The sequence below is a fragment of the Cervus elaphus genome, chromosome 25, assembly GCF_910594005.1.
Source record: "Cervus elaphus chromosome 25, mCerEla1.1, whole genome shotgun sequence".
NCBI lineage: Eukaryota > Metazoa > Chordata > Mammalia > Artiodactyla > Cervidae > Cervus > Cervus elaphus.
This window is the reverse complement of record NC_057839.1, coordinates 39,659,409-39,947,766: the sequence shown is the minus strand read 5'-3', so window position 1 is coordinate 39,947,766 and position 288,358 is coordinate 39,659,409. Positions and strand designations below refer to the sequence as shown.

At 41.2% G+C, this 288,358-nt stretch overlaps 1 protein-coding gene and 1 long non-coding RNA gene across 4 annotated transcripts; one reads left to right on the top strand and one right to left on the bottom strand.

Moving 5' to 3' along the window:
• Positions 1–149,970: 149,970 nt before the first annotated feature.
• On the bottom strand, positions 149,971–197,861 carry LOC122683544. Of its 2 annotated transcripts, none has more exons than XR_006337775.1 (4): positions 197,646–197,861; positions 175,737–175,852; positions 159,998–160,247; positions 149,971–150,215 (listed from the first exon to the last, which is right to left on the bottom strand). It is a non-coding gene; the product is annotated as an uncharacterized LOC122683544 (long non-coding RNA). The 2 variants fall into 2 exon arrangements; XR_006337774.1 differs by lacking the exon at positions 149,971–150,215 and adding an exon at positions 158,887–159,349.
• On the top strand, positions 197,553–276,772 carry SLC1A3 (solute carrier family 1 member 3). Of its 2 annotated transcripts, XM_043887200.1 has the most exons (10): positions 197,553–197,708; positions 199,297–199,568; positions 221,705–221,842; positions 261,458–261,662; positions 264,826–264,868; positions 267,900–268,192; positions 270,714–270,947; positions 271,550–271,744; positions 272,656–272,790; positions 274,458–276,772. In XM_043887200.1, the coding sequence occupies exons 2-10, from the start codon at positions 199,388–199,390 to the stop codon at positions 274,660–274,662; spliced, it is 1,629 nt and encodes a 542-aa protein (XP_043743135.1). In that variant the 5' UTR covers positions 197,553–197,708; positions 199,297–199,387; the 3' UTR covers positions 274,663–276,772. The 2 variants fall into 2 exon arrangements, with proteins under 2 accessions (XP_043743135.1, XP_043743136.1); XM_043887201.1 differs by lacking the exons at positions 197,553–197,708; positions 199,297–199,568; positions 221,705–221,842 and adding an exon at positions 222,196–222,288.
• The last annotated feature ends 11,586 nt before the right edge of the window (positions 276,773–288,358 follow it).

The window sequence follows — 288,358 nt, the reverse complement described above, 5'->3', positions numbered from 1 at the left end:
ATGGTTCCGTGTACAAAACTGATTTACCCGCTCCTTTCTAGAGCATACCTCCTACAGCACAAGAAACACTGCAAAAAAGCCCACAAGACCCAATCACTGACAGCAGCTGAGAGGCCCATCTGGGAAATAACTCCAGAACCCCTTCAGACAAACTTGCCATGGTGGGGTGACCTGGCCATCACTGATTCCCTGCCAGCTCGTTTGCAGCCAGTATTTTTCACAGATGCTCCCTGGTGAGTAGCAATTTCCGGATATTTTTCAAATGATTTTCATTCTGCCAGTTGGGCACAGTTCAGGGCATGCAGCTTGGAGCACTCAGCCGGATGGACCAATCAAAGACGCTGGCCAGCCTGATTTGGATTAGACTGGACTGTGTGTGCCTTGCCCTAAGGTTGGCACACACCCTGTTTTCCTCCCTTGTCAATTTCCATCCTCCACCCTTCCACCTCCCTAATCCCCATAGCGCCTGCTATGAGCTCACCAGGCAGCCATCTCCTCGCCTTCTAGCACCTTCTCCCCAGGCCAACACCATGAATCGGCGGGCAATGGGACAGACGAGCAAGAACAACATTCTGGGACTAGAAAAGCTTAAATTTAAATCTAGTCCCAGTTCTGCCACTAACTAGCTGCATGGCCTCAGTCAAGTTGCTTAACCATTCAGGGTTTTAGTTTCCTCTGGGTTAAAATGAGAGTCCATTGCTAATCTCACATAAGGACTTGACCGAGTCACCAGGGCCATTCTGTTAAGCTGCACACGGGACCGACAGCCCAAGTACACCTCACCACTAAGTATGTTTTCAGAGATATTTCAGGACTAGAGTTTCAGAAGAAAAAATCCAATGATAGTTGTTAAGCCTGTTTCAACGACAGACAGGGGCTGAACATTAAATTTGGAAGAAGACCTGAAATCTATTATTAATACTGCTTAGGGCAAGGAGAGGCTGAAAGAAATGCAGCAGCTATAAAAATCAATGGTGAAATGGAATTTATCACCTCTGTGTCAGTCTGATGCCCCAGGACTTTTCCTCCAGGGTCCCAGGGTCCTCAATAATGAATAGTGAATCAGAATGTGCTCTCTGTGACCTTCAGAATATGCAAAGACAGAAGGGTGAGAAAAGAATAAAAGAAAGGAGAAAAATTCCGGAAAGGTTAACTTGATTATTACACTCTAAATTAAAAATGCTTTCTCAGATTATAAAGACAGAAACTTAGAGACTACTGAAAAATATAAATCATAAAATAAACTTACTTTTATTTTTTTTTTCATTTATTTTTATTAGTTGGAGGCTAATTACTTCACAACATTGAAGTGGGTTTTGTCATACATTGACATGAATCAGCCATGGAGTTACATGTATTCCCCATCCTGATGCCCCCTCCCACCTCCTTCTCCACCCGATTCCTCTGGGTCTTCCCAGTGCACCAGGCCCGAGCACTTGTCTCATACATCCAACCTGGGCTGGTGATCTGTTTCACCATAGATACTATACATGTTTTGATGTTGTTCTCTGGAAACATCCCACCCTCGCCTTCTCCCACAGAATCCAAAAGTCTGTTCTGTACATCTGTGTCTCTTTTTCTGTTTTGCATATAGGGTTATCATTACCATCTTTCTAAATCCCATATATATGTGTTAGTATGCTGTAATGTTCTTTATCTTTCTGGCTTACTTCACTCTGTATAATGGGCTCCAGTTTCATCCATCTCATTAGAACTGATTCAAATGAATTCTTTTTAATGGCTGAGTAATATTCCATGGTGTATATGTACCACAGCTTCCTTATCCATTCATCTGCTGATGGGCATCTAGGTTGCTTCCATGTCCTGGCTATTATAAACAGTGCTGCGATGAACATTGGGGTGCACGTGTCTCTTTCAGATCTGGTTTCCTCAGTGTGTATGCCCAGAAGTGGGATTGCTGGGTCATATGGCAGTTCTATTTCCAGTTTTGTTTTGTTTTTTTTTATTAGTTGGAGGCTAATTACTTCACAACATTGAAGTGGGTTTTGTCATACATTGATATGAATCAGCCATAGATTTACACGTATTCCCCATCCCGATCCCCCCTCCCACCTCCCTCTCCACCCGATTCCTCTGGGTCTTCCCAGTGCACCAGGCCCGAGCACTTGTCTCATACATCCCACCTGGGCTGGTGATCTGTTTCACCATAGATAATATACATGTTTCGATGTTGTTCTCTGGAAACATCCCACCCTCGCCTTCTCCCACAGAATCCAAAAGTCTGTTCTGTACATCTGTGTCTCTTTTTCTGTTTTGCATATAGGGTTATCATTACCATCTTTCTAAATCCCATATATATGTGTTAGTATGCTGTAATGTTCTTTATCTTTCTGGCTTACTTCACTCTGTATAATGGGCTCCAGTTTCATCCATCTCATTAGAACTGATTCAAATGAATTCTTTTTAATGGCTGAGTAATATTCCATGGTGTATATGTACCACAGCTTCCTTATCCATTCATCTGCTGATGGGCATCTAGGTTGCTTCCATGTCCTGGCTATTATAAACAGTGCTGCGATGAACATTGGGGTGCACGTGTCTCTTTCAGATCTGGTTTCCTCAGTGTGTATGCCCAGAAGTGGGATTGCTGGGTCATATGGCAGTTCTATTTCCAGTTTTGTTTTGTTTTTTTTTATTAGTTGGAGGCTAATTACTTCACAACATTGAAGTGGGTTTTGTCATACATTGATATGAATCAGCCATAGATTTACACGTATTCCCCATCCCGATCCCCCCTCCCACCTCCCTCTCCACCCGATTCCTCTGGGTCTTCCCAGTGCACCAGGCCCGAGCACTTGTCTCATGCATCCCACCTGGGCTGGTGATCTGTTTCACCACAGATAGTATACATGCTGTTCTTTTGAAATATCCCACCCTCACCTTCTCCCACAGAGTTCAAAAGTCTGTTCTGTATTTCTGTGTCTCTTTTTCTGTTTTGCATATAGGGTTATCGTTACCATCTTTCTAAATTCCATATATATGTGTTAGTATGCTGTAATGTTCTTTATCTTTCTGGCTTACTTCACTCTGTATAATGGGCTCCAGTTTCATCCATCTCATTAGGACTGATTCAAATGAATTCTTTTTAACGGCTGAGTAATATTCCATGGTGTATATGTACCACAGCTTCCTTATCCATTCATCTGCTGATGGGCATCTAGGTTGCTTCCATGTCCTGGCTATTATAAACAGTGCTGCGATGAACATTGGGGTGCACGTGTCTCTTTCAGATCTGGTTTCCTCAGTGTGTATGCCCAGAAGTGGGATTGCTGGGTCATATGGCAGTTCTATTTCCAGTTTTTTAAGAAATCTCCACACTGTTCTCCATAGTGGCTGTACTAGTTTGCATTCCCACCAACAGTGGAAGAGGGTTCCCTTTTCTCCACACCCTCTCCAGCATTTATTGCTTGTAGACTTTTGGATAGCAGCCATCCTGACTGGTGTGTAATGGTACCTCATTGTGGTTTTGATTTGCATTTCTCTGATAATGAGTGACGTTGAGCATCTTTTCATGCATTTGTTAGCCATCTATATGTCTTCTGTGGAGAAATGTCTGTTTAGTTCTTTGGCCCATTTTTTTGATTGGGTCATTTATTTTTCTGGAATTGAGCTGTAGGAGTTGCTTGTATATTTTTGAGATTAATCCTTTGTCTGTTGCTTCATTTGCTATTATTTTCTCCCAATCTGAGGGCTGTCTTTTCACCTTGCTTATAGTTTCCTTTGTAGTGCAAAAGCTTTTAAGTTTCATTAGGTCCCATTTGTTTATTTTTGCTTTTATTTCCAATATTCTGGGAGGTGGGTCATAGAGGATCCTGCTGTGATTCATGTTGGAGCATGTTTTGCCTATGTTTTCCTCTAGGAGTTTTATAGTTTCTGTTTTTACATTTAGATCTTTAATCCATTTTGAGTTTATTTTTGTGTCTAATGTTAGAAAGTGTTCTAGTTTCATTCTTCTACAAGTGGTTGACCAGTTTTCCCAGCACCACTTGTTAAAGAGGTTGTCTTTTTTCCATTGTATATCCTTGCTTCCTTTGTCGAAGATAAGGTATCTATAGGTACATGGATTTATCTCTGGGCTTTCTATTCTGTTCCATTGATCTATATTTCTGTCTTTGTGCCAGTACCATACTGTCTTGATGACTGTGGCTTTGTAGCAGAGCCTGAAGTCAGGCAGGTTGATTCCTCCAGTTCCATTATTCTTTCTCAAGATTACTTTGGCTATTCGAGGTTTTTTGCATTTCCATACAAATTGTGAAATTATTTGTTCTAGTTCTGTGAAAAATACCATTGGTAGCTTGATAGGGATTGCATTGAATCTACAGTTTGCTTTGGGTAGTACATCCATTTTGACAATATTGATTCTTCCTATCCATGAACTAAACTTACCTTTAATAGAGATAATCGCTGTCACCATCTTGACTATCTCCTTTCAACTTTTCTCATCTGACCACTATGAAAACAATTTCCTTCATTATTTTAAAGTGTCAGCCTTCCCCTTAATCATTCTGGCTCATAAAAATCTCTAAATCCTAGAGAACCCAAAGTGAAAAATAATGCCAGAAGTGATTATGTGAAGATGTGGCAGAACTGGGGTAAAGTTAGAGGGCTCTTATTGCTTAGCATTTGTAAACAAGCCTTTGTCTGTATCTCTGTTTCAGTAAGGAGTATCAGGTATTACTTTCCAATATGCACTGTTTGATCTGCTGCTTTAAGTGGTTTCTTCAGTGGTTTCCCATTGCACTTTTGATAAAATTCACACTCCTTAAGTGGACTTCCTGGGACCCTCATGGTCAGAGCCCTGCCTCTGTCTTTGTTTATCCCCCCTTCTACTCCCCTCAACACTGTCTGCCCCAATAATATCAGTGCTTTGCCCAGGTTGTCCTGGGTCCTGAAGCACTCTTCCTCTTCAGTTGTCTGGCTAATTTCTAATTTATCTATCTGAACAGATTAGATCATTTTGCTATACACTCCCACCCCATAATCTTCCCATATGAACACCCACTGTATTTTAGCTATGGCTTATTTTTCTGCCTTGACTACTAGACTAAATACCTTGAGAACAGTGACTTGCTGTTTTGCTCACCACTGTATTCCCATCCCCAAGCATGGACTTTTTGCAAAGTGAGTATTCCATAAACACTCTTGAATATGTTAGTGAATACCAGCCTTCATCCACATTAACCAAGAAATCTCTTCAAGGGAGCATATACTACTGTCTTTCAGAGTGGGAGATTTTATACGTGGTCAGCACCATGAAGAGAGAAATACAGTGTGCCCTTTTTTGAAGTTTTGGAAAATTGTCATTGAGACCTTTATATAGCTTTTGTAATGGCTATGGTGACTGTTTAAACTTCCCCAGAGTAGAATAAGAACTAGGGAGATGACCAATACTAGCCCTGCATCTTGTGACCCCAGAGAACACCAGTAACATTTGCGTTCTACCATCTTTCTCCTCAGAGGGTTAGCAGAGGCAATCTCCAACATTAATACCACAGGGCTGTTTGATAGAGGCTCATCACTAGCACTAAAACCTGATCATGATAAGCCATTTTGTTGTTGTTTTAGTTGCTCTGTCGTTTCTGACTCTGTGACCACATGGACTGTAACCCACCAGGCTCCTCTGTCCATGGGGTTTTCTAGGCAATAATACTGAAGTGGGTTGCTATTTCCTTCTCCAGGGGATCTTCCCAACCCAGGGATCAAACCTGCATCCCCTGCATTGGCAAACTGATTCTTTACCTCTGAGCCACATGGGAAACCACCCAATGATAAGACAAAAGGCAAGAAATTTCCGGTTATCAGAAAGTAAAGAATTGAGGCTCAATTAAAAATTGCAGGAAATCCAAAGTTACACACATTTGATGTATTTTGTCTTTACATGATTGTAAATGGGCTTTCATTCTTTTGGTGAATAGCCCATTACCTTCTGTGAGGGGATCAGAGAAAGACTCAAATAATGGAAGCAAAACATTATCATTATCAGGGCTTCCCTGGTGGCTCAGTGGTAAAGAATCTGCCTGCAATGCAGGAGCCCTAGGAGACATGGGTTTGATCCCTGAGTTGGGAAGATCCCCTAGAGGAGGAAATGGCACCCCACTCCAGTATTCTTGCCTGGAGAATCCCATGAACAGAGGAGTCTGGAGGGCTACAGTCCATGGGGTCACAAAGAGTTGGACATGACTGAAGCGACTCAGCACAGACATTATCAATGGGCTCTAGCATCTGCTTTCATCCAACCTAAAGACGCAGCAGCCCTCTGCTCCAGCCAGCTTGCTCTCTCACTGCCTTTCAAAAATGTAGGGGAGAGTTGGGGAAGGACATGCTGTATCCCAGCATCCCTGGGTGGGGGGCAGTAGGTATCTTAGTCATTCTATCATTCTTCTGGTCGTTGCAATTATACTTATAATAAGCAATATGAACTGTGAAATTAAACCGTGGTTTTGTTTGTGCCATAAAAGTGTAAAATCTCCCTTCTTTACCATTATAGAAAATGAAATTAAGAACAAACACATCTTAAGGAGATACTTACCTCTCCATATGGGTCCATCTAAGTCCATGACCACTCTTTTCATATTTTGTTTCTGCTATTCTTAGTCATGTCATTGTCATTCCCAACTCCAAGCCATTGCTCATGTTGACCAGATACCTAGAAGAAATGCCTTTCCCTCTCCCTTTTACATTTGCAAATCCTACCTACTCCATGAGGACCAAGTTCTCTCTAACACCTTCCGAAACACTTCTAGTCCACATTATCTGCCATATCCTACACTCATTTTAGCACTTATAACCAACATCACTCATTTCAATGATTCATTACAAACTGTTTTTCCTTGCCTTTTAACTGTTCCTACTGTCTCTCTTGACTCCATAGTGGATCCCTAAGTCCCTCGAAGGAGGAAGCTGTGACTTAAACTACTGTGTTTTTATTACAGTACTAAGCACACAAAAGATGTTGAAAGATGTGATAATTATTGAAGCAATCATTAAACTAACCATGCACAAAATGTAGATCATAGGAGTAGTAAAATGATCTACATTTTGTTCACAGTTAGTACCAGGCAAGAATGTCCCATCTCACCATTCCTTTTCGATATTGTCCTGTCAGGCACAGCTAATACAATGAGACAAAAATAAGTAATAAAATGCATATGAATTGGAAAATAAGAAACAAAATTGTCTTTGTTCACAGATGACATGATCATCTATGCAGAAAATCTGAAATTGACAAAGATACTCTGGAACTATAAGCAAAGATAGCAAGGTTGCAAGATACAAGGTTAATACACAAAAATTAATTTCTTTACTATATACCAGCAATAAATAAGTGGAATTTGAATTTTAAAACACAATACCATTTACATTAGTACTCCAAAAAATAAATACTTAGGTATAAAATTAACAAAATTTATACAAGATATATATGAGGAAAACCACAAAACTCTAACAAAAGAAATAAAATATGTTCATAGATAGGAAGCCTTAATATTGTTAAGATGAATACTGGAGTGGGTTGCCATGCCCCCTCCAGGGGATCTTCCCAACCCAGGAATCAACCCGGGGTCTCCTGCATTGCAGGGGGATCCTTTACTAGCTGAGCTATCTGGGAAGCCCCTCCCAATTTGAGCTATAGATTCTATGCAGTTCTGATCAAAATCCCAGTGAGTTAACTGTGGATATTGGCAAACTGTTTCTAAAGTTTATATGGAGACAAAAGACCCAGAATACTGTTGAAGAATGAAGTCAAGGGTTGCTACTACCCAATCTCAACATTTACTATAAAACTACAGTAATCAAGACAGTGTGGTATTGACAAGAGAACAAATAGATCAATGGAATAGAGAGTCCAGAAATAGATCCACTTAAGTATAGTCAACTCATCTTTGACAAAAGAGCAAAGACAGTACAATGGAAAAAACTACTCTTTGCAGCAAATATTGCTGGTATAAGGCAAACATGCATATGGAAAATAATGGATCTGCGCAAAGGCCTTACACTCTTTGCAAAAATTAACTCTAAATCATAGATCTAAATGTAAAACGCAAAAGTATAAGACTCTCAGAAGATAACAACAGGTCATCTAGGTTTTCTCCTATGTTAGATACAATGACAAAAGCTATGATCCATGAAAGAATAATTGATAAGCTGGAATTCATTAAAATTAAAAACTCCCAATCTGCAAAAGACATCATGAAGACAATGAAAAGACAAGCCACAGACTGCAAGAAAATATTTGCAAAAGGTTTATCAGATAAAAGACCTGTTCAAAATTTACAACGAAGTCTAAAACCTCAATGATAAGAAAATAAATAATCCAATATTTAAAATGGACAAAAGATCTCAGTAGACACATCAACAAAGAAGATATACAGACAGCAAATAGCATATGAAAAGATGCTGTACATAATGTCATTGGGGAATTGCAAATTAAAATAACAGTGTGATACCACTGCATACCCATTAGAATTGCCAAAACCAGAACGATGGCAACACTAAATGCTGGTGAAAATGTGGAGCAACAAGAACTCTAATTTGCTCCAGGGAAGCAAAATGATATAGCTACTTTAAAAGACAGTTTCTTTCAGATCTGGTTTCCTCAGTGTGTATGCCCAGAAGTGGTATTGCTGGGTCATATGGCAGTTTTATTTCCAGTTTTTTAAGAAATCTCCACACGGTTCTCCATAGTGGCTGTACTAGTTTGCATTCCCACCAACAGTGGAAGAGGGTTCCCTTTTCTCCACACCCTCTCCAGCATTTATTGCTTGTAGACTTTTGGATAGCAGCCATCCTGACTGGCGTGTAATGGTACCTCATTGTGGTTTTGATTTGCATTTCTCTGATAATGAGTGACGTTGAGCATCTTTTCATGCCTTTGTTAGCCATCTATATGTCTTCTTTGGAGAAATGTGTTTAGTTCTTTGGCCCATTTTTTGCTTGGGTCATTTATTTTTCTGGAATTGAGCTGTAGGAGTTGCTTGTATATTTTTGAGATTAATCCTTTGTCTGTTGCTTCATTTGCTATTATTTGAAAGAGACACGTGCACCCCAGTGTTCATCACAGCACTGTTTATAATAGCCAGGACATGGAAGCAACCTAGATGCCCATCAGCAGATGAATGGATAAGGAAGCTGTGGTACATATACACCATGGAATATTACTCAGCCGTTAAAAAGAATTCATTTGAATCAGTTCTAATGAGATGGATGAAACTGGAGCCCATTATACAGAGTGAAGTAAGCCAGAAAGATAAAGAACATTACAGCATACTAACACATATATATGGGATTTAGAAAGATGGTAATGATAACCCTATACGCAAAACAGAAAAAGAGACACAGATGTACAGAACAGACTTTTGGATTCTGTGGGAGAAGGCGAGGGTGGGATGTTTCCAGAGAACAACATCGAAACATGTATATTATCTATGGTGAAACAGATCACCAGCCCAGGTTGGATGTATGAGACAAGTGCTCGGGCCTGGTGCACTGGGAAGACCCAGAGGAATCGGGTGGAGAGGGAGGTGGGAGGGGGCATCAGGATGGGGAATACATGTAACTCCATGGCTGATTCATGTCAATGTATGACAAAACCCACTTCAATGTTGTGAAGTAATTAGCCTCCAACTAATAAAAATAAATGAAAAAAAAAAAAAGACAGTTTGATGGTTTCTTACAAAACTAAACATACTCTTAATATATGATCCAGCAGTCATGCTCCTTATGCTGTGCTATGCTTAGTTGCTCAGTCATGACTGACTTTGCGACCCCATGGATTGTAGCCCGCCAGGTTCCTCTGTCCATGGGGATTCTCCAGGCAAGAATACTGGAGTGGGTTGCCATGCCCTCCTTGAGGGGATCTTCCCAACCCAGGGATCAAACCCAGGCCTCCTGCATTGCGGGCAGATTACTTACTATCTGAGCCACCAGGAAAGTCCAAGGATACTGGAGTGGATTACCATGCCCTCCTCCAGGTCTTCTTCCCAACCCAGGGATCAAACCCAGGTCTCCCGTACTGCAGGCAGATTCTTTACCATCTTAGCCACCAGGGAAGCCCCTTGTGCTCCTTGGTACTAGCCAAAGCAGTTGAAAACTTATTTTCACACGGAAAACCTACACACTGATGTTTATAGCATCTTTATCCATAATCACCAAAGCCTGGAAGCAGCAAAGATGCCCCTCAGTAGGTGAATGGGTAAATAAACTGGTACATCCAAACAATGGAATATTCAGTGCTAAAAAGAAATGAGCTATCAAACCATGAAAAGAATCTTAAATTCATATTACTAAGTGAAATAAGACAATGTAAAATGCTACTTACTATATAATTCAAATACATGACATTTTGGAAAACTATAAAATTGTGAAAGAATCAGTGTTTGGCAAGGGTTCAAGGGGAGGGAAGGATAAATAGGCAGAGCACAGAGGATTTTTAAGGCAGTGAAACTACTCTGTATGATATATGATACTATAATGGTGAATACATGCCACTATTCATTTGACCAGACCCATAGATTATACAACATCAAGAGTGAAACCTCATCTAAATTTTGGAGTGTGGGAGGTAATGACATAGGCTCATCTACTGTAATAAATGTGCCCCTGTGTCTGGTGTGGGATGTTATACAGGAGGGAATAGACATGAAATATCTGTACGTTCTGCTTCATTTTTCTAGGAACCTAAAGCCGCTCTGAAAAATAAAGTCTATCTATCTCTTTTAAGATCTGGAATGAAATTTTATAAAAACATAAACTGTATATTGATCTTAAGATTATTTTTGCAAGTTTTCATGCAGAAAGAGAAGCAGGATCTCTGTGGCCTAACGTGAATGTTGTTATTTCCTTCCTGAAGGTGGCGTTTGTGTGCTATCGTCAAAGAATGCTTCCCTCATTGTTAAGAAAAAAGGAAACAAAAAAAACTTTACCAGACAGTAAAACAACTCATGAAACTGTCATGAGTAATTTCAGCAGCAGAGCTGAAATGCAAGGCTGCTCACTGCACCTCCGCGTCTCCGTGACAGGGTGAGCGTTTATAGATTAAGATTATAGACTCACCTGTGGACTCTGAGACGCGTAACTCAATTTACAGGTGGCTCGGAACTGAAACAATACTTGCCGAGCTATGCTCTGGGATTTGTTGCAGGCACCAGGAACTTGAGCTGTGGAAGGCCACAGATCTGGCTGACACAGTTCAATGGGAAGGGGAGTTCTCCGACCGGCACAATTAACTGTGACCAATGTACTCTGAGCCAATGAACAGTTACACTGTGGGAACTATTTGAACTTGAGGGGGAAATGCCCTAATTAAAAGGTTCTAAAACTCAGTTTCTGCACAAGGAGTCCTTCTTGAGCATGTTAAACATACAGAAATTTTAGGACTTCAACTTCAGAAATACTAATGTCAAGAGCATCACTGGAGTCCGGAAGTTTTTATCTGAGAAGCTTTCTAGAGTGGAAAATCACTCAGCTCTATAAAGAAAACAAACTACTGACATAAGAAACAACATAAATGAAATCTCAACAATATTCTAAGCAAAAGAAGCCAGACACAAGAGTAAGCACTGTATCATTGTGACAATATGTATTATAGACAATTATACATTATATATACATATATGAAGTTCTAGAATAAACACAACTTATCTGTGGTGATAAAAATGAGATTGATTGCTGGATAGGACAGAGGATTAAACGGTGGATTTGACTGCAGTGGTGCATGAGGAAACTTCACAGCATGATAGTAATGGTCTATGTTTTTATTGGAGTGGTAGCTACATGAGGGTATACATTTGTCAAAACTCGTGTAAATGTACACGGTAAATAGTGTGCACTTCGGTATTGTAATGTTGTCTGATAGTGGCTCAGTCATGTCAGAATCTTGGCAAACCCATTGACAGTAGCCCACCAGGCTCCTCTGTACATGGAATTCTCCAGGCAAGAATACTGGAGTGGGTGGCCATTCCCATTTCAATTCAGTTCAGTCGCTCAGTCGTGTCTGACTCTTTGTGACCCCATGGACTGCAGCATGTCAGACTTCCCTGTCTTTTACCAACTCCCGGACCTTGCTAAAACTCATGTCAATCAAGTTGGTGATGCTATCCAACCATCTTATCCTCTATCGTCCCCTTACCTCCTGCCTTCAATCATTCCCAGCATCAGGGTCTTTTCAAATGAGTCAGTTCTTCACATCAGGTGGCCAAAGTATTGGAGCTTCAGCTTCAGCATCAGTTCCTCCAATGAATATTCAGGACTGATTTCCTTCAGGATTGACTGGGTGGATCGCCTTGCTGTCCAAGGGACTCTCAAGAGCCTTTTCTGACACCACAAAAGCATCAGTTCTTTGGTGCTCAGCTTTCTTTATGGTTCAACTCTCACATCTATACATGACTACTGGAAAAACCATAGCTTTGACTAGACAGAACTTTGTCGGCAAAGTAATGTCTCTGTTTTTTAATATGCTGTCTAGGTTGGTCATAGCTTTTCTTCCAAGGAGCAAGCATCTTTAAATTTCATGCCTGCAGTCACTACCTGCAGTGATTTTGGAGCCCATGAAAATAAAGTCTGTCACTGTTTCTGTTGTTTCCCCATCTATTTGTCATGAAGTGATAGGACTGGATGCCATAATCTTAGTTTTCTGAATGCTGAGTTTTAGGCCAGCTTTTTCATTCTCCTCTTATACTTTCAACAAGAGGCTCTTCAGTTTCTCTTCACTTTCTGCCATAAGGGTGGTGTCATCTGCATATCTAAGGTTATTGATATTTCCTCTTGCAATCTTGATTCCAGCTTGTGCTTCATCCAGTCCATCATTTCACATGATGTACTCTGCATATGAGTTACATAAGCAGGGTGAAAATATACAGCCTTGATGTACATCCTTTCCCAATTTGGAATGAGTTTGTTGTTCCATGTCCAGTTCTAACTGTTGCTTCTTGACCAGCATATAGATTTCTCAGGAGGCAGGTAAGGTGGTCTGGTATTCCCATCTCTTGAAGAATTTTCCACAGCTTGTTGTGATCCACACAATCAAAGGCTTTGGCGTAGTCAATAAAGCAGAAGTAGATGTTTTTCTGGAACACTCTTGCTTTTTCTTGATTCAACAGATGTTGGCAATTTGATCTCTGCTTCTTCTGCCTTTTCTAAATCCAGCTTGAACATCTGGAAGTTCATGGTTCACATACCGTTGAAGCCTTGCTTGGAGGATTTTAAGCATTATTTTGCTAGTGTGTGAGATGAGTGCAATTGTGTGGTAGTTTGAACATTCTTTGGCATTGTTTTTCTTTGGGATTGGAATGAAAACTGACCTTTTCCAGTCCTGTGGCCACTGCTGAGTTTTCCGAATTTGCTGTCATATTGAGTGGGGCACTTTTAACAGCATCATCTTTTAGGATTTGAAATAGCTCAACTGGAATTCCATCACTTCCACTAGCTTTATTCATAGTGATGTTCCTAAGGCCCACTTGACTTTGGACTCTAGGATGTCTGGCTCTAGGTGAGTGATCACACCATTGTGGTTATTTGGGTCATGAAAATCTTTTTTGTATAGTTCTTCTGTGTATTCTTGCCACCTCTTCTTAATACCTTCTGCTTCTGTTAGGTCCATACCATTTCTGTCCTTTATTGTGCCCATCTTTGCATGAAATGTTCCTTTGGTATCTCTAATTTTCCTGAAGAGATCTCTGGTCTTTCCCATTCTATTGTTTTCCTCTATTTCTTTGCATTGATCTCTGAGGAAGTCTTTCTTATCTTTCCTTGCTATTCTTTGGAACTCTGCATTCAGAGTTCCTGAGGAAAGGTTGGGTATACCTTTCCTTTTCTCCTTTGCTTTTCACTTCTCTTCTTTTCTCAGCTCTTTGTAAGGCCTCCTCAGACAACCATTTTTCCTTTTTGCATTTCTTTTTCCTGGGGATGGTCTTGATCCCTACCTCCTGTACAATGTCACAAACCTCTGCCCATAGTACTTCAGGCACTCTATCAGATCTAATCCCTTGAATCTATTTGTCACTTCCACTGTATAATTATAAGGGATTTGATTTCGGTCATACCTGAATGGTCTAGTCATTTCCCCTACTTTCTTCAATTTAAGTCTGAATTTTGCAATAAGGAGTTCACAATCTGAGCCACAGTCAGCTCACAGTCTTGTTTTTGCTGACTGTATAGAGCTTCTCCATCTTTGGCTGCAAAGAATATAATCAGTCTGATTTCAGTATTGACCATCTGGTGATGGTCAAGTCGTCTCGTGTTGTTGGAAGAGGGTGTTTGCTATGACCAGTGCGTTCTCTTGGCAAAACTCTGTTAGCCTTTGCCCTGCTTCATTTTGTACTCCAAGGCCAAAGTTGCCTGTTACTCCAGTTATCTCTTGACTTCCTACTTTTGCACAGTCTCCTATGATGAAAAGGACATCTTTTTTTGGTGTTAGTTCTAGAAGATCTTGTAAGTCTCATAGAACCATTCAGCTTCAGCTTCTTCAGCATTAGCGGTTGGGGCATAGACTTGTGATTACTGTGGTATTGAATGGTTTGCCTTGGAAACAAACAGAGATTATTCTGTCATTTTTGAGACTGCAGAATACTGGAGTGGGTAGCCATTCCCACTTAGTTACATATAAATTACACCTTGATAAAGCTGATTTAATCAAATACCTCCTTTTTGGTGATTGTGACCCTTCGTTAATGGGAAATGATCAGCTCTTAAGTTAATTTGAGCTACATGGGACTTCTTTTTTGGCATTTATATTTCCACTAAGAGAATTTCTGAGCCCTAGGACACTTTCAAGATCAAATTGTCTGCCTTCTGGGTATTCTATATGAGAAACAGAAGTTCCAAAAAGTTGAGAGACTTTTTCAGTGCCACACAGTAAGATGTCACCAGGTATCACATAAGAATTCTGTTCCTGGGAGCACTTTTTCTTTTGTCTCAGTAGCACACTGTATCCAAATGAGTAAGAAAAAGAAGCAGTGAGTAGATGTTCCTCACTTTAATTTAGCTTCACTACTGTCTATAGGATAGAGCTACTTGGTTACCTGAGCCAATGAAACTGAGTCCTGAAAGACTGTTTTGGAATTTCCCTGGTGGTCCAGCGGTTAACAATCTGCCTTTCAATGCAGGGGACTCAGGCTTGATCTGTGGTGGGGGAACGAAGTTCTCACATATCTTGAAGCAACTAAGCCGGAGTGCCAGAACAAAGATCCCACGTTCCACAGCTAAGACCTGACACAACCAAATAAATAAATATTAAAAAAATAAATAAAAACTGGCTTCAGGTTTGTTCACTGGCTCATTTAACTAATAAATGTCATATGGAGAAGGAAATTTGCCTCATGTTGACCCAGAAGGTAAGATGAGAACCAATATGAGAAGAGATGGATGTTGTATTAAGATCAGTTCAGGGAAGAACTTTCCAATCAAGTGGAAAAAGAATTAATATTTAGTTGAGGACATTCTCTTTCCTGGCTTCCTTATTTGTAACATTTTATTTAATTCTTACAAAAACCTCTGGGTGGCAGGTGGAACAATGTCCATGGGAAGGAAAGATATCCCCCTCCCAAGAGGTACCGTGTTCAAGTGGAATAGTCATGTATTAGGAATTCTGGAGAAGTCATCCTTCATTGAGGACTGCAGAATTCCCAAGCTCTCTTCTAGTTCTAAGCTAATTTAAGTCTGAACTGAGTAATTTATGTTTATCAAATGATTATACCATGGGTTTTAAAGGTTTAGATGTGCTAAATGATATCGGCCAACCTACAGAACTCTGATCTTTCAATTAGTCACCAGCACTGGGGTACACAGGAGGTGCCCAATTTATGTTTACTGAAATGAAATGAGCGCCCTGGCTGAGGTAAAGACAGGTGAGTTGGGGGGTCCCTTAACCTTGTGGCCCCCAGCCCCTGCAGGTGTTGCTCTAATTAGACCATGTGTGCTAAGCCTCTTTAGTTGTGTCCACCTCTTTGGGATCCCATGGACTGTAGCCCACCAGGCTCCTCTGTCCATGGGATTCTCCAGGCAAGAATATGGGACTGGGTTGCCATGCCCTTCTCCAAGGATCTTCCCAAGCCAGGGATCAAATCTGCATCTCTTCCATCTCCTGCATTGGCAGACAGGTTCCTTATCACTAGTGTTACCTGGGAAGCCATAATTATGCCATAGAAACCAGTGTAAAAAGCAAGAAAGACAAACCCCAGATTCCAGTCCAGATCATGAAAAGCTGCTGAAACTTCTTGACCCATCACAGACAGTTTCCAACTAAGCTTTAACCGTAAGTTCTCAGGAAGGCCTTTTGCTGAATATTGTCCTGGAGGAATGCAGCAGAATGGAGCTATAACCCTTCCTTCAATAAGAAACCAGCATATGGCCAAGAGCCACTCTCGAGGATGGATAAACAGGAGCAGAAAGGGCAGCGAGCTCCTTGTGCTCTAGAAATTCTGCCTGGTTCACTTCCCTCCCTTAAGAGAACATTTACTTGATCTGCTGCACGACAATAACTGCATATCTGAGAAAGCAGCCTTGATTGGAAGACTCTTAAACAGGGGCCTCTCCAGAGAGACTGGTAAATTTCTCCCACTAAAAGCCCTGCCATGAAAAGGGAAGACATGGAGATCTTGGATTATTTGAGCATGACCTTGAAAGACTGGTACAAGGAATAAATGAGGTGAACTCAGGATTCCTTTTATTCTGTGAGTCATGGCTTTGTCAAAATTACCCACTTCCACGTGGAAGACAAAGTTCCAGCTAGAACACAGGCAACAACAAGATGGGAGTGTAGGCTGTGCCAAACACATAGTCCCCGCAGGCCAGACACACCCCCTTGGCCTCCGGATGCCTGCTCTTCACACTGCAACTCTGTCCTCTGTCTCTCATCTTGTCCTGAATTCTTGTTCTCTGAGCCCATAAACTACTCGAGGGCCCAGCCTCCCTGTCTATAAGCATGCTTCTAGCACAGAGCCTAGCAGAGAGAGGCAGAAGTCACTGGATAAGCAGTGATGAACAACTCAAATTTTCATAATCCCTCTCCTGGACCTCAAAACACTTCCGTGTGCCAGGCTCCATGTGAAATACTTCACAGATGTTGCCCAATTTAATCCTTAAAAAAATCCTACGAAGGAGGTACTATCATCGTCATCATTGTTTTACACATCACTATTTTCATAAGAGGGCTTTTCAGGTGGTGCTAATGGTAAAGAACCTACCTGCCAGGGCAGGAGATCTAAGAGACATGGGTTCAGTCCTTGAGTTGGGAAGATCCCCTGGAGAAGGGTGTGAGAATTCCATGGACAGGGAAGCCTGGCAGGCTACAGTCCATAGGGTTGCAGAGTCAGACACAACTGAAGTGACTTTGCACGCATGCATTTGCATAAGAAGAAACAGACCATGACTTGAAACCATCAGTGATATTGCAGATTGGTTTCAGGTCTGTCGATGTTGTGGGTCCAAGGGCAGGCAGTGTGGGAAAATCTGTGGATTGTTCGTTACAAATGAGAGTCAACGTCCCAGCTTACACAACAGCAGTTTCTTAGCAACCTGGGCAATACTTAGAGTTGACATTTCTTAACACAGAGGAAAAAAGTCAACAAGCAGCAATGACTTTTTGTCTCTCCTTTTTCCCTTGATCTCCTCCCTTGATCTTCCCTGAATCAGCCTTCCAGTGTTGACAGGGCCATTTAGACGAAAGCCTCCAAATTTAAGTAAATGCGTAACTTAACAACAGTCGATGTTTTGAGGGAGTTTAGCCACCTAGAGCTTTGATAGCCTACTGCAAAAGATGTTTCCCTTCTAATTTGATAAGGTGTAAAGGCTTTTAGGACTTTATATATTCATCCTACATCTCAGTTTATTTTTTAAAAAAATGATCATTTACTGAGAGTTCACAGCATGGGACAATGTGCTAAGCCCCTTGAATACATTATCTCATTTAATTCTTAGGACAACAAACCCTCCTACTGCTTTAAATGGTTTTCTTTTAGCTTTGATGTAACATATTGGTTTGTAGGTACAGGTGACTAAGTATTGATGACAGCCGAAGGCTGTGTATCATCTACAGGGAAAGAGAAATGACTACAAAAGCTTTGCCAGATGACTTTTTACAGAAACAAGACAGAAAGATCTGTCTCCTTGACAATGTGCTGTGTCTGTCTTGGTCACCCTGCCATGTCTGTCTTGATCAATTTACCTTGTCTGTCTCGGTCAACCCCAAAAGAACCAAGACAGTCACAGGATGTCAGAGTCCTGTGATGCCACATGTGTGGATTCTTCTTGGTTCTCTGAGCTAGCAAATCCTTTACCCCACACAGTGCATAAACCAAGAGGGCAAGGAATCATCTTTATGGCAGAACCAAAAAATAAAACCAGTCTGGGTTTGAATTTCATCTTTTAAAAAAATAGTCACTGATCTCTTCTCCATCAGGCAGGGCCATCACTAAACTAAAGCCTACTTCAGCTTGAATTAGAAAAAGGTGCCCCCTATAAGCACACCTAGTGACTTTGGTGCGGTCCTAGGAGAACCAATGGCACCTTTGTGCCCCTATCTCCAGAAGCTCTCAGCTCTGTGCCAGGTTACAAGGCACCCCGATAAGGACGTTCACCCCCACAACAGGTGCCCCAGAACATCTGCATAGTACTGTGTGGCAGCCACCATCAGGAGCAATGGAGATGTCCCACGTGACAGTCAATGGACCCCCAGCCCACTCACAGATGGGTTTTATCATCCTGACCATGTTTGAGAGAATTTGAATTGCTTGTCAACCTTAAAAATTAGGAAATTTCACACAAAATCGAGATTTCAAGCTTCTCTTAAAAAATTAGGAGATCTGGGAACACTAGGTCTGCATTCCAGCAAAAGAGATTGACATTCGATGTAACATATTGGTTTGTGGGTAGGTTTCTAGGTATTGATGAGCTAAGAAATGCTGCCTGCTTTATGGATTTATTTTACCTTTCTTAGTTAACACCGTATCTTGAGTTCTGTTCCACATTAGCACATAAAGATCTACTATCTTCTTATGTTAACTTATTATTTGTGTTAAGTTATGAAAAGATAATACTTGTATCAGGTAAACAAACATTCCAAAGGTATAAAAGGATTGAACACACTATCCCCCAGCCACCCAGGGCTGCTTCCTAAAAGGCAGCCACTGCTACAGTTGTGTCTCCTTTCAGAGAATGGGTACATGCACACAAATAAATACATATGCCATCCTTTTAAGACACCACAAACTTCAAGATGCACCATTATTTTGTGTTCACTAAATAAGAAAAAAAATCCTAAAATAAATCATGACACCATGCCTTAATGATGGTCCCACTCAATCCATAAATCAGTCAAGTCAGCCCCTTAGTACTCTGGAATTTGTTTCACCTGTTCCAAAGGACTGGACATTTCTCCCTGCCCTTCTGTTGCATTGCATGAAGTGTAGCAGGCAATCCTTTTAGCATAGCTGGGTAAAAAATAATGTAACACAGCTTTATTTATGTATCAATATGTATAATTAAAGGCTATTCTCCCAATTTACTTTGGTATAAAAAATGAGGTAGGAATCTAACTTAATTTTTCTCCAGTTGCTATGAGTTTACTACAGTTCTTACCATTTCCTATTGCCTGACCTTGGACAGCTTCATTCATGTGGCTTGTTTGACCCCTGTCAACACTGGCACTCTCAACCTGGAGTCTTAAGGCAAATGGCTGGACAGTGCAATGAACAGCCTCACTGGCAGCCCATTTACTGTCAGGAGTGGGGTGGCTTCAGCATAGGCAGCAAAGCCCATGAATAAGAACTATGTGGCTTGGACTTCCCTGGTGGTCCAGTGGCTAAGACTCCACTCTCCCAATGTAGGAGACCCTGTGTTCTATCCCTGATCAGCAAACTAGATCCCACATGCCACAACTAAGAGTTTACATGCTGCAACTGAAGATCCTGCTTGCCACAACTAAATAAATTTATATATAAAAAAGGACTATTTTGCTCTTCAACTAGGAAGAGCCTTTTAGGAGCCTGCCCCATAGCTAGAGGTGCTTGGAATTGTCTGACCTGGGACTTCTGACCCCTTACTTGAGTCTCCTCCCGTTTTCTTGCAGGTTGATGTGTTTAGGTCACTGGTAGAGGATGTAAGGAAAGAAAGTAAGATTTACATCAATGCAAGACAACCCCTGGTGGCTCAGTGGTAAAAGAATCTGCTTGCCAATTCAAGAGACCCAAGAGACATGGGTTCAATCCCTGGATTGGGAAGCTCCCCTATAGAAGGAAATGGCAACCCACTCCAATATTATTGCCTGGGAAATCCCATGGACAGAGGTGCCTGGCAGGCTACAGTCCATGGGGTCACAAAGGGTCAGATATGACTTAGTGACAGCAAGACAACCTAATGTAAAACAAAGCTGTAATTGGAGCCTGGGAACAGGTTTCTACATTTACTTAAAACATGTAATGGCTTTGGCACAGATTGGCATGGTTGTTTTAAGACAGATGTATCTGTGACCTTAACTATACTTTGCACTTAAAAGATGTTTCTCAGACCAATTTTTAAGGCACGAGTTCTAGTCCTTAGAGGCTTTCCAGGTGGTACTAGTGGTAAAGAATCTCCCTGCAATGCTGGAGACACAGGAGATGGGGGTTCAATCCCTGAGTTGGGAAGATTCTCCTGGAGGAGGGCATGGCAACCCACTCCAGTATTCTTGCCTGGAGGATCCCATGGACAGAGGAGCCTGGCGGGCTACAGTCCATGGGATTGCAAAGAGTCAGACACGACTGAGCGGCTAAGCGAGTACACATAATACCCCTCCTCTAAGAATCAGCATGAGTCCTATGAATTTAGAAATCTGCAAAAAAAAAAAAAAAAAGAAATCTGCAGCCTGTTTTTCTTCTGTGTGCATCATCGCCTGCGAAAAGATCCCAGAGTGATAACTTAATAGGAAACAGGTGTTCCTTCAGGTCTGACGAGAATGGTAGGACTGTCTCCAAAGAGGTGATGAGACAGGTCTCCTGTAACGATAGCCTGACTTGAGGCTTGCTTTCAGGGGAAATAGGAACGGACTGGGTTTGAGAGGGGTTGGGGAGCGGGGAAATCAGTTCCAAGCAATTCTGTCACCAGGCCTACGTGAGGTAGGAGGCCAGCATTTGCAGTCACAAGGTGCAATTTTTATAGCCTTGTTTCTGACTGTGACCACATTGAGGGCTTTTCCTGGTGGTTCAAGCAGAACATATCTACGGCATCAGTCCTCACCTACATTTCCCCCACCAAATATTGCTTCAATTTTTAAGGAACCATTTTACACTACCATGAAAAAAATGCCCACAAGAAAATAAAATAAACTCTTGGGAACAAAACCTGAGATAAAGGATTCTGCTGAGAGGTAAAAAGAAAGTACAACTGCTCAGAAAGCTCAGTTTAAAAACACTGGAACATGTTCTAGTTTCATTCTTTTACAAGTGGTTGACCAGTTTTCCCAGCACCACTTGTTAAAGAGATTGTCTTTTTTCCATTGTATATCCTTGCCTCCTTTGTCAAAGATAAGGTGTCCATAGGTTCGTGGATTTATCTCTGGGCTTTCTATTCTGTTCCATTGATCTATATTTCTGTCTTTGTGCCAGTACCATACTGTCTTGATGACTGTGGCTTTGTAGTAGAGTCTGAAGTCAGGCAGGTTGATTCCTCCAGTTCCATTCTTCTTTCTCAAGATTACTTTGGCTATTCGAGGTTTTTTGTATTTCCATACAAATTGTGAAATTCTTTGGTCTAGTTCTGTGAAAAATACCGTTGGTAGCTTGATAGGGATTGCATTGAATCTATAGATTGCTTTGGGTAGAATAGCCATTTTGACAATATTGATTCTTCCAATCCATGAACACGGTATGTTTCTCCATCTGTTTGTGTCCTCTTTGATTTCTTTCATCAGTGTTTTATAGTTTTCTATGTATAGGTCTTTTGTTTCTTTAGGTAGATATACTCCTAAGTATTTTATTCTTTTTGTTGCAATGGTGAATGGTATTGTTTCCTTAATTTCTCTTTCTGTTTTTTCATTGTTAGTATATAGGAATGCAAGGGATTTCTGTGTGTTAATTTTATATCCTGCAACTTTACTATATTCATTGATTAGTTCTAGTAATTTTCTGGTAGAGTCTTTAGGGTTTTCTATGTAGAGGATCATGTCATCTGCAAACAGCGAGAGTTTCACTTCTTCTTTTCCTATCTGGATTCCTTTTACTTCTTTTTCTGCTCTGATTGCTGTGGCCAAAACTTCCAACACTATGTTGAACAGTAGTGGTGACAGTGGGCACCCTTGTCTTGTTCCTGATTTCAGGGGGAATGCTTTCAATTTTTCACCATTGAGGGTGATGCTTGCTGTGGGTTTGTCATATATGGCTTTTATAATGTTGAGGTATGTTCCTTCTATTCCTGCTTTTTGGAGAGTTTTAATCATAAATGAGTGTTGAATTTTGTCAAAGGCTTTCTCTGCATCTATTGAGATAATCATATGGTTTTTATCTTTCAATTTGTTAATGTGGTGTATTACGTTGATTGATTTGCGGATATTGAAGAATCCTTGCATTCCTGGGATAAAGCCCACTTGGTCGTGGTGTATGATTTTTTTAATATGTTGTTGGATTCTGTTTGCTAGAATTTTGTTAAGGATTTTTGCAACTATGTTCATCAGTGATATTGGCCTGTAGTTTTCTTTTTTTGGAACAAAGAGAACACTTTTTCACAGCAGCCTCCTTATAAATGGTGATTGGGTTCCCAGATGATCCCACAAAGGACTACTTAGCTCACAATGTTCCTATAAAGTTAATCATGTTGCCTTAGCCTTGTGTAATATTTTCATATCATTTGCTTTTTTTTTAACTGTATACTTTCATTTTCTACCATATAAACTCGCTAGAGGAAACTTTAAAAGTAGAGAAAAGTATAAAAAGTAAAGAAAAAAAATAAAAACTCACAAAGTCTACCACTCAGAGATAACCATCTGAATACATTTTATTCCAGTCATCTACAAAGTTTTAACAAATTCATTAAGATAGAATTGACATACAATAAGCAGCAATGTTTAAGGTATAATTTGATAAATTTAAAACATGCATATGGGAAAAAAAACCATGCATATGGCAGTGAAACCAACACTAAACTCAATATAATGAACATATCCATCATGTACCCACCCCCCAAAAAAGATCTCATGCCCCTTTATAATTCTCTCCTCTGCCCCCGACAGCCAGGCAAACATCAATCTGCTTTTTGCCACTATGGATTAGATTTTATTTTCTGTAATTTTATATGAATGGTTTCATACGTGCATGCTAAGTTGCTTCAGTCTTGTCTGACTCCATGTGACCCTATGGACTGCAGCCCTCCAGGCTCCTCTGTCCGTGGAATTCTCCAGACAAGATTACTACAGTGGGTTTCCATGCCCTCCTCCAGGGGATCTTCCAGATCCAGGGATCAAACCCATGTCTCTTTTGTCTCTTGCATTGGCAGGAGGGTTCTTTACCACTAGTGCCACGTGGGTAGCCTGTTAATGGGTTCATATAGTATGTATTCCTTTCTGTCTGGCTTTTTCAATCAGCATAATTATTTTGAGATTCATAAGCATTAGCTTGTACAAATAGTCTGCATTGGTAGTTTGTTCTTTATTGCTGAGTAGTCTTTGGTTGGAGGCTTATACAACAATTTGCTTGTCTGTTCATCTGTTGATAGATCTGGGGTCTGTGATTTCTTTTTCCAGTATCGATAACCAGTTACCAGCCTTCTGATATCAACCAATTGCCTGACAATTCAATTCAATTATGACACTAACTCCCCAGAATTTGCACAGACCCCACAGGGTTAGGACTCAGTCCCTTGAGACTGTCCCCATTTCAGACAGCAGCCACAGTGACGTCCCAAGGCAACCCACACTTCTGCCTGACTGACTACAAATTCAGAACTTTCCACAATCCCTTCCTCGGTCTCCATAATTTACTAGCATGACTCACAGAACACAGGAAAGCAGATTACCTATGGTCATTAGTTTATTACAAAAGATACAATTCAAAAAGTCAAATGATAGAGATGCATAGGGCATGGAATTGGGGGGAAGGGGTGTAGATCTTCCATCCCCTCCCCAGGCATGCCGCCTTCTCAGCACATCCATGTGTTCACCAACCAGGCAGCTCTCCAAACTCCATTTTTTGGTTTTAATGGAGGTTTCATTATGTAGGCATGAGTGATTAAGTTATTAAGTAAGTAAGTTAAGTAAGTGTTAGTCGCACAGTTGTGTCCTACTCTTTGAGATCCCATTCACTATGGCCTCTGTCCATGGGATTCTCCAGGTAAGAATACTGAAGTGGGTTGCCATTTCCTTCTCTAGGGGATCTTCCCAACCCAGGTATCGAACCTGGGTCTCCCGCATCGCAGGCAGATTCTTTACCAAATGAGCCACCAGGAAAGCCCCATTGGCAATTGAGCACAGCCCTTAATCCCATCCCTTGCTGGAGTGGGGCTAATCTAATCATGAGCTTGGAATTTCCAGTGACCAGCTCTTATCCTAAAGCCATCTGGGGCTCCACCAGGAGATACCCCAGTAGCAAAAATTCAAATATAGTCTAAAATATTTGTTATAGATTAAAAATACACTCCCATCGCTCAGGGAATTCCAAGAATTTTAGGAGCTCTGTGCCAGGGGCCAGGGACAGAGACAAAATACATATTTTTAAAAACTATATCACAAGGTTGTTTCCTACTTGGGGTTATTATAAATAAAACTATTAATTTTCATTACAAAGCTTTGTAGAGACATATGCTTTTATTTCTATTGAGAATACACCTAGGAGTGGAATGGCTGAATCTTATGGTGAAAAGTGAAAGTCATTTAGTTGTGTCTGACTCTTTGCGACCCCACGGACTATACAGTCCATGCAAATCTCCAGGCAAGAATGCTGGAGTGGGTTGCTGTTCCCTTCTCCAGGATATCTTCCCAACCCAGGGATCGAACCCAGGTCTCCTGCATTGCAGGTGGATTCTTGACCAGCTGAGTCACCAGGGAAGCCCAAATCTTATGGTGTCTGTATACTTAACTTTTTAAATTCCAGATTTGTTTTCCGAAGTTATTGTAACATTTTACCTTTCCACCAGTAGCATATGGCAGTTTCAACTGCTCTAAATTCTCACCAGATTTTGTTATGGTCAGTGTTTCAAATTTTAGATAACCTAATAGATATGCAGGCTTAGCTTCTTGTGGTTTAATTTGCATTTTTGTAATAATTAGTGATAAAGAACATTTTCTATGTGCTTATTTGGAAGGTGAATATTTTCTTTGGTGAAGGTGAAATGTCCATTGGAAGATTTTGCCCACTTTTTGATCAGGTTGTTTTCTTATGATTGAGTTTTGAGGTTTTGGGATTTTTTAAAAAAATATATTCTAGGTGCAAACCTGTTATCAGATATGTAATTTGCAAGTATTTTCTACCAGGCCATGGTTTGGTTTTCAATCTCTTATTTCAGAGAACAGAAGTTCTTAATTCTGACAAAGCTCAATTTACCAATATGAATCATGCCGCCTATTCAATAATATATTTCTGTGAAGTTTTTACCTAACCCCAAGTCTGAAGATTTGCTTCTATGTTTTCTCTAGAAGTGTTCTAGTTTTAATTTTACATGTAGGCACAATGACCTATTTTGAGTTAATTTTTTCATCAAATGTGGCTTATAGATCTAAGCTGTGGTTTTTATTATTGTTTGTTTGTCTATAGATGTCTAAATGTCTCAGCATAATATATTGAAACAACTTTCCTTTTGCTCCTACATTGCCTTTGCCCTTCTATGAAAAATCAGTTCACTATTTCCAGTTTGTTTCTGTAGTTTATTGCACCGAAACATGTGTCTATCTTTACTGTGTTGTCTTAATAACTGTAGCTTTACAAATATTGATATCAATTAATGAGAGTTCTGCATGTTTGTTCTTTCTCAAAGTTGCTTTGGCTCTTCTGGTTTCCTTGCATTTCCATAGGAATTTTAGGATCTGTTTGTCAATTTCTATAAAGAAATTGATAGGCATTCTGTAATTTTGTAGATTAATTTGGGAAATATTGTCATTTTAACAATATTAAGCCTTTCAACACATGAACATGGTATATATCTTCATTTATTTAGATCTTCTCTAATTTCTTTCAAACATGTTTTAGGTTTTCAGTGTACAAATCTAGCATTTTCGTTATTAAATTTATTCCTAAGTATTTTTGATGCTATTATATTGAAAAGAGTATACAAATACAATTGATAGTGTGTATTGATCCTTATTTTTCATTTTTATTTTCATATAGTCTATTCATCTTATATCCTGAAACCTCACTGAAGTTGTTCATTAGTTCTAATAACATTTTCTATATGGGTTCCTGGGAATTTCCTATATACAAGATCTTGTCATCTGAGAATAAAGTTGTTTTACTTCTCCCTTCCAATCCGAATGCTTTTTATTTTATTTTCTTGCCTAATCTCTCTGGCTAGACCCTCTAGAACAATGCCGAATAAAAGTAACAAGAGCAGAGAGCCTTGTCTTGTTCCTGACTTTAGGGAGAAGCACTCAGCCTTTCACCTTTAAGTATGATATTGACTGGGTTTTTCATAGATGTTCTTTAGCAAGTTGAAGAAGTTCCCTATTTTGTTGAGTATTGGTTAATTAGGAAAGGATGTTAGAAGAGCAATTGAAGATTAGAATTTTGAAGATTAGACCAACAAAATATTTTGTAAATATGGACAAGCTGATTCTAAAACTTAGAAAGTGAAAGTTGCTCAGTCATGTCCGACTCTTTGCAACCCCATGGACTATACAGTCCATGGAATTCTCCAGGCCAGAATACTGGAGTGGGTAGCCTTTCCCTTCTCTAGGGGATCTTCCCAACCCAGGGAATGAACCCAGGTCTCCTACATTGCAGGTGGATTCTTTACCAACTGAGCCACGGGAAACCCAAAACTTAGAAGAACAAAGTAAATAAAGCAAAGAATAAGATACAATATATAAGAAACACTAGACTGTGAGCTTTCCAGTATCTCCCCAATCCTCCTAACTCTATAAGATAGTAAGTATTACCTTCATTTCATACATATGGATATGGGGCCATATAGAAGCAATGTAATTTGACACTGATAATAAGTGGTAAAGGTACTTAAAAGAGTCTGACATATTGGAAGTCCTTAATTCATGTTCATTCACCCAGGAACACATTACCTCTCTGCCCAGAAGTAGAAATGGAAGCTTCTCAAGAGGTGAGGACAACTTTTTTTTTGTCAGAGAGAAGAGATCTTTTGAAAGATGGTATACAGACAATGATACTAATGGGTATCAAACTCTTCTTCTACCTTAAAGTCTCCTGCACTGACTCTTCTGGAGCATTATCTTTGTCATGTGACAGCCCTCTCACTGGTATCTTCTATCTCCAGTGGAAATGGGATAGTTGAAACAAGAGATTTCTTATTGTATTGAAATTCCATCGATAAACGTCATTTTTTGCAGTCCCTTAAATTGTCCCATATTTAGGGGGAGAGAGACAGAGATAGAGAGAATGAATGAGCTATTGTCTTTTGAGTCAAAGCCTCCCTTCTACACTCTGCTCTGCATGCTGCTGTGTCCTCTTGCTCGGTGTTACTGTACCACAGGGAGCGTTGGAGGAAGACTGCAATGCTGGGGGAGACAAGGATTTTCTCATTCCTGTTTGCTTCTTGTTGGGTTTCTGTGGGCTTCCTGGCCCTGTCAGGTCCATCAGCACCAACAGAGCAGTACTCTCTCCTTAGAAGTCCCCTACTCTAAGTCTCTAAGTTCCAGTCATTCCAAAGTCTTCCTTTGCTCCACAGCCCTAAGGATGGTAGCTGCTACATGCAGCTCCTCTCTGATACTTACTGTTGTCCGTTTGCCTTTTCAATCTTCAAGCTTAGTGACTTATTAAATCATCTCCATTTAAAAAAATAAAATTGGTGTGGCTTCCTAACTGGATTCTGAGTAACTCAGAAGGGACAAGAGGAGGCAGAACTAAAAGGTTATTAAAAACCCTTTAACAATAAATCTCCATGTCCTGTAGATGGGGTCCACTGAGTGGAGTAAAGAGCTAGGGTCCATAAATTACAAGATTTCATAGGGTCTTAATGAGTTACTTTATTAAAAAAAAAAAAAAGCAATGCCTAGCACAAGAAAAGTGATATGAAATTAGCAGCTATTGTTACGATCTGGGTATCATAGACTAAGCAAGGTAGAGATGATATGTATGGAGGAATTCTTTTCGGTCAGAAAAACTATGCTTTTTTAAAGATATTTTAAGTTGGAAAAAACACAAATTACTAAAAAACAAATGGCTTAAAAGTGAGGAGGTTTATTATCTAAAAACCAACAAGTTCAGGGTGAGACAGGGTCAACAGCTAATTCAACTCATTTTCAACTCATTTTCATATTTCATATTTCTTTTCTGCTTTTCTGCTGTTCTCAGCAAAATGTCTTTTTCCTGGAGCTTGTCCTCTCCTGCCTTTAAGATGGCTAAAGCAACTCTCAATATCATAGCTTCCAGACAACATTAAGAAAAGCAGTAGGAAGAGCTTTTATTTCTCCATTTAAGATAGAGGATAATCTCCTCCATATGCCTCCCCTCCCCCATCTTACTTCTTCATTCTCATTGCATATATCTGTTTCACATGCCAATGCCTAAACCAGTCACTGACAAGGAGAATGGAACTCTCAAGGTCAGTTAGACCAATGATGACTCATAGCTGGTGAATGGTGATAGAGCCCACTTCCCCTGGAGCACCTGGCTGAGCAGTTCTGTCCAGAGTCAGGGTTCAGTTGGGAAGGAGAGAGAAATGACTGATTTGTAGGCTGCCAAGAGTGACTGCTACAACTAGCCTTCCCAATACCCTGCAAATTACACAGCTCTCAGCCTATGCAGCCATAAAATCCGAAGATGCTTGCTCCTTGGAAGAAAAGCTATGCTAAACCTAGACAGCATATTAAAAAGCAGAGACATAATCTTGCCGACAAAGGTCCGTCTAGTCAAAGCTATGGTTTTTCTAGTAGTCATGTATGGATGTGAGAGTTGGACCATAAAGAAAGCTGAGCACCAAAGAAATGATGCTTTTGAACTGTGGTGTTGGAGAAGACTCTTGAGAGTCCCTTAGACTGCAAGGAGATCCAACCAGTCCATCCTGAAGGAAATCAGTCCTGAATATTCATTGGAAGGACTGATGCTGAAGGTGAAACTCAAATACTTTGGCCACCTGATGTGAATAACTGACTCATTGGAAAAGACCCTGATGCTGGGAAAGATTGAAGGCTGGAGGAGAAAGGGATGACAAAGGATGAGATGTTTGGATGGCATCACCGATGCTATGGACGTGAGTTTGAGTAAGCTCTGGGAGCTGGTGGTGGTCAGGGAAGCCTAGAGTGCTGCAGTCCATGGGGTTGCAAAGAGTCAGACAGGACTGAGTGACTGAACTGAGTAAGCCTATGCATAAAATTGATCCTGTATCCATGCTGGCCACACTAGCTGTTAGGAAAAGGTGGAAGGGGTTGGGGTGGGGAAGATGCACTTTTCCTCACCTCATCAAGGATATGGGAACAAAGATAGACTGTATTCTTCTAGACCCTAAACACACACACATAGAATCTGGGGAGTGTTTGTCAGTTAGGAGGAGTGTGAGGAATGGAAAACAGTGAGGAGAGGAAGGGGGAGGCTAGTGCTGAAAAAATTGGCATGTCAACAAAGGATGGAGGAGAGAACATTAGCAAGAAAGAAAAAGGATGGGAGCTGGAGAGCCCCCAAGCACAGAAGCTGGGGAAATGAAGGGACAAATTCAGGAAGGAATGTTATTTAAACTGTGCGCACATCTGAGGAGCAGAAAAACCAAAGGAGCCGCACAAAAGCCTGAATAAGAGAGGGGAGCCTGGGAGCGGGAGTTAAGAGGAAGGCTCTTTCCGAGCAAGTGTAAAATGGTGTTGTCGTTTCAACAGCAATGACCCAGCAACCAATTCTATTTTTTTCTTAACTGGAAATCTCTGCTGTCCTGAAAATTACATGACTATAAAGCTACTTCTTCTGTGAGGCAGGAAGAAATTGTGGAAAGGAATCCAATCTAACGGGCTGGGAGCTGGGACAACCTGGCAGCCTCTGGCCAAAGAAACACGGACACCCACGTGAACAGCGCCTAATGGGGAGGAGCGGGGAGCTCTGTTTACTTTTTCATGCCCAGACCTTCAGGGGGCCCTTTGGACAGTGTTTTTGGAGCTCAGACCTCATTCTTGGTATCCCACGGTGCTAAGGCTAAGGGCAGGAGGTTTTAAAATACTTGAAATCTCTCTCTCTCTCTCTTTTTTTGGAATATAGTTGCTTTACAATGCAGTGTTAGTTTCTGTAGTACAGCAAAGTGAATCAGCTATAATTAGTGAGTGGAGTCTGCTCAGTGTCCCACTCTTTGCAACCCCATGGACTATAGCCCACCAGGCTCCCCTGTCCACGGAATTCTCTAGGCAAGAATACTGGAGTGGGTAGCCATTCTCTTCTCCAGGGGATCTCCCCCACCCAGGGATCAAACTTGGGTTTCCTGCATTACATGCAGATTCCTGACCATTTGAGCCACCAGGAATCAGCTATATATATACATATACATATATTCCCTCTTTTTTGGATTCCCTTCCCATTTAGATCATCACAGATCATTAAGTAGACCTCCCTGTGCTATACAGTAGGTTCTCATTAGTTACCTATGACCCCAAGTGACTGACTGCCTTCTTTGATGAACACTTTTAATCACTGAACCCAGAGATGGAAAACTCAACCCTTCTGAGGACTGATGTTGTGATAATAAAAAGGATTCCCTGGAATTATTCTTGGAGATAACACAGTGTTTGTTTAGAACACTTTAATAAGACTCTTAAGGTGGGAAGTATGGTTCTAAAGCCATGCGCAACTCATAGACGATGCTCTACAAGCTTTTGTGCAAGGGATGAAGAGCAATTTTTGTCCCTTCTGACAGTAGGTAAAGTAGTTGGAATCCCCTGTGTGCCAAATAGAAGTTACTCATATGTCTTTTCATTTTCCCAATAAATTTTAGGCTTTTTTCTTTTTCTGTCCTTCTAGACATCTAGCCATCTGTCCCCAGGAGATGTTTTGGGTCTCCTGTAGTCATTAGCATCCAGAGTCATGAACAAGAACTCTGTGGTCAATTGTATAACGTAGAAGGAGATGGTAAAATGTTACACTCTGCCAATGTAGCCTTCCTCCCATCCTCAAATGTTTACTAAAAGTCTACCAAGATTCTCAAAACATTTGGCATGAATAGATATTTTCCTGAAAACTGGAATAGAGGCTGAATCTTGCTCCTGAGTAGGAGGAAGGGTGAAGCAGTCTGGATGTGAGCATCTGAGAGTCAGAGGGACACCACTACTGATGTCTAGGGTCGCTTGGGCAAAAACGCTGTTTCAATGTCTGAACTAGGTGGATCTGGGCAACTATCAATGAATCAATCAATCAATCAATAAACCAAAAGGTGGGAATGTACTCCATTTTTGCTTCCTACTGGACATGTATGGCTGTGGATGTGACAGATACAAACAAGGAATTGATAATCTAACATCCACACCAAACTTGAGCCCCAAAGGGATGAAAATGTACACTCATGACCATGGTTACAACAGAGATCAGAGAAGAGGGAGGCAATGGAATCAGAAGTAGGGAGAGTTTTATGCAAGAAGGTGGCTTGAAATCAGAGAGGAATCTAGCCAGAAAGGAAGATGGGAAGGGCAGCATACCAGGCAAGGGACCAGTCGTGGCAATGAGGAGGAGGCAGGAATGAGCGTGGCAGACTTGGGCACTCGGTCCTGGAGCATGGAACTGGCAACCTCTTAAGCTGATGTCAAAGGAAGAGAGAGGGACCATCAGAGCCAACAGAGTCTCCAGAACTCAGACAAGGAGGACCCCCGCCATGGCCAGCGAGGTCACACACTAGACAGGGGCGTTCTCAGAGCAGGGGTGTTGAGAGGAAGTCCTTTCTGTAACTCTGGACACTGGCTACTCCAGACGCCAAAGTGACACTTCAGAAAGCAGAGGTACGTTTCTTCATAAAAATGTGATTTTACCTTAATGCAAAAGTCAGAAAACTTAAGTCTGGACCAAAAGGAGAATTTCTCACAGAGATCTCTGGTTTCCCCTCGAGCCTCCTGGGAACACCAGCCCTGCATCCAGTCTGCAGCCTGTGGATTCGGCCTCTGCCTCGGGACTAGGAAATTACCCATTCCAGTCTCACAGGAGGAATTAAGCTTGGAACAATACAGTATTTTACAATCCAGTACAAGCTGCATTTATCCAAGGCTTTTCATGCATGGCATCTTAAAGCTCTTTATGACCTTTTTTTTTTTTTTTAATGGGGGTGGGGGGAGAAAGAAAAAAGAATTTAAAAGAGAAAACCTTCTAAAAACCCAAACCCCCACTGAACTAAATGAGCCATTGAGAGTGAATAGGACTTAACAGTGGCCTTCAGAATGGGAACAGAAGTCCCACTCGGATGGAACAAGAACAACAGAATCAAAGGAAATCACAGCTCACAGAGGGCTGCACGGGGCCTGAAATGTACCCGTCACCCCGGGCACTGACGGGCAGTGCCGTCTGCCCCAGCCCAGTGAGCTTTGGATGGGGGTCAGGAGACAGGGTACGGCTCCCATGAAAATACAGACAGGACCAGAAGGCCACCTCTTGGCCCTGAAGATAGCCAGTGCCAGCCTCAATATTTGCTGTACTCATCCAAGCAACACTCTCCCCAGTAGCCACTGCACAGGAAGTGGTTCTGCTCTGTGCCTTTGGACTCCATCCTAATCATAGCTTCCCTTCCCAAGCTCCCAGGGCCCTCACACTGGGTGGCTGCACAGCCCTGGACACGTCTGACCTTCTGGGAAGCCCCTTATGCTTTGAGCATTCTCCCCATATCTCTTGTTCTCTCTCTCTCTCTGTTCCTCCAACTCCCCCAGCTCTTCCCCGGGGTCCTGGTTCTTGCACGGCCAGCTCTCTGCTTGTACAATCTAATCAATTCATTCCTTTAGGCGTGTTGTGAGATGTTAATCACTTCTAACACTTATGAAGTGTCAAATAATGATACTTATCTTGGAAAATATATTCATGTCTTAAAGAGATCTCCAGTGTTGTAACCAGAGAGAAGAGACCTGGAATTTCCATGGAGATGGATGTTGCTGACTAGAGATGCCCAGGGTTGCCTTGGTGCTCTACAGGCACCAAAGGAGTTTATTAGTGAACACGGGAAATGTAAGTAACTCGTCTTGGGAGGTTGACAGAGTAAAACCATTGGCCTCCAGAGTCAGTTTCTAGGCAACTCAGTTACTGTAAATTGAAAACTCTAGGTTATGAGAGTGTTTGGTTTTCTTCCCTGCTGAGTGGGAAAGAAGTTCCAGAAGAAGATGAGATCAGTGCTTTTAAAAAAAGAAATGACTCTGGAGGGATAAAGTTTGAGTGTATAGATTCTGGCTGCACTATGCCATCCACCTTCCAGGGACTGTGAGGAATAACAAGATATCTCTAAGCCCCAGAGTATGGGCTTTGGCACATAGTAGGTGTTCAGTAATTACTGACTCCAGTGGTCTCCTTTCTGGCCCCAGCCCCTTCCCTCCTGACCACTTGTATCCTGTACTCCCATCTGTGCTGGTCCAGTTTTCTTTAAGTTGTACCAATAGCTCCTGGGGGTCATTTTCCTGAGCCCCAGGGAACGGTTAGTGTGAGTGGCAATGTGGCCAGGGGGACAGGCTTGTCCTGACTCACATATGACCTTGGATAAGTCATTTCACTTCTCTGCTCCTTGGTCTCATCATCTATAAAGTGAGCTCATTGAATGAAATGATATCTAAGGTCCTCCATGGTTCTAATATGCCAAGTTTGGGGAGAAATGACTTGATAATACCATTAAATATGTTCAACCCCTCTGGATTATGATTTCTGGTGTTTTAACTCCCCAACCCCTTCCATTTTAAACACAAGTATTGTTTCCTCAACCCTACAAGTTCTAAGACACAGATACTGAGATTTGGAAATGAAAGCCAAGGGCCTTGCAGGCCATGCGATGCACTGCCAAATTCCTGTGTGGTTTGCTGAAATGTATGTCCCTGGTAGCCACACAGCTAAGGTCATAGTAACAAGACAGTGGAGACTATTTGTCCTGCTAGGCTGCTTTGTCTGAAACTTACTATGATCAGGAGGGTTCAGGAGGCCAGTGACCCTTAGTGGAAGCAGAGGCAGCGGCCGCCAGAAGACGTGGAGTGGTGCTGCAAGTGCCCCCTACCATTTGTGCATCCACCATTCTGACTTTCCATGGCCAGTGCACACCTTTGCTTCAAGGTTTTCTTTGGGCCCAGACCTGCCTCTGCCTGGGCACCTGGAGGCATGATAGATGCTGGCCAGGGAGCTGTCATTCACCAATGCCTGATGGGAACTGATGGACAATACCTGCATGTTCCAGCTCCTTCACCCTCCAGGTGGGGTTACTCTAAGGGGGGTGTCCATCTCTGGCCCCCCAGTTCCCCAGCAGGGCTATGCAGCCACTGCCCACAGTGGTGAACTGCTAAATGAGGCGCCTTCAGCTGGCTGCTTTCCCTTGCCTGCTCCTCTTCTTTATTCTCTCTTCTTTTAAATTGAAGTATATGGCAACCCACTCCAGTACTCTTGCTTGGAAAATCCCATGGATGGAGCAGTGTGGTAGGCTACAGCCCATGGGGTCACAAAGAATCGGACATGACTGAGCAACTTCACTTTCATTTTCATAGGGCTTCCCAAGTGGTGCTAGTGGTAAAGAATCTGCCTTCCAATGCAGGAGACGTAATAGACGCAGGTTTGATTGCTGAGTCAGGAAGATGCCCTGGAGAAGGAAATGGCAACCCTCTTCAGTATTCTTGCCTGGGAAATACCATGGACAGAGGAGCCTGGTCCATGGGGTCACAAAAAAGTCGTACACAACTTAGCAACTAACCAACAAATAATTTATGTACAATAATATATGTTACAGGTGTACAATATATTTTCAATTTTTAACTATACTTCATTCATGCATGTGTGCCGGGCTCAGTTGTGTCCCACTCTTTGCGACCCCATGGACTGTGGCCTGTCAGGCTCCTTTGTGCTTGGAATTCTCCAGGCAAGAATACTAGAGTGCTTTGCCACTTTCTCCTCCAGGGCAACTTCCCGACCCAGGGATCAAACCTGCATCTCCTGAGTCTCCTGATAGTTGTAAAATATTGGCTGTATTCCCCATGTTGTGTAATATATCCTCGTAACTTATTTTATACTCAATAGTTTATACCGTTTAATCCCCTACCCTTTTATTGCCCCTCTCTCTTCCCTCTCCCCACTAGTAACCACTAGTTTATTCTCTACATGTGTGGGTTCATTTCTTTTTTGTTACATTCCCTGGATTGTTGCATTTTTAAGATTCCACATATAAGCAATATCATACAGTGTTCCTCTTAATGGTGTTTCCGAGGATCACCTTCCAAATGAACTATTTTCACTCCTTTTCGAGCCAAACTAACACAAATGATTCAGCTCCTAAAGATACAGCTTTAATATAAGATTTCATTCAGTATCTCATTTATTCATTTGACAAACGTTTGTTGTGTTCTTACAGGATCAGGCACTGATCACAGCGCCAACAACTATTCATACACGATCCGTGAAAGATCAGCTGATGGGTGCTTGGCTGAAAATCTTCCATTATAGGTATAGTTATCTGTGACTGGGCCGAGTATCTAAAGATGAAAGACCTAGCGCTGAGAAGTTTCCAGCCCAACACTGCACCATCTTCCCCAGCCTCCAACCACACAAAAGCCTTTTATGTTAGGAGGCCTGAGAAGGTAGTTCTGGCAAATGTCGCTCAGGGAAATGTGTAGCAGGAATAAAGAACCACGCTGCATCCTTTGTGTTTGTCCAGGTGTCTGTTCACATCAGAAGCACTTCCGGCGGGGGAGTAGGGGGCAGCGGGGAACGACTTGCCACGGGGGCTCATCCGGGCCTTTGAAGCCCGCAGCCCTCTGGCCAGTAATCCTGCCCGGAGGCCTGGGAAATGGATGTTGCTCCCAGAATGAACCCTGAGCATGTCACAGAGGGCAGTTACCCCCGACGGGCAAAGAAAAGAGTGCAGACCTTCCTGTGCCGTTTGGGGTCCTGAGGGGAGCCCAAGCATTTTAAAAAGAATCATCAAATAAGAATGACAGGGCTTGGTTGCTGAGAGAGTGAGGGTGAGGCAGCTGAATAAGTGCCGGAGGCACATTCGCCTTCTGGAGGCCGGGGGATGCTCACGTGCATCTGCGAGCAGGGCCTCCTGACGTCCACGCCGCAGATGCTGATGGAGGGTTTATTTGTGCTCTCAGTGTGGGGAGCTCGCCCTAACCCAATTCAGAAATTTCTTCTTTTAATTTACCCAAGCCAAAAAGACATGCCCAAACCTCACTTTTAACAAACGTCAGTTACTGGGATCACAAGTTGGGCGAAAAGCTAATGAAGTTTAGTATTCAAATCAAATAATAGAAATGCCCATTTAAGCACGGTTTTGTAATTCCCTATGTAATAAAAAGAGGGAGAGAACTATATTTTTCTGTGCTTCTATTAAGTGGATCCTTTCCATTGCTTTGGATTCTGCCCCAAAGCCAGACTGTTTTATGTTGGGTGGCTCTGGGGAGGGTGAGGGAGGAGCCAGGGAAGCTGCAGATTTCCCTTAGTGTGCGATGGAGCCACGTGGAGGGACGAAGGACAGGCGGAGAGGGAGGCCACTGCCCACCACAAGCATGCATGCTGGTATGCTAAGTCACTTCAGTCATGTCCGACTTTTTGCGACCCTATGGACCTTAGCCCTCCAGGCTCTTCTGTCCATGGAATTCTCCAGGCAAGAATACTGGAGTGGGTTGCCATGGCATCGTCCAGGGGATCTTTCTGACCCAGGGATCGAACCGGAGTCTCTCGGATTTCTGTCACCAAATCCATGGTGCCATAGAACTGAGAGTCTGTCTTTCCACTACTGACCACCACGTGAAAGAGGATCATGGCGTGAGTTTGTTTCTCTTCATGAGAAGACATTGAATATTGTGTTCAGATATTAAATATGACCACTTATTAGTGGATTTAGTAAGTGGCATTTATTTAAGTTCATTTGATTTTTAAAAGTAAAGGTCAAACCTTTAACAAATTAATTTTGGGACTGAACTTTAATATAAATAAAGAAATAGTGTGAAGGATTTCCTTGGTGGTTCAGTGGTTCAGAATCGGCCTTCCAATGCAGGAAATGTGGGTTCGATCCCTGGTTGGGGAATTAAGGTTCCACATGTCTCGGGGAAACTAAGCCTGAGGACTGCAACTAGAGAAGCACCTGCAGAGCCTGTGTACCACAGGGAAGATTCAGGACAGGCAAATTTTTTTTTTAAAAAATGGTGTGAGAGGAGTGGGTAAAGGCATAGGACATGGTCTAGATTCCAGACCATGCTTCTCCCAATAAGAGCACTAACACTGACTGTGCACTAGACTTGTGGAGTAAGACAAAAATCCAGTAAGGCACACTCCTACCCAGAGCTTTCACTCTGGCTAAGGGACTGGGGCAAATCCCCAAATAAAGTATAATTTAGACTATGGTAAGTAACATAAGAGAAGAGCCATCAAAGTGATACAGGAACTTAGAGCAGGCAGGGGCCATCTTGGTTGTGGGAAATGCCTTCATTCATTCATTTGTTGAACAAAAGCCACTTACTATGGCCAAACATGATACTGGGACATCACGCCAACAGTTCACAGAATAGACCTCCCTGGTGGAGTTTACAGTCTAGCGGGGAGGACAGATAATAATCAGTATGCACTCCAAATAAGTAACTGTTATTTAGATAAGTCTTACATGCTAAGAGTAAAAGGAACTAGAGCAGGAAAAAGGAAGTAGTGCATCTGGGTAGGTTTCTGCAAAGATCTGGACTTTCACATTGAATGGAAGGGGTTCTGAGCAGCGGAGTGGTATGATCTGATTGACATTTTAATAGGATCACTCTGGACTGAGAACAGCTTCAGAAGGTGTTTGAAGCACACACTAACACCATCATAGTTAACCTGTGTTGATGCCAGACACTTGGATCATTGAGTACCCTGGACATTCTAAAATACCCGCCTATCAACACTCTGGGGTAGACACTACTTTATCCCTAAAGACAAGAAACTGAAGCTGACAAGCTAAACAGTTTGTCTAAAACCTCACAGCTGACAGGAGGTAGGGCTTCACCTGTTCTAAGCCCTAGGCCCTGTTCCAGGCCATTCTGTAACACTGGATAGCAGGTTTCCCTACAGCCCACTTTCATGATATGCATTTCCTGTTCAAAAGCCTAGTAGGGTTCCCAACATTTGAGGCTCTCCTTTGGGAAATCTGTTCCCTCCAAACCAAGAAATACTTGACAATGGTCAAGGGCCCTACTAAGAGGGATACAAATGATAAAGCAGATCATGTCAAAGATTTTGTAATGTAATACAGTAGGAGTTACAAGATAAATATCTGCATTTCAAAAAAATTACAATTCAGGAAAAAAGAGTCAGGCAAACAAAAAGTCAATTGATTTTAGAACACTCAGCTCATTGTCCTTCAAGCATGCTGTGCTCATTTGTCAGTTTATGCCTGGCTCTTGCACACTGGCCCTCACATAACTTTTTAGGCCCTCACACATCTTCTTATCCTCTTAAGAAACTTATAGCTAAGCACTGATGGTTATCATTCTCAACTTAGAGGGGAAGAAGCATGCTTAGATATGAGTAAGTGCCAAGGTTACACAGCAAGGTGGCATCTTGGACTCCAACACTTTCATTAAGTTTCATTAACTCCAAATTCCATAGGCTTTGTGTTCTATTACACTGTCATTTGAATGAAGGGAGAGTGGAAGGGGTAGGGGGGAAAGAAGCAGAGCAGAGAGCAAAGGAGAGAAGATACAGAAAGATCATTTAATACAAGGAATGAATTCATAGCTTCCTAAAAGAGCACCCAACTAGGTGCAGGGTGAGGTGCCTCTTACCCAAAGATGCAGAAATCAGGGTCAAACACAGTAATAAGTACAACAGGCAGAATCTGGAAGGGGTCAGATGCCAAGATGGGTGGTGGATCATCCACCGGGGAAGGATTTATCCAAAGCCTAGAAAAGAAACTGATGCAACTGGGACAGACAGCGGCAGAAGAAATGGGGAGAATCTTGGGAGAGGGAGAGTCAGGGTGCTGAATAAAAGAGAAGGACACATACAAAAGAGAAGACACAGAATGTCACTGAGGGAACTTAATAGCAGTCCCTGAGTAGAAGTATGGGGGAGGAGCAGAACCTCTGTGAAGGGCTTAGGCCAAATGCAGCTTCTTGCGGTGGAACTAAGTGACGTGGGCAATACCAGGTCGTGGTTGTAGAAGAGCTCTGTGGAAGAGAATCCTTCCCCACGATCAGACTGGGGTTCAGAATGGCTTCCACAGACCCATGCCCAGACCCTGAGGAGTCTAGGTCCTGGGGATCTGAGGACTGACATTTACTGTCCAGGATGCCTGACCGTACTTGGCCATATCATGTCATTTGTTGACTCTTCCCGTCTCAATGTTATGGGACCCTTACAAAGAGATTTATCTAGTAAATTGAAGTGACTTCTCTGTGCGGAATTTGTCTCAAAAAAGATTTTATTAAAAAAAAAAAAAAAAGATTTTATTGTATGTGTTTTAGATGAAATCTTGTAGAATTATCATCCAAGAATCCTTGAATTTTGTGAGGTTAGAGAATTCAAAGAAATTCCTTCAATATTCTACTATTTTGCCATATAAATGGGAGCTCTGAGGACATGCAAGGAGCAGTGTGTACTCCTGTAAATTCACATTTCTTGCCATATATATATATGTATATATATATATATAATTTTATTGTGTTAGTTTGGGCTGTGCTGGGTCTTCATTGCTGTGCAGGCTTTTTCTCTAGTTGTGGCAAGCAAAGGCTGTTCTCTAGTTGCAGCGCACAGGCTTCTCACTGCGGGAGCTTCTCTTGTGGAGCACAGGCTCGAGAGCCTGCAGGCGTCAGTAGTTACAGCCCCCAGGCTCTAGCGCGCAGGATCAGGAGTTGTGGCACACAGTCTCAGTTGCTCTGAAGCATGTGGGATCTTCCCAGACCAGGGATCAAGCCCATGTCTCCTGCATTGGCAGGCAGATTCTTTACCACTAAGCCACCAGGGAAGCTCCACATCTCTTGTTTTAAAACCTTGACATTATTTGAAATACATCTGTGAAAGTCACGCAGTCATGCCTGACTCTTTGCAACCCCGTGGATTATACATCTCCTCAACCCCAAATGATAAAAAGGTTTGACAGTTATTTACCTTATTTTACCATAATCAAACCCATGCAGGATCCTGAAGCCTGAAGAATGATGTTTAGAAGAAAATTCCTAGGAAGGACAGATCATTGCATTCATCATGGTTGCACCTGACATTCGGGATTCTCTTCCTTTGTCAATGCCCCACTGCTGCTCTTAGCCAGTGTGATCATGTGGCAACCCTTGAACCAGGCAGGGCAGAGAGCAAAGGGAGGCAACAAGTGGCTGGTTGAAGTCACTCATTTTTCCCTCCCCCAAATTGGCTGAGGATCCAATCTCCCATTTAAATGCTAATATAATACGAGCTGAGGTTAGAATTTTCTCCCCTCCTCTGGCTAGGTAGATGAACTTTTCAAAGGAGAGAACTAGAAGGCAAATGGCAACCCACTGCAACATTTACATTTCAGTTCCTGGAGACGTGAGGCCAAGGCATGACTTGATGGATTGGTATCAGATTTATCTTTAATGACTCTTACCCTACATTCCTATCTTATGACAGGCAGCTGCAGAAGAACCAGCAATCCCGAATGTAACTTAAAGGGCACAGGAGGATTAAATAATGCATGAAGGATTTCCTGGTCTGTCAGACAAATTCTGGAACACGTAGGACATGTCTCAGAGTCTCTGGAATGACAAGCCCAATGAGCAATATCACTGACATTCTGAATTTAATTTTTTAAGGGAAAATTTATTTTAGCCTTTGAAGACTTTTGGACTTCCCTGATAGCTCAGCTGGTAAAGAATCGCCTGCAATGCAGGAGACCTGGGTTTAATCCCTGTGTTGGGAAGATCCCCTGGATAAGGGAACGGCTACCCATTCTAGTAGTCTGGCCTGGAGAATTCCATGGACTGTATAGTCCATGGGGTTGCAAAGAGTCAGACACAACTGAGCAACTTTTACTTCATTTTCTTTTGAAGACTTTTATTTTCATTTTACTATATTTTATAGTCCAGAATTGCACTGTCCAAAATGGAAGCCATTCAATCGATGGCTGTTGAACATTTAAAGTGTGGATAGTCCGAGTTGAGATGCTGTATATGTAAATAATACCCCAGATCTTGATGATGTCTCACAAAGAAAAAGTGTAAAATAGCTCATCAGTAATTTTTATATCAATTACATATAGACATGATGATAATTTGAGCTATATAAGGTTAAAGAAAATATATTATTCCAGTTAATTTCACCTGATTGTTTTAGCTTTTTAATGAAGTGTCTGTAAAATTTCAAATTATATATCTGGCTCACCTGAGAGGTTTGTGTTACATTTCTTAGGTACAGCAATGGTCTGGAAACCATGTCCCTCTCAAGAGTGTGAATAGTTTGGAGTTTTACTCCACTTGAAAGATAAGAAGTCACCCAGCTAGAGTTTAATGGATGCTAGTAGAAGACATGAGACCTGTGGCTCAGAGACAAAGGGTAGTTTCTTTTTCACAGCCCCAGCAGTAACCAGACTATCAGCATCTTTGCACCAATTTACCAAGCCCCAACAACACAGGATGAAATAGACAGGGCCAGATGAGACCTGTACACATAGTGTTTTCCATTAGAGGAGAGGAACTCACAACTTGGAAAACTCAGATCTTTGATACAAAGTGCAGCAAGCAAGCCTACCATTTACTCTGAAGGAAGACACTGTATCTTCCAGGTCAGTCAGTCAGTTCAGTCACTCAGTCCTGTCCAACTCTTTGAGACCCCATGAATCGCAGCACACCAGGCCTCCCTGTCCATTACCAAACTCCTGGAGTTTACTCAAACTCATGTCCATCGAGTCGGTGATGCCATCCAGCCGTCTCTTCCTCTGTCGTCCCCTTCTCCTTCTGCCCCCAACCCCTCCCAGCATCAGGGTTTTTTCCAATGAGTCAACTCTTCGCATGATCTTCCAGGTGGTTAATGATATAAACATACTTTAAAAAGATACTCCAGAATAAAAGATAGTGCCTTGCTTGCAAAACATGCAGAAATGTGAGACACCCATGGAGAATTGCCTACGACATTCTCATTTCCTCCATCTTCTTTTCTTAGACTATACATTTCTCTTTGGGGGTGTTATGTTTCTACAGACTAATTTAATATATATTGTTAAAAAGCCAACATTAGTCCCTAACTCACTGTAATTTTCCAAAGGGTTGATCATTTCCTTATTGAATTGTACACTATAATAGATTTTTAAGCCTCACTTCCCTTCTCTGAAAAGAACCCGCTTTCCTGAAATCATGACATTCAAAATTTACTTACATGGGCAGTATTTTAGAAAAGTAATGCAGAAGTCAGAAAACTCAACTAAAATAGGCCAATTTTCTGGGCACACACATTTAAGAAACACTTGGAAGCATTGGCACTTTAAAGAACATTTGTTTAACTAAATAGCGATTGAAAGTCTCCTCAAAGCCTGGACTCTGGAATCTCAGTTCCCATGACAGCACAGGCCCCAACAGGCTATGCCTTGCACCCTGGAAGGCTGCACCTTCAAAGCATTTCAGCAACATCAAGTCATGGGTTTTCACAGTGCAGAGGCGAGCCTGATCATTAAGTACTATTATCCAGATTTGACTGGCTTAATTCACTTGCCTCAGGCCCCAGAGTCAAAGTCAGAAGCCAGAGATGGGTCCAGAATATTTAATTTCCTTGCTGTATTAACATCCCTGGACTAGGTCTATTTTTGCATATAAAATGGGCTTCCCTGGTGGCTGAGTGGTAAAGATTGCACCTGCCAATGCAGTAGATAGGGGCTCTAATCCCTGGTCCGGGGAGGTCCCACATGCTGTGGGGCAACTAAGCCCATGCACCACAACGGAGCCTGAGCTCTGGAGCCCGGGAGCTGCAACTACCAAGCCCCTGTGCCACCACTACTGCAGCCCACGTGCCCTAGAGCCGGTGCTCCGCAACAAGAAGTCAACCGCAATAAGAAGCCCGTGCACTACAACAATAAGTAGCCCTCCTCACCACAACTAGAGAAAAGTCCATGTATCAGCAAAGGCCCTGCACAGCCAAAAATAAACAAATAAATTTATTTTTAAAAAATCACTCCTCCCTGTTCTTTTAAATACAGACAGTAACAGCTTATTGTGGATTACTACATGCTTTTATTCTGTGGCTTAAGGACTATTTTATTTTAGTTCTTCTTAAATTATCACTTTTTCACTTTTAATTTTTCTTTCATTTGAACACACAGGAAAGCAAAAATAGAGGGAGTGGGGAGGCAGTGAGAAGCATTCTGCATTCCTCCTCCATCACCCAGGCTCTCAAGAAGTAAATCTCCTTATTGATTTCCTGTGAATACCTCCAAAGATAGACCATGCATTTACAAACATGTCCCTCATATTATGTAATAGATAGGCATGCTATACATGTCCTTCCTGCATCTTGCTTCTCTCAGTTATTATTAGTCTTGGCAGTCATCTCATATCAGTATCCTCACTGCCTCATTCTTTTACCTGGACCTTATTATATTAAGTCAGTTTCCTACTAGGGGCATGTAGACTGTGTCTAGTCTTTGATATTCTAAGCAGCACTTATACTTATTTAGCCAGCACTTAACCCAGTGCTTGCCTTATTCCAGGCTCTGCAGTGAATATCCTTATACTTATGTTATTCCTGGCATATTCAAGTAGGTGAGAGCACACAGTGGTTCTGCTGCTTTTCAGCTGTCCTTGGTGAATCGCTTAACCTTTCTGACCTTGGTTTCTTCTTTTACAATATGAGGATAATAATACTACCTACCTCATAGGCTCATTGAGAGGATTAAATGTATTAAATATTTTATATAAAATATATATGTTTATACATATTATATATAAAGCATGCTGTCTAATATAAAATAAGTATATCATTATTCATTCATCATTATATTTGCTATAGCTGTAATTTGCATTAGATTTGTTTGCATATCTCCCCAACTGCCTGTTTATATCCTTTGCCTATTTTCTTAGGGTACTGACCAAAAAGTCATATTGATTTGTCAGATTTTTTTAAATGTTATTTATATATATACATGTATATATTATATATATGTACAGTAAATTTGTGTGTACAGTAAACAGATGTGTATACACACACACATATATATACATATTTATATATATACAGTAAATATGTTCTCAAAACTGTGCCCAGGTATCTGACCCAGAGAATCCATGAGCTAACAAATGACATTTTTTAAGCAATTATGTTTTGGGATAATTTGTTGTATAGCAATGAGGAATACAATACATATATATATATGTACACATTGATACAAATACATATATCTTTTCAATTCTATAATATCCTTTGTCTATATATGAATTGAAAATATTTTTCTAGTTTGTAATTTCTCTTTTCATATTTTTCTCACCATGTAGACATTTTTATTATTATAGAATCAAATTTATCCATCTCTTTTCTGTGAGTTCTGAGTTTTTTTACCTTACTTGGAATAGTCTCTCCTCTTGTGAGACAAAAAAAATTATTTTCTATTTTTTTCTGGTACTTTATACTTTTATTCTTTACAGTTAAATCATTGATCCATATGCAAGTTGTTCTGGTCTTAGGTGAGACAAGAATTCCACTTTACTTTTTGCAGATATATGTTACAGCACTATCCCAATATCATGAAGACAATTTAAGAAAATAAGTAGTTTAGCTTCAGGAAGTCTTATAGTTTACTAATAACACAAATATTATTCTACCCAGTGTGTGTTCCATAGAAGGTTGAAAGCGAGTATGGCCTTCTCATCCAGCTCATTATTGGTGATAGTAATTATCACTAATAGTCACAAGATTATTATTAATTATCACAAGATTAGTAAGTACAGAGCTTCCCTGGTGGCTCAGATGGTTAAGGGTCAGTCTGCAAATCAGGAGACCCGGATTCAATCCCTGCATTGGAAAGATCCCCTGGAGCAGGGAATGGCTACCCACTCTAGTAGCCTTCCTTGGAGAATCCCATGGATGGAGGAGCCTGGTGGGCTACAGTCCACAGGGATCACAGAGCTGGACATGACTGAGCAACTAAGTACACACACACATGGAAAGTATCATCCCTTGAGGGCCAGCACACAACTTGTCTATTTACTGATCAAGATACACCAGCACCCACCAAAAGAAGCTACTAGAAGCCACAAAGCCAGAGGACCCAGCTAAGCTGTGCTGGGGCTCCTGATGCAAAGAAATCATGAGAGAAAAAGTGACATTGTTTAAACCACTAAGATTTGGGATAATTTGTTACATAGCAATAGCTAGTACAATGAGCATAGATCAAAGTGGGGAGGTCAGTGCAGAGGCGGGAGCCAACAGCAGTTCTTTTATGCTTGCTTCTATTTTCTCGGTGAAGAAGGTCATCAGCTGGAAGTGACGGTGCAGCAAGAGATAACAGAGGTTTGAGGAGAGATGAAAAGGTATAAAATAGAATATTAACGGACCAGGGAAGAATAGTATGATGGGCAGATATCATTCAGTCTGTGATAGGCAATCAGAAATGTAAAGTGAGAACAATTCAGCCCAGCTGTCTCACTCTCTGCAGCCATGGTCTCTTGAGTGGGTGCAGGTACAGAGCGGTGGAGGTTTGGCTGGAGTTACAACTAGGGTTTTGTCAGATGAACATGATAAACAAAGAAGCAAGGGATCCGAGGCAAAGAAATGAATAATATGACCGACCACACACCATAGGCTGGGTAAACAGAGAACTGAAGAGAATGAAAAGATGATGTGTCCAATGGCTATAGATCCTAGGGATGGCAGAGAGTTTTTACATTAGAACTTAGTGGAAGTGATCTGGAATAATGGGAAGTGATGTACAATTACTTAGAAAACAAAACATCATCATGTAAAGTTGAACATTCTTATGCTGTTTGACCCAAACAATTCTGCTTGTAGAAAAATTCTTGCAAATACACACCAGGAAAAATATTCAAGTTATTCACAGCAGCAGTTACTGATATAAAAAAGCTGGAAACAGCCATAGAAGGAATGAGTGAATAAATTTTAGTAAATTCACACCACAAAATATTATACAGCAGTTATACCAAACTATAGCAATGCCCAACAACACAGAGACATCTTATTTATAGAATAATGTGGAGAAGAGCAAGTTCCAACAGACTATATGCAGTATATAATTTTCATAAAGTTCAAAAAAGCGACTAAACATCTTACTTAGTGATACATATATGTGCGTGTATATATATGTGTATATATATATATATGATAAAGTCATTTTAAAAATCAAGAGAATTAAAAACACAAAATCAGGGATAATGGTTACTTCTGGAGAGGAGGCAAGGAAATAGGGTGAAGGAGAAGACATAGGTAGATGCAAATAAAATAAATAAGATAAGAAGTAGTGGTCAGATATTGGGATGCTTGGAATTAAGATTCTGGAGGAGATAAAATTCTTGGTGAGGACAAGGTCACATGATATGACTGTGTGAGTGAATGGCTGAGCTAGAATGGAGTATGAGATATTTGGAGGAGAGAAGGTCAAGAAGCTGAACAGACAGTATACGGAAGATTCATCTTTATGGATATTGAAAGCACCAAGAATATATTGTACATAGTGATGAAGAAAATGACCGTGAGCCAGGAACAGGGGATACAATGCTGGAGCCAGTAGATTTGTCAAAAGGAAAGTGGCAGTTTGATCCCTGGGTCAAGAAGATCCCCTGGAGAAGGAAATGGCAACCCACTGCAGTATTTTTGCCTGGGAAATCCCATGGACAAAGGAGCTTGACTGGCTACAGTCCATGGCAAAAGAGTTGGACACGACTTAGCGACTAAACAACAAGTTAGAACAAGGTGAAAGAGACATTGGGAAGAAGATTTCCTGACTATACATGGAATTCCAAAGACACAGAGGAAGAGTTTTGAGAGTTGGAGAAGGATGAGAGACAGAGTCAATGAAGGAGATATATAGATCTTTCAGAAATGAGAATGTGGGGACTGAGGAATGACCAGGGAATCTTGGGTATCTAGTGGTAACAGAATTATGCAGAATGAGGCTAGTCCAGAGGACCTCAAGGAAGACACTACCATTCAGATTGTGTTCATGCATAGGGAAGAGTGAGTGGCTTGCCAGAAACATGGAAGAATGTCTAAAATCTGGGGATTTCTTAAGGACTGTGACAGAGGCAGGGAACCTGAGAGTAGGTTGACTCCTACTTCAGCTCTTGCTGCAACACTAATCCAAAGAAGTTAGGAGGCTTCCATTCAAACTCTGTTTCTGTATGTCAACCACATCCCTCACTCATGCTTTTCCAGAATCGCAGCCAAAAGCATTCAGAGCCTGCCAACTGTTATATAACACTCACCATTCTTTTTATTTGTCATTATCCATCAGACCCATTGAAATTATACCCACTGGCCAAAGACCTTGGGCTTATATTCAAAACCAAAAAACTCAAGAGTAAAATAAGCACAAGACCCATATGGAAACAGTTCCTAAGGGTAGGGAGCCCATCCTAGGGAATAAGGAAAGGGGCCAGGAAGGGAATTACTCTACTCAGGCATGGATTCAGGCTACAGGTTCAGGGGGAAGGAGACCACTATAAAGATCAATCATATCTTTACTCTCTGGCTGTCCTCAGCACTCCTCATGAGGTGTCTTACAAAATAGCTCTGTTCATGGCAGGTCATTCAACCCTGAAGGGCCCAGAGTAACTGTACCATTCAGTAGTGTGTGCCTACAATGGATCACATCCCTCCTGGATGGCTGATGTTTTAAAAACTAAATAATAACACTTGGGCAAAGGTTAGAAAACAACCACCTAAGTCTAGTCCCTAACACTGAAAATAGCCATTATTAATCATATGTCATGATTCCTTCCAGAAAGAGTAAAATTGTGTGGCTGTACACTGGTATAAATTTAAAATGTGACCATTAACCTTATTTCAACTCAAGGCAAGAAATATCTCTTTGTGGTTCAGACAGTAAAGAATCTGCCTGCAATGCAGGAGACCCAGGTTCAGTCCTCGGGTTGGAAAGATCACCTAGAGATGGAAATGGCAACCCACTCCAATATTCTTGCCTGGAGAAACCCATGGACAGAGGAGCCTGATGGGCTATAGTCCATGGGGTCGCAAAGAGCTGGACATGACTGAGCGAACAACACTAAGAGATTTTAATAGAAAAAAATGACTACACTTTCCCTGTCTTCATGAATCTTACAAAAGAGTTAGGTTAAGTAAATGGATATCTATAAAACAGGGTAGAGTATGGTCCTCCTGGGGGTTCTACTGGAACCAGATTATGATACAAAAGTTCAACTGCAGTAGTTAGGAGGTGAAGGAAACAATGAGAGAGGAGTGGGAAAGTGAGAAAAGGAAGGGAAGGCAGCCAATAAAGGGGTTATCAAGCCAGCAACCGCTGTGGGGGACCCAGCTTATTCCCACTGGGGAAAAGCTGGCAGTTACTATTTAACACACACCTCAGGGTTGTTCCACGCAGGGGTCAAGGGAACTGGGATATTTATACACCTTCTGTTAGTCATTGGTTGAGGGCTGCTCCTGACCTCTGTGAATTTCTCCATCCTTCCAGCCCAAGTCACAAGCCAACAAGCTCAAGCTAAGTGGTCAGAAAAGGCCCTCAGGGAAAAATTGCTATCATGGCAGTTGGAAGTCAGAACTAGAAGTAAAGATGAAGAGATTTGGGAGGGGTATGAATCACATCTATCACAGTTACAGTAACTCAGTAAATATGCAAGTATTAATAACATTTAACTGAGAGACAGAACAAAGACAGCTTAATTCTTGCTGTAGTTTTAAAGAAGGCTTCCCAGGTGAGGAAACTTTTGAGGTGGAACCCAGTTTAATGAAAGTTCATTCTTATTTGTGTCTTTATTTAAATATTCTTTCTGTGTAGAGGGACTTCTCACTTTGTAAGTCTATGCCTCCCTAAGGTACAAGCCAAAACCTCTTTTTTCTCAGCTTCTCTTGAAGATGTGGCGTACACATGGGACCTGGGCTCTGCCAGTCCAGTATACCTATGGTAAGACTTGACTTGGAGGTTCATGATGCAAATAAGGCTCCAATCTGGCTAGTCCTTGTGGCTCAGCTGGTAAACAATCTGCCTGCAATGCGGGAGACCTGGGTTCGATCCCTGGGTTGGGATGATCTCCTGGAGAAGGGAACGGCTACCCCCTGCAGTATTCTGGCCTGGAGATTCCATGGACTATACTGTCCATGGGGTCGCAAAGAGTCAGACACAACTGAGTGACTTTCACTTTCACTGGCTAGTTCTGATGAGGCGGGTGGCAGACAACCAGCTTTCAACACAGGGAGGAGAAAAAGTCTAGCGCCCCCTAGTGTCAGAGATGGAAACTGTCCTCTGTGTCTGATGGGCAGCTGCTGTCTGGGCTTCCCTGGTGGCTCAGAGGTTAAAGCGTCTGCCTGCAATGCGGGAGACTTGGGCTCGATCCCTGGGTCGGGAAGATCCCCTGGAGAAGGAAATAGCAACCCACTCCAGTATTCTTGCCTGGAGAATCCCATGGACGGAGGAGCCTGGTGGGCTACAGTCCACGGGGTCGCAAAGAGTCGGACACGACTGAGCAACTTCACTTCACTTGGGCCAGTCCCGGTGGCTCAAATGGTAAAGTAACTCCCTGTAATACAGAAGACCCACATGCCCTGGGTCAGGAAGATCCCCTGGAGAAGGAAATAGCAACCCACTCCAGTATTCTTGCCTGGAGAATCCCTCGGACAAAGGAGCTTGGTGGGCTACAGTCCATGGTGTCACAAAGAGTCAGACACAGCTGAGCCACGAACACTTCCGCTTTCACTTTGGGCCAGTCCTTCAGAGTAGCCTTCAAGTCAGGTGCTCTAGCACTTCCAAAGTTTCTGTGAAATCACCTGATGTTCTTTATAAATTACTTGTCTACTAAAACAAGCTAGGGTGGCTTCTGTTGTTTGCAGCAAAAATCTTGATACAATTTTTAGAAGATTTACACAGGCAGAGAATTGTGAGCAAGGAGTGCCCAGATCAGGGAACAGCACAAGCTCAGACTTGCAAGTGTGAAAACCCAGAATGTATTGTTAGAAATATCAGTTTATCGATGCGGCTGAGGAAGAAAGAAACTCAGATCTAGTGTGGGATGGCTCACCCAGACTCCTGGAAGAGAGTAACATAGAGGTGTGTGTCAGAATTGGATACTAGCTGTCATGAGAAAGAACAAAACAGTATGGGTGGCATTTGTGGCTTCTCATTGGTGTGGTTGTTAGATACTAGATAAATACTAGATAGATAGATAAATAATAGATACTAGTTAAATACTAGAGCAGTAATGAGCTGAAAGATGAATGCAGTGGGCAGCATGGGTTGGACTTCATCACACTTCTGATCTTGGTTTTAGTTCTGTGACCATTTATTGTCTATAACCCCTTGTATACTTTATTTAACCTTCTTGAGCCTCAGTTTCCTTATTTTTTAAAAACAAGAGGGCTTCCCTGGTTGTCCAGTGGTTAAGAATTTACCTGCCAATGCATGGAACACATATTCCATGTCTGGTCCAGGAAGATCCCACATGCCATGGGACAACCAGGCCCCTGGGTCACAACTACTGAGCCTCAGCGCCCTAGAAACCACCCCAATGAGAAGTCTGAACACGGCAACGAAGAGTAGCCTCTGCTCGCCACAGCTAGAGAAAGCCCTCACATAGCAGCGAAGACCCAGTACAGCCAGAAATAGAAAATAAAATAAATAAGTAAAAATGAAAAACAGGAATAATAAAGCTTACTGTCCTAGACCCATCAGCTTAAACATTGCAGGGACAAACCTCTAGACCAGAAGTAGATTTATTGATCCATTGCCAAGATGGAGGTCACACCAGAGAACTATAGGATATCTCACTAAACAAAACAAAAGATAGATTCATTGCAAGATTTGGGGGAAGGCTGGAGTTAAGTAAAATTTAATTGAAGCAGTATTTTGATAGACTCAAAGAAGTCAACAACAATGGTAGACTGCAAAGTGGACCCAGAAGTCTGTTTCCTTGGGAACGACCAAGTTAAGATGGATCTGAAATGCTGAGTTCAGACACCTCTTTTCTCAGGCTCTGCACCTGGGTTGGAAACCAAAACTACTTCTCTGTGTCAAAGTGACTTAACTCCTCTGGGAAAGAGTGAAATGTTTTATTCTTAACCAACTTCATTTCCAACAGCAAAGTTTTTCCTTGAAGAAGAAAATGGCAGTCACTCAAAGAAAGGAGGCATTATGATACTTTGTTGTTGAAGAATATCCTTGGAAGAAACACTGCTTTCTATTAACTCTACAACTAGCTTTATCTGTGTTTGTTTTTTTTCCCACCCAGATGAAAGGCAGGACAGAGTCTTATCCTCCAAACTAATTTTTATTTCTCAGTCTCCCCTGTTGGCCAAAAAATGACAAGATCAGCCCGTAGGGTATTATTCTGTGAAATCCAGATCTTCACTGTAGTCCAGGTTCCACCGATTAAGAGGTTGTTCGGAGAGGTGGACTTAAGTCAATCCTTTATTTTTTTTCATTGCAATATGAGCTATTGAGCTATTTGATTTGACAATGGCTCCATTGTAGCACTTAAGTGATCTCTAGAGATCACATATTGGAGCAGTATAACAGAGACAAATTAGAAGAGGAAAAACTTTTCTTGATCAGTTTGTAGTATACTTGATCTCAAGATCATGTGGGCTAACATAATACACAATCACTGTAACAATGACAGTCATACAAAGTTCACCATAAGGATTTTGTTAATATTTGAATGTTCACTTTCAAGTGTACTTATAATTCAAGATATAATTTAGAGTATAACTGTCCTTGTATGCACTGTATATTGAAATTATATTAACCAGTTGAGATTTGAATATATAGTTATTTTTTCAAGAATAAAATGCAACAATAATTAAAGTGTTACATGGATGTATACAACAATTCACCAAGAGGTGTACTTAAGATTAATGTTATGTTTGCCACATCTCAATTAAAAGTTGGGTTTTTTAAGAAAAAAAAAAAGAGGATGAAAGAGTATAAAAGTTCCTTGCCCAAGATTATACAGCATTTTATTGCAGAAATAAAATTCAACAACAACAAGAAAATTATTGTGACTAATTGTGGAATGTTCTTATATTTGAACATTCTGTAGTATATACATGAAAGTAATAACACAAAGATAAGAAACTAAGATACAAAATGAGAGAAAAGGGTGGCAGTACATTCAAGCTTTAAGAGAGAGGATGGTAGCTGGGGGATTCCCCTGGTGGCTCAGTGGTAAAGAACCTGCCTGCAATGCTGAGCCACAGGAGAGGCAGGTTCGATCATTATGTTGGGAAGATTCCCTGGAGGAGGGCATGGCAACCCACTCCAGTATTCTTGCCTGGAGAATCCTGTGGACAGAGAAACCTGGCAAACTACAGTCCATAGGGTCACAAAGAGTTGGGCGGGACTGAAGCTACTTAGCCTGCATCACCAATGTTAGCTTAGTGGTTGAGTTATGATCTGAATTCCAGTTGTCTAGCAGTTTGTCTAAATTCACAGCATACTCTGTCAACCAAGAAGTTACACTAAATGAATACAAAATACGTAATTAAGTGCTTAGGCATGCGTGCTCAGTCACTTCAATCCTGTCCAACTCTTTGAGACCCCATCTCCCAGAGCATGCCCAAGTTCATGTCCACTGAATCAGTGATGCCATCCAAATCAGTGTCGCATCCATCGGGGGACATCTCATCTTCTGTCTCCTTCTTCTGCCTTCAATCTTTCCCAGCATCAGGGTATTTTCCAATGAGTCAGCTCTTCACACCATGTCGCCAAAGCAGTGGAACTTCAGCTTGTGTCAGCTCTTCCAGTGATTATTCAGGGTTGATTTCCTTGAAGACTGACTGATTTAAACTTCTTGCTGTCCAATGGGCATAAGATGATAACCCAAATTCATTAGAAGGGCTAAAAAAAAATACGAGGTCTTGCATTCAATGAAGGAAATATAAAAGGGAAGCTTGACATTTCTCAAGATTTTTATGATCCCCAAAGGAAGAAAAAATTGAGGGGAGAGATGAGTGGCCTTACATATTTGAAGTTTCCTCAAATGCAAGTCAGGAAATATTACACCCTACCCGGTAGCTCATAGATCACAAAACACCACGGTTCCTGTGGGGGGCACATTCTTGTGGTCAGGAAGAGGCAGCATTTTGATCTATTAAGTGCCTTTTTTGCTGAATCTGAAATTGAGGAAGTACATTTTTCCTTAGTGGCATTCTTTGCAATCTACCAAAAAGTTTAGAGTCATTCAGGACCATGTCCGTCATAGTCCAGCCTTCTCCAGTACACTTCCAAGGTTTAAGGATCCTGAAGCTGATCTCATCACGGAGTAGAAGCCAGGTCTCACCAGCAATGAGATAAATACAGTATGCTACCATCTGTGCATCTCATAAGACATCTCCAAATCATCATTTTGGGAACCAAGGCTCCACTGTTCACAGCTCTTCTCAGCATCACTCACCGCTCCATCAGGTGGCTCATGGAGATATGCCAGGTCTTCTGCAGAGTGTTAGTTGCTCAGTCATGTCCAACTGTTTGCAACTCCATGGAGTGTAGCCTGCCAGGCTCCTCTGTCCATGGAATTCTCCAGGCAAGAATATTGGAGTGGGTTACCATTCCCTTCTCCAAGGGATCTTCCTGACCCAGGGATCAAACCAAGGTCCACATTGCAGGCAAATTCTTTACCATCTGAGCCACTAAGGAAGCCCTCTCTCTTCCATAAAGAGAGCTCCCTAAATATAGGTCCTGTCTCCTAGGCCAGGTGCTCCTAGGCCAGGTCTCTCAAGGTGGCACCTTGACTCGTCTTTCATCTGGAGTGTGGAGGGGTCAGGGTATGCACAGAGGACAAGTTGAACCCTGAATACTCATCCTCCACTTGAGGGCACTGCAGAATGAGGTAGCAGCTGTCCTGTGCAAGCAAGGGTCTAAGACAGACCTCGAAGAAGCACATGCCCTGATAACAAACTTCAGAGCAGAAAGAAGGGGTACAGTGAATACAGCCTCACCACTATCATGGCAGGCTCTGAGCATGAGGACAAATGGAAGCTTGCATGTGTCCTGGTCATTTTAACCAGGAGCATGAAATTGCAAGGTTTGATTTCACCTACTTGAGTTGTGCTATGGCCTTCCCTGGTGGTTCAGCGGTAAAGAATCTGCCTGCAATGCAGGAGATCAGTTGCAGTGCAGGAGACACGAGTTTGATCCCTGGGAAGATCCTCTGGAGGATGAAATGGCAACCCACTCCAGTATTCTTACTCAGGAAATTCTGTGGACAGAGGAACCTGATGGGCTACAGACATGACTTAGCGACGAAAACCACCACCAAACCATTGATGAGAATTTTCTAGCTCAGTTTAATTTTTTGATTAGTAACTAGAGAATTTCTCACCTACTAAAGTGACTGAACTGAAAGAAAGAAATGACCCCCCTAAACACTATACCAAGTGCACAACATCCTTGCTAACACACAGTGCTGGTGGAAATGTGCAAAATGGTATGGTCACTTTGGAAAACACTTTGTCAATTTCTTAAACAGTTAAAAATACACTTACCATATGACCCAGCAATCCACTCCTAGGTATTTACACAACAGAAATGAAAACATATCCGCACAAAGACCTATAGAAGAAGGTTTAGAGCAGCTTTATTTGTAATCTCCCCAAACTGGAAGCAACCCAAATGTCCATCAACTGGTGAATGGATAAACAAATTGTGTAGTGACTGCATGTAATGGAATAATATTCAGCAAATAAAGGAAAGATCTATTGATACTTGCAACAACATGAATGACTCTCAAAAGGATTAGACTGAGTACAAGAAGTCAGGCACAAAAGATTATATACTGTATGAATTCGATTTACATGACATCCTAAAAAAAGACAAAATGATAGGGAAAGAAATTAGATCAAAGACTGCCAGGAGCTGGGAACTGGGAAAGAAGTGGGAAGGGGGTTGACTACAAAGGGGGAACTACTCTATATCCTGATTAGGGTCATGATTACATAATAGTATGCCTTTTGTCAAAACACATAAATTTGAACACCTGGAAAGGGTGACTGTTACCATATGTAAATAATACCTCAAAAATCTGACTTTAAAATAATTTGTAATGTCCTAATTGCAAATTTTATGTGGTTCATACCCAACAGAAGTCTGCCAGCTTTCCTTTGTAACAGTTTTTTAAAAATTTAAGCAGACTGCTGATAGCTTACGGTGAATTATGTCAGATTCTTGATCTCCAAAGCAGAAGACTTAGATTTGGGACCAAGGACCAGGCCTGATCTCCCAAGAGCTTTTTTGTAGCAAAGTTTTATTAAAGTGAAAAAGGACAGAGAAAGTTTCTTACATACACACCAGAAGGGGGACAGAGAGTAACCCCTCTCTAGTCTTACCAAGGCCTTATATATATATTTTTTATACTTATATACCTACCTTATACACTTATATACTTCACTTCCACTTTTCTGACTGATTTTGTGGGATTACCTGGTAGCTCAAATGGTAAAGTCCGCCTGCAATGTGAGAGACCCAGGTTTGATCCCTGGGTCGGGAAGATGACCTGTAGAAAGAAATGGTAACCCAGTCCAGTATTCTTGCCTAGAAAATCGCACAGACGGAGGATCCTGGTAGGTTACTGTCCATGGGGTCACAAAGAGTGGGACACTAATGACTTCACGTTCACTTTTTCACTATATGTTTTTACCAGATCCACTCCCACAACATACATCTTATCCCGTAGAGAGAGTGCCTGAAGAACTATGGACAGAGCTTCGTGACATTGTACAGGGGGCAGTGATCAAGACTATCCCCAAGGAAAAGAAACGCAAAAGGAAAAATGGTTGTCTGAGGAGATCTTACAAATAGCTGAGAAACGAAAGAAGCTAAAGGCAAAGGAGAAAAAGAAATATCTACCCATTTGAAGGCAGAGTTCCAAAGAATAGCAACGAGAGATAAGAAAGCCTTCAGCGATCAGTACAAAGAAATAGAGGAAAGCAATAGAATGGGAAAGACTACAGATCTCCTCAAGAAAATGAGAGATACCAAGGGAACATTTCATGCAAAGATGGGCAGAATAAAGGACAGAAATGGTATGGACCTAACAGAAGCAGAAGGTATTAAGAAGAGGTGGGAACAATACACAGAAGAACTATACATAAAAGATCTTCATGACCCAGATAACCACGATGGTATGATCACTCACCTAGAGCCAGACATCCTGGAATATGAAGTCAAACAGGCCTTAGGAACATCACTACGAACAAAGCTAGTGGAGGTGATGGAAGTCCAGTTGAGCTATTTCAAATCCCAAAAGATGATGCTGTGAAAGTGCTGCACTCAATATGCCAGCAAATTTGGAAAACTCAGCAGTGGCCACAGGACTAGAATAGGTCAGTTTTCATTCCAATCCCAAAGAATAGCAATGCCAAAGAATGTTCAAATTACCACACAATTGCACTTATTTCACACACTAGCAAAGCAGTGATCAAAATTCTCCAAGTGAGGCTTCAACAGTATGTGAAATGAGAACTTCCAGAGGTTCAACCTGGATTTAGAAAAAACAGAGGAAGCAGAGATCAAATGGTCAACACCCGTTGGATCATAGAAAAAGCAAGAGAATTCCAGAAAAACATCTACTTCTGCTTCATTAACTATGCTTAATCCTTTGTGTGGATCACAACAAACTGTGGAAAATTCTTAAAGAGATGAGAATATCAGATCACCTTACCTGCCTCCTGAGAAATCTGTAAGCAGGTCAAGAAGCAACAGTTAAACTGGACATGGAACAACAGGTTGGTTCCAAATTGGGAAAGGAGTACGTCAAGGCTGTACCTTGTCACCCTGCTTATGTAACTTATATGCAGAGTACATCATGAGAAATACCGGGCTGGATGAAGCACAAGCTGGAATCAAGATTTCCAGGAGAAATATCAATAACCTCAGATATGCAGATGACACCACCTTTATGGCAGAAAGCAAGGAGGAACTAAAGAGCCTCTTGATGAAAGTGAGAGTGGAAAAGTTGATTTAAAACTCAACATTCAAAAAACAAAGATTATGGTATCCAGTCCCATCACTTCATGACAGATAGATGGGGAAACAATGAAAACAGAGAGAGATTTTATTTGGGAGGACTCCAAAATCATTGCATCCTTACCATATAGATGAGTTGGGAAAGAATTTTCCTGCAATGCAGGAGGCCCAGGTTGAATTGCTGGGTCAGGAAGATGCCCTGGAAAAGGAAATGGCAACCCACTCCAGTATGCTTGCCTAGAAAATCTCATAGACAAAGGAGCCTGGCAGGCTACAGTCCATGGGGTCGCAAGAATCAGACATGACTTTGTGACTAAATCACCACCACCAAAATCACTGCAGATGGTTACTGAAGCCATGAAATTAAAAGATGCTTGCTCTTTTAATTTAAGCTTGGAAGAAAAGCTATGACAAACCTAGACAATGGAGTAAAAAGCAGAGACATCACTTTGCCAACAAAGTTCCATCTAGTCAAAGCTATGGTTTGTCTAGTAGTCATGTATGGATGTGAGAGTTGGACTATAAAGAAAGCTGAGCACAAAAGAATTGATGCTTTTGAACTGTGGTGTTGGAGAAGACTCTTGGGAGTCCTGTGGACTGCAAGGAGATCCAACCAGTCCATCCTAAAGGAAATCAGTCCTGAATATTCATTGGAAGGACTGATGCTGAAGCTGAAGCTGCAATACTTTGGTCACCTGATGCGAAGAACTGACTTATTGGAAAAGACCCTGATGCTGGGAAAGATTGAAGGCAGGAGGAGAAGGGGATGACAGAGGATGAGATGGTTAGATGACATCACCAATTTGATGGACATGAGTTTGAGTAAGCTCTGGGAGTCAGTGATGGACAAGGAAGGCGGGTGTGCTGCAGCCCATGGGGTCACAAGGAGTTGGACAGGACTGAGGGGCTGAAATGAGATCTAACAATAGAAAGGTCTTAGGGGACCCACTCCCACAACAAATGTCTTAAGATAACAAGATTAGTCAGAAGGTTCTTGTTAAGAAGGAGAAACATCTCCTTGAGGTTTCTCCTCAAGGGGGAGGGAACACAGCTCCACTCATCAACAGAAAATTGGGTTAAAGATTTACTGAGCATGTCCCCACCCATCAGAAAAAGACCCAGTTTCCCCGACAGTTAGTCTCTCCCATGAGGAAACATCCATAAACCTCTTGTTCTTATCCTCAGAGGGCATACAGAATGAAAACCACAATCACAGAAAACTAACCAAACTTATCACATGAACCACAGTGTTGTCTAACTCAGTGAAACTCTGAGTCATGCTGTGGAGGGGTGAAGATGGATGGGTCATGATGGAGAGTTCTGGTAAAACATGGTCCACTGGAGGAGGGAATGGCACACCACTTCAGTATTCTTGCCTTGAGAACCCCATGAACAGTATGAAAAGGCAATAAGATAGGACAATGAAAGATGAACTCCCCAGGTCAGTAGGTGCCCAATATGTTACTAGAGAAGAGTGGAGAAATAACTCCAGGATGAATAAAGAGGCAGAGCCAAAGCGAAAACAATACCCAGTTTTGGATGTGACTGATGATGGATGTAAAGTCCAATGCTGTAAAGAACAATATTGCATAGGAATCTGGAATGTTAGGTCCATGAATCAAGGTAAATTGGAAGTGGTCAAACAGGAGATGGCAAGAGTGAACGTCAACAGTTTAGGAATCAGTAAACTAAAATGGACTGGAATGTGCAATTTTAATTCAGATAACCATTATATCTATCACTGTGGGCAAGAATCCCTTAGAAGGAATGAAGTAGCCCTCATAGTCAACAAAAGAGTCCAAAATGCAGTGTTACATGCAATCTCAAAAACGACAGATTGATCTCTGCTCATTTCCATGGCAAACCATTCAATATCACAGTAATCCAAGTCTATGCCCCAACCACTAATGCCAAAGAAGCTGAAGCTGAATGGTTCTATGAAGCCCTACAAGACCTTCTAAAACTAACAGCCAAAAAAAATGTCCTTTTCATTACAGGGAACTGGAATACAAAAGTAGGAGGTCAAGAGATACCTGGAGTAACAGGTAAATTTGACTTTGGAGTACAAAATGAATCAGGGCAAAGGCTAACAGAATTTTACCAAGAGAGCACACTGGTCATAGCAAACACCCTCTTCCAACAACACTAAGAGATGACTCTACACACAGACATCACCAGATGGTCAATATCAAAATCAGATTGATTATATTTTTGCAGCCAAAGAAGGAGAAGCTCTATACAGACAGCAAAAACAAGACGAGGATCTGAGTGTGGCTCAGACCATGAACTCCTAATTGCAAAATTCTGACTTACATTGAAGAAAGTAGGGAAAACCACTTAGACCATTCAGGTATGACCTAAATCAAATCCCTTATGATATACAGTGGAAGTGACAAATAGATTCAAGGGAATAGATCTGATAGACAGAGTGCCTGAGGAACTCTTACAGAGGTTCATGATATTTTACAGGAGGCAGGGATCAAGACCATCCAGAAGAAAAAGAAAAGGAAAAAGGTGAAACGGTTGTCTGAGGAGGGCTTACAAATAGCTGAGAAAAGAAGAAAAGTGAAAGGCAAAGGAGAAGAGGAAATATATACCCATTTGAATGCAGAGTTCCAAAGAATAGCAAGGAGAGGTAAGAAAGCCTTCCTCAGTGATCAGTGCAAAGAAATAGAGGAAAACAATGGAATGGGAAAGACTGGAGATCTCTTCAAGAAAATTAGAGATACCAAGGGAACTTATCATGCAAACATGGGCACAATAAAGGACGGAAATGGTATAGACCTAACAGAAGCAGAAGATATTAGGAAGAGGTGGCAACAATACATAGAAGAACTATACATAAAAGATCTTTATGACCCAGATAACCATGATGGTGTGATCACTCACCTAGAGCCAGATATCCTAGAATGCAAAGTCAAGTGGGCCTTAGGAACATCACTACGAACAAAGCCAGAGGAGGTGATGGATTTCCAGTTGAGCTATTTCGAATCCTAAAAGATGATGCTGTTAAAAGTGTCCCACTCAATATGCCAGCAAATTTGGAAAACCTGGCAATGGCTACAGGACTGGAAAAAGTCAGTTCTTGTTCCAATCCCAAAGAAAGGCAATGCCAAAGAATGCTCAAACTACTGCACAGTTGCACTCCTCTCACACACTAGCAAAACAATGCTCAAAATTCTTCAAGCCAGGCTTCAACAATATGTGAACTGAGAACTTCCAGGATATTCAAAGTGGATTTAGAAAAGGCAGAAGAATGAGAGATCAAATTGCCAACATCCGTTGGATCATAGAACAAGCAAGTGAGTTCCAGAAAAACATCTACTTCTGCTTTATTGACTACGCCAGTGCCTTTGATTGTGTGGATCACAACACAGTGGAAAATTCTTCAAGAGATGGGAATACCAGACCACCTTATCTGCCTCCTGAGAAATCTGTTTGGAGGTCAAGAAGCAACAGTTAGAACTGGACATGGAACAACAGACTGGTTCCAAATTGGGAAAAGAATGCGTCAAGGCTGTATACTGGCACCCTGCTTATGTAACATATGCAGAGTACATCAAGCCAAATGCTGGGCTGGATGAAGCACAAACTGGAATCAAGATTTCCAGGAGAAATATCAATAACCTCAGATATGCAGATGACACTACCCTTACGGCAAAAAGCAAAGAAGAACTAAAGAGCCTCTTGATGAAAGTGAAAGAGGAGAGTGAAAAAATTGGCTTAAAACTCAACATTCAGAAAACTAAGATCATGGCATCCAGTCCCATCACTTCATGGCAAATAGATAGGGAAACAATGGAAACAGTGAAAGACTTTATTTTCTTGGGCTCCAAAATCATTGCAACTGGTGACTGCAGACATGAAATTAAAAGACGCTTGCTCCTTGGAAGAAAAATTATGGCCAACCTAGACAGCATATTAAAAAGCAGAGACATTACTTCACCGATAAATGTCCATCTAGTCAAAGCTATGGTTTTTCCAGTAGTTATGTATGGATGTGGGAGTTGGACTATAAAAAAAGCTGAGGGCCAAAGAATTGATGCTTTTGAACTGTGGTGTTGGAGAAGACTCTTGAGAGTCCCTTGAACTGCAAGGAGATCAAACCAATCAATCCTAAAGGAAATCAGTCCTGACTATTCACTGGAAGGACTGATGCTGAAGCTGAAACTCCAATCCTTTGGCCACCTGATGCAAAGAACTGCCTCACTGGAAAAGACCCTGATGCTGGGAGAGATTGAAGGCAGGAGCAGAAGATGACAGAGGATGAGATGGATGGCATCACTGACTCGATGGAAATGAGTTTGAGCAAACTCTGGAAGTTGGTGATAGCAGAGAAGCCTGGCGTGCTGCAGTCCATGGGGTCACAAAAGAGTCAGATGCAACTGAACAACTAAACTGACAGAGCTTAAGGAAAAATATATCCTTGAGCAAGATGGCTTGTTTTGTTGTCTAATCATTAGCTCTGGGCTTAAAGACAGTTAGTCTTAAAGATTGCTGTCATAACAACTCAGAGTTTAAGAAAAAACATCTTCTGTGACTAAGAGGATGCAATGTAGAAAAAAAACAGTTTGTCCTTTTCTCCTCGTTGAGAGCCTGGGACTCCTTTCTCCTTCTCGAGGGCCCCAGACTCCTTATCAACCTCCCTAAGAATCAACTCTCTCACTGCTTCTTTGATTATTTACTTACTTTTCCTTTATAGCTCTTCCTCTCTTCTAAACTCCAGGTTTGTATTTTCAATTTCTATCACAATTGCATATTGTACTCATTCTCAGTTATCTAAAAGATTTAAATTTTTAAAAATAATATTCAAAGTTTATGTATTTTCATTGTATTCCATAAATTCAGGTAAATTTTTTAAAAAATGGAAAATTAGGGAGTTCCCTGCTGGTCTAGTGATTAGGACTCCACACTCTCAATACCTGATCAGGGAACCAAGATCCCACAAGCCAGATGGCAAGGCCAAAAAAAGGAAAAGGAAAAATGATTGTTCATAAGTTTTCCAAGGAAGCTATTTTTCTTCAGATGTATTCAAAGTTATCTATTAAAATTTAAATATAAAATATAGTTGAAGTATCAACATTCATAATTAAAACTTATTTAAATAAAACTGAAATTATTGAATTCTTAAATCATTAAATATTTTTATAAAAGCAAGTCTATGTTATTCTGGAGTTCAGTGTTCATCTAGCTAACAAGGCCAATCCCTATTACGCTACATGTATGCCGTGTCTACACTGACATAAATACAGCTTTGTGTACTTAGTCACTCAGTCATGTCCGACTCTGTGATCGCATGGACTGTAGCCCACCAGGTTCCTCTGTGCATGAGGATTCTCCAGGGAAGAATACTGGAGTAGGTTGCCGTGCCCTCCTCCAGGGAATCTTCCCAACCTAGGGATCGAACCCAGGTTCCCTGCATTGCAGGTGTATTCTTTACCATCTGAGCCAGCAGAAAGCAAATACAGCTTTGAGTTACGTAAACTGTTGGATGTTGCAAGCTGTTTTCAGTTGCCATTTGCAAGTGCTGCAAATATCGTGCTAATTTATGAGTACCTCCAGAACCACTCACTGAAGCATAGAGAAGAGCAAGAAAATACATGTTCAGCACTACTGGAAAACAATGCCTCTCTTGATCTCATGCTTTGGGAGTGGGAAGATGGGAGGCCCCCAAAATAAGCTCCAGGACTGTAGAAGGTTGACTGTCCTAAAAACCCTCCCATGTGCCCCAGGCTATGGGTATTCTCTGAAGCACAGATGTGTAGAGAGTGTAGGTGTGGAGACTTATGTATAAAACATAGGATAGAATCACAACATTTAACCAAAACCCAGTGGTTCACATAGAATTAGAGGATATTGCATGTTTGGAGTCAAGAGATGAATAAATATATAATCTATATTTTTCAGATATTTAAAAGCATTTTAAAATGCCTATTGCTCACTTAAAAATTTTAATGCATTGGGATACATTCTGTTTTGAGGGAGATTCCTTGAAATATAAATTCAATCCTTTTACTCTCAATGAAAGACCATATCATGACCTCAAGAGCCCTGAATGATTGAGGTACACACTTCCATTGGCCCTTCCACTCATCTTATGAGCACTATGAGCCAGCCGTGGGATCTTCTTTCAGTTATTCAGCAAGTTGCTTCCTGCAACTGAGCCATTGACTACCCCATCGCGTGCGTGCATGCTAAGTCGCTTCAGTGGCGTCAGACTCTTTGTGACCATAGGGACTGTAGCCTGCCAGATTCTTCTGTCCATGGGGTTCACAAAAGGGCAAAGAAGAATGCTTGTTATAGGCAGATTACAATATTCATTCTTCCTAAAACAAACATTCTTTTCACCCTTTTGTCACAGCCGGTTCATTATCTTCACGTCTCAATTTAAGTAGGCTAACCTCAGAGCATCCTTCCCTCCTGATCCTCTCAAGTAGAAAACACCCTCACATAATCTTATTCTCTGTCCCAGCTTCTCCTCTCTTCCTTTAACACCCTTGGCTCCACATTTATTATTTGGTGTGTTTGCTTGAGATCTCTGGCTATCCTAGGACATCAGCTCCATGGGATCTTGCCCTGTCTTGATCCCCCTGGTATCTTTATTGGGTCTAATGGAATTCTTGCATTAAGTAGGGAGACATGCTTAAGAAGTACTTCATTAATATATTTTTTTAAAAATTCAGAAGAACTGCAGTGCCATGGAGAACATGTCATCGATACAATGGATACCCTGTGAGTGCATTTCCTTCTAAAGATAAGCTTTCAGAGTACTGAGCAGGACTCATGGACAAAATAAAATGCCTATCCATTTTATGAAACAGATCGCCAGCCCAGGTTGGATGCATGAGACAAGTGCTCAGGGCTGGTGCACTGGGAAGACCCAGAAGGATGGGATGGGGAGGGAGGTGGGAGGGGGGATCAGGATGGAGAACACATGTAAATCCATGGCTGATTCAAAAAACACTACAATATTGTAAAGTAATTAGTCTCCAACTAATAAAAATAAATGAAAAAAAAAAGAAAGAAAAAGAAAAGAAAAAAAATAAAATGCATATCCATTTTATGAGGTCTGTGGGAAATGAAAGTTTAAAAACTGAAGATCATGGTCTCAAAATAGGTATTGTCTTTTAGTATCAGTGTACCATTTTAATATACTGGAGTAGAATTCACTATTGCCTGGACTCTCCCTATTCTAATAAGTTACTATTAAACAGACCACCCATCCTTTATTTATTTTTAAGCCATGTGACTCCTCAGAGCCTTTAACATGCTAATATGTAATCAGAACCACAGAAACCTTGTTCTTTTTTGAGTACAGATTAGCATTTCCTGGAATTACTGTTCCCAGCACATAGTTTGGGAAATGGTGTGGGGTCATCATTTTCCTTTTAAGAGCTTGCAAGACCAAATTACATCCTGCTGAAGAAAATACTACAAAGTTGGGTGGCAAAACAACAGCATGGGTCAGATTTGCCTGCTATGAACCTGATTCTATTTCCCCTCCCTCCATTTACTACTTCTCCACAGGTCTTTGAAACAGAAACAGCATTCCTGGATTATTAAAGCATGCAAAGAGATTACACAAATATCTTCCAGGCGGTCATGATCCAGGGGGAGGGTAAGGAATCCACATAGACTTTCCAACAGGGCTCATTTTACGAGGTGTATATGGAAAAATATCCAGAAATGTAAGTTCCCATCCTTTTTCTGATTGTGAAATTGAAACAGTCTCACTCATTCATTCAACAAATATTTATATGTCAAATAGTATTTAAAGATATTATACAACAAGGGCCTCAGTTCAGTTCAGTTCAGTCACTCAGTTGTATCCAACTCTTTGTGACCTCATGGACTGAAGCATGCCAGGCTTCCCTGTCCTTCACCAACTCCCGGAGCTTGCTCAAACTCATGTCTGTTGAGTCGGTGAAGCCATCCAATCATCTCATCTGCAGCACGTCAGACTATGTTCTATGTGCTGGTGATCCATCAGTTAAGGCAACAGACAAAAATTCTTGCCCTGATGGAGTTTGTAATCTACTGGGGAAAGGCAAATATTAACCAAAACATATATTACCCACATAGTATATTGGGAGGTTAGACCGTGCTTAGTCGCTTAGTTGTTTCTGACTCTTTATGACCCCATGGACTGCAGCCCACCAGGCTCCTCTGTCCTTGGGGATTCTCCAAGCAAGAACACTGGAGTGGATTGCCAGGCCCTCTTCCAAGGGATCTTCCCAACCCAGGGACTGAACCCAGCTCTCCCACATTGCAGGTGGATTCTTTACCATCTGAGCCACCAGGGAAACCCAAGAATACTGGAGTGGGTAGCCTATCCCTTCTCCAGGGGAACTTTTTGACCCAGGAATCAAACCGAGGTCTCCTGCTTTGCAGGCAGGTTCTTATAACCAGGGGAGGTTATAAGGGCTGTGTAAAAATATAAAACAGGAACAATGGCTAAGAGTACCAGGGTTACAGCTATGACAGAATGGCCAAAAAGATCTCAATGAAAAGCAAAGACTTGAAGGAAGTGAAAAAGTGAGCCATGTAGATACTTTACCAGCAGAGTAAACTGTAAAGTCTTAGGGACAAGCTTGAAACAGGAGATTTGAAGGCTTGCAGGAAATTTAGTGTGTCTGAGAGAGAATGAGCAGGAGGGGAATAGTAGGAATTGAAGTCAGAGTGGTGGTGGAAAGTCGAGAGGGCAGAGAGAGAAATAGGACCTTGGGCATGGAGAAGAAACATAATGGATGTGATGTTTTCACAGGATCCTTCTGCTTACCACATAGAAAATGGACCACAGGCAGCTGAGGGTGGAACCTGGGAAATCAAATCAACATAACAGACCAGAAAAAGAACAGACACACATAAAAACCCTAGTTGTGACAATTTCACATTTTCTATGTTTAATGAAGCATGTTTATATACATTCTCTTATTTGATTTTCGTGACTCCATATGCACCTTCATAACATGTTGCTATGACTGTCTTGTAGCTGAGAAATTTGTGCCGTAAAAAGGTTAAGGATCTTGCTCAATAACAAACAACTCTTACATGAAAGCCCTAAGAACCAATTCCAGAATCAAGGACAGTAACTGTGAATTGAGAACTCTGGTCACTACACTACAGTTTGCCAATTCCAGAGACCAAAGCAAAGATTTCTGAAGTGCTCAGTGTCTGGGGAAATGCTTTTTAAAAAAGTCAATGGTGAAGGCTATGTTAGAAAAAGTCAGACTTTAGTAGTTCTTTTTTCCTTTTTTAAAAATAAAATAGTCATTGAAGTAGAGCATACATACAGAAAAATACACAAGCCCAGGCGGAGTTTTTAAAGAAAACTCTGAAGTTTCCAATCTGACCACCGACTAACTTGAAGAGCATAAGAGCACATGCCAAAACAAGGAGAGTAAATTCTTGGAAAGATGTTCTTTCAGATACACATGAAACCTCTCATTAATTCTGTGCCCTGCATTCCAGAGTTAGAGATTATACATGCCACAAAAATGACCGCCTTGAGACATTCCTTGCAGTTCAACAGTAAGTTCAACCTCAACCTTGCTATTACTGTTACGATTGAATCACCACGTGATGGAATGTTTGGCTGCACTGCAAAGAAATAGCAAGTGTTAGTTTTCCCAAAAAGTGACTTTTTAGAGCCATGAAGCTCAGGCCCTTTGCTGGTTTTTTGGATAGTAACTTTATGCTGTCTGAGATGTCCATACTGTAAACTGGGAGGCAGAGCACCCATTCTTGGGGGGGAAAAAAAAAAAAACAAACCACTCCACCACCAAGAAACTGGAGAGAAAAATGGCTGAATTTCTTCTAATTCACCTTCTCCTCCCCATCCTCATCCCCATCTACTTCTCCATCTCCAGCTTCATCTCTATCTCTAACCCCACCTCCATCTCCATTTTCTTTCCATCTCCAACAGCATCTTCATTTCTATCTATAACCCCATCACCATCTCCTACCTCTACCTCTATCTCTCTATCTTCCTTCTATCCTTTCAGGACTGAGAATCTTGATGTGGTCTTTGTGTAGGACAATGTCTTTATTTTAAGGAAAAGCATGCTTCAGTATTTAGGGGTGACATCATAATTTTGTAAGTATGACAACATACTTATAGGTGTCAGACACCTATACAGAGTTAACCTAGTATGACAAAGTGTTAGGAAATGTTTGATTCAAAGTAGTAGGTATAGGAGTGTACACTGTACTATTCATTCAACTTTCCACTATGTTTGAATATGGTTATAATTAAAAGATGGAAAGAATATGTACAGACCAAGTAATATACAATTTGTAGGAACAAATACCTATGGAGCAAGAAGAATAGGAGTGGGGAGAGAAAATTTAAGGCAAAAACAAGCTCCAGACCAAGGGAGAAGCCATGAACTATGTACCGACAATATTAGTGGGCATGAGCAGAAAATTAAAATGGACTCTACACACCTGCAAAAAGAGGGGGAAAAAAAGACAATCATCAAATGAGCCAAGCGAGTCCCTCCCCTTGCAGCTGGCAGAACAGAGGTGCATACGTGAGTACTTTAGTGGACCCACATGCGTGCAGCAACAGGCTGACAACCTACAGTTCCTTGCATTGCAAGTTGAGTCTGAATGCTTTCAAATCCATTTGGTAATGCTAAGTAATCTCTCTTATGTAACGAAGGCCTTATGCTATTTGATTTACAGCTCCTCTCACGATGCGAGATTTGTTCAGTAATCCCTGGGATTGTAACTAAATACCCAAGGACATATTTACTCACTTGGCTTAGTCAAGGCCCCAACTCCAACATCTTCATCACCTTCAGTTATGAAAGGGTGATTTCTTTCGTTTGTTGAAGGTGGCTCATCATCTCCCAAGCATTCTCAGGGAACTCTTCTGTGTGGCCTCCCTATGAGTCAGGTGGAAAAGATGGCAAAGACCCTTCAGGCCTCATCTCTGCTGGAGAAAGGGAGATGCTGGTGTGCGTTGCCTCTGGTCCTTGGAAAAATGGCCAGAATAAAAGTCTGAACCGAAAAATGCCCCTGCCAAGTTGTGACAACAAAAAAATCAAACGAATGTTGTCTTTTAGGAGGCCTGCATAGGGAGCCTGAAAGGAATATGTTGAGAATTCCAATAGAGTGGAAGCTTCCAGAGAGCAGGAAATCCATCTTCTTATATCCCAGTGCCCCTCCCAGTTCTGAGAACATGAAAGGAATTCAACAGACATTTGTCAACTGAGTAAATGAATCAATGAATGATTGAACAATGCGTAAATGATTCTAACTGGAAAGGAAAGGCAAATTGGGTAAGAAAACCATGATGCTATTTTCTTTAACTGAATAAGGGAATAATTTGAATAACAAACAAGAAAAATAAAACATTGTGGTCTAAAGCAATGTTTAAGTAAACATAATAAATGGAAAGAATGTTGCCTATGCAAGTGAAGTATAAGTTAAATGACTAGAAACAAATTGTTCATTTGCACTAGAAACCAAAATGTTACCTTATAAAGGTCCAAGGCTGAAGACTCAAAATCTCGTTAGATCATTCTCTGATATTTCCAGTCTAAGAGTAGGAATCTGTCAACCACAAGGGTTTTCTTTTCACCCCCAGAAGCATCAGAAAATTCTTCCCTAACTTCTCAAAACAAACTTTTATTTTAATTTTAATTCACTAAATTGTTATAAAAATAAGATGGTAGTGGAGAAGAGAGTATTGTGAAATCAAAGAAGCCATGATAGTTCTCCCAAAAAGTTCAAAACTCCTCTCTAGTCTAGACAGACAGTTGTTTCTCAGAAAACTACATTCCCAAAGCTAGAAATAGACAGCAAAAAACTTTTTCAATTCTCCCTGTTTTTTGTACCATCCTTGTAAGGCTTTTCCTGGGGTTATTTTTTTCTCTTTTCCATAGCATAAAGAAGTGAATCTTGCTAAATGATAAAAGCCAAGCTTGTTGAAGCTGGCATCAAGCAACATTTTTACCTTGCCTGAATTACTTTAAGTAATTGAAAACATCACTGTGCTAGCCAATGCCACCAGGCATCATGTAGCGAACTCAGGAGAAGTCAAGGGTTGTGACCTGAAATTCAAACCTGGCTTAAGAAGCTGATAATAGAATCTAAACATTCCAAGTTGGAGACAGTTACTAGTTTTCAAAGTAAAAATTAGAGATTCTAAGTTTGCTCCCATTCTATTTTACCCAACTCTTGAAATTAACCCCTTTCTATGCTAACAAAGGGATCCATCTGCCTACCTCCGATTCTCCTGGGACCTTTACTTTAGGCTTCCCCAGAGGATCAGCCAGTCTCAATTCTGCTGAATACAGACCCCCCCACCCCCCCACCCCCGCCACTGCACCCTAGTTCCTTCCTAAGCATCCTCTGAGCAGAGCACCCATCCTGGCCTCTGGTCATGATTGTGTTGCTCTCGTTCGAGCTCTGAGTCAACTTCCAGGACTGTGATGGTTCCCAACTCTGAGTTAGGAAGAGTGCTGGAAACCATCTGCTCTTTTGTCAGGATCAGACATTTGTCCAGTGTCACCGTCCTAAGAATCAGATTAGAAGAGAGTTTGTTTTGTACTTTTCCTGTATCTTTTTTTTTTAAATGCACTTTATCTTGCTCTGAACTGTATTTCTTTCTTCCTGCTCTTCCAGGGTAAAGCCAAGAAATCTCCAACATCTGTCAGTCATCCAAGAATAAAACAGGCTGAAGTCCATTTGGATTCACAGTTCCATTTCCTAGGGCTTTTAATCCAAATTCTCAAACTCAAATTCCTGTCATAAGTGAAGAACTAACCATCATTTGTTGGACAAAGGAGCTGAGACGTAAAGAAATAATTCTGACACTGAAGAGTTAATAATGCAGAATCCTAGGTCTCAGCCTCAGAGATGTCAGTGAAATAGATTTATTAAAAGACAAAGAAACGGCACTTTAACATTCTAGGCAATTTCCAGATAGCTCAGTGGTAAAGAATCCGCCTGCCAAGGCAGAAGATGCAAAAGATGTGGGTTTGATCCCTGGGTTGGGAAGATCCCCTGGAGGAGGAAATGGCAACCCACTCCAGTATTCTTGCCTGGAAAATTCCATGGACGGAGGAGGCTGGGGGGCTACAGTCCATGGGGTCACAAAGCGCTGGACACTACTGAGTGACTGAACAAGCTTGCCCACCAGGTAATTCTAGGGAGGTGGACTGCATTTTTTAGAAAAGAGATCAGTGTAGCTGAAAATGGCTGGAGTTGGGGAAGAAAGTTCCAGGGATTGTTGGTGTGTAGCCACCTGGAGAGGGGAGGGTGGGGGCGGGGAGGGGGGGTGTGGTTCTGCATGAAGGACAGGGCTGCAGGGCATAAAGTGTAAACTGTTACTCCACTTTTCAGCTGCTGTTCCCCACTAGACCCTAGGCAGTAAGGTCAAAGCCACTGTGCCAAACCTTTAGCAGTGGCCTGATTTCCCAAACCCTGCCACTCTCATCCCACACCCCTGGGCGATTTCATGCCTCACCTGTAAGCTCAGCCCCACTCAGGATGCCAACACTAGCAAATGGGATGAAAACGACTTTGGTCAGGCTGAAACCTCAGGTGACTCAGTGGTAAAGAATTTACCTACCGAGCATGAGATGCGGGTATTTGATCCCTGGGTCGGGAAGATCCCCTGGAGAAGGAAATGGCAACCCACTCCAGTATTCTTGCCTGGGAAATCCCATGGACAGAGGAGCCTGGTGGGCTACAGTCCATGGGGTCACAAAGAGGTGGAACCACACGACTGAGTGACTAACACAACAGTAGGACAGTAAACCTCAACCTTTCCCCCTTGATATCTCTCAAAGCAATTTTTAAAGCAATCTCACTCATTTCTGAGTTGACATCTAAATTTTTTATCATGAGTTTAAATTGCTGCAAAGCATTATCTTCTGTCATGTTGTATATTTTGACATTGTAAAACCAAACTGTCATTTAAAAATAAAATAATAAAAAACTGAAATGTCATGTGACTCCTAAGCAAACTAAGCAGAATCTAAAAGTTATGATTTGGTGTCTACCACTATTCATCAGGGCTTCCCTGGTGGCTTAGGTGGTAAAGAATCCACTTGCCAATGCCAGGAACATGGGTTTGATCCCTGAGTCTGGAAGATTCCTTGGAGGAGGAAATGGCAACCCACTCTGGTATTCTTACCTGGAAAATCCCATGGACAGAGGAGCCTGGCAGGCTACAGTCCATAGGGTTGCAAAGAGTCAGACAAAGCAACTCTTCATTGATCTATTTAAAATATACATGAACAAGGAATTCTCTGGTGGTCCAGTGGTTACCAAGACTCAGGGTTTTCTCTGCCAAGTTGGATCCTTGGTCTGCAAACTAAGATCCTGCAAGGTGCGTGGTGAGGCCAAAATAAATAAAATAAAACATACATGAACAAATCCTTCTTTAATAATCACAAATTTTATAGCAATTTTTCCTCTTGAAATCATATTTCCATCTGACTTCCTCCATATAATTTCATCCTAATACATTTTTTCTTTTATTGATCATTCTATCATACTTTCTCTATTATAATATATATTTATACATATTTATATATAGATATAGATTTATATTCACACACACATATAATTTGATATTTAAAGTTTTTTTTTATTTTCAATGACCAAAAGGATCTGAGTTGAAAAATGTCCTCTGAGTCTGATTATCACTATAATTTTGGTAAGACCAACATAAATATATTGCAAATCATTGAACACAGAAAGTGAGTCCTATTGGAAATGCACCTCTAAATGAATAAAACTTATTCTAGTTTTTCTACAGATAAATACCACTTTATATTAGAATGAGCCAGAGTTCAGCCAGTTATAAAATTTTCTGTTTTTATATATGAAATTCCTGAGAAATCTTTTTCATGTAAATAATTATATGGAAGTGGAAGGGGCTTGTTATAGCAATTCAATTCAATTCTTTGAATCTTTCTGAGCCAATTTTAATCATTTTTCAACTGACAACTTGATCATACTCTTGAATTTTCTTAAAGCAAAGAAAGAAGAAATCATATGAGTTGCAAAAGTTTTATTGTGCAATCATAAAATCATTTCATTTCTCCCACCAGCACCAGTATTTCAAATAATACCTTGGTGCCCTATAGGTTATTACAGTCTAGGGTATGTTTTCTTGAAGGAGCCAAAAATGGGTTCTTAGAGTGAGAAAAAACAAATCTTACTCTTCCTGCATATAAAGAATAGATATGCATACAGAACCTGAACAAAAATACAGGGTATATATATGGTATTAATTTTTATGATGGGGATGATAAGGAAAAAATGACTGAAAATCTCCTTAAGAGGCCATGATGGGGAAAATAAAGGCTGAGAAACACTGCTCAAAGGCAAAAATCTCACTATTAGATTTGGAATGAGAAGAGTTACACCTTTTCCTTAAAGCAGGAAAGGGGCATTCATGAGAGAGGAATGAGAAAGGGAGCCAGCTTTAGCCACAGATTAATTTTAGGAAAAAATTCATAACAAGTTATGTTAAATAAATCCATATATGTAAAGTATTGGCACAAAGGTAACTGTTAAATATCAGTTATTGCTGTTGCTTTGGACCATGATGAGCATCTGGAAACTGAGTCCCTTAAAACTGTCTTTATATTCCATAGAGGATAGTTGTCCCCAGGGAAACTTATATCTCACTTTTAAAATCACTGAGTTAGATTAGAATCAGATGCTTATAATGGAGACAGAGGTAATAATGGTTACACTAGATAGAAACTTGTTTCTTTGTTCCACAGAAGTTGGAACTGATATGGTGACTCCTGGTCAGGATCCCAAAGTCCTGCTATCTTGCTTCTCTAGGATTTCACACGTGTATGCACGGTCACTCTCACCTTCCCCTCTAGTTCCTGGCAAACACCATTCTACCCTCTTCTTTTATGAGTTTAACTTTTTTAGATTTTACATAAAAGTGAGATCATGCGGTATTTGCCTTTCTCTGTCCATCTTGTTTCACTTGGCATGTGTCCTCTAGGTTCATCTATGTTGTCACAAATAGCAAAATTTCTTTCTTTTTTGAAGGCTGAATGTTACCCCATTGCATACAAGGTAACCCATAACCTTTTTCTACACCTTCTTGTGCACTCAGTCGCTCAGTCTGTCCAACTCTTTGTGACCCCCACGGACTGTAGCCCACCAGGCTCCTCTGTCCATGGGATTCTCCAGGCAAGAATACTGGAGTGGGGTGCCATTTCCTTCTCTGGAAGATCTTCCTGACCCAGGGATCGAACTTGCATCTCTTTTGTCTCCTGCACTGCAGGTGGATTCTTTACCTGCTGAGCCACTGGGGAAGCCACACCTTCTTATACTACATAATTAGAAATCAATTGTACACGGAAATCTGAAGGTACTGATTAACTGCTCACCGAATGTCTTAAGACCTGGAAGAGAAGTCAGGCACTGGCATTCCATGACTCTCAAGAGTGTATTACATGGAGGCTGTAAAAGACACTGTAAACAAGTGCCTAACTGTATAACTGCCTATGCGTTCTAAAAGGCCGTGGTGAGCTCTAACACAAGCTGAACGTATGATATATGATATTATTTGATGAGAAACCTGTGTAGACCCATGTTATCACTCTTGCCAATTAGAAGGAGAATTTAATTTTTGTGACCGTATTTGTATCTAAGTAGAGGTAAATGATGATCAGGTGAAAGGGACAGTTTAAATTCAGTTGAAAGCACACGCAAAAAAAATTATTAAAAACATTAAGAAAAAATTATTTACTAGTTGATACTAAATAAGTTAAATATGGGGGGGGGGGGCAGTCCATCAGGATAGGTTACACTATGCTGAGAAAACAAATAACCCTTGTTCAAAATCTTAACAACAACAAATACAAAAATGTCCTTGAAAAGCTCTAATGATGGCCACATAAAAATATAGGAAACTCTGGACTTTCCTGATGGTCCAGTGGTTAAGACTCTGTGATTCACTGTAGGGACCATGGGTTCCATCTCTGGTTGGGAAACTAAGATCCTACATGCCATGTGGTCAAAAACAAATAGATATATTAACAGATATGGATATACCAATCAATCCTAAAGGAAATCAACCCTACATATTCACTGGAAGGACTGATGCTGAAATTGAAGCTCCAATAATTTGGCCGCTTGATGCGAAGAGCTGGCTCATTTGGAAAAGACCCTGATGCTGGGAAAGACTGAGGGCAGGAGGAGAAGGAAGCAACAGACAATGAGATGGTTGGATGACATCACTGACTCAATGGACATGAGTTTGAGGAAACTCTTGTAGATGGTGAAAGACAGAGAAACCTGGTGTGCTGCAGTTCATGGGATTACAAAGAGTTGGACATGACTGAACTACTGAACAATGGCATCGATTCCCTGATGGCTCAGATGGTAAAAAAAAAATCTGGCACTGGGAAGACCCAGAGGGGTCGGGTGGGGGGGGAGATGGGAGGGGGGATCGGGATGGGGAATGGGTGTGGATCTATGGCTGATTCATGTCAATGTATGACGGAACCCACTGAAATGTTGTGAAGTGATTAGCCTCCAACTAATAAAAAAATTAAAAAAAAAAAAAAAAAAAAATCTGCCTGCAAGATGGGAGATTCGATCCCTGGGTTGGGAAGATCCCTTGGAGAAAGGAATGGCAACCCACTCCAATATTCTTGCCTGGAGAACTCCATGGACAGAGGAGCCTGGCCTGCTGAAGTCCATGGGGTCACAAAGAGTCGGACACAACTGAGTGACTAACACTTTCACACTTCCTTCATAGACATAGACATAAACATAGATATAGATATGAGACTTGCTTGATTTTTGTGTTCAAAACAATAGCATATCAACCCCTAAACAAAAATTTCTATGCTAAATTTACAGGGAAGGATGGGGAGTGAGGATGGAGAGTTCCAGTCTCAGCACAACAGGCTTTCCCAGTGGAGATGGTATAAGGGCTCTGGTCTAGAAGCCTTGATCTTCTCTGGGCTGAGATGATGGAATTCTCCCTCTGCCTTCCCAGCCCAGGCCTCAGCCTCTAGCACTGCCAAGCATTCAGCAAGATCCCACTCAGCAGAACTGACAGATGGAGAGAATCAGTCTTGCAGCTGGGCTCCTGCAGATTGCAGCCTGTCATGGCTGACTGGGTCTGTTAGAAGATCTCCGAGCTTTTCTTTGTCCCCAAGATACTTGGTGCATGTTCCTCCTGCCACACTCACACTCACAGATGTCCCTTCTCTTCTCCTCTAGGAAGGATTCACCCTCTCTAGAATGTGATTCCTTTCAATTTATTTGTGTTCAATTTTTTTTTTTTTTTTGCTTTGTTTTGGCTTTTAAGAGAGCTTAGGAATTGATGCTTTTGAACTGTGGTGTTGGAGAAGACTCTTGAAAGTCCCCTGGACTGTGAGGAGATCCAACCAGTCCATCCTAAAGGACATCAGTCCTGAATATTCATTGGAAGGACTGATGGCCATCTGATGCGAAGAACTGACTCATTTGAAAAGACCCTGATGCTGGGAAAGATTGAAGTGGGGAGGAGAAGGGGACGACAGAGGATGGGATGGTTGGATGGCATCACCAACTCAATGGAGATGAGTTTGAGTAAACTTCGGGTGTTGGTGATAGACAGGGAGGCCTGATGTGCTGCAGTCCATGGGGTCACAAAGAGTCTGACATGACTGAGCAACTGAACTGAACTGAACTGAGCAATAGGCTATTTTATCTATTTTTATTTATTTATCGCCTAGCATGTGGGATCTTAATTCCCCCACCAGGGATTGAACCCATGCCCCATGCATTGGAAGTGCAGTGTTAACCACCAGACTGCTAGGGAAGTCCCCTTCAATGTTTTCTTTAATGCACTTTTTGAAAAGTTTATCCATTTTTGTCTCAGTGTTATGAGAAAGCAGTGATCTTGATCTCTGTGAGGCAGCAGTAAGCAGTGGTGTGAAGCAAGATCTTAGTTCCCTGCCCAGGAACTGAACCTGAGAAGCCTGGATGAGAATCAGGGATCCTAGCCACCAGACCAGCAAGGGCTAGAGGCTATAAGCTATCTTCCCCCTGGATCTTTGCCCCCAGTGAAAAATGCATTTATCATGGAGGCAGACACTATAAATGCAGGTACAAAGTTTATCACTAGAGACATAGAACAACAAGTGGGAGAGCAGGCAGAAAAACAGTGTTGTTTAGTTAGGACAGAAGCAAGGCAGAGATGCATCCCTGGAGAGAAAGAGTGTGGGCGTCCCCCATAGTGAGGAAAAGTACAATAAAGAGGAGGTTAAGTCATTCATATAGATCAGTTCTTCTGGGTCTTTGTCTCCCTTCAGGCCAAGTATCTGGATTCTTTTTCTACACCTGACCTACCCTGGGACAGCCCCCTGGTGCACATGCACCCCTCAGCCAAGATGGATCTTGAAGTGAAGGCTTCTGGGAGGAGCAAGACTCATTATGGCCTAGCATTATTCTCTGGCTTTTGACCCACAAAGTGAAGTCGCTCAGTCGTGTCCGACTCTTTGCGACCCCATGGACTGTAGCCTACCAGGCTCCTCCATCCATGGGATTTTCCAGGCAATAGTACTGGAGTGGGTTGCCATTTCCTTCTCCAGGGGATCTTCCTGACCCAGGGATCAAACCCGGGTATCCCACATTGTAGACAGACGCTTTACTGTCTGAGCCACCAAGGAAGTCCTAAGGAGTCTTTCTGTGCATGTGTAGTGTCTCCCTTGTCCCAAAAAGGGGAAAACAGACTCTTAATCCTTTATTCAAACAGAGCTTTGCCCCCTCTTTGTCCTGCCATGCCTATTTCCTTAAGGTGTTTACAAGAGATGAATACTGGCTATTTACCCTGTTTCTGTTGTTACTTCCATTTCGGAGGGCGAACAGGAGGCTGATTGTAAATGCCTTAACTGGAGCCCACCTATCTCTCGTCTCAGAAAATGCTAACAGTTTTAAGTATCCAGAATGAAATCCACTTCTTCATGTACCATTAAATGCAAACAGGAGGCCAGTTGTAAATGTACAATCTGGAGCCCATCTATCTCCTACCTTAGTCTATACCAACTATCTACAGGAAGTTGGAAGAATCACTTTGGAAAAGCAGATTTTGTCCTCCCTGTTTAGGCTCATACAGTGGAAATTATGCTGGCTATTATTCCATATCCTCTAGTGATTTTGTTTGGACATCATGTGGAATAATTTTCTTTCTCTCATGTGCTTTAGCTGAAAATCCAAATTCCCTAACATGATTATCTACTGCAGAAGGCCCAGATTAGTGGATGTTTTCTGCAGATATATTTTCTTTAGCCTGTATGTGTGTGTGTGTTCACACATTTAATTTTAATTTTTTTTTGCAATATTTAAAAATTAAGGTTTTCCACATGAACATTTCTATGTCCACATTTTCATTTGTCAAGAGTGGCCTCTGAAAGCACTGGTTGGTCTTGCACTCCTGCATGGCCATGATGAGCTGAAGCAGAACAATGACCCCCACCCACAGGACTTGCACTCTCATCACCTTCCTTGCAGGCATTTGAAATTGCAACTCCTGATCCAATGAGTGAATTGGAACTGACATGAGGGAAGGCTCCACAGTGGCATCCCACTGTACTTGGAATAAACCCAAGAATACACCCAGATCCATGCCATGACCTAAAAAACCCTGCAGGGTCTGGTCCCTGCCCCCTCCTCCCCCTGACTCACTCCACTGCCTCCTTGCTGCCCCTCAGATCTGTCAAACAGACCCCAGCTCAGGCCTCTGCTATTTCCTCTGCACCTCTATTTCCCCTCAGAGAATCACATGGCTCAGTTCCTAACTTTATTCATGTCTCAGCTCAAACATCACCCCTTAGAGAGGATTTTCCTGGCTGTCCCAACTAAAGTAGCACTTCTTATGACTCTATTTGGGCTTCCCAGTTGGCAACAGTGGTAAAGAACCCGACTGCCAATGCAGGAGACGTGAGAGATGTGGGTCTGGTCCCTGTGTCGGGAATATCCCCTGGAGGAGGGCATGGCAACCCACTCCAGTATTCTTGGCTGGAGAATCCCATGGACAGGAGTCTGGTGGGCTACAGTCCATAGAGTCGCAAAGAGTCAGACACAACTGAAGCACCTAAGCATGCACGGGACTCTATTTGGGTAGAACATGTCTATCTGAAATTTTATCTATTTGTTAGATTGCTGTCTGTCTTACTGACAATCACCCACACTATTTATTCCATTTTATTTGTGTCTATAGCTCTCCAGTGTTTTTTAAATGCTCTTTTTGTCCATGTTTGTCTCCATGTTATAGAGAAAGAATGGTCTATTCCAACCATCTATAGCCTAACAGAGAATCGCTTTGTAAAAGTAGATTCTGTCTTCCCTGATTAGACTCATACAGTGGAAACTGTACTGGCTGATATTCCACATCCTCTACTAACTTTGTTTGGATATCATGTGGAATTTTCTTTCTTTCAGAACCCAGATGTGAGTTCTGTGAGCACAAATATTCTTTTCTTTTTCTTTTTCACTTCTGTACCCCAGCAGCTGCTTCACTGCCTGGCACTTATATATTGTCAAATAAACAGATGCCTAAATGGTGGCTTTTTTTTTTTTTTTACTCAAATAATTGGTCTCATGTTTTTCCTTCTCAGAGAAAGGAGGGAGTTGAATTCATCAACTCTAGTATCACTTCTAACTTGAACGTTTTGTTCTTCTCACTGTCAGCCTCATAGCAATTTGTAGGTTTCAATCTAGCCTCCCTGTCCTCTTGGGAAACACCCCAAAATGCCCATTTTACAGATAGAAATAGAGAGAAATGTGAATAATGTCATGCCCAGTGGTAAAAAGGAAGACAAGGATCTTCACAGGCAAAGGAGGAGAACCGAGGCTGACATGTCCCCAGAGGGGTGAGATGGAGGTAGAATAAGAAAGTACCTTGACCCACAGTCATCAACACCCTCATCAAGATACAGACGCGCTCCTGTGGTCTGTAGGGGAGTATGACAGGTGAACCCGAGATGAGCTGCGTGACTCCATTCTAGAAGCCCCAGTGGCTACAGGCTACCAGAACCTCTATAAGTCCAGACATGCCAGGTGAATAAATGGATGGAGAAATGGATAAAAGTAGATTTTACCTGGAGCCAAAACTGTTCAAGGGTGTGGGCCAGTGCTGACTTATTCTTGCCCTAGGTTCAGATCTAACCTATCCAATATGGGAGCCACTAGCTAGATGTAGGTATTTAAGTTAAATTAATCAAAATTGAAGTGTAGAAACTGGTTCCTCAATTGTACTAGCTACATTTCAAGTGCTAATAGCCACACGGAGCTATTGGCTACCCATTAGGCAGAACTAATCATAGAAGATTGTGCTTAAGTGCTCTTGGGCAATTCTTACTAGAAGCAGCCAAGCAACTGGCTTCCCACTATCTGAGCTCAGTTGCTTTTCACTGGAATTCCCACATTCTCCCTTTCTTGCTGAAAGCATTCACAATCTATGAGAATATGACCATTAAACAAAATGGAGTCAGTGAAGTTCTGAGAAACAGCCCAGGACTGGCTGCAACTTTTCACAGTTTTTGAAATGGCTGCTCAGCACCCCAGTTCCATCCCGGACTCACTTCTTTGGAACTACTATGGACTCCAGGGCACCTATGTGTCGTGGGAGCCCGGGTCCTTCCCTGTGGCTTCCCACTGTTCCCAAGGGCCTGGACAGTACTCAACCATGTCCTGCTGAGCATCACAAATCACCCTCTATCTTTTAAAAACAAACACACAAAAAAACAGACTCACTGGAGTTACTCCAATTCACTTTCTTTCTTGGAATTCATGACTTCTTTTGATGTTTATCAACACATCACAACCTAGCATGCTTGCCAAGATCGTGTCTAGGCTTTAGTGATGTATCATCTCCCCATAGCTTATTGCAGGAACTTCCCACCTCTTTTGGGGTCCAAAAGATCCTTGAGCAGCCTAAGTTGGCAAGATGCCAGGAAACAAGGCCTCTGCTCTCAGCTCAACATCTTACTCATGAGCCTTTGAGAGTTAGTGCGTCTTGGGGAAGGATTCCAGGAAGATGTGTGGCTTTGGAATAACTACAGAGGTCAGCTAAGTAAGTTAAATAAGCCTGGAAATCATGATTATGGCCAACACTAGACAAGGTGATGAAGTTGAGGTGTATATCTTTGGCTTCTCTTCAAGCTCTCCTGAGAAACTTCTCTTTTATTTTTCCCTTTTGTCCCCTGCTTGTCCAAGACTCTATCCTGCCTGCTCACTCCTTCAGGTCAGTAATTTTGGGGCTGTTTATCTGTTTTTCTCTCCCATGGAAATTTGATTGGTTAAGACCAACCAGCTTGTAAAACAAGTTAATTTGCTTAAAGATAGGAACCCTTTTCCTGGTTCCTTCAGAGGGCAGTGAAGACCCTAAGATACTACAATTGTGTGTGTGTGTGTTTCTGTGGCACAGTGAAAGTGGTGGTGTTAATCGTTTAGTCGTGTCTGACTCTTTGCAACCCCACTGACTATAGCCTACTAGGCTTCTATGTCCATTGAATTTTCCAGGCAAGAATACTGAAGTGGGTAGCCATTCCCTTCTTCAAGGCATCTTCCCAACCCAGAGACTGAACCCTGGTCTGCATTGCAGGCAGATTCTTTACCATCTGAGCCACCAGGAAAGCCCCTGAAGTGTGAAAGTGAAAGTCACTCAGTCATGTCCCGACTCTCTGAGACCGTTTGGACTGTTGCCCAACAAAGAGCCTTGGATTTCATCAGGTTCTAAAAATATGCCCACGACCTCAAAAAAGATTGAAGCCACTGCTGGTGAATATTATTAGTTGATCATTGCAGGGGAGTTTCTTCTCAGGTAATGTTTGCTTTTAACCACAGAGTGATAGAGAAACCATCCTCTGATAAATATCTCTGCCTCAAGAAATAATAATAGGGAAGTTTTAGGGCCAGAGGCAAGAGAGGTCAGAAAGCCCTTTCAGAGTAAGAAGTAACCTCTTACTGCCTTTGGGGTCATATGTAACCATCTCCACTTAGGGTCAAGGGAAGCTTTTCTAGGTTGCATTGTTTTTCTCGGAATACAAAACCTTTCCACTCTCCATAAAGAAAATGTATGCTTTCTCCCATGGTTATGAAGAGTAAGCGAGAGCAGGAATAAATTGAAAGGTTGAGACTGATACACACACACTACTATATATAAAATAGATAACTAATAAGGACCTACTGTATAGCACAAGGAACTCTGCTCAATACTCTGTAATAGCCTATATGGGAAAAGAATCTTAAAAAGAGTGGATAGATGTATAACTGATTCACTTTACTGTACACCTAAAGCTAACACAACATTGTAAATCAACTATACTCCAATTTAAAAAATGCAATGTATGTTCGCTTTAGAAATTTTTTAAAAAACGAATCAGGCTTAAGAGGTTACAGGTGAATTTTGTGAAGTGGTGGCGGGGCGTGCTGAGGGGCCAGGAGATAGTTTTTGTCCCCACTCTACCATTCATTTGCTGAGCAAACTGCTGAAAATGCTTAGCCTCTCTCAGCCTCAGTTTTCTCATTTCTAAAAAGAAATCTGTGCAACCCTCTCCAGTCCTGTGGTTCTAAGAAAGATGCCAAAAGTCTACTTTCAATAAAAATTTTGTACTGCCCTTTATTGAGATGGAGCAGTTGTTTTTAATAGCTGGATGTGGGGGGGTGGGAGGGGATATCCAACCAAACACTAAGTTGTTTTCTTCCTTTTTAGTATGTTAGCATCTTGTCCGAAGGAGCAAAACCTGCTCTTGAAAGCTTCAAAACAGTTTGTGGTGGGATTGCGATTTTTGTCTCCGAAAGATTAATTGGAAACAAACTCTAAGGAAGAAAATTCAAAGCCCATTTCTATGCTTCCTGCCTTTCAGATCTTCTAACATGTAAATGGACCATTACAAAGAGGATTAGTCATTAGAATGGTCTGCGTGAAGACCGGCATTCAGCGTCCCTTTCCTCCTCGCCAGAGTCCTGAGTGACCAGAATCCTAATGGCTTTCTTTTCAGTTTGCTGGAGAACGAGTCGCATACTAACTCCAGAGCCTGTGTCCTCAACTTTAATTAACAACAGTCTTAACAAACTGGAGGCTCTTCCCCACCCTCAGATTGTGCCTTAAGTCAGAACAAAATGTGGCAGCGCTGGGCACTCTAGATATCCACACTCAGGAAATATAATGATTGTTTTTTTTAATTTAAGGATGCTGCTTTTGAACCCTGGATTCTTGCTGGCCCTTCCCATATTTGCTTCTGTTCTATTTCTTGTCTGTTTCACCTTTTTATACTTAAGTACTAGGTTTGAGGGTTTTGTTTTTTTGGCAAATTTCCCTAGATGACTGCAGTTTTCTGATTGCTTAATTCTCCCCATCACTGGTCTTTTCCCCTTCTTTTCTTCTTCTGATACAGAGACACCTCCTTACTTAGCAATCTCAGGTCTTCTAGCATGACTGAGAACGAGGAGGCAAGCCAGCAGCACCATTGAATAGACAAGGTCTTAATACCAAAGCTGTGATATGTTAACCTTCACTCAAACCAGTTTCCTTTCACATTACATATAATTCCATCTGAGGGGGGGTGGGGGAGGGAAGCAACGTTAAGCATTTAAGTATGTGGTGGAGAGGAAGGGCCAGGAAGGCAGGGGAGAGAAGAAGTCTCAAACCACTAGCCTATCAGGCAATGAGATAGGAAAGAGAAGCCAATGAAAAAGAAGTAAAAGGAGTATCGAAGGATCTTTGCTATCTAGAATATTTAATAGTGAGGTAACAGAATCATTTACCTCAGTGGTAACTAATCTGAACAGCAGCCTATCTGGAATGGGAGTTCAACTCAGTTGTGTCTGACTCTTTCTGACCCCATTGGACTGTAGCACACCAGGCTTCCCTGTCCGTCACCAACTCTCAGAGCTTGCTCAAACTCACATCCATCATGAGATGGTGATGCCATCCAACCATCTCATCCTCTATTGTCCCCTTTTCCTTCCACTTTCAATCTTTCCCAGCATCAGGGTCTTTTCCAACAAGTCAGTTCTTCGCATCAGGTGGCCAAAGTATTGGAGCTTCAGCTTCAGCATCAGTCCTTCCAATGAATATTCAGGATCTCCTGATCTCCTTTAGGATGGACTGGTTGGATCTCCTTGCAGTCCACAGGACTCCCAAGAGTCTTCTCCAACACCACAGTTCAAAAGCATCAATTCTTTTGTGCTCAGCTTTCTTTATAGTCCAACTCTCACATCCATACATGACTACTGGAAAAACCATAGCTTTGACTAGACAGACCTTTGTTGGCAAAGTAATGTCTCTGCTTTTTAATGTGCTATCTAGGTTGGTCATAGCTTTTCTCCCAAGGAGCAAGTGTCTTTTAATTTCATGGCTGCAGTCACTATCTGTAATGATTTTGGAGCCCCCCAAAATAAGGTCTCTGTTTCCATTGTTTCCCCATCTATTTTCCATGAAGTGATGGGACCAGATGCCATGATCTTAGTTTTTTCAATGTTGAGTTTCAAGTCAACTTCTTCACTCTCCTCTCTCACTTTCATCAAGAAGCTCTTTAGTTCTTCACTTTTTGCCATAAGGGAGGTGTCATATGCATATCTGAGGTTATTAATATTTCTCCCAGCAATCTTGATTCCAGCTTGGGCTTCATTCAGCCCAGCATTTTGCATGATGTACTGTGCATATAAGTTAAATAAGCAGGGTGACAATATACAGCCTTGAAGTACTCCTTTCATAATTTGGAGCCAGTCTGTTGCTCCATGTCCACTTCTTGATCTGCATACAGATTTCTCAGGAGGTAGGTCAGGTGGTCTGGTATTCCCATCTCTTTAAGAATTTTCCACAGTTTGTTGTGATCCACACAGTCAAAGGCTTTGGCATAATCAATAAATTCATAATTCAATAAATAATAATTCAAAAAATAAGAGATATCAAGGGAACATTTCATGCAAGGATGGGTGCAATAAAGGACAGAAATGGTATGGACCTGAAAGAAGCAGCAGATATTAAGAAGAGGTGACAACAACACAGAAGAACTATACAAAGATCTTCATGACCCAGGTAACCGTGATGTTTACCATGGTGACCATGGTCACTCACCTAGAGCCAGACATCCTAGAATTCAAAATCAAGTGGGCCTCAGGAAGCATCACTATGAACAAAGCTAGTGGAGGTGATGGGATTCCAGTTGAGCTATTTCAAGTCCTAAAGGATGATGCTGTGGGAGTGTTGCACTCAACATGCCAAAAAATTTGGAAAACTCAGCAGTGACCACAGGACTGGAAAAAGTCAGTTTTCATTTCAATCCCTAAGAAAGGCAATGCCAAAGAATGTTCAAACTACCGCACAGTTGCACTCATTTCACACGCTAGCAAAGTAATGCTCAAAATTCTCCAAGCCAGGCTTCAACAGTACGTGAACTGTGAACTTCTAGATGTTCAAGCTGGATTTGGAAAAGACAGAGGAACCAGAGATCAAATTGCCAACATCTGTTGTATCATAGAAAAAGCAAGAGAGTTCCAGAAAAACATCTATTTCTGCTTTATTGACTATGCCAAAGCCTTTGATTGTATGGAATGGGAGTAGAATGGATTATCAATTTAGCTTGGAAATGGGACAAATAACAAACTGATTGAGAAGACCTATTTCACTTAAGTTTTGCATAACCACTCTTCCTTTTAAACTTTGGTGTAATAGCTGAGTGAATGACTGTTGAGTGTGTTTTTGCCATTCTCTTGCAGTTGGGTGTGGCCAATGGGACATGAGTAGATGGGACATGGATAACACCCAGGTCATGCCCCTGTTTGAAAGGAAGACTCATGCTCTCCATTTCCCTCATCAGGTGGCTTGGATTGGAAGCTGTACCCAGAGTTGAGACAGACAGTCACATATGAAGGATGGCAGAGCAACAAGAAAGAGTCTGGATTACTGACACAGTAGAGCCACCACATCATCTTATATTGCTTGTGTTTACTCAGTTTGGGGATTTTTGTTTGTGGCTATTTATGTGTTTGTTTTTGTTTTGTTTAAAATCTCTTGAAGGCTTTTCTAAAAATATTTTTATTTATTTATTTGGCTATACCTAGTCTCAGTTGCAGCACTCAGAACTTCAATCCTAGTGTGGCATGCAGCATCTTTAGTTGCAGCCTGTGGGGTCTTAATGTTGAATTTTAATCCAACTTTTTCACTCTCCTCTTTCACTTTCTCCAAGAGGCTTGTTAGTTCTTCGCTTTCTGCCATAAGGGAGGTATCATCTGCATATCTGAGATTACTGATATTTCTCCCAGCAATCTTGATTCCAGCTTGGGCTTCATCCAGCCTGACATTTTGCATGATGTACTTTGCATATGAGTTAAATAAGCAGGGTGACAATACACAGCCTTGACATACTCCTTTCCCAATTTGGAACCAGTCTGTTGTTCCATGTCCACTTCTTGACCTGCATACAGATTTCTCAGGAGGCAGGTAAAGTGGTCTGTTATTTCCCATCTCTTCAAGAATTTTCCATAGTTTGTTGCAATCCACACAGTTAAAGGCTTTGATGTAGTCAATAAGGCAGAAGTAGATTTTTTCTGGAACTCTCGTGCTTTTTCGATGATCCAATGGATGGTGATAATTTGATCTCTAATTCATCATAAGTTCAAGCATTTAGTCCCATCACTTCATAGTCAAATAGATGGGGAAATAATGGAAACAGTGAGAGACTATTTTTGGGGGCTCCAAAATCACTGCAGATGGTGACTGCAACCATGAAATTAAAAGATGTTTGCTCCTTGGAAGAAAAGCTATGACTAAACTAGACAGCATATTAAAAAGCAGAGATGTTACTTTGCTAACAAAACTCCATCTAGTAAAAGCCATGATTTTTCCAGTAGTCATGTATAGATGTGAGAGTTGGACTATAAAGAAAGCTGAGCACAAAAGAATTGATGCTTTTGAACTATGGTGTTGGAGAAGACTCTTGGGAGTCCCTTGGACTGCAAAGAGATCAAATCAATCAATCCTAAAGGAAATCAGTCCTGAATGTTCATTGGAAGGACTGATGCTGAAGCTGAAGCTCCAATACTTTGGCCACCTGATTCGAAGAACTGACTCATTGGGGAAAACCCCTGATGCTGGGAAAGATTGAAGGTGGGAGGAAAAGAGGACAACAGAGGATGAGATGGTTGGATGGCATCACCAACTCAATGGACATGGTTGAGTAAGCTCCAGGAGTTGGTGATGGACAGGGAAGACTGGTGTACTACAGTCCATGGGGTCAAAAAGAGTCAGACATGACTGAGTGACTGATTTGAACTGAACTGTGGGGTCTAATTCCCTGACCAGAAATTGAATCACAGCCCCCCTGCATTGGAAGTGTGGAGTCTTAGCCACTGGACCACCAGAAAAGTCCTGTTTGCTCAATTTTTTGATCATGATATAAGTTTGCTTTGTTTATGCTACTGATATTTTGTTTTTTAGCAGCAAAATCTACTTCCTAACTAATCAGCTAACAAAACTTCTAACTAGGGATACGATTTGGGGGTCCCATTGATTATACCTCCAAATTTTACTTTTCCTTCTCTCCTTTGGCAGTGGCCATGTGATGAAATGATAAAAGTAGGATTTGAAGTTCAACCTTGGTTCCACTAATTACTAAATTTTCATTACACAATGAGAATTCTAAGAGTTAATATTTAATAATACTTCTGCACCATGCTTGCTCATGTGCATTATCTCATTTAACTCTCACAACAACCTTATGTGGTTGGTACTGATACTATTCTAATCTTGCAGATCCAGTTAAGCATCTTTCCAGAAATCTTTCAGATGATGAGATGCAACGCAGGGATTTGGGCCAAAAGTTTCATGAGGGCCAGCAGCACTTAACCACCTCCTTTGCAGCAAACTTTCTGCCTTGGTGGGAGTTTCAAGGCTGAAACACAGCACCAAGAATATAGCTGTCTCTTTACAAACTGATGTTACTACTGAATTTGCTGATAGTGTCCTGACGGAGTCTGCCTCTTAGAGCTGAAACAATGCATTACCTGTTGACCTCGTCCTTTTGATTGAAACAATCTTCCTTTAGTCAAGACTGCTAAAAGTCTTTCATTAAATTACAATAAATCACTTCTAGTTAACCAAGGAAATCTCCTTTCTCCTCCTTTTCCAAATTCATTTTTAGTCATAATCTCAGTCCTGTGTCTCTCCAAGGCCACTGTCCATTAATGATTACTCTGAGTCATCAGGAAAAGTTGATGTTCTGTTCAAAATGCTTTGGAAGGCAGGGGAGGTACCCCAACGACAAACCCACATGCTGAGAGAGGGCTCCCCCTGCCCCGATGTGGGAAAGAGACAAAAGCCAGCCCTCTGGCCTTTCCTTTCTCACACAGGCGGGAAAAAGAAGAAATAAACATTGCTTGGTGCCAAACATGAGACTCTGGAACTTGAGTCCTGTCAAAGATCACAAAGGGAAAAATTTTAAAAGAAACACAAGTGTGAGAGGAAGAAGGAGAAAGAGGAAAAGAGAGAGGAGGGCGGAAAGTAGGTGACCCACAGGGATATTCTTCTAAAACGGGTAAAGGGAAAATCAGGTTCTGTTTTACTCTTTCGGACTCATTCTGCTCCCACCTCACACTGTGAATGGGCTAAAGGCATGTGGGAGCCCCCTGAAAACCACCAGACTCTGGCCCTTCTCTCCCTGACCTAGACAGCAGCAATCTTCACCCCGTGGTGGGAGAAAAATGCATTGTCCCATCTCACAGGCAAGGAAGTAGAATCTCAAAGATGACAACTTATTCAAGATATACAGGTATTAAGTGGTAGACTTGAGATTTTCTTTTTAAATTTTTTTTGGAGTATAGTTGATAGACCTAAGATTTTAAACCCAAGGTTTTCAGATGCCAGAATGGACTAAAAAAAAAACAAAACAAAAAGACATAGTATTCATTTGATATGAAGCTCCAGAATTCTCCTTAGATTACTTCCTCTATTAGCTATCTAATAGAGAGTCTTTCTTTTTTCCATTCAACATCTATCTATCCATTAAGCACCAACTATGTCCAGCGGTTAAGATATAAGAACATGATTCCTCCTACCATCAGATTCACAGACTGATGGAGAAGGCAAAGATGAGCCATACAAGGGTAGTAAAGTGTTAAGAATGTTACAAGCACTACAACAAGCTTACCTGCAGGATATAGTAACACAAAGATGGTTACCAGCCATGGAGTGCTGGCTTTGAGCTAGGCACAGTAATGAGAGCTTTGTCTGTGATATTAGAGAAGCGAGACCAAAGAAAGGGGAAACAATTTTACTGAGGGTAGGGTTAGCATGCCAGATTTAGCAAATAAAAGTACAGAACCTGCAGTTAAATTTGAATTTCAGACAAACAACAAACACTTTTCTAGTATAAGTATGTCTCATGTAATATTTGAGATATACTAAAACATTATTCATCATTTACCTGAAATGCAAATTTACTTGGGAGTCCTGTATTTTATCTGGCAATTTTAGGTGAGGAGACTAACAGAGGCGTAGAGTATGTTTCACAGAGAAGGTAAGTCTTGAAGATAAGTAGTTTTTCTCCAGATTAAGAGTAGAATGGAGGGAAGGAAAAGAGAGAAACAAGGACTATTGAATCTCTAACCTTAGATGAATCATAGCCAGGAGAAAAAAGAAAGACCAATAGCATTTCATAGGGATGTGTTAAGCCAATATCATTTCAAAATCATTCCTTTTTTGGAAATAAGTGGGAAATAAATTAAAACATAGTTATTTTGTAATTATAAGATCTCCCATTGAGTTAGGTGGAAGTGAAAGTGAAAGTCATTCAGTCGTGTCTGACTCTTTGCACCCCCATGGACTATACATACAGTCCATGGAATTCTCCAGGCCAGAATACTGGAGTGGGTAGGTAGCTTTTCCCTTCTCCAGGGGATCTTCCCAACCCAGGGATCAAACCCAGGTCTCTTGCATTATAGGCAGATTCTTTACCAGCTGAACCACAAGGCAATAGGCAGAGATGGAAATAAATAGGTCAGGTGAAAAGCTCATGGTTGCCAAGCAACTAACTCAAGATGTATGCTTCTCCTCTTCAAGGGTAATGGGGATCCTGTGCTTTAAAGGAATACCTTCTACCCCCTCAAAGAAAAGATCAGAGTGGAAAAGAGTAGGTAGAGTAGTGGAAATAGCAGTTTTCCCACTCTCCCATGCCTGGCCAGGTGACATGAGCTAAAGTGTTTCCCCCTGTCAGTTTCAGCTTCCTCCTCTATGAAATCATAACCCTCCTCCCCCAACTGATATCTAAGGCCACCAAGAGTTCACAATGATCCAGTTTTAAGTAGTGAGGCTAAGTCACGTCAACTCTCAGTACAACCACATGAGGAGGCAGCTTGGTTCTCCAGCCTTCCTGGCAATTCTGCAAGCTCCCAATATTCCTCCAGAAAATAAACCCTTGCTCTTTTAAGCTGGAGTTGGTCTCTGCTGCTTTCAATCAAAGAATCAAGGAACTTCAGATCACTGTGGGGTAGGGGAAGAGAGGTAGGAAGGTCAACTACATTTTTGAAACTCAGGGTTAAACAAAGCCACACTGTATTCTTTACTGGAGTACTTCTCAGACCTTTTAACATGGTTGTGCCTTTGTGACCCTCCAAAAGAGAATATAGTAAATATTTGGAGTTGCAAAAACCATCTTTATCATAGACTCTTTTTGCTGTTTGATTAGAGCAATTTGGAAGACCGGTAGCCGGCGGTTCCTGACCCCTGAGACTTTTTCACTTTTATCATTGTGTTACACGTATGTAAAGTCTGAACTACCAGCCAGTTTTAGGATCTTAGGTGAAGAAACTAAATCTCCCAGTTCTTCTTCACTCCCATGAAGTACCAGGCACAAACAGATGACTACAGTAAAGCGAAATTGTACTTTACACTCATTGCAAACCAGCCATCCCATAACTGCAGATCACAGAACGCTCTTTTTGAGGCCAAGAGAGCTGACCCATGTCACTTTGCCAAAAACCAATTTTCCTGATTACTTTCTGCCTGCCCAGGATTCCTGTGGTTTCCACGGGTAAGGTGATCCCTCACTTCCTCACATTGTTACGCTCGCACTGACATTGCCTCTGCTGTGTCACGGGACCCGGCAAGGGCTGCCCGTCTAGAAGATAGAGGACGCGTGCTCCAGGCGTGGCCAAATGTTGATTATTCACAGCTGGTTCAGCAGCAACTCCATCAGCAAATTGTGTTATCAGTGATTCGGCTGCCAGCACTAAGGGCACTCTGTTCAACCCAAAGTTTTACTTGATTCAAAGTTTTTATCCAATATGTCCCAAAGCCATACCACACGCTAGGCTTTTTCATATCATCTCATGCTTGCTGTTTTTCTTACCCTATATAATTGTATTTTAACTCTTTGTGAACTTCTGGGGTATACAAGCTCCTCTAATATATTGTCTAGAAAACAGGAACACTGATCTGAAAGAACTGTGGATTCTTACTCATCCAAGGGATTCCTGGGTATCTCTGGCAGGAACTCCTCGACATTCTGTGTTTGAACAACAAAAACAGATGTGCAAAAAATGCAGGCCACGAAGGCTTCAGCTTATAAGAAAAACTGGGAAAAAAATCTTTATAATAAAAAAAATTGATCTAAAGTCTGGGCTAGAAGTTATTATTAATTCCTAAAGACTTTCTTCAGTAAAGAAAATTCATTTAATGCAAAATTTCTATTGACTAAAAAGAGGAGAATGCATTCTACTCTGTAGCGTTAATGACTAAGCAGCTTGCTAAGGGTGTTACATGTGTATATTACATGCATATTTGGGGGGGTGGGGGGCACGTCACACAGCACGTGGAATCTTAGTTCCCAGACCAGGGATCGAACCCACATCCCCTGCATTGGAAGGCAGATTCTCAAACACTGGCACCAGGGAAATTACATACACAATTTTATTTGTAAAATAGGCATTATAAGAGAGCTACTTTTATTATTATCCTCATTTTACAGAGGAAGGAATAAAGACAGAAGAGCTTACAAAGCTTGCCCAAGGTCATACAGTTAGCAAGAAGCAAAGCTAGGATTTAATACAGGACTGTCTGACTCCAATGCTTACTATGCCCATGACTATTGCATTATATTCCTAATAGTGTGGCTGAGACACTGACCCAACAAGATCTCCCAGGGCAGATGGAGTTCCTAAGTTCATGTGCCTCTGGCCAAGAGCAGTTGCATCTGTTCAACCCTCTTCTGTCCACCTCTGTCCACAGCCCTGAGCTGTACAAATTACTATCATTTTCCAAATGCTCCTGACATGGAAAATGATGGGAAGCATTCACTTAGTCAGTTAGGGAGTCACTTTCTGATTAAAAGCTCAAAGTCCAGACTTCTCTGGTGGTCCAGTGGCTAAGATTCTGAAATCCCAATGCAGGGGGCCAGGATTTGACCCCTGCTCAGGGAACTAGATTCCACAAGCTGCACCTAAAGTCCTGCATGCTTCAACAAAGGTCAGAGATCCCACGTGCCACAGCTAAGACCCAGTGCAACCAAATAAATAAATAAATATTAGAAAGATTCTGTGACAATGAATAGCTGTAAAGACATGTTTCCAAAAGGGGACATGAGGTATCTTAATCATAAGAATGAAAGAAACCAATTATTTAATGTCTATAACATACCATGAACTTTCACATCTACTGAATCAAAAATCTATGCACTCTTCTCTTCCATTTTACAGAAAACACACTGGATCTCAAAAGGTCTAAGTGACTTGTCCAAGCTCAAACAGCTGGTAAGTGGCAAACCTGGGCTGCAAATCTCAATTTTATGATTCCAAATCCAGTGCTCCTTTTTCTACACTTGGCTCCTGATAGTGAATTTGAACTTGCTCCAGAGAGAGAATCCCAAATCCAGAATCCAGAGTCCTGGTGGGGCCCTACTTACTTATCTGATTAATGAGCATATGAAACTAGAGGATTGCAAGGTCCCTCCTGGCTCCATCCTTCTGTGATTGTTTCTGAGAAATGATGCAAATGAAGTGGAAAAGGAAACTCAGGTAGACAACTTTATGCTCCTGGCTTGTCCAAGTTCCTTGGGGTATGAGGTCAGAGGGAGTTGCCCAGACTAATTTAAGCGAGAAGTGCATGACAAAATACGAGCACGAAAGGCTTTCACAGCTGACAGTATGGCAGCCTGACTTAACAAAGATTCTCTCCCACTGCAAATGCATATAAATACATATTTACAACTTTAAAACTCATAGCCTGAAAGAAAGCCAACACTCTTCCCAGGTTCCAGAAACAAAAAGGAAATTCAAAACCAGAGATGCAAGCTTCTGCTGACGCATGAGGGACCAGGAAAGAACCAGACCTGGATCCAGGCCCCACAGTACATTTGGCCTAAAGGCAGTTCGGGCTGGAACTGAGATTTCTGCTTGAAACTAAGCTCTCAAAAATCCTTCCTGAATGTGAAAGGAGAACTAAAAGAAATCAGTCTACTGCCCGGAGAAGCAACAAGAAAGTAATAGCTATCTTTTCTGGGCTCTGAGTAGGGGGAAAAAACGCATTCTGTGAATAGTCCCAAACCCAGTCTAGGTATAGGGCATGGAAATTTAAGCTAGCTATGTGTTAAAAGAATCTTAAGTAAGAAATTAATATAATTGCTAGTCTATGACCCATGGGAAACCACAGGAGCCTGGAAAGAAATAAATCCAAGACAGTTTTACAGGGAATTATCCACAATCCAGGGGACATGGGACCCTCACAAGAAAAAAAGTAAAAACTGACAGTAAAATGATTACCAACTGTGTTATGAAAAAGTACCTGGGAAGAACATTAGCTGATATAACACATGGAAAAATAATCAGTCCAAGAACTAGAAATAATGGAATAATAATCTGAAAGACACAACAAAATAAGTATGTTTAAATTGAGGGGATTAAGGGATATATAGTAAAAGTTAAGCAGGTAGGACTTGTAAAAATTTAAGTGAACAACTTCAATAATCAAAAACAACTTCTAGAATTGAAAAGTATAATCATTAAAAATTTTAAATCAAATAGCAGATTAGATACACTTAAAAAGAACTAGACAACTAGTAGACTGATGAGAAAATCATCTAGAATGACACACAAAAAGATAATATAGAAAATATAAATGATAGTTTAAGAGACATGGTGGGAAATGGAGTTGACTGATATATTTAGAATTTTAAATCTAAATCAAATATAAAGTCCAGAAGAGAATGGAGGGAAGAGAGTTAGAAGAAATTCAAAGAAATAATGGCTGAGAATTTTCCAGAATTTAAGAAGTTCACTGCATCCCAAGTAGCATAGAAAAAACAAAAAAGCCACACTATACATATGTTGAAGTCAAACTTTTTCATTTGTTTGTTTAGAGTCAAACTTAAACAAAAAAGAAACTCTTAAAAGCTCCTGAAAAGAAATATAACCTAAAAAGAAATGACAATTGGCTGACCAGAATTTTCATTAGCAGCAATAAATGAGTTTCTCATATACAACTAAACTATTGTTCCAGAATGTGAGTGAAATAAAGGCATTTTCAAAAAGAAAGCTAAAAATTTTTCACTGATGTCCACTGCTGAAAAAATTACTAATTTGATGTGTTTCAGAAAGAAGCCATAATTGAACTCCAGGAGGGCATGGCAAGCCACTCCAGTCTTCTTGCCTGGCGAATTCCATGGCGGGCGGGCTACAGTCCATGGGGTCGCACAGAGTCGGACACAACTGAAGTGACTTAGCACACACGCATGCAAAGAAGTATGAACAAATGATGAAGAGAGAAATGAGTAAGCATTGACCTAAAACAACAATAAAAGAGCTTATATGGAAGAGCTAAAACAAGTTAAATTACAATACTGAAGAACAATAACCTGAATAACAGGGGAGGTATTGTATGCTTTTGTATTTGGGGGAGGGAAAACAAACAAATATTAAAAAGCTAATGAAATATGCATGATAAAAAAATTTACTATAATCAATAAAATCATCTGAAACATAAGGAATACTTTCAAGTCAATAGAGGAAAGTGGAGGACTAGTGTAATAAAAACTATAATAAAATAGGAAGACAAAAAGAAAATAGAAAGAGGGAAGGAGGAAAGGAGAATAAGGAGGAGGAGAGGCACAAGGGCAAGAAGTTATGGGTCCCCTTACAGAATCCAATTCTAAATTCTTCTCAGTCCCTGTTGCGGTTTGGCGCCACCTGCTGGTGGTTGTCTACTGGGCTATTTCTGGGTCGAGTGGCTGAGAACTCACCTTCATTACCGTCAATTCATCTCTGCCCAGCCCCCTTCTCGTCTACACAAAAGTTGAGAACTTTAATCCACCTCCTTCTTTAGAAAAAGGACTACGCAGACAACAGAACTCCACACCAACATTAGGCCAAAATTCATGTTTTTATCAGGATTTATTGCTTTCAAAAAGAATGAAAGTTGAAAATTAATATTGAGCATTCAACTCTAAGAGTTAGAAAGTGAACAAACTATCCCAAATAAAGTAGAAGGAAGAAAATGACAAAGATAAGTGAGGATTTAGTGGATTAGAAAATGAACAATAAAGAAGATCAACAAAATCCAAGTTTTTTCTCAAAGTACGTAAAATCAACATCTGACACAGAAAAAATATATATATAATATTAAAATTTTTTGAGAGATGTATAAGTAAAGAGATAAGTTTTAAAAATATAACTAATCTTATACCAATAAAGTTTGAAATATTAAATGGATAATTTTATTACTTTTTATATATTTAATCATTTTATTCCATTTACATATATGAAAACATATAGAGATCTATGCATGTAAATGATTTGATGGAAATAGTGACCAGCTTTATTTTCTTGGGCTCCCAAATCACCTTGGACATTGACTACAGCCACAAAATTAAAAGATGCTTGCTCCTTGAAAGTAAAGCTATGACGAAACTAGACAGCATATTAAAAAGCTGAGACCTTACTTTGCCAACAAAGGTCCAGTCAAAATCATGGTTTTTCCATTAGTCATGTACAGATGTGAGAGTTGGACCGTAATGAGGGCTGAGCACCAAAGAATTGATGCTTTTAAACTGTGGTGCTGGAGAAGACTCTTGAGAGTCCCTGGGACTGCAAGGAGACCAAACCAGTCAATCATGAAAGAAATCAACCCTGAGTATTCATTGGAATGACTGATGCAGAAGCTCTAATACTTTGGCCACCTGATGTGAAGAACTGACTCATTAGAAAAGACTCTGAGGTCGGGAAAGATTGAGGTCAGGAGGAGAAGGGGATGACAGAGTATGAGATGGTTGGATGGCACCATAGACTCAATGGGCATGATTTTGGGCAAACTCCAAGAGATAGTGAAGAACAGGGAAGCCTGGTGTGCTGCAGTCTATGGGGTCACAAAGAGTCAGACACAACTGAGTGACTGAACAACAATAAATATGATAAAATGATAAATATGTTAAAAATGATAAATATGATAACATTTGGGAAATCAGCACAACTTATGAACCAGTATTTCCCAGATCACTAATGCATGATGTAACAGAATTATACACAGGTGAGAGATACATTAAAAATGCAGGATAGGGGACTTTCCTGATGGTCCAGTGGCTACTCTCCCCATGCAGGGGGCCTGGGTTCCATCCCTGGTAAGGGAACTAGATCCCACATGCAGCAATGAAGATCCTGAGTGCTGCAACTCAGACCTGGGACAGCCAAATACATAAATAAATGTAGATTTTTTAAAGTGGGTGCTAGAACAATAGATTTTAGTATAAAAAATATGAAAAGTTTATTGCTACAGTTTCAGATCCCACATTGCAACTAAAGTTCAATAAACATGCTTTTAAAGTTTCATGTATCATCAAAGGAAATATTCACAATTACCTGAAAAGACTATGAAAATTCTCCTTTCTTTTCAAATTAAATACCTGAGTGAGACCAGATTTTCATCATATGCATTAACCAAAACAACATATTGTGGCAGATGGAATTCAGAAGCTGGGGTAAAAATGTAGCTGTTGTCTGGTAAGCCAGACAACAAAAGACATTTGCAAAAATGTTAAACTATGTCACACTTTCTACTAATTATGTTTTGTTTTGGAAAACATGCTAATTTTCAAAAAAATGTTAAAATTATGCAAATTAATGTCTTAATGTCCTTACCTTTAATTTCTAGTGTAGCATACATTGATAGATTTACCCACACAAAAAAATCATTCATGGTGGCAGGGTCGTAATTAATTTTTTTTTTTTACACATTTTGGCCATTCTGCACACGATGGGGAATCCTAGACCCCAAACAGGGATCGAATCCATGCCACCTGCAGTGGAGGTATGGAGTTTTAGCCACTAGACCACCAGGGAAATCCCCTCATTAATTTTAAGAATGCAAAAGAGGCAGAAGATCAGAGTTTGAGAACTGCTAACTTACAACTCCACAAAGCTTGAACTTCGTAATCATCCCCATTCTACAGATGAGGAAACTTAAATTTAGAGAGGATAAATCAGAGTTATACAGAACAGGGCAAGTTTCTGCAAGGCAAAATTCAACCCAAGATCCTGGCTTCATGGTCCAGATTCTTTGCCTCTGTGCCCTGTTTCTGGGAATCTGCGACAATATAGCTCCAAGGTTTGGTTTCAGTATCACCCTCAATTTTGCCCATTTTCAGTGCTACAAAGACTCATACTTGCTCTCCCAGGATTACTGGAAAAGGCAGCATAATCCTTCCAGTTTGTTGTTCAGTCATTTAGTTGTGTCCAACTTTTTGTGACCCATGGACTGCAGCAAGCCAGGCTTCCCTGTCCTTCACCGTCCACTGGAGTTCGCTCAGACTCACATCCATTGAGTCGGTGACTCATCCTCTGTCATCCCCTTCTCCTCCCGCCTTCAATCTTTCCTGGCATCAGGGTCTCTTCTAACGAGTCGACTCTTCACATCAGATGGACGAAGTATTGAAGCTTCAGCTTCAGCATCAGTCCTTCCAATGAGTATTCAGGACTGATCTCCTTTAGGATTGACTGTTGGATCTCCTTGCAGTCAAAGGGACTCTCAAGAGTCTTCTCCAACACCACACTTCAAAAACATCAATTCTTCGGCACTCAGCCTTCTTTATGGTCCAACTCTCACATCCATACAGGACTACTGGAAAAACCATAGCTTTAACTATACCTTTGTTGGTATAGTAATGGACCTTTGTTGGCAAAGTAATGTCTCTGCTTTTTAATAAGCTGTCTAGGTTTGTCATAGCTTTTCTTCCAAGCAGTAAGCGTCTTTTAATTCCATGGCTGCGGTCATCATCTGCAGTGATTTTGGAGCCTGAGAAAATAAAATCTGGCATTTTTATTTCCATTGTTTCCATTGTTTCCCCATCTATTCGCCATGAAGTGATGGGACCAGATGCCATGATCTTAGTTTTTTGAATGTTGAATTTTAAGCCAGCTTTTTCACTCCCCACTTTCACTTTCAAGAGGCTCTTTAGTTCCTCTTCACTTTCTGCCATTCGGATGGTGTCATCTGCGTATTTGAGGTTGTTGATATTTCTCCCAGCAATCTTGATTCCAGCTTGTGCTTCTTCCAGTCCAGCATTTCTCATCATGTATTCTGCTTATAAGTTAAATAAGCAGGGTGACAATATACAGCCTTGATGTACTCCTTTCCCAATTTGGAAACAGTCTGTTGTTCCATGTCCAGTTCTAGCCATTGCTTCTTGACATGCATACAGATCTCTCAGGAGGCAGGTAAGGTGGTCGGGTATTCCCATCTCTTTAAGAGTTTTCCACAGTTTGTTGTGGTCCACACAGTCAAAGGCTTTAGCATAGTTGATGAAGCATAATTAGATTTTTCTGGAATTCTCTTGCTTTTTCTATGATCCAGCGGATGTTGGCAATTTGCTTTCCACTTACAGAGGCCCCAGCGTCTACAAGACACCAGAATTCCCAAGGCCAGGATGGGGCCTCTGTAAGTGGAAGTGTGTTGTGACTGGTAACATGTGGGTATAGGCATGGCTGTCTATAGGAGGTGGTCAATTCTTGAACTGTCCAGGTGAATTGTCCAAGTTGTTCTAGGTGTATGTCCAGATTCTCCCAGGTCTTGGACTTGGCGTTTTCCAATAGGGTTGATGAAAAGTGATCTGATTTGAGATCAGGAGCTGATCAGGTTTTTTTTTCCTGGCCTAGCTCTGCCTTACTCAGCACCTAGACACTGGACTCATGTAGCTATTTAAATTGAAATTCAGGGACTTCCTTGGTGGTCCAGTGGCTAAGACTCTGTTCACAATGCAGGGGGCCTGGGTTCAGTAGTCAGGAAACTAGATCCCACATGCCACAACTAAAGATCTCACATGCCACAACCAAGATCAAAGATCCTGAGTGTTGCAACCAAGAACTGGTATAGCCAAATAAATAGATATTTTTTTTTTTTTTTTTGCTGCAAATGAAATTATTTCATTCTTTTTTTTTTTTTTCCAGTGGGTTTTGTCATACATTAATATGAATCAGCCATGGATTTACATGTATTCCCAATCCCGATCCCCCCTCCCACCTCCCTCTCCCTACAGCATACTAACACATATATATGGAATTTAGAAAGGTGATAACGATAACCCTATATGCAAAACAGAAAAAGAGACACAGAAATACAGAACAGACTTTTGAACTCTGTGGGAGAATGTGAGGGTGGGATATTTCAAAAGAACAGCATGTATACTATCTATGGTGAAACAGATCACCAGCCCAGGTGGGATGCATGAGACAAGTGCTCCGGCCTGGTGCACTGGGAAGACCCAGAGGAATCGGATATATTTTTTTTAAAAAGAAATTCAAATTAGTTGCAATGCAACAAAAAGAAATTTTCAGCTATTTAGTCTCTATTACCCTATTTCACGTGTTCAAGAGTCACATACTGTACATATATTTTGCCATCACTGGGATCTTTGACTGATGTGATCTAGTGAGAAATATGCTGGCATCACAGTGAGTTGAACCTGGACGCCTAGACATGAAATATCCTCAGATGGGGGTGAAGAGGGTGATGAAGGTCACCAAAGAGCAGCAGTCAAAATGATCATGCTACCCAAGGTAATCTACAGACACAATGCAATTCCTATCAAATTGCCAAGAGCATTTCTCACAGAATTAGGACAACAAGAAAAAAAATAACTCAAAATTTGTATGGCGACACAGAAGACCTCAAATAGCCAAAGCAATCTTGAGAAGGAAAAATGGAGCTGTAGGAATCAGTTTCCCTGACTTCAGGCTATACCCCAAAGCCACAGTCTTCAAAACAGTATGGTACTGGCACAAAAATAGAAATATAGATCAATGGAACATGATTAAAAACCCAGAAATAATCCCATGTCCCTATGGTCAATTAATCTATGACAAAGGAGGCAAGACTACACAATGTTGGAAAGACAGTCTTTTCAGCAAATGGTGCTGGGAAAACTGGACACCTACATGTAAAAATATGAAATCATATCATGCTTTAACTCCATACACAAAAGTAAGCTTAAAATGGATTAAAGATGTAAATGTGAGACCAGACACTATAAAACTCCTAGAGGAAAACATAGGCAGAACAGTCTCTGACATAAATCACAACAATATCTTTTTTGCACCATCTCCCAGAATAGTGGAAATAAAAACAAAAATAAACAAATGGGACCTACTTAAACATATCAGCTTTTGCACAGCAAAGGAAACAATAAAAAAAAAAAAAACAAAAAGACAACCTACAGATTGGGAGGAAATATTTGCAAATGGTAAGACTGATAAGGGATTAGTCTCCAAAACTTACAAACAGCTCATGATGTTTAAGAGCATCAAGACAAAAACTTATTCAAAAAAAGGGCAAAGACTTAAATAGACATTTCTCCAAAGAAGACATACAGATGGCCAATAGGTACATGAAAGATGCTCAACACCACTAATTATTAGAGAAATGCAAATCAAAACTACAATGAGATATCACCTCACACCAGTCAGAATGGCTATCACCAAAAAACCCACAAACAATAAATGCTGGAGAGGGTATGGAGAGAAGGGAACACTCCTACACTGTTGGTGGGAATATAAATTGGTACAGCCACTAAGGAGAACCATATGGAGTTCCTTTAAAAACTAAAGCTAGAGCTACCATATGACCCTGCTATGCCACTCCTGGGTATTTATCCAGAGAAAAACACTGTTTGAAAGGACACATGCACCCCTATGTTCATTGCACACTGTTTACATTAACCAAGACATGGAAGCATCTTAATTGTCTATTGACAGAAGAATGGATAAAGAAGACATACAATGGAACATTACTCAGCCATTAAAAAGAATGACAGCAACATGGATGAACCTGGAGAGTGTCATAGTGAGTGAAATAAGACATAGAAGGAGAAATATATGACATCCCTTATGTGTGGAATCTAAAAAGAAATAATACAAATGAACTTACTTGCAAGACAGAGAGACTCACAGACTTAAGAGAACTAACTTATGGTTGCTGGGGGAAGGGATTGTTAGGGAGTTTGGGATGGACATGTACACACTGCTATATTTAGAATTAATGGCCAACAAGGACCTACTGTGTAACACATAGAATTCTGCTCAATGTTATGTGGCAGCCTGGATAGGAAGGGTGTTTGGGGGAGAGTGGATACATGTATATGTGTAGCTGAGTCCCTTTGCTATTCAACTGAAACTATCCCAACATTGTTAATCATATATGAAAGTGAGTTAGTTGCTCAGTCATATGTGACTCTGTACCCCAATACAAAATAAAAAGTTCAAAAGAAAAAAAAAATTAGTTAAATGCAGCAAAAAGATATTTTCAGTTCCTTAGTCTCACTACCATATTTCAAGTGTTCAAGAGTCACACATTGTATGTATATTTTGCGGTTGCTGGGGTCCTTGGCTGATGTTATCTAGTGAGGAACATGCTGGCATCACAGTGAGTTGAATCTGGACCACTCAGTTCTGTTCAGTTCAGTTGCTCAGTCGTGTCCGACTATTTGCGACCCCATGAATCGCAGCATGACAGGCCTCCCTGTCCAACACCAACTCCCAGAGTTTACTCAAACTCATGTCCATCAAGTTGGCGATGCCATCCAGCCATCTCATCCTCTGTCGTCCCCTTCTCCTCCTACCCTCAATCCCTCCCAGCATCAGGGTCTTTTCCAATGAGTCAACTCTTCGCATGAGGTGGCCAAAGTATTGGAGTTTCAGCTTCAACATCAGTCCTTCCAATGAACACCCAGGACTGATCTCCTTTAGGATGGACTGGTTGGATCTCCCAGACACGAAATATTCACCAGATGGAGGGGGGGCGGTGGTGAGGGTGGTGAGGCTGATGAAAGTCTCTGAGAAGCAGAGTCTGGCCTTGGAATTGATCAACTTTGGATTTCCCACAGCATAGTCTGTAGACTGTCTGTGTCTTATTACCGGTGGGCCTCAGCAGGAATCTCAGGGATTCTTCCTTTTTGATGAGTTTCTCAGGTCATTCTTAAGTACTTCAAAGTTTAAAAGAATTGTGATAGATTAAGGCTGTGGTAATATACTAAACAACCACACAAAAGAAGTAAGATCCTCCAGTTCTCCAGGAGTTTTATAATCTTGAATGCCCCAGCAAACATCCCCACCCTCACCTTCTACATTATTCTAAGTCCAGTCCTTGGGAGTTTGACTCCAGGGAGCACAGCTTCCAGGTGGGAAGACCCCCGCCCCACCCCACCCATCCTCTACAAGACACCAGAATTCCCAAGGCCAGGCAGCAGCATCTTTCTTGTGAGAAGGCCCTCACAGGCCAACTGGGGGAAAAGACCAGGCTCCATTGGACTCCTATCCCCTCTACACGAACATATCCCCTGTTCAGGACCAAGATCTGGCTGGGAAGACTCAGCCTTCTCCCATTGCCATTGGGATTTATTATTTCCCCAAACCCCTTACATCTTTGCATGTTCTCTAGAGGCTGATACAGGGCCTCAGCCCTCTCCTGGGTTAGTGTTTGAGGGGCTGAGGCCCCTCAAAGGCATTTCAGTGGTGCGTCTATAAGAACCTGAGAGCCTGAGCCTCTCCTTTCATTTACCAGATTGTTGGGTTTCTTAGGAATTCTTTGGGGGGTGTAAACTCCAAGTAGGCGTGACCACAGGTGTGTGTTCCCTCTCCCCTAGGAGATGGGGAGGTGACTGGAATGCGGTTCTGAGTGAGCCAGGGCATCTCATTAATCAGTGAGGGTGGGGCTGCTGGGGGGAAGAAGTTTCCACAGATGGCAAGCTGGGAAACTCGGAGTACTTTCTGAAATTCTCTTCAGGGCATACAGTTGAGTATTCGGGTTTCACAGGATCTTTGCTATAACATGACTTTCCTTGGCTCAGAGCACAGGGCTTACAGAAGCCTTTGCTGGGCCCCAGCCAAGGAAGTCAGATTAGCAAAAATAGCAGAAGTAACGCACGAGAACAGTGTCACCTAGAACTCGGGCCTGGAGAAGAAACCCCAAGGACAATCCTATCGCAGGGTTCGGAGCTACAGCTGGGCCACATGGGGAAGTTCAGGATGAGAGAAGACGCCGAGCCTCCTGGGACCAGGTAACTGCTCTGCAGGCTGAACATTCAGGAACCCAAGGCAAGGCTCACACAGTGAGAACTGCCGCTGGGCCCCTGGCCAAAGCCAGTTGCTCGGTGACACAGCCCAGGAGACACACGGACTCTTCCTTCCTGCAAGAACATCGCCAATCAGGCATTTCCGAAGAGCCTGGTATGTGCAAAGGAGCCTGTGTGCTTCTTCAGGGGCGGGGAGCAGGAAATAAATACAACAGAACTTTCTCAGCCATGAAGACGTGTATGCGCACTTATTAGTCTAAAGGGTGGTGAAGAGGGGGAAAGTAAGTAAACATGAAATCATCTATTAAATGTAATGCAAACATATTACCGTGGTTTAAGGAAAGGGGCTCAAAGACAGAAAAAAATCCTTTTGTTGGTGACTCAAAGGAGAAGGGGGCGGCAGAGGATGAGATGGTTAGATAGCATTCACCAGTATGAATGTGAGTAAACTCCAGGCGATGTTGAAGGTCAGGGGAGCCTGGCGTGCTAGAGTCCAGGGGGTCGCAAGGAGTCAGACACAGCTGAGAAACTGAACAACGAGAGGATGGTTAAGATGAACGATCTGAATTCTTGGCTAACTTGCAGGCTAGAAGCTGGCAAAGAGGTGTGTGTGTGTGTGTATGTCTGTGTGTACACATGGATGCACATCCCAGAAGCATGAAAGCTGAGCTGCATCCCCCTCTCTCTGTCCCGAGGGTCCCTTTCCTTCCCATAGTTTGTTTCCACCCTCCCATCTTCTCTCTCTCCCCTCCACCTTCATCCACTCCACCTTCCAGGGCCCACTCACTCAGGAGGGTCAGGGGCGACTTCATGATGAAAGAGATTAGAAAGCATATATTGTCTCCTCCTGACTGGGAATTCTTTCACTGCCTTGCTCCCTTCTGCTCCGTCCACCCGCATACCTAGCCAAACCTCAGCCCCATGGCTTGCTCTGACTGTTTGGGATTATTTCCCAGTGTGTGGTAAAGAGACTTCCAGTGCCAGCAGTTCCATGCCATTTCTGGATCCAAATAAGCTGGCAGCCAAAGAAATGCAGGCCAATACAATCAAGCCTTCCAGGGAGCCGGCCACACTTGGATCACCCCCCGGCTCCCCTCACACGTTGCCCCTCACTCGTTTTCTCCTTCGTTAAAACAGCAAGCAAATGGTATGTGGATGCCAAGTCCAGGCCTGGTAAAAGGTGCTGAGGATCCCATTACTCCGCTCTGCACCTTCTGCTTCTCCCCCTGGCTGGGATGTCTAGGGCTATTCTGTGAATGTGAGTCCAAAGGAGGGACCTTGCCACCCAGCCCCCATTGTGCAGATAAGAGGGTCTCTGGGTCCCTCAGTTCATGTCAGTTAGGCCCCAGTTAGGCCTCAGGGTCCCTGTTGCCACACAATAAGTCCTAGCCTAGCAGTCGTTTGGTGTGGGCTCCGGTGAAGGGCCACAGGGGAAAGAATTCCCCTGTCTGAGAGCTTCCCCACTTCCAGGAGCCTGGGAGAAGTTGTGAAATGTCCGTGGTTATTATGTCACTGTTGTTATGGTCTGGGTGGTTGGGTCCTCTTGGCCGTGCTCGCTGGTACTAATGAAGTCAAGGATCAGTCTCCCAAAGGCCAGCAGGCTTCGTACAGCGGAAAATGTGCTGTGTGGCCCCGACTCACCCTGTCCTCAGTCAAGGGCTGCAAAGTGTGGCCTCTGTCTGGCCGCAGGCAAGTGCAGTCTGGTTTAGGTCATGTTCATCCTGGAGGCTTCAAAGGAAGCATCCAGCTCCGGGCTCTCAGCAGCAGCAGGAACAAATAAATTAGCATCAGAGCTGTGTCCTCCTCTTTCCTCTCCAAGCCCTAGCTTGAGACCCACAACAGTGCTCCCCAATCCCTTGGGGAAAAGCTCCTCTCTTTATTCATTTTCTTGCATACATATGCTTGTTTAAATGGACCAGAGGTGAAAAGCTGCTCCCACACATACCCACGGCCAGGCTGTGGGACCTTGGGCAGGTTTCTGCACCTCTCTGAGCCTCCAGCTCTTCACCCTTAAAGTGACAGTATGAACGTACCCACATCACAACCCCACATGGTGACAATCAAATCAAATCAAAAGTGCTATGGCAATTGTAAATTGACTCGAAGCTGCCATCATTGTTTCTCAAGCAGATTCCTGCTCCAGAAGAGAAAAGAGGATCTTTCCAAATACTTTCTGCTCAGCAGTCAAAACCACCTTCTCCAGTCCTTGGGAATCAGACCCATCTGAAGTAAGGCATGGGTGGGGCTTCTAGCTCAGATGTCTGCATAGTAATTATCTGGGAAAGAACCAACTAAATTGAAGTCATCACAAGTGGACTAGGTGTACATACTTCTTTAAATGCCTCAGGTAATTCTGAGGGAAACCAGATGGAGAAGCCCTGGGCCAGCCCCTCAGTAATCACATGTTCCATAGCCTAGGGTTAAGGGTCTCCTATTGTTCCTGCTGTCTTAGTCGCTTAGTCATGTCTGACTCTTTGCGATCCCATGGACTATAGCCCACCAGGCTCCTCTGTCCATGAGATTCTCCAGGCAAGAAAACTGGAGTGGGTAGCCTTTCCCTTCTCCAGGGGATCTTCCCAGCCCAGGGATGGAACCTGGGTCTCCTGCATTGGCAGGTGGATTCTTTACCACTGAGCCACCAGGGAAGCCCTCACCTGGGGTACCTGCTGAAAATATTAATACAAATTCCCACACTCCATCTCAGATGCTCTGAATCAAATCTTAGGGGGAAAAGCCTAGAAAGTAGGTGAATCTTATTATCTGCAAGTTGGGAAACTGCCCCCAAAAGTTTTCAAATACTTAATATGTATAAGAATGAACCGAAAAAAAAAAAAAAAGAATGAACCGAGAGCCTTGTTTTAAACTGAAGTGCTGTTGATTTACAACATTGTATTAGCTTCAGGTATATAGCTAGTGATTCAGTGATGTGTATAGTATATAATGTGATGACAAACCTAGTTAGTGTGTTGAAAATCAGAGACACTACTCTGTCAATGAAGGTCCATGTGGTCAAGGCTATGGTCTTCCCAGTGGTCATGTATGATTGTGAGAGCTGGACGGTAAAGAAGGCTGAGTGCCAAAAAATTGATGCCTTCAAACTGGGGTGCTGGAGAAGACTCCTGAGAGTCCCTTGGACAGCAAGGATATCAAACCAGTCAATCTTAAGGGAGATCAACCCTGATTATTCACCGGAAGGACTGATGCTGAAGCTGAAGCACCAGTATTTTGGTCACCTGATATGAACAGGCAACTCAGTGGAAAAGTCCCTGATGCTGGGAAAGACTGAGGGCAGAAGGAGAAGAGACGTCAGAGGATGAGGTGGCTGGACAGCATCACCATAGGGGCAAACTCCAGGAGATGGTGAAGGACAGGGAGGCCCGGCATGCTACAGTCCACCGGGTCGCGAAGAGTAGGACATGACTGGATGACTGAACAACAATATAATATATAATATATACATTACACACAATATATATATAATATATATACATATATTCTTTTTCAGATTCTTCCATTATAGGTTACTACAAGATACTGAATATAGTTCTCTGTGCTATACAGTAAATCCTTGTTGTTTACCTATTTTATAAATATGTGTGTGTGTATATGTGTGTGTGTGTGTGCTCAGCCATCTCTGATCCTCTGAGACCCCATGGACCCTGCAAGACTCCTCTGTCCATCGAATTTTTCAGGCAAGAATACTAAAGCAGTTTGTCATTTCCTTCTTCAGGGGATCTTCCTGACTCAGGGATAGAACTCACATCTCCTACATTGGCAGATGGATTCTTTACCACTGCACCACCTGGTATGTATCCACTAATCTCAAATTCCTAATTTATCCCTCCCCCCAACTTCCATGTGGTAACCATAAGTTTGTTTGCTATGTCTGTGATTCTGTTTCTGTTTCGTAAATAAGTTCACTTGTATTAATGCTTCTACATGTAAGTGATATCATATGATATTTGTCTTTCTCTGTCTGACTTACTTCACTTATGATAATCTCTGGGTCCACCCATTTTGCTTCAAATGAAAATGTTTCATTCTTTATTATGGATGAGTAACGCTCCTTTGTATATATGTACCACAATCATTTGTCAATGGACATTTAAATTACTTCCATGTCTTGGCTATTGTAAATAGAGTTGCTATAAAATTGGGGTGTATGTGTCTTGTTAAATTAGAGTTTTCATTTTTTCCAGATATATGCCCATCAGTGGGATTGCTGGATCATATGGTAACTCTAGTTTTTTAAGGAACCTCCATACTGTTTTCCATAGTGGCTGCATCAAATTTCATTCCCACCAACAGCACAGGAGGGGAGAAACTTGCTTTTTGAAAGTGAAGTTGGTCAGGCATGCCCACTCTAAAACTCAAGAAATTATTAATTTGGGAACTCTGGGGTGAGCTCTGGGATGTTCAGTTTTAACTAATTTCCTCATTTGATTGCCAAGCCTGCTACTCCATAGAAAATGCTGCCCCCAAACCTCTGGAATGACTCTGGGAAATGGAATAAGTCCTAAGTAATGCTAGTTCCAGCTCTCAAGAGCTGGACTGAACTCTCTTGCTTGAACTTCCTGGTTGCTATTGAGGAGAACAGACTAATTTTGAGAAGGGACAATCTTGAGTCTTTCCAAGTCTTGGCAGAGAAAGTTGTAAAGTGGAGGACATGGCATGAGGTGCTGAGACAAACATCCGGAGAAGCTGCATCTTTAGAGATGTTTCGTCAGACTCCACTCTCTTTAACCTGTGAGTCAGCTCACATGTGCCATTGACTCTGGGAAAAGCACTCTTGCCCTGGAACTGTTGGTGTGTTCAAGGGCCCACCAACTGTTAACACTGGGAAGCTAGGTGAGTTTTCCTGTGTCAGCCATACTTTCAACAACCTTCCTGCTGCCATCTTGGATCCCAGGCGCACAGAGTCTGCAGACCCATCACTCAGGTTCCACTATGAATGAGGACGTAGTCCTTGCTTGAATGTATTTGTATCCCTAAACAAAGAGTCACTGGTAGTAGAAAATGTGAAGAGAGGAGTATTTTTCTTCTTTTTCTGAGTCCCTGTTAGCACACAAACTAGAATTTCTGCATTTTCCCATGTATTGAAGACAAAGCTGCTAATTCTTGTCACCTCTCATGGCTTTTCCCTAAGTGAGAGTCAGTTTATCAGTGTAGAGACGCTATTATTGGGCCTCTACCCTGAGATGGATGCATCTATCCAATGGAGAGATTTACCCCTGTTACTCTACATCTTGGAGATCCTGTGGCTTGTGCCTTTGATTATAAGAATTTTAAGCTATGGATTCAGAAAGCAGTAGGTAAAAGCTTCCTTCAAAATATAGGAGGGGCTAGGAAGTAACTATTTGCTCCTGAAAGATGATGGAATCTTATTTCTGCATTCCCACTTCCCCTCTGCTTTAATATCTCCTTAGAAACCAAGATCAAATAAAACTTGTGACTAACATATATTCTCTTTGTCTTTCATCTTTGTCAATTGGATTAATATGTGTTTCTGCTTGGGTTTACCTTGTATGGGAGTCTCTACACTTCCTGGACTTGGATGACTGTTTTCTTTCCCAGATTAGGGATGTTTTCGGTTATCATCTCTTTGGATATTTTCTCAGGCTCTTTCTTTTTTTCTTCTTCTATGACCCCTATAATATGAATGTTGGCATGTTTAATGTTGGTTGTGACTAACATAGACAAAGAATTCCTAAGCATGGGGATCTGGCCCTTCCTAAGATACAGATGGACAGACGGACTGACCAACTAGAAAGACTCTCAACTGAACACACATCCCACTTATATTGGCTCCTACTATTGTTACTGTCACCAACTAAAAAGAAATTTTTTTTAATGGAGAAAGATGACTTCTGGTAAAAATCCACAAACCAGACTGAACACAGCCATCTACTTTCTTTCCCTGCCAAAACACTACTAAAAATGCCAGTAAAGAGATTATTTTCTTAAGCCATAAATCTAAAAAGCAGGTAGTCCGTGAGAGGAGGCACTCAGAGCAAAATTTCAGAAAATAGAAAATACACAAATGTATTCTCTAAGCCAGAAAGCTGAGAACCAGTTTGATTTGCACCAAGAAAACCTTAAAAGATTTAGAAATGAATAGTAAAAGGCACCTCCAGATATAGGGGCCAAGTAGGGTAGCTGAAATCAACAAGATTGGGTGAAAGTCTATATTTTAGTCAGACCCCCCCAAATCCCCTCATGATTTAGTCATGTTATACAATTTGCTGCTTTTCTAACAAATTATGTGTGTCTCTTGACTCTTTAAATTATATATATTTATTACTTTTTTAAAAAATGAAAGGAGGGAAGTAAGGTATTTAGGAAGGAGTCCCCCTTGATGAGCATGTTGAGGGCTAATTTTCCTCTCTTTCTCTACCCTCTGGATCTGGCCTTTTTAAGACCAGCACATACTGTCTGCTCAAGATCCCAAGTAAATGGCTGCAGTCTGGTGAATTTCTCAGGAAGAACCGTTCAGTGCCATGCACATTACTCAGTGGCTTGGCTTAAGTTTAAAGAACGTTTTAAAACAGCTCTATCTGGGCACTCCCCACCTTCCTTCTTTCTGCCAGGCCACAGGCCCCTGCTGAAGATCCTGACCCTCAAAGCTACAGCCCCACTGGCTAGCACTGCTGACTTCCATACCTCCAACCAAGGCTGAGGTCATTCCTTTTGTCCCATCTTGGTCTTGAAGGAGCAGACCCTTTTTCATCCTAGCCTAGGACTCCTTGTTGAACTTGAAGCCAGCAAATCACATCCGTCACCTACCTGTTAGAAGGCCATTTTATCCCCTCATTATTTCTACTTCCTCTAAACAAAACTTGTTTTGCCTGGAATCACCCAATATCTCCAGTATCAAAATGCTCATTCTGGTTTCAGTTCAGTTCAGTTGCTCAGTTGTGTCCGACTCTTTGCGACCCCATGGACTGCAGCACACCAGGCCTCCCTGTCCATCACCAACTCCTGAAGTTTACTCAAACTCACGTCCATTGAGTCCGTGATGCCATCCAACCATCTCATCCTCTGTCATCCCCTTCTCCTCCAGCCTTCAATCTTTCCCAGCATCAGGTTCTTTTCAAATGAGTCAGTTCTTCACATCAGGTGGCCAAAGTATTGGCATTTCAGCTTCAACATCAGTCCTTCCAAGGAATATTCAGGACTGATTTCCTTTAGGATGGACTGGTTGGATCTCTTTGCATTCCAAGGGACTCTCAAGAGTCTTCTCCAACACCATAGTTCAGAAGCATCAATTCTTCAGCGCTCAGCTTTCTTTATAGTCCAACTCACATCCATACATGACTACTGGAAAAACCATAGCCTTGACTAGATGGACGTTTGTTAGCAAAGTAATGTCTCTGCTTTGTAACATGCTGTCTAGGTTGGTCATAGCTTTTCTTCCAAGGAGCAATCATCTTTAAATTTCATGACTGCAGTCACCATCTGCAGTGATTTTGGAGCCCCCAAAAATAAAGTCTGTCACTATTTCCACTGTTTCCCCATCTATTTCCCATGAAGTGATGGGACTGGATGCCATGATCTTAGTTTTCTGAGTGTCGAGTTTTCAACCAGCTTTTTCACTCTCCTCTTTCACTTTCATTAAGAGGCTCTTCAGCTCCTCTTAGCTTTCTGCCATAAGGGTGGTGTCATCTGCATATCTGAGGTTATTGATATTTCTCCCTGCAATCTTGATTCCAGCTTGTGCTTTATCCAGTCCAGTACATTTCACATGATGTACTCTGCACAGAAGTTAAATAAGCAGGGTGACAATATACAGCCTTGACGTATTCCTTTTCCTATTTGGAACCAGTCTGTTGTTCCATGTCCAGTTCTAACTGTTGCTTCCTGACCTGCATAGTTTCACAAGAAGGCAGGTCAGGTGGTCTGGTATTCACATCTTTTTCAGAATTTTCCACAGTTTTTTGTGATCCACACAGTCAAAAGCTTTGGCATAGTCAATAAAGCAGAAATAAATGTTTTTCTGGAACTCTCTTGCTTTTTTGATGATCCAGTGGATGTTGGCAATTTGATCTCTGGTTCCTCTGCCTTTTCTAAAACCAACTTGAACATGTGGTAGTTCATGGTTCATGTATTGTTAAAGCCTGGCTTGGAGAATTTTGAGCATTCTGGTTTAAATACATGCTTATCCTTTCTCAGTATTTTTTCCTTCTGAAAAATGGCTTCTTCTCAGCTCTGTCTCAGGCCAGCCCTCACACACCAGGTCTTGCTTAAAGCTCTTCTTTTCCCAAACCTTCAAATTTCTCCATTTTCAGGATAAAAATAATGACTGGCTCTCAGAAGCACGGTGGACTAAAACCGTGGCTCTTTAAACTCTTAGGATCCTGTCTCATTTGCATTTTAGAGAATAAACCTCTGGAACCTGCCTGAATCCTAGTCATCATCTTTGGGAGAAGACGGATTTTTAAACAAGTTTTAGAAGCAGTTACCTGAAATAGGAACTCTGTGGCTGTTCTGTTTATCAGAATTCTAATATCTCTAGATGTTTCTTCCTGGGAAAACCTAGATTCTAATCTCACATTGGAAACACTGGAAACTCTGTCTACACTCTGCTGGAGTACCTGTTACACATGTTAAAGATCTATCTGCTGTGCTGTGCCTAGTCTCTCCATCGTGTCCAACTCTTTGCAACCCCATGGACTGTAGCTCACCAGGCTCCTCTGTCCATGGGAATTCTCCAGGCAAGAATACTGGAATGGGTTGCCATGCCCTCCTCCAGGGGATCTTCCTAACCCAGGGACTGAACCCAGGTCTCCCACATTGCAGGCAGATTCTTTACCACCTGAGTCACCAGGGAAGCCCAAGAATACTGGAGTGGGTAGCCTATCCCTTCTCCAGGGGAACTTCCTGACCCAGGAATTGAACCCAGGTCTCCCACATTGTAGGCGAATTCTTTACCAGCTGAGCTACCAGGGAAGCCCATTAAATATCACTAATTCACACCTATTTCTTATAGTCTCAGCCTGGGAGCAGCCTACCAGAGAAGATTCCCTGCAGGACTGTGTGGACATTAAGATGATGCTCTGAGGCATTGAATCCTGACTCTGTGACCATAAGCAAGTTAATTTCATGACAGTTAATCCATCTGGGGATAGTCATAGTACCTGTCTTATGTATTTGTTTATTAGTTAATACATGTATGCACTTAGATGGTGCCTGGCACGCTGAAAATGTTCAAGAAATACTAGGATGGTCAGCCCATCCTGTCCGTCAAGTAGGACTTGGCAGCTCCCAGATCCCCCCTCTCTCCTCTGTTGACCTCCTCCTCTGGGCCTAGTGCTGGTATCATTGCCCCCACCATCATTTCCAGGCAGTGATCTTCTGAGGACAAGAACTGTATCTTCATCATTTTTATAGCCCTCAGCATCTGGCCCCGAGCTTGGCATTTTGTAGGTGTGCAACACCTGTTTGTGGACTTAGCATCTTTTAGAGGAGAGAGAAGAGCAGGCAGTTTTGAACTGCTCAACAGAAGGCTCAACAACCTTGATTTTCAGAGAACCTGAGGGTTGGTGTCCCTCTGGCCACATCCCTGTAGCACCTGCAACATTTTCTCATATGGCTTTGACTTCCTATCTACATGGAGGAGCCATGAAACATCTGCAAGGAAGGGGATGCTGGGAGCAGCAAGGGAGGGAATGGGGTCAAAGGAGTGGCTGATCTCAATCAGCAAGGCAGCCAGTTTCATTGCTTCGTGTTTCGTGACATTTTCAAGATGTCATTTTCCAAGTCTTTCCCAGCAAGAGCACCCTGCCTCCCCAAAAATTCCCTTTGCATTGTTGTACCACCCCGGAGTGTGTTGACTGCAGAGCTTTGTTTACAAATACTATGGTAACCCCAGGAGCTCTGGCAAGTCTGAAATAGCTTGCCAGCAAATAAAGCACAAGGCTGGAACCATCAAAGCCCTCTGGGCTCCCGGCCTCACTGATAGGGTTTTAAAGACATCTGTTTTATGTTCCTGAATAAGCGTTACGCCATGATTTCCAGGGCATTTCTCTCCTCCAGAGGACTCGTATCTTGGTCCTAAGGAACGTTTTTAAATCCATTCTTCCTGCCAGTAACTGCATTACTGTTTAATTCCAGAGCCTCACAGAGGGGATTCTCAACTTCCTTTTTGATGCTCCAATTTTAATGAGACAGTACATCCAATGTGATTTTTCACTCCATTTCTATCTCTTTCCCTTTACCTGATTAGTTTCGTTGCAGATTCTGACATGAGGATTCAAGTACAAGGCATTTTAGGAGGAGGTGGCCCCAGGAAACAGTGGAAGGACAGGAAAGAGAAGGCAGTGAATGAACAGTGCATAATGGAGCAGTGAATCATTCAAGTATAGACCCATTCAGGAACAGAGTCAGAACATATGCCTCTGTGTGTGTGTGTGTGTGTGTGTGTGTGCTCAATCATGTCCAACTCTTTGCGATCCCATGTGGCTCACCAGGCCCCTCTATCCATGAAATTCTCCAGGCAAAAATACTGGAGTGTGTTGCCATTTCCTATCCAGGGGATCTTCCTGACCCAGGGACAGAACCCAAGTCTCTTGTGTCTCCTGCATTGGCAGGCAGATTCTTTACCACTAGCACTCCCTGGGAATTCCCTCAACATGTGCCTGGAAATTACCAAATCCAAGGGGTGAGGGAGGTGAAGGATTTATACTCCAACTGAGTGGTGGAGATGGGACCTATCCCCAGGCACTGCTCACCTGCTGAAAGAAAGTCCTAGGGAGTAACAAATCTGATACTACAATGTTAAGGCCAGAGGGGCACCGAGACAATCCCAAGATACTCCCCATTGGCCCTATGCCCAAGTTGAGAGATTATGCCCTTTGTACTTGTGTATTGGGGTTTTCCTCTCTAAGGCAGAATGGCCATTGATGATATGCACATGAGATTTGTCCTAGGCAGCAGTTCCTTACCCACTCCCCGTGGGTCACAGCACCCACATGGGACTAGAATGATGACTAGGTCTTGCAAGTCCCCCACACCATATATTTCTATCTTTTGTTTCAAAGTTCTTTAAATAGTTGGGTATGACTATCTTGCCTTGTAATATCTTTGCTTCTCTAGATAGAATATCCCCTAAATATAGAGGAGATATATATATATATATTTAAAAATCTTTTACATATAGTACTGTAACACCACCTGGTGTTTGTGCATTACTTCACTTCCTCAAGAGTCACAGAACATGGGCCTACCAGAGCCACTCACTTCGAGTTCTCCCACATCTCCCCCATCCTTCCATCTCTGCCATTTTCTAGAAGTTGGGATCTTTTGGCATAAAGAAGCATAGGCCAAATTGTTGCAGCCTAGATAAACATATACTAGTTTACTGTCAAAAACTATGAAGGAGTTGATATTTTACCCTTGTAAACAAGAAAATAGCCTATCACAGTTTCATGGATGTTGGCAGAAGACACAAGTCTCCTGCGTCAGAGATAAAGGATGTAACATTCACGGCACAACAAGCAGCAAAAGCATCAGACTATTTGTATCAGTTCCCCAAGCCCAAATTCCCAAATGGCAATGAGGAGAGGGCCAAGTGACACCTCCACATGGGATGGGTTGTTTCACAGGAAAGTTTAGGGAACCTGAATCTTTTATAACAGCCAACAAGCAAACCTGCTAAAACTTGACTCCAGTGGGAGACATCTTATACACATCAACCCATAGGCAAAGCAGTCTTCTGTTCTAGAAGGAGATTTTATCTCTTTCTTCCAAGCTGTTTGGTATACAGACATTTGAGAAGATAACTAAAACCAAAGATCAGTTAGTATCTTTGCTCATAAGACATGCAGAAACATGGAAACTAAATAACTCAACATTTACATAATAGATCGATACGTGTAGGTGGGAATATTAATTTTTGAAAACTGAACTCTTATTTCCAAGTAACTCCCATTCTCATTTCCGCGATACTTCATTTGCATTTTGGGAAACGACATCTCCTATTTTTGCTTACAGGTTCTAGCCACCACCTTCTATCAAGTCCCTTAACAAGGAAATACACAACACTTAAAATATAATAGAGGAGTTTCTACTTAAACAAATACTGAGTTTAAAACAAAAATTAAGTGAAAGATTGTAAAACTTTCACTGTGAGCTAAGATGAAGTGACATGGACCAAAATTACCTTCCCACTTGAAACAGCTGAAAACCCCACACAAAATATATGAAACAGAATTCCCTGGTGGTCCAATGGTTAGGAGTTGGTGCTTTCACTGCTGCAGTCTGGGTTCACTTCCTGGTCAGGGAACTAAGATCCCATAAGACTAGCAGAACAGCTACGGGCAGCAGGGGGAGGGGGAACCATACATGAAACAATATTTTTCAGGACACTGAACAAAGACAATGAACACTAAACAATGAGAAACAAATGAAGTGAGTGCTACAATTTTTATGGCTTATTGCCTAGAGAAAGTTTCCAGAATGCGGAGCAGGAATGAACATTTTAGGTGGAACTGGCATTGTCCTCGAGTGAAGAGATGGAGCCGAGAGTCTAAGGAGACCAAAGTGACCAGAGTTTACAGGGCAGAGTACTGGGAAGAATAAGTCTTCATAGAAAGCTCTCGAGGTCTGCAGATGGTCCACCGAGTCTGTAGTGAGTTCTGAGCAATATCCGTGTGTGGGGAAGTGACTCAAGACAGCTGGGAAATACTCAATGAGATCAGAGGAAACAGTACCCAAAGAAGAGACAACCCCCGCCCCCAAAAAAACAGTTCCTGGTTCCATAAACCAGAGGAGAAAATCTCATAATTCATGGTTTTCAGTTAGCATATAGTCAAGAGTTTTACCTTGGTAATGGGAGGAAATCAGCCCTAGGCTAAAAGCTGTTCTAGTCCTGTCTAACAAAACTTAAAGCAAGACCCAAAAGGATTCATACTGTTACGTGAATACACTTAGTGATATCATATTAGAAACTCTTTGAAATGACAGTATAATAGAAAAAACCCTGAAAAAAAAAATGAACAGAGTATCAGTGAGATGTAGGAAAATCTCAGGTGGCCTGATATATGTGTAGTTAGAGTTCCTGAGGTAGGAAGAAGAAATAATAGTGATTAATAATAATAAAAATAATGGTCAGAAATTTAATAAAAACTGTAAACTCACAGACCCAAGAAATTCAACAAAATCCAAGAATAAGAAACATGAAGAAAACTATCTAAAGCGCATTGTAGTGAGATTGCATAAAAACAATGATTAAGAGAAAATCTTGAAAGCATGTAGGAAGGTCATTTTCTGGCCTTCATGGTCTATTTTTAAGGTCGTGTGTGTGTGTGTGTGTGTGTGTGTGTGTGTGTGCACGCTCAGTCACGTACAACTCTTTGCGACCCCATAGACTGTAGCCTGCCAAGCTCCTCTGTTCAAGGGATTCTCCAGGCAAGAATACTGAAGTGGGTTGCCATCTCCTTTTCCAAGGGATCTTCCCAAACCAGTAACTGAACCCACATCTCCTGCATCTATTGCATTGGCAGATTCTTTACCACTAAGCCACCTGGGAAGTTCGTTTTTAAGGCTACTCTGGGCAAAAGAACAAAACTAAGAATTATAGCAGACTTCTAGAGAAAAGAATGTAAGTCAAAAGAATCTACAACCACATATGCAAGGCACTGAAATAGAATTCGATACCCAGAAAAAAAAGATCTTTTTTAAAAAATTTAAAATAAAATTTTTTTCAGAAATATAAAAGCTGAAAGAGTACATTACCAACAGACATTCACTAAAAGAAATAGCAAATGAAGTGATTCAGGCAGACAAAAATTTACACTTGACAGAAATCTCAATGTACATGTGAAAATACGGAATACCAGAAAGTGTAACTAACATAAATACTTTCTCTTATTATTTAAATCTCTTTGAATAACAACCGAGTTCAAAGAAAAAATATGTTGTGAAGTTTCTAATGTACATAAAAGTAAAAAAATTAGAGAACAATGATAGCAAAGGTCAGAAGGAAGGAATGAAAATATTCTAACACTGCATATGAAGTGGCATAGTATCACATGAAGGTATATTGTGATAAATTAAAGATGCTTGCTATAAGCCATTAAGCAATGACTACAGAATACAACAGTTATAACGAATTGCCTAACACTAGGGATAAAATGAAATCATAAAAAAATACTTAATCCAAAAAGAGGGCATGTTGTGGCTTGCTTTGGTCTGAATGTATTTCCTCAAAATTCCTACTTGAAATCGCAATGCCCAAGTGATGATATTGGGAGGTGGGGCCTTTAGGAGGTGATTAGGTCATGAGGGCAGAGCCTTCATGAATGGGATTAGTGTTCTTACAAAGGAAACGTCAGAGATATCCCCACCCTCTTCTACTATGTGAGGACACAAGTCTGCAACTAGGAAGACGGCCATGACTTAACACTCTTAATTTCAGATTTCCAGCCTCTAGAACTGAGAGAAACAAATTTCTGTTGTTTATAAGCTACTCAATTTATGGTATTTTTTGTAGCAGCTCAATGGACTAAGGGCAAAAGAAGAAAAGAAGAACGAAGAATAAAGGAGACAAATAATAAACATGAAGCAATAAGGAGATATATACACTCAACTGTATCCATAGTCACATCAAGTGTTAGTCACTCAGTCGTACCCGACTCTGTGACCCCATGGACTGCAGCCCACCAGGCTCCTCTGTCCATGGGATTTTCCAGGCAAGAAAACTGGAGTGGTTTGCCATTTCCTTCTCCAGATAGTCACATTGAAGGTACAATAAATCTACCTTAAATATAAGAAACAGTAGGCTAAAAGTAAAAGAATGGTATGGTATGGTAGTCTGAATAATGGCCCCCCCACAGATATCTGTGGCCTTCCCAGGTGGCACCAGTGATAAAGAACCCACCTGCAGGAGACATAAGAGATGCCAGTTTGATCCCTGATTCAGGAAGGTCCCCTGGAGAGGGGCATGGCCACCCACTCCAGTATTCTTACTTGGAGAATCCCATGAACAGAGGAGCCTGGCAGGCTACAATCCATGGGGTCGCAAGAGTCAGACATGACTGAATTGACCTAGCACCCATGGATATCTATATTCTAATCCCTGAAAACTAGGAATATGTTACTTTTCATGGCAGAAGAGATCTTACAGATGTGATTAAGCTAAGGATCTTGGGAAGGGGATTATCCAGGTTGGTCTAATGTAATCACAATAAATTTAACAACTTACATAAAATGGCCAATTTTTTTGAAAGACACAAACTAATAAAGTTTACTCAACAAATTAGAGAAAGGCAAGAGGGTCGGAGTCAGAGAAAGCCATGTATCAGTGGAAGCAGTAATAATCAAGGGGATGTAATGACATTATGCTCTTGACTTTAAAGATGGAGGAAGGAGCCATGAGCTAGAAAAGTTAGAAAAGGCAACCAAAAGGATTTTCCCCTAGAGCCCTGATAGCACCTTGACTTTAGCCCACTGAGACTGCTGACCTCCAGAACTTTACGGTAAATTTGTAGTTTTAAGCCACTAAGTTTGTGGTAACTTGTCACAGCAGCAATAGGAAACTAATCAAAATAAAGCTAATGTGGCAATTTTAATATCAGACAGTAGCTTCAGAGTAAAGACTATGGACAGGGATAGGGAAACTCATTGATGGTGATTTAGTCACTAAGTCATGCCCGACTCTTTGCAACCCCACAGACTGTAGCCTGCCAGTCGCCTCTATCCATGGGAATTGTCCTGGCAAGAATACTGGATTGGTAGTCTTTTCCTTTTCCAGGGGATCTTCCTGACCCAGGAATTGAACCCAGGTCTCCTGCATTACAGGCAGATTCTTTACCATTGCGCAACCTGGGAAACACAGGAAAGCTCATTACGTAATGATAAATCAGTTGTTCCAGAGGATATGATTCCAAAAATGTGTGTACCTAACAACAGAGCTTCAAAAATGCATGAAATTAAAACTGATAGAACTTCAGCAAAAATTCACCAAATCTGTATCTGCAGATTTCAATATTTTCCTCCTAATAATTAATAGAAAAAGTTGACAGAATATCAGTTAAAAAATAGATATCTTGAACAACACTTATCTATCAACTTGACCTAATTGATATTTCTAGAACACTCTACACAGCAAGAGAATATACATTATTTTCAGGTACATGCAGAACATAGACCATATTTTGAGCAAAAAAACAAATCTCAGTCAATTTAAGAGGGTTCGTATCATACATTACAAGCTTCCCTGATAGCTCAGTTGGTAAAGAATCTGCCTGCAATGCAGGAGACCCCGGTTTGATTCCTGGGTCAGGAAGATCCACTGAGTTGGATTGACCTGGGTTCAAGCCCTGGTTTGGGAAGATCCCCTGGAGAAGGGAAAGGCTACCCACTCCAGTATTCTGGCCTGGAGAATTCCATGGACTGTATAGTCCATGGGGTCACAAAGATTCGGACACGACTGAGTGACTTTCACTTTCACTATCATACATAACATTTCTCTGACCACAATAAAACAAATTAGAAATCAGTAACAGCAAGATAACTGTAAAATCCCCAAATATTTGGAAGCTATTAATAAGTAATACACATTTTTGACAGCTTTAGTTAGGTATAATTGACAATAATTATATATATTTAAGATATCTATGTAATACACTTCTAAATAACCAGTGATTTCAAAAAGAAATCATAGAGGATTTCCCTGGTGGTCCAGTGGCTAAGACTCTGCACTCCCAATGCAGGGGGCCCAGGTTCAAACTCTGGTAGGGTAACTAGATCCCGTAACTAGATGCTGCAACTAAATATCCCACATTCCACAAATAAGACCTGGAGCAGCCAAATAAATAAATATTTTAAAAAAAAAAAAGAAATCAAGGAAAAATTAGAAGATGTTTTTCAAATTAAAAAAAAAAAACCATAACCTCAAAATGTGTGGGATACAGGTAAGGTACTTAGAGATAAATGTATAGCAGTAACTACCCCTATTAGGAAGAAGAAAGTTCCCAAATCTGTGACTTCAGCTTCCACCTTAAGAAACTTAAAAAAGAAAAACAAATTAAACCAGGGAATTAAAGTAAGGCAGAAGGAAGGAAATAAAAAAATATTAGAGCAAAAATTAATGAACAAAATGAAAAACAATAGAGAAATCTATGAAACGAAAAGTTGCTTGCCTGGGATCAATAAAATTGAAGAATGTATAGGCAGAATAATCAAAGGGAAAAGAGGCAGAGAAAACAAAAATTAGTAATATTAGGTGACTGTTCTACAAACATTAAAAGAATAGAAAGGAAATATTAGGGCTTCCTGGTGGCTCAGACAGTAAAGATTCTGGCACAACTTTATGCCAATAAATTTAACAATTTAGATAAAATGAACCAATTCTTTAAAATATACAAACTAATAAAGTTCACTTCATATAGATAAGTCTCAAAATAATTGTGCTGAGTGAAAGAAGCCAGATTCCCCAAAAAAGTATATTTGTATGATTCATATAAATTTCTAAAAGATGAAGGTCAATCTAATATGAGAGAAAGCAGGTCTGTGATTGTCAGGAGAGTGGGCTGAGAATTGAGCAGGAAGAGGGGAGAAGGACAAACTACAAAGGACAAGAGGAAACTCTTAGAGGTGATGAGTACACCCTTTGTCTTGATTGCGGTGATGATTCCATGGGCATATACATAAGCCTAAGCTTTAAGTTTGTGCAGTTTTTGTCAATCAATACGTAATCCAATTATCAATTAAACTATCTTTCAATTTGAAGGGCTGTTCTATAATATCTCAGTTCAATCTACCTGTTTTTAAAGTTTGAATCTGAAGAGCAATCTAGCTATATTAAAACACACTTATTCTGAAGAGAAAATGGGGAGGGAAACTGGGATGGAGAGAAAGGAGCGCCTGGGCAGAGACTTGCTGAAACTCCAGAGTGCTACCAACACAAAAAAAAAACTGCTTCATTTGCCCACCCTCTCCCTGGGCAGTACACAGGGTACAAAATAAGCGAAATCCGTTTTCTTTACTCCTGGCCTGACATAGCTATTCCCTGGCCTAAAGCAGGAGAGCGTGTTCCAGCTAGCTTGCTAGTTACTCCATCCTAGCCAGGCCACACGCTCAGTGAGCTCCATTCCAAGTCCCTGTGTCCTGGCTAAGGCTCCAAGGCCATTGCTTGGGACCTGGCTATAGGCAGGCCACAAATTTGCGTTTTTGTAGCTGGGGGACTTTACGGAGGGGATCAGTCCGGGTTGTCTGGAACACACAGTGAAGTTTTTGTTTGATCTATTAAGGCGATTGAGATGTTGTAACTCATTTGCAACTGATTTGATTTTACTCCAAAAGTATTTCCCTCCAGCCTAGACTTGGCTTGGGTGTCCTGGAAATCAGGAGAACTGTATGTGGGTAAAAAGTAATGAGGTCCAATGGGTGACAAGAAAGGAACTCAAGGTCTCCCTGCATAGGAATATTTTAATTACTGTAGAAGTCACGCCGCCCTCCATCCGCTGGTCTGCCAGTGGCATTTCCTTCCACTGGGGTGGGGAGCAGAGCTGCTGGGAATGCTGCTGGGCTCTCAGAAATGCCACCACAGTTGCCATTGGCAATCCTTTCTTGTGCAATGCCCTTTCTCAGGAAGATGAATACAAGCTGTACATACCAAGTGTCAGTCAAACTCTCAGCAACCACTGGTCTCATTAAGAGGAAACTGAAAGGACCCATGGAAAAAATGAATGTCACTGAATCTGGAGTTCAGGGGAGAAGGAAGCAAGGGAAAGAAACTTCCTGCAATGTGGGGGTCACTTCCAAGCAGAAAACCTGAAGCCCAGTATAAAACAATTCTCCTTGCTCCCAAGGGCAAATGCCATTTTAAATTCCATCTCCTGGTCAACCTATTTTATCGGTAAGACTCCTCATTTGGGAGCTGCAGGCAAAAGTCTAGCCCAGGGTAAAGATCTCCAGTGCTGAACAGGGCAGCACTTGTTACACTTAGAAGATGCATCTGTGAAAAGGATGGTGTGCCCAGGTTTTTCTAATCTAGATCTGCCTTGTAGGAGAGAGAAAATTGTTTTCCCTTACCCTCTCAGTTCTTAGCTGAGACCCCTGTAATAAAAGATTAACAAGAGAAAACAAACAGGTTTATTGACATGTACACTGAAGTATTCACAGGGGATACCCAGGGAAAATGAGTAACTCAAAGAGGTGGCTTTTGAATTCAGGATTAAATGCCATCTTAATAGGAAAAGGGGAGAGGGAGGTAGGCTTCTCAGGGATAAAAGATGAATGGCCCTTAGAAGAATAGATGGGAGGTATGATTGTGTGTCTTGATGTGGTGTCAACTTCCAATTTCGTCTCATGTGATAAAAGTCAATCTTCCACAGTTGATGAGACTCCTGGGGGAGGGGGCTGACAGTAATTGAATTCCTTCCAGAGGATCTATCTTGTGGCAGATAAGGGGAGACTGGGGAAAACCTCTTCCTGCATTTACTGTTTTTCAAAAGTCTACAGCTCAAAATAATCAGTATACCAAAGTGGCATATTTGGGGGTGGTATGTCCTGAATTCCCACATTCACATTGTGGGGTGTCACGTTCTGCTGCTCTTGGACCTTGAATGCATTATGAAACCTCATGCAAGTCTCTTTACCTCACTGAGACTCTGTTTCTCCATCTGCAAAACAAGAAGATTGCACTCTAATTTTCAAGCTTTAAAGTTCCATAATCAAAGATTTAATAAAATCCACTCTGGTTGCTCTCTGGAACTCTGAGCTCTTAGGCAATCAGTCAGAAACTAGCAGAAAATAAAAGTTTTTGCTAAGGAGAGCCATTCAACTTCAATTTGTTTTCGCTGCATTTTACCTTTTGTGTAATAGACTTGGCACATACTGACAAACGAAACAATTGATCTGAATGACAAGGAGCCAAAATTGTAAGGGCAGAAATGATTTAATAAGAAAGACTTCTCTTGGCCTTGTGCTCAAATAACTCCTTTCTGGAGAGTGATCAGGCCACCTCTGAGTTTTTGAACTCTTACTAAGAAGAAAGAAATTCCTGCTTTGAATGCTCCTTGCAGCACTTGGGACTTGGTCCTACACAAGTTATCCTAACATTTATTGTTATTACTTTGATTTATCTGGTCTTAATTCCTTGTACTAACAAGCCAGATATATAGCCAACCATCACTTACCCAGCATCATGGAGGTTCTATCAGTCAGTGTTCTTAGCTGCACACCATAGAAGCCACTCTAGCTTATTTGAGCTGAAAAAGGGAAGTCTTTCTTTACCGATATCACTGTGGGAGGGGTTTTTCACCTATGACCTTTTGATCAGGGACAGTTTCTAAATCATACCACTAGCCTTCTGCTGCTGCTACCTGGGTAAACCAAGTCAGAGGAATATCAGCTAACCTTTTCTTTAATTTATTGTCTCCATTTTTATTAAGATATCATTGACATTTAACATGAACTTCAAGTGCATATGTGCTCAGCTGTGTCTGATGGAGCCCGCCAGGGCTCAGGGTCTGTGACCTCATGGACTGTAGGCTGCCAGGCTTCTCTGTTCATGGAATTTTCTAGGCAAGAGTACCAGAGGATCTTTTCAACCCTGGGATCGAACTCACATCTCTTAGTCTCCTGCATTAACAGGCAGGTTCTTTACCACTAGCACCACCTGGGCAGTCCAAGATCTACTCTTAGTCATATTCAAATAACAATATAATATTAACTAAAGTCATCATGCTGTATCTTATTTCCTCAGGACTAATTTATTTTATAACTGAAAATTTGTATCTTTTGACCACCTTCACCCAAGTACTTATTGAAAACAAGAGGACAGTGTCCTGCAGGCCAACATGACCTCAACTCTTAGGAATCTGTCTAGGGAGGCAGGAAGCTAGTCTAGGGTAAGTAGGGCAGATCATGGGGTAGAAGTATAAAACAGTGTCCCAGGCTTGGAACACTTTGTGGTAGTTTAGTCGCTAAGTTGTGCCTGACTCTTGCGACCCCATGGACTGTAGCCCACCGGGCTCCTCTGTCCATGGGATTTTCCAGGCAAGAATACTGGAGTGGTTTGCCATTTCCTTCTCCAGGCTTCTCTAGTAGCTCAGTTGGTAAAGAATCTGCCTACTGTGCAGGAGACCCGGGTTTGACCCTTGGGTCAGGAAGGAACACTTTGTGGAAAATATCAAATCCATAGGGAGCCAACAGTGAGATAAAAGATCAGCAACTGAGCTACAACCATTCTAAGGAAACTGTAGAAGACATATTTGAGACAAATACAAAGAGTTAAGAAAATATGCACCATGCCATGTAAATGGAGAAACAAGATGCCAACACAGATTATTTTTGCCACTTACTAGTGGCCAAGCATCTATTATTGCTTTCTTCTTTTCTGAAGGTTATTATTTCTTAGAAAAATCTCAGACACAATCATCAAAAAAAAGAGGGAGAATGGAGCTATTTAGAAGCAGAGCTTTTGTATGGTATTGAGGCTAAGTTGGTATCAGTTCAAAGTAGACTGTTATAAATTTAGGATATTAAAGGTAATCATATGCTAATCATAAAAAAAGATATACAAAAAGAAATTAAAAAGGGACCAAAGCAATTTGCTACAAAAAAATCAGCTAAATGCAAAAGCAGGAAGCATTGGAGGAAATGAAGGACAAAAAATGTGTAAAACACAGAGAAAATAAATAATAAAATAGATGAAGTAAATCCTTCCTTGTCAATAATTACATTAAATGTAAATGGATTGAACTTTCTTTTTTTTTTTTTGGATTGAACTTTCTAATCAAAAGGCACTTTTGATTGGAGGATTAGACAAAATAACATGAAAACTATATGTTGTCTACAAGAGACTCATTTTCAATTCAAAGCACAAGTTTGAAAATGAAAGGATGAAAAACAGATACTTCTAGCAAACAGTACCCAAAAGAGAGCTAGGGTGGCTACTCTAACATCAGACAAAGTAACCTTTAAGTCAAAACATTACAAAAACAAAGACAAACATTTTATACTGATAAAAGAGTCAATCCATCAAGAAGTTATAATAAAGGAATTTCCTGATCTATTGTGCAAACACAGTCCCATCACTTCATGTCAAATAGATGGGAAATGATGGAAACAGTTATAGACTTTATTTTCTTGGGCTCCAAAATCATTACAGATGGTTACTGCATCCATGAAATTAAAAGATGCTTGCTTCTTGGAAGAAAACCTATGACCAACCTAAACAGCATATTAAAAAACAGAGACATTACTTTGCCTACAAAGGTCTGTCTAGTCAAAGCTATGGTTTTTCCAGTAGTCCTGTATGGATGTAAGAGTTGGACCTTCAAGAAAGCTGAGCACCTAAGAATTGATGCTTTTGAACTGTGGTATTGGAGAAGACTCTTGAGAGTCCCTTGGATTGCAAGGAGATCCAACCAGTCCATCCTAAAGGAAATCAGTCCTGAATAGTCATTGGAAGGACTGATGCTGAAGTTGAAACTCCAATACTTTGGCCACCTCATGCGAAGAACTTACTCATTGGAAAAGACCCTGATTTGGGGAAAGACTGAAGGCAGGAGGATAAGGGGACGGCAGAGGATGAGATGGTTGGATGTTATCACTGACTCAATGGACATGAGTTTGAACAAGCTCCAGAAGCTGGTGATGGACACAGACGCCTGGCGTGCTGCAGTTCATGGGATCACAAAGAGTCGGACATAAGTGAGCAACTGAACTGACTGACTGATTGTACAAACTGAGGCTGAGGTCAGAGACCAGCTGATCTCTAATGACTGAGTTATGTCCACTTATCCAGAATATTCTCTGTGGTTGATACGCTCTGATGAGTATTTAGTCACTGACTCTCAATTCCTATCAGTTAGCAATTTGCCCCAGGAGCATAATTCCACTCATACTCCTGCGATGTATTTACACACAATCAAGCAAACTCCCATAATACCAAATAAGGGTTTCAGGCAGTAAAGAGGAGAAATGCAGGAGCTTGAGGAGTTGTCAGCATGCCAAGAACTGTCTGCAGCTGCAGGTATACTCAAGTGAGTGAAGGTAATAGCGGATGGGGTATTAAAAGCATCTGACATAAATGAGAAGTATGTCAAGGCTCATACTGTATTTTGGAAAATAAAATTTGGATAAAATCTTCCCAAGCATAAATAAGAGTAAAAGAAATTAAATAGAAAATAAGTATATATAGTTCTCAGGGAAAAATATAAAGAAATATAGCATGCAAAAAATAAGTGAGGAGCTCAGGGTGGAATAGGGCTCAAGAAATAGAATATTCTCTTAAAACGCATACTACAGAAGAACTTTAATATGAATATTACTTCAATATGATAAGAGTGGAAAGGGAAGGTGATATAACAACATTGCAATGGAAAAAGAGATAGAGAATGAAAACAGAATAAAGGACATGTCAGAAAACTCTCACCATTTATACCAATAAGTATTCTAAGTCTAGACTGGATAAAATAGATATGGCTGAATTTCAAATCAATGATATGGAGGGACACCTTGAAATAAAGAGTGAATACATAAGAAAAAGAAATGAAATGAATGAAGCCAATATATTACAATAGACATAGGGGACAAAGTTCAACCCAAATATATGTATTTTCTTAAGGGAAAAAAACTGATATTCAATGATTTTTAATCATATAAAATTCCCCTGCAATTATGAAAGATCAGGGTCTGTACATTTGAAAGAGCACAGTACATACAAGGTAAGATTGATACAATATAACATTGTGACTTAGTTTAGTTAAACTACTAAACTTCAAGAATAAAGGTATTTATATGTGTACTATGTGTGTGTGTACTCAGTTGCTCAGTTATGTTTGACTCTTTAGGAACCCATGGACTGTAGCCCACCATGCTTCTCTATTCATGGGATTTTTCAGATAAGAATACCCAAGTGGGTTGCCATTTCCTCCTCCAAGGGATCTTCCTAACCCAGAGATCCAATCCCCATTTTCTGCGTCTCCTGAATTGGTAGGCAGGCTCTTTACCACTGTGCCATTTCAGAAGCCCCAGTGTGTACTGTATTTCATAACAAAATATGTAAGTTTAAAAAAAATAATGGAAGACTTCAAGAGAAGGGACAAAAAAAAGTCATAAATAAGGGCAAAAATTCAAGATGATCTCAGACTTGTCCACAGAAAATTTAATTCCAGAAGACATTGGAATAATATGTACCAAGTTGTGAAGAAATGAAAATGTCCAAGGTAATACTCGAACAACTTGTTAACTATAAAAACCAAAGAAGATAGAAAAAACCACAGGTAGAAAATTACAAATATGAAAAATCATGGGCTCCCTTTTTCAAAGAAACTATTTGATGGTGAAATCTAATCATACAAGCAAGGAATCAAAACAAAGATTTAGAGAATTTGAAATGGTATGATCAATATATGCATGAGACAAGTGCTCAGGGCTGGTGCACTGAGAAGACCCAGAGAGATGGGATGGGGAGGTAGGTGAGAGGGGGGTTCAGGATGGGGAATACATGTAAATCCATGGCTGATTCATGTCAATGTATGGCAAAAACCACTACAATACTGTAAAGTAATTAGCCTCCAACTAATAAAAATAAATGAAAAAAAAAAAAAAGAATTAATGATGAGCCCCAAATCTATTTTAAGTAGCTCTAAGCAACCAGATAAATACATTTTGTTTCAGAGTAAAATAGAAATACTGACTGAACAATTAAACAAAAATCAGCAAGTATATAATGAACTGAAAACAATACAAAGCCACTTGACCTAATACCTATAGAACACTATACCCAACAATTGCTGAATATATATGCTCTTTTCAGTGGATGTGGAATGTTTATAAAAAACACTATACACTAGGCCATAACATGAATCTCAATAAAATGAACTGTACTAAAATCATACAGAATAATATCTGTGACCATAATAGAAATAACTAGAAGCCAATAAAGGAAGATATCTGAAAAATATCCAAATGTTTGAAATTAACCATATATTTCTAAATACTTGGGCAAAACAATAAACCACAATAGAAATTAGAAAGTATTTTTAACTGAATGAGAATAAAAAAACAGCATAAGTTGGTCTGGTGAAGCTAGAACATCTTGGAAGAAAATGTAGACAATATTAGTTGTTTAACAATTAGAGGGAAAAAAGCTTTGAAGTCAATCAGCAAAGCTTTCACTTCAAGCCAAGAAAAAGAACAAAGACCCTGATGCTGGGAAATCTTGAAAGCAAAAGGAGAAGGCAGCGGGAGATGATGAGATGGTTAGATAGCATCACCGACTCAGTGGATATGAATTTGAGCAAACTCCGGGAGATAGTGGTGGACAGGGAAGCCTGGCATGCTACATTCCAAGGGGTGGCAAAGAATTGGACCATGCTTAGTGACTAAACAACAACAACAAAGAAGAAAATAAAATTAATGTTAAAAGCATTAATTAGTGATACTGCAAAGAGAAAAATCAATAAAAACAAAGGTTGCTTCTTTGAAAGAACAAAATTGATAACCCTCTAGCTAGAGACATTACAGTCATTAAAAAGCTAATAAGGAAATATTATAATTTGAGCACCATGGTTTGACAAAACAGATGAAATAAAAACTTCCTTGAGATATACAAATTATTGAAGAAAAGTGTTTGAGTGGCAATTGGGAAAAAAATTTTGATATGTAAAAATCTATCATGTATTTTATGTTTTCATTTCTTTGATTTATAATATTCACAATTTAAATATCATTTATAATTATCCTGAAATTGCTTGTTCCTGTTTTGTTTTCTTTTTCTATCTCTCTTTTTTTTTTCTTTTGGTGATGATTCACAAGTGGGAATCAAGATTGCTGGGAGAAATATCAACAAGCTCAGATATGCAGATGATATACTACTTTAATGGGAGAAAGTGAAGAGGAAGTAAAGAGCCTCTTGATGAAGGTGAAGAGGAGAGTGAAAAAGTTGGCTTAAAATTCAACATTCAAAAAACTAAGATCATGGCATCCAGTCCCATCACTTCATGGCAAATAGTTGGGGGGAAAGTGGAAACAGTGACAGATTTTATTTTCTTGGGCTCCAAATTCACTGCTCATGGTGGCTGCAGCCACGAAATTAAAAGAAAACATTGGAAGGAAAGTTATGACACACCTAGACAGTGTATTAAAAAGCAGAGATATCACTTTGCCAAAAAAAGTCCGTAGAGTCAAAGCTATGGTTTTTCCAGTAGTCGTGTATGGATGTGAGAGTTGGACTATAAAGAAGGCTGAGCACTGAAGAACTGATGTTTTTGAACTGTGGTGTTGGAAAAGACTCTTGAGAGTCCCTTGGACAGCAAGGAGCTCAAACCAGTCCATCCTAAGGGAAGTCAAACCTGAATATTCATTGGAAGGACTAATGCTGAACCTGAAGCTCCGATACTTTGGCCACCTGATGTGAAGAGCCGACTCATTAGAAAGGACCCTGATGCTGGGCAAGAGTAAAGGCAGGAGGAGAAGGGACAACGGAGAACAAGATGGTTGGATGGCATCACTGACTCAATGGACATGAGTTTAAGCAAGCTGCGGGAAATGGTAAAGAACAGGAAAGCCTGGCATGCTGCAGTCCATGGGGCTGCAAAGAGTCAGACATGATTCAGTGACTAAACAACAACAGTCTCATTTTTTAGTTGAGCTTTAAAATCTCTTTATACATTAAGAAAGATAAGTCTACATTCTGTTGATTTATCACATATTTTGTCATTCACTTTTTAAATATATATATTTAAATACATGTATATTTGAAATTAAAATATATTTTCTCACAAAATAGATTGCTTTATTTATTCTTTTAACATGGGTTATGACTTTTTTATTGGTGGATAATTGCTTTACAATATTGTGTTGGTTTCTGCCATACATCAACATGAATCAGCCACAGGTGTGTATATATGTATATATGTGTGTGTATATATATATATATATATATATATATCTCCTCTCCCTCTTGAACTTCCTTCCCATCTCTCTACCTATTCCACCCCTCTAGGTTGTTGCAGAGCACTGGGTTGAGTCCCCTGTGTCACACAGCAAATTCCCACTTTAATGGCAGAAAGCAAAGAGAAAATAAAGAGCTTCTTGAAGAAGGTAATGCATTTTACATATGGTAATGTATATGTTTCAATGCTATTCTCTCACCTTTCCTCTATGATTTGTGCTTTGGGGCCTTACTTACCTCAAGATTATATATTTTTACTTATATATCTTTCTATATTTAGTTAGTGCTCTCTCTTAAAGTTAATGCTTTAATCCTACAGGACTATATTTTATTGTAAGATATGTACTAGTAGTCTTTCTTTTTTTCAAATGCTTAGCTAGTCTTTCTTTATCATATATTAAATTCAGATACATATACTTGAGTCCACTTCTATTATGTTTCTGTTTATCTGTTTGTCTATTTCTGGACCAGTCCAATACAATTTTATTTATTATAGTAGCATATCTTAATCTCTGATACAACAGAGACTTTTTATTCCCTTCCTTTTTATCATTTTCTTCAGTTTTCACTTATGTTAATTGTTTCATGCAAACTTTGGAAGCATTTTGTCGAATTCAAAGAGAAATCCATTTTGGTTGACTAGCTACTGTTATAGCTATTTGGGGGAAATTGACAAATTTACTACATTAAGCCTATCAACTAACATGACCTGTTTTTGTATTTAAGTCTTCCTTTAGTGCCCCCAAAACAGTTTTTAGTTTTCTTCATCTAGGACTCAGACATTTTAAGTTTATTTCTAAGTTTTAGTACTTGGATATTTTTTAAGGGTATGATTTATTTAAAAATAATAATAAAATTGATTTACAGGCGGGTTTGATCTCTGGGTCGGGAAGATCCCCCGTGGAAGGGAATGGCAACCCATTCCAGTATTCTTTCCTGGGGAATTCTGTGGACAGGGGAGCATCCAGGCTATAGTGCATAGGGCTGCAAAGAGTTGGGCACAACTTAGCAACTAAGCATGCACACGTGTCTGTATCTGTTAATGGCAAATAGATGGGAAACAGTGGAAACAGTGACGGACTTTATTTTCTTGGGCTCCAAAATCACTGCAGATGGTGACTGCAGCCATGAAATTAAAAGACACTTGCTCCTTGGAAGAAAACCTATGACTAACCTCCATAGCATATTAAAAAGCAAAGATGTTACTTTGCCAACAAAAGTCCCTCTAGTCAAAGCCATGATTTTTCCAGTAGTCGTGTATAGATGTGAGAGTTGGACTATAAAGAAGGCTGAGCACCGAAGAACTGATGCTTTTGAACTGTGGTGTTGGAGAAGACTCTTGAGAGTCCCTTGAACTGCAAGGAGATCCAACCAGTCAGTCCTAAAGGAAATCGGTCCTGAATATTCACTGGAAGGACTGATGCTGAAGCTGAAGCTCCAATACTTCGGCCACCTGATGTGAAGAGCCGACTCATTAGAAAGAACCCTAATGCTGGGCAAGAGTGAAGGCAGGAGGAGAAGGGGATGACAGAGGACAAGATGGTTGGATAGTATCACTGACTCAATGGACATGAGTTTAAGCAAGCTGAGGGAGATGGTAAAGAACAGGAAAGCCTGGTGTGCTGCAGTCCATTGGGTCACAAAAAGTCAGACAGGACTGAAGGACTGAACGACAAATCCCTAATTTATCCCTCTCCTCTTTCTTTCTCCCCTGTGGTAACGACAAGTTTGTTTTCTATAACTGTTATTCTGTTCCTCTTTTGCATATATTAATTTACATCATTTTTAGATTCCACATACAAGTGATCAGTTCAGTTCAGTTCAGTTACTCAGTTGTCTCCAACTCTTTCCGACGCCATGGACTGCAGCACGCCAGGCTTCCCTGTCCATCACCAACTCCTGGAGTTTACCCAAACTCATGTCCATTGAGTCAGTGATACCATCCAACCATCTTGTCCTCTGTCACCCCCTTCTCCTCCTGCCTTCACTCTTGCCCAGCATTAGGGTGCTTCCTAATGAGTCGGCTCTTCCCATCAGGTGGCCAAAGTATTGGAGCTTCAGCTTCAGCATCAGTCCTTCCAAGGAATATTCAGGACTGATTTCCTTTAGGACTGACTGATTCTCCTTGCAGTCCAAGGGACTCTTAAGAGTCTTCTCCAACACCACAGTTTAAAAGCATCGATTCTTTGGCACTCAGCCTTCTTAATAGTCCAATTCTCACATTCATACATGACTACTGGAAAATCCATAGCTTTGACTAGATGGAACTTTGTAGGCAAAGTAATGTCTCTGCTTTTTAATACACTGTCTAGTTTGTTTATAACTTTCCTTCCAAGGAGTAAGCGTCTTTTAATTTCATACATACAAGTGATATCATACAGTATTTGCCTTTTTCTGTCTAACTTATATCACGAAGCATAATATTCTATAGGTCCATCCATGTTGCTACAAAGGGCAGAATTTCATTATTTTATGTGGCTGAGTAATACTCTATTGTACACATACCACATCTTTATCCGTTTGTCTGCTGATGGGCATTAGTTTGCTTCCATGTCTTCGTTGTTGTAAATAATGCTGCAGTGAACACTGGAGTACATGTATCTTTCAAGTTAGTGTTTTATATCATTTACTTTTTATCCCATTTTATTTTCTAACAGAAGTTTCACTTTTACATTTTACCGTCTAGTCAGTCTGCAAATTAAATTGGCTTATGAAGTGAGATAAAGAACTAATTCTTTTTTTTCCCAAAACAATAAGCAGTTTTTCCAGCAGTAGCTTCCATGGAATATTTAGCCATGAAAAGTCAACACAAAATACATGTGTACAGTGGTTGTAATTATGTAAGATATGCATTCCAGATGACCATGATTAGAAAAGAATATGGAAAACTTGTATTTCTTTATAATTTTCTCACCAACAATTTAAACTGAGTGTAAAGAATTTATCTCTTTCTTCATTCATTTCACCTTTTCCTTGGAGGAAATGTCATTTCTAATAACTATTTCTTGATATTTTACAGTACAAATTTAGTGCTTAGCATATGTTCCCTTCAAGTATTAATTAAGTAGCATCTTACACAGTAGACAACCTGGTGTCTGCCTAGAATTAGCACAGATGCAGAGACACTCACATGTGCTCTCAAATATTAAATTCTGAATAGGGACATTTTTTAATAAGTCATACAATATTTTTCTCCTGACTTAGATATATTAATCAGATATTGTTTAATGTGGTATGGACATGAAACAGTGTTCAGAAGAGTCACATCTGGTTGGTCAATATCTGTCCCTCCATTGCCTGAATAAAATTCCTCAGCTTCTCTCTGGTTGCATGTTTTTACTCTTCTCTCCTATGAAATGTATTCTATTCTTTCACTGTGTGCATGCGTGCTCAGTTGTATCTGACTCTTTGTAACCTTATGGAATGTAGCCCACCAGGCTCTACCCATGGATTTTCAGTCCATGGGATTTTCCACGCAAGAATACTGGGGTAGGTTGCCATTTCATCCTCCAGGGGATCTTCCCGACCCAGGGATCAAACCCATGTCTCCTGTGTCTCCTGCATTGCAAGCAGATTCTTTACCACTTGAGCCACCAGGGAAACCCCTATTCCTTCATTAGGTGTGTCAAAATCAGACTTGTGCTTCTAAGCATCACTTCTTGTCATTGCTTTCATTTCTCTTTCTTTTTCTTTTCTTTTTTGATTGGAGGAAATTTATGCAGATGTGCATAAAGCTCTTTATGGGTTAGAATTAAGAGAAGATATTCCTCTTGCTCAGAAGGATGGCCCAGGTATGAACATAAAGGAACATCTTGTCTTATATTTAATGAGATATGATTATTAGTACACACGTCAAAGAAAAGCAGTGGATTTTCTAAAGGATTAAAACAAACAGAACTGGCATACCAAGACATAGGAACACCTCAGTGGCCCAGCATCATTTGGAAATAAAATAGTGCTACCATATGTCAACTTTCCAAACCACTAAAAATTCTCACAACCCAATGGTTACATTTTGGTAAATAGAGGGGCTAACTCCCTGCTGGTGAGTTTGTAGGTGATTTGCCCCTGCATGCAGTAGCTTCATGCTCCTACACTTTGCTAGAGGTAGGCCTGCCTTTTGTCACACTTTATGTTGTTCCTTTTTTTCCCACCAGTGTCACCACTCTCTAGCCGCAGCCCACCTCTAATTCTTCAATTTACTTGTACTCTACTGTAACATAGAAACCAGATGACCATGCTTATTGAATTGCGCCCCAAGTAAAAACCTAGGGAAACTCTAAGTCATGTTACTTAGTTGTCCACCTGTTATGGCTTTGGGAGGTCAGTTGTGTGTGTGTTAGTTATTCAGTCGTGTCCGACTCTTTGTGATCCCACGGACTGTAGCCTGCCAAGGAATTCTCCAGGCAAGAATACTGTAATGGGTTGCCATTCCCTTCTCAGGGGATCTTCCCAACCCAGGGATCAAACCTGGGTCTTCTTCACTGCAGGCAGATTCTTTACCATATGAGCCACCAGGGAAGGTCTAAAGTCTCATAAAAACCATTCCTTCTTGGTAGGGCTACAACAGAAAAACACATCATTCATTCATTCAGCAAACAATTCTGTGCCTCCACACTCCATTTGGGATTCCAGACACTGGCCATATAGTAGTGAATAGAGCAGACACCCAGTCCTTGGCATGTGTAGAGTTTAAAATCTAGTTGGGCAAAGGGATATTGTGAAGAAAGCTTTGAAAGTACCATGAGAGCATGAAACCAAAGAATTAATCTATATAAGTGACTCAGAATTCAAATTTCAAAAAGAAAAAAAAAAAACCATCCGCATTTCAAAAGGACAACTTGGCAGCCAAGAAACCATAATAGTCCTGTTAAAGGCATGAGTCAGAGACTCTTCAGGAAGTGGATTGTTTCTGGTAGGGCAGCAGGTCCGGTCCTGTGCTCAGCCTCACTTCCTGGGGCTGCAACAGAAAACGTGCTCCCGGTCCCTTCACATCATTCCCATCCATCCACACATTCCCTCAGCTCCTCTTCAAACTGGATCTGCCCCAGCCCTGGTGCTCCAGGAGAAGACTGTGAATTCAGTAGCTGAGGGGATTGAAGCTCCAGCCACAGATCCACAGCATGGCCGGGGAAAAGTGCTGTGAGACACGGCTTCTCCTCCAAGGAGTTTCAGAAGTCAGCCAGGAGGCCCGACTTTCAAGAATGAATAAAATGAAGGAATATGGAGCCTGTACCAACAGTTTCAAATTTTAAAGACAGCTAAGAAAGAGTAGTGTGAACATTTTCGTGAGACAAGTATTATGGTCGCTGGTAGAAACATCAAATTCTCAATTCAGTTTAGGAAAATTTGAAGCAGTATTTCTATTCTTCTTTCCTTACACTTCCAACTTTTCTGCCAGCAAAGCAGAAAGCCCTCCCCACCCCTACATCTCCCCAAACCTCCCACTTCATGTTTGTTTGTGAAAAGAATATGAGCAGTTGGCTGTCTCTAACAACTCTTGACAATAAGCAGGACAATGGACTAAACAATTTTAAAATGAAAAAAAAAAAAATTTTTTTTTTAAAAAAACTTTTAACAAGCAAATGGTGGTTTCTCTTGTGTTCCAAAATGAGAGGCATGAAAAAGAACGGCCTCTTTGCTTCCTCTTCAAGCAAAAACTCAAGATCTCAAGCCCCAAACGAGGGCCCCCAGAGCAAAAAGATGACGTCACAGCTGACCACATCAATGGACCTTATCCAAGAAAACTCTTTGAAGGTATCCCTTCTGGTGACTGAACAAATTGTCCCCGGAGGTTGAAGCAAACACAGATAAACACTCGGGAAAAGCCACTGCGCATGGCACAGGAATGATAAAATGCCTGCTGATTTCAGCTACTGACTGCAGCCTTCAGACTGTTTTTCTTAACTCATTGCTATGCTTACCTTAAACTTTAGAATCTTCAGGTACGAAGAGGCTGATATGTGTTTATGAGTTTGCTTAACATGAAAACAATACAGGGGCTTCCCTTGTGGTCCAGGAGTTAAGAATCTGCCTTGCAATGCAGGGGACTCTGGTACAATCCCCGGTCAGGTAACTAAGATCCCACACACTATGAGGCAACTAAGCCCTCGTACTGCAACTATCGGGCCTGTGCGCCACAATGAGGGAGCCCACGCACTGCAATGAAGATCCGTGTGCCAACACAGTCAAATAAATAAATATTTTTTTAAAAAGAAGGAAAGCAATATAAAAGCTTCCTTCCACTTCATAAGAACCCAGAAGTTGAAAATGTATATATAATCAGAGAGTTCAAGCTTCCCCTCCATCAGAATAATCTTCCCCAAAAGTGACTTTCCCCATCCAGTGCTCTGAAGCCTGCAGTGTCCCTCCCCATGGGATGTGTTGTTGTATTGTTGTTCTGTCACCAAGTCGTGTCCAACTCTTTGCGACCCCATGGACTGCAGCATGCCAGGCCTCCCTGCCCCTTACCATCACTCAGAGTTTGCCCAAGTTCATATCCATTGAATCAGTGATGCCATCCAACCATCTCATGGGATATCAATCATCACACATGGGATATAAATGCTTTATAAATAGCCTTGCTGACATGAGTCTGGTCTTGGACATAAGTGATCTGTTCACTGGAAGCCAGTTGTCACACTTTCACACCAACACACATCTCATTAATTTCCACATCTGTGCCTGAGCACAGACTATCTGTTCTGCTGGGTGGACCAGCTCATCTTGACTTCCACCTCAAGATGAAATTGAGTCCTGTCTTTTTCATGGAGCTCTCTTTTCCACAGTTGACAAACACTTGATTTCTAGTCAATTTTTCATAGACAACTTTATTGCAGAGAACTGGGAACCTCTAAGTCCCTAGTAACACAAAGGTCTTTATGCCTGTGACCTAACAAGCTGTAGAAAATGAGTTGCCAGAAAACTTGTCCAGACTCCTGGGTAAATTGCTTCTCACCTTTTTGGCTAAGATCAAGGTCAGATTCCTGGGTAAGGAGGAGGAAAGGAGGTTCACCCATATCTAGTCTTCTCACTCCTCCTAGGATCTGTGGACATAGAGATCACTGAAGAGTCTAGGGCTGCACAAAGGTCAGCAATCCAGCTCATTCTACCACTTCAAGAGGTGAGCTGCTCCCCTTGCCCATCTGCCCTGGCCTGCCTTTTAAAAGTTTTCATAGAGAGGGTGATAAGATGTTCACCTTTCAAGCTGCATTTCCTTCCCTGAAGCATTCTAGTCTTAGTATCTTTTACACCAACTTAAATCCACCCCATACACATCTATACTTCCAAACTTCTACCCTTGTTCTTATTAGTACTTGGGACACGCTTGCCCTCATTTCCTACCTGGTCAATATCTCCTCAGCCCTTTCAAGGTTCAGCTCAAATTAACTCCTTTCTTCTCCTTCTCTTTACTGAACTCTTAGACAGTATTAACTACTCTTTCTTCCTTATTCCCAAAGTATAGTAGTCTTCACTGTATTTTAGAACTTAATGATTGTTTATATATATATATATATGTCACTCTCAGCCCTGGAGGGAGAAGGACTATCTTATTTAATCTTTATATCCCTAGTCCTAACCTTGTGCCAAAGACATCTAGAAGTTTTGCTAATATGTGGGACTGAATGTGAACAGCCTAGAGGTCCTTGAAATGGACCCAGGTACACATCATCCCGTGTGGTAGAAGTCCAGCCCGGGGCAATATTCTGCTCCTCCTGATGCTTGCTTGGTAACCAACACCGCCCCACCCCCAACTCTCTCACATCAACATCATGTTTCTTCTTCTTATCCCAGCTCAACACTTTCTTCAAGTTATACTTACTCTGCAGGTCCCATTGTAGGCCCACTTTCTCTAGCTTTATTTTTTGGTACTCTCTCTGTTCAAGCCTAAGTACTTGCCTGCTACCTCTTAGCCCCAGTTTCCTCATCTGATATAGCCTCTTTGTAGCACTGTTGTATAGAGAAATATTAGATGTGTATGCAAAAAAAGTTTTATACTAAAATGTCAAAGAATGATGCAAATAAACTTTAATTGCATATTTCAAGGTAAAATATATTTTCTAATGAAAAATAGTTATGATACAAAAATAACTCACAAAATATGGATGTAAAAGAGTCATAAACATGTCTATGAGTGGCAAAATAGATCAAAAAAGAATAAAATTATAACAGTGGGAGTATGATAGAAAAAATACACTGGACTGAAAAATTATTGAATGTTATCACAGTTGTCAGTATTATCAGTTTCCAGTAGTCATGTATGGATGTGAGCGTTGGACCATAAAGAAACCTGAGTGCTGAAGACTTGGTGCTTTTGAACTGTGGTGTTGGAGAATACTCTTGAGAGTCTCTTGGACTGCAAGGAGATCAAACCAGTCAGTCCTAAAAGAAATCAGTCCTGAATATTCGTTGGAAAGCCTGGTGCTGAAGCTGAAGCTCCAATACTTTGGCCACCTAATGTGAAGAACTGACTCATTGGAAAAGACCTTGATGCTGGGAAAGATTGAAGGCATGAAAAGAAGGGGACGACAGAGGATGAAATGGTTGGATGACATCACTAACTTGACGGGTATAAGTTTGAACAAGCTCCAGGAGTTGGTGATGGACGGGGAAGCCTGGTGTGCTGCAGTCCATGCGGTGACAAAGAGTCAGACATAACTGAGCAACTGAACTGAACTGATCAGTCATTTAAAAAAAAAAAAAATTGTATTCCATGCCTACACATCTAAAATTATCTCTCCATAGACATCTCAAATCCAGTATGTTCAAAACTAACCTCAAGATAGATCTCTTACCTACTTACCTAACTTGCTTCTATTCTTATATTCCTTCTTTTGACCACTATCCATCACTCCTAAAGCTCCCAATCCTATTTCATTTTCCCATCATATTCAAACCCAACCCAAGTACTGTGGAGTCTAAGTCCTGAAATATCTCTTGTCTCTATCTCCTCTTATGCAAATTCATTGCCCCACTTTCAGGCCTTAGGATTTCTCACCTGTTCTGCTTCCATTGTGGCCCATTAGATCTTCTGTCTACAATTCATCCTCTATAACATTACTAGAGAGAACTTTCAAAGACATAAACTTTAACATGCCACTTAAAAATATTCTATGGCTTCTATAATTCAGACTGAATTCCTTATCATGTCATTCAAATTCTTTCATGATTTAGCCCCTGTTTATCTTTCAGTTCATTCTTCTGTGCTTCTTTAGGGATCTTCTAATATAGAAAACTTTCTCAGACCTTCTCAAGGTGACCTTTCACCCATATGCCCCATAACACTGTGTGTTCACCTTAATTAGAACATCTGTCTCAAACATGATTATTTCTAATTAAATATCCTCCCTGCCAAACTCTACACTCTTTGCTTGTCACCTAAAATTTTCACATAAAGAGATTAAATGGAATGCTTCCATTGCCTCCTCACCCAGGCAGGCAGCCCCTGAGTAAAATGGCAGAAATAGAAAGAAAGATAGGAATGAAGGTAGAAAGACAAGGTTAGTCCTGACATTGGAGAGAGAAGAGTCCAGGAGGCTGTAGCCTCTGTTGGTGAGTGAAGAAAGAAAAATACTGAATCCAGCACAAGCTTGACCATATGACCCCAGCAAGGATCAAGGAATTTAACCCTTGATATGAATCATTTTGAAAGAATACAGAGAACATTTCTCTCTATCAGGACTTCTAGAAAAGACAACTGACTACTGGACAAGCTTTTGCCTGAGAGATATGGATTAATTCCAAAGAACAAATGTTTCATTGTGAATTATGTCTTGACCACTTGCCAACAGGTGATTGCATTTAAAGAGCTATTGAGTTTTGTTTTGTTTGGTTTTTTTAAGTTCTTAAAATGTGCTCATCATTGAAATCTCCAAGGGCAGATAAAGACTTCAAAATCAACACACTGGCCCAAAAAGAGTAAAGACAGATCACAAAAACAATAACTTTGGTAAATTTAACCAGTTAAATTTAGTTCTCTGTGTTCCTTTCTCCACACAAACATCCTCAATATTTAACCAAACACAAGCTTATTCTATAAAAACCATAGAGCATTCTAAGATTCTACCTTCATTAGAAAGAAGATTTATATAAATGAAATGAAGAATTTAATCACTTAGTGAACGTGCTCTTAACCAAATTTTCAGCCTAAAAGCACCAATATTTATAGAGGACATAACATAGTTCTAGTGTTATTGTTGACTCTACTGCCTACAGTTTTAGATCTATCTCTTAGCTATTTTTGTGATTGATATGCCCCTCTTTACCAACATGGGATATAAAATAAGGATATATTTTTTAAATATTCAAATTAAGTAACTATTCCTCTTACTCCTCTGTTTTGAGAAAGTATTTCCTCTCTCTTCAGGGCTGTTTCACATCAAATGCCAAGGGAAAGAAAAAACCTGAAGAGTTTTACTCAGCCCAAGGGGTCAGTCCTGCTTTACCATCCTCATGATGGAAGAAAACTGGAAACTATGAGGAGTCGCTTCACTGACAGATGCTGGGACTTGAAGCAGTTGCTCTGAGGGAGTATCTGTGAGAAGTGGGTGGTTTGATAGTGAGATACAATGCTTCCTCATTTCTGTGAGAACCGCTGTTTCTCATAGTATCTGTGTATGTGTGTGCACGCATGCTCAGTTGTATCTGACTCTTTGTGACCCCATGGACTGTAGCCTGCCAGGCTCTTCTGTCCATGGGATTCTCCAGGCAAGAATACTTGAGTGGATTGCCATTCCCTTCTCCAGGGAATCTTCCCAAACCCGGGATTGAACCTATGTTTCCTGGGTTTCCTGAATTGGCAGGCAGATTCTTTACCCCTGAGCCACCTGGGAAGCTCCTCTGCTGGCCATCAATCCATTGAAGAAGGGAACTTGGGTAACAGTCCATGTCTATTACACAGGTCTGGTAGGAGGTTCTCAAGGTAGAATATGGAAAAAAAGACATGTTAAGATCAGCAGTACTCACTACACAATATGACTAGTTACTTAACTTGTTCTAAATGATCAGATACACAGACAAGTTGTTCAGAGGTACACCCACAGTGCCAAGGAGACTGTGTCAGGAGGAACCAGCAGCCTTGGCCATAGGCTATGCTCCAGGCCAGCCCTTTTCTTGTCGTTGGTTCCCTTCTCTCATAGTGAAAGTTCCTAGCCTCTAGCTGACTCTCGGTCTAACCTCCTCAATTCATCAGAGATGGTCTGCTAATATCACCTGTAAAACAGAGGGTAGTTGAATCTCTATTCTAATCCTTCCAGAAGGTTCCTTATAGAAGTGAAGTGACTCAGTCATGTCCGACTCTTTGAGACCCCATGGACTACTGTAGCCTGCCAGGCTCCTCTATCCATTGCCAGGCTCCTCCATCCATTGGATTTTCCAGGGAAGAATATTGGAGTGGGTTACCATTCCCTTCTCCAGGGGATCTTCCCGATCCAGGGATTGTACTGGGGTCTCCTGCATTACAGGCAGACTCCTTAACATCTGAGCCACCAGGGAAGTTCTTGGATCTCTGCAAATTGCTCACTACTGCAACCCACACACACATTCTAACCAAAGGGACTCTTAGTCAGAGTCCCGATAGCAAAGAGGTAGCACAATGTTGTTTTTGAGGATAGTCAACAGTGCTCGCTTTGGCAGCACACATACTAAAATTGAGGATAGTCAACAAAGGGACCATTCAAAGTTGTGTGAACATGAAAATGCAATATCATGCTAATAACAAAGGCCTGAAGAACAAGGACACAGAGTAGATACCCAGAGAAGGTAGCCATGATGAAAGGGCTCCCTGACAAAATCTGATGCCTTCAGTAGAGAAACAGAGACACAACCAATCCTCAGTGACCCATTAAGAAAAAAACTGTAGGAATTAACACCCCAACCTCACTCTTCTCCTACCCTTCCACTTCCTTCTGGTTGTCTCCATTGACAAATGCAATAGGAAACTACAAGGCAAGAAATAACATGTCAACCTCCAGAGAACAGATGGAAGTGAGGAAAGAGAGATATCTTACCCAGAGAGCTGGGAGAGAAGGTCTTGTGTATCTGTGGTCTGCATAGTATGTTTCATGGACTGGTGCCAGTCTTTGAGATGTTTGTGGCTGAACCACCATAAGATAAGCACACAATTGGAGAATAAGCATTTAGAAGCCTTGATAGCACAATTTGATGCTATCACATGCTATTTGATGCCACACAATCAAGTACACAACCACATGTTCTGCTCATTAAATATCAAGTAGGCCGAAGAATTGATGCTTTTGAACTGTGGTGTTGGAGAAGGCTCTTGAGAGTCCCTTGGACTGCAAGGAGATCCAACCAGTCCATCCTAAAGGAGATCAGTCCTGGGTGTTCACTGGAAGGACTGATGCTGAAGCTGAAACTCCAATACTTTGGCCACCTCATGCGAAGAGTTGACTCATTGGAAAAGACCCTGATGCTGGGAGGAATTGGGGGCAGGAGGAGAAGGGGATGACAGAGGATGAGATGGTTGGATGGCATCACTGACTCAATGGACATGAGTTTGAGTAAACTCCGAGAGTTGGTGATGGACAGGGAGGCCTGGCGTGCTGTGATTCATGGGGTCGCAAAGAGTCAGACACTACTGAGCAACTGAACTGAACTGAGGGCAACTCAGGAGTTGTTGACTCAGGAGGTGGATTGTATATGGAATAAGCTACATTCTAGTGATACACCAAAAGGCTCTGCTTAAAAACAGTAACCTAAATATTTATTTAAAAATTTTATGAAACAGATCACCAGCCCAGGTGGGATGCACGAGACAAGTGCTCCGGCCTGGTACACTGGGAAGACCCAGAGGAATCGGGTGGAGAGGGAGGTGGGAGGGGGGATCGGGATTGGGAATACATGTAAATCCATGGCTGATTCATATCAATGTATGACAAACCCACTGGAAAAAATAATAATAATAATAATAATAATAAAATAAAAATAAATAAATAAATAAAAATAAAAATTTTAGGGACTCCCCCAGTGGTCCAGTGGTTAAGAGTCTGCCTTGCAATGCAGGTGATGTGGGTTCAATCCCTGGTCAGAGAAATAAGATTCCATATGCCTCAGGACAACTAAGACCACAAGTCACAACTGGAGAAAGTCTGTGTATTACAAAGAAAAATCTAGTGTGCCACAACCAAGATCTGACTCAGCTTAAATTAATTAATTAATTAAATTTTTAAAAATAAAATAAAAATTTTTAATTTATTTATTTTACTACTTTTTATTCTAGCAATTGTTTGTATATATATATTCATGAAATTTTTCCTTATTAGGTAAATTTTAAAATAATATTTGTATTATTATTTCCACACCTGATATTGACAAAGTAGCTTGTATTTTCTATAGATAACATTGCAAAAAAATATTTTAAAACAACCATTTGAAGGCTCTGGAGATCAATCTAAAACAGTAGAACTGGAAAATTTTTAAAAGAGAATTAAATTGGATAAAATTTGTGTTTATAGCTTTTTTGCCTGAATGTATTTCCTAGTCCACACAGGCAGAAATCAACTAGAACATAAGCAGAAAGTTCCAGTCTTATTGGTCTGAGGAATCAGAGTATGGAGTTTGAAAAAAGGGACACTGAATTTTAAAATGGGTCAATAGGAACAATCTAATATATTTTTTAAAAAGGCTGGTGGGGTGGAGGGAGGGGGAATACCCTGGCTATGTCTCGGTGCCTTCATTGCCAAGGGTCCAGTTTTGATCCTTAGTTGGAGAACTATGATCTCACAAGCCATGCAACATGGCCAAAAAAAAATAACAAAACTTCAAAGATAAATAAGACAGTGTCAACAAGACTAACATACTAGCCATCAGATCAGATCCCAGAAGAAAGAAAGATAAAGAAGAGGAAGAAAAACTACTTAAAATAATGGCCAAATGTTACCTAAATTTTATGAAAAACCATTTATAGATCCTAAAAGCTCAGCAAACCCCCAACTGGACAAACACAAAGAAAAGTACACTTAGGCACATTATAATGAAAAAGCTGAAAAGCAAAGATAAAAAGAAAATCTTAAGAGTATTAAAAAAATAGAGACCAAAAATAAAAAAGAGACATACTACTAAAAAGAGAACAATGACATGGATGATGGTAGACTACTTACTGGAAACAATGGACATAATAAAATCAATTTTACATAAAAAGTAAAAGCCACTCAGTCATGTCCAACTCTTTGTAACCCCATGGACTATATGTATAGTCCATGAATTTCTCCCGGCAAGAATACTAGAGCGGGTAGTCTATCACTTTTCCAGTCGATCTTCCTGTCCCCGGAAGAGAACCAACGTTTCCTCCATTGCAGGTGGATTCCTTAGCAACTGAGCTATCAGGGGAAGCCCTGAGAAGTTCAATTTTATGTAAGTTCTATCAAAAAAGTGTATACTCATCCAATCACTGCAATAATCCAAGGAAGTGAAATAAAAGGCAAAAAAAACTTGAAAAGAAGAAAAAGAAACTAAAACTGTGTCCAGTCACAGACATTATAAATGTTAAGTTGGAAATTCTTAGGAATCTAACAAAACTACAGGAGAACTAATAAGTGATTTCATCAAAAATTATAGGCTAAAAAATCAATTTTTATAAAATCTATAATGTAGCTTTTCTACACACAAGCAGTAAAAAATTGAAAATGAAATTTAAAGACAATTCAATTTACAACTGCATCCAAAAACATAAAATATTTAGGAATACATTTAGCAAAAGCATGCAATACATCTATACTCAAAACTGCAAAATATCCTGAGATAAAAATTAAAGACCCAAATAAATGGAGGAATATGCCATGCTCATCGATATGGAAAAATTAATATTTTTTAAAAGGTTAATTCTTCACGAATTGATCTATAACTTCAAAACAATCTGAGTTATAACTCCTACAAGTATTTTTATATACACTGATAAGCTAATTCTAAGTGTATATGGAAGATGAAAAGTAATTAGTACAACCAAAACAATCTCCACCACCCCCCCACCCCCCCATTTTTTGTTTGTTTGCTTACTTTTTTGGTCTTACCTTGCAGGATTGAACCTGGTCCCTTGACAGTGAAAGGGCAGAATTCTAACCACTGGACTGCCAGGGAATTCCTCCAAAACAATCTTCAAAAAGAGGACAAATTTGGAAGTCTTACACCACCTCATTTCAAAACTTACTACAAAGCTACAATAATCAAGATAGTGTGACAATAGCATAAAGATAGACAAATATCGATGGAAGACAGTCCATAAACATACTTACATAATTAATTAATATTCAACATGAGCAACAGAGCAATGAAATGAGAACAAATGGAAAGTCTTTTCTATACGATACTGAAACAACTGTATGTGTGAAGGAAAAGTGACCCTTGACTCCTATCTCATCATTCACAAAAATTAATTTGTTACAGATCATGGATCTAGCAATAAACACTAAAACTGCAAACCTAGAAAGATCCATTAGAATATTTTCATGATCTGGGAATTCCCCAGTGGTCCAATGGCTAGGACCCCACACTTTCACTGTAGAGGTGGGGATTCAATCCCAAAATCCAGGTGGCATGGCCAAATAAATCAATCAATCATGTAAAACTAAATTAAGGTGGTTTACAAAATTCAGAAAGAAAAATATCAACCTTTGAGTGTGTATACTGCAGGGGGTACTTAAAGAGGCAAGAAGGAACTCACTGGAATAACAGAAATGCTCTTTATCTTGATAAGAGTGTGATACACAGGTATTGTCATTGTTCAGTCACTCAGTTGTGTCTGAATGTTTATGACCCCAAGGACTGGAGTACACCAGGCCTCCCTGTCCTTCACCATCTCCAGGAGTTCACCCAATTGCATGTTCATTGAATCATTGATATACACAGGTATATCCATTTGAAAAATCCCATCACATTGTACACTTAAGATTCTATATTCACTGTATGTAGTTTTTACCTTAAAAAACTGTTAACATATATTAAACTCTAGTTAGTAAGTTTGCTTTTCACGGTGCTATGGTTGAGCAATTCTGAAGCTATTCTAAGTGTATTCTAAGCATGGGCAATTGAATAATTATGTATTATAGATATAGAGAGGAAAAGACTGGAATGTATCCTGTGGGACTTACTTGAATTGGAAGTATCAGCATAAGTTCATGGTTCTATGCACATATATACAGAGAGAGAGAAGTTTGTCTATGTACACGTTTGTGTGTGTGCATGTGAGTGTGTGTTAGCACTACCAATAAGAGGGCCTCTAAGCAATGACACACAGGTAACAAGAAGCACATCTCAGATACTGGTTTCTAAATACCATTCTTGACTAAAAAGCCAGAGCTTCTTGGAGAAAAGGCTGACTCCTGGCTTGGATCAGTAAAAGCACAAAATGATCCTATAATACCATGTGCTGAAAATTAAGGCACAACATAAATCACATCAAAGGGACAAGGCGTCAACTGGAAGAGTCCCCACTAATATCTAGGAAAATTGATAAAATCAATTGATGTTAAATATAGCAGGTCAAAATAACATGATGGCCAAGTAATTCTCACAAAATATGTCTCCACCTTTCAGGGGAAAGAGCTGGTGGAGCCCACCTTGTTCAACTGATCTATGTCAATATCACTCCATTGTGGCAAATTGACACCGTGTGCTTCCAGATGTGATGCACTGAGAAGGTCATGTCACCTTAACCTCGCCAAAAATGCATGGCCTGAAATTAATCACACCCAGACTGAGAAGAATTCTACAAAACAACTGACTTGTTCTCTTAAGAAATGTCAAGGGTAAGCAAGACAAGGTAAAACTGAAAAACGCTTTCAGCTTAAAAGATGCCAAAGAGACTTGACAACTACAGCTACACGTGATGACTGGATTAACATATTAGCAAGACAAACACAAAGAAAAAAATGGTAGACATAAGGGATATTATTGAGCCAAGAGATGAAATTTGAATATGAACTATGGGTTAGATAATTGTGCTAAGCTCATACTCAGTCATGTCTGCTTCTTTGTGTCTCCATGGACTGTAGCCTGCCAGGCTCCCCTGGCTATAGGATTTTTCAGGCAAGAATACTGAAGTGGGTGGTCATTTCCTCCTCCAGGGGACCGTCCCAACCCAGGGATCAAACCCACTGAGTCATTGAGGAAGCCACAATAGTGCTATAGTAGTGTTAAGTTTGGGTTTCTCTCATGGTTCAGTTGGTAAAGAATCCACCTGCAGTAGGAGACACGGGTTCAGTCCCTGGGTCAGGAAGATCCCCTGGAGAAGGGCACGGCAACCCACTCCAGTGTTCTTGCCTGGAAAATCCCATGGACTGATGAGCCTGGCAGGCTATAGCCTACAGGGTCACAAAAAGTCCAACATGTCTGAAAAGACTGAGCACACATGCTTGCAGTGTTAAGTTCCCTGAACTCAATATTCTTAATTTCAGAAAATTCACATGAAATGATTTAGTAGAAAAGGGACATGATGTCTTGAACTTTTACTGAAATAATTCAGAAAAAAAACATTTTGGACACGTAAACGCATTGATAATATGAGAAGAGAAAATGCTAAAGTAATTGGAACAAAAAGGAAACTGATGAAGGAACCCCTTGTAATAGGCTTACAACTTCCCTATAAGTCTAAAATTGCATCAAAATAAAAACTTAAGACAAAAAACTAAAATTACATAATATTTGGAAATCTTGATTAAATGACCAACAAAATTGTGTTATATTCTTGGAGAACTTATACATGGCTCTATTTAAAGTTATTTTCAAAAATAAAATTCTTTCTTAAACAGTTAAAATAATGTATCTAAGTATATTACAAAATTTTTTGAGCCCTTATAGTAGTTATCTAAATATTAAAAATATAAAGGTGAAATGACTATCCTTGGTACGTATTTGTTTGTTTAACCAATTTCTAAGCTTTATCTATCACACCGTGTCACCAATGTTTTTGTGAAGAATTTTTAAAATATGGAATTGTTATTTTCACTTTTCTTATAAAGTTGCCTACAGTATTTTTCATAGTTAAATTTTATAATCAATAAATTTGAAATTCATGACAGCTTCATTGACCTCTTTCTTTCAACCATAGTATTTTTCTTTTTCTTTTTTTTTTTTTTTTGGCCCATGGTGTGGCATGCAGGACCTCAGTTCCCCAACCAGGGATCAAACCTGTGCCCTTTGAACTGGGAGCATGAAGTCTTAACCACTGAACCTCAAAGGAAGTCCCTTGACCGTAGTATTTTTATTCAAGAAACTACACTCTCTACTGAGCAATCCACAGGCAGTTCTGGGCAAAGTCTGCCAAACTGAGTCTATTTTCAAATTTTAACTTTAAAACTGGGATCTGTAAATATTTTAACCCTAACATTTCCAGGCACTTTTTTAAAATCTCAGAATACTTTCCTCAACAAATATTTTTACAAGATAAAATTCTTATAAAAAAGATGTTCTTTTTATAATTCTTCTAAATATTTCATGTAATTTAGATTATGGAAATCATAGGTCTTCTCAATTTCAATGCATTCCAAATAGAATAAAAATTTATCAAATTGAAAATAAAATCTTCTCAAAAGATTTTTCCACATGTTGATCTATTTTACAGTTTCAGCATTTCTTAACTAATTTGTTCACTTCTCCCCTTGCTTTTGTAAGGATAAATATTAATATCTCCCTGTTTGCAAACTTTGTTTGTAATAATTGCAGTTTACTATGAACTTTAAAAGTTAAAGGCACATTTGTTTCCTTTATTGATTAATTATTTCCAAATAATTTTGAAAAAAATACAATGAAAATTTAGAGGATTTTTTTTCTCCATGGTCGACATATAAGTTGATTTTCTGAGCAATTCTTCAAAAAGTTCAAACATTTATAAAATTCAGTAATGCATGTCAAGGAGAAAGTACATACTGTCTGTCATACTGCAGGTTTTGTTTGCTTTTGTAAGGTCACTTCATCACACATACACACACAAAAATATTGTGATTCAGTTACTCTATGTACAAATTTAACCACTATCAGCTTCTACTTCAATTACTAAAACATTGAAATTTGGACGCAATTAAGTGTTGTGTGTGCACCAAACTCAATTCCAAGTACATTTCTGCTCCATAGAGAGAATGATTAGAGCGTAGTTTTTACAATGGTGTTCAGTTCAGTCGCTCAGTCGTGTCCAACTCTTTGTGACCCCATGAACCGCAGCACGCCAAGGTCTCCCTGTCCATCACCAACTCCCGGAGTCCACCCAATCCCATGTCCATCAAGTTGGTGATGCCATCCAGACATCTCATCCTCTGTCATCCCCTTCTCCTCCTGCCCCCAATCCCTCCCAGCACCCGGGTCTTTTCCAATGAGTCAGCTCTTCACATCAGGTGGCCAAAGTATTGGAGTTTCAGCTTCAACATCAGTCCTTCCAATGAATACCCAGGACTGATCTCCTTTAGGATGGACTGGTTGGATCTCCTTGAAGTTCAAGGGACTCTCAAGAGTCTTCTCCAACATCACAATTCAAAAGCAACAATTCTTCGGCACTCAGCTTTCTTTATAGTCCAACTCTCACACTCATACATGACCACTGGAAAAACCATAGCCTTGACTAGATGGACCTTTGTTAGCACAGTAATATCTCTGCTTTTTAATATACTGTCTAGGTTGGTCATAGCTTTTCTTCCAAGGAGCAAGCATCTTTTAATTTCATGGCTGCAGTCACCACCTGCAGTGATTTTGGAGCCCCCCAAAGTAAAGTCTGCCAGTGTTTCCACTATTTCCCCATCTATTTGCGATGAAGTGATGGGACCGGATGCCATGATCTTAGTTTTCTGAATGTTGAGCTTTAAGCCAACTTTTTCACTCTCCTCCTTAACTTTCATCAAAAGGCTCTTCAGCTCCTCTTAGCTTTCTGCCATAAGGGTGGTGTCATCTGCATATCTGAGGTTAGTGATATTTCTCCCAGCAATCTTGATTCCAGCTTGTGCTTCCTCTAGCCCAGCATTTCTCATGATGTACTCTGCATGTAAGTTAAATAAGCAGGGTGACAATATACAGCCTTGACGTACTCCTTTTCCTATTTGGAATCAGTCTGTTGTTCCATGTCCAGTTCTAACTGTTGCTTCCTGACCTGCATACAGGTTACTTAAGAGGCAGGTCAGGTGGTCTGGTATTCCCATCTCTTTCAGAATTTTCCACAGTTTCTTGTGATCCACACAGTCAAAGGCTTTGGCATAGTCAATAAGGCAGAAATAGATGTTTTTCTGGAACTCTCTTGCTTTTTTGATGATCCAGGGGATGTTGACAATTTGATATGCTCTGCTAAAATTTATACTCATAGTATCACAGTAGCAACAAATAGTTTTATCTTCAATGTTGACTGTTTAACTGAATTTATCACAGTATTCACAATGAAGTCAGAAGTTTCAGCACTTTGATTTCATGAACTGTCAGATGGAAAAAGAATTGAATCATTAACCAAAATTAACTGATGTCCTCACTGAAGCATTTGATGATCCTGACATAAAACTGGAATTATTTAATTGTTCACCAAATTCTTACTGCTAATGGAACCAACATTTTAACATTGCTTTGTACGTGCACAAGAAATCTTGAAATTGAAAGTGATTGAAATTATTTTAGGAGGACAAAAATGTGACCTAAATGAAAAGTCACACTTCAGAGTGATGTGTAAACATACCTTTCCACAGCTGCACATATTTAATTGTTTGCTTTGGGCACAATCTTGTAAAATAACATCCAACACTGAAATAAGTGCTTTGCTTCTTTAGCAGATGTGTCTTGGCTTTTTATACGTTTAGCTACATCACTAAAACCCCTGATGTCAACCAACATTTTATACACATTTTATATTCATCATCAGTTTATAAAAGAACACTCAGGACTTTATTTTTCATTAAACATGCTCTTTCAGGCTTCTGGCTTGGTTTTGGGCTGTTGTTTCTTTTGTTTTTTAGCTTGTTGCTGCTGAAAGTACACATTGCAAAATGTTTAAATAGAGTTGCCACGTAACAAATGACAAAACCATTACAGCTAGAGAGTTCATGTTATTTTCCATATGTGTACCTGTCTCAGGACTGTTCAGCCTTTATATGCAGCACATAATTTGCATACACCTAATCTGTAATTTCCTGTGTTTCCCACTGATGGACAATCTCATGGCTTTGCGAACCTCCCCGGTTATGGCGCATAACCTGGGCCCAGCTGGCTGGTAGACCAAATGGCCAGCAGAGGCAGCCACTTGTCAAAGAGAAAAAGGAGTTAGCTCAAGTGTGGATGCTCTTCTTTTTAACATGCATGCTATTTCTGAAAGGGAGGGGTTAATTATATTGTATATGGAAACAGTGGAAAAAAGAGGTATGACTTATCATTAGTCCTCTTTCAGAGTTGACCATATGTTTAAGTAAAACCTGCTCACTGCATGTGCATGTTTCACATGACTGGGTAGAAGCTAAAAGCACAAGGTAGAGGGCTGCTATTAGTTTTCTTTGCTGCTAAAAATTTTCCTCATTCATAAAATGGGAATAATAATAGGTCTACTTATGAAGTCACTGTAAGAAGTTAGAGTTAATATGTATAAATATGCCACGGTCAAAGGAACCATTTTATCAGAATTAGGTATTATTATTATAACTATTACTGCTTTCTAAAAAAAAAAAAAAAACAACACTGTGATTCCTCATTGTTGAGATTTTTAGAAGCCAAAGTATTTCCAGACCCTTTGCTGTCATGTTCTATGACAAATGGCGCTTTATTCGCCAATTCCTTTATGGCTGTATCTCTGCAGATATTACTTCCATTGCTGCAACTGCAGCAATCAGCTTTCATGGACAGCTTTGTTACAATTTCTTGGCTCATAGGAAAAATTAAACTTTTTTAAAAAAGTAAACGTAAGCATATTCCACATAAACACTTAGTAAGCCATAGTTTCTCCACTTCAGATTCAAATAGCTAGTTTTATGAAGGTTCATTCAGAAATTTCCATCTCTCTCCCATTTTATTTAATCATGTTAGTTTCAGTCCATAGCTCTCTTTCCTTTGAGCTCTTTCTGATTATTCAAATTATTAGTTTTGAATTACCTGTCATTAACAATGAATTTGGGTTTCCCTGGTTGCTCAATGGTAAAGAATCTGCTTGCCAGTGCAGAAGACACGGGTTCAGTCCCTGGTCGGGGAAGATCCCACATGCCTCAAAGTTACTAAGCCCATGCACCCCACCTATTGAGCATGTGCTCTAGAACCTGAGAACCACAACTGCTGAAACCTGTGCACCCTTGAGCCCATGCTCAGCAACAAAAGAAGCCACAGCAATGAGAAGCCCATTCACCGCTACTAGAGAAAAGTCCACACAGCAACAAGGCCCCAGCACAGCGAACACATAAATAAATAAATTTTTTTTTTAAAGAAGAATAAATTTGGATTCAGATAGTCCTAGGTTTAAATACCAGCTCTATGCTTTATTAACTGTGTGGACTTGGGTAATTTCAACCTATGTCTCACTTTTAATCTGTTGAACAGGATAATAAGAAATACTTTGCATCATAAAACATGGGATGGTGAAATGACATAAAAACTGGTATATCTCTCAATATCTTATTATAGAAATAAAATATAATTATAAATATCTCTATTAAAACAGCATGTAGTACATATTTCATTAATTATGTATTATAATAATAAAAACTATTATAGAAAACTATTCACCAAGATAACATTAGACATTTATTATTATAAAAATTAATAAACTATTATTATGAAAAACTGTTCCCCCAGGATAAGAATGATCTCTGTGATAGTCCAATAGAGACCTCCTTCCAGGCAGGTTTACGACTCTTTAACAAATTTAACAAATTCTACAAATTGACCTATTAACCAACTTTAAAACCCTAGCTGTAAGAACTGAGATTAATACTTTAAGACAATCAACACAAATCTGGGCGTCTTCTTAATGCTCAGATCATTTTTTTCTTATACATTGCTTTTCTGTACCTTACTCTCATTGTATTTGTCAGCTCTTTCATGTGTCTAAATCCATCTGTCCACACATTGTGTGGAAGTGTGCAAGTTTTGGTCAGAAAACAAATTTTCAATACAGCATCAAAAATAAGCATCAAGTACATCATCATACATATGTGAGATGTTCAGGAAGTAGTTGATAGGATGATCTTTCCGAGAGCAGTTAACGTTTATAGATAGAATATCTTCTAAACGCAGATGTTTAATATTAGTGAAAGCCAAAATAAAATAAAATAATGAAAACCAGTACTGAAGAGCTCTTACCATGTACCAGGCAGTCTTCTCAGTGCTTCACCACATAAACTCCCTCTAATCCTAGAACAATCTTACAGTTGATACTACTATTGCCCCATTTTACAGATGAAGAAACTGAGTCCCAGGAAGGTTAAGTTCTTGTCGCAGTGGCAGAGTCAGGTTACAAAACCAGAGAGTGTGGTACCACAGTCCACATTTTTCTGTCTGTTTTTTACAGTGTTTTTTTTTTAAGTATAATTGCTTTACATTGTTGTGCTGTCTTCTGCTGTACAATGAAGTGAATCAGCTATGTGTATATGTATAGGTATATCCCCTCCCTCTTGGACCTCCCACACACCCACCCCCATCTCACACCTCCAGGTCATCACAGAGAAACACACTTGCAGCTCCCTGTGCTATACGGCTGTTTCCCACTAGCTATCTATTTTACACACGATAGTGTCAATCCTAATCTCCCAAATCATCCCACTCTTCCCTCCCCCCTCTCATGTCCACATGTCCATTTTCTATTTCTGCCCTGCAAATAGGTTTATCCGTACCATTTTTCTATATTCCTCATATATAAGTTAATATAAATATTTGTTTTTCTCTTTCTGACTTCCTTCACTCTGTATGACAGACTGATGTCTCTACATGCATGTCTCTACAAACGACCCACACCAGGCAGGATGGGCACCACCAAAAAAAAATCTACAAACAAAAAATGCTGGAAAGGATGTGGAGAAAAGGGAACCCTCTGGCACTGTTGGTAGGAATGTAAATTGACGCAGGCAGTCACTATGGAGAAGAGTATGGAGGTTCCTTTAAAAACTAAAAATAGGACAATCATATGATCCAGCAATCCCACTCTGGGGCATATACCCTGAGAAGACCATATGTAAAATGACACATGCACCCCAATGTTCATATCAACACTATTTACAATAGCCAGGACATGGAAACAGCCTAATGCCCATCAACAGATGAGTGAATAGAGAAAATGTGGTACAATGGAATGTATATATACTACTCAGCCATAAAAAGAAACAAAATTGGGTCATTAGTATAGTTGGCATTTTGAACCTGTAGCTGTGCTGCCTGTCCGCCACCTTGCCAAGTGCCATCCACACCAGGCACGCACACCACCCTTGGGGGAAGGGACTGGGATGGAAATCCGCTGCGGTAGAGAGCATGCACAGGAAATATACTCAACGAGGAGACATCCCAACATGTTGCAAATGCTTCACGCCTGTTGCTCTTCCTTTCAAAAAGGCCACCCGTTTTAGCTCTGCACACAGAACGGGCTTTCCACTCGCGGAGCCATAATACTCACTGCGATGCTCCGTTTCCCAGCGACCCTCTGGTCCTGGAGCCTCTCGAAGATACCCTAGAACATGGTCCCACATTTTTCCTCTCTGCACCCACTTTCTCCCTTTTCTGCGATGTTGTCAAGGCAACCTATACCCCTATACACTTCTCTCTCCCTCTCTGGGTGGACTTGGGGAGGTGGGGAGGATGCGTGGAGGGGCAGGTCTCACTAGATCCTGCGCATCTTATTTGAACAGAGTGCCTGACGCTCAGCGCACTTCTCACTCCTGCCCAGGCCGGACACAACCCAGCTGCCCGTTCCCTAGAGCCCGGGCAACCCCTGCCTGGCTTGTCTTTCCCTTGCCCTGTTTTTCTGAAAGGCTTTTCATCACAGCTTTTTGCTTTGGAATACAACAAGGGCTTCCCTTGTGGCTCAGCTGGTAAAGAATCTGCCTTCAATGTGGGAGGCCTGGGTTCCATCCCTGGGTTAGGAAGATCCCCGGGAGAAGGGAAAGGCTACCCGTTCCAGTATTCTGGCCTGGAGAATTCCATGGAATGTATAGTCCATGGGGTCACCAAGAGTCAGACAGGACTGAGCAACTTTCACTTCACTCACAACAAGGAAGGGCATAGGTGGGCAGTGATGGCTTCTTCTTGTCCCGTCTCCGTGGTCCTAGGTGGCCGGCCCTTTTGAGCCGCCACACATCCCGCCCCCTGCTCCCCCCAGCGCCCCCTTCCCTGCTGCCACTTGGACCAGTCGGACTGCGATGTGATCAGCTGTCCTGCCCCCACCCACCTCCCCTTTGCTCCCCTTCCCTTTCCTCCCAGTGCTTTCGCCATCATGACCGCAGCATCGGCCCGGTTCCAGGAACGGGCTGCTGCACGATGCCCTCTGCCAGAGAACCACAGCTGCCTGTGGAATGCCAGAACCTTCCAGAAAAAACCGACTGGAGAACTCCACTCTTAAAGATCCCAGCTCAGGTCCTCTTTCTTCCAGAACCGTGGTCATGCTCTGGCATGTGCCAAATGTCTCCACACTCAGTACTTCATCTGCACTCCTTCAGGGAGAAATCCCTTCACATCTTTAGGGTAAGTTGAGACTCAGAAAGGTTAATAAGTGGAGGCAGGGAGAAAGGGCCACACTCCAACTCTGCAAGCATTGTCTCCAGGTGGGCATTCCTGGAGCTATTGACCAATGCTCAGGGCTACCAGGCAACTCATCCTAGACCCTGGAGCTGAAACGGCCCCCTCCAGCCCCCAGTGCAGAGTTCTTTTCTCTAGACCTCCCAGGAGTTAAATCCCTCCATCCTCAGGTCTCCTACAGCACATGACAGACATCACTCCCATCTCCCACAACCCCTGATTCTAATCCACTGGGCCACCAGAGAAGCCCGTTGTACATCTTTATAGTCAGCATCATGTCATTCATCTTGAAAATTCTCAACATTTGCTTTATGGAGATACTTTAAGACAGACAAGGGTCTCACAGAGAGAGAGAGAGATTTTGTTAATACTTAGGATCAGGAAATTGGGGAAGTTCAGTTCAGTCACTCAGTCGTGTCCGACTCTTTGCCAAAACATGGACTGCAGCACGCCAGGCTTCCCTATCCATCACCAACTTCCAGAGCTTACGCAAACTCATGTCCATTGAGTTGGTGATGCCACAAGCCATCTCATCCTCTGTCATCCCCTTCTCCTCCCTCCTTCAATCTCTCCCAGCATCAGGGTCTTTTCCAATGAGGCAGTTCTTTGCATCAGCTGGCCAAAGTATTGGAGCAGCTTCAGCATCAGTCCTTCCAATGAATATTCAGAGTTGATTCCTTCAGGATTGATGGATTTGATCTCCTTGCAGTCCACAGGACTCTCAAGAGTCTTCTCCTACACCACAGTTCAAAAGCAACAATTCTTCAGCGCTCAGCTTTCTTTATAGTCCAACTCTCACATCCATACATGACTACTGGAAAAACCATAGCTTTGACTAAATGGACCTTTGTTGGTAAAGTAATGTCTCTGCTTTTTAATATGCTGTCTATGTTTGTCATAGCTTTTCTTCCAAGGAGCAAGCGTCTTTTAATTTCGTGGCTGCAGTCACCACCTGCAGTGATTTTGGAGCCCCAGAAAATAAAGTCTGCCACTGTTTCCATTGTTTCCCCATCTATTTGCCATGAAGTGATGGGACCTGATGCCATGATCTTAGTCTTTTGAATGTTGAGTTTTAAGCCAGCTTTTCACTCTCCTCTTTCACTTTCATCAAGAGGCTCTTTAGTTCTTCTTCAGTGTCTGCCATAAGGGTGGTGTCATCTGCATATCTGAGGTTATTGATATTTCTCCTGGCAATCTTGATTCCAGCTGTGCTTCATACAGCCTGGCATTTCACATGATGTACTCTGCACAGAAGTTAAATAAGCAGGGTGACAATATACAGCCTTGACGTACTCCTTTTCCTATTTGGAACCAGTCTGTTGTTCCATGTCCAGTTCTAACTGCTGCTTCTTGACCTGCACACAGATTTCTCAGGAGGCAGGTAAGGTGTTCTGGTACTCGAATTTCTTGAAGAATTTTCCACAGTTTCTTGTGATCCACACAGACAAAGGCTTTGGCGTAGTCATTAAGGCAAAAGTAGATGTTTTTCTGGAACTCTCTTGCTTTTTCGATGATCCAGAGATGCTGGAAATCTGATCTCTGGTTCCTCTGCCTTTTCTAAATCCTTTTCTAAATGTTCAACATTTGGAAGTTCTCATTTCATGTATCACTGAAGCCTGGCTTGGAGAATTTTGAGCAATACTTTGCTAGCACAATTGCGGGGTAGTTTGAACACTCTGGCATTGCCCTTCTTTGGGATTGGAATGAAAACTGACCTTTTCCAGTCCTGTGACCACTGCCGAGTTTTCCAAATTTGCTGGCATGTTGAGTGCAGCACTTTCACAGCATCATCTTTTAGGATTTGAAATAGCTCAACTGGAAATCCATCACCTCCACTAGCTTTGTTCATAATGATGCTTCCTAAGGCCCACTTGTCTTCTCACTCTAGGATGTCTGGCTCTAGGTGAGTGATCACACCATCATGGTTATCTGGGTCATGAAGATCTTTTTTGTGTAGTTCTTCTGTGTATTCTTGCCACCTTTTCTTAATATCTTCTGCTTCTGTTAGGTCTGTACCATTTCTGTCCTTATCGTGCCCATCTTTGCATGAAATGTTCCCTTGGTATCTCTAATTTTCTTGAAGAGATCTCTAGTCTTTCCCATTCTATTGTTTTCCTCTATTTCTTTGCATTGATCGCTGAGGAAGGCTTTCTTATCTCCTTGCTCTTCTTTGGAACTCTGCATTCAGATGGGTTTATCTTCCCTTTTCTCCTTTCCTTTTGCTTCTCTTTTTTTCTCAGCTATTTGTAAGGCCTCCTCAAACAACAGAAGAATGGATGTTTTTGAACTGTGGTGTTGGAGAAGACTCTTGAGAGTCCCTTGGACTGCAAGGAGATCAAACCAGTCAATCCTAAAGGAAATCAGTCCTGAATATTCATTGGAGAGACTGATGCTGAAGTTGAAGCTCCAATACTCTGGCCACTTGATGTGAAGAACTGACTCAATGGAAAAGACCTTGATGCTGGGAAGGATTGAAGGCAGGAAGAGAAGGGGAAGACAGAGGATGAGATGGTTGGATGGTATCACCGATTTGATGGACATGAGTTTGAGCAAGCTCCAGGAACTGGTGATGGACAGTGATGGACAGGGAGACCTGGCGTGCTGCAGTCCACGGGGTGGCAGAGTCGGACACAACTTAAGTGACTGATCTGAACTGAACTGAAGGGGAAGCCCAAAGAAATTGAGCAACTTGCCCAAACTCATACACTCATTCATCCAGCTGGAAATAGACCTTCCCAGTTCAGTGAATCCAAACCCTTTGAAAATTGGAGGGAAAAAAGGAAGGAAGGAAAGAAGAAAGGAAGAAAGGAAAGAAAGAAGAAAGGGAGACAGAAATCTTCCAAAATGTCCTCCTTTCTCCTTCAGCCCACACTCCCCTGGAAGCCAGCGCAACACTGCCGTCTGCCGTCCTTTCTCATAGGCCTTGTAGAGGTGGTCATAGCAGGTTTTCAAACATCTAGGCAGAACTGGATGAGGAAAATGCTCCCTCCACTGGTGCTCTCTTCCTTTCCTCAACCATTCCTTCCCCTTCCAGGAATTCACCTCTATGTGAAAGGTGGAGAAATTTTTACATTCAAGTACCTTTCATCACAAAGAGCAAAAATTTTACCCAATACAAACGTCCAAAATAGGGGAACAGTTAAGTACATTATGATATACCTACAGAATGACAGCATATGCACTCATTGACAAATCATACTTTGATAATACAATGAATTCATGCATAACATGGAAAATACTCATATCAACTAACAGCTAATGAGGGTTTGGGGCATCTCAGTTGGCTTAGTAGTAGAGAATTCACTTGCCAATGCATGGGACACAGATTCAATCCCTGAGTCAGGAAGATCCCCTGGAGAAGGAAATAGCAACCCACTTCAAGAGAGAGGGGACATATATATACTTACAGCTGATTCATTGTTGTATAGTAGAAACCAACAAAATATTATTAAGCAATTATACACCAATCAAAAATAAATTTGAAAAAACTTCTTTCAAAAAGAAATACCATCTAAGGTAGTTGTCCATGGTCAGTGGCAGTATGCATAGCTTTTGCTTCCTAAGTATGTTAAATATTTTTCAAGCATTCCACAGTGAAGAACTATTTTTCTTATTCTTTGGTTTATTTAAAGGCACAATAAAAGCTCTTGTAAAAAAGTATTGCTCCCAAGGAAATGGCAGCTACATAACCAGAGTTTGCAAAGGAAGGAAAAAGAGGAGACTTCAGAAACAGTTCATGGAAAAGTGAGTGAGGCTGAGCCACCTTGCTGCCTACACCCCATTCCCATCTCTTCCAAGCCTCTTCCAAGCTCTAGTTCAGGTCCTGCTTTCACTCAGAAGAACTGTCCCAACTCAGGACCTGGAGGAGAGAGACAGGAGCTACTTGCCTCATAGTAATAACTAACCAAACTCCTACCTTGGCCATCATCTACAGAATTTTCCTCAGAAGGGAAGTCTCCTTAAGTCCCCTGCTCTGAGCTGTATCTCCCATTGGAAAGTAAAAACCGACCTCAGACTTCTTAACTCAGGGAAATTACCCAGTCCCTGTACTCGGCATTTCACATGATGAGGCTTCACTGGTGGCTCAGATGGGAAAGAATCTGCCTTCAGTGCAAGAGACCCGGGTTTGATCCCTGGGTCGGGAAGATCCCCTGGAGAAAGAAATGGCAACCCACTCCAGTATGCTTGCCTGGAGAATCCCATGGACAGAGGAGCCTGGCCGGCTACAGTCTATGGGGTTGCAAAGAGTCAGACACAACTGAGTGACTAAGCATGCATGCACAAGGGATATTACGAAGGAGGCCAGGGAGGCTAGAGGTGGACCCAAGAGTCCTGTGCCCACTTCCTTCTCTGGGTCAGCTCCACCCAGTTTTCCCAGAATGCCCTGGGCTTTGAGGAATGGCAACAAAGGGGACTATCTGAAATGTACCTCGTTCAGCTTTCCCCAGTGTGACTTGGGCCACCACACTGTTCTTTCCGGAGCACTAGGACTGTGCTGCTCACTTACTTTTAGAACACGCACTTCTGATGTCCACCGCCTGCAGGAACATGCGTGTGAACACACTTGCAGAACCAGCAAGTGCACTGGCAGAGCCACAACCACAAACGCCAGCGTACATCCCCAGGGCAGGGCGCCCCAGAGATAATCATAAAAGCCGGTACAAGAAGGAGAGCAGGCAGATAGGCAGGCATCTGAGAGTCCGCTTTCTTCTCCATCTCCTTTGATGTATCTTCTTCCTCAACCTGAATCCTGTTGACTAAAAAAAGATGCACAATGTGAGAGTCTCGAGTTAAGGTTTATTGGGGGCAAAATGAGGATGCAGCCAGGGAGACAGCTCCTCAGGGAGCTCTGAGAAACTACTCCAAAGAGGTAGTGGGGGAGGACAGTATACATGTGATTTTGATAAAGGGGGAATACATACAATCTAGCACATTTATTTTTTTAGAAAGTTTCTGCTGGTCTCACGAAGCTTCTGCTAGTCACAAGAAACAGTTGTCACAATGAAGGATTTTAGTGCTTTTGTAGATATGAGGAAATACAAGAATTGGGCTCATAATATCAGCTCTTGAGAATATCTAACAATCTGAAGACCTGTGCTGCCAGTTTTCCCAGAGCACAGAGTGCCTCATTTCTGCTCTTCACCTTGAACTCCTCCAGTGGGTGTTGAAGGTCAGCAGCTGCAGAAGCACATGATTTAATCCTTGTAGAGGTAGATGGCAAGCACCCACGGCAAGTGCCAATTTGTAGTTCACAACCATAAAGGCTGGAAAGCCCCAAGACTCAGTCCCTAAACCTTGTCTCTTCTCCAGATATCCATATCATGGAAGATCGCATCCAAACAATTCAATAAGCTGACAGTTCCAGCCAGGACTCTCTCGTTAACTCTTATAACAACAATGTTTACAGACCACCTAACCATGGGTAGCAAAACAATGACTAGAAATAGCACAGAGACTTTAAATTCTACTTTCAGGATATTTTTATTTTATCTTGGAAAGCAGGATTCTCTCCATCAAGTCTTTAAAAGAAAAAAAAGGAAGGGAAGGGAAAGAAATTCTGCCTTAGGGACTTTCCTGGAGGTCCAGTAGGTAAGACTCAGCACTCCCAAAGCAGGGGGCCTGGGATTCAATCCCTGGTCAGGGAACTAGATCCCACATGCTGCAGCTAAAGACCCCACATGTCTCAACAAAGACCCAGAATGGCCAAATACATTTATTTTTAAATTTTTTTAAAAAAAGAAAGTCTGCCTTAAAGCGTTTTGCAAAGAAGTTTAAGAAAGTTCAGATGAGCAGAGTAGAAGATGAGTTTCATGACATGGATGATTGTACTAACAATAAAATTATACAATTTATTTTTTGTAAACACTTTCAGATTTGTTCTTTCATTTGATATTCATAACAACTCTATGTAGCTGGCAGATGAAATAATTTCATCCACGTTCATCCTATGTAGAAACTGAAGCCCAGGGAAAGTGATGTTCAGAAGATCATAGTCAAAGCATGGCTTAGCCAGAAATGCAGCTTCAGTCTCTCAGATCCAAGCCTTGGACAGGTCAGTTGTACCTCCTTGCATCCCATCCCCCTCCTTGAGCCTTTCACTGCTTATCAGCTCCTGGGAATCATAGCAATAAACAGAAAGAAGAGGAGTAGACCTGGATTTTCTTTTTCACCTGATGTGCAATGATAGTCTTCATACCTACCACTGAAACCCTAAGAAAGTTTGTTAATTTGGATTAGATTCCAGTCCTGGTGCCTGAGTGATTCCTTGGACTCAGCAAACGGACCAAGTTTCCAGAGCTCTGAAGACCAGGGGTAACACCCCAAAATATGGACTCATTTTCCATTCTACCTTCATTGGTGGAGCAGCTGCCAAGAACAAAAGCTAAAATCTGGCAAACAAATGCCATATTGCCTCATGAACTGAATGCTTTTCTGAGGTATCCACCTGTGTATTTGGGGAGAAACTTTTGAGAGCAAGTTGAGGGGCAACTGTCCTTCTGTGAGATTAGAGAGATTCCATGAAAGAATCTGGTTGTTGTGAAGGAGGCAATGGCTCAGGCAGAAGAATTGGCTGCTGGAACTACCAGGAAGCTGGAGAAACAGAAGAAAGAAAAGAAAACAGAGGAAGGAAAAGGAAAAACTGTCTTTGATTGCTTCAGCATCTTCAGAAAACAGCAGTAGTACCTGGAGGAGTGTGAAGAAACAAGCAAAAGACCTAAAAAAGAGTAAAAGCAAAATCTCCGGGCTCCTCAGGAGAATAGAATGGAAGACCTATCTATCTCCTTCTCCAAATCCAAGAAAAAGAAATCTTTTTCCAAGGAGGAGCTGGTTAGTAGTGATCTTGAAGAGACAGCCGGCTATGAAAGTCTTCCCAAGAGGAAGAAATCTTTCCCCCAAAAGGAACCTGTTAGTGACCCTGAAGAGTCAGAAAATAAGCGGGTCCCCAAGAAAAAGAGGAAATTCTCTTCCAAGATGGAGCCACTCAGCAGGGGGCCTGAAGAGGCTGCTGCCAGCAAGAGCAGTGGCTCCAAGAAAAAGAAAAAGCTCCAAAAGCTATCCCAGGAAAATTAGAATGGACAGTTCCCTAGTGGGGCATAACTTGCAGAGATCTTTCCCAACCCATCCCTTATGGCCCAATAAAAATAAAAACAAATTCAAGAGAAAAAAAAAAAAGGAAGATTAGATTCAGCTACACATCTTGGGGGGTGGGGGAGTGGAGAATGGCTTAAAAGAATACAAGGTTTATTTTCTCTCACATCAAATATGCTGAAAGTAGGTGTTCCAGGGCTGGACAAAGTCATCAGAGACCCAGGATCTTATCCCTCTGCTCTGTCATCTTCGGCACTGGCTTCCATACCCAAGTTCCCTCATAGTCCAAGTTGGCAACTGGCGCTCCAGTCATCAACTGTACATTCCAGCCTAACATCAGAAGAAAGCGGGAAAAACTACAGAGTCATCCTCTGAGAACAGCATCGAAACATGTATATTATCAAGTGTGAAACAGATCACCAGTCCAGGTTGGATGCATGAGACAAGTGCTCGGGGCTGGTGCACTGGGATGACCCAGAGAGGGATGGGATGGGGAGGGAAGTGGGAGGGGGGTTCAGGATGGGAAACACATGTAAATCCATGGCTGATTCATGTCAATGTATGGCAAAAACCACTACAATATTGTAAAGTAATTAGCCTCCAACTAATAAAAATAAATGGAAAAAAAAAAAAGCTTTACAAAAAATGCCATAGAAGCCTTCTATTCAGATTTCTTCAAACAAAATTTTATCACATAGCCAAATCAAGCCACAAGAGAGGCTGGAAACAAATCTATATTCTAAGTGGCTAATCCCTACCTAAACATTATGTTCCTATTAATAAGAAGGGGAGAATAGATATTGGAAGGCAACCAGGATTCTGTCACCTAATTGCATTCAACTGAGGACTAAGAAAAATTTGCCTCCTATTTCAAAAGGCCCTAATCCAACACCTCAGGACTTCCCTGGTGGTTCAGTGGTGAAGAATCTGCCTGCCAATGCAGGAGATGCAGGAGACAAGGGTTCAATCCCAGGTTCAGGAAGATCCCCTGAAGAAGGAAATGGCAACCCACTCCAGTATTCTTGCCTGGGAAATCCCATGGACAGAGGAGCCTGGCAGGCTACAGTCCGGGTCGCAGAAAGAGTCAGACACGACTTGGCAACTAAACAACAACAGCAACACACATATATGCATATTAATAATGTATATTAATGATAATAATATATATCAACAATAAATAAATAATTAATAATATATTAATAATTAACAATAATTAATAATATAGTTTTAATGTGGTCATTCCACCACTGCCAAAGACAGATTAAGTAATACCAGATCAGTGCTCAGGCCTCAAATGACCAAAGAAAGAAGACAATATATGTGAAACAGTTGTTTTTAGATGATGGACAACCAGCAAGAGAGAACTGTAACTCCAAAGAAAAGAGAAATAAATGAAATAACCCCTATGATGACCACATTTCTCTCTGAAGGTATTTGTTAGACTCCAGACGCAGTAGGTACAACAAGAGATGTTGTTGTTGTTCAGTCACTAAGTCGTGTCCGACTCTTTTGCAACCCCATGCATGACCTGTAGTCCACTAGGTTCCTCTGTTCATGGAATTTCCCAGGCAAGAATACTAGAGTGGGTTGCCATTTCTTTCTCCAGGGCATCTCCCTGACCAGTGGATTGAACCCTCGTCTCCTGCTTGGCAGGCAGATTCTTTACTACTGTGCTGCCTCAGAAACCCACAAGAGACATTAGTTGAAGTGAGCTGAGGTGGCTGAGATTTGCAAGGCAGAGAGAAGGACGCTATGCATGCAGAGATGTTGCTTTAGGAATCTCCTTAAGTCTTTGACTGGATACAAGTCTGTGCCTGTATAGGGTAATACAAAAGAAGACCAATTAAAGGAAAACAGAAACTTGACCAAATATTCTGGATAATTTTTTTCTACCTCATAGCATTAAGGCCAAACTAAACCTAGAGTAAAAACTACTTCAGATTTACTTTAATGAAGCTTAAAAACAAGCCTCAAAATGATGAGACACTCTGCCAGTAAATTAATTACATGACAGAACAAATCTATTCACTCTTCCATTAAAGGAAAATGAAAAGATCCAACCAGGAAATGTTTAAAAAAAGTCCACCTAGAATTCTATAATTAAAAAAAAAAAAAACTTCAAAAATGAAGTTTAAATAAAGACGTTTTCAAGCAAACAGAACCTGAGAAAACTCATTGCCATTGTTAAAGTGCTTCAGGTTAAAGGACAATAACTTCAGATGGAAATTTAAACCTCTGGAGATAAATATAGACGACATTTATTTCTCACTTTTTAACTCTTTAAATAATAGTTAACTTTTTTTTTCCCATTTATTTTTATTAGTTAGAGGCTAATCACTTTATAATATTGTAGTGGTTTTTGTCATACATTGACATGAATCAGCCATGGATTTACATGTATTCCCCATCCCGATCCCCCTCCCACCTCCCTCTCTACCCGCTAACTCTGGGTCTTCCCAGTGCACCAGGCCCAGCACTTGTCTCATGCATCCAACCTGGGCTGGTGATCCGTTTCACCCTTGATAATATACATGTTTCGATGCTGTTCTCTGGAAACATTCCATCCTCGCCTTCTCCCACAGAGTCCAAAAGTCTGTTCTGTACATCTGTGTCTCTTTTTCTGTTTTGCATATAGGGTTATTGTTACCATCTTTCTAAATTCCATATACATGCATCGGTCTTTATCTTTCTGGCTTACTTCACTCTGTATAATGGGCTCCAGTTTCATCCAATAGTTAACTTTTAAAACAAACCCCAAAAAAGTACTGTGAGATTTATACCATATGAAGAAGTAAAATCTATCATAATAATAGAACAAACAAAGGGAGGAGGGAAAGGAAGTATAATGCTATAAAGTTTTAAAATTCTATGGGAAATAGCATAAAATCAACTTTTTGCCTAACTCTCTTACCCTTACATTTCTTATTCCATCAAATCCTAATGAACCCAGTTTTTGTCCTCAACATGACTTTCAGTCCCTACTCTTCGACGTATCCTCCTCTTGCCTTCCAACTCAGCAGGACCCTGTGGCCACAACATAGAATTGTAGATACTATAGAGCTAAGAGTTGGACGTTATCCACTGCAAAACCCTTACTTTATAGATAAAGAAAGAATTCAGACCTCCAGCTCCTTTCCTTTCGGATACACTTACCGCGATCCTTTGTTTCCATGACCAATGCTCCGCTTGCCTTGTTAATTCCCGTGCTGTGCACACTTCCATTTAATTTCTCCAACTTCATCTTTTTATATTCATTGCTACAGTTAATTGCTTAAGAAATTATTAATCATATCTAGAGCTTCTATTGCCATTTTCTGCATCTCAGCCAGGTTTTCAATACTGCTCCAACTCTTTTTTTCCATCTCTTTTTAGTTTCTAGTAGAATTTATAATTTCAGTTTTAAAACTTTTTTTTTTGGATGTGCCATTCATCCTGTGAGATATTAATTCCCTGACCGGAGATCAAACCCAGACCCTTGGCAATGAAAGATAGGAGTCCTAACCACTGGAATACCAAGGAATTCCCCTCAGATGCTTTTAGTTTTCCTTTGTCTGTGTTTGTCTTCTTTCTTACCGGTGGACATTGTAAAATTTTGGTTTTCCAACATTTGAACCACCCATACGCATTCCTATGGGGAATTTCCCATTGTGGGAGGCAGGTTTTTTAAAATAGCCTCTAAGATTCCTGGCCTTGGTGTACATGCACCTTCTCCCAGTGATTCAGACACTACTGTTGTGAATTCTCAGTTATTCAAACACAAATTTCAGATGTAATCAAGTTCCTAGATCAGTTGGTCTTAAAATAGGGAGATTAGTCAGAAGAGTGTGACCTAATCACCCTTTAAATCTGGGTCTGGTGTTGGGGACAGAGAAAGTCAGAGAGATGTGAAGCACAAGAGAGGGATTCAATGAGGGTGAAATGTTCCATTCTTGCTTTGAAGCTGGAGGGGGCCATTCACAAGGAAGGTAGGCAGTCTCTCACCTCTGAGAGTGTCCCCTGGGCAGCCAGCACATCACTCAGCCAGCATCATAACCACAAGGAACAGGACTTTCTACAACCACATGAGTTTGGAAGAGAACCCCGAGCTCTAGCTGAGAGTGCAATCTGACTGACACCTTGATTTGAGTTTTGTAAGACATGGAGCAGAGATCCTAAGACTTCTGACCTACAGAACAATAAGCTCATATGTGAGTGTTGTTTTAAGCCCTTAAGTTTGGTAATTTTTTATGCAGCAGAAAGAAACTACTATACCAGTCCATTGCAGGATGAAGGCATATGATTTAGGTTTGCCTCTGTTAAGAACAAGACAACAGGGAATTCCCTAGCAGTCCATTGGTTAGGATTCAGTGCTTTCACTCCCAAGGGCCTGGATTAGATCCCTGATTGAAGAACTAAGGTCCCACAAGCCACGCTGTGTAGCAAAGAAAAAAAAAAAAACTCAAAAAAAGAATTTCCTTCCAGAAACAAACAAACCAAGACAACAGGCCTAAAATGAAGTCACTTATGCTAAGCCTCATGTCACCAAACTAAGACTTAATTATAGTCTTGACTTTCCCAGAAATGAAATCTTTCCCAGAAATGATCAATCAAGAATCACCTAATCAGGACTTCCCTGGTGGTCCAGTGGCTAAGACTCTGAGCTTCCCATGCAATGGACCCAGGTTCGATCCCTGGTCCCTCATGCCTCAACTAAGACCTGGTGCAACTGAAAGAAAAGAAGAATCACCTGATCAGCTCTAGTTAGGCAATCTGCCTTATAGAGCTCTGACATTTCCTAAAGGACTTCCCCGGTGGCTCAGTGATAAAGAATCCTGCGATGCAGGAGACACAGGAAACGCAGATTGAATCCCTGGGTCGGGAAGATCCCCTGGAGGAGGGCATGGCAACCCACACCAGTATTCTTGCCTGGAGAATTCCATGGACAGCAGAACCGTGCAGGTTACAATCCATAGGGTTATAAAGAGTCAGAAATGACTGAAGGCACTGATACGGAGCATTTCCTAAAGGAAACCAACCTGCTTTTTCTCTTCATACAGCTTCCTTCTTCCTGCTCCCTTCTGCTTATAAAGACGGATCCCTGAAGCTCCTTTCTATCTGCTAGATTGCAGGCTGTTTGTTTCAAATCAATTTTCGTTCAAATAAACTCTTAAAATTTTTAACTTGCCTCAGTTTGTCTTTTAACAGTTCTGGTATCAGAAGAGGGAATCAAAGAAGACTCCGCCCACCCACCCACCAGGAGAAGCCCCTCAGGAGCAAAGAGCAACCAGACTCAGGTATGCTTGCCGCCGCTTGACCTGCCGACATTCTTAGAGCCCTTCGAGGGCGTGGGTAAGGCCCTCTAGCATTCTAGTTCCTCTGTTTTTGAATTATGAGTTTTCAGATTTTACGTAAGCATTTGTTTTTCCTGGCTGAGCCCCAAAAGTGACAAGAGATCAATTTAGAATCCAGTCTGGGTTGGACTAGGTCTTTCTTAGTAATTGGACTGGGTTTAGGTTCATACTGAGGTGCCACTTAGGAACTGGACAGATGAGGCTGTTTGGGTGAATAAAATTTTGTTTTAAGGCTGAACAAGTAGGTTACACTTACCAAAGATAACTTGAATTATAATGGCTGAAGTGAAGAACTTTTTTTCCCCCAAACTTATTTATTTTTAATTGAAGGAAAATTGCTTCACAATATTGGGTTGGCGTCTGCCATACACCAACAAGAGTCAGCCATAGGTATACATGTGCCCCCCTTCTTCTTTAACCTCCTTCCAACCTCCCACCCCCTTCTACCCCTCTAGGTTTTTACAGAGCCCCAGTTTGAGTTTCCTGAATCATACAAGGAACAATGGAGACGCAGACAAAGAGAACAGACTTATGAACACGGCAGGGGGTGGGGAGGGGTGAGGAGAGGGTGAGGAGAATGGAGAGAGTAACATGGAAGCATATACACTACCATGGGGAAAAAAGGTAACCAATGGGAATTTGCTATATGAAGTGGATAAATTTTAATCAGATAAGCTTATCCATTCATGAGGTGTCCTTAGAGAGAAAGGGGTCTCAACCAAGCATTGACCACAAAGGGTAGAAGGAAACTTATTTTTCCTCCTCTACAGTTTCTGGTGGCCAGGATGACACCCCTAGGACAGCCTACTTGCTCTAGAACCTGCAGACGGGATCCTGGGGAAACTGGCAGAAGCCTGCAAAGGGAGAGAATTATTACCCAAGTCAGCTCGCCTAGATCTCTATCTGTCATGCCAGGTGAAGAGAGAAGGTAAAATTTCATGTTGTCCTTTCTTTTTAGATTGGCAGACAGAAAAACACATGTAAGAATTAGATCTTTGAATTGTGACCTGTGGATTTGCTTTCAGGTACCTGTTGGTTGTCGATCCTTACCCAGCAATATCTGTTGATTTCTTATTTGCCTCATTTGTCTCATTTGTGTCCGAAGAGCTTGACTTGAAAATCATAGGTTAAGGGCTTCAAAAATATGGCTGGATAGAAATATGGGTTTTAGTTCACTTGCAGTTGAGATTCTATGAACTTAGTCAGTCCTAAAGGAAATCAACCCTGAATATTCATTGGAAGGACTGATGCTGAGGCTGAAGCTCCAACACTTTGGCCACCTGATGCAAAGAGCCACCCAGACCATGATGCTGGGAAAGGTTGAGGGCAAGAGGAGAAGAGGACAACAAAGGATGAGATGGTTGGATGACATCACTGACTCTATGGACATGAGTTTGAGCAAGCTCCAGGAGATGGTGGACAGGCAAGCCTGGCATGCTGCAGTCCATGGGGTCGCATGAATCTAGATCCAGCTCTAAATCTGGAACACAGAAATCTAAATCCAAAACACAGACATCTTTTGTTTTTCATCATTGTTGAACATCTCCTACCTAATATAAAGAAGCAAATTGAAGATGACTAGCTATTGAGCAGGGCTTCCCTTGTAGCTCAACTGGTAAAGAATCTGCCTGAAATGCAAGAGACCCCAGTTTGATTCCTGGGCCAGGAAGATCCTCTGGAGAAGGGATAGGCTACCCACTCTGGTATTCTTGGGCTTCCTTGGTGATTCAGCCAGTAAAGAATCCACCTGCTATATGGGAGACCTGGGTTCTATTCCTGGGTTGGGAAGATCCCCTTGAGGAGGGCATAGCAACACACTCCAGTGTTCTTGCCTGGAGAATCCCCATGGACAGAGGAGCCTGGCGAGCTGCAGTCCATGGGGTCACAAAGAAACAGACATGACTGAGCATAGCACAACAGAGCTACCAGGCAACCTCCATATCAGTCAGGTTTCAACCCAGTTCTTTAAGGAATTAAAATTAACACTTAAGTGCTGTTGATTTTAATTCCTTAAAGAACTGGGTCTTATACAAGACCCAGTCTTATACAAGAACAGAAATGTGACTCTACGAACAATTCAAAGCCCATCTATCTATTTTTATCAGTCTTCTAACTTCCTCTATTCACCTCAAAAGACTTGCAGATACTGTAAAAAGTCTGGACTTAGGAAACAGAAATCCTTCCTGGTAGAAATTCTTTCTCTGTGCTTTTTGATATGTAAGTATTCTACTGGTTTTCTCCAGGAACCAGAGTAATTCTTATCAGAAAAAAAGGAAAGGCTATTTTGCAAAGTAGACCAACAAAAAACTGAAAATTTCTTTCACAAAAATTAGTAAAAAGCTTTAACCACCTGAACAGGTAATCTTAACTTATTCCATCTGCCAGAAACACAATTTGGATCTACCTGTTCTTTTTTAAACTAGTGACTTTTGTACTATCATGCCCATCTTATGATTAAAATTTCAAAACAAAAGCTATAAGATCTCTGTTTGGGTCTGTATGTTTATGTATGTCTATGTATTTATTTACAGATGTCTGATATTTTTCTACCATGGGAAGGTATTACCAAAATTAATTTGTATAAAGCTCTATTTTATAGGCTTAAAGACAAACGAGACAAATGTTAATCAAATATACTCTTGAAAATGTAGAAACTAATTAAAATGTTTTTCAAGTTCATGTGATCTAGGATAATCTTCAGTAACTAAAAGCTAGTTTGTTGGTTTAATTAAAACAGGCATGTCAGTCTTCCCTGGTGGTCAGGTTAAGACTCTGCCTGCTATTGCAGGGGACATGGGTTTGACCTCTGGTCCTGGAAGATTCCAAGTGCCATGGAGCAACTAAGCCCATATGCCACAACTATAGAGCCCACTTGGCTAGAGCCCATGCTTCACAACAGTAGAAGCCACCATAATGAGAAGCCCACACACTGCAAGAAAGAGCAGCCCCACTCACCACAACTAGAGAAACCCCTCATGAAGCAAGATCCAGTGCAGCCAAAAATAAATACTAAAACAATAGAACTAATGAAAAATAAATACATAAAGCAAGCACGTCTTTAGAGTTATGAGCATTAAATATAATACCTTTATTCTACCTAATCAAATGCAAGTTCATGTACCCCATACACAGTACTTCCCTGGTGGCTCAGATGGGAAAGCGTCTGCCTACAATGCGGGAGACCCAGGTTTAATCCCTGGGTTGGGAAGATCTCCTGGAGAAGGAAATGGCAACCCACTCCAGTATTCTTGCCTGGGAAATCCCATGGACGGAGGAGCCTGGTAGGCTACAGTCCATGGGATCACAAAGAGTCTGACACGACTGAGTGACTTCACTTTCACTTTTCACATGCACAGTAAGGCCAAACAAACCAAAATGTCAGAGTTTGGAGCAGAAAAAAGTATATTGTAGGGCCAAGCAAGGGGAATGGGTGGCTCATGTCTCCAAACCCTGAACTCCTCCATGATTTGGATAAGGAGTTTTTGTTTTTTTTTTTTTTTTTTTGAGGAGTTTTTAAATATGCAAAATTTACAGTGAGGACTGCAGGGTGACTTTCTTCTGATTAGTTGATGGTGCTCAGGAATCTTATGCTCATCTTGAATTTACCATCCTCCACCTGGGTGGGAGACCTTAGTTCCTGCAGAAGAACTCAAAGATACTGTTGTATATATCTCTTCAGAAAGAACCAGGACCTTGCTCTACCACTGTAGTAGTTTTTTTTTTTTTGGCCATGCCACTCAGCTTATGGGATCTTAGTTCCCCAACCAGGGATTGAACCCAGGTCCTGAGCAGTGAAATCACAGACTCTTAACCACTGAACCACCAGGGAATTTCCTGCAGTATTATTTTCTGACTGGTCCTCCTTGGTTCCTGAATTTCCTTATTCCCCTAATTAACAACTGCTGAATCTGTCCTTTAATATTCAGGAAGGTCTAGGAGGCTGAAGCCTTTTTGCTACAAACGAGAACTGGGGACCTAGAAAGGATTTATATCTGAGAGAGCCCCACGGTCCTGCTCCCTTTCATAACTCTACTTGAAAATAGTTTCCAAAATCTTTTGGTAACTTGAAACCTTAGACTTAGAGTGAGATAAATTAAATGATGACTATTCATTGAGTATCTAGATCATTTCCAAATAAGATAAAATACTGAAGCATTAGCTACCCAGGTGGTGCTAGTGAACACACCTGCCAATGCAGGAGACATAGAAGATGTGGGTTCCATCCCTGAGTCTGTATGATCCCCTGAAGGAGGGCATGGCAACCACTCCAGTATTCTTGCCTGGAGAATCCCAAGGACAGAGAAGCCTGGTGGGCTACAGTCCATAGAGTCACAAAGGGTCAGAGATGATTGAAATGACTTAGCATACACACACACACACACGTCACCAAACTGAAATAATTATAGTCTAAACTCTTCCAAAAATGGAATATCAGACCAGTCAACTAGAAATCACCCAACCCACCACCACTTGGGGAGCTTGGCTCAGAGATTCCTATAATCCTCTAAAGGAAAGTAACTTTGCAGTAACCAACCTGTTTTTTGTCTCATATATTAATAACTTCTTCCAATTCCCTCTTGCCTGTAGAATTCTTTTGTACAGCTAATTGGAGCTCCTTTCTGTTAGATTGGGTGTTGACTGTTTGAAACCAACTTTTGCTCAAATAATTCATAAATTTTAAAATATGATTCACTTTATTTTTTACTGTATCTCAGATCCATTTTGCCATATTCAGGAGCCAGTGGCCCAATAAATAGGAACTGTGATGTTCTTATGCTCCCAGTGGTATTAGTAGCAGCTGCTAAAAATCAAGTTTCTCATGTAGAAGTGATGGCTATATAGGTGGATAGCTAGTACTAAACAGTTGTTGTTAAGTTGCTAAGTCGTGTCTGACTCTTTGTGACCCCATAAACTGCAGCACACCAGGCTTCCCTGTCCTCCACTAGCTTCCAGAGTTTGCTCAAATTTATGTCCATTGGCTCGGTGATGCTATCTAACCATCTCATTCTCTGCCACCGTCTCCTCCTTTTGCCTTCAGTCTTCCCCAGCAATAGGGTCTTTTCCAATGAGTCAGCTCTTCACATCAGGTGGCCAAAGTATTGGAGCTTCAGCTTCAGCATCAGCCCTTCTAATGAATATTCAGAGTTGATTTCCTTTAGGATTGACTGGTTTGATCTCCTTGCTGTCCAAGGGACTCTCAGGAGTCTTCTCCAACACTACAATTCAAAAGCATCAATTCTTTGGCACTCAGCCTTCTTTATGGTCCAACTCTCACAACTGTACATGATTAGAGTAAGGGCCAATATTTCTTTGCCTCAATCCTCTGTGGCACTGAAACATTGATTTTTCTCTTCATTCATTTGTTCAACAAACTTTCATTGACTACCCAATATGTAACTTTTCCCGTAAAATATCATGGTTCAAAAAAAGACAGGTTGGACCCCTGTCCTCACAGATATGATGACCTAAAACATGTCCACAAATTCAACAGTCCTCCCATCAAGCCCTTAGCACTGGCTGGCCTTACTGATTCACTTCTAATAGATTGAATGCAGTGAAAATGTCCCTGTGTGACTCTGCCCTTAGCAGAAATATTGTACAGTTTCTCCTTCTTTTCTCTAGGATGTATGTTCTTGAAAACCAGTCACTATGCTGTGAATAGCTGAGGCCATGTGCAGAGGTCACAGGCACATAGAGGTGTTCTGGTCAATAGTCTCAGCCAAAGTCTCAGTTGATAGCCACTGTCAACTACCAGACGTGAATTTTCGAGTGATTCCAACTCCAGACCTTGTCTGACTATAGCTGAATGAGAGATATTGAGTAATAATCACTAGCTGAGCCCAGTCAACCTTTGGAACCATGAAGAACAATGATACATAAGCTTTCATTTTATGCCACAATGCTCAAGGTTTGTTATGCAGCTATACCTGAGTTTACCTTGGAGAAGGAAATGGCAACCCACTCCAGTATTCTTGCCTGGAGAATCCCAGGGACGGAGGAGCCTGGTGGGCTGCTGTCTATGGGGTCGCACAGAGTCGGACATGACTGAAGCGACTTAGCAGCAGCAGCAGTATACCTGAGTTTACAGTCACATGCTCTAATGTCTACAGCAGACATCAAACAATTACCCCCCAAAATTAAATTCAGTTACAAAGATGGCAGCAAGCTTTCTCCTTTCTTGGCTTTCAAAACCCTACCCCATCCTAGCTCTTTCTCTCCTCTTCCCTGCTTCCCTGTCCTTGCTAATAGCATTATCCTCCTGACAAAAACCAAGGCTGAAAAATTTGAGTCACTCGACCTATTTTCCTCATACCCATACTCAAATCAGTTATCATATAGTTTTGATTCTATTCCAGAAAGTGCCTTCCACGTGGCTCCACCTGACAAATCCCACCGTCACCTTGGCCCAGTTCAGGCCCTCAGAATCTCATCACTGATTTGTTGAAATGACTTACCCATTGACCATTCACATCCTTGCCTGTTCACCCCTGTCAGATATGTGTTCTCAAACCACATCCTCTATCTTCCCCCTCTCCTGCTAAAAAAAAAAAAAAAAGCTGTACTATCTCTTCATTCACTGCCTGAAAAGTACCAGCCAATTGTCTCAGACCCTTCATAGTCTTCTGCTAGCATTTGTTCTGGCTTTTCTTCCCACGTAGTGCTGCTATTACATGCTATGCTCCTAATAATCTGAACTTCTGAGCATGCTGATCATGCCCCCTCATTGATGCCTTCAAGCTCTCCCTCCCTCCACTGAAAATGTTTTTTCTTACCCCATCTATCCTGTGATCTCCTGAGGCTCACACAATACGACTGTCATTGATCCTATGGCTAGGTAAGGGTGATAGCTATGGCAGAGATGGTTCACCGCCAATCATTTCACACAGTGGAAGCCATGAGTTTTTGCTGAGCACATGGCCAGCCAGACGCTACAGTTAGCCACTCTTTTAATGCAGCTTGATGCAAGCATATGACTGAGTTCTGGCACATGGCATGTAACCATAAACAGAATGTGCCATTTCCAGTTTAATCCCTTAAAAGGAATTAGCATGCCCTCCTCTAACCTTTTCCCTTTCTTGCTGGCAAGGATGGGGCAAGGGCTGGAGCCACCATCTTGGCCTTAGAGATGAAACTATATTTTGAAAATGGCAGAGATATTTTTATAGTCCTAGACCTCTTAGCTTCAAATAGAGAAAATCCATTTCTATTACTCTGTACTACTGAATTTCGGAGTCTCCTTGTTATTGCAGCTTAGTCCATATTCTACCTACTATGATAGCTAATCTTTATATTGAGAGTTTATCAAGTAGCAGACACTGTGCATCACATCATTTAACCCTCACAATGATACCGTGGGAAAATAATGTTAGAAATGAGGAAACTGAAGTTCAGAAGGGGTTTACAACATGCCAGGGGCCAAACAGCTAGTAGATAATGGAGTTGGAACTCAAGCCTAGGCCAGTTGCTTTCAGAAACTATACCTTTAATCACTGTTTATCCCTTTGCTCTGATCCACAGCCTTGAAGGCATAGACAGACCTCACTGAGGTTTGCCAAGATTCCCCATAAACACTTAGAAACATGCTTCTCATGTCGTAGATACTCAATAAATGTTTGTTGAATAAATATCAATTGGTTTCAGGAAAGCAGGCTTTTTGGAAGTTCCTAACTACAATCAGATGATATAGTTAACTGCTTCTGCCTAGCCAGCAGCACTGCATCCCTGTTTTATATAGAAAAGTCTCCCAGTTGCTTAATACCAGACAATTTTCTCTCTGAAGAATAACACATAGTGTGCACTTTGGGTCCGTGTCCTTATCCATCTTACCTGCAATCGGCAGAGAGCCTATGTAAGTGGAGCAGGCAGCTGGGGAAAGCACGCAGCCAGTTGTACTCATCTGCATTTATTTACACAGCTGTTCTTCCCCTTGTTCAAGCAGAAGACTCCAACCCAGAAATCCAACCCAGAAATCAGAAACAAAAATAAAATTAGGGGGCTTTTTGAAGACTGCTGGGCAGTATCCTGCATCCTGGGGTCTCAGCAGGGATGTGGGGTCCAAGGACGTTCAAAGTCTCCTTTGTACGGTGTCAAGGGTACTAGTACAAAGCGAATAGTGCTGAGAGCTTGGGGCTGTGAGAGAGGTTATTATAAAGTACTGACATCCTGCTGTGACGGCTGAATTGTCTTCCCTTCTTCAGGGCTCTTATCTGGAGCTCTGCGATAGAAAAGGAATAGAAGAGAACGCCTGAACTGTTCTAGGGTTGCCTTCAGCCCTCCCCTGGGAAAACTTTTAGCAATAAACACAGATCAAGAGGAAACTGAAAACGATTTTTTCAAATGGGTCTTCAAACAGCCAGTCTTTATTTGTTCAAGTGGGGGGACTAAAAGAAGAAATTAAAGCCAAGTTTCTTTCTAATTAAGTTCCATGGACCTCCCAAAATACAACACAGATGCTGTGATGAACATTAACAAGCTCTCTGATGGAGTGTACTTGAGCTCAGTAGGACTAAGACAGAGAATGATTTAGGAAAAAAAAAACCTCCACACACAGAGAGAAACACCCTAAAAGCTTGTTGTAATGATGACTTTTATTAGTTCTTTAGGAGGTTACATGATAAAGCTGAATCCTTTTTCATCAGTACATTCAAAAGTAAATTCATTCTTCTCTTTTGATTCTAGTAATGATATACATTTAAGATTATTCTTTCTTTTCTTATGGGAACCTACCATGTTAACATATCTAATTAAAAGTAAGCATTATTTTGTTTCAGAGCGTATGTTTAGATATAATGTCCCTGCCCTGGAATTCCATAGAGTCAGTGTCTCAGGGGTGAGGTGCAGGGGTTGGAGGGCTAAGATTGATCCATCACCTAGAGGAGTATGTACATTAGGAAGAGCTAAGTGATGATTGAAGAGGCATGTTCAATCAGTTTTAGTGCAACCAGATCCCAGGGAGTGGGATGAGTGTAAGGCAGGTGATTCTAGCTTCAACTTCAGAAAGTCAGAGATGATTTGGGGGGTATTTCTGCTTCAGTTTTACCTGTACTTGCTATAGAGTTGCTCAGTCGTGTCCAACTCTTTGCGACCCCGTGGACTGTAGCCTGCTAGGCTCCACTGTCCATGGAATTCTCCAGGCAAGAATACTTGTGTTAGGGTCCACAGCAATAATCCCACAGATACTATCAAGGATAGGAAAAACACACAACATAGAGGGAACCATGCATGGAAATTGGCGTCACTTCAGAGTTAATTAATTTGAGATAAAAACAAGCTATGTGATAGTGCCCAGAAAGATAGATGATGCTCTCCTGAAACTGAAAAAAAATTGAGCTCAGTGTTGAAATTTCAAACGGAGGCAGTGCGAGGTTGGATTGAGGATTATTTGCCTGTGAGACTATATTATCTATAAATCATGTCAATGAGGAAAAATAAAAACCAATGAGGAAATTCATCTTTTATGGTTTCTGTTAAGTTTACATTGGGGTGAGGGAAAATACCAGCATAATTAACATAGAAAAGGGACTTCCCTAGTGGTCCAGTGGTTAAGAATCCGCCTTCTAATGCAGGGGACCCAGATTCGATCACTGGTTGGGGAGCTAAGATGCCACATGCCAGGGGAGCAACACAGAGCCCTCGCTGCCACTACAGAGACCATGTCCTCTGGGGCCTGTGAGCCACAACTAGAGTTTTTGCACCACAACAAGGAAAGATCCCATGTGACACCATGAAGATCCTGCATGCCTCAGCTAAGACCTGACACAGCCAAGTAAATAAATACATACATTTTAAAAAATTAACGTAGGGGATTAAATGAGGGGATCTGTTTCAGGCCACCCAGGCTTTGCATATGGAGTGAATTGGAGTAGAAGATGGAAGTCTCTGTGTCTCTTCACATCCCTGTGTACTCTCTACCTCACCTTAAAAAGTGGAATAATAATTTACTCCATCCAACACCAAATTGTTAGAAGGGAAAGACTCAGGTTTCTTTCTTGTGGAGGATTCATTTTCAAGGCCTCTTTTTACTTCTCACTCACTCTTCCTTCTTTTCTGGCAAATTAAGGAAGAATAGAGTAGACCTGTTTGGCTCCATTCCTAACTTTTTGGTGGACCACGTGGATTGTGGAATCAAGGTGCCAAGAGCCTTCTCTGGACAACTCCCACCTCGGGAAACCGTCCCCAAACTGAGGTTGCCTGTGGCTCAGGAACACATCCGCCTAATTCTGGAATCAGTTCATAGGGCCATTTGGAGGTACACTTATAGATACACTATCAACTCAGCTGTAGTCTCTAATGAAGGTTATCTTTTTATTTCCCATATGCTTACCTCTTTACCTTTTTTCTCACTGTGTCCATAATCTGGACAGAGAAAAGATGTGCTATATATTGGGCTCCCTGGGAAATCTCAGCAAAATAAAGAAATATTGGAATCCATAAGCTGGTTTCAAAGTCCATGTAGAAAAATAAGCAAGCAAGAATAGCTAGGACAATTGTGAAAAACAAAAATAGTGAAAGAATGTCTTGATAGTCTGATGATACAATAATTAAAACTGTTGTATTGACGCATTGAAGCTGCAGACAGATCAATGGATCAGAGTAGAAAGGTAAGCGTTAGTCACTCAGTGGTGTCTGACTGCTTGCGATCCCATGGCTCCTCTGTCCATGGAAATCTCCAGGCAAGAACACTGGAGTGGGTAGCCATTCCCCTTCTCCAGGGGATCTTCCCAATCCAGGGATCGAACCTGCCTCTCCTGCATCTCCTGTACTGAAAACAGATTGTTTACCAACTGAGCCACCAGGGAAGACATAGGCATAAATATATGTGGAAATTTAGTCACAAAGATGACATTTAATATCAATAGAGAAAAGAAAAATTACTTAATAAATTGTGTTGGAGCAGTATATGGGGGAAAAAAATGAGCCCTTACATTATGGCAAGATAATTCCAGGTATATTAAATATTTAAATTCAACAAATTAAATAACAAAAATTCAGGAAGAAATCACTGGAGTCCTTTCATAATCTGAAGTACCATAAAACTTCTCAGAAATCACAAAAAGAAAGACTGATCATTTCAATTGCCTAAAATTCAAAATTTATGTATAGCAAAACCCATCAATAATCAAAAGATAAATGAAAAACTGGTCAAAATATTAGAAACTTAAATCACAGGGAAAAAGACCAACATTTCCTAATAATATATTTATTCTATGTAAGCAGGAAAAGGTAAATAGATATCAATAGATAAACAGGCAAAGGATATGAAATAAAAATGGCTCTTAAGCATGAAAAAAAAACCCAGTATCATTCATTAGAAGAAATATGTAAATAACTCTACAATGATTTATCATTTTTTGCCTATTAAATGGCCAATTTTTTAAAAAAAAAACTACATAGAACAATGTGTGGAGAAACCAGCACTATAATACATTATCCTTGAAAGTATAAATTGATTAATCCTCTACCAAGAATAATTTGATCATATCAGTTACAAATGTACATACCCTTTGACCCAGAAATTCCTCTTCTAGAATTGAATTCTACCAATATATTTATATCAAATGATATATATAAAGTATTTATTAGAGCACTGTTTATAATAACAAAAGATTGAAAACTAAACATTCATTATTAGGAAGTTGGTTGAGTAAACTATGATCAACCTCATTAGAAGATAAGGTCTATGAATGAAAGGATTTGTGTTTGATTTGTTCAATGAAGAAAAAGAAATGCAAAAAGGCAAAATGGTTGTCTGAGGAGGACTTACAAATAGCTGAGAAAAGAAGAAAATAAAAAGGCAAAGGAGAAAAGGAAAAATATACCCATCTGAATGCAGAGATCCTAAGAAAAGCAGGGAGAGATAAGAAAGCCTTCCTAAGCAATCAATGCAAAGAAACAGAAGTATACAATAGAATGGCAAAGACTAGAGAACTCTTCAAGAAAATTAGAGATACCAAGGGAACATTTCATTCAAAGATGGGCACAATAAAGGACAGAAATGGTATGGACCTAACAGAAGCACACAATATTAGGAAAAGGTGGCAAGAATACAAAGAACTATACAAAAGAGATCTTCATGACCCAAATAACCATGATGGTGTGATCACTCACCTAGAGCCAGACATCCTGGAGTGTGAAGTCAAGTAGGCCTTAGGAAGCATCACTATGAACAAAGGTAGTGGAGGTGATAGAATTCCAGCTGAGCTATTTCAAATCTTAAAAGATGATGCACTTAATATGCCAGCAAATTTGGAAAACTCAGCAGTGGCCTCAGGACTGGAAACAGTCAGTTTTCATCCCAATCCCAAAGAAAAGCAAAGAATGTTCAAACTACTGCACAATTGCACTCATTTCACACACTAGCAAAGCAATGCTCAAAATTCTCCAAGCAAGGCTTCAACAGTATGTGAACCGAGAACCTCCAGATGTTCAATCTGGATTTAGCAAAAGCAGAAGGACCAGAGATCTAACTGCCAACATCTGTTGGATCATCCAAAAAGGAAGCGAGTTCCAGAAAAACATCTACTTCTGTTTTATTGAGTATGCCACAGCCTTTCACTGTATGAATCACAACAAACTGTGGAAAATTCTTAAAGAGATGGGAATATCAGATCACCTTACCTGCCTCCTGAGAAACCTGTATGCAGATCAAGAAGCAACAGTTAGAACCAGACATGGAACAATGGACTGGTTCCAAATTGGGAAAGGAGTACGTCAAGACTGCATATTGTCACCCTGCTTATTTAACTTCTGTACAGAGTACATCATGTGAAATGCCAGGCTAGATGAAGCATAAGCTGGAATCAAGATTGCTGGGAGAAATATAAATAACCTCAGATATGCAGATGACACCACCCTTGTGGCAGAAAGTGAAGAAGAACTAAAGAGCCTCTTGATGAAAGTAAAAGAGGAGAGTGAAAAAATTGGCTTAAAACTCAACATTAAAAAAACGAAGATCATGTCATCTTGTCCTGTCACTTCATGGCAGTCAGATGGGGAAACAATTAAAACAGTGAGAGACTTTATTTTGGGGGGCTCCAAAATCACTGCAGATGGTGACTGCAGCCATGAAATTAAAAGATACTTACTCTTTGGACGGAAAGTTATGACCAACCTAGATAGCATATTAAAAAACAGAGACATTACTTTGCCAACAAAGATCCGTCTGGTCAAGGCTATGGTTTTTCCAGTGGTCATGTATGGATGTGAGAGTTGGACTGTGAAGAAAGCTGAGTGCTGAAAAATTGATGCTTTTGAACTGTGGTGTTGGAGAAAACTCTTGAGAGTCCCTTGGACTGCAAGGAGATCCAACCAGTCCATGCTAAAGGAGATCAGTCCTGGGTGTTCATTTGAAGGACTGATGCTGAAGCTGAAACTCCAATACTTTGGCCACCTCATGCGAAGAGTTGACTCATTGGAAAAGACTCTGATGCTGCGAGAGACTGTGGGCAAGAGGAGAAGGGGACGATAGAGGATGAGATGGCTGGATGGCATCACCGACTCGATGGACATGAGTTTGAGTAAACTTCGGGAGTTTGTGATGGACTAGGAGGCCTGGCGTGCTGCGGTTCATGGGGTCGCAAAGAGTCGGACATGACTGAGCGACTGAACTGAACTGATAACAGTGACAAAGTCCAGATACTGCTAATAATATGGCTTGTTGCCTGTATTCTTAAGTGAAAGAATTGCTGAATTTCAATTAAAAGTTAATGAAAGTAGGACTTCCCTGGTGTTCCAGTGGTTAAGAATTCACATTCCAATACAGGGGGCCCAGGTTCGATCTTGGCCAGGGAACTAAGATCCCACAATGCCGCGGGGCAACTAAGACCCAGTGCAGCCCCCTCCAAAAAAAGTTAATGAAAGGATTGAAAGGAAAGCTGTAATATTTTTCACATCCAAGTTCCTGGACACCTAGGTTCTATCCATAGAAGACACTTTGGACAGCGCCTCCAACCCCAGGTTCAGAATTCCATGGTAAGATCTTGACACAACCTCAAAATATAAAGAAATGCAAAGTCTAATCAAGTGTTGTGGCTCCCTTGTGATTGCTTAAAGAGTCCAACCTCACCCCACTCTCTACCCTTCAAAATCATGATGGAGACTTTAACAGCATGGCAGTCAGGAGTTGAGAAGCCATGCCCTGCTGTCTGCTGCTTCCCATATCACACCCAGCCAAAATCTCTGGTCAACGTGCCATACTGATTAGCTGGGAATGTATAGCTGGAAACATAATTCCAAAATATCCCTTTGGGAAGTGAAATGAAGTGAAGTGAAGTCGCTCAGTCGTGTCTGACTCTGCAACCCCATGGACTATATAGCCCACCAGGCTCCTCCATCCATGGAATTTTCTGGGCAAGAGTACTGGAGTGGGTTGCCATTTCCTTCTCCAGGGGATCTTCCCAACCCAGGGATCGAACCCGGGTCTCCCGCATTGTGGGCAGACAGACGTTTTTACTGTCTGAGAAAGCAACTCTCAAATCCTTTGGATGACATATTTATTTTCTAAGCAGGCAAGTATATATAATCCTGGGGGTATTTAGAATTAAATACAGAGGCCATGTAAATAAGACCAGGTGGATCAGTGGTAAAGAATCTGCCTGTAATGCAGGAGACTCTGATTCAATCTCTGGATCAGGAAGATCCCCTGGAGAAGGGATTGGCAACCCACTCCAGTATTTTCGCCTGGGAAATTCCATGGACAGAGGAGCCTAGCAAGCTACAGTCCATGGGGTCGCAAAAGAGCTGGACATGACTTCTCGACTAAACAACAGATTCTACACTTGCGTTAAATTTCAAAAGAATCTGTGACTAACTGGTATTTTAAGTACATGTTTAAAATAATTTGGCATATTAGACCATACTTCTGCTTTTTCCTCCCTTACCTTGAGATCTTTCTTCCCATTCCTCCATATCTTTTCCATCTTTGGGTATTGGAGAGCCCCCAGCCCATTCCTTGATTATCAATTCTTGATTATCTATCTCTAGCTACACTCACACCCTGTGAAGACAAAATCCACTTTGTTAGTATCAAACTGTGCTCTAGCTTTAAACACTATCTAGAATTTGATAACAGCAGATCTAATCTCCAAACAGACCTCGCCCCTGAGTTCCTTCTGTTATATCTAACAGCCTATTCAACATCTCCACTTGATTATCTTTTGATTTCCTGTCTTGCCCACACCGCATACAAGTCTGTTCCCGCTCTTCCCCAAATTGGTAAATTACAACCACAGTCTTCCAGTTTCTCAGGCCAAAAACCTTGGTGTCATCCTTTTTGAGCCAATACATGCTTATGAAAAATTTGGCTAACAGTATGAAGCAGAATAATAGAGATTCCATTAGATATAACTTCAGCCTTTGTAATAGTGTTTGGTGTACTAGCATGTATAATGTTAAGCAAAATAAACTGAATGATTTAATTTTTAGTTATTCCATTCCATTTGTTATGAATCTTTCTGCTCTGTCTCCATGCACACCCATGCACTCCCTTGGCATGTTCATGCAGAGCTGGAGCTCTTAATTCTGTGTGACAAATATGGAATGCCGGCTTTCCATCTCTCTTGAATGCCATTGCCACCTGGCCATCTGCATTTGGAGATCTAAGAGGATCCAAAAAAGAGCTCTTCCATTCCCTACACCTAACCAAAAGCTTCAGCTTTCCACCCCATTTCAGTTAAACTCTATTTATGCAGTTATTCAAGCCTAAAACTTTAGTTCCATCGTTACTACTCTCTTACATTCATACCCTTCATTCAAAGATCATCAAAGACTGACAGTTCTTCTTTCAAAAGATATCCACTGCTCATCATCTCTCTGGTTAGTCACCTTAATCCAAGCTACCATCATCTTTCCTTGAGGCTTTTCCAGTAGTCTCTCACCCTGTTAACCATTCTTCATGCAGCAGCCAGAGTTTGATTTTTTTGTCTGTACCAGAACCCTAGCTCCCCATCCAAGGATGGAACAGAGGTCTCCCACAGTGGAAGTACAGAGTCCTAACAACTGGACCACTAAGAAAGTCCTAGAGTTGATTTTTAAAAAGACCACTTCACCCGTCTGTGTTAAGCTAAGCCCTACAATGGCTTCCTAGCTCTCTCAGTGAGATCCAGAGCCCCTTGCTGAAGCCATGCGCATTTCTTTGTTGAGGCTCTATCTCCCACTAGAATGTAAACTCCAGGCACATCCAGACCTCCTTTCCTTTCTTCACCACTCTATCCACACCACCTAAACAGTGCCATACATGGAGTAGGGACTCAACAGAAATTTGTTGCATAAAGAGCAAATAAACTTGGAGTTTGGGGTTAGCAGATGCAAACCAATACATAAAGAAAGGATAAACAACAAGGTCCCACGTTATAGCACAGGGAATTCATTCAATATCCTGTGGTAAGTCATAATGCAAAAAAAAATTTTAAGAATATGTACATATACATAACTAAATCACCTTGCTGAACAGCAAAAAATAGCACATGTAAATCCACTATGCTTCTATTTTTAAAAAAGTAAATAAGCTGTTGGTTGTGGATAGAGCAAAGTTTGGGGGCGCAAAGGTCTATAGAAGGGCAGCACTTACATTTTCCTTTATAATTTTTACTCTTTTGTAAAGAAAAAGCATTTTGAAAACTTAATCCTCAAAAATTTTAGAGGGGAAAAATTTATGTAAACATGTTAGCAAGTCTAAGCTTTCCATAGGATTGAAGGAGTGCTAGAATAAGACAGAGAAATCTACAGAGGTGGGGATCTACCAGAAATCTACTGGTGGAGCTGAGGAAGCTGAACAAGTCACATCGACCTTTTAGGAAAAATGTCAGAGAGGAGTCTTCCTCTGGTTCACAATGACTTCTTAATGAGAATCAAAACCCCAGCTTCCACCATAGCCAGTTTCTACCCTTTTGAAGATTATCTGTGCCCTTGTCCACTCTCTTGTCTTATTTGTTCTTTTCCTTTTTCTCACCCTAATCACATCTATTTTTTTCTTTTATTTAAATCTGATGGTATGAAGATATAATTGGTTATAAAAAGGAGAACTTATTGTGAGGTGAACAGCACAGCAAGCATGATGGATGATACAGTTCTTGAGAGTGAGAGGAGTTTTCCTCAACAGAATAAAATTTCTTAACACCAAGTTACAGTCTGTTGGAAAAGACCATGATGCTGGGAAAGGTTGAGGGCAGGAAGAGAAGGGGACAACAGAGAATAAGATGGTTGGATGGCATCACTGCAGCAACAGACGTGAGTTTGAGCAAACCCTGGGAAATGGTGAAGGACAGGGAAGCCTGGTGTGCTGCAGCCCGTGGAGTCGCAAATAGCTGAACACCATTGAGCAACTGAACAACAATCTTATCCAGAAGACCCAAGAAAACAGTTCTAAAAAGCCAGCAAAGAAACAATAAATTCCCTGTGATAAGAAGTTGAGAAAGCCAGATATTTCAAGTGGGTAAAAAGAATGCCAGAGGCATAGCTTCAGGATAAATGACGAGTTTGGGATTAACAAATATACCCTACCATATATGAAATTAATAAAATACAAGGATTTATTTGTTCTGTACAGCACCAGGGCTTCCCTGGTGGCCCAGACGGTAAAGAATCTGCCTGCAATGCAGGAGACCTGGATTTGATCCCTGCATCAGGAAGATCCCCTGGAGAAGAGAATGGCAACCCACTCCAGCATTCTTGCCTGGATAATTCCATGGACAGAGGAGCCTGGCAGGCTACAGTCTATAGGGTCACAAAGAGGCAGACACGACTAAGTGACTAACACATTTACATTTACATAACACAGGGAACTATAGTCAATATTGTCACAGTCTGTGTGAGAGTTGGAAAAGAATTTTGAGACATGAGGCACAATAAAAGGAGAATAAAGTTTACTAGAGTGAGAGATGCTGTTAGAATAGCAGGGTGACTCAAGGGTGAGCCGAACGCTTGCAGCCTATTTTTATAGCCTCGAGACAGAGAAAATTCCTACTGGAATGGTGGCATTATGTGATTGGTTAGGATGCTATAGGGTGGATAGTAGGGTGGGTATTTTACATCACATGGGGTCATGGAACTGGCTGGTTTAGATCCAGAAGCTCATGGCAACAGTTGCTATGAGGCTTGGTCAGTTCCAGAGATTTTTATCCTGTGGAACAGGGTTCCACATCTGTGACCTTGGTGTAGAGCTCCACAAATATAGTAACCTATAACAAAAAAATTATTTTAATGAATATATATGTATTCATATATATTTACATATATGAATTTACATATATAGATACATATATGTGTATTCATATATATTTTAATCGAATATATATGTATATATATGTATGATGTATATGTATATAGACATGTATATCGATATATAACCAAATCACTTTATTTACATATATTTACATATATGAATTTACATATATAGCTACATATATATGCATTCATATATATTTTAATTGAATATATATGTATATGTATGTATATAGACATGTATATCGATATATAACCAAATCACTTTGCTATATAACACAATATTATAAATCAACTATACTTCAATTTAAAAAAAAAAAGAATAAAGCAAAGTATCCAAGGTCTTTCTACCTTCCTACTCTCTACTTGTCTAAATGCAGTATGCTTGAGACTTCTCTCATGGTCCAGTGGCTAAGAATTTGCTCTCTTAATGCAGGGGACCCAGGTTCCATCCCTGGCCAGAGAACTAAATCCTGCATGCCACAACTAAGACCTGGCACAGTAAAAAAAATTAAAAATGAAACACAGTATACTCGACCTCTTCTGTCTTGTCTTTCACTTGTGCCACATTTTAACAGCTTCTCTGGAGTCCATGCAGTGTCTTTGCTCTTTGGTTTTGCCACCTGAAAGATTCTCCCGGGCTATTCCTGTGTGTGTGTGTGTGTGTGTGTGTGTGTTAGGCCCTCAGTCCTGTCCGACTGTTTGCAACCCCATTGACCGTAGCCCACCAGGCTCCTCTGTCCGTGGAATTTTCCAGGCAAGAATACTGAAGTGGGTTGCCATTCCCTTCTCCAGGGGATCTTCCTAACTCTATTAAAAAAAACTTCATCTGTAGAATTCCTTCTGAAATATTGCCTCTTCCATGCAACCCACCATTCTCCCCGCGCCCCCCCGAAACTGGAATTAATCTCTCTCCTGTCTGTCTAGAGAGTTTAATTTTTCAATCTCATCAGGCCTTATATTGTCATCTATCTCACTGTGCATATGTTCTCCGTATGATATTGTAAGATCCTTGAGGACTGCAACCATTTTGTCCTTCTCTGTGTACTCTGACTTCCCTTCAGTGTCTTCAGACCTGTGGGAATTTGTAGAATTCAGAAGGCAGTATTTTCATCAAGAGTGTTCTTTCTCAAAGCAAAATTGTGTGGCATTCAAAGGCCTGAGCTTTAAAAGCAAGTGGCTGCGGTAGAATCTCAGTCCAACCACTTAACCAGCTTGTGATCTTGGCTGGGTGCTCATTCTCTCAGAACCTCAATTCCTTCATTGGGAAAGTGGGAATAATAAAATTTAGTAACAATAGGGTTGTTGTGACAAGTAAATGAGGCAAATGTAAAGCACTTGGCACAGGGCCTGGCACACAGAAAAGATTTAATAAATGGTAGCTGTTTTATTATTATTACTATTACCATTGCATTAAACCTCTGTGAGGAGACCAAAATCGTCTCAACACATGCTAATCTATTTAAATAAATTGAGAGAGAATGGACTGGAGAGCTTGCTAGTGCTGCCAAGTGTAAGAACACCTCTATAAAGAGTACTCACTTTGTAACAGTCTTGTCCAACAGAAAGACAACGCAAGTCATGTATGTAATTTTAAGTTTTCTATTAGCTACATGAAAATAAGCTAAAAGAAACAGGTGAAATTCTTAAACATATTTTTAATATATTTTCTTTAACTTGATGATGGTGAAAGAGGAGAGTGAAAAAGTTGGCTTAAAACGCAACAATCAAAAAACAAAAGAGCCGGGACTGGTGCACTGGGAATACCCAGAGGGATGGGGTGGGGAGGGAGGTGGGAGGGGGGATCAGGATGGGGAATACGTGTAAATCCATGGCTGATTCATGTCAATGTATGGCAAAAACCACTACAATATTATAAAGTAAAATTGCATTTCGGATCTAAAAAAATAAATAAAATAAATGTAAGGCACAGACTAGTACTAATAATTTGTAATAAAGAACATTATAAACTGAAAAAAAAAAAAAAAAACAAAGAGCACAGCATCCAGTTCCATCACTTCATGGAAAATAAATAGGGGGAAAAAATGGAAGTAGAGGCAGATTTTGTTTTCCTGGGCTCCAAAATCACTGCAGATGAAGACTACAGCCATGAAATTAAAAGACGCTTGCTCCTTGGAAGAAAAGCTATGACAAACCTAGACGGCATACTAAAAAGCAGAGATGTCACTTTGCCAGCAAAGGTCTGTATAGTCAAGGCTATGGTTTTTCCAGTAGTCATGTACAGATATGAGACTTGGACCACAAAGAAGGCTGAGTGCCATAGAATTGATGTTTTTGAATTGTGGTACTGGAGGAGACTCTTGAGAGTCCCTTTGACTGCAAGGAGAGCAAACCAGTCAATCCTAAAGGAAATCAACCCTACATTTTCATTGGAAGAACTGATGCTGAAGCTGAAGCTCTAATACTTTGGCCACCTGATGTAAAGAGTTGACTCACAGGAAAAGACACTAATGCTGGAAAAGAATGACAGTAGGAGGAGAAGGGGGTGGCAGAGAATGGGACGGTGCGATGGTATCACCAACTCAATGGATATGGATTTGAGCAAACTGGAAGATAGTGAAGGATAGGGAAGCCTGTTGTGCTGCAGTCCATGGGGTCACAAAGAGTCAGACACGACTTAGTGACTAAACAACAACTTAACCCAATATTTAAAATATTATCATTACTAACATGTAATTAATATGAATAACTATTAATGGTATACTTAACATTTTTTGGATTAAATTTTCAAAATTGGTATATACTTCACACTTAGCCAGTAGTTCAGATGCTAAACAGCCTGCCCACAATGCGGGAGACCCAGGTTTGATCCCAGGGTCGGGAAGATCCCCTGGAGAAAGAAATGGCAGCACATTCCAGTATTCCTGCCTGGAAAATCCCATGGATGGAGGCGCCTGGCAGGCTACAGTCCATGGGGCTGTGAAGAGTCAGACACGATTAGCAACTAACACTTTTCACTTTCACACTTACAGCTCATCTCAATTTGTGCTAGCCACATTAAAGCACTCCATAGCAACTTGTGACTGGTGGCAACCATAATGGACAATATAGCTTTCTAACACGGGACCTGAAAATATCTCCCTCATAAGTGAGTCAAACCATATTAGGCTTTCACTGTATGTTTCTCTGAAAATGATCGTTGGGAGTGTGAACACCAGGTCCAGGTGCTGACTTTGATGTCAACTTCATTGACTTTGGGCAAACCATTAATTTGGCATTTCCTGCATCTATCCTGGTACATTTTTATGGTCACATGGCCATAAAAATTATGATCCGTTACTCAGTCCAGCCTGTCTCATCACCACCCACCATGCCTTCCCATCCCCTGACCACAGGCCTGGGCCTGAGATCTGCAAAACATACTCCCAGACATCTTCCCGATGGCTGAATTTACTACAACAAGCCATGCCTCTGTAAGATTTATTAATTGAGGCATCACTAAAAATGTGGAGTCCTTAGAGTTTAAGGCTTTTGTCTTTTCCTGTGATGTTATTCTATCCTATTAGAGTCCTTTTCTTAGAATTTGAGTACTTTGAGTTACCTGATACAGTCGTTTCCATATCTTGCCCTGGGAACCCACTCAGGGTTAACTTGCTAGTGGTGGGGAGAAGGGAGGGGATGCCAGAAGGAGGGCAAATCCAGAGGCTCTGGGCATCCCACCTCCACATTAGGCTTATCCCTGATGTGTGATATTACTGTTTGTTCCATCATGAGATTTTATTTGAACGAGTGAAAGTCGCTCAGTCATGTCCAGCTCTTTATGACCCCATGGACTGTAGCCAGCCAGGCTCTTCTGCCCATGGGATTTCCCAGGCAAGAATACTGGAGTGGGTTCCCATATCCTACTCCAGGTTATCTTCCTGACCCAGGAATCAAACTCAGGAAACTGATAACAAAGTGTTTATCAAATGACAAAAATAATACAATTTAGAAATAAGTCTGATGTCCTTTATTCAAGTGAAAACAATCCAGGGACTCGGGGAGCACAGTGCATCATAAGCAGTGGAGCACCCTTCCCAAGGGATTTTGGGCAAAAGTGAATTTGTAGAGCTTTAGAAGAGGCCTCGCTGAAACAGGGCCAATTGGCCCGAGGTCCTTATAAGGCTGGTAGGTCCTATTCTCTGGTAAAGTAAGCTAAGGCTTTGCAGATGGTGCTAGTGTTAAAGAACCCACCTGCCAATGCAGGAGACGTTTGGGTTCGATCCTTGGGTCGGGAATATCCCCTGGAGAAAGACATGTCAACCCACTCCAGTAATCTTGCCTGGGAGAATCCCATGGACAGAGGAGCCTGGCAGGCTATGGTTTGCAAAGAATTGAACACGAATGCAGTGACTTAGCACACAAGCTAGCTAAAGCTGAGTTGGAGATTTGGAGTTGATGTGTTAGGTTTCCTTGACAATGTAGGCTGACTTGGGTTTTAATGTGTGACGTGGGCCCATACATGAATTAACTTTATCAGGTTAAAAAAAAAGTCTGAAACCTAGTTTTTGTCTTACCTTTAGTTTAGTCCCAGGATTTGCCCAAACTTCCACAACCTGACCCCAGCCTCAGTGTATGTTTCTCTAAGACTAAATTATCTCCCCAAGTTTTACCTGTTGGTTGTTTTTTTTTTTTTAATATTTATGTCTTTAGGCTGTCCTGGGTCTTAGTTGTGGCATGCAGGATCTTCTCAGTTGCAGCACGCAGGATATTTATTTGCAAGATGCCAACTCTTAGTTATGGCATGTGGGATCTAATTCCCCCACTAGCAATTCAACCTGGGCTCCCTGCATTGGGAGTAGGAAGCCTTAGCCACTGGACCACCAGGGAAGTCCCAGTATTAAGAGATTTTTGAAGAACTTACTGGAACTCACGCAACTGTGATAGAAATGACCTTTAATAACTGAGGTCTATCGACAAGAGTGAACAGGTCATCCTGTGAGTGTCATTTCATTTTGGCAGGTGTGGTCCTATGTGAGAAAAGAGCAGGGTGAGTGGGGAGGCTTGGTTTTTGCCACCTCTGTGACCCAAAGTGAACTGCCTCACAAGGCCACAGCAATCCCCCTGCCCAGCCCAGGAAAATGGGACTGGTAGCGTTCTAAAGGTTTCTTCTTTGGTCTTTCAATTTAGAATCAGCCCACAGACGTGACATTAGCAGAAGATGGACTTCAACTTCTGAGCACAGCACAAATCTTGACTGTACATTTTAAAGCATGAATAACTTTATTCTGACCTTACCCCAAATTACTCTCGCAGCATCCGATGACCAAAAATTATTTCAGCCGCTAAGAATGATTTGTGTGCAAGACCCAGACAGTTTCCACCATTCACCCTGTTTTCTCAACTCAAAGCTGCATTTTCTCTTGCTTAAAAAATTTGCATATTTTCTCAGTGCCTGTTTCTGACTCACAATAAACAATGCCCAGACCTCCTGCCAAAAAAATGTCCAAATGCGAAATAGTTGCTATAATAGTTGTTTTTGTGATGGCAACTTTGAGATGTGTGCTTTTAAATTATAATTACTTTTTTCCTTACAAAAGATGTGTATCTGTCTTGATTGCTGTAATTATGATTCTATACTAGCAAACACTTATAAAAGATTCATGTCATTGCTGTGCTTCATAAAACCCATGCCCTTCAATAAGCTTCCTTTGGTGACTGTTTATATGTTTGTGTTTAATTTGTGGCAGAGAAATCTAATGAGAAGCCATTAATCACTGAGTGCATATAAAAATTTGTGTCCTTAACTAAATAGACCGAAGTGAATGGGGCAAGCCTATTACTGGCATGACAAGATTTAGAATCATAGAACATTGAAAGGGAAAGCTACTTGAGCAAAGTAACATAGTCTAACCTCATTTGGGGCTTCCCTGGTGGCTCAGTCTGTAAAGAATCTGCCTGCAATGCTGGAGATGAGGGTTTGATCCCTGGGTTGGGAAGATCCCCTGGAGAAGGGAATTCAACCTCCTCCAGTACTCTTGCCTGGGAAATCCAATGGGCAGAGGAGCCTGGCAGGCTACAATCCATGGGGTTGTAAGAGTTGGACATGAGTTAGTGAGTAAACCACCACCAATCTCATTTTACAGATGACATGCAAATTTGGAAGGGGAGGAATTTGTGGTTTAGTGATTAAAAAATTTGATGGGAGCAGGAATGGGACATCTAAATTCTAAATCTGGACCTGGTACTAAGGAGTCCTGGCACAAGCTGACTTGACTTCCTCATTCGTCCTTCTTCTCAAAGATGAGGCCTAGAATCCGTGCATTGATGAGGGGCTCCCCTGAGGGAGAGAGGAGGGGGCACTGAAATAGGTTCTGACCCCCATCTCCTATCCATTCCATTAGAGCAGCTCCACTTGGATTTATTTATTTATTTATTTATTTATTTATTTTTGGCCATGTCACCCGACCCCAGCAGTGAAGGGTCGAGTTCTAACCACTGGACTGCCAGGGAATTCCTTCTCCTCCTTTTAAAGTTTGATATTTACTGAGATTCTTTCTTCAAGTTTTAGCACTGGAGATGGATTGATATAATTTTTCACATTTGTGGCTGTGATGTGTCCATTTATTCATGTAATAACTCCTACTTAACCAAGCAACCTTCTGTCCTAGTGACTGGGTGTCCAGTAGCTGTAAAGACCGACTCTGTTCTCACAAAGCCCGCAGTCTAGAAAGAGAGAGTTACAGAACAGGGTGGCAATCACTCTGGAAATTTCAACCCCAGGAGTCTTGGGAGCATATAGAAGGGGCAGTCCACCCTATCAAGATTTGAGGAGGAAGAGAAGGAAGAGGAGAAGTTTAGGGTTGACTTTCCAGAAGAAATAACAGATGGTGGGCATTCCTTTTAATGTTCTTTACTTTCTTTTCTCTTTGTCTTAATAAAAGCTACTGAGGACTTCTTTTGGAAAAGGATGAAAAACCAAACTTCCGAGAACTGTTAAGAGCTCTTGTCACTCACTGACTGTAATCCTGGGCAAATTGCTTAATCCCTATGAAACTCCATGTCAACATCTGGAGATACAGGGGGCCAGTAATGATAGAATGTTCCACAAAACACTATCACAAAGATGGAATTAGATAATGTTTGTAATAGTGTTTACAAAACTATAAAGCCCTGTAAAAATGTGGACTATCATTATTGCTAACACTCTGTGGAAAGCTTTAATTCCCACTGACCTACCCGATCTTTCCCAATTACACCAAGATTCTGGTCCTGTGGAGGTTTGGCGCACTTTGAACAACTGGGAAAAGAGCCATTTCACAATATGAGTCATAATTAATAGCAATAAGGCTTGTGAAATCTTCATTAAAAAGCAGACCCTCTTTAGTTTTAGAATGAAGAGAATGTGTTACATTTCTGTAAACCATCATTGTGTCCAACTCTTAGCTAACTTGGGATAAAATGGTTGGTATAATTTCTTACCACCTGCAGATTTGTTGAGGGGGAGTCCTGTTCTTTTTCTCTCTTATAGTGGGATTCCCTAGGCTTCTGCCCTTGCTCAGACCGCTTCTTAAACCTCTTCAGGGGTCAAACATTAAAATGTTCTAGAGAAACCCACTAGTAACTAAAAGGAGTGAAGTGGGTGGGCCCAGAGATATGGAAAGGAATTACCTTTAGGGAAGGTGGTCTCAGTTTAATTCCAGCTTATCTGTTGAACCTCCATACCTTGAAGTTGTCTGTACTGTTCAGTGTAATCTTTTTTTATCTTTAAATGTGAGTGCGAATCATTCCAGTTTGTAAAGGTTCCTCTGTCCCCTTGGCTTCCTTACTGAAGTATTGTTCCCTTAAAAGGTTTGCATCAATCTAAAACTAAAATCACTCCAATGTTTAAATCCTGTGACTCCCTCTTGCTTAGGAGTAGAGTTCAAGGTTTTTTAATTTAGTGTTCTGGCTCCTCTGTGAGTTACCCTGAAGAAGGGCATGGCAACCCACTCCAGTATCCTTGCCTGGAGAATCCCATGGACATAGGAGACTGGTGGGCTACAGTCCATGAGATCACAAAGAGTCGGACACCACTGAACCGACTTAACACAGCACACACAGAATAAGAATAATGTTGAGCTAGGCATAGATTCTCCAAGAGTCTCTGAGTCTCAGAGGAAGTCCTGGTAAATAGGCTGCAGGACAGGGTTCCCATAACTTTCTTTGGGCCGCTCCCACTGCCCACTGAATAATAATTACAGATGTGTTTGTGGGCTCCTAGAGAAAAGGGGCTGGTTTTTGGAACACAGCACTTGTTCAAGGTTTGTTGAATGAGTGACTATGGTAAAGGTTACTTATAGTTCAACTCTTTGCAACCCTATGGACACTTTCCTGCCAGGCTCCCCTGTCCATGGAATTCTCCAGGCAAGAATACTGGAGTGCATAACCTTTCCTTTCTCCAGGGGATCTTCCTGATCCAGGGATCAAACTCAGGTCTCCTGCATTGCAGGCAGATTCTTCACCTTCTGAGCTACCAGGGAAGCCTAGGTGCCCACTAAAATTGGGATTTTCAGGCTTCACATAGGTTCAACATAAACCAATCTGTTAAAAACCTAACCAGAATTCACCACCAACATTTTGTTGTTTTGCTTTTTACATTCGGGCTTAAAAGGAAAAAAAAATTAAGACAAAATGAGAGACCATCTACCACAAGTACTATTTCTGTGCCTCCTACCTCTAGTACTTCCACTGGAGTTAAATCAAGTCCCCTTCATTGTCCTAATATTCTACAATTTCCAAATTGTAAAAGGAAAATTGACATTCCTTATGCTAATCCTAAACTGTCAACTATTTGAACAAGGATGGGCAAAATCTCCAATGAAATTACAAATTAAAGTGAAAAATATTCAACAAAAGTTAAAAGGGTTTCTAATCACATTCTTCCTCAAATTCCAGAATCCCCTTATCTTGAATGCTGAAATTTGATGATTCTGTACTATGTTACAAAACTTACTAATACCTCATACTTCAAACTAATGGAAATTCAAGGATAGGTTGGATCTGGTTGTTTGTTGTTATTGTGACATTTCCTCTCACCTCCCACCAGCCCAATGAATTCACCTACAACATACTTTATAATAGCATGTTCAAAGAAAATTCTTGAAAGTTTTCAAAAGAAATAGCATTTGTCACATCTTTTTTTTTAACTCTGTAATAGAAAAATTATGATTTCCTAGCCCTGTGTCTCCTACCCACAGTAGCATTAAATAATATACATATAGAGACTTGTTCATAATTTCTTGCTGTTTGGCTTATTTAGTATTTCTGTAAAGGAAAAAATGTTTGAAGGCTCAAGGGTCTTGTTTATAAAATAGAGGAAAAGGAAGAAATATGTGTTGAGTAAACCCAAGTTGTCCCAAGGGCATTATTGCTATAGCTTTCCAAAAGAGAAAGTGGTACTTAAAAGTAGTAATTCCTAATATTTCCCCCAGACTACACCCTTGTAATTCAGATGAACTCTGAACTGAGACTCTTTGCATCTCATTTTCTCTTTAGGTTTTTATTATAGAAAACAAAACTTTCAGTGGTGAATTACTTCCCTTCTCTGGGGTTCACCAGACTCTTATAATGTCTGCGCTAACTAAATTAATGAAATGGTTTTTAACCAAGATTCGGGGATTAGAAAAAAGGAATAAAGAGAGGGCACTAGAGCCTTCTCATCTCTATACTAACCAAAGTATGGTTTTCTAATCCCTTTTCTTGTCCCCCTACTCCAAAACAACCAGAAATAAAAGACGGAAATGCCACTTGGCTTGAAATTCCATTTAAAATTATATAAAGATTTCTCTTTTAAGTTCTCTTGAAATACAAGATATTTCCACAAGAAATGTGGACAAGTTAGTCTTAAATCCATGACTCACAGAGGACTTAGTGTAGTAAATAAATACTTTAAAATGTAGTCAAGGCATTGAGAAATGGCGCCTAGGCCAGAAGTGCCAACATAAAAAGCGATTTTGTTTGTCGCCGAGTGTTATTATGTCACTCATTCATAGGAGTTAAATTTAATATTTACTGTGTATCAGGTATAAAACCCATTCTTGCTTTCAAAGAACTTACAATTTAGTTGGGAAGCCAGAAATTTTAACAGGATTTTTTAAAAGAAAAGAGCGGTAGGAGACTTGTAATTAAATGTTAAACTATGTGATACAGATGCTAAGTGACCTAGGAGATAAAAGAAAGAGAAAGACTGCTGAGGGTTGGGACTGCCAAGAGCATATATTTTCAATAAACCCTTAGAATGATGCAATTTTAAAAGTTGTTGTAATTGCTGCTAATTTATACTTTTAGCATTTACATGATTCACCATTGCTTTCCAACCAGGAGATGTTCAAAAAAGTATAAACATGCAACAGTTGAGACTTGGCAGGAGACATATCTTCAGAATCTCCCTGGATTTGCTAATGAAAGAAAAAGACATACTTTCTTGTTGGAAAACAGACCTAAGAATTAAGCGGATTTTGTATGGGGAATATGAGATTTAATAAACAGGAATACAGAACTCTGGCTGTAATTTTTGGTATGAGCTTTGTTTCTATCAAATGTTTTTCTTCATGCTAAACAATTTGGAGTTGAGTCAGGCTCAAAAATTTTTTTTTAATTTTTAAAAATCTATTTTCTTTCTTAAGAAAGGTGGACTAGAAGTGCGAGTTACAGTCTCAAGGAAATGAGAAATTTCTAATTCCTAAAAAATGATGGGGCAGGTGGGGGTGTAGAGGACATTTAGCATCCTTTAAAATTGAGGCATCTGTCTATACAGCAAACTTATCTTTTGCAATTACGAAACTTCAAGTGTGCGTTTATACTCTTGGTCTTAAAATGCTTTTTACTTTAGTAGCCTAGCAAAGATCTTGGTCTCTTTGTGTTTCTTACCTTTTTAAATCTTTGCCATCAGACAATTTGAGCTAAATTAGATTTGCTATAATAGAGTTTTAACTGCTAAAATAGAGACATGTCTCATCTTGTGTTTTGAGTAAATTTAGTCAAGTTTAGAGCATTATAGCATTTTTTCCCTCCATGCTTGATTGCCTTCTGGGTCTTCCCAAGAAATGTCAGTTATTTCCCCAATTCTAAAAAGAGGGACTCTATCATAATAGCGTACAACCAGGCAAAAGAGCACACTCGTGTTTCCTTAAGGGGAGGAAACAGCAACAATGTGAGATAATTAAATTTAGCTCCAGAAATCTCTTCTTTGAAACGTTCTAATCAAGACTTCAAGCTTTCTGAGTGTGTGCGCGCTTTATTCTCCGAGTCTTCCTGGTCCCGGTTTTGCATTTCTAATGAAAGTGAACTGACAAAGCGGCAAAGTGGTCTAAGGAGCAAAACAAAGCCAACAAGCAGGCTTCTGGTGCGCCAAGATTAATCAATATTCCAGAAACCTCGGGTTTCTCCCCTCCTTCCCTGTGGTGTTTTCATTTTTCCCCACTCCCCCTTTCCCGGGCACAGACTCCGCCCCTTTTCTTAAGTTGCCCCGATAGTAATTTGCAGTTTCAGAGCACATGCACCCCTCGCTCGCTGCGTTCTGTTGCTCCGCCGTACCTGCTGCGAATTCACCTTGTCATTGCCTGGGGTATCTTCCACCCGTTACAAAATCCGAAAAAGGTAAGTCTGACGTCCTGTATTCCTGCTGGGCTTAATTTCTCATTCCATTTCTCTGCCCCTGTATTTTGTTTCCCAAGCAGAGGAGTAGCGAGAGTAAAAGCTAGCCATTTTGCTAGATAAAGTCCATGTTAGTGATTTAATCAAGGAGCGTGTGGTGTCTATTTACGCCGCGTCCTCTCTTAATTTGGAGTTGAGTCATTCAGGGTGGATTGGGGGCAGATTGTGGTTCCGGCGCTAGAAAAGAACCAAGGCTGAGCTGGTCTGTTTTAAAAGTGACTGGTAAGGGGAATGAGAGATCAGTAGGGGGAAAAAAACTGATCTCTCGCGTCTCCTCTGCTTTACTTCTCCCTAAACGTTTAATCTGCGATGAAGTCTTGAACGACCTGTACGTCTTATTAGCACTGACCCCAACCTGTAGTTTTATTTAAAAGTCAAAGCTGTTAGGTTTGTTTCCCCCACCCGCCCCGCATTTGAATTTGCCAAAAGCTTCCGAGGAGTCCCTCGCTTTCTAGTCACTTCCCCCACGGGCGCACACGCTGGCTGTTCGCCAGATACACACGTCCCCAGGCACCGCTGCTTTTTACTTGGATTTATCGTGGGAAAGGTTATGGATTAGAAATCTTGTTAAACAGCAGGAGGAATTTCTTGATCTTTCAAAAGAGCTGATTTCTACCAAGGGGAAGATTTGAATAACCTAGGAGCACTTTAAAGAAACCAGAAACCACGCTAGCTGTAATGTTTGGAATGAAAATTGGACTCATCTCTTCATCTGTTCCAGAAATCCTAAATTTTAAAATACAGAGAAGTGGGCGATAGTTTCCTCAGAAGACTTCAGCATGTTTGCCACAAAGATAAATGCTACTTTGTACTTCTACTTGTGACAGAAATGTAAATGAATTATGATTTCAGATCATTTATAAATATGCCCAGCCCACTTTGCTCATTTTGTGAAAAAAACTAAAAAGTTGCCATGTGAAAGAGTCATTCTTTCTCAGGGCCTGTGGGTACTTGTGTTCTTTTCATAAGCATATTTACTATTGGATGTTATCATGACTTTTTTCTTAATGAAGAAAATAGTTACTTTAATATATGTAACAGAAACCTCTGACTGAAATCTCAACATCTTAATTCATTTTATTGAGCTGGTTATGCCCTTGCCATGTATACGACATAAGCCATTAAGTATAGTTATTGAGTGTTTCCCGTGCATTTAATTCAGTTGGACATTTATTGAGGGTGAACCCTGTTGTAAGGCGCCCAGCTGGGGTCCAGGGGATCGGGTTGGGGTAGGGGTTTCTCCGTCACACCCAGCTCTGATGAGCCCTTTTATAGCTTCACTGGAGAAGGAAGGGCAATTTTTAAAAAATGTAACACAAGTTCCTGCTCATATATTCTGGATTTATGCACATGTCTCACACGTGGTTCAGTAAAATATCCACATTTGAGCCCTGAGGTCTGGCATTGCCGCTCTCCAGTCCTTGATTCCTAGTGCGATCATGCAGTTTGCCAACAGCTTCCCCTGGTGTGAGGCAGCCCTGATTTTTCACCCCTGGAGGCTGTAACTCTTGTCTCTTTCTCTCCCATCTAGTTGTGTTCTTTAACACCAAAGAGGACTGGCTTTCTGGGGCTGATTCCGTGACATTGACGTTCAAAGCAGAGACACTCTAGAGAAGTAAAATATGACGAAAAGCAATGGAGAAGAGGCCAGGTTGGGAGGCAGGATGGAGAGATTCCAGCAAGGGGTCCGTAAACGCACACTCTTGGCCAAGAAGAAAGTGCAGAACATCACAAAGGAGGACGTTAAAAGTTACCTATTTCGGAATGCATTTGTGCTGCTCACAGTCACTGCAGTCATTGTGGGTAAGTCATTTGATAACAAAACCCCCTTCCAAAATTAAAAAAAAACAACTGGATCTTGTTTCTCTGGGGCATCTGACTGCCTGGGAAAATTATCTGATGAACTGATTGTAGGTATTCAAAAGGACCGCCCAGGCTTTCCTCTGAACTTGAAGATTCCTTTTTTTCCCCTTTACATGACAGTCTGTTGGCACGTTTGGAACTTTCGTAAACATGTGGGAATCTGAAGAAGCATCCTTAGGCATTATGCAAATCAATTGATTGTGTGGAGAAGGGAAATAAATCAAATGTTTTTCCATCTCATGTAAGAATAAAAGAGGATAATTTAATCATTAGGCCTGAGCGGTCAAATAACAATAATAACAAGCAAGCACAGTAGATCTGGCCAAAATGTGATCATCATACAATGTAACTTTCACTTAAAACTAATTTACACAATTAGTATACCCAAAATGAGACACAGGTCCCTGATAGTAATTATATTCTAACTGAAGCTGAGTATCAACTCTTAGACTTAGAGGTGGAATCTTTTTTTTTGGCACTCTCTCTCATCCAGGGACTGGGAAAGGTAAATTTCAGAAAATGTTAACACAGATCTCTCATTCATTCATTGCCTCTAAAGTGCCTGACGTAAATGGCTATAACTCTTTTGAAACATTTTAGCCTCTTGCTAATTTAGCATTGTTGACAGCAATCTGTACAAATAAGAATTATTGCTTTGTTTGATTTATTGTTATCTGAAATTACAGTTCATTACTTGTGAGTAGCATTAATCTTCCTTTAAAATGTAGTTGAAGAAACTCCTTACTTGGGATTTTTGACTGAACCAATATAAAAGTTCTTAGGCTAGTAAACAGATAAGCCAATGCCATGTTGTTTAAAAAAAAAAAAAAAACAGAACAAAAATCAAAGATTAAATCTGCCACCAAAAAAGGCTTTAATCTCTAACTTGAAGTTTGCTAAAATCTCCATCAAATGTAAGAGGTAATGACGAAACAACTAAGAAAAATCGGTAGCATGTAAATATAATTGTAACTTTGTCTCCCAAAATGGGATTCTTAGATCACAGACAGATAGGAATATAGCAGAAGAGTAGTTTGTCACAAGACTTCAGATACATTCCATTTCAACATCATTGGCTCCTTCTAGTAACTGTTGTTGATTAATGACTGTTCAATTAACTCTAGAGACGTGCCAAGGGAAAGTGTCTTGATTAACTAGGAGAAGTAATGGCTTTCTTTAGGTTGCCAGGTTTGAGTACCTTCCTGGAAGAAGTATCTCAGTGCTGTGTCACTGTCTTGGAAGCTGATGTAAAATACATTATTCTCAACGAATTACAGTCATTGTCAAGCCAACTAATAGCTGCATAATACTAACAGTGAACGTTTATACAGCACTATGCCAGCTACTTTCTAGGTGTTTTGCTTATATTAGCTCACTTAATCTTTAAACAAACCTATGAAGACCATGGATAGGTATGATTACTCTGATCTTCATTTTATAGTTGAGGAGACTGAGCATGAACAGATCAAGCAACTTGGCCAACATCACACAACTAATAAATGTTAGAGCTGGAAGTGAAACTCAGGCTGTCTAGAGCCAGAGGTGATTTCTCTTAACTACTCTGCCATCTTGCCTCTCTGCTCTCCCAGCTAGTTTATATCTCATGAGAGTTGCCAAGAAGAAAATGCTGCCATGCCTCGGTAGAAGCCAGTTACCAAGCAATGCTAGATGCATTCACATAGCCTTGTCATTTTGCTATATGATTTACTCAGTTAAATTCAGCAGAAAACGTATAATTCTCCTACAGATGGTTAAGCTGCATCCCTATCATTAATTTAACAAATACCCATTTATTTTGTAACTCTATCCATATAATAATAGAGCTTAGTGATACTGGTGTATGTTTGGAAAAGATGTAGAAACACTGATTCAAAATGGTGTTCTAAACACAAGAGTTCAATTTCTAGGACAGAAGTGTTTCATTTAAAGAATAGAGAAATAAAAAGTGATAAAAACCTGAGCATGGAAAGCAGATTGATGAGGAAGGCAGTTCTTAAGTGACTAAAAAGAAATAACATCTCTAATAGAAGGAAGATAATCCCAAATTTAAGAGTCCATTTTCTCTTTGAGTTCCGGGATCATTTCCTAGTCCAGTGAGTCGTTCCTACAATTTGTGAGATTTGTGATGAGTTGGCTGAGCTGGGGTAGATAGCTTGGCAGGTTGCCCTCGGTGTTGGCTTTACTAATGGAAACTGAGGAGGTAGAAGTAAGGAGAAGAAGGCACTAACAAAGAAACAAATAGAAAGAGCTCATTGACAGTCAGAGAGACCACTGAGTCTACACCAAAGACTTGGAATCTCAATTTAGTAACAAACAGATTTAGGAAAGAAGGAAGAAGCTTCGGTTATCTCTTGGTGCCTCTTCCATTGAGTGAAAACATGAACTAAGCTTGTCACTGGTACATGTCTACATCAACCTTAAAGAAATATTAGGAAAAGGACATGTCTGTTCATGTCTTCTCAAATTTATTTGCTGCAGTGTAAGAAAAGACTGGGAAGTTGCTAGGAAGAAAGAAGAAAATAATTTCTTTCCCCAAAGATGAAATGAGACAAAAGAACTATAGCTATTACTTAGTTTTCGAATTCTTAGGTTTTGATCGCTTTTACTAAGAAAGACTGTAAAAACCTACATATTGGGGTGAACTTTTTATTCCAATCTATTTTCTTTATCTTTTTACAATAAAGTAAATTTTCATTTAGTGTGTGGAAATAAAAACTAGAAAAAGAGAGGAAGAGTAGAGATATGTAAATCCATATACTCAAAAAAGTAGAGAATTGTAAATATTAATATTTCCATAGCAGTTCTTCTACAAACACAGGCATAGAACTACATGAACAATTGGATGTCATTTCTATGCAATAATATTTTTACTGTCATTTCTAAGTGATATCAAAAGTCTGAAAATGCCAGGTTGCAAAGCCCATGTAACAGGAACAGGTTAGCAACCTAAGAGAAGGCAGTGCCAAGTGCTGGATGTCTGTAAGATAGTTCATCATGAAAGCATTAGATGAAGTGTGTTCCCGGGCTATTGCAGACAACTGTCTGAAAAAAGCCATACTGAGAAAGTGCTTACTGTTCTTCTTTCTCCAGGAAGCATTTTCTCATTTTCAACTGTGGTCAGTTGTGTTAGAGTGACCTCAGACATCTCCCTGAAAGAAAGGAAAATCCTTTGTCATGGTCAAGTAACAGAATGTTACTCATTTCATGTGCAGGGAATGAAGAGAAAATAAAAGTGAAATCTCAGGCCAAAGAATTATGAAGAAATGGGTCTTAAGGTCAACTTCAAGGGGAAGGAATCTTTAAATAGAGTTGCAGAGAATTAGATGGTGGTTTTACCTGAGGAAGTTCACAAATACAGCACCTACCACCTTTTTTGCTGTTGGTCTTAAGATAGACACACACACACACATAACGTTAATGTTTAGGCTATTCTTTATGTGGCTTTGAGAGAAATTGGTGACTTTTTAAGGAAAAAAACCTGCTGACTGAATGTGTATAAAACATTTCCCACCATTCCCTGATACTCTTTGGCAATAAATTTTAATTGCACTAAAATTGAGTGCAGTTCAATAATATCTCTGAAAGGATGTGCAAGAAATGAGCCATCATGACTGCCTCTTGGGGTAGAATTTGGATAGCTGGTGAGTAGGATGGAAGGAATGTTACTTTATCCTAAATAAGTTTTTGTATAGTTTAAATGCTTTAAGGGCTGATTAGTTCAGTTAGCTATGGCATGATGCTAATAAATGCTTTATACCACATTCACACATTACCCACTGTGATCTATTATTTACTAAATAAATAAGTTAATTTTTTTTAAAGATTCAGTGTTATTCAGTGATTTAACAAATATTGGATATTGTGTATCTGGCCCTGTGCTTTGAGATGAGGCATCTCTGCCCTCCGGTCATTTAGTAGAAAAGATGGATGAAACATGAGATGACAAAGTGATAAACAGGGTTCAGATATTGTAATAGATATTGTGGCAGATATTGTAGCATTCTTTAAAATGAGATCATATTTGTATATACAGTGCTGTATCATACATGAGGTCTTCCTGTGTTGGTACTTTAGAGATTCTGCTGTATTATTAACAACCACACTTGGAGCCCTAGATGTGCCATGTGGAATAATTTTTTTTTAAACTGTGGCTTTTGATGAAGGCTAGATCTGGGTTCATATGCCAACTGTACTTAATCACTGTGTGAACCTAAATACAGTGTTTAGCTATTCTGAAGTTTCAGTTTCCTCATCTATCGTTATATGTATAACATATATTGTGGACACTTACATGGTGCCAAGCAGTGCTACAGTAAGCCAGGGAGGGAGGTATCTTTATCCTCATTTCATAGATGAGGAAACTGAAGGTCAGCCACAGTTGATGCACTTTGATCGTGTTTCAAACCCACCCTTCTGTCTCCAAGTTCATATTCTTACCCACCACAGTGTTCTGGGTGCTCATCTCTGCTCTCAGGAAATGTTCATCCTTGTTTTATCACAACAGTTAGCTAAGGATGCGCACTGACACGTCAACACAAGGTGTGGAAAGGAGAGATTGAATCGACAGTTCAGAACAAGGGTCACGCTTGAATCCTCGTGGTTGATTACATGTGAGTTGACAGAGAAAGTGGACTGCAGGTGAATCGTCCGATTTCTGGTTTGGATGCCTGAGTGGTAATGGCGGAATACAGGAAGAAGATGGGGGAAATAATAAGTTGAGTTTTGGATATATTGAGTTTGAGATGCAGGCTGCCACTGCAGTGGAGATATAGTGCAAGAGGCTCATAGAGATTTGGATGGTAGCCTTACCATCTCCAGGCCCAGTGAAGACAGGCTCTGTCTTTGAAGGTAAATGAATAATGGTCAGTGAATCAGGTTATTCTACTACATAAGCTACTCTGTAGGTGAGTCTATTCTGAGAGCAGTGTTAACTCTAGGGCCTTTCTTTATGACTAGAAGCAGTAATCTCCCAGAAATGCTCTAGTGGTATTCTGAGCCTCGGACATGTAACACAATATCCAGCTGAGTCAGTTCAGCTCAACAGGTTCATCGATGCGGTGAACCATCAGCTGCTGCACTGAAGTGACAGGTCTTGGGACCAAAGTAGCCAACTATTTGAGTTAGTGGCCCCCCTGCTGACACCTTCCACCTTACTAAGAGAAGGGCATCTCCTCTCCGCTTGAACAACAGGAATCCAAAGAATGGTGAACGGATTTCTGTTTCCTTCACCACTTCCTGGAAAAGAGAAGAAGAGAGAGAGCTTCCGGAAGTTTCGGGGAGGGTGGCTCCCAAGGCAGGCCCTCCCTCCCCTGATGTTACCAAAGCCCAGCTATTTGTGGTCACGCAACGGAGGCTCCCCGGGCAGAGGGCTGGAATGGAAGGGTTAGGCTTTCCGAGCTGAGAACCACAATGCCCTGTTCTAGAGAAATGACCCAGGGATTGAGTATTAGGGATTAGAGTCTGATTTTTTTTCCCTTTTTTTTAATCTGCTTTATCTTCTTCAGGGAACAGAACTACAGAAAACTTGTCAGGGACAGCAATAGCAAATAAGTGACTTGCGTTAGCTGACTTGATCCTAGCCCTCCTCCCACCCCACCTTCTCCGCAAGCGTTCCAGGGAGCTGCCTCCTGTCGTGGGGACAGAGTCCAGGACTGGAGAGGGGAGTGAATCAGAGCTATGGACTCTGGAGTCAGACACTTAGGTCTGTGTCCCACTTCTGCAACTGAGCCTGTTTCCTTGCTTGTAAAATAGAATAATTAAAACACCTCTCTGCCAAGATTTATATCCCAGTTCTGCCATTTACAATCGTGTAACCTTAAATCACTTCCTTAAATGCTTGGCAGGCAGAGTGTCTGTAGGAACTGTCCACGCTTTGCCTTTGGCTTCCCGTCTTTGCTATGGCATCAAGTGGAAATATGCACAGGTTTGATGATGCTATTTGGTCAGAGGATGGAGACCCAGGAATGGGTCTGGGAGCTGGAAGCAGAGAAGTCAGTCACCTGGTCTAGGTCTGGAAGTGGCTTCTGTTTCCTTGGCTAGAGAAAAGAGCCAAGAGAGTTGTAGGAAGAGACCTAATAGTTGTTAAGGCCTCTGAGAGCTGAGAGGAAAGCCTCAGAGTAAGTGACACCATCCTTATCTGTCCCTTATCTACCTGGCCTCTTGGGTCAAAGCAGAAAGCAATCTCCAGGCAACCGCTATCACAACTCAGCTTGCTCAATGTAGGGAGCACCTGACAGCTGAGGTCCCTCTCAGGAAAATGGGAAGTTGCTGGAAAAGTGGTTTCAATAAATGTTGTAACATACTCAGTAGCTCATTTTTGTTCCTAGCACTTGGGGGCCCATCAGAGAGTCCATCGTCTCCCTGATTTCTCCTTTTCTCCAGCATTTTGGTGTCTTCCTTGTTGTTTAGTCACTATGTCCAACTCTTTTGCAACCCCATGGACTGTGGCCTGTCCAGATCCTCAGTCCATGGGATCTTCCAGGCAAGAATACTGGAGTGGATTGCCGTTTCCTCCAAGGGTTCTTCTTGACCCAAGGAGCAAACCATGTCTTCTTCATTGGCTGGCAGATTCTTTACCACTGAGCCACCAAGGAAGCCCATTTTTAGTGTCTACTCTTCATTAACTGTCACCCCCCATCGGAGTGGGGGCAGGAAAGATGAGGGGTTCTGGAAACTTGGAGAAACTGTTGCTGGTTTCTAACAGAGCTGGTAGAGGTTGTTTTGAAGTAGAGGTAAGGCTTAATGTTGTTCTAAGATTATCTCTAGGTTCTATTTTCTTTCTGTTAAATCAGATAATGAGAAAACTGAGCAGGCAATTTCAAATCTGTTTCTCTTAAAAGTAGGCCATCAAATAAGTAGGTATGTTCAGAACAATTACCTGCAATAATAATAGTACCTTCCATTTTTCTGTGTCACTTTACAGAGTACTTTCTCTTTGCCCTCTATAGCAATGTTAGTCCATGGCCAGTTCATCCCCTCTTCTGATTAGTATCTGGGAATGTCTGGAACACAGCTAAGAAAGTGCTAAGACTCTAAAGGTCCTGCTTACAGACCCTGCTGTGCCATCAGCTCCCCTTATGATTTTTAAAGATTTTTATTTATTCTATTTTTGGCGGTGCTTGGTCTTCATTGCTTCATGTGGCTACTCTAGTGGCAGGGTGCAGGCTTCTCATTGCAGTGCTCATCCTGCTGGGGAGCATGGACTTTAGACCTGTGGGCTCAGTAGTTGGGGCCCACAGGTTTGGTTGCTCTGTGGCATGTGGACTCCTCCCAGACCCGGGATCGAACCCATGTCCCCTGCATTGGCAGGAGATTCTTAACCACTGGACCTCCAGGGAAGTCCTCCCTTTATGATTTAAGACAAATCTCTGGTCCTCACAAATTCTCATCATGCGTGCATGCTAAGTCACTTCAGTCATGTCCAACTCTTTGCGACCCTACAAACTGTAGCCTGCCAGGCTCCTCCATCCATGGAGATTCTCCAGGCAAGAATACTGGAGTGGGTTACCATGCCCTTCTCCAGTGGATCTTCCCCACCCAGGGATCGAAGCTGCATTTCTTACATCTCCTGCATTACCAGGTGGGTTCTTTACCCCTAGCACCACCATCAGCAAAATACATTTGGACTAATGTCTGCTGCCAGCTCCAAAATTCTGTCATATAAAGTCTAATTTGCCTTCCTCTAAAGCTATATATGAAATAAGATACAAGAGTGTTTGCAGCTCATGACGCTGTACCATTGCAGGGACCTTTTTCCTGAACTCATGATCTCCCAACCCATTTGAGCCAGTCTCTCTAAACTAACAAGCAGCTGCCTCCTCTTGCTTTGCATTCTTGGCTGTCAAGTTCCTGACTCTGGGTAATGGCCAGTGTTTCCTAAGCAATGTTCAAGGACACACGTGAGGCATACCTCTTCTGGAGTCACTTCCAACCTTCTGTCTTCTGCTGACCTATCATAGGTCCGAGAACAAAAATTTCGGGTCTCTGATTTTGCTGTAGAGTAAACAAGGTTGTGAAGAGCCTACACTGTTTGGAAGAGGCAACTGGAATTTAAGCCCCGTCTTTCCCGAGCTGTACATTCCAGGTGTTAGAGTTCTTGATATTTATGGAACACTGGGCTGGCATCATTCATCAGGTATTTGATCTGGCAGCGAGGTGAGCTGTATCATTGCTGTGAGATGTGGAAACACAGAGCGCACTCCAGCACACAAAGTATTGCCATTGTACTGACTGGGGATAAAAATTACGAGTTTTTTGTCAAGCTTCAGTGCAATCAAAGCAGCCCAGAGCAGATTCCCTAGACCAAGAATATTCCCATCACTAGGCCCAATCAAAAATGTGCTCAAATGGTTTTGAAAGCAAAAAGAAAAAAATAAAACCCCCAAAACTAGGTAAAGAAAGATACACCCTGGCTGAATTAAGGCAAGGTTTCCTCTTTGTAGCTTATCAAAGAGTTGAAGGTAAATTTAGGAGCAGCGAGTTGAAAGGCACACTTGAATTTTGAATTTCAAGACTGAGTCCCTGTCTCCTGAGAGGACAGCATCATTCTTCTTGGCCCCAAAGAGACTTCTCCAGTTCTCCAGCAATGATTCCAGGCCACACACTGCTGTCTCTTCTCAGAGAGAAAATAGCGGGCTATTAATGACAGACTTTCTATTCAGAATCTTGTAAGACGAAGCTCATTTGTCCCTAATGAGAGTAGAGATGGGCAATTACTGCCCTTCTCACCCTGAAAAGATGGCCTCTGCGTTTAGATCCATTGCATCTTTGCAAATTCCATCTTTAAAGCAAGAAAGGCAAAACCCCAGAGATCCATGTGTTTGTTGCTGTCTTCTTCGTGTTGATGAACGTGAAGACAAAGACATCAAGAAAGAAATTATGTCTTTGAAGAGATGCCTATGACCCTAGTTGGTTTTTTTTTTCTCTTATTTATTTACTTTTGTCTTAGATTTGCTTTTTTAAGGCAAAGAAAGCAGTCCTGTACTAAAACTGAGACTCAGTAAACTTGCCAGGGCTTTGTAATTTCTGGTATTGGGATGCTTTACACAGCATGGTGGATGAGGAAAGAGCATCCTTTGCTGAGTTGTTGAGTCTCTGAGTCTTCAGCTCTGGGGTACTTGTAACTCCAGCTAATTAGGTAAATCAGCACATGAGCCTCAGATGACTGAGTTCAAAGTTTTTTCAGAGTCATTTCCTTGTCTCCAGAAAAAGAGTCTTTTGGTCAGAAAGTGATCCACTCAACCATAAGTCTGAGCACAACTAGTGTCTCCTCTCCCCGTGACCCAAGTTAAGTAAATTCATTATTAAAACAGATTGAGGACAAGCCAACCCAGACCCAGAATGACTTTTTAGAAAGATCCGGGTATCTAGCAGAAAATACGTAAAATAGAATTCCATCAGATTGCTTTTTGTAGTTGTGGACCATTTTTGTGTGTGTATTTTGTTATTTAACTTATGAAATAAATCACACTGCCCCAAATCAAAAAGAACAGAAGTGAAATGAAAGTGCCACAGCCACCAAAACCCTCCCCCAGGGATCTAATTTGCTTTGTTATCAGTTTCCTCAGTGTATTTAGAGTGATTTTATGAGCATAAAAATAAATTCATATTGATTTTTTTTTTTTTTGGTCTTTTCCAAATAGTAGCATAGTATATATAGCCCACTTCATACTTTGCTTTTTTTCACTTTGCAACATTCTTTGGATGTCATTCCTTACTGGCACATAAAGAGCCTCCATTCTCTCAGGCCTGCATTGTATGGGCAAATTATAATTTATTTAAACAATCCCCAATGTAAAGGTTGTTTCCAGCTCTTCGAAATCATTTTTCAAATGGTATAATGAATTATCTTGGATGAAAGTTATTTCACCTTAGTAAAGTATGTCTATAGAATACATCCTTTAAAGTGAAATTGCTGACACTAAGGATATATGCATGTGTGATTTTGATAAATAGGTTAACTTACACCTCATAGAGGTTGTTGTCATTTACTCTTTCAAATTGTGAGATTTGAAAGTTTGTCCCAATGGGACTGCTGCCACAGGTAAAGATGGGTGGACTTTGTAGTTTATGTGGACTGGCAAGCATGTGACACATAGCAAAGGCATAGGAGGAACTTGGAAAATTTTAAATATATTTTATTTTCGGTTTCTGCTCACAACTATATATGTACATGTGCTGTGCTTAGTCGCTCAGTCATGTCCGACTCTTTGCAACCCTTTGACCTGTAACCTGCCAGGCTCTTCTGTCCATGGGGATTCTCCAGGCAAAAATACTGAAGTGGGTTGCCATGCCCTCCTCCAGGGGATCTTCCCAACCTAGGGATTGAACCCAGGTCTCACACACTGCAGGCAGATTCTTTACCATCTGAGCCACTAGGGAAGCATACATGTATATAGTTATGTAATTATAAAATATACTATATATAGTTATAAAATATAATATATGTTTAAACCAGAAATAAAGGCAACAGATTCTGGTGATTATAGTTACTATTTCTAAAATAAAGACTTTTTTTAAAAAGACAATGGATTGGACATTTAAGAGCTCTGTAGAATTATTTATAAATCACATTACCATTTTGCATAGCCTGTGTTACTGCAATTTGAAGAAGAAAGTCACACCGCATTGAAAGCCACTCTGCTGTCCCTGGGACATTCTGTGCTCACTATGCCATTTTGTTAATATTTATTGAGTCCTACTATGTGTCAGGAACTGTGACACGAGTGGATCATCTGGTGATAAATAAATATTAGTCTCTGTCTTAAAAAAGAAGGAGAAAACCCCAGGTTTTTCAGAACTCCAGGGTTCTTGTGATTCGCTTGGGTCCCAGGGCTGCACGCCATGTGGATTTGAGCCTGCGTCTGTACCCCGCCTGCTGTCAGTCACCCACGGCTGGTTATCTGGGCACCGTTGGTGGAACAAGGCTGGAACAGGTATTTCCCACCTCCAGCGACAGGAAATACCAAAGGACAAAACAATGAGCCAAGCCTGGGCCCAAATCTCTGAAGGATGTGGGAACTGAGGAGGGGGGAGGGTTGAAAGGTTGACTCAACACGGGGCAGCTTCTCACCAGGAAATGCCTGCAAGTTTGGGCTGAAACAAAAGGCCAGGGAGCTGCAGACCCCCCACCCCCCCACCCCCAGCAGGTAAATTCTCCATTTTTGCCTTGGAGTCTTTATAAAAATGAGTTAATGATGCTTTATGTCCAGCAGCTTCCTCAAGCTGACATGAGACCGGCCTTTAACATCTCCAAATGGATTGGCCACAGTCTAACAGATTTCCAAAACAGAAACTTTTATTCAGTCTCTCAACCTGTTGCATACCTGCCATAATAGCTATAATGGCCAAATTGATAAAGTATTTTATGACTTACAAGTTTCGTGTGCATTATCAAGGACTTTAGAATTCATTAGAAGAAACAAGATGAATTCATAAAGAAGCTAAGATAATGCTCAGGACATTTAGCTGAGAATATTACAGTTTAAGAAGATCTTAGATACTGGCTTTCTGATCTAGTTCTCCCACTTTTCAGATTAACGAAGAGGGCAAGGAGAGCAAAGAGATTATGTGACTTGAAGGTAGGAGCTGTGGAAATAGGAAGATCCAAGGCTATAACCCTATTTTGCCAACATCTCTTACTGGCTGTGTAATCCTGGGCAGACAGCTTATTCTTTCTAGGGTTCAGTCCCCTTATCTATACAGTGGTGATTCTAAGTCCTATATGTCTGCTATGATGATTCAGTCATTTAAGTGAAGTGTCTACTTGCATAATTTACTAACAGCATCTGACTTTCAGTCCATGATCTTGCTATTGCATCACACCTGCTGCTCTTCACACTCAAAAAATAAAAATAAAAACAACCTGCCTTGTCAGAGTATTAAAGATTGAGAGCTACCATGCCTAGTTTGTGAATCTAGAAGCCTAAGCGTACGAGAAATCATAGTTCAATCAAGAACCGGTTTCCCAAATCATGAGAGAAACCACGGTTTGGCAGACAGGAGATGTCTCTAAGGGCAGGCTCCTATGTTCACACAGCACAGTAAGGAATCAGATTCACTGTGGAGCTAAGTCATTCTTCTGTTCAGGAAATTGTTCAACAGCAGCTGGAGGCCAGGCCTAGAGACTTTACAGGTCAGACAAACCATTAATCACCCTGTGAAGCTTGCTTGTTGGTGTGGTGGAAACTTATCTTGCTTTTAGCCAATAGATTATGGCAAAGGTGACGGATACCACTCCTGTGATTTTATTACATCACACATTGTTGTTGTTTAGTTGCTAAGTCATGCCTGACTCTTTTTTGACCTCATGGACTGTAGCCCACCAGTGTCCTCTTTCCATGGGATTTCCCAGGCAAGAATACTGGAGTAGGTTGCCTTTTCCTTCTTGAGGGGGTCTTCACAACCCAGGGATCGAACCTGCATCTCCTGGGTCTCCTGCATTGGCAAGTGGATTCTTTACCACTGAGCCACTCGGGAAGCCCACATCATACTTTGGATTGTTGTAAACTTGAGGCAAAGTAGTGCTAGGTTTTTGTTTGTGTGTGTGTTTGGGTTTGGTTCGGTTTCGCTTTGCTACAAAAGTGGAAAGACCGTAGCTGGGAAACAGCAGCATTTGGTACATAAAACCATTGGTGCACTATCAACTTTTGTTGTTACTGTTACGTCCTTGAATCATTTTACAGACAGCATGGTCTTTCTGGCTAAAGACCTACAGGCCAAGCCTTTTCTTGGTAGGAGTTTGAATGAGCTTGACTGGTTTGCAATGTAAATGCTCGAAGAGCTAGTTGGCTCATCTTGGGTGGGCTTTTGGTAGTTTTCTTACAGCTGGCCTCAGAATGTGAGGTCCTCCTCTCAAGATCAATGCTACTGTCACCTTTAAATTCTCTTGACATCTGAGCCTTTAGAGGACATCATCTCTTTCTGAGAATTTTGCACTGTAAGTAATAATTCTAGAAGGCTTTCTACCAACTCTCCAAACAGAGTTTGGAGATAGGACAGGAATCTTAGTAAAACTTTTATTTCAAACTCCAACATCCACCAAAACTTAAGTTGGGTGACTTGATCTAGTTTACTTCTGATTGTGCCTCGTTCTTTTACTTTTAAATATGTTCTGACTTCTTAATGTTTTCAATAATTTTTTCAGATTAGATATGGACCAAATTCTTTAAAAAGGTCTTCAGCTTTTACTTGTGTGTATTTAGCCTTCAAAAGCGAGCTGAGAATGTGTTCTTTCTGAGGCACCAGGGTACACTTTGTGTCTTAGTGTAGAAAGTGAAGTGATATTTAATCTTCCAAAGAAGTATTTGTTATATAGACTCCCTAGGGAGAACAGTGAGCCCCTGAAGGACTCCCTTCTTGTGCTTTACACGTTAAGAGAAAGAGTTGAATATTTTTGAAAATGCATCTTTGTTCATAGCAATTAACTATCTATAGTTAGTTTTCATCCCTGTAAACATTTTTGCTAATGTATTTCCTAGATTCTAGAAATCTTGTTAAAATACCAAAACAGGAGTGCTATAAGCCTACTGGCTGAGAATGAGTGATCTTGACGTTTCCCATGACATCTGTGTATTACATAGTGTCACCAAGATGCCAACTTTGCAAACTTTGCTTTAGGTCTGACCAGTCCTGTTAGGAAGTTCTTCTGGTTTTTATTGTTATTTCTGCAGAGTAATCAATAATAAAGTGTCTGTTCTTTTGCGCTAAAGATCTGGTGGCCAGAAAGGTCTCTATTAATTCTGGGAATATGGATCAATGTGCTTAAGTAAGTGCCCGCTAATGGAACCCAGCTCTGCAGAGGCATTGAGCTGCTTTACCGAAGGGAAACAGGCTCCCCTATCCCTCTCCTGCTAACAAGTCAGAAGGACGGTGGAGAGGGCACTGAGACATCTATGCATCAGGCTGTGAGAACATGTTTCAGAGAGGGCTTCATTTCTGTGATCAGAAATCTGAATTGCTTACCCCCCAAAAGCCATCTTTGCATGCAGACCATTTCCTCTTGATTTTGATGTTGATCGCTGGCTAACCTCATCACTCTGGCTTTACCTCTAACTGCCTGTTCCAGCAGAAAGCTGAAAAAAAAATTGTCTTTTGTTTTTTCATGTAACAAATGAATTGAAAACAGCTAGATGTTAACTTCGTTAATTCAATGAAATCTGTCCTCAACTTAAGCTCCATATTTAACCTAATTAGTTAACCTAATTCAAAATAGAATGAAAAGGTAGATAAAATATTGCCCTTAAAGTAGTGTCATGACTATTTTTTTAACACCAAAAAAATTTTGTATTGGGGTATAGCCGATTAACAATGTTGTGATAGTTTCAGTTGAACAGCAAAAGTACTCAGCCATATAGACACATGTATCCATTCTCCCCCAAACCCTCCAGTGACATGACTGTTGAGAGGCCCTGAGTACAGCGTAGTGGGTGATGATCTGGGCTGTGAAGTTGGGTGTGAAGTCCAGCTCAGTCACTCAACTGACCTTGAAGAACTTGACCACTCATAAGGTGATCTACCTACACAGGTTTGTGGTTTTGGCAGTTTACCGACCTTGTCGATGACCGGTTCTTCATCTGAAATATAGGTAGTGCTAGTCTTGGTCTCCATGGTATCTGTGCTTGTGAGAACGTGGCATCTTGCACGTGCTAAAGTCTGATATCATTAAGCGAGAGAATCTGAAGTATGTTTCTTTTCATGTCTTTCCTACCTTTGTGTACTGATGGTTTCCAAGGATTAAAATATGTGCCCTGGAAGGAAAAGGCAAGCTACTTTAATGAATAAATTCTATTTAAGTTTAGTTAAATCTATGAAAAAGGACTTGGTGTAACCATTTTAAAAAGTGACTTGATACTAGTAACCATACAGTAGGACCCTCAGCAAGTCAGAGGACCTGTGGAAGGTTCCAAGATGTGCTGGGTACCTCTACAGCATCTTCAGCAGATCAAAGCTTAGTACTCAGTTGCTTCTATGATTTAGAGATGCTTGAAGACCCAGAGGTCAGGTGCATTTGAGAACTGTCTTTAGGCAGGCTAAATGGAAGAGAAAGTATACGGAGCACTCAGAAAGAAGGAGGCTGGATACAGCTGAAGTGGTTATTGAGAGGGGAGTAGAATCAGAGTTGGCAATGGTTGGACTTTGGGGAGTGGGATCAAATGTACCTAATATTTAGAAAGAATAATCCCTTCTTTCATCTACACTAGCTTGTCTCTTGCTCTCAGAACCTGTATCATAAGTAGAGAAGCTATCTTGCCAAGTTTTTTCTAAATTATAATTTAAATTTTCTGAACTAGGCAGGATCCTACCTACCCTTGGAAATATTGTTGTATCAATACATTAGTAAATACATGAATTTATAAATGAACTTTTAAAGTCAAGCTTATTCTTAAAGTGTTGCTTGAAGGATATCTAAAATTCCTACTAGCTTGGTATGGTCAAATTCCAGAAGACCAAAGTGAGTTTCTCATGTTTACTGTGCATATTTTTTGTTATAATTGAATGACCAGTGTTTAAATGCACTTAAACAAAAGTCACAAAACATAATCAATACCAGCGTAAATTTGATTTGGAAGTAAGGTAAAAATTTTAAATATTTATTTATTTATATACTTATAAAGCATTTAAATTAGTAACAACCTTTACATGAACAAGTAGGAAAAAAACATATAACCAGAGGTTTTTATAATTCCTATCTGCTATTAATACTGCTATATCAAATAATGCACAATGAAAATTGAAGTCAAATCCTTTACCCGAAATCAAGTTCCAGGAAGATTAAAGGTTCAATATTTTAAAACCAAGCAAATTATCAAAAAAGGAAAAATGTATTAAAGATTTCTCAAACTTGGGAGGGAAATTAAAGTTTATAACTCTTGAAGAGATCATATAATAAAAAAGATGTGTAGACATCGTTTTATAAAGTAGAATACCTGTATATTTTAAATAATAATATATGGCAAGTAAATTAGGAAAGTAGTTATAGCAAATGTCATTTTAAGTATAGGCAGAGAGTAATTATCTGTACTACATAAAGAATATATACCAGATATACACACACATACATAAACTCTTGAACTGTCAAAAGTTAATAAATGCTTGATGAAAATACAATTAAGGGAATGGTCAAGATCACTAAGTATTAACTAAGTTCAAAAGAAAACAAATATACATACTCTTTTCTCCTCTCATTCAAAAATTTTGCTTCTTTTAAACAATTTTTTATAATGCTCCATTCCTAGAGGTATAGGAAATAAGCCATCTCAATTCACTAATGAATTAAACTGCTGAGCCAACCCATTGAGAAAGCAGATTGATAGCATGAATTGAGGTAGTCATATGCTTTATTTTCTTCCAGTTTTATTGAGATATAATTGACATACAGTACCATATAAGTTTAAGATATACAGTGTGGGAATTCCCTGGCTGCCCAATGGTTAGGACTCTGAGCTTTCACTGCTGAGAGACAGGATTCAGTCTCTGGTCAGGAAACAAAGATCTCACAAGCCACACAGCTTGGACCCATAACCCCCCACAAAGATGTACAAGACAATAATTTGACTTATTGTTGTTCAGTCACTCAGTCGTGTCTGACTCTTTGCAACCCCATGGACTGCAGCACACAAGGCTTCCCTGTCCTTCATAGTCTCGCAAAGTTTGCTCAAACTCATATCCATTGAGTCGGTGATGCCATCCAACTGTCTCATCCTCTGTCGTCCCCCTCTCCTCCTGCCTTCAGTCTTTCTTAGCATCAGGGTCTTTTCTAGTGAGTCAGCTCTTCACATCAGGTGGCCCAAGTATTAGAGCTTCAGCATCAGTACTTCCAGTGAATATTCAGGACTGATTTCCTTTAGGATTGACTGGTTTGACCTCCTTCCATCATGAAATAATTATCACAATAAGTTTGGTGAGCATCCATTATCTTACAGATACAAAAACTGAAGAAATAGAAAAATCTTTTTCCTGTGATAACTCAAGATTTATCCTTTTAACAGTTTTCGTATATAAGTACAGCAGTGTTAATTTATCATGTTGTCCATTACATCTCTAGTATTTCTTTGTCTCATGACTGGAAGTTTGTAGCTTTTGACCACCTTCCTCTAATTCTCCTTCCGCCCACACCCTGCCTCATGTAACCACAATTCTGATCTCATTTTCTATGGGTTTGTTTTTGAAGTGTGATTGACCTGCAACACTATGTTAGTTCCTGGTGTATAACACAGTGATTTAGTATTTCCCTACATTTAAAAATGATCCTCATGATAAGCCTAGTTACTATTTGTCATTCTACCAAGACATTATATAATTATTGACTATATTACCCCACACTGTACATTTCATACCCATGACTCATCTATTTTGTAACTGCAAGTTTATACATCTTAATCTCTCCCACCTATTCCCCTCCTCTTCCCACCTGGTAGCCAGATTCTTTAACGCACAGGTTCGCTTTCCCTGAACCACGCTAAGCAAAATATTGCTAGATAAAAACCAGCCTTCTTATATTCATAATGGAGTTTTCCATAAAGTAAAAAATTGAGAAACAACAAAGTGCAAACAGAAAAAGAATATTAGATCCATTTTGATACAATCATTAGATCTCTTATCTTGAGGCTTGAAAGTGTTGTTTAAAGTAACAGTATATGGAAAAGTATTGTCTTCATGATTTCAGTATATTTCACTCTGTTTGGGAATATTCTGGGAGGAAACTCACAGAAGCACTAACAGTGGTTGTCTTTCATACCGAAGAGGCAGGAGAATGAAATGTAGTCAGGAACGTGAGCTCTGAGTCCAAAATGCCTGGGTTTAACTCCCAGCTCTGCCACTTCCGTAACTGTTTAAACTCTGATATGGAAGAGCTATTGGAATTGGGCATGTTTTAAGTTCACTGTGATTAAATTTCTCTGTGAGTAAATTGGTGGTAAATTAGTACCTAGGTCCTGGGATTTTTTTGAGGATTAAATATACTAATACAAGCCCAAAGGAAGAAGGAAATGGCAACCCACTCTAGTATTCTTGCCTGGAAAACCCCATGGACAGAGGAACCTGGCAGGCTACAGTCTATGGGGTCTCAAAAGAGTTGAGTGACTAAATACAGGCAAAGCACTTAACAGCAATGTTTGGCAAATAATAAGACCTCAATAGCATTAGCTATTTGTTGTTTAAATGGCAAAGCAAATAAAGGCAGAGTTTTGCCTGGACTTTTCTACCTTAAACCTGTTACTGTTAAAGCAATAAATATTTTTCTGAAGGTCTTGAAAACTGGGTCAGCTGGATTTTCTAGTAAACATAGATTCAGCTCATAATTGGGCTATCATAGATTCAGCTCATGATTGGGATATCACAGTGTGTAATCAAATGGATACTTCATTGTTGCTGGAATCCAAGAATTGAAATTGGAAGTTGCAGTAACAACTGAAATGAACTTTGTGTCTCATTTCATAAGAAGTTAGGATGGCTCAGTTTCCTTAAAGGAAAGCTTGCTTCCTTTGGAAAAACTTGTGTTCACACAGTATTCACTTCCCCAACCTCTAGCCTCTAGACTACTCAGTACTTCTCTATAACTCACATGTTTTAGTAATAGCAGGGCAAGATTTTTGAAAATATTTATAATAATGGAATAAGCACATTTTAGGGGTCAAGGATTAGCAAACACCCTCTTCCAACAACACAAGAGAAGACTCTACAACATAGACATCACCAGATGGTCAACACCAAAATCAGGTTGATTATATTCTTTGCAGCCAATGATGGAGAAGCTCTATACAGTCAGCGAAAACAAGACCAGGAGCTGACTGTGGCTCAGATCATGAACTCCTTATTGCCAAATTCAGACTTAAATTGAAGAAAGTAGGGAAAACCACTAGACCATTCAGGTATGATCTAAATCAAATCCCTTACGATTATACAGTGGAAGTGAGAAATAGATTTAAGGGACTAGATCTGATAGACAGAGTGCCCGGTGAACTATGGACAGAGGTTCGTGACATTGTACAGGAGACAGGAGACATTGTACAGAAGACCATCCCCAAGAAAAAGAATGCAAAAAGGCAAAATGGCTGTCTGAGGAGGCCTTACAAATAGCTGTGAAGAGAAGCAAAAAGCAAAGGAGAAAAGGAAAGATATACCCATTTGAATTCAGAGTTCCAAAGGATAGCAAGGAGAGATAAGAAAGCCTTCCTTAGTGATCAGTGCAAAGAAATAGAGGAAAACTAGAAAGACTAGAGATCTCTTAAAGAAAATTAGAGATACCAAGAGAACATTTCATGCAAAGATGGGCTCAATAAAGGACAGAAATGGTATGGACCTAACAGAAGCAGAAGATATTAAGAAGAGGTGGCAAGAATACACAGAAGAACTGCACAAAAAAGATCTTCACAACCCAGATAATCACGATGGTGTGATCACTCACCTAGAGCCAGACATTCTGGAATGTGAAGTCAAGTGGGCCTTAGGAAGCATCACTATGAACAAAGCTAGTGGAGGTGATGGAATCCCAGCTGAGCTATTTCAGATCCTCAAAGATGATGCTGTGAAAGTGCTGCACTCAATATGCCAGCAAATTTGGAAAACTCATCAGTGGCCACAGGACTGGAAAAGGTCAGTTTTCATTCCAATCCCAAAGAAAGGCAATGCTAAAGAAAGTTCAAACCATTGCACAATTGCACTCATCTCACACACTAGTCAAGTAATGCTCAAAATTCTCCAAGCCAGGCTTCAGCAATACATGAACCATGAACTTCCAGGTGTTCAGCTGGTTTTAGAAAAGGCAGAGGAACCAGAGATCAAATTGCCAGCATCCATTGGATGATCGAAAAAGCAAGAGAGTTCCAGAAAAACATTTATTTCTGCTTTATTGACTGTGCCAAAGCCTTTGACTGTGTGGATCACAATAAACTGGAAAATTCTGAAAGAGATGAGAATCCCAGACCATCTGACCTGCCTCTTGAGAAATCTGTATGCAAGTCAGGAAGCAACAGTCAGAACTGGACATGGAGCAACAGATTGGTTCCAAATAGGAAAAGGAGTATGTTAAGGCTGTATATTGTCACCCTGCTTATTTAACTTATATGCAGAGCGCATCATGAGAAACGCTGGGCTGGAGGAAGCACAAGCTGGAATCAAGATTGCTGGGAGAAATATCAATAACCTCAGATATGCAGATGACACCACCCTCATGGCAGAAAGTGAAGAAGAACTAAAGAGCCTCTTGATGAAAGTGAAAAATGAGAGTGAAAAAGTTGGCTTAAAACTCAACAGTCACAAAACTAAGATCATGGCATCCGGTCCCATCACTTCATGGCAAATAGATGGCAAAACAGTGGAAACAGTGGCTGACTTTATTTTTTTGGACTCCAAAATCACTGCAGATGGTGACTGCAGCCATGAAATTAAAAGATGCTTGCTCCTTGGAAGAAAAGCTATGACTAACCTAGACAGCATGTTAAAAAGCAGAGACATTACTTTGCCAACAAAGGTCCGTCTAGTCAAGGCTATGGTTTTTCCAGTGGTCATGTATAAATGTGAGAGTTGGACTATAAAGAAAGCTGAGTACTGACTAATGCTTTTGAACTGTGGTGTTGGAGAAGACTCTTGAGAGTCCCTTGGACTGCAAGGAGATCCAATCAGTCCATCCTAGAGGAGATCAGTCCTAAGTGGTCATTGGAAGGATTGATGTTGAGGCTGAAACTCCAATCCTTTGGCCATCTGATGCAGAGAGCTGACTCATTTGAAAAGACCCTGATGCTGGGAAAGATTGAGGGCAGGAGGAGAAGGGGATGACAGAGGATGAGATGGTTGGATCGCATCACCGACTCAATGGAGATGAGTTTGAGTAAACTCCAGAAGTTGGTGATGGACAGGGAGGCCTGGCGTGATGTGGTCACAAAATCCAACACGACTGAGCGACTGAACTGAACTGAGGGGTCAAGGAAAGTTAATTAGGGAAAGGGGAGAGGGAGTAAATTTATTCATTACATTTGTTAATTTCTAAACATTTCCAAAGGTATCATGCATAATTTGATTTCCACATAAAGTTATTAAATATTTTAAAATTCTATTTATTTATTTTTTGCTTCACTGGGTCTTCATTGCTTGGCTTGACTTTCTCTAGTTGTGGCAAGCAGGGGTTGCTCTCTAGTTGCAATGTGCGTACTTCTCATTGCAGAGCACAGGCTCTTGGGTGTGCGGGCTTCAGTAGTTGCATCTCATGGACCTTAAAGCGTGGGCTCAGTAGGTGTGGTATACAGGCTTAGCTGCCCCTCAGCATGTGGAATCTTCCTGGACCAAGGATTGAACCCATGTCCCCTGCATTGGCAGACAGATTCTTAACCACCGGAGCACCACAGAGTACTTCATTTTGATATTTTTTAAAGTTCCAGGAGCAGAATCAAATTAAGGGAAAAATTGCTTTCTCTCTCCCCTACTATCCCCTAAGTTTTTCAGGGAAGATTTTTGGGAAAAGTCTCTGGTAATTTTGAAATCTTCTCTTGCCAGCAACTACAGGATAGTTGCCAAAGCAATATCAGGATCACGTAGACAGAAAGTGTGGTATGTAGATAGGGGGATGATGAAAATGGATTCACAGTGTGAGCAAGAGGAGTTTTTTTTTTTAATTGTAAAAAATAAAATTACACTACCCTGTATAAGTGGTTATGTCAGCAGTTCTAACATCTGTTGTTACTAAGGAACTTGACTATAATAAGCCTTTCCCCCCTATATTGCCTTATGTATGGGTACATGCTTTGTTTCCTAGATATGCCCCAGTCTTTATAACTTTGTCCTGGGCCGTGTCAAAATTGGTTGCAAGTAAGACAAAGAAATTTTTCATTGGCTAAGACCAGGAACATTTTTTTCTCTAACTTCTATTTGAAGCCCTGAATTCCACCAGACCCTTTGAGATTATGGTTGAAAAGACAGGCAACATCCCTTGCAGGAAAACAGCACAAATATTTGCTGCTTAAATAAATTGATTCTTGTTAGACAGGCATGATCACCAGCCAAATTCTTGCATATTTTTGTAGGCTTGTTACAGTTTCAATAAAAGACTCAACTTTTTTTCCTCGTTTTTCTTTTTCCTTCAGGTACAATCCTTGGATTTACCCTCCGACCATACAGAATGAGCTACCGGGAAGTCAAGTACTTCTCTTTTCCTGGGGAGCTACTGATGAGGATGCTACAGATGCTGGTGTTACCCCTCATCATCTCCAGTCTTGTCACAGGTACCCTATGCAGTTTTGTTTTGTTTTTTCATGTGTGCTTATTGCCAAAGATCGCTTAGAAAAACAAACGCTTTAGGTTTCTGCTGGATGCATGCTCTGTTCTAGAAAATAAAAGTCCCTTCAAAATGATGGAAAGGAGGCTTCAGTAATGCATGAATGATTATAACTCTCGTATTTTACCAATCACAAGAGGAAACGGATTTGAACCGCCACGTAATCTGGTCTGCCTCGCTACGAAAGAGGCACCGTGCTAGACACTACACCACCAGCCTTCTCTGCCCACAGTGATGTAGTTGACAACAGCGTACAACAGGTCTGTTTTCTCACCCTCTTATCCCACCCAGATAACATCTGGTTGGACAGCCTATTAGCTATTGATGCAAGAATGCTTGTTCTCAGAGCCACCACGACTTGAGCGGGAGCCTTCTTGGAAGCCTCATCAAGAGGTAATGCCCACGACACACTCACCAATTCTACTGCCACCAACACTGTATCTTTTCCTGGTGAACCCGCATGACTTCTCCATTGTCCCCCACCCCCGTTGCCTTTTACGCTGGTGGGAGAATGGGGAGGGGGTGGGAGATTTCCCCATCCAGACACTTTTGGCAGTTGACACTTGGATTGTCGAGGCGTGGAAGCTTGGCAGGCTAGGATTCTTATTCTCTATGAACGCGAAATAACGATTTACGCCCGCATGGGAAATGGTTTAAGAGTACATGTGATTGGTGAATACGAACAGAGCCAAAAGTTTCAGAAAAATGTTGCTGTACGTTCCTCCCTGCCCACTGTTCTCTTTCCCCGCAGCACATCTCTGACTTGGAGAAGGAATATCCGTAGACACTACCCCCAGCAGGATGGTTTCTGGGTTTGTAGCTCAAGCCCAGACCTCAGGTATTACTAGCCCTGTTTTCTTTTCCGTCCTTGGCTTACTGTCCACCCTTAGGCAGATCATTCTGTGAGCTGGCTCTCAGCATCTTTTCACCTCCCAGGAGTTCGTAAGGATGTTTATAATCTCCTTTCAAGATCTCTGTGTAAAAAGAACTTCATAGAACAACTCAAAAGTCTTGAAGCAAGATTCTGACTGCTTCATGCCCTGGAGGGCTGGCCATTACTTGGAACAGAAACTACGTCAGTTTCTTTTTTTTTTCCTCAATGCCTTGCAAATCTCTGCTGGCTTCTGCTTGCCCAGGTCTTCAAACAAGTGATTGCATGTACATAAAGCTCCCATTGGAGGACGAGTTGCCCATAAAACAGTCATTTAGACAGGATGATTTGGGACACTTGTTTTTGAAACTGGCCTGGCCCATTCCTGACCAGAGGTAATCACAGCCAGCCACGATTCTTACCAGAGAAGCTACATTCATACTGAGGTGAGGGCACGTCCTTATTATGCATTTGCTGCCATTTTTCTGAGAAGCAAGTTCTTGGAGCAAGCAGTCAGAGGACAGAACTCACATCTGCCATTTTGTTTAGTGGAACAGGGAGTCCCTTCCCACCACCCTATGGCTGGAGTCTGAATTGAGTACCTGCAGTTTTCCTGGATGCAAACTGGGGGTCCTGTGTTCCTTTATGCTCTCTCTTCAATGGTGAGGCCAGTGTTTAGAGGCTTCTGCTTTCTGGTAATTGTGCTTTTTAAAAAAAAAAAAACAAAAAACCACTGTGTTACCCTTTATAAAGAGGAAAGCCCTTGTTCAGTACAACTAGAGAAAATATTAGTTCCCTTTAGCAATCCTAGTTAACAGTTACTTTGGAGTAGAACTCCGGAGTGTTTTCTTATACTTAATACATCAACTTTGTTGCTGGAATAAGAGCTTTGGTTGAGTAATTTTTCAGGGAAAAAAAAAAAAAAACCAGCAACACTATGAGGCAGTCCCTCTGCTTGGTTTAAAAGAAACTGTGTGTCAACTTTGGAGAAATTATCAACATTTATGATATATGTGTTAAAGAGAAAGGAATTTTAAACTGTGAACAACAAGTATAAAATGAACCTTTAAAAGGTAACCTAATTGCAAGTTGGGAATGCCACCACTTGGGACCATTAAAAGAGTCTCAGTTCTTTTCTAGGATTGTTAAGGCAAGGGACATAATTAAGTTTGCTAAAGATCTTTTCAAGGTGTTAGTCTCAAAGGAATAATTTCTAAGCTACATGATAATTTAGACACTTATGATCAAATGGAGTGAATGATAGATTCAATAAGAATTTCTTTCATGATTTGAAGTGCAGTGATTCTAAACCAAAGCAGGATGTGATCCAGTGTAAATAAGGAGGTCCCCTTTGGGGACTTTTGCAAATTACACGTACACAAGAGGATCTCTGTGTGTGTTGGGAAGCATTACTGGAAAATGTATTGGGAGAGGACAAAGTAAGGGCCCAATATTTTAGAATGGAAAAGCAAGCTCAAATGACTCCAGTGGCCAAGCAGGTGAGGGATCTTTATATATGAAGTTGCGCTTTCAGGCTCCTTTTTGTTTTCCTACTTGATAAGAGTCGTAGATACAGGGAAATATTTCCCTTCAATGGGAGAGGTAGCAGGGATGAGTGTGACGATAAATGGAAAGTGACCCCCTGCAGAGCAGTGTAGACAAAGGGAGGAAAGGATGTGATTATGACCTGAAAACTGTCAACTCCATCCAATTGTTGCCATGTGTCAATAAGGGCCAAATCTTCCAATTTTTCAAAAGAATCCAGAAATCCAATACTTGATAAGAACCTAGATTTTTAAAAAAATTTTATTTATTTTTGGCTGTGCTGGGTCTTTATTGCTGGGCACAGACTTTCTTTAGTTGAAGTGAGCAGGCTTCTCGTTGCAATGGCTTCTCTTGTTGCAAAGCACAGGCTCTAGAGCATGGGCTGAGTAGCTGTGGACACAGGCTTAGTTGCTCCACAGCATGTGGGATCTTCTTGGACCAGGGATTGAACCCATGTCTCTTGCATGGACAGGCAGATTCTTAACCACTGGACCACCAGGGAAGTTCAGAACCTAGATTTTTTTAAACGTTGACATAGGTAACAGAACAAAATGGTACAAGCCAAGCAAAGCACATCTGCAGGCTCAGTCCAACACTTGGGCCACCAAATACTGGAACTCAGGTTTCGGTGTCAGTGCTATTAATTATAACAAATGCACTGATAGACTTGTGCACGCATCAGCCTATCGCCGGGTTTCATATGTTGCCTTATTCCACTTGGCAGTTCCATGTCAAAGCTTAACTTAACATGGAATCAGCTACTGAACACCACATTTATTGTCTGCTAAACAAGCAACTGTTGGAAAATCTCTCCATCTTCTGTGTTATAAACATGTTGTGTCCTGGCCATGCTGGCCTTTTCGGCACCCATCAGGAACACGAGAACTCAGCACTCTTTTAAATTCAAAAGTCCCAGGGCCTGTGCAGGCATAACTTGGAATGCATGAAACCCTTACTGCATTGCCTGCATTTGCCATTTTGTTTTAGAAGGTTCTGTGTGTTGTTTTTTGTTTAATTAATTAATTAATATATTTTAGGCTGTGCTGGGTCATCGTTGCTGTACCAGCTTTTCTCTAGTTGTGGAGAAAACTTGGGTGCAGAGTGCAGGTTTCTCATTGTTGATGGTTCTCTTGTGGAGAATGGGCTCTAGGGTGCATGAGCTTCAGTAGTTTTGGCAGGTGGGCTCAGCAGCTGCAGTCCCTGGGCCCTGGAGCACAGGCTCATTGGCTGTGTCTCGCTGGCTCTCGAGTGCGCGGGCTTCGGTGGTTGTGGTACACAGGCTCTAGAACACTGAGTCGGTAGTTATGGCGCACGGACTTAGTTGCTCCACATCATGTGGGATCTTCCCGGAGCAGGGATCTAACCTGCAACTCCTGCACTGGCAGGCAGATTCTTGACCAATGAGCCATCAGGGAAGCCTGGTCCTGTATGTTTTTAATTCCATTTAAACTCTGAGAAATTTAAGTTAGATTTTCACACTTGGAACATCTCTCTTGGTGAATTGTGGCACTAGAGACCCTGTAAGCCATGTTCTCCTTTTCTCAAAGTTGAAATTTCAATCCTTCCTAACATCCTTGGTATGTATTAGCATTCCAGAAGCTGCCAGAGAGAAGCCAGGAGAAAGCCTAACGGCTAGATTTGTACTCAAGTACCTATTTTTTTGAACAAAAGGAATACATCTGTGCCAACATACCACACAATAAAATGGGGAGCTGGCACCAATTTCTATTGATTTGGTCAAGATAGGCAACCAGACTAGATATTTCATGCCAGAAATATGAGTTGGTTTGACTGATTTAACCCTGATTAAATTCACTAGATAATAGTTAGACTCCATTTCAGGTTGCTCAGACATAGCTGCCACCTCACCTCCTCCTTACTTTGGAATCTTTTCAGAAAACTAGTCTTTCTTTTCTCATTCTGAGTGTGCATTCCTTCTCAATCTCTTACCCTGCAAGAAATCATCTGTGTCTCCAGTTTTCTGGAAGGGGAAAGCATCTCTCTTGACAAACAATCTTCCAAATCTGTAGACCCATGAATTCAGTGGAATATGGCACTTCAGAATAGGTGACGGCAACAAGCTCCACTCAGCAAAGGGCTCCCTTACCTGAGAAAACAGAAGTAGAGACAGTGAATGGTGAACCTCAAAATATGGCCCCTTAGTGTCAAAGAAAAGACAGCTACAATAAGAATGACCTAAAGTTTTATCTTTTCATTTAACACAAGAGAGCAAGCAATAAGCTAGACAATTCTTGGTTCTTGGACATATGAAGGTTTTGAGAAGGTCTTGCAAAAATGAAAGCCAAAACACTTAAGAAAAATTTACTATTTTAAATGATACATTGTCGTGGCTGAGGGGTATCTCTGAGGCCTTGATGAAATACTCCAGGTGCTTATGTACAAGAAAAGGGACAATAGGTTTCTTTCCTTTTTTCCCCTACACATACATTTCATTGAAGAAGGAAATATATCTATCTCTGGTGGAGAGGAGTGTCTTTGAGCCTCCTTTTCATTCTCTGTAAAATGAATTCATTCATGGTACCTGTGTCGTGGGTCTGTTCTGAGGATTTATACTTGGCACACAGTTCAGTTCAGTTCAGCCCAGTCATGTCCGACTCTTTGCGAACCCATGGACTGCAGCACGCCAGGCTTCCTTGTTCATCACTAACTCCCAGAGTCTACCCAAACTCATGTCCATTGAGCCAATGATGCCATCCAGCCATCTCATCCTCTGTCATCCCCTTCTCCTGCCCTCAATCTTTCCCAGCATCAGGGTCTCTTCAAATGAGTCAGCTCTTTGCATCAGGTGGCCCAAGGATTGAAGTTTCAGCTTCAACTTCAGTCCTTCCATTGAATATTCAGGACTGATTTCCTTCAGGATGGACTGGTTGGATTTCCTTGCAGTCCAAGGGATTCTCAAGAGTCTTCTACAACAACACAGTTCAAAAGCATTAATTCTTTGGTGTTCAGCTTTCTTTATAGTCCAACTCTCACATCCATACATGACTACTGGAAAAACCATAGTCTTGACTAGACAGACCTTTGTTGGCAAAGTAATGTCTCTCCTTTTTAATCTGCTGTCTAGGTTGTACGTGCTCAGTTACTGGTAGCTACTGGAGGTAAGGATAGCAGTAGTAAGAGCTGTCCTGGTCCACACGGTATGAAGTGAAAATTCTAGAACAAGAAGAGAGAACTTCAGCTCAGGGGCATGTAACTAAGCCTCCAGAGTCCTTAACATTTTATTTGTCTGTGGTCTTCACAGTGATCGTTTTCCTATTAAAGGTTGATTAAAGAAACCATGAAGTTAATCGAGTAGCAACTGGGAGCCAGGAAGAATTCCTTCCTCTCCACTGGAAGTGATTGGTTTCTGCCCTGCAGGGTGGGACGGGATGATCTTATCACTGCTGCATCATTCTAAGTATTATCGTTGGTTATGCAACTGCCCAGTCCTTACCGAGCAACGAGGCCCCAGTGTGCGACACCCTGGAATCCACAGGGCAGCAAAGTCCACTTGCTGCTTAAATGCCACAAGCGGAGCCTTCCTGGCTAATCAAAACTTGGACAAGTGGAGTCTGTCTCGACACAATGCTTGGCAGCCTAGAAACAAGCCACCCAGAAAGCAACTTCGGCCCAGTTCATTTGAAGCCAGCAGGTTGGCCCCGCTTCATTTTCTCTCTAGATCTGTTGACAAACATGGGGAGGGAGGCTGAATTACATCCACAGAAACAGAGAGATTGTAAGATATAATAGGAAGACGCACCTGAGGGCTGAAGAGATCACCTGGCTTTTTTTTTGCATCCTGTAGAAAGGAAATCTGGGAAACCAAATGCTCTTTATTTATTTTTAGTGGATTTGGGTTTTGTTAAAAGGTAGAAAAAATTATTTAAGTCTAGCTGTCCCAGAAAATATCTACCTTTCCATCACAAATAATTTCATTCCATAAGCACCTGAATGTTTTTGGGTTTTTTTTTAATGTACCAGCCACTTTTCTAGGACGTGAGGATGACGCAGAACTTACTTGGCAGTCCAGTGGTTAAGACTCTTGGCTTCCACTGCAAGGGGTACAGGTTCGATCCCTGGTCACAGAAGTAGGATCCTGAATGCTTTGAGGCACAGCCAAAAAAAAAATTTTTTTTTAATGAGGAAGACAAAACCCCTGACTTCAGGAGTTCAGAGCCTGGTGGGAGATAGACTTGCAGTGGCCACGTCGTGGACGGGAACAGTGACCCAGGGAGGAAGAGCCCCGTGAGGGACAAAGTAGGGACTGAGTAACCCCAGGCCAGCTGTACTCCCCAGTTTTCAGGCTCCCTAGTCAGGAAGCAACTCTACTAGCAGAGAAGAAGCTGTTTAGGTTGTTCTCCTTACACTTGGCGCACCATTAAATGCTGCAAGAGCCAGAGGTTGGGCCCTGGGCAGCTCCCAGCAAAAGTAACCCTGGGTTGTGTGGCCTCACAGAGGGAAGAGGCACCTTACAGGGTTTCAGCCACAGAAACTCCCTCTGGGAGCAGAGCCTCTGAGCTCTCAGTGGGGGACTCAGGAGATTAGGTCCCTCTGAGCTGGGAAGGCAGGGAGAGGTAGTGATGTGCATTCCATGCCCGGAGTGGGAGCCCCCTCCCCGGCACCCCAGAAGGCGGCCAGCAGCCACTGCCTGAAAGTTTTGTGCTTCCCTGTCCAAACTTAAGTTGAACTTGTCTCCTGTGAGGTCCATGGAGAAATAGAGGATGACAGTTCGGCCGGTGTCAGGAAAGCACTTGAGCACAGCCTAGAATTTTTCTGCCAGTTCTTCTCAGGTGCCCAGGCCTCCTAGGCCCTTCCCAACCTGGTTGCCTTCCACATCCCCTTGTGTTCCCAGAGCTGAACCCAGCATGACCAAGTAGGGGCAGTCACCAGGACCCAGACCTCTGCTCTTAGCAACTGGGGTTGGGTCAGCTGTCATCAGCTGCCAACAGACCCTGGCTCAGAGGGGTTCAGCCAATGGTCACCTAACCCCTCAGAAATAAAGTTTGTGGAGAAGTTTTTGTGGTAAAAATCAAACAGTTCTTGAAAGATCAGAAGCCCCAGGCTCAAGGCTTTCCTAGAAAGCTTAGGCTTCTATGACTTGGGAATTCTTATCTGTGAGATTTCAGCAGCTTTAAGGTAGGTAGCCTACAGTTTTGATCAGTTCCGGCTAGTAAGATATTTTTGAAAGTTTCTTTAATAAAATTAAAAAAAAAAAGATTTAAAACTTTTTTTAAAGTTAAATTATTGTCTAAGAAAAAAAGATCCCCAAGCTCCCATCCCCCTACCCCTCCCACCACCCCCACCCCCCACTTATGTTACCAATCTGGCAATTTCTTTCAAACCAGTCTGAAACTGCAGGTCTGTGGGCGGTGCTGAAAACATATGCTTTTATTCTGCTGATATGATAATGGTTTTCAGTAGAGCAAAGATGAATCCTGACTGGAGATTTGTGCTTAAGGACACACACAGACACCCAGTTTATTGACTTTGATTTGAATGGACTTCTGCTAGGAAAACTGCTTACCTTGAAAGTGACTGGGAAAACTGCCTTCCATTATAAAAGATTTCTGCATGTCCCATAAAGCCAAGTAAAAAGGTGCTGGAGTATCTGCCAGCAAAAAGAGACAGAGAGAAAGAGAGAAGGTTCTATAGCTGGATAAGGCTTTCTGTGACAATGTCATGAATTGTATGTCTTCAGGGGATCGTACCCCTTCTTCTCTTTGTTCAGTGTTTAGTGGGTATTTCATGATAAGCAGAAAGAAGGCTTTTGGGGGTGATGATATTTTCTGCTGCAGGATGGATCTGCTGGAATGATCCAACCAATTTTGAGCCTGTGTAGAATCTAGCTTCCCAAGTCTTATATTTGTGCAAATTTGTTTCTCTAGGCAAGATAAACTTCTTTTGAGCTTCTTCATGGAAGAGCTTTACAAAAATTCCAGATCCTCAGGCTGGAAGCCAGTTTACTACCCATGATTGCAGCCTGTTTTGCTAACCCAGCAACATCTACATTTTCAGTTAATACTGCTTTCAGATGTCCATTTCCTGGACTCCCATGTATGGGGAAATAGGTTTTGCATCTTTGTGTTTAATTTGTTAAACAATTACTTGAGTTTTCATCTGAGTTTTTCTCAGAGGGAAGAAACTTCCCCTAAATTACCAAGGGGGTTTCCTCTCACAGGGCACTGGATGAAGGGAGGCCACTGTCTGAGCTCTGTGATGCTGGGGGCAAGTAAACAAGTCAGAAGAAGCTCTTGGCTAGCCATTTAGAAAGAGTTTTAGAAGGAAGAGCAAGGTGGCAAGATGATTGTAGACTTCCTAGATTCAGCCTGTTGAAATGACATTTATATTACCAGGACTTGTCAGTGCGGTTGAAGGAAAATATAAATATATACATACCCAAAATCTTGTCTCATCTGCAGTACCCCTAGATCCCCTCCCCCACCTATACTCCGTCTCACCATTGGATTATTTTGAAGCAAATACCAGATTCTTCGTTATGTTTCTAAAACATAGAAAGAACACACAAGAACACACAAAGAACACACAAGACAGGAATGATATTTTAGGATAATTGTAACTTGTTTCATGTTTCTGTAATGTCCTACCCCGCCATTGCCGCACACACACACACCAAGAGCTGTCCGTCACTTTAAAAAAGTGTTGCCCACCAAGTTCTTTCCTTTTGTGGTACAAACTTCTCTACTATTCCTTTACAGTAATTACCAAAATCTGCTTCCGGAGAGCATGATACATCTCTAGTAGAAGATAATGCAATAAAATGTTGATGCTATGAAATTTGGGGACACGATTTTTCATTGTAGCACAATACACGTATGTGTGTGCACACATAACTTTGTGTGTTTTTTCCAAAGTTCTTCCAACTCTGAAAAGTACTGTCTTTTGGCAGTCTGACTGTTGCCTCTACTCTTTGTAATTTACAACTTTTCCAGAATTTCTTTCTGTACTTTATGGTATCTCACATAGATTATTTCTAGTTAAGCTATAATTTGAACACATTGTTCTCAAAGGAATTTGTGCTAAGAGCTGAAGTTTCAGTTATTTTAGAACTAACTTTCCTAAAGAAAATCGCAACATTTTCCTGAGTTGGTGCATGCCATAAAATCCTTCATATCGGTGTACCTTACCTATGCGCTAAGTATTTTGGAGTTTGGGAAAGAATGAATACATGTGTATGTATGAATGAATATGTGTATGGCTGAGCTGCTTTGCTGTGTATCTGAAACTATCACAACATTATTAATTGGCTATCCTCCAATATAAAATAAAAAGGTTTTTTCAAAAAAAAGATGGAAACATTAGTAGCTTCTATACTAGAATCTTGTTAACTTTTATACTAGAATCTTGCCTTCTTTTTTTATTTTAGAATAGAATTTGGTAGTCTTATCTTGGGACCTAGGCTTAATGACGTATCTGAAAGCATTCCTTTGGCATACTTAGGCGTAAAGCCAGACATTAATGTAGTAGGTCTTAAACATATTTAAGAATAACAAACTGGAAACTCATAACACTCTCATGGGTATATTCAAAATGTTTACATATTGAATGATGTAGGAACACATTTACTGTAAGAAAATATGACTCTTATACAGTATAAGAACAAAACTATAAGCATATTTCCACAAATAGTATAAGCTATTAAACAAAAGCATGATTGAAACAGTTGCAAAGTTTGTAATATTATTTAGGTATTCATAATTTTTAAGTCCTTTTTCTGCTAGCATTCACATAAGTAGAGGCAAGAAACACTGAAGAAAAATTTATAGTGAAAAATCAAAAGAATTCGATCTACTGACTTTATTCATTTTTTTCCCCTCTGAATTGGGCATGTGGCATCATCATTTGATCTTAGCAGAAAACAGATGTTTTATGGGAAAGTGACTGACGTCACTATATAATTTCCCATTAAATAAACATCTGAACACTAACTTAACAACTAGCAAGTGAGGTCAAGTGCCTGAAAAGTACTGTATACACCACAGAAGCACATTTTCCATCTGTGAAAGATGGATGTGTAGCAGTGTGTATCAGACTTTCAATTGCTAGAGACATCCTTGTTGCCAAAATTTGCCCTCTACCACTCCCTTCCCTTGTTCTTTAGAATGATAGAAGCCTATTTTACAATAGAAAGGGAGAGGTTTTTATTTATATGACGTTCCTAAGATTATTTCTTGGTATTGTTAGACTTAGGTTTATCTTATTTCAAAGTGGTATTTATTTTTTTAACAGTTTTGCTGAAATATAACTCACACACATACAATTTACCCCTATTGTGTATAATTCAATGGGTTTTAGTGTATTTAAGAAGTTGTGCATCCAGCATCACATTAAAATTTTAGAACATTATTATTCCCCCTGACAAAAACCCACACTCTCTACCCATCATCCCCAAATCACCCCATTCCTCCAGCCCTAAGCAAACACCAAACTGTTTCCTTTCTCTATGCACCTATCTATCCTGGATATTCCATATAAATGGAATACATGGTCCTTTGTTACTATTTCTTTCAGAGTTCATCCTTGTTGCTGTGCATGTTAGGGTTTCGTTCCCTTTTATAGCCAAGTGATATTTCGTTGTCTGGACATCCCATACTTTATTTATCCATTCATTACTTGGTAGACTTTGGGGATTTTGTATGTTACAGGCAGGGCGCTCTTATGAATAATGCCGCTGTAAACTTTCATGGGCCTATGTTTTCATTTCTCTTGGGTATATACCTCAGAGGGGAGCTCCTGGGACATATGATAATTCTCCTTAAAACTTTTGAAGAACTGCCAGACTGTTTTGTATTATTTGTACTATTTTACATCTCCACCAGCCGCATGGTGGGGTTCCAGTTTGTCTACCTTCTTGCCAACACTTACCATGTCTTTTTTGGTTTGTTGAGTTTTTTGTTGTTGTTGTTGAACTTTTACCTATAAAAGATGTATGTTTTAGCTAAAACTTTTGAAGTCATAAGATATGTAGTCTCTGTATTATAACTGAATTTTACATTTCAAAAAAGATACAATTCAAGTATTACATCTTTGATTGTACTAAAATAATTGTTGAAATCCTTTAAAATGTGTGTGGACTCATCAATTATGACTTTTTGTATTAATTTCTTTATAGTGAATACAACTTAATACACTTAATACACAATACACTTAATACACAAATCAACTTAACTAAAAAAATAAGACAGGTGACACAATGGACTATACGTAACACCACTGAACTGTACATTTAAAAATAGTTAAGATGGTAAATTTTATGTTATATGATCTTTAACACAAACATTTTTTAAAATCAGGTAGATGTAATTTTTTTCCTGTTTTTTATTTTTAATTGGAGGATAATTGTTTTACAATATCGTGTTGGTTTCTGCCATACATAAACATGAATCAGCCATAGGTGTATGTTATCTCCCCTCCCTCTTGAACCTCCCTCTCACCTTCCACCCCCAAAATATGATTTTTTAAGTTAATTGTTTGAAGCATAGTTGTTTTATAATGTTATGTTAGTTTCTATTGTATAGCAAAAATGAATCAGTCATACAAGATGTGATATTTTAATGTCAGTTCTTTTGAAAGAGACAGTCTAAATATTTGTTTTCTTATTAATCTAATCTACCACAGCTAGAGTTTTTACACACAGCTTTCAAAGGACATCATACACTGCTTTAGTCAGATAGCTTTCTCCCTGCACTTGGATTTACATTTGGAAATAGCAGTATAGATGCTTGGGTTATCCAGAATGTTAAAATCTCTCCAAACTGAGACATTCTTTAATGGCCCCTGTGGTTTCCCTGAGGTGGTTGGGGGTGAGGGTGGGGGTTGGGGAAGAGACAGACTAAAGCCAGAGGTCCTCTGGATTCCTCCAAGGAATGTAGATGCTAAGACTGAAGTGCTGATACAAATCTCACTGGTATGAAGTGATTTTTATGAGCTGCTTCAGTGGTCTGGTACATCTTAACTTACAGAATGCCCCCCATTGCTGAAAGTTCTGTTCAGATCTTTTACAATACTATTGAATTATGTATTCATTCTAATTCTTTGCATGATGAGCTGTAATTCCAAGTCAGTTATTTTCAGCTCAGAAGGAAAGTGTTTGCTTCCTTAGGTGTTCGCACTTGGGGAATTTAAGAAGAACCCCCATAGTTCCATCCTTTTAGGGAGCTTTCCCTTTAAAGCATGCATAAGACCTCCAATCCAAATTTTGAGCTATGTCTTTGCAGAATGGCTTCTGTTGCCTTTCGACCATCAGTAAGCCAAAGTGAAGCCTGCCAACTGACGGTTCTCAATAATTTGGGGGTTGTTTCATTCAGCTTCCATCTCATTTATTGAATTGCCAGGAGTGAGCTTTACCTCTGCTTGATGAGCTAGTTATGGTACTGGTTACTGCTCATTTTTATGCCTGAATAGAATTATAGCCCAAGCTATTTCTTGCATTGATGGTGATACACTCTTACAGATGTATAAATAATGTACAGGATAATTATAAATTATTCCTTTGCGTTTTATTAAAGAAAACCTCAAAGACTGGTGTAAGCGAAATATAAGCCACTGACCACCCGTTAAAGAAACAAAGCTATATTGTTAAGGGAAAACTAAAGTCTGTTGGGTCTTTTGAAGTTGATGTCTCAGAGGGCAACATTGGTGCTGCTGCCAGAGACAGGATGGATTATTGGTCTGACCAAGGGAAGTCTGGAATTTTAAAGAACACTGATAGAGTATTACATGGACTATCCTTGATAACAAGGGCTGGCTTTTGTTTTACTAACAGTTGGTTTCCTCTGTTTATTTTGCTGTTTCAGATTATCCTTTCTGTGTTGAAATCCACACAAGGGCCATGAGATTAAAACCCTCAAAAAAATAAACAAAATATCCCAAGCTCTTTGGAAATCTAAATGTTAGACATTGTTCAGTCATGTCTGCCCCCTCCGTGGTTAGACAAACCGCACTCTGGTATGTGTCGGTTTCATTCTGCAGCCTTGCGATTTGCTTTCGGTGACTTTGGGCCAGTGTCCTCTCCAAATGCAAGCTCCATGAAGGCAGACAGTGCGTCTCCCTTCTGATTAAGCTTTGCAGTCAAGATCCCCCACAGGTGCCACACTGGCCCAGCATTGTGCATCTGTGTGTACACATTAACAGTGACAATTTAACCTCCTGCTGGGAAATGTGTTTGAATATTAGAAAGGAAAACAATTTGTGGTCTCATATTTGTGGTCTCTTAAAGGAGAATATTCCAAGTGGTTCTTAAGTCTTTGAAAACTTTTTATTTCAGTATGTCTATTTCAAGCATCCTCACAAATAATGCCCAAAGAGGTATTTTGGGGGGTAAAAAAAGACTTCTTGACACTTTACAGGTACAAAAGTTCTTGCCTTGTTGGAGTACAAATTTTGCTATGTGAAGGAAACAAAGGCATGGGCAGGAATTTAAATTTTAATTTTATATTACATCCATCCATGTTTATTGGGCTACTGGGATGTAACGGTCAGAGGTAGAATTGTTCCCTTGGGATATTTTTTGTTGAAATCATTTCTGTCCACAACCCTGGGGTCACTAGCCAAAATATATCTACTCTAGTAAAATATAGATTCCTTATGACACCTTATCATTATAAACTACACATTTGTGAGCATTGCAATGGAATTAGACTCTGCTTACTTACTTCATACACACAGGTGATGCAGAGAAAGTTTCATGATTCAGCATAACTAAGTTTTAGGTTTTTGTTTGTTTTCTTTAATTACCCCCATTGGAAATATGTGGTTCTTCTATTGTAGCACCAAGTAAGAATCTAATTTGACCATTTTCCTCTTAAAATACTTTGTGAGTCCTGTGAGTACTCAACTAACACTCACTGTTAACCAACTTTTATTCTCAGTCACATGCCAGTCATAATGCAATTTATTAAAAGGACTTGAATGAAATAATTTAATTATTTTCAATATACAAAAGGCAAAATTAGCTGCCATGAATTTCTGGAGCAAAGCATACTCAATCCTTCCAATTAAGTATTCATTTTTGACATTCAATCAAGATACGCTTAAATTCAAATATATCTTTTGTTAAGTGGAATATTTCCTTTGGCATTCAAAATGATTCCAAAGTGTGCTCAGGAAAAAGAGAGAAATCAAATGTATTAAAGGAATTTAATCAATTTTACTTGGGCACATTATTTCTGCCAATCTACTCATTGGTTTACTTACACCAAAGATAAGATAGAATCTGTGATTCTTTCATGGAAAGAGATTTTTGTCAACACTAGAAAAAGTCAGATTTTGGTCAAATTTTTACTGAAAGGCTATTCCTTAAATATCCAACCCACAATCATCCATTTTATTTTATTTTTACAACTGAAAACAGTTTTTGAGAAAAGGTAACAGCAGTTCCAACAATTATTATATTTTTAAAAGAGCTCAGTTTCTTTTATGGCAATTTATCACAGTAACTTCCTGGGTTTTTTGTTCCTTATTTTTAATTTATCCCAACCTTCATGTGGAGGAGGCTAAAATGGGCTTTGGGTACTGAGAGTTTATAAGAAGCATTCTCTATGTTTCTATGTGATCACTTAGAATTTTCTTTTAATTAATACATTAATCAGCCTTAAATTTACCATTTGGCTTTTTTTTGAGGACCAAGCTCATAAACATGCAAAAAACTGTATTTCATTCTGCTAAATACCATTCTGTTATTAAACTTTAAAAAATGATTACACTGTCTCATTGCAATGTCTCAAGGTTTATATGTTTGATTATTTTATCTATAGTCAGGACTGTGCCACTCTAAGCAAAACTCAGTTTTCAAAATTTTAATTTGGGGACTTTTCAAGGAAATTTGAGATTTGTGTCAAGAAACCTTTTTTTTTTTTTTTATAACTGATGACTAAATATAAATTGGAACACTTTCTTAAATCAGATCTACTGTTTTTGCCCCGTAGTTCATCAGATCTTTGGACAACTTCCAAAGGCATTCTGTACCACACTTCATACTGTCTCCTCTGTGCCGTTTGAAAGTTTGGCTCTTACAACCTTCGATTGCCCTTGGGAGGTATTTATGGCTTTGATGGGCTATGTTCACAATCACAGGGTTCTTGTAGATAAACCTCTTGGCTTTCTTGTGACACCGAGCTCCTCCCAACTTCCCACGTGCACAGTCAAAGTCCACTTTCAAACAGAGCCCCACCAGAAGAGGGGCTTGGAAAGGACTTTTAGGCATGAGCAGACCCCCTGTGTGACTGATCTTTAGACATAGTGTATCTCTCTGGTTTTCTTTCTTTTCAGAGATATTGTGAAAAGACTGAATAGAGAGAAGTGCAGGACTTGATCTCTCTGGACTCTAACTGCATTAATGACCTGTGGTCCAAGAGTTATTAAGATTTCAGTAGAAGAAAAAATTTGAAAACAAAAACCTTTTTAGAAAATGCTACACTTTTTTTTTTGCTACATATAATGAACAGTCTTAATTGTACAGTACAGTTATTATATTCCTTATTATGTTGAATTATGAAAGTTGAATAATTCACAGTCCGTCCTAGCTGAATACATTTATCTGATTGGCTCATGGCTAAAAGATTCTCTGAGGTTTTCATTTTCTCTATTGTGAAAAATGGACAGTTGGTTTAAATTCCTGTGCTTCCCAAAGAAAAAACATAGTCCTAACTTCTGTTGGTTGACAAAATCGAGATAGAAAAGTATCATAAAGAGCAAGGCTCTGGTCTTTCTGCAGCTTATTTATTTGTCTGTTAAGATGAAAGGCATTCCTATCTCTTGCAGGAACTTCATTCCAACAAATTGGTTCTAGAACAATTCTTGACTGTGTTGAATGATCAAGGTAGACTTCACTTTGAAAAAATACCCAAAAAGAAAGTCCAGATCAATGGTTCTCGAAATTTTTCCAGTCCCAACTTCCTTGATAGAGAAAAATCACTCTCCTTGGTAATTAATAGTAGCTAATATAATCTCTTAGTTTTTTGTTTTTTCGGTATGGGGAGAACAGAAAGAGCCTTACATACTTATATTGTTTAAAAAGACTCTAAAAGATATATGCTCTGATTTTCCCCACTCCCCAACTGTTGAGGGTGATATACCTTCACTATTGAGAATAAGTGTTTGTTTTCCAAAAATAAGAAATTATAAATGATTCACCATGGATTGCTACAGTGCATTTAAAATTTGACTCAAGCTTTTGGGAACATTGATTTCGCTTTCAGTTCACTTTCAGGATTAAATTGCTTGGCAGATGTGAAAGCAGAGTTTGGGAATGTCAGTCACCGTACTGTTTTTATTTGCAGTATCCATCTGTTAGTGAAGAGGCAGGTCGGGAAAGTAGATTCACTATTGGAGAAACTCTTCCACTGTTTCTACCCTAACCTCTAGCTCTGGAATGACAATGAAAATCATCTTTCCTGGATACAGGCTAGGGACTTTCTATAGTCTGAGGGAAAGTCTGGCTTCTGTTGGAGTCATGTATGCCTAAAAAGAGGAAAATTAGTTTCCCTAAACATAACCATTCCCTAAACAAACAAAATTTGAAATGTTGGGCTGGATGAAGCACAAGCTGGAATCAAGATTGAAGGAAGAAATATCAATAACCTCAGATATGCAGATGACACCACCCTTATGACAGAAAGCAAAGAGGAAGTAAAGAGCCTTGTTATGAAAGTGAAAGAGGAGAGTGAAAAGCTGGCTTAAAACTCAACATTCAAAAAACTAAGATCATAGCATCTGGTCCCATTATTTCATGGCAAATAGATGGGGAAACAGGGAGAGATTTTATTTTCTTGCGCTCCAAATCACTGCAGATGGTAACTGCAGTCATGAAATTAAGACACTTGCTCCTTGGAAGAAAAGCTATGACCAACCCAGACAGCATATTAAAAAGAAGAGACATTACTTTGCCGACAAAGGTCCATCTAGTCAAAGCTAGGAGAAGGAAATGGCAACCCACTCCAGTATCCTTGCCTAGAGAACCCTGTGGACAGAGGAGCCTGGTGGGCTGCTGTCCATGGGGTTGCACAGAGTCGGACACAACTGCAGTGACTTAGCATGCATGCATGCATGCATTGGAGAAGGAAATGGCAACCCACTCCAGTATTCTTGCCTGGAGAATCCCAGGGATGGAGAAGCCTGGTGGGGTCTATGGGGTCTATGGGGTCACAAAGAGTCAGACACGACTGAAGCAACTTAGCAGCAGCAGCAGCAGTCAAAGCTATGGTTTTTCCAGTGGTCATGTATGGATGTGAGAGTTGGACCATAAAGAAAGCTGAGCACCAAAGAATTGATGCTTTTGAACTGTGGTGTTGGAGAAGTCTCTTGAGAGTCCCTTGGACTGCAAGGAGATCCAACCAGTCCATCCTAAAGGAAATCAGTCATGAATTTTCATTGGAAGGACTGATGCTGAAACTGAAACTCTAGTACTTTGGCCAGCTGATGCGAATAACTACCTCACTGGAAAAGACCCTGATTCTGGGAAGGACTGAAAGCAGGAGGAGAAAGGATGGCAGAGGATGAGATGGTTGGATGGCATCACTGACTTGATGGACATGAGTTTGAGCAAGCTCCGGGAGTTGGTGATGGACAGGGAAGCCTTGTGTGCTGCAGTCCATGGGGTCACAAAGAGTTGGACACGATTGAGGGACTGAACTGAACTGAAACATAACTATAATGCTCATTATTATTTGTTTAAAAACTAACAATAATCTCTTAATATCATCCAATCAGTTTCCAAAAAAAAATCCCTATTTCTTTTCTCCCTCCCTTTTTACAGTGTGTTAGTTTGAATCAAGCCAGATTGTTTTGCATATTTTTTAAACCTTGTAATTTACAGGTTCTTTCTCTTTCTTTTTCTCTCTCTTTCCCACTTTTTTCTTTCACAGTTTGTTTGTTGAAGAGACCAGATTGTTTGTCATATAAAATCAGTTTTCCATATTCTGGATTTCGCTGATTACATCTCCCTGGTGTTGTTTAACATCTTCCTCTGTCCATCAGACCATAGTTTTTTGGTCAAGAGAGTCACAGATAAATACAATCAAAAGTCTGTATTGGAAAGAAACCTTGAAGAGCCTTAGTAACTACAGCTTTCAGGAACTGGTAAAACTCAGTTGGCCAAAGGCTCTTGAGTTAGGCCACCTTTGACATGTGATTGCTGCTACTTTTCTTTTTTCATGTTTATTTATCTGGCCAGGCCGGGTCATAGTTGTGTTACACAGTATCTTCGGTCTTCATTATGGCATGTAGGTGTTTTAGTTGTGGTATGTGGGATCTAGCTCCCTAACTACAGATGGAACCTAGGCCCGCTGGTTTGGGAGTACAGAGTCTTATTCTTAGACCATTAGGGAAGTCCTGATTGCTACTTCTACAGACTCACAAAAATTCTTCTTTAATTTCCAGATGGAAGATAGTTATTGGATGTGTTCCCAGGTGTGTGCAAACTAGAATTATTTGCAAAATAAACTTACAGACACAGTAAAAACTTAATAATTCTGAGCCTGGTTCACTGCCTGAGAAGGACCCGCTGGTCCCTTTTAACTTACTAAGATTTTACAGAGCTGGTTCATTATTATGAAGGTGGTGAGTGCAGGTAGAATAAATGTATTCCTGCTGAAAGAATGTCAACATGAAGGAGAAATCAGCTATTTTGGATATAGAAAGAGTACAAAACTATTGAAAGTTTGCTGTTGTTTTTAAATCAAAGGAAATGTAGACAGTAGGGGCTAAATCAGAAACTTTACCTCCTCTGCCGCTCCTCCCCCATGCCCAAACTTGTTGATTCCACCTCCTTAACTCTGACTACTCACTGTGGACACCCCTCCACCAAGTCCAAGCAACACCAGCTCAATCCTAAACTACAGCTGCAACGCCATCACCAGCCTCTTTACCTTCCCTCACACTCCCCACAGAGGCTTGCCCTTTTCTGACTTGATTTTTTACATGAAGGCAGTATGATCTTGCTAAAATTCCCCACACTGCTTTTGAAATAAAGGTCAGAATGTAAGCATATCTTATATGGTTCCTGCTTATCCCTTTCCATCTCATTTCTCTGACTTTCCCCCACCATGTCTTCCTGGAAGCTTTATCTGAAAGCTCTCCTTGACCTCTGATCTTACTTTGGATGTCATTTCCTCCAAGAAACCTTTCCTACCCTTCCTGTGTCATCAGGTGGCCCCACTGTCATTTTCCACCTCCTCCAGCCAACTGTATGTTTCTGGGAAGCATAGGATCATTTTGTTTGACACTGCTTCCCTGAGGGAACTGGCAACAATTGTTTTTTGAGATCCGGGAGAGTCTTCAGTGATTTTAGAAAAAGACATGAAAGTCCCCATTTTTCATGTAAAAAAGGTATTATACCCTGCATACTATTTCTCAGAGGTTAATGCAGGAGGGAAGAAGGGTCAGCATTCCAAAGTGAACCAGCTCCTCCTGAAACTATTCCACTGTGTCCTTGAGCAGCATCAGACCAGAACAGCCAACATTTGGACTCCTGACTTAAAGAAATATTGCACTCTACTGCCAATTTATGCAGTTGGCTTTTTTTTTTTTTTAACAGGCAAAGAAAGTTTTGACATGCTTTTCCTGGAAAGATTCACTGATTCACTCTTTCAGTTAATATTTGGTAGAGTGCCTTCTAAAGCCGCAGCATGCAATTCTGCCCTAGGACATGAGAATGTGTGCCGTTTAAAACAGTGAGCATTACATGGAGTTTCTGATTGCCAGCTAGTTCGCTTCCCTGATAGGCATTTCCGGATGTGAGGAAAGATTTATTTTGGCCACTCTAGTTCCAACTGGTATGTGTGCATGTCTACACACACACACACACCCCTACTTTCTCCCTCAGTGCTTAAAATCATCTGTCTTCAACTTTTGGAAATTGAATTGACACAACAGCAGAATAACTGGCTCTCAGTAACTTTCAAGAGGAGAAGGGCATCACTCTCTCCTCTGGAACTGAGTACAACAGCTTATAAATAGAACAATGTGTATTGGGTGTTCTTCTTTTCATCCTTTGCATCAATAGCAAGTATACGGTTACAGACACAAAGAGCTAGATTCACGTCTTCTGCAGGCCTACGGAGAATTCCCAGAGTTACCTAGGGAGCAAGAACTAGCCTAAAATGATTAGTAAAAAGACAGTAACCCAATATAGCTGTGTGTTACTAACACTGCCATATCACATGACTTTATTATTCTCCTTCCATAGTCACTCTCGGAGGTAAATGGCCAGTAGAAGAAAGTTTCACCAAGAGCAGTTCTTAGGTACCAATAGACAATATAAAGTTAAAACCTCAAAAAGTCCAATTAGAGTCACTGACTCAGCTACTGTGAATTGCAGGCTTTGAAATAGTTACAGTGAGGGTGCTGAGAATTGAAATGCTTCCACTAGAGAACATCACTACAGCTTCATAAACCAAATGTGAGATGATAGTTTGCTTTTTAATGGATTTTCTTTTTTCAAAAAAAAAAAATTATTTGTTTATTTGGCTATGCTGGGTCTTCGTGACTGCACATAGGTTTTCTCTAGTTGCAATGAGTGGAGAATGCATTTTCTAAGATGGGCTTCTTAAGTTGTTTGATGACCTTGGGGCACTGACCTCACATGTGCCCTGGGACTGAATTCCTCATCCGTTTTGCAGCACGTCCGTGGTCAGAATGGTATTACTTAATGAATCAGTTCACACATAAATTTACTGCCTGGAAGCGGCACCCCTCTCTAGCACACTTCTCGGCAGCTGCTTGCAATTCTTTCACGTTCCTCCCCAAGGAGATGGTTCATAATAGATTTGAACAGATGCTAGGTGTTTGGCAGCATGGTGAGGGGTACTCGTTTTCAAAATTTGGGGTTATTTCATGTCTCGTAATTAGAATTATGCCTTCGATGTGTTCACAGACATACCTAACCTCTGACTCCGCACTTAACCCCTCGTGAGCTCTCCTAACCTATTTATTAGTTCTGATGGCATCACTGCTAAATCCTTGGTGCTCGGAGTCCAATCTGGTAAACATGCACAGGCAGATCTGATTTGGCCCAAAAATTGCTCCTTCTTTCTAAATGTACTTTTCCAGTTGTCCTGACAGCAAAGCCAGGCGTTGCCGGAAGCCCAGCTTCCAGGTTATCACAGTCCCCGTGCTCTCCTTCCCCAGCGCTCCTCCCTTCTCCTGCCAGAATGCAGCTCCCCCATCACTGCTCTGCCTGACGCTGCAAGCACTGAAACCAGCCCTGGGCTTTATTTCCGTCTGTAGCCGAGTTGGCATACAATAAGTGCTCAATAAATTTCTTTCAAATGAGCCAAGGATGGTTCACCAAGAAAAAAGGACGCTGTTTGTGTTTTCTTCTTAATCAGCTTTAATCTCAAAATCTTCCTCAGAAGGGCTTCCAATGCCCCTCCAGAAGCCTAGGGAAAGCTGTTTGTATGAACAGAAAATCCGCAGTGCGTTGGATAAGCTGGTGGAAACGCTCTCATGCTTCCAAACACTCAGGGGTGGATTAAGGGGCGTGTTTGCCTATCTTGCAAGCTGATTCCCAATAGATGGTTACTCCGTTCACCTTCTTTACACATTTATCTCCCTGCTTGAAGTCTTCTACATCTCTACTCACTTGGAAGTTATTCCACAAGCCTTCATGAGGCATTTTCTTGTGTTGTGGCCTCAGTAAGACTGTTGAGACACTTCTCAGGGAGAGCGGGCTGTACCACTGCCTTTATTTTCCACGTCAAACCTCGTCTGGCTCCGCACTTTCACTGGATGCGCGGTAAATAGTCCTGACAGCATCTGCCATATGTTTTCATGCTTCATTCCCTTCCGCGTCCTCATTGCTTTTGTGCCCTGAGTCATGCACAGTGGCTATTGTCTAGCTGAGCTTGTTAATTCATTCAGTATTGAGTTCCTCCAGTCAGCTGAGCTAGGTGCTAAAGAAGGAAGTGACAGAGCTGTAAAACGGGGACCCTGGGCCTTGGATGTCCTTCCTCTGAGGACAGACGAGGTGTTTAATCCTGAAAACTTGAAAAGGGGCTAGCTGAGCAGTGCAGAGTAGAGGCTCAAAGAACAGGAGGCTCCCTCTGGCTGCATGTACCCACAGTAATCCCTGTGTGTTTCTTAAGAGCACAAACTTTGGAATTATCAGACTAGTTTTCATACTGACTAGCTAAGGGGAGCATTGCTTTGGTATTCAAGGCTTATCAATGGAGTGGGAAATAATGGTAGTGATAGGAATATTTGTCATCCATGCTATGACAGGGGACCCAGGGATGAGCCCAGCTGAGGTTGTGGCTATGAGCATGCTCTATGTGAATTGCAGGCAGTGAACTAATGTTAGTGATTACTGTCACTCTCGGACTCTGCTTCAGTACTGTGAATATCAAATGCAAAGGTCCTTTGGCTTCCTTGCTGGAGAGGATCTGGGGAAAGGCCCTTCCTCATTTGTAGATCTCACATCTGCTCAGAGAGTATTCATTTCCAAAGTCTTGGCCCCAGGTCATCTGATGATGCTCGAATCAGTGACCATGAGTGTTGTTGCTATTGTTGTTCAGTCACTAAGTAGTGTCCAACTCTTTGAGACCCCCATGGACTGCAGCACGTCAGGCCTCATTGTCCTTACTATCTCCTGGGGTTTGCACAAGTTCATGTCCATTGAGTCGGGAATGCCATGCAACCATCTCATCCTCTGCCGCCCTCTCCTCCTTTTACTTTCAATCTTTCCCAGCATCAGGATCTTTTCCAGCGAGTCAGCTGTTCACCTCAGCTGGTCAAAGTAGTGAAGCATCAGCTTCAGGACCACTCCTGGGCTCTCACTAACTGGTAGCCAGTTTCAGAGATCAGATCATGTTGTATGCCACTTTACCTCCTTTCAGCCAATTTGTGGGTTTTCCTGGTGGCTCAGTGGGTAAAGAATCCACCTGCAATGTGGGAGACCTGGGTTCTATCCCTGGGTTGGGAAGATGGAGACCTGGATTGGGAAGATCCCCTGGAGAAGGGAATGGCTATCCACGCCAGTATTCTGGCCTGGAGAATTCCATGGACTGTACAGTCCATGGGTTGCAAAGAGTCAGATACGATTGAGCGACTTTCATGTCACTTCAAGACATGCTCACTGCAGCTCATCAATGTTTCTGAAAAAGAACACTGCTTGGGGATGACCCAGAGTAAACAATTAAAAGTGAAACTGAAGTCGCTCAGTTGGGTCCGACTCTTTGCGACCCCATGGACTGTAGCCTACCAGGTTCTTCCAGCCATGGGATTTTCCAGGCAAGATTACTGGAGTGGGTTGCCATTTCCTTCTCCAGGAGATCTTCCTGACCCAGAGACTGAACCCGGGTCTCCCACGTTGTAGGCAGACACTTTACTGTCTGAGCCACCAGGAAAACTAACTTTAATTTTTTTTTTTTAAACAGTTAAAGTCACTTTATATTCTGTGTTAGAAAAAAAAAAAAAAACTCATTTGCCAAAAAAGCTCATGACCTCCCAGGATTGGGAAAATTTTCTTTGTCCTAAACTTAACGACTTCATGGGGCTTCCCCATGGCTCAGTGGGTAAAGAATCTGCTTGCAGTGCCAGAGACACAGGAGACGCCAGTTTGATCCCTGGTTCAGGAAGATCCCCTGGAGGAGGCAATGGCAATCCAATCCAGTATTCTTGCCTGAAAATCCCATGGACAGAGGAGCCTGGCGGGCTACAGTCCAGGGACTTGCAAAGAGTCAGACATGACTGAGCAATTAATACATTAACTGGCTTCAAGTTGGTGTACTAATGCAAAGCTTTAAACTACTTTGCAAAGTTCATGGTGAAGCTTTTGTTCCATCCCAGCCTCACCACTATCGAGTGGTGTCATTTTGTACATTACCGAGAGCCTCTTGGTTTCTGGGACTCATTTTCCTTAGCCATGACCTAGCCCCAGTCTTCAGCATTTAATTTTGGCTTTTTGGTAACAGATGTGGTTTCAAAGGGTGTTTGCAGATTCTGCCTTGGGATTATCAAGTTTCCATAGCATTAAGTGTGCAAGTTAGAGACAGTGCTATATGGTTTGCCTAGTCCGGGACAGAGCCTGGCACATGGTATTTCCTCAAAAATTGGCTAAATAATGTGTGATTTACATCTGAAGCTGAAAATGTATGAGAACATTGGTATTGCCATTCAGATCATGTTTGCTCTCTTCTACCTTAAAAAGGTGAAGTGATAATCTTGATTGCAGACTTATTCTTTGATTGGTCAATGACTTTTGAAATTTGACCTGCATAATAATTGCTAGCAGTTATTGAGTGTAAGCAGAGAAGGCAATGGCACCCCACTCCAGTACTCTTGCCTGGAAAATCCCATGGACGGAGGAGCCTGGTAGGCTGTAGTCCATGGGGTCGCGAAGAGTCAGACATGACTGAGCAACTTCACTTTCTTTCACTTTTCACTTTTATGCATTGGAGAAGGAAATGGCAACCCACTCCAGTGTTCTTGCCTGGAGAATCCCAGGGATGGGGTCGCACAGAGTCGGACACGACTGAGGTGACTTAGCAGTAGCAGCATTGAGTGTAAGAGACATGCTGGGCATTGAACGCATATACTTGTTATTCCTTCTGCAAGGTCGCTATTCCCATTTTCAGATGAGGGAACTTGCCAAAGTGTCCCTGGCAGCAAGTGACTGAACCTGTGTTCAAACTCAGATCTCTTTGTAACAAAAGAGATGCCATGCAACCTCTCACGGGCTCTGGCCACTAGACTTGTACAAGGCTGATTGACAATGGTAAAGTGCATATGTTGCCTTAATTTTACTGCCTATATAAAGTCTTTTCTTCACATGAGCAAAATGTTTCCATGTTAAGGCAACAAATGCAGTTTAGCAGTATACACAACTTTTTATGTCACATGCGGTTGATCATTTGATTATTTGGTGAGAACTTGGAAACTCGAAGAAACAGCTCCTTGAGAATAGGAACTAGGCCTGGTTACAGTGACGAGTTTAGTAGATATTACATAAATAACTCATTTTTGTGTGGGTCGAGTACATTTGCTTAATTATTCTCACCTGCTCAATTTGCACTTTTTCACTCATTATCTGTACAACGAAAAAACTATTGGGTCCCTACTGTGATAGCCACTGGATGTATAGCAGTAAATACAGACCATCATGTATACTTAGAATTGAAGGACTGTAACTTAGAAAACCACCAGCTACTATGTATTGGTAGAAGGAGTAAAAGTGAAGATGAGTTAAAAGCACACATTTTTGAATAATAATGGACATTTTAATGATCAGTGTCATTAACATAACATATCACATCTGGGATTGTTTGCCAATGAATTATCCAGTGAACTTTTCTAAAGCCTAAAATAATTATTTTGCTATTTCTTTCTCACATGAGTAACTTATGTTTGTATTAATCCTTGTCCTATTTAAATCTCTACCCCATGATGTTACATTCCTGCTTAGTAGAGAAAGATATTTATCAATGTATAATTTTTTGGATTAATACTATTGATTCTTTTAGGAAAAGAGAATTATTTCCTAAAGTTACAAAGTCAAGCTTAATGTATTCTCACAAAGTATCCTGTAAGGATTCTTTGTGCTACAAAAATCTTTTTATGTTTTAAAATCAATCCCTTTCTATAATAACATTTGGCTGTGGAATTCCTGATACAATTTATTTTGGTTATTCTGAAAATTTCAGTCTTCTGTAATACCTTTGATAATAAAATAGCACCTAATGAAACAGTGGTATATACTTGAAACTGACTGAATGTTTAGGTCTAAGGAGTGTTTAAAGCTCCATGGCAACCTGGAAAGATATCTGGTAACATACTCTGATGGTGGTGATGGTGGTTTAATCACTAAGTTGTGTCCTACTCTTGGCAACCCCATGGACTGTAGTTCACCAGGCTCCACAGGTCCACCAGTCTGTCCACAGGATTTCCCAGACAAGAATACTGGGGTGGGTTGCCATTTCCTTCTCCAGAGGATCTTCCTGACCCAGGGATCAAACCCAGGTCTCCTGCATTGCAGGCAGATTCCTTACCAACTGAGCCACCAAGGAAACCTGGTGTACTTACAAAAAAGTATTCAAGTGTACTTAGGAAAAAAACCTTGTCCTATTCCGTTCTTTTAAATCAACAACTTAATGACCCAGAAGACACCTACACTGTGTTTTGAGATGATATAAGCCCCTGAAGAATAGCTTCTACCACATATGCCTCTAAGGATGATTCAAAATGACTTCAATAGGCTGCAATGCTGGATGGAAACCAACAAGATGAAGCTGAGCAGGGGATAAATGCACATTTCTGCTTTTAGATTCAAAAGGCAATTGCGCAATCACAGGATAGGGAGCAACTGAGCTTGGCAGCCGTTCATGTGACTAAAAGCTTAATGGGAACCAACAGTAGGATGTGGTGGCTCAAAAAGAATGAATATAGTCGTGTGCTTCCTCGGTAGAATTATGAATAGTTCACTGTACTCGGCAGTGGTCACACTGCCTCAGGAGTATTTGTTTAGCACTGAGCACATTCAGGAGCACCTTTTGACAAAGCGGAGTAGCTACTAAGATGGTGTTGAATCCAATCCCAGACACATTTATTGGACTCCTGTTTTGAGCAGGCGATGTGCTAACTGGTATGCAGAATAAAGATGTGAAGAAGACCTTGCCAGTCTCTAGCCTCAAGGAATTGAAAATATTAATGGACTGCCCGACAGGTACACACTTGACTGTAAAACAAAGTTTGACTCTGAAGCCAAGAAGCAATAAAGAGAGTGCTCTGAGAATTCAAGAGCTGGACCGGTGGGAGGATTTCCGCAGGAAATGAGGACAAGAGCAGAGGAAGCCATAAAAGCAAAGATGCAGAGACATGAAAACTCGAGGCATATCTAGGGACTACTCAGCAGTCTAGGTTGTCCGGAAGAATAGGGTAGCCCTTGTAGAAGATGAAGCTGAGAGATGAAGGTTTGGATCAGAGCATGAGGGTCCTGACTAGTAGACAGTTTTAGAAGGATTACAGGTTGGTGAACCTCTGAAAGGGCTTTCCAGGTGGTGCTAGTGGTAAAGAACCCATCTGTCAATGCAGGAGATGTAAGAGGATGTGGGTTTGGTCCCTGGGTCAGGAAGATCCCCTGGAGGAGGGCAGGACAACCCACTCTAGTGTTCATACCTGGAGAGTCCCCACAGACAGAGGAGCCTGGAGGTCTACAGTACATAGAGTCACAAAGAGTTGGACACAACTGAAGCGACTTAGTACACATGCACACATCAACCTCTGAAAAGAATGATATATGGAGATCAGTTGGAGAAATGATGTGTATTTAGTGTGCAGAAAAGAAGACCAAGGTCTCTGATAAATGTGGACCGGATTTGCTCTGTGTTCCTCCAGAAGCTAAAATTTATCTCAGGGGAAAAAGAGTTATAAAGAACCAGATTTCAGTTCTTTCTATGCACCAGTTTTTTTAAAAAATCAAAGCTGGGACTTCCCTGGTGGTCCAGTGGTTAAGAATATGCCTTCTAACGCAGGGGATGTAGGTTCGTTACCTGGTTGGGGAACTAAGATCCCACATAACGCTGGGCAACTAAGCCCATGTGCCACAACTAGAGTGGTATTCCAAGGAGTCTTTCAGACCTAAAAAATATTTTTAAAAAACAAAAAAATTGCCATCATCATGGCTAGGATATGCACCATATATTTGTTCTGAGGCATCACATGCTGAATTTATTTAATCCTCCAAACAATCCCATGAATTAAATACTATTATTATCTCTCATTTACTGAGACACTGAGAGGCTGACCAGTCACCAGCTAATAAGTGAGGGAACCAGGATTCAAACCAAGCACACTCCCATTTTCTTCCAATAAACACCAACAAATTTCCTGGTTTTCCTCCTAATTCCATTCCAAATCACTCTGCTGGATAATTCTATGCATTTTACTTGTTCACATTAATATATTTTAAAGTCTTACTTGTTACTAAATACTAAATACATGAGGGTCTTAATGATCATGTCTTTGGCTAGATCACTGAGAAGGTCCTTAATGAAAGGTGAGTGAACACATGAATAAATGAGAAATTTTTAATTATAAAATCAATTCGTATAGCCACTTTCAAAAGAAGTAAGTTGCCCTTAACAGAACTTCATTACCTTACTGCCTTTTTCCATTATTTGTGATGGGACAGTCCTAATCATTTGAATTATTTAATAGTCATTTGAAATTGATGTTTTGTAGCTGCTTTTTTTTTAATCTTATTTATAAACCTTTTATGCCATATTCAGTTTTAACAGCAATATCCCAAGTTCATATTCTTTCTTTGCCATTTTGTGCTACCAGATTTCATTCAAATGTGCCCATCCACTCCTAAAGTCTGTTAAAGAAGAATATTACCAATCATGCAATATCAGTCTCAAATCAACCAAACGCCATTTCCACATCTTTTTGACAACTTTCTAGATCCCTGAAGTCTATTCAAGATAACTGAAGTCTGATGTCAGGGACTGCCCATAATTTTCCTTGGAGAATTTTTGGGAATTCCTAAATTATCCCTTGAAAAAAAAATCAAATTAGGAAATTGATGCTACAAAACTAAAGTAGAATTTGCAGAAACAACTCCCTTGTGTAGAAGGGGAAAAAGCTATAAAGTGTTGCGCCACTTCTAGTGGACTATTTCAGGAATGATTCAATTCCATTGTCGCCCTTGGCCCTGGGGGCAAAAATGCAGCTTTTCCTGTTCCAAGGAGGGACTGTTCTCTGACTTAACGTGTGAAGCAGAGATGAGGCAAGCCAACCAGTTCTAGAGTTTACAGTCTTTTTCACTCTGTGAAGTGATACTGCCTTATTGTTTGGGTCAGGTTGTTGGGAGCACAATCTCCCACCCCCTGGGTGCGACTATTCCTTTGTAGATTAGATAAGAACAATTGATTAACTTTTAAATGCTGAGAAAACTAATCAGAACTGGAAAGGGGGGTGGGTGTTGGCCACAGCCCAAGAAATATGCCGACTGAGATAAAAGCACCTTCTGAACTGTTTCTCCATCCCACACATCTCAGCTTTTAAGTCTCCATTTCTTTCGTCTCTTGTCTTTCTTATCTGTCATTCCCTCAACTCTCTTATCTCCACTATCTTTCTCTTCTCCTCAACCCCAACTTGATCCCCAAAGACTTAATTTTGAAAACTCTCTTAACTGGGCAAAACATGGACTTACATTTTTAAAAATGCATTCTTTTTTTGTAGTACATAAGACTCTACATTCTGGATTTAATTCAGAAAATACCTCAGGTGAGCATATGAATGAATGAAAGTTGCTAAGTCGTGTCCAACTCTTTGTGACCCCATGGACTATAGCCCGCCTGGCTCTTCTGTCCATGGAATTTTCCAGGCAAGAATACTGGAGTGGATTGCCATTCCCTTCTCCTGGGGATCTTCCTGACCCAGGGATCAAACCTGGGTTTCCTGCATTGCAAGCAGAAGACATGCTTCCAGGTGAAGATATCTTACTCTCAATTCTCCCTTTCTTTTTTTTTTTTAAAGAAATATTTAAAATATCTTAATGTTAGTTTCAGGCAACAGATTCAACCTCAGTTCATTTCAGGTTGGGTTATGGTTCCAGATTCTTGATGGCAAGGAGTTGGAGGGGGGAGGCTGGACCTTGGGTCACACAGTCTGTATGAGTCTTTGGCCCCAGCGCTCTTTGCTGCTTCCCAGCCTCATTTCAAGGCCTGGAGTCATACTCCTGCTTCAACTGTTCTGGGAATCCAGGCCAGATGGATTTGGGGTTTAATGTCCATATGTTGCTTTCAGTTTCTCTGAGGCTTTCAATTCCTTTTTTTTTTTTTTCCTGTGAGGGACAGGCCTTCCCTGGGAAGAAAGAGCACCCCTTGAGTCTGACATGTTCTGCAGTCAACTTGTGACACCCTTTGATTAACTTGGGACGAGTCTGGCCCTGTACTGGAACTCAGTCCCATTCAGCATCCTGCCAGCTAGCAAACGTGCTGTCTCGATCACCATCTTCCTAAGAAAGTTGTACGATGCCCAGAACATAAAGGTCTTTTCCGTGGCAAGTTAGGCAACCCCAAGGAAAAAGGGCTGTTACGGAAATGGCCAACAACTCATCCGGTGGTTGGTTGTAAATCATTCTTTGGGGGAATAAAGGCAGAGGGGGCTGGAGCTCTGGCCCTCAAAGAACTTCCTCTCATTAAACCAGAGCAATTTGCTGCTCTCTGCGTGCTCTTTCTGCTGTGAGGGAAGTCACCTGCTTTCCTCATTCACATCAGTGCTCCTGGCAGGGTCTGGTTGAGGGTCCCCCGCCTAGGGGTGCCTCTTTCCACCCTGCAGAGGTCTCTTCTTAAAGCCAGACTCCACAGGTGTAACTCAGAGTCGATCTGATCAGCTCCTTGCCCCCACTGCCCAACTCTCACTTTTTCTCTTAGCTGTTCTTTTCTGTGGTCCTGGGTTTCCCAGTCTTGGCGAGAAGACAGTCATTCCTTTGTGCTCGGCTGCTACAATGAGGTAACCAAAGAAAGGGTCTTGGTCTGAGGCTGTCAGCTGTTACTAATCACTACTCCCCGGCTCATCATGGGTCCCACTCGCCTCTCCCTCTTGCTCTGCTTAGCACACATAAAGAAGATGAATGACTCCCTGGTTCCTCTTCAAAAAAGCATATTGTGCGGCACATTCCAATACCGTGAGCGAAGGATGGGCTAGTGTGTGGGGTGAATGGGTATCTAAATCACCTCTCCGTGGGCCTCGCGCCGGCAGCTGTGGCCTGTGAGACGTGAACATCAGAGCTGGCCCTCTGAGAGTTTCCTGAGACCATGCTGAGAGAGAGAGAGAGAGTTGATGTGATGGGTTCCCGAGTTACTGGAACCATTTGTTGCAGGGCTGTGTTAGGCTGGGATATGCTGTGTTAGGCTGGGATGAGGCTATTGGATGGTTAAGACTAGTGCAGAGAAGGGCTTCCCTGGTGGCTCAGACGGCAAAGAATCTGCCTGCAATGAGACCTAGGTTCGATCCCTGGGTCGGGAAGATCCCCTGGAGAAGGGCATGGCAACCCACTCAAGTATTCTTGCGTGGAGGATCCTCATGGACAGAGGAGCCTGGCAGAGGCTATAGTCCACGGGGGTCACAAAGAGTGGCTAAGCACAGCACAGTGCAGAGAAGAGCGAAGCTTGACCATTCAGAGGGCCTTACCAGTTGTTACCCAAAAAGGAGGGCGCTCAGACGTGTCCGACTCTTCCACCCGCCATGAGTTGTAGCCTGCCAGGCTCCTCTGTCCATGGGATTCTCCAGGCAAGAAGACTGGAGTGGGGTGCCATTCCCTCCTCCAGGGGATCTTCCCAACCCAGGGATTGAAGCCACTTCTACATCTCCTGCAGGTAGATTCTTTACCGCTACGGCCACCTGGAAAGCCCTACCCAAAAGAAGGATTCTCCCCACCCAAAGGTTAATGAAAAGGACCCAGAAACTCTTGGATATGAGAGGTAGCAGAAGTTGAAGCTGGGCCTCCGTGTCCCCTCTCTGCTCCCTTCTGTGAAAGCTTATTTTCAAGGCTGTCTATAGCCAGAGAAAAGGAATTGTCTGCTCAGTCCTGCCACTGACAATCATGTCTGTTCCACTACTTTTCCTTTTTAACAATCTTGGAAAAGAATGTTTCCCTTTTACCTTTCCATGGCATTCTACTAGTGAACACCAGAGCTCAAAAAAAAGACTTTTGTTGACAAGCCTTAAGAGTCAAATTAAAAAATCAACTTGGCTGACGAAGCTATATGCCAGTGATACATTTGTTAGGAAGCCTCTTTGTCCTTCTCAGGCAAAATAACCTCATAAAACTAAGTGGTGTTATAGGTGAATGAAATGCCAAGTTTTGTGATGCTGTGAACAGCCATAACGGGAAGGAAATATTGGCCAGGGGGAAAACCCTTGTGAGAATATTTGTGATTTAATTGACTGTGAATTCCACAAAATCATTCTCAGCTCTTTGTGGAAGATGGTTAACTCTCTTCACCAAGAATCACTGATTAAAGTAAAAGGCTTCTTGGCTCAAAATTCCATGAAGTATACCTTTTCTAAAAGTTTTCCCCTCATTACAGTGTCTGTAGAATTTCTGTTCAGATTAGTTGACCGGATTCCAGCGATCAGCACCATCATTTCCTTCATCTCCGTTAGAGATGGGGTGAGGTCTTGGGTGGAGTGGGTGGGCAGCCCCAGGGGAACAGATGCAAGGTGAGAGGGTGGGAAGACCGTAGCTCATGGCTCCTTTTTCAAGCCTCTACTCTCAACTGAATGTGGGTATATACTAGTGTTTGCAAACTTTTTTTTTTAACCAGAACCCGCAAATACCATATAAACATATTTTACGCTGTGACCTGGCCGCACACAGACATACACACGTGCTGCTGAAAAAAACTTCACAAAGCAGTATTTCCCTCTTACCCCACGTGATGCACTCCATCGTTTTCTATTCTATCCTGTTTCATTAATAGGATAAAAGATACTAGCTCATGACTAGTATTTGATTTCACGACTGGCATCTTAAGCACTTACTCGACCTCACCTCCTCTTCCATTCCCGTCTCTGTGTTGGGTTTTTCATTTACTTGCTCATTGTTCTGTTACTGTGTGACAGATAGGACTATAGCAATTACATAAGCTCATCTGCCAGAGTGAAGCCTGTTAAAGATGGCAAAGAATAAAGGAGTGAGGGAGGGAGAGGCTGGGTGAGAAGGAGGGGTCCTCCTGTGGTGAGGGGTAGCCGTGTGCCAGCCTCCTGCCCATCCTGCCCATCTCGGATTACCCCCCACCCCCATCTGGAGATAAAGCTCCAGGTGATGCTGGGTCCCTCCCCACAAGGTCTGTCTCTCCTTCTTCAAGGTAGAAGGAACCTCACTACTTAGGATTAAATATGGGGAAGAGGGGCTTCCGCAGTGGTTCAATGGTAAAGAACATGCCCATAATGCAGGAGACTTGCAAGAGAGTCAGGTTCAATCTTTGGATGAGGAAGAACCCCTGGAAAAGGAAATGGCAACCTGCTCCAGCCTGGGAAATCCCATGGACAGAGGAGCCTGGTGGGCTACAGTCCATGGGGTCGACAGCTGAGCAACCAAACAACAACGACAATATGATAAATGTGGGGACGAGCAATCAAAATTGGCAAGTCTAAATTTCAGAGTATTTTAAACACAAGCAGTTTTAGTGCTGGTCGTTCGAACAGTGGCCTAAGTGATATATTTTTTAAAAGTTTGTAGCCTTCTCCCTGTAGCATAACAACAACAGGGATAAGAATGACTATTCAACATTCTATTGGGTGCCTTCCTGTGCAGGCACTGTTTGGGGCAAGGAGGCTACATCAATGAATACAACAGATTGTTCTGCTCTCCTGGCACTAAAATTCTAACAGAGAGCATCATATAATTTAGCATTTATCAAGAGCTTACTTTGTATAGATTCTTCATATAAGTTTTCCATAAGCTTGCAGTGTAGGTATTATCTTCTTGTCTAGGTGAAATGGAGACTTAGGTTAAATATTATTATTTGATTAATTAATAATAATAGCAGCTAACATAGCTTGAATGCTCACTATGTACCAAGCACTATGCTGAGTGCATCTTGTACAGAAGTCCCTTTAGAGCCATGAAAACCCTGTGAGGGAGCTTTCTTCATTCCCATGCTACAGATAAGGAAACTGAGGCTTGCAGAGGTCGCAGGGCATCGCAGAGCTAGAAGTAGAATCCAGGTATTCTAACCTCAGAGCCTGAACTCTTAGTCACGGTGCCACAATTTTTTAAAAACAATGTGCTTCTGAAAATGCCTGAGATTGGCCTTAAGTAGTTTGAAATATCGACTCTTCGATTAAATTCTGAGGCTTTAACCAACTTTTTCATTGTGATGCAAAATTATGATACAATTTCTAACCTAACTAAGATTTGCCTTCTGTTCTAGAAACCCTAGAACTTATTTTTTTTCCAATCTAGTTTTTAAAGAAGCTGGAAGAAAATGTTACAGTAGGAAAAAAAGTCACGTAATTTTAGAAGGAGATTTAAAGCAATTTGTTTCGTGTTCACGTCCACCCCCTCACACCTTTCCTCAGAGCTTTTTCTCCTGCTGTGTCTGCTGAGGGTCCAGGGTGCCCTTGCTCCAGTGATGGGCAGATGCTTTAGGACACAAGAGCTCCTTTTTCAGCCTGTAAATATGAAGTACATTGTATTTTTTAAGAGTTTCACTTTCTTATTGAAAAAAAATTACCTTTTATTTAAATGAATACAGTATATACTACCACTCATCCTTGACTTCCTTGTTATAAGTTTGCCCGTCTTAAAATTCTAGGGGGCTTGAGAACAGGCGGCTTTCATTAAATGAGCATCTGAGAAACCCACGGTAGAAAAGGAGTATATCTAAAATAAAATAAAAACTAAAAAATAAGTAAATAAAAATAAAATAAAAACTAAAACAGAGCAATATTCTTGAGTCAGCAGTTGCCACCCCCTCCCTTTTCCATTCTTTCTGGGCCTGATCCAGTGGCCCTGAAAGAACAATGAAACACCATGAGGGTCAGTAGAAAGAGCATTCATAGCAGAAGGCTTCTTCTTTAGATTTCACATTTCAAAGCCAGAAACAGGAATCACTGGAGGAATATACTGAGACCCATTAATGTATAAGACAGACTTTTAGCAGATGGGAGAATAAAATCCATGCAAAAAGTAGAGCCATAGGAACTTGACATTATTTATATGTTACCCTTTAATACTTGACTGAATACATATTTCATTTATCCAATAATTCATACCAAATATTATACCAGAAGAAATCTAATTTACAATAGACTTACAGAGTTCCATATACATATTTATTGAACACTCCCTCCCCATTCCCATCTTGCCCCCAAAACATGAATTTGATGCACTTTCTGTTGTGCTAAACTGATTACTTAAACACTATCTTCATAAATGAAGAGGTAAATGATTACTGAGCCATTTGCATTAAGAAACTCTCTTCTTCTCTCTTCAGAGTGACTGCTGCCTAAAATATTCAGGTGTTTGAAGCAAAGTCTAAATCTTTTGCATTCTAGAGAATGTCTTGTTCAGTCTTTTTTAGATGCTTAACTCATTGGTAAACATATAATAGGTTTGCAGACATGAATGATTAATTACTTTTTAAAAATTAATTTCTATTGGAGTATAGTTGACTTGATTACTTTGTTGATGACTGGTATTTGATGGGTTTATTTTTAGAAAAGAAGGCAAGATCTGTGTGCCCACAGTCGGCAAATATCCATGACCCTCTATGCTCCATTAGAACATGTTCTGGGCTCTTTTTCTAGGAATGATGAGGAATTTGAATGGATTGATCTGTTCTCTAGCTAGTCCTTCTGGTGACCAGTGTGGTCCACTTCCCCCCAAGGTGGGGGAATGTCAGAGTTTATCCACAGTTACCTCCCTGTATGCAATTTTCTTCTAGCCAGATGGCTCATTTCAACATTGAATTCAAAATAAAGTTAGGGAAAGCCTGTATGGATAAAAGCACATGAAATGTGGGTGACTCCTAGCTTGTCCATAAGGATTGAGGTATAGTAGAAAGGATACTCCCTTAGAGTGTGGGTTCAAATCCCGCCATTACTGTTTACTAGCTCTGCAACACTGGGCAAGTCACTTAACTTCTCTGGTCTCTTGTCCCTATACCTTTAAAATGGTATCAACAATATCTGCAGCATACAGTTGTCATGAAATTAGATGAATATGTGCCACTGGTGAGAGGAAGACTTTGGTGAGTGATTTAGTGGATCAGCACAAAAGTTAACTCAAAATATACAAAACGTATAAACTTACAAACATGTCATTGTAATTGGAGCAACTACAGCAGAACTGTAATTAATAGGCAATATAGTATTTCTTTGGGTTCAAGAGGATCTCAATTCCAATGACAGATTGTTTTCATAATAAAGATGTCAGGATGTCTTGAATGGGATTGGTTCAGCTAAGCCCAGATCAGATGAAGAAAAGGGACCAGTTAAGATCATTATCTTTACTACTTGCCCTGGAATGTGTTTCTCACATACGTATTTAGATGAACACATAGTTGTCATAACATACTCCCACGAGTACCTGCATACCCAAGTGACCTCGTTTGCCCTTACCCCAGAGCTCTTTTCCTCCATATATTTTCAAATGACGAGGCTCAATGCAGACTTCCCCCTTCTCAAACATTTAGAGCACTTCCTGCCAGAGTTCTCTTTTCTACCAAGTGATTTAGTGCTTTACTCTTGTGCCCAGACACTCTGACATTTGTGTGCAGCGCTTTGTCTGGAATTTCGGGAGGCTGGAGAAAGGAGATGGCCCCAGAGTTGGGGCGAGAGACAGGAAGAATGGCAGCCTGCTCGTGTGGAGTTTTGCCTTCCAGAGCTTTTCCTCTATTTCCTTTGCTCCTTTAGCATCGAGACTGTTCGCTTGCAGACCCAGTGTGACAGATTGTCCCCATGCATCCTACCCTTGCCCTGATGACGGTGTGTGGCTTTGCTCCTAGCAGTCCCTTTAGTTTGACAGACCTACTCAGAGAAAAGGGGAGAGGTTAGAGTTGGAAGGAGGAGGGGAGGGGGCTCGGGGGTACCCAGAGCAGAAGTCAGCAAGCAGCCCCTCATGGGACACCAGACCCTTTTAGAAGAAGCACCTCCACGGAGATTTGGTTAATAAAGATACCCGCACACACCCCTGCCTTTTCTAAAACGTTAGCAGTTGCTGCTTTATCCTCTTTCACAGGATCAGGGTCAATATGCAGAGGTTGGTGAGGCCTCTCATTTGACCATCGATTCTCCTTCTGGGCTCATTGCTAAAATAAATGCTTCAATGTTTGTCTTCATCTGTTTCACAATTGGAAAGTATGGAGTAAATACTCATTGGTTTCCTTTTTTTATTAACTTTATTTAAAAAAAGAAGGGAAAAAAAAAACACACCTATAAACTTTGTTTCCTAGAGCCGATGGCCCTGTAGCTGTGAATTCCGGAATCACATTCCCCAGCCCTCCCCCGCGGTGGGAGGGAGGGAGAGTTAAGCCTCCCCTTTGTCTGCCACGTTGGTTTCCAGTGCTGTGCCTTGACCACTTAGCGCTCTCTCTGAATAGCTATAGGTCGGGAGTAGTGGGCAGGAGCGGCAGAGAAGAGTTGGCGTGAGAACGGAACAGCACCACAGAATAGAAGGCGAGAGGGAAAGAAAGCATCTCGGAGGAAGAGAATACTGCCGCCTGGTACCCCTAGCAGAGATATCCGGCCTTTTGTGCCCACACCACTCGCCCGCCGAAGAATTGCAGGCTTCAGTGGTGACGAGCTCAGGCAATGATGGGAGAGAGTGGGCCCCTTCTGGGAGAAATGATTTCAAGCACAGGAAAGTCAAGATATTCTAAGACGTCATAGGAGACCTGCGGATGAACCTGGGGGGATGGGACCACGTGGACTGAGAACAGATTAGCCCATTTCTAATGATGGTAAAGTGTTGAAGTGGCGCCACCCCCACAAGTGGGTATTAACCCTAGGTTTCAAGAAACCTAGGGCAAGGATAAAAGAAGCTAACTTCAGTGCCTTAAAACCAAAATTGGCTTACTCGTTTGTGGGAGCTGTAGCTGGTTTTCTCAGGGGCAGAAAGTACACTAAATTCAGTTACATAAGATCTGAGTTCAAGTTCCCACTTCATTTTACTTGGTACTAACTAAGAACTGAGAAAGTTACTTAATTGCTTTTTAATCTGCCTTATAGATTGTTGTTAAAAATAAGCAAGTAGTAAGTGCTTATTATGAAAATTATGAATGATTTGATTCAAATACACATGAAATTATAAATTGGAGATCTTGGCTTCAATTCCCATATAAGCTCACTACCATTGTATCAAGGTTTGGGGGCAAACCCAGTCAGTTTTCTGGCATTCATGGACATTATCTTTTTCCAATATACTTTACCTTACTCTAAACACATTGATATAAACAGAATCACTACCTGCATATTGAACCACTGTTAGAGTCTGATACTGATCACTGAGCTACAGTAACTTTTAATGTACAGTAATACAGTAAACTTTTAATATATTTATAAAATTATGACTTTGCCTAATAAATTAAATAGTTTGATTAATTATGATTGGATGATGCTATAATTGGATCTTAGTGTTTTAGGAAGTTTGGGGAGGAGAAAGAAAAAAGAGAAATGAGGAAATGGTTAATGAAACAGAAGAGCCCATATTATGATTAAGAAAATTTAATCTTTTGAGAGTTTTGGATTATTTCCAATTTTTTTCCATCTCAAGAGGCACGGAGATGTGCTCCATTTGCTAGAACAGTTAGGGAAACATTCACCATCATGCCTCCTCTCTCACAGAGGACCATGCCTTGCCTGAGGTAGACTTTGAAGATGTCCTGAAAAAGAGGGGAAGAATGTTTTCACGTGAGATAAGGTATGCCAGGCCTGTGGGACAAGGTGGAGGAAGGCAGAGAGCAAAAATGAGAAGAACCCCACCAAAATTACTGTTTTTAAAAACTGCTGATGAGATAAAATGAAACAACAGAGAAGCTATTTGAGAACTTTGGCCTACTATAAATGTAAATTGAGGATAACTCAGTAAGCGATTAGAATAATAGCTTAAATTTTACATTAAAAATCCAAAAAATCTTACAAGTGCATACATAAAATAATCATTCTTATAAAAGAATTTAATGGTAGTTACTCTGTGTGAGCCTGCAGAGTGCTCAAAACTTGAGATATGCTTAGATTATCCTGCCAGAAATCTTTTTTAAGGTATCTCTTCATACACACACACACACATACACACACACACACACACACATACACACACACACACACACAATACTCACTAATTCACACTCACAGCTTCCCCAACTAGTAACAACCTAGGAAAGAATTTGATTGCCCCTTCAAACCATCAGAGAGTCATGTGAAATCAACTCTCGGGGCAGAAAATGGGTGATCACGTGTTAGCTGACACAGTTGGTGCCTAGCCATTCTGTGGCTTTTTCCCTTCACCTTTTGTGATGCCCTGATTTAATTTGGTGCCAAGTTCTTGTAACATGTATAAAATCCCATTGCCGGGTGGGAGAGGGTTGGGGAGTGAAAAAGGAAATGCTCTTCCCATTACCTTCCACTGGACAATTCCATGAACCGATTTCCTGAAAATCTCCTTCTGTTTGCCTTCCCTAGGAATGGCGGCCCTAGATAGTAAGGCGTCAGGAAAGATGGGGATGCGAGCTGTAGTCTATTACATGACTACGACCATCATTGCCGTGGTGATTGGCATAATCATTGTTATCATCATCCATCCTGGGAAGGGCACAAAGGAAAACATGCACAGAGAAGGCAAAATTGTACAGGTGACAGCTGCAGACGCCTTCCTGGACTTGATCAGGTACGTCCTTGCAAGCCCATCCTTTTGGGTATATTTTGGCCACCTCTCCTCTTTTGGGGGGAGCTGATCAAACCCTAGAAGAGGTATCCAACTGAACCAATCCTGCTGGGCTTGAAATGAAGATCACATCTAACAGAAATGGAAGTAAGGATCCATTTTATGATCTCATGTGAAAGAGATAAAAAGAGCAAGGAAAAGATAAAGATTTAGGAGCCCTGCTTTTAGGATTCAGAACTGAGCACTCATTCCTCTTAACTATGCAGCTCATCAGAATATTAATATCAATAGTTCTTTTGTGTGTATGATTTTTTACTGAAGTATATTGCTATGTAATTACATAAGTTACAGATGTACAACATAGAAATTCAAAATTTTTATGGGTTATACTCCACTTATGAAATATTGGCTTTATTCCCTGTGCTGTACAATATATCCTTGTAGCTTAATTTATACCTAGTAGTTTGTACTGCTTACTCTTCTACCCTTATATTGCCCTTTCCCCCTTCCCTCTCCCCACTGATAACCATAGTTCTCTGTATCTGTGAGTGTGCTTTTTTTGTTATACTCACTAGTTTGCTGTGCTTCTTAGATTCCATGTATATAAGTGATAATAATATAGTATTTGTCTCTTTCTGACTTATACCACTTAGCATAATGCCTTTCAATAATTCTTGACCTACTTTTCTCAAGTCTTACTCTTTGAGGCTATTTTTTCCCCGAAATATAGTCTGTTCATTGGACTCTTCTAATTTGGAACTTGTGATCTGTATCACCATCTATTATACACAACAATTTATTTCCAGAAGGGACCTTAGAGGTCATCTGATCTCACCTGTCCTAAGATTTTCCTTTTGTACTATCTATGAAGAAAGGATTTGGCAAATCAATAATAAAAGATTAAAGGATGACTTCTTTAGCATTGTTTTTATATACAAACCATACAGTGATTACAAATTAGTTTTATCTATTACTTGAAACAGACCCAATGATATAGTCTGTTTTACACAGAACTGAGAAGTAAGCCCAAATTTGATTCTGGCACCTCCCTGCCTGCTTTCTATCCACATTTGCTTTTGCATGGGTCAGGTCCTGGAGGGAAGCATGTTGCAGGCTCAAAAGGATCACTGAACAGGGCTTGCAAAGGTGCGGGCAGGGTTAAGGGAACCTACAAGTGATGGTGAGACACTCGGGGACTATCAGCAATAGGAAATTGTTTTGTTACCACCTGTTGCTTTGAAGTCAGGAAGGGAGCTATTCCTAGAACTCAGGATGAGCTGTAGCCTTGGGATAGGCCACCAAGGACAGGGGCTGGAGCTCTGATTTGGAGGAAGGGAGCTATTGCCCAACCTGCCAAGAGAGAGAGCTGGAAGAACCTATACATCCACGTCTCTCTCCCACTGCTCTCTGCAATCTGTCAGCACCTCCCACTGGACAAACCCAACAGGAAGCCAGAAGGCAAAGGGGCAGCCTTGCAGGCACAGAGCAGGATGGAGGGTAGATGGAGAAGGGCAAGTGGAAGATACCCTAGCACAGACCTCGAGTTGTCCCACCTGCTCAGCAGTCCAGCCAGCAGCCCATCCAGGCTGTCTTCCCAAACCTAGCTCTTTCCTCCTTACTTCCCAATCGACCTACTTGCAGAGTGGCTGGCTTGCCAGTCCTAGATGTCTACTCTAGGATCCCCCCACTGACCATTTGAAAGCAGCTCCTCCTAGCAACTCAGTCTCCCATAACATCTCAAGGAATGGGTCCAGTAGGTTCATGAGTGAGTTGGGCAACAAAGGACCTCTTTAGCAGCACCTCTCAATACCTACCACGAGTGACTTTGTAGCATCTATGTGTAAGCACTATACAGCCCCCTCTTGAAAGCCTTTTCCAGGGAGTTAATGGCAATTATCTGAAGGTAATAAGCCATTCTGTTTCAGTTCATACCAAGTTGGCACCTGATGACAGTGATTTTATTTAGTTCCTACTAAATTAATTAAAGTTAATTTAAAGTTAATTAAAGCTTTTCATCATTTATTTTCAGGGATTTTACCTCCAGGTAGTTTGGATTGGGAGTATTTTATTATATTCTCTTTATGTATAATTTCTACTCCTTGTTTAAAGAGTTGGGATCTTGTTATTCTCTGGTGCTTTTCTGCCCCTCCTTGCCCCAGTGACAAGTATAAGACTCACCTGTCCTCCCCCATACACCTGGTTTGAGCATTTATCTTGGAATCTCCTAAACATTTACCTCAGGGTTCATAGAAACAGACCCAGAGAGCATAGATGGGAAGAACAAAGAAACAGGATGGTCTAGGCAGTAAGAAGAGACAAGAGTTTATAGCCTTAACATATGATCGATGACTTACAGTTGCTGGAATCTCAGACTCTGACCAGCTGCCCACGTCCTGTCTCCTCCACAGGCTTCCATCTTGGAGCCCTGGTGATAGTTAAACACATCTCCTCTCTAACAGATGAGTAGAATGGGACCTGCATGGATGCCACGAGTCACCCAAGGTCACACAGCTGGTTAGAAATTCCCCAGTGAGAATGCTGACTCTTATTCCTTCCCCATCACGAGCACAGACACTGGTCTGAGGAAATGACAAATCCTGCCACCTGGGCCCCAGCTTCAAGTTCTGTGAGCCATCTCCCTGTTGGTTACCAAAGGGCTAGAAGCTCTAACCATTCAGAGTCGTTATCTCATCCCCCAGCGTTCTTTGGGAGGACTTTGTGAAGAAGAAAATTCCACAAATTCTGAATCAAATGACATTTGATTCAGAACATTTGGTCCCTAAATACCCAGCGTGATACTGAAATGACCCCTATTGAATGACCCCTATTGACCCCCCAGTCAACCAGAATGTTTATGCTAAAAGGCATTTCCATTTTCACTTGGGTTCTTCTTGGCAGCAAGGTTTGATGTCTGAATTTTAAAAATTCATTTGTCTGACAAAAGGACGGATGAATTGAATTTGGGTCTTAAACTGAAAAATATGAACTACATGGACCACACTTAGGGATGACCTATGTCCCATTTCAAAACTATCTACCAAAATCTTTCTCTTTTTCCATTTGCTGCTTAGTTGGATGCAATCTTTACCTTACACACAATGAAAAGGTATTTAAGGAACTAATTTATTATTTGGAAAATTTCAAGTGATCATTATTTTCTTTGCAGGAATATGTTCCCTCCAAATCTGGTAGAAGCTTGCTTTAAACAGGTAAATACTCTACAGCCATGAATTCCCCCTTGAAATTCCTCTTTGGCAAACACAGTGTGGCTGTCTTTTTAATTGAATTTACTTTTTTTTCCTGTTTCCCTGCAATAAGAAACACTTCCTTTGCCAACTAGATGGAAAGCACTAGAGTTTTCTGGGGAATTGGGAGGGGAGGGAGGGGTCTTCCCTTGTATTGAAGGCTTATTAGTTTCCAGACACTATATGTCTTGCATACAAATGGCTCATTAAGTCTCTGTTAATTGTTAAGAAGGCTAATCAGGAGACTTTCTCCCTTCCTCCCTGTCCCATACACAAAAGCTCACCAAGCACACAAACTCCAGTATAAGATATATTTACAACTTGCTTCAAAGATTAGGGAGATTATTCAAGTTTCTGGGTTTGATTTTAAAAGTCAGTGGGTTGTGTTTTTTAAAAGTCTGTTAAGGGCCTTATGGATTCTAAAGGAGGAACCATGTCAGAAAGGATAGCCACCATCACGTATTGAATGTCTGCTCAGTGCCAAGCACTAATGTTATATTTGCTCCCCACATAAATATGTTGAGTATGATTGTCTTCATTTCATCATTGAGGCAACTCTTCTATGATCATTCAGAGGGGTCATGTAACAGGCATACGATTTCACAAGTAGTAAATGCCAGACCCAGAATTCAAACCTATTGTGCTGATTCCAAATTCTGTCATCTTTCTGCTTCTACATTCTGTTCCCTTTCCTGGAAAGTGGTATCCAAGCTGATGCGACACTTCCCAGGAGGCCGTAGTGAGCTCCAGTTCCTTTTCGCACCAAATCCAAGCAACCCTTGGCTCTCTGTGTTGAACACACAAATACATTTTACTATTAGAGGATAAAATGAGTAAAGCTCATTCTAACCTCAATTGAATAAAAAAAAAAAAGCTTTGTTACCCAAAATATTAAGAGGGAAACAATTAGACATTATAGTTGTTAAATAGTAGTTCCCAAACATTTCCCCAGATGGTGTCACTTTACCCTAACCCTTGTGCTTGGGATCTGTAAAATAAACAAAACCAAACCCTGACCTCATGGAAGACCAAGTTTTCCATTCTTCACTTTTTTCCCCTTTTAAAATTTGTATTGACCATTTTTAATAGTCAAGTTTGCACTAACTGCAAAATTCAAACAGAATTCTTTCTTTAAAAAAAAAAAAGGCTGACAAGCCAAAATCTAACTCTTTTTATTCAAAACAACTGTAACCATAAATAATAATCCCCTTTCAATCCATCCAGCCAACCCCAGCACCATGGGGCTGATTCTTCCAGTTAGTCAGCTGGCACTGGACAAATTAAAAAACGTTGATTTCTAGCAGCACTAGGAAAAGTGCTGACTCACGCAGATTTATTGTATTCAATATTTGGTTTTGGATAGCACTTACACGATTTTAAAGGAGAAGCAAATGTATCTTCCCAGATCTATTTGTCTTAAATCAGAATGCAAGTGAGGTTGCAATTTCTGTGTAGGCTGCAAACTGTGTCTTAGGGGAAAGAGTTGGAGGTGTAGGAAAAGCTAGTTGGATTGAAAATTCACCCTAGACAGTCTAAAATTGGGGTGCACTAAAATGCATAAGCACCCCAGTTGAACAGAGATTTGACTGAAATAGGAGACAGAAGGGGGCCAGTTTCTTTGTTAAAATTACACTGCAATGCCACTGATTGTTTAGGGCTATGTCTGCAGTATTGACAGCTAGCCATGTCCTTGTTTGGAAATTATAGTTTCCCACTGGACAAAAAAAGTCTCCCATACTTTACCAATACTCTTAGTAAAGTGATGGCCAAGCATTCCATGTACAGCTGTGCTTTCTTCCCCTAGACTCTAGATCCAGTCAACATCCATAGATGCTGAAAGTATCCATAGAAACTTTCTTTGGTGCTTCAGTACCATCAACGTGAAGGCCAGAAATTCTGTTCTTATTAAAATCATAAAGACATGGGCTTGTTTCAAATGGCCACAGTAATACACTCAGCATCTTCTGTCTGGGGCATCTATGCAGAAATTTTGGCATAAAGACCATCTCCCTTTTTTTCTTTTAAGATTTATTTATTTATTTATGGTTTCCTGGATCTTCATTGCTGCTCACAAGCTTTCTCTAGTTGCAGCGAGCAGGAACTACTTTCTGGTTGCAACACGCAGGCTCAGTAGTTGTGGCACACTGGCTTATTTGCCCCACAGCATGTGACATCCTCCTGGACCAGAGATTGAACCTATGTTCCCTGCATTGGCAGGGGGATTCCTAATCACTGGGCAAACAGGGAAGCCTCACAATCATTTCCTGAGTAAGAGGAGAAACTCCTCTATAGACTTGAGAAGTGGGTTGTCGTCCTCACCAATCAAGCACCTCTTCTTAAGAACTGATACAATCAGGAATACCTGGAGGAATGTTGTTTGGGGAGATTAGAATTTTTAATTCTCACCAAAATCTCCAACTAAGTCTAGTCCCAGAAGAGCTTTATATGTGAATACCATTAGCCAACATTAAAATCTGTTTTAATTTACCAGATGATCTCATATATTCTGTTTAATTTGATCATTACAACAACCTGTGAGGAAGAGCCAGCCCAGTGACCCCTGTTTTGCTATGGATATGACCAAAGGGAGGTTAGGTGATTTGCCAATGATCCCATAACATGAACCCGTAGAGGATACAAGGATCATTGTGAATATCTTTTAATTTTTAAAACACCTATCACAGTCATTTTATTAGGGTTTCAGAAACATGCATATGTTTACTCTAACATCCTCAATCTCTTTCCTGTTATGATTTGCTGTATATTTAAGTGTGTGTGTGTGTGTGTGTGTGTGTGTGTGTGTGTGTCTGTACTGAGGAAGTAGTAGAGGTTTGTCACAGATTAGATAGATGAAAGATACAGATGGACAGATATATTCTATAACACAGTTCTCTGAATTCAGGATAATGTATGTCATTACAGAAAATGCAAGCAGAAAGTACAAAGAAGAAAAGAAAAATCGTCTTTCATCACTGTTGTGTCTTTTCTTTTTAAGTTTAAAACCAACTATGAGAAGAGGAGCTTTAAAGTGCCCATCCAGCCCAATGAAACACTCGTGGGCGCTGTGATAAACAATGTGTCAGAGGCCATGGAGACTCTGACGAGGATCACAGAAGAGTTAGTCCCAGTCCCAGGGTCTGTGAATGGGGTCAATGCCCTGGGACTAGTTGTCTTCTCCATGTGCTTTGGATTTGTGATTGGAAACATGAAGGAGCAGGGCCAGGCCCTGCGAGAGTTCTTTGATTCTCTCAACGAAGCCATCATGAGACTGGTAGCAGTGATCATGTGGTATGTATTTCCATTTGCTCTGTATGCTCTATAGAAGATGCTTATTGCCATCAACTTGTGTTCTGTTCTGAGGAAGATGCCACCAGGCAGGATGGCCAATTGCAAAGATTTCATCCGGGTAAGCATTAGAAAATCAGTGACTTTCTGGGCTGGTAGTAGCCTTGAACATATCTGTGAACCTCTCTTCATTAGTTTGCTTCCTTGGTTTTGAAAGGCGTCAACTCCTTTACTCCAGTGCTGATGGCATCCCATTGCTCACTCCTCTTTTATAACTAATTAACTATTCATTCAATACGTATTTTTTTATTATCTCCTGTATACCAAGCATTTAATGCCAGGCACTATGGATATAGCACTGAGGAAAACAGACAAGGATGTCCTAGATCTTACTTTTTTTTTTATTCTTTTCCATTATAGTTTATTATAAGATATTGCATATAGTTTCTTGAGCTATAGAGTGGGACTTTGGATCTTATATTCTTAAACAAATCAACCATATGCTTGAGTCATAAGCGCTATGGAGAAAAAATAAAACATGAGATTTTATTTTATATAATATCATGTGGTATAATAAAAAAAAATAACTGAGGAGGAGGCTTAAAATTTGCCTTGGTTGGGATAGAAAGGCCTCTGAAGAGATGGATGACATTTTTTGCTGAGATCTGAGACCAGGAGAAGCTAGGTATACAAAGTAGTGAGAATCACATTCCCAGGAGAGGGAAAAGCAGAGGCCCCTGAACCATCAGAAAAAGTGAGCTTTCCTCTCCTCCACTTCAGTCCTAAGAAGGAAGTGTAAATGGCCCTTCTGCAGCTAGTGTGAGAGACTCATGGGAAGTGTTATAGAAAGCCAAGCCACAATTTATAAGAAAACTTCCTTCAAAGAAAGTTGAGAGCAGGAGACAAAGGAAAAGACTAAATCCACAGAGGAACACTGACCTTGGAAAAGTAAACTCTCCCCAGCAGGGAAGAACCCAGTGACTGGTTTAAACCTCCTGTGAGGGTTGCTTTTCTTTTATCCTTTATTTTTAATCCAGACTCCCTCTTGGCACCTGAGGCAGGAAGGCATCCATTTCTAAGAAAAGCACTCACCAACATGATTAAAAATATCCTTGGTCTTTATTGCCACCGAAGCCCAGAGAATCCATTTTTCAGGAGTTTGTACAAGATGGATATGAAGTCGGAAACACAAAGATGATCAGAGTGCGGTCTCCACAGGCGTCCCTGTTGAAATGCCGGGGGCCCTCTTTGGAAACCTTGGCAGGACTGAAAGTGGACATTTATCTTCATATTATTAAAATGCCTCTACCTTTCACCTCTTTTATGAAAGAAGTCTATTCAAGGCTGCTGAATGAACCTCACATGTAGCTTTTCTAGCTGTACATTTTGCCTGCACATTCAACATTGAGTTATTACATTTCTGAAAACAGGTACTCTTATACTTTCCTGGCCTGTGTTTTTAAAGGGCTTTTAAAAGAACCATTGTATTTTTCAATGTGAAAGAAGTCCTCCACAGTTCCCAACAGACCCTTCTCCTGAAGGGTGATCGACTTCTCTGTTTATGGTAATGGGAGTTGGGTTGTAGTTTACAGCATACTTCAGACAAAGAGAGTTGAAAGCCAGGCAGCACAGCCTTGATTCAATGTATACAATCCATTTCATGTCTCCGATGTTAATTCTTGCTCAGATGTAGAGCAAGGTCTAGAAGAAGGAATGCAAATAGCAGTAGCAGCCTGTGGATAATAATTGCTTAAGTAAAGCACTTATAACCTGATTGTGGAAGTACATACATGCATGTTATTAGCTTTGATAGCTGTGAATTTATTTTATGATTGCCTTCTACTCATCGCAAATGGTGTTAGTTTTTCATTTGCACTGTAACATATAATTTCCTCTTATAGTACATTTATTTAAGTAAAAAAAATTAATACTAAGTATGTAATATTGTAACAAGGTTGTAATATAGGAAAAACCAATAAAAGTGGTCCTTGATAAAGAGAGTTGACTGCAAATCTAAAACACTGAAATGGCATGCTATACATCTTGCTTTAGCTTGGAAATCAGTCTCTGATGTGGGAAATGCTGCCCCCCCTGCCCCACCCAGATGTCTGGAAATTGGTTCAGTGGATTCTGACTGTTCAGGGTATTTAGTAGGAGGTGGTGGGGAGGGCTCAGAGAGTGGATGGCATCTGAGCACCCCCAAAGTGACCGAGGTATTTAGGGAAAAAAGGAGGTAAGTAACAAAACCTCTGAACCTACCATTTTTCTTGGTTTTGGAGAAAATAAAAACTGTGACCTAAAGAAATTCTGAGTGAAAGGAAAGCCTAAAGTACTATTTATATTTAAATTTATATTTTAAAAAAGGAAAGAAAGAAGTTCATAATTTCTGCAAGCCCTCATAGTATCCTGGGCAGAAAAGTTGGGAAATCAACTCTCGTTGACTTTTTCTTATCACTTGGTAATTTCTGTGAAACAGTTTGTTGGAAATCAGACTTCCAACTGTGCATGTGTTGCTTCTACATAGGTACGCCCCTCTGGGCATACTCTTCCTGATTGCAGGGAAAATTGTTGAGATGGAAGACATGGGGGTGATTGGGGGACAGCTGGCCATGTACACAGTGACAGTCATCGTGGGCTTGCTCATCCATGCCGTCATTGTCCTACCCCTCCTCTACTTCCTGGTAACGCGGAAAAACCCCTGGATTTTCATCGGAGGGTTGCTGCAAGCACTCATCACAGCTCTGGGAACTTCCTCCAGGTATAGATATATCCATGGCTTATTCCTATCAGAAAATATATTTCAAACCTTACTTTGAACCAGAACCTTCAGATTGGAGTGACAGGGTGCATTTTTTCCATGTTTTAAACATCCAGACACATGCATTGGCTTTTTGACTCTGATGCTAACCAGACTGATTTGGGATTTAGGGAGTGGCTGGCTATACACACTTGTAGGGGAAAAATAGAAATCAACTGTCCTTTCCTGCCCACTCTCATCTGTCTTGTCCAGCTGCCATTTACCTGAGATGCCAGAGCATCGGCACTTGCTCTTCTTGCGGGGATTGGGGAATAATCACAAGCAATGCCTCATGGAGGAGCCTAGAAGCAGGAGAGCTGTCAAATGATGCAGTGAGGGGACCCACTGTTCCTAATCCTGCTCCCCTATTTATAATAGTGCTGACTTAGTTCCCTTTAATTTAGAATATGGGAGAGGAAGGAACTCTCTGTCCAAAGTACTAAAACAGACAAGCACAATAGTAGGACCAACTCCCTAAGGGTTGTTGCAAGAAGCAAATGAGGTAAGCCATGCTTCACATCGTCAGGATGGTCATCTGACATGTCCTGTTTTACTGTGCTCAGCTCCGCCACCCTGCCCATCACCTTCAAGTGCCTGGAGGAGAACAATGGCGTGGACAAACGCGTTACCAGATTCGTGCTCCCGGTAGGGGCCACCATCAACATGGATGGAACCGCCCTCTATGAGGCTTTGGCTGCCATTTTCATTGCTCAAGTTAACAACTTTGAACTGAACTTTGGACAGATTATTACAATCAGGTACAAGGAATATTCTACATGACATTTTCTTAAGAATGCCTTTAAATGATGAGCTAGTGATCAGGGCCACCTGGCTGAGGGTAACACCCAGGGATGACACAACCACAAGCTCTGGTCCCTTACTCTGTAGAACACTTGGTACTATACAAGGGGGACGATGTGAGGGAACCATGAACAGTCTCTTCCACAGACTTATTACTATATGAATACCACTTCATATCTACTCATAAAACATTTTCACATTATCACATAAGCCTATCAAATAGATATTTAACAAATTGAGTTCCAGGTGGGTTATGTGCCTTACAAATGAAATTCACATCGCCTCTGTAAAAAATATTGATAGTACTACAGAACTTTGTTCATAAATCATGTTGCTTTTGGATTCATAAATTTGATTTTTTTTTCCTGACCACAGTGGCCATACAAGTTCAGTAGTCCTTACAGTCCTCTGCTTGAATAGAGGAAGTATTAGAAATAAATTGTTATTTTAACTGTACAGTATTTTAGACCTTACAAAATACTTTCAGGTACATGAGGAAGTATTCTATAACATCTTAGGGGAAAGGCCAAAAGAACTTTTTGGCCAACCCAATATCTAGGTACAAGGTTCTGGATTTAGAAAAGGCTGTAATAGTAGGACCAACTCCTGAAGGGTTGTTGCAAGAAGCAAATGAGGTAAGCCATGCTTCACATATCAGGAGGCACATAATAGGCATTTGATAAGTATTAGTTAATATGCTTATTAACTCAGTGGGTTTTTTAACAATCTCATTTACAATTTTCTGAAGTGTGTCCTCTCATGTTAACTTGGCAAGTCAGACACCACCACTGTGCATGTTTTATAGGGTCTGCTCTCTATTTGGGGAGATTTAAACAAAGGTTTTCTGTTTGGGGACTTCCTCTAACAGCATCACAGCAACGGCTGCCAGTATTGGGGCAGCTGGGATTCCTCAGGCAGGCCTGGTCACCATGGTCATCGTGCTGACATCTGTGGGCCTGCCCACCGACGACATCACACTCATCATCGCAGTGGACTGGTTCCTGTGAGTACACTCGGACTGCATCATCCGGCTTGCCGTCGTGGGGGCCCCTCTGTCATCTTAGGACACCAGGCAGCCTGGCACCCCTGCCAAAGGGCTCCAGGAAGAGGGGCAGCTTGACCTGTAATTAAATTGTGCTCCTTGCCTGATCCCAGTGGCTATCTGGAGCCTGAGTCCCAGACTCTATGCACACTCACCCCCTTATCAGCCCACAGGGTACATCTGGCTGTTAACACTTCTCACTCCATAAAGCCATTTGGGGATTGGGAAACCCACTGTCTGCAAAGTCAACATAAATCAGCGAAGTCAGTTCTGAATTGCACAACATGTCCCCATGGCAGCCGGGACAGAAGTGTGGGCCTCCCAGGCTGGCTCAGACTTTCTCCTTGTGCTTCCCATTCCAATGGCGTAATACAGGGCGGATGTTCCCATCTGATCCCCACAGGGAGCGGGGCGGCCCTGAAGACAGTGGGAAGAGAGCTGGCGTCATTAAGTGGAATTGATTTTTGGCTCTGGGGAAAATTCCAAGAACAGTACCCTAGACCCTAACCTCTAGGGCGTATCCCTCGGCCCGTTTCCCCTCACCCTTTCGACTGACACGTTCCGCTCCTCTTCTTTCCCTTCCACTTACAGAATTTCTCCCCCGGATGCCCAGGTTGAAAGCCTAGAAGGACGCAGTAGGTGCTAGAGTCTACATAGAGGCTGTGAGCTAGATCTAATGACCGCGAAAAGCTCAGAGTGCTCAAGGCACTATAAGGTTGGGGGGGGGGGGGGGAGGGGAGGTAATTAACTGAAGCTTGAGATCCACAGTCACTTGGATCGTGGCCTGTGTCCTGCCCCTGTGTGATCCTGGGGGGTTACCCAGCCACCCTAGTTTCCTCTGTAAAATGAAGACAGCAATGTCTTCTACCTCCCAGTGGTGCTATGAGGATTAAATGCAGTGGTACGTAGGAAGCATTCGGCCCACTATCTGCCCCACAGTCCTACTCGACTCATGTGAAGACTTTTATAGCGTAAACCCATGTTTCTCAAAGGTTTTAGTCTTATAACCCCTTTACATTTAAAAAATTGAGGACTCCCAAAGCTCTTTTAATCTGTATGGGTCATATCTATCAATATTCATCATGTTAGAAAAACTTGGGCATTTTTAAAATGTTGAATACATTTAAAGATTACAATAATAAATTCATTACATGTTAACACATATAACGTTTTTCTGAAAAAATACCACCTTCCAAACCAAAAACTTAGGGGAAAGAATGACATCATTTTACATCTTTGCAGATCTCCTTAATATCTAGCTTAATACAAGACTAACTGCTTCTGCCTTCAATCTCTTTTGTTAACTTTTGTGTTATGTTGTAGTATTCTAGAAACTCCACTAGATAGACATTCATGAGAAGGTGAGATGGAAAGGGGCAAGTAATATCTTGGCATTATTATGAAAATTGTTTTTGCCTCAGGGACCTCCAGGGGTCTCTAGAGTCCAATTTGAGACCTTCTGGTAAAAGGAAGGAAAGAGAACCAAAGATTAATTTTAAATAGAAGGAGACAGGGAAGCAGAACTTAAGAGATGCCCCCAATGACTTAGCTGGCTAGTTAGAACATGAGCTGAAATCTCACGATGTTTACTGGAGCCTCGTTTTTCACGCCTCCCTGCTCTTCCCCAGGGACCGCCTTCGCACCACCACCAATGTGTTGGGAGACTCCCTGGGAGCCGGCATTGTTGAACACTTGTCGCGACATGAACTGAAGAACCGGGATGTCGAAATGGGTAACTCAGTGATTGAAGAGAATGAAATGAAGAAACCATATCAACTGATTTCCCAGGAAAGCGAAATTGAAAAATCCATGGACAGTGAGACCAAGATGTAGACTAACACAAAGAAATGCTTCCTTGAGCACCAGGTGTTTGAAAACCATTATACAATGTTTCCATCTCATTACAACTCATTCTCGCCAGAAGCCCCTTACCTCCCTTCTCCTCCCTGCCCTGACAGGATTGGGAAGTATTCATCCAAAATCAAGGGAGGATTTTGCAGTGGCCAAAATGTATAGTTTTCATCTGTCTTGAAATTTTTAAGTCATTTCATGTTAGTCTTATCTAATAAGGTACTGAGATCAAAAATAGTCCTGATCAGATCTTACAAGTTTCTGTGGCACACAATCCTGTAAATGTGATAGATCTTATAATTTAAAGACTCAAAACAAATACTAGGCTAAAATCATGGTTTTAAATCAACTTTCAGAGTGGAAAAATCCTTCAGAATACAATTCAGTTTTAGGATCAAAACAAAACAAATTGATCAGTAATGGGTTATTAGTTGGATATTAAGAGGGTTCCCCCCCCACTTCCTCCTATGATTTGTGTCCTTATTTTATTAGTAGCAGGGCAACATTAATACACACCTAGCACTGCTGTAAGGAGGCATGTAAAGAGAAATTTCCATGTGGCCGTGGGGAAGTTAGGAAGTCTTATCTCTAGGCCTCAGCGTTCCCATCTATGAAATGAGCAAGTTCCTTAGATGCCTTTATGATTGATTCCAGTCCAAACATCTGGTGGTACCGCGAAAGAGCATGTCCTCCAATTCCCCTCAGAATGTTCTGTAGCATGGATCATTCCATGGAGCATGGGACTTTCAAAGCAGACATTTATTGCGAATGAACGTTTCTAAATAGTGGGGGTGGGGGTGGCTGTGTGGTTTACCAGGTCCTGTGTCCAAAATGTCAGTTACACATCACCAGACTGGAGGCATTCCAGGAGTGGAATTGTGCGTGAAACTCTGCTTAGTTCTTCCCAAGAGCGGCCGTATTCCCTTCTTTCTTACCAAACTTAAGGGACTCTTCTGGGAAGGATGTCTCCCACCACTCCTCAACTGACAATAGACTTTTAGAAAATAAAAAGTAAGACTATCAATTAGCAAGGGTGCTTACCCATCTTACTTTGGAACACTAAAGAGCCAGCCAGGAAAGGATGGAGCATGGTTGACATTATAAACAGAGGATTTTAAAACACCAAGATCATAAGTCATCTTTAAGGAAGAGGTTTGTTTTTTTTTAAACCTGAAACACTTTCTCTTCGGTTCAAAAATCATTCCCTAAGGAAGTCTGCAGATTAAAATATAAGGTCACTTCTTATATTATTTTAAGCAAGTCAAATGAATGAGCTCTGTCTCTACTAGAGATCCCAGAGTCAGGTGGGTGGTCTCTTATTTGAAAAGGTTTTCGACTCTCCTCAAAAGTTCTTAGAATGAGTAAAACAAGATATTCCTTTGTGTTGGAACATCACTCACAAAATCATTCAAAATCTTAAGCTGGAGTGGTGTTTGATTTGATTGTGTTTGTGTCCATGAGAGAAATGGTAGAAGATGAATTGGTATGAAGCCATGTCAGCGTGGTTCCAAGAAAAAAAAAAACATTGGGGCATTAGTTTCAGGCAAGGCAGCTACCAGGTTTAGAGGAAATTAATGTTTTTTTTTTACCCTCTAAGGAAAATGCAGTCAAAGATGTGAAGTGGGAGCTGACAGACAATACCAACTGTGTTTGAGTTTCTGACTGAAAATGGTGAAGAATGGACTTAATCATGCTAACAGATTGAAAATCTAGACATACATCCTCTGATACACAATTAGAGATATTTTTATATAGATTGCAAGCATTACGTGTGTACAAAAGTTAACGTTAGGCTGTGGTGGAATAACCGTTTAATGTCAAGGTTCTATTTGGGAAATACACTACAAAACTTAATGTATTATCCATGGCTGTCATGACACCAGTAGAGCAAAAATTAATCATGTCAAATTAACTCTGTTACACAGTGTGATCTTTTTTAATACTAACCATCTCTTATGGAAAGCAGATCCTCTGAGATGACCCTCTCGCCAGCCCATCACAGGCTCTGCATATCACATGTACCCAGTGTGGACTGAGAAGCGTTACTTTGTAGATGTATTTTCAATAAAGAAAAAAAATTAGTTTTACATGATATCTTTGCATGTTGTTATTATTCTTCTCCCTGAAGGAAAATAAACTTTTCATTCAAGGAAGTATTTCAGTGAGGTCAGGGTAATGCTGGGAAGGATGCCTTGCAGTTTTTTGGTTTGTTTGTTATTTTTTTCCCTTTTTAGATTTTACTAGGTAAAATCTTGGAAGGTCCAGCTAGGGAACCCGAACACAAGAAAATCAGAAAGGACATACTCTCCCTGCCCAACTCCTAAAACCGAAGCTGAAAACAGGAGGAGGTGAGGGAAGCATTTTGCCTTAACAGCCTGCATTTACTTGTTCATTTCAGATTCAGATTTCTCCAATAGAGTGAATCATTTCCATGTTGGGATTAATTAGAAAAGTGTAATGCCACCAGTGGTTCTTCTAAAAAAAAGTAATTTCCTGTCTGACCTTCAAATTAGGTAGATTTATCTATGTGATGACTGCTGCCATTTGTGAAAAGAGCTGAATAAGATCTCAAGGGATATTTCAGAAACAGCCAGTGTGCCAGTGAACCATTCTATTCATAAAGTATGAATTATGAGTAACCACTCTTTTTTTTCCTGTCATGCTTTTTAATAAAGAACTGAGAGGCAGTACCATGGAATGCCCATATTCAAGTTGTGTCAGGAGACCTTTTAATCTAACCCTCTACCAGCAGGTGGCAGCCACCTAGAGGAGGGGCTCTTAAGTATGGTCCACAAAACCCCTAGATCAGGGGTCCCCAACCTCTGGGCCACAGTAACAGTATCTCCTGTCAGGTCAGCAGCGGCATTAGATTAGAAATAAAGTGCACAGTAAATGTAAAGCACTTAAATCATCCCAAACCATCCCCACCACCACCACCCTATCCATGGAAAAGTTGTTTTCCATGAAACCTATCCCTGGTACCTGAGAGGTTGGGGACCACTGCCCTAGATCATCCATGTGAAGACTTAAGTGAACTCACAGCCCCTGAAATTGTAGGGAAAGTTCTGGGCATTTGCCTTTCTGCATGGGAGCAATCTTTAATTTCCATCAATTTCTCTAAAGGATCTTTTGACCAAAACATTTACAAATCACTGTTTGACCAGTCTTTTTACAAGGCATCTATGATATTTGAATGGTTGGGTGGGGAAATGCCCACAGCCTGGGGGAATCAAACCAGCTCTGGCCATCCTAAGGGAATCCGCATCTATGGGACTTTCTGGATACAGAAGCAATCAGGAAAGTGCCACAAAAAATTCCCCCCTAGGAAGTGCTTCTTCCTGCAGTCACCAGTTTCCTTCCCGTCCCAGTCGAAGCTGGATTTTGCCTCCGCCCCAACCTCCACAGCCACGCCTGAGAAGCTGGTCATCGGTCTGTGGAAGATCTGGAGATGCCATTAGGGTTGAGGGACATGGCAGCCCTGTCCGTGTGTAACTAAGGTGATGATGGAGAAGCTGGCATAGATCCTCTATGTGGTGGTTATAGATCTGTTCACAAACGGAATTTGGAAATTTTTCAGATTCACAAGTTTTTTTTTTAATGTTTTTGATGAGTAAACACGCTCCTAACAAATTTTCTTACAATCCAGCACTGTGACAAGTTGAGAGTCTATTCGTGCTTCCCATATTTATCCCTTCAGCACCACTGCCCCACTCCAAGCAGGATTTTTCTCTCCTAGGCTGAAAAATCTCTTTCCCAGTAAAATCCCATCTTTTTCTTTTTTTTCTTTGGTAAATCCTTATTCATATACAGCGTGTTGAAAATGGAGATTTTACTGCTGTTAATTGCGAGGGTCTGAAGGAAGGGCTCGTTTCGCGCTGGAAGGGGCAAAGGGGCACGTGGAGGGGGCACGCGCGCTCCTTCCGGGTGGCCCGCGGGGCACTTGCCCTGAGGCCGCTGTCAGTCATCCGGCCTCCGCGGCGGCGGCGCGCTGCCCCTTCTCCCAGCCGGGTGGTCCCAGAACTGGGGCAACAATGGCCAGCTCTGTGTGGCCTGTGCTGGGGGCCAGAGCCGTTGGTAGGCGTCATGCCGAAAGCAGACTCCGCATGAATAAACCGTCAGAAAAAGCCGAGAAGCAAGAGCCGAGAAAGCTAAGTTCGAGGAAGGCCGAGTTCTAAAAGCGGGAGATTGGAAAACTAGGGGATAAACGAGGCAGGGTCTGGGGGAGCGATACCCGTAATAGCCACCGGGGGGAGCCCGGAGCTCTTTGCAGGAAGGAACTGCACTTCCTCTTGGAGAACTCGCTTGAATTAGCTCAGGATGAAATTCCAAGGTCTGCAATGCAGAGGGAAGATCAATATGTGAAAGCCATCAAGGGGTTTAAAACTCTACCCCGCCCCATTTCCCTTTTCCCTCTGGTCATCCTACTTCTCCAGTCCTCTCTCCCAGGAGCCTCTTCCTCTCTGGGTATTCTCTGTGTAGCCTCCCCGGTGGACCTGCCTCTCTCTCCTCCCACTTCCTTTTTTGATATCACCTTGTTCTAGATTATTATCTTCACATCCTATCACTTATGTTTCCTAAGCACAAAACAGGTACTCAGAAAGTGGCATGGGAACGTTCTTTTTTTCAGCTCATCTTCCTTTATCCCTGCAAAACCAATGTCTCAACCTTCAGTTTGGAAACAGTCTCATTTTATTGAACATACACATTCAAGTAGGACTGTCAGATAAAATACAAGAGAGCAATTAAATCTGAATACTAGCAAATAATGTTTTAGTTTGAGTATTAAATAGCAAATAATGTTTTTGTGTAAGTCTGTCCCAAAATATCGTAAGGGCAACCTGTATTTTTTGGTTAACTTGGCTACCTTACATACTAGTGAAATGAAGAATTCAAGACTATGCTTGCTTCAGTGAAATGAATATTATAGGTGACAGAGTTCGTGTGATTGTTAAAATAATTATCCTAATTTTTTATTTCTCTTTGTAGACAAAAACGTGTAAAAGGTAGCCCAAATCTGGGACATTTCTTCCTCTTTATTTACTTTGGGGACTTTATCACTTATTATGTGCTTGTAAATCACTGCATGGTCTTAAATAAATTAAATAGTGTTTCAGTTATCCATGCTTGAAATATTTTAGACTCACATCTGTTTTTCTTCTCTTTTCATTTTTTTCCCCCTTTCCTTCTCTTACCCCTTCTTCCTGTCCTCCCCTGCCCCTACCCAACTCCAAACATATGATATTTTCTGTAATCTGTTACAGGGCTGAGTGATTTGGCATTCACGTATTGTTTTGCAATGTGAACATATTTTTTTCATTTGGGGTGCTCTTTTTTAGAAATGCACCCATATTCTTTGCACATTGCACTATCCAAAGACCGTCATTTTCCAGCTATTGTAAAGTTGGAAAGGAGGCGTTTTTCAAAGTCTTCCGAGGAAACTGTAGCCTCTGTGGTTTGGCATCATTCCCACAAAAGCCCCTTCTTTCAGCTGAGGCTGAAGGATATTAAAAAGCAGGGCCCAGTTGGTGCTGCAGAGGGAGCACAAAATACACCCCTTAAAAATCGTAAAGTCTTTTCCAATAATCACATACGTACAGCCAGCCTAGGGTGGGTCTTGCAGAAGATGGTGTCAGATGACAACTTTTGGGTTTCCCTTCCGAATCTGTAGGTTCAGGAGATCAGGAAAAAAAGGCTGAAGGCAGCCAGCCAGGAGCTTGCAGACATAGCAGGAAAAAATAAAGACCATCCAAGAGTCATCTCAGCCCCGAAAGGAACTGACGATCCATCTGCCCTGGGGAGAACTTAGCACTCAAAGTTCTGTCAACAACACAAGTCTGAAACTGTCACCAAATTCCATGGCCTTGGCACTGCAGGGCTTCAGTAAAGCATTATTTCAAGCCGATGATGAGCCATTAGCTGAAGAAGTAGAACGTCTACACGTGTGTTAGGAAACTAACACAGCTAGGCTAAAAGTATCAGTACCTTCATGCTTTCTCAAACTTAAAGGCCTTTGGCTGGCTTCAGAGTAATGGTTGAATCCAGACCTGTACATGGTGCTGGCTGAATCCACACTATTAACCCTAAGTTCTTGGGCAGTTTCTTCAAGGTCCCTGAATTATCTTGCTTAACCCTGGAACATAATCTATTGGCTTCATGGTGATAGTAGTTGCCTGGACAAGGAAATGTGAGTTCAAGTCCCTGACTTGCTTTTTTTTCTTTCTTTCATTTATTTTTTATTTGGCTGTGCTGGGTCTTAGTTGAGGTATGCAGGATCTTTAGTTGTGGTATGCAAATTCTTATTTGTGGCATATGGAATCTTGTTCCCTGACCAGGGATGGAACCTGGGCCACCCCTGCATTGGGAACTTGAAGCCTTAGCCATTGGACCATCAGGAAAATCCCTGACCTACTTTTAGCCAACTGTGGTGCCTTGACCTAAACCTTCAGGCTCCCCTGTAAGTCCTCATCTGTATACATGGAGGTTAAATGAAACCCCAGTTGTCCACACTGATTTTCCTCTCAGGTTTCCGTATACCAGAGGAGGTTGAATGGGGCCCTGTGGTCAACTACACTTGGCTTCAACTTTCCTTATCATCAACAGGTATAATAAAACCTCCGTAACATGTAATGAAAATTAAATAAATGAAAATTATAAAATTCTCAGCACAACTCATGGCACTTAGGAAGATTCTCAAGGTGTCTAGAATAAAACCGGCTTAGTGGAAAAAGAAGAGGCACACGGATGATGCTGGAGGAAGGGAAGGTGGATCCTGACTCCATCTGAGCCCACAGAGCAGGAAGGAACTCCCCAAGGATGCCACAGACCAACCTCCTCTGGGAGGGAGGTTTTGCGGAGGCCCATCACCCCTAGAAACGAGTATCCTGAGAAACTGCCAGGCCGGAGGGGCCCAGGCCTCTGCATGCACCCGGGGTACGGGCAACCCCTGCCAGTCTCCTCCGCGGCCTTTGTCAGGCCCGGCTCCCCCAGCAGCCCCGCGCTGCATGGTGGTTTTGTCAAGGGCACAATTCGACACTCTGAGGGGACCACCCAGCTTCCTCCCGGGTCTCCCAGAGAACAAAACCGCCTCTCTGTGTGCCAGCGACCTCCCCCTCTGCCAGGCCCCCTCCAGCCGCCCTGCTCCCTGCCAAGGGGAAATGGAGAGGCAGTCAGGCCCACACTCTGTGGGAACCCCAGGGCTGGTGTGCTAATGAGCTGTCCCCAGCTCCGGGCCAGTCTCTCGGTACCTGGAATACTGCTGCCACCCTGTGGCAGAGGACTTCCTCTAGGCTCTCCCGAGGGCCCCTCCAGACCAGACGAGGCAGAAACACCGGGCCCTTGCTGCAAACTCATGACCGCGATGGGAGCAAAGTCTAGAGAGACAGAAAATAGTTCAGGAGTCTGAAAGAAAAAGGAACCCGAAGTAGTGTATGTCTATGACAGGAATTCTCAAAGTGTGGTCCCTGGACCAGCACTATCAGTATCGCCTGGGAACTAACTAGAAATTCCACCCTGGATCTACAGATTCCACCCTGGATCTACAGAATCAGAAAGGCCCAGCAGGCTGTTTTTACAAGTACTCCAGGTGATTCTGAAGCACATCAGAGTTTGAGAACTACTGGTCTAGAATCTAAAGAGAAATGGACTTTGGAATTGACAGACCAGGTCAATTAGGACCAAGGTCTTAATCTCAGCCTTGCCTATTAACTGTGTGACTCTGGGCCAGTTAACTCACTTCACCATAAACCTCAATTGGCTCATCCCTATCAGGGTCATCATCACTCCTATTTTCTAGGATTTTGTTGAAGATTCTATCGGAAACAAAGGGCTGGCACGTGCACCTGCCTGATCAGTGGGGCATGTTTAAGGTGTTATCATAGTGGAGTAATAAACTTGTTTACAGTCCCACGAGGATAAACAGAGAAGATGCTGCCCTTCATCTGTTTACTGTACAGATGTTGATAGAGGGCCTGCCATGTGCAGGCCCAGTCATGGGCAATTTGGAAATAGCAATGCACGGACAATTCTAAGAAATGTGGAAATGCATTCGAATAAACGTGGACTTATGAGGATACCTTGGACTGAATACTAGTCCCTCCAATAGGTTGAAGCCCTAACCTCCAATGTGATTGCATTTGGAGATGGGGCTTTTAGGAGGTAATAGGGTTAAATGAAGGCACAAGTATAGGGATCTAATTTGACAGGATGTGTGATCTTCTCTCTCTCTCACACACCCACACACACATACACACACACACACACACACACACACATATGCCAAGGAAAGGTCATGTGAGCACATAGCAAGAAGGCTGCTACCTTCAAGCTTGGAGAAGAGGCCTCACCAGAACCTGACCATGCTGACACCCTAATCTTGGATTCCCAGCCTCAAGGCTATGAAAAAATGAAATCTCTGTTGTTTAAGCCACCCAGTCTGTGATGTTTTGTTAAGACATAGGCTCAAATTATAATCATTGTCAGGGATGATAAAGCTGTGTAAAAGCCTGGAGAGGGGTTGGAGAACTATTTAAATAGGGTGGGAACTTCCCTGATGGTCCAGTGGCTAAGACTCCATGCTCCCAATGCAGGGGGCCTAGGCTCGATCCCTGGTCAGGAAACTAGCTCCCACATGCTGCACCTAGGATCCCACAAGTGAAGTGAAGTCAAAGTCACTCAGTCGTGTCCGACTCTTTGCAACCCCATGGACTGTACAGTCCATGGAATTCTCCAGGCCAGAATATTGAGTGGGTTGCCATGCCCTTCTCCAGGGGATCTTCTCAGCCTAGGGATCGAACCCAGGTCTCCTGCACTGCAAGTGGATTCTTTCCCATCTGAACCACCAAGGATCCTCTATTTTATCTGTCACTTCTTTGTTGGTCCTTCAGGTTGACAAGTCCAGTCCTTGCCCATCTAAATAGTCATCCGTGGCAACTTGGCATCTTTCAGTGCCATTCCCTAGACTTAATGCTCCCTCTTCTCTTCTCCACCTTCTTCTTCCAACCCTGGAACTCACTCCCACACACACAAGGCCCCTGTTCAGACCTGCTGGCTGTCGGCCTGATATCCACACTGCACAGGAAATGAGAGAGGTCTAAGTGAGCAAACCATACCATACCCTCTGCTGGCACGGGGCAGCCCAGCACAGTACAGAGGAGGAGTCCGAGGTCTCTGCCCCTGGAGTTCTCCTCAGCGTGGGTAACAAGGTACTTCTCTCCTGGCCTCATCTCTTTAAATAGCTACCCCCATAACTGGAAGGGATGGGGTTCTGCCCCCCACTGTACTGCCTCCATCAGTCTCCCAGTGAAACCCCTACTGTCTAGTTCACCAGACCTGGGTTTTGATAAACCAAGGAAGGATGTGAGGAAATTGAGAAAATCTCTCTTCACAATGTCTGCTCTCAAATCTCTTGCCTTGAAATAAGATCTTATTTTGAGAATCAGAACCTGAATACCATTGATTTCTTTCTGCTGTAATTATCCTAATTTCTTGAGGCAGATAAGTGTCCTTGGCCGGGCATGGCAGAAAATATATTCCGAAAGGCAAAAGAGGAAATCTTGTCAACTTTTTCCTGCCAAAATATTATGTAATTATTATAATACCAATTATTATTATAGAAAAATGAGGCTTTAGTGATTAGGGAAATTTCACTGGGGTTCTTTTTCATTCAGGGGATTTTTCCAGTGTCTTCTCAAAGATGCTTTTCACTTCCATCTAAGAAGTCCCTTTAAGATGTATTCATTTATGAAACTCAAGCTACGTTAGGCTTTTATGTCTGGCATAGGTTTCTCCTCCCTCAGCATCCTCCAATTGTCCCTCCCCCGCTGCCATGAGGTTGTGACTTGCCCTGGGTCAGGTTGCCAGTCACCTGGATCCTTTGCTGCACATGGAAGGAAAGACTATGGATACACGTTGGGGAAACCTGGCAAGTTACAGACCATGGGGTTACAAAGAGTCAGACAGGACTTAGCAACCAAACAGCAACCAACACCATGCTGGGGAAAAAGCTGGAGTCTTAGAGCTCAGACCCTGTCAAGGACCCCAGCCCCTGCAGGGTCATGCTCAAACCAAACCCAGCCATTTTTCTTGATTAAGAGCCCTCTTGAAGTGGAGAGGAGGTTTGAAGTAAAAATAATGGACATGTGTTTCAAATCTACTCCCCAAAAGGACAGGGAAGCTTTGACATAGGAAAAAGGTCACCATTTTCTATACATTTCCAGCCTTAATGGAAATAAGAAAGTAGAGTGACACTCTTGGGGGCCGTTATTGGACAAAATCAAGAAATCTCTCTAAGTAGAATGGAGAGGACTCCCTCACCTACATGTCTCAAACTCTCAGACTCCAAACCGATGCTCCCTTGTTCCCACCTTGGCCCAGCTATGCCCTTCTGAGATGCAAGTCACCCCAGAGTGGTTAAGCAGTCAGGACCTTACAGTCAGGAGCCTCAAGTTCAAATCAGACACTTCCAGTTGCTCAATATGTGTCTTAGGACACTAATGTCACTTCTCTGAACTTAATGTTTTTTCATCTGGTGGTTTTCTGGGGGTTTAATTAGGCAATGATTAGCTCAGCAGGTAAAGAAACTGCCTGCAATGCAGGAGACACGGGTTCAATCCCTGGGTTGGGAAGACCCTCAGAGAAGGAAATGGCAACCCACTCCAGTATTCTTGCCTGAAGCATCCCATGGACAGAGAAGCCTGACCAAAGGGTCACAAAGAGTCGGACATGACTGAGCACACACAGCATATGTATATCTCATGGTCAGCACATACACATGCTAGAGCTGAAATTCAGCTGAAAATCCGTGTCCAGTCCAGCCACACCAGGTGTCTGCTGCTGTGTCATTTCTGATTGGTCGGCATCCATGCATCAGTGATTGTAATGTGTGTTCATTATCACCTCCAGGTACTTCATCATTAATGTTATTATTCTTCTTGTTTTCACACTGTGTGTCCCTGGTGGTTTTATCTAGAGAGAGAGAGAGATCTTACCACAGGATGGAAGCAAATAATCTTCAAAGTCCTTCCCAACTCTAAAGTTTCATAAGTCTCCAAAAATGATCTATAGCTGGAACTGAGTAAGACCAAAGAGAACTCACGTCAAAGCACTGGGAGGTGGTGAAGAACAAGGAAGCCTGGCGTGCTGCAGTCCATGGAGCCTCAAAGAATCGGACAGGACTGAGCAACTGAAAAACAACAAAAAGAGGGCTGAACGGTAACAGAAGCTGAAGCCATGAGGAGCATCCTTCTCTGCTCGTTCCCATCCAGGCAAGAATCTTCAGGGGCTGCTTAGAGAGTCTGTGGGTGTTCCTAGAGCTCAGAGCATTTCTCCACCTCCCTGCCTTCCTTCTCGTTAATCCTTTGCTCTCCCTTGATTGTGTGTTATCTCTCTCTCTCATTCTCTCTGGCCCTCAGACGGAGGACTCAGGCAGCTTACGAGTTTTTCATTTCTATTCCCCCTAAGGCATTATCTCTCTCATAACAATTCCTCTGGCTCTGTGTTCTGAAGCTTGCCCCCACTGACATGGTCCAGGATCCGTGTATATATATGTATATACATGGTGTATATATATATACACCACATCTTCTTTATCCATTCATCTATTGATAGATACTTATGTTGCTTCTATATTTTGGTTACTGTAAATAATGCTGCTATGAACATTGAGGTGCATATATCTTTTCAAATTAGTATTTTTGTTTCCTTTGAGTATATACCCAAGAGTGGAATTGCTGGCTCATATGCTAGTTATATTTTAATTTTGGGGAAACCTTCACACTGTTTTCCACAGTGGATGAACCAATTTACATTCCCACCAAAAGTGTGCAAGGTCAACACGTATTTATCATGTACCCCGACTCTGGCTTTAGAGAGGTAAGTTTGAATCCTGACTCTGCTGTCTGCTAGCCATGTGACTTGGGGAGGGTTTACACCCTCTCTGAGCCTCGGTGCCTTCATCTGTCAAATGGAGATATAACAACATCTGCCTTGCTATGGCAGCTGTGAGGATAGGTGATCATGCACATGTAGAGCAGGTAATCACAAAACAAGAGGCTTTACTGTCACTAAACAGATTCAAGGAATGTATAACCTAATGGGAGGCAGAGATACAATTACAGCACAAGAAAACACTGCCAGGCTTTCCTGGTGGTTCAGTGGTTAAGAATCTGCCTCGCAATGCGGGGGACACAGGTTCGATCCCTGGTCCATGGGGCAACTAAGCCTAGGAGCCACAGCTATTGACCTGTGCTCTGGAGACTGAGAGCCACAACTACTGAAGCCCATGTATCTAGAGACCATGCTCCAAAACAAGAGAAGCCACTGCAGTAAGAAGCCCACGCCCCGCAAATAGAGTAGCCCCTGCTATCCACAACTAGAGAAAGCCCACTTGCAGCAACGAAGACCCAGCATAGCCAAAAATAAGTAAGTAAAACATTTTTTAAAAAGAAAACACTGCCAATGTTCACATGGATTCTTATGTCAGGGATTCAGAAGAGTTGAAGCGCTAGGAAATCAGTCTCTTCCTTGGGTGACATAATTCAGAGGCTCTTGCAGACTGAAAAAATCCAGGCAGTTAATTATAAAACAAATCACATTACCCTGGTAATAAGCATTTATCACCCTGAAAATTAAAAAGTCAGTTTTCCCAGCTCTCCCTCAGCATGTCACAGGGCTCCTCAGCTAGAATTCTCCAAATGGGATGTCTGGCCCACAGTCACATGCCCATTCATAATTCTGCCTTAATATCAACAATATTTTGAGCACCTACTGTTAACCAGCCAAGCTCAGATCCTAGCAGGGAAAAATCACTAAATGAGCAATAGTATTTGTGTGATTGGGCTTCCCTAGTAGCTCAGTTGGTAAAGAGTCTGCCTGTAATGCAGGAGACTCTGGTTCGATTCCTGGGTCAGGAAGATCCCCTGGAGAAGGGATAGGCTACCCACCCGAGTATTCTTAGGCTTCCTTGGTGGCTCAGATGGTAAAGAATCCACCTGCAATGTGGGAGACCTAGGTTCGATCCCTGGGTTGGGAAGATGCCCTGGAGAAGGGAAAGGCTACCCATTCCAGTATTCTTGCCTGGAGAGTTCCATGGACAGAGGAGCCTGGCAGGCTACAGTCCACGGGTGGCAGAGTCCGACATGACTGAGCAACTTTCACTTTACAGTCACTTCACATGTGTGTGATTAGTACTAGCAGAGAGTTAGACAGGGGAATTCCAGTGAAACCGTCACTGTAAACTGAGTATGTCTTCCTCTCCCCAAACCTCTAAGAAACATTATTCCAGCTCTCTGCCTCTGAGCGTGATTATACCTGAACTACTCGCACAAGATTATTCTATTTTTAAGGATTTCCAGGCACTGGTTTTAGGATCTAATCTCCCTTCCACATGAAATGCTCAGGTTTAGTTAAATTGTAATTTCTCTAACCACATATAATATAAAACCCATCAAATACAATATACATGGAATCTAGAAAGATGGTATAGATGAACCTGTTTGCAGGGCAGCAGTGGAGACGCAGACACAGAGAACAGACTTATGGACAAAGGCGGAGGGAGGAAGGAGAGGGTGAGATGAGTGGAGAGAGTAGCATGGAAGCATATATGCTATCATATGTAACGCAGATGGCCAATGGAAATTTGCTGTATGACTCAGGGAACTCAAACCAGGGTTCTATAATAACC

Bases quoted from the DNA above. Each gene is read 5' to 3' on its own strand.
- SLC1A3 (XM_043887200.1), top strand. From the start codon at position 199,388: ATGACGAAAAGCAATGGAGAAGAGGCCAGGTTGGGAGGCAGGATGGAG. The intron at 221,843-261,457 runs GTACCCTATGCA...TGCCTTCCCTAG, and splicing joins CATCTCCAGTCTTGTCACAG to GAATGGCGGCCCTAGATAGT. The intron at 270,948-271,549 runs GTATAGATATAT...TACTGTGCTCAG, and splicing joins GCTCTGGGAACTTCCTCCAG to CTCCGCCACCCTGCCCATCA.